This window comes from Macaca nemestrina, chromosome 20 (genome assembly GCF_043159975.1).
Source record: "Macaca nemestrina isolate mMacNem1 chromosome 20, mMacNem.hap1, whole genome shotgun sequence".
In the NCBI taxonomy this organism is placed as follows: Eukaryota; Metazoa; Chordata; class Mammalia; order Primates; family Cercopithecidae; genus Macaca; species Macaca nemestrina.
The window spans coordinates 57,705,564-57,987,358 of record NC_092144.1 but is presented as its reverse complement, the minus strand read 5'-3'; the positions used below and the strand labels follow the sequence as shown (position 1 = coordinate 57,987,358).

Genomic DNA, 281,795 nt, shown 5'->3' with positions numbered 1-281,795 from the left:
GTCGGGGGTTCGAAATTGACACACACCCGTCTCAGTCCCACCCTTTATAACCCGAGATGCCCAACGTGGCAAGCCTAAGAGGGGGCCGGGCACCACCGCTCTCTGTTTTTCACCCCTCTCTACGCCCACCCCACCCACACCGGAATCCTTTTTCCCATACAGGGGTCCCCATGGGTCCTCTCCCCGACGCTCCCAGACCCCGGCTCCGAGGGTGCGGAAGATCGGGTCCCGGGTGGGGGTCGCAGACGGGGGCCGCTGGCCGCTGCGCTTACCAATAAACGACTCGCACGGCGAGAGCCATGGCTCGGGGCCGCCACATCCGCTGAGGAGCGGACGCCCGGACCACACCGCTCTCCCAGCTGGACGCCCTAGGTCTGCGCGAGTGCGGCGGGAACCTGCGCAGAAAGGATGGAGCCTCGGCTTCCTCTGGCGTCAACCAATGCCAGGGAGGGGTGGTGAGCGGAGAGGCGCCGAGGCGGGGGACAAGGGAACGGCGACCCCCCAGCCCGAGGCCTCCACACAAGTCTGCTTCCCATCCCCCTGTTGGGTTGGAGAGAGTCTTGAGAGAGGCAGCCTCCGGGGGAAGCCCTCCGCGCGTCCCCTCCCAGGTCCCCCCCGGTCAGAATGGTACAGCCCGCGGGGGGAGGTGGTTCAGGGCCGGCCGCTCCCAACTGGACCCGGAATCAGCCTCAAGGGTGGTCCTTTCACGGCGGGGGCTGGGGAACGGCGCGGTGTGGAGAGAAGCAGGGCGCGATTCTCGAGCCCCTTACCTTCCCTGGAAAGGGCGAGAGGGACGAAGGGGGAAGGATTGGGGTAGACCAGGTGAGGGAGGAGAGAGGGGGTTGAGAGGGAGGTTTTCAGGGAGCGTTCCAGAGCGCACAGTTGCCTTATAAGACCTTCAGCCGCAGGGCGCGGTGGCTCACGCCTGTAACCCCAGCGCTGTGGGAGGCAGAGGCGGGAGGATCGCTTGAGCCCAGGAATTCAAGACCAGCCTGGGCAACATAGCCAGATGCGTCTCTACAGAATAATCATTGTCCTACGCATCCGTGTGAAGAGCCCACCAAACAGGCTTTGTGTGAGCAATAAAGCTTTTTAGTCACCTGGGTGCAGGCGGGCTGAGTCCGAAAAGAGTCAGCGAAGGGAGATTAAGTGTGGGGCCGTTTTATAGGATTTGGGTAGGTAAAGGAAAATTCCAGTCAAAGGGGGGTTGTTCTCTGGCGGGCAGGAGTGGGAGTCACAAGGTGCTCAGTGGGGGAGCTTTTTGAGCCAGGATGAGCCAGGCACAAGATAATGTCATCGCTTAAGGCAAGGACCGGTCATTTTCACTTTTTTTGTAGTGGAATGTCATCAGTTAAGGCGGGGCAGGGCATTTTCACTTCTTTTGTGATTCTTCAGTTACTTCAGGCCATCTGGGCATATACGTGCAAGTCACAGGGGATATGATGACTTGGCTTGGGCTCAGAGGCCTGACAGTAATAATACTTTAGCGGCTGGGTGCGGTGGCTCACGCCTGTAATCCCAGCACTTTGGGAGGCCGAGGCAGGCGGATCACTTGAGGTCAGGAGTTCAAGACCAGCCTGGCCATCATGGTGAAACCCTGTCTCTACTAAAAATACAAAAATTAGCCAGATGCGGTGGCGCGCACCTGTAATCCCAGCTACTTGGGAGGCTGAGGCAGGAGAATCACTTGAACCCGGGAGGCAGAAGGCAGTGAGCTGAGATTGCACCACTGCACTCCAGCCTGGGTGACAGAGCGAGACTGTATCAGAAAAAAAAAAAAAAAAGGTTAACTCTATCTGGGATTTCCCTGTCCCCAGATCCCCTAACTCTTAGAACCCTAAGCAGACAAAGTTCAAGTCAACTCCACTCACCTCGGTCTGATCCCCCTGATCTGGGGAGGATTTAATGAGCAAGTGCATGTAAAGCAACACAGGGCTGGGCAACAAGTGAATGCCCCACAAATAGAGCTATTTTCTGTGGCTCCCAGAGCCCTCAGTAAAAACCCAAACCTCTGCCTGGGCAACATAGTGAGACCCCATCTCTATAAAAACAAATTATATATATAGATATGTATATACACAAAAATATATATACAAAATAAACATATACATACACTATATATATATATATTTTTTTTTTTTTTTTGAGTCGGAGTCTCGCTCTGTCACCCAGGCTGGAGTGCAGTGGCGCGATCTCAGCTCACTGCAACCTGCGCCTCCTGGGTTCACGCCATTCACCTGCCTCAGCCTCCCGAGTAGCTGGGACTACAGGTGCCTGTCACCACTCCCGGCTAATTTTTTTTTTTTTTTTGTATTTTTAGTAGAGACGGGGTTTCACCATGTTAGCCGGGATGGTGTCCATCTCCTGACCTTGTGATCCGCCCATGTCAGCCTCCCAAAGTGCTGGGATTACAGGCGTGAGCCACCATGCCCAGCCTTTAAAATATTTTTTTAAAAAATAGAGATGGGGCCAGGCGTGGTGGCTCATGCCTGTAATCCCAGCACTTTGGAAGGCCAAGGCAGGCGAATCACTCGAGGCCTGGAGTTCGAGACCAGCCTGGTAACATGGCAAAACCCCATCTCTACTAAAAATACAAAAAAAAAAAAAAAAAAAAAAAAATTAGCCAGACCTAGTGGTGCGTGTTTGTTGTCCCAGCTACTCAGGAGGCTGAGGCTTGAGAATCGCTTGAACCCAGGAGGCAGAGGTTGCAGTGAGCCAAGATCATGCCACTGTGCTCCAGCCTAGGTGATAGAAGGAGACTCCATCTCAAGAAAAGATGAAAACTAAAAATAAATAGAAATAAAAATAGAGATGAGGTCTCATTATGTTGCCCAGGCTGGTCTCAAAACGCTTGGGCTCATGCAATCCTCCTACCTCGGCCTCCCACAATGCTGATTACAGGCATGAGCCACCATGTCCACCCCATGTGTTCATTTTTAGATCTGCAGGACAATCATGGTTTTACCTGTTTTCCCATAATTATCGTGTAACAATATTATCCTCATGAAGGCCCTCTCTAAGCCCCTGGGCTCCTCCATCGCTGGCCAAGCCACTGTGGTTGTCACACGTCCTGTGCCCTCACTGATGTCCTCAGCACACTCTGCAGGTGGCCGGGCTCAATGCAAAAGCTCAGAGGGCCTTTTGTTGACCAGGCTCAGGGCTGAGAACTTGCCAGGGGCCTAAAGGACATCACTGCTTCTGCGACTGTGAACAAAGGGGCCTCTGTTGCCCAGAAATGGGGGATGCTGGAGGAATTAGTAATGACTCCTGGGCTGGGAGGCCACCCCTCTCTCTCTCTCTCCTCTTTCTCCTTCTCTCTCTCACACACACACACACACACACACACACGACAAACGATAACTCACAAGTGATCACCCTCACCCATTACACAATTGCACATCCAGACAAACCCAACCCAGCCAGAGACACAACACATCAAACACACCTTTACTCAGTCACACAGCTACACAAAAGCACACCTGGCTCTCAATACACGACAGCCCTGGCCAAGTGCAGTGACTCACGCCTGTAATCCCAGCACTTTGGGAGGCCGAGGTGGGCGGATCACTTGAGGGCAGGCAGGCATTCGAGACCGGCCTGGATACAAACTAGGCGGGTGTGGTAGCAGACGCCTGTAATCCCAGCTGCTTGGGAGGCTGAGGGAGGAGAACTGCTTGAACCTGGAAGGCAGAGGTTGCAGTGAGCCAAGATTGCATCACCACACTCTAACCTGGGCAATAGAGTGAGACTCTGTCTCCAAAATAAAAAACAAACAAAAAAATTCTAATACATTAGGTAGGGGGAGAATGGGCAGTTTTCACAGGTTTAAGACACAAGGCACACTCCCACATTTTAAAGGTTGTGAATATATGCAAATTTCAAATGCATGTTTGCAGCCCAAGAATTTTCCCTGAATTCCAATTTTTTTTTTTTTTTTTTTTTTTTGAGACGGAGTCTCGCTGTGTCTCCCAGGCTGGAGTGCAGTGGCGTGATCTCGGCTCACTGCAAGCTCCGCCTCCCGGGTTCACGCCATTCTCCCGCCTCAGCCTCCCAAGTAGCTGAGACTACAGGCGCCCGCCACCACGCCCGGCTAGTTTTTTGTGTTTTTAGTAGAGACGGGGTTTCACCATGTTAGCCAGGATAGTCTCGATCTCTCTGACCTCGTGATCCACCCGCCTCGGCCTCCCAAAGTGCTGGGATTACAGGCTTGAGCCACCGCGCCCGGCCTGAATTCCAAATTTTTACCTCTACTTCATGTCTACACTCGGGCGTCTGATGGGCGTCTCAATCCCAAGTTCCCGTTTCTCCCCTGCACCTGCCCCACCTCTGAGCCCCTTGTTCCTCAGTCTTCCCCATCTCAGGCAACAGCAACTCTAGACCAAGTCTGGAAACCTTGGAATCACCTTTGGCTCTTTTTATTCCCCTTGTACCTTGGCCAGTTATGGTGGATCTACTTTCAAAGTATATTCCTAGGCTGGGCGTGGTGTGACTCACACCTGTAATCCTGACACTTTGGGAGGCCATGGCGGGCGGATCACTTGAGGTCAGGAGTTCGAGACCAGCCTGGTCAATATGATGAAACCCCATCTCTACTAAAAATACAGAATTACCCAGGTGTGGTGGCGCATTCCTGTAGTCCCAGCTACTCGGGAGGTTGAGGCATAAGAATCCCTTGAATCGCCTGAACCCGGGAGGCAGGGGTTGCAGTGAGCTGAGATCGCATCACTGTACTCCAGTGTGGGCAACAGAGCAAAACTCTATCACACACACACACACACCAGAGCAAAACTCTGTCTCATCACACACACACACACACACAGCAAAACTCTGTCTCATCACACACACACACACACACAGCAAAACTCTGTCTCATCACACACACAGCAAAACTGTCACGTCACATCACACACACACACACACCAGAGCAAAACTCTGTCTCATCTCACACACACACACACACACACACACACACACAGCAAAACTCTGTCTCATCACACACACAGCAAAACTGTCACGTCACATCACACACACACACACAACAGAGCAAAACTCTGTCTCATCACACACACACAACAGAGCAAAACTCTGTCTCATCACACACACACAACAGAGCAAAACTCTGTCTCATCACACACACACACACCCCAGAGCAAAACTCTGTCTCATCACACACACACACACACACACCCCGAGTATATTCCGGATGCGCCCACTCCTCCCCACCTCTACCTGCTACCGCGGGTGGGGCCTCCACCATTGCCCACCTGGAAGCGCTGCTCTGCCTGTTCTCCATATCGCCGACAGGGGGCGCCGGTTCCCATTTACGGCGGCTCCTGCTCGCTCAGAGTCCAAGTCCTGACCGCGGACTCCAGGGCTCTGCATGACCTGGCCCCTTACCTCTCTGACCTTACATAAACCCCTCCTCCCTGTGTCCCCGCCGCACTGGGCTCCTTGCTTTTCTAAGAACACAGCAGACCTATTTACTCCCCGTTTTCCCCCTTTTTTAAAAATTGAGGTAAAAAAATCACATAAAATTAACTTTTTAGAGACAGCTCTGTCGCCCAGGCTGGAGTGCAGTGGCGTGATCATAGCTCACTGCAGCTTCGACCTCCGTGGCTCAAGCGATCCTCCCACCTCAGCCTCCTGAGTAGCTGGTGCCACTATGCCTGGCTAATTAAAAAATTTTTTTTGTAGAGACGGGGTCTCCATATATTGTCCAGGCTGGTTTCAAACTCGTGGGCTGGAAAAATCCTCTTGCCTCAGCCTCCCAAAGTGCTGAGATTACAGGCATGAGCCACTGAACCTGGCCTCGTGTGTGATTTTTTTTTTTTTGAGATGGAGTCTTGCTCTGTCACCCAGGCTGGAGTGCAGTGGCATGATCTCAGCTCACTGCAACCTCCCCTTCCCGGGTTCAAGGAATTCTCATGCCTCAGCCTCCCAGGTAGCTGGGATTACAGGTATGCACCACCTCACCCAGCTAAGTTCTGTATTTGTAGTAGAGACAGGGTTTCACCATGTTGACCAGGCTGGTTTTGAACCCCTGATCTCAGGTAATCCACCCGTCTCGGCCTCAGAAAATGCTGGAATTACAGGCATGAGCCACTGCACCTGGCCTTGTGTGTGATTTTTAATTGTGGTAAGATACACATAAGCACTGGGCCCACTTCGGGAGGCTGAGGTGGGTAGATCACAAGGTCAAGAGATCGAGACCAGCCTGGCCAACAGGGTGAAACCCCGTCTCTACTAAAAATACAAAAATTAGCCAGGCGTGGTGGCATGTGCCTGTAATCCCAGCTACTTGGGAGGCTGAGGCAGGAGAATCACTTGAACCCAGGAGGCGGAGGTTGTAGTGAGCCGACATCATGCCACTGCACTCCAGCCTGGGTGACAGAGCAAGACTCCGCCTCAAAAAAAAAAGAAAAGAAAAGAAATTGACTGTGGTCCGTTTTCTTCTGAGCTTCTTATATAGTAAACAATCATACAGCACTTGCTATGTGCTGGGCATTGCTGTCAGCATTTACAGCATAAATAAGGTAATAGGCATTACCTTATTTAATGCTAGACACTAGTATTACCTGTCTTGAGGCTCAGAGAGGTTAAGTGACTTCCTCAAAGACACCCAGCTGGTAAGGAGTGGAGCCAAGATGTGATTCCAGGAGCTTGGCTCCAGAGTCTGTGCTACTAACCAATGCCCTGTATCACCTGCATCAACAGGTGTTGACTAAGCACCTTCTGCATACAAGGTTCACGCTCCCCCATCTAATAGTTAAGGGTGTTTGGGATGTCAGAGGGAAGCTGTAGTTACCTGTTCATGAAGTTCAGATGGGAAGAATCGGACTGAGCAGACTTGAAACCAACCCCCCAGCTCTTAGGTGGGGAGCCCGGTAATGCTCCTGATTCTACTTCATGTAGGTGGGGTGGGGAGAAGGGTGCAATCCAGGCTGACTTCCTGGAGTAGAGGGGCTTGAGGACAAAGGGGCAGGAACCCAGTGAGCCAGGGAGAGGGGCCCAAGGCTGATGTGCCAGGTAAAGGAGGGGTGAGGTGCCCAGACTTGAAGGCCAGATTCAAGGTTTGGATGGATTCCCACCAGTGACAAGGGCAGAGGTGAAGCCTGGGGAAGGCAGCTGAGATGGGGGAAGGGGCATCATAAGTTCTGGTCATAAGTGTCTGAATCCAAGTTGTGATTGGCTTAAGCACTTGGCTCCTGTAACCAAAGTCTGTGGGAGGACTTCAGGCACAGCTGGATCCAGGTATTCTGATGGCATCTCCCTGAGTCTGTCTCCCTCTATGTCCTGTCTCAGACTGTCCCAGACTGTCTGGTTCCTGGCACAGGCTCAAGGCGCCTCCTGGCGGCTACTGTCTCCCACGTCCAGATTCTCCTTGAACTTGGGTGACACTGCATTTGGTGGTCACACAGGACCACAGCGGTGCTCTGAGGTTGCTCCCAGCCCTGAACACCCACTCCCTGGACAATTCTCAGCAATGGACACCCAGCCCCGGCCTCCTGGCCGACCCTCCTGGGGTACCTTCCAGCCTTGTGTGGGCAGGTGAGGGAGTAGCTCATCCACAGCCCCGATTCTCTCCCACACCCTCCCCGCCACCCCTGCTCAGTGCCCTGTGCTGGTCCCCACCCCCCACCTTTTTCTCCTTCCCCCGGACCTCCCTGCTTTTCACCTGTCACCTTTGGTCTATGTGTAATTCCTACCCACTCCCACTGCCTCAAATGTCACACACCCACACGCTGACCACCCATCTCTCCCTGCCAGGTCCCCTGAGCTCTGGCTCCCGTGTCTGCCAGCTCAGCGACATCGCCATTCACAAGCCAAACAGGAAGCTCAGGCCAAATCCGGCCAAAGCCTAATCTGAATTTCTCTGCCCCAAAACCTACTCTCACTTGAGTTGTGTCTACCCATTAGTATGGATTTTTTTTTTCTTTTCTTTTTTGAGACCGAGTCTCGCTCTGTCCCCCAGGCTGGAGTGCAGTGGCACAATCTCGGCTCACTGCAACCTCCACCTCCCAGGTTCAAACCGATTCTCCTGCCTTAGCCTCCTGAGTAGCAGAGATTACAGGCACCCGCCACCATGCCCAGGTAATTTTTGTATTTTTAGTAGAGACGGGATTTCACCATGTTGGCCAGGCTCGTCTCAAACATAGCGCCTAAACAGAAAAAAGAATAAGGAGAAGTGCTGTCAGGTTATCCGCCCCCCTCAGGGTCCCAAAGTGCTGGGATTACAGGCGTGAGCCACCACACCCATTTTTTTGTTTTGTTTTGTTTTTTAAATAGAGACAGGAGTCTGGGAGTGAGGGCTCACGCCTTTAATCTTGGTACTTGGGAGGCTGAGGCAGGACTGCTTGAGTCTAGGAGTTTGAGACCAGCCTGGGCAACATGGCAAGACCCCACCTCCACAAAAAATACAAAATTAGCCTAGCATAACGGCATGCACCTGTGGTCCCAGTTACTTGGGAGGCTGAGGTGGGGGGATCACCTGAGCCCTGGGGAGGTGGAGGTTGCAGTGAACCATAATCGTGCCACTGCACTCCAGCCTGGGCAACACAGCAAGACCTGGTCTCCAAAAAAAACAACTACTAAAACAAAACAAAACACACACACAAAATGCAATGCATGATTGTCTCTAGCGCCTGAATACAAACCACTCCAGGTCTCTTACAGGGAACTGGGTGCTTACAAAATCATGGGAAGCTGAAGAAGCAGCTCTAGGCCAAGCCCTCAGAAATGACACCCAGGACAGCACTGAACTGACCCACCAGGGGCGCTGCTGCCTACGGGGCCACTGCTGGAACCGCTGGGTTCAAGGACACCAAGCCCGGCTGCGATTCCAGGATCGCTCCTGCCGTCCACGCCTCACCAGGGTGTCTCTAATTGTTGGAACCTAGTTCTCATCCAGAATCCCAGCTGTTGGGGTGTCTGGGAAATACAGGCGTTGCTTTTAGCCTCTGATGAGAGGATGGAGGGAGGTCAGCCCAGCCCACCCAGCCCATGGTTCCCACCACCATGAAGAGCGTGGGAGCACATGGAGAGGACACAGAAAAGCGGATCTAAGGAAGAAAATAAAAATCCCCCAGGCAGGGCACGGTGGCTCGCCCCTGTAATCCCAGCAGTCTGGGAGGCCGAGGCAGGTAGATCACCTGAGGTCAGGACTTTGAGACCAGCCTGGCCAACAAAGCAAAACCCAGTCTCTAGCAAAAATACAAAAAATTAGCCGGGCGTGGCGACACGTGCCTATAATCCCAGCTACTTGGGAGGCTGACGCAGGAGAATCGCTTGAACCTGGGAGGCAGAGGTTGCGGTGAGCCAAGATCGTGCCACTGCACTCCAGCCTGGGCGACAGAGCAAGAATATCTCAAAAAGAAAAACAAAGGAAAAAACCTTTGGATTCCTTTTTTAAGTTTGCTCCATTACAGATAATTTGGGGCCTGGCTCAGTGGCTCACACCTGTAATTCCAGCACTTTGGGAGGCCGAGGTGGGTGGATCACTTGAGGTCAGGAGTTTGAGACGAGCCTGGGCAACATGGCAAAACCCTGTCTCTACTAAAAATACAAAAAGAAAAAAATTAGCCAGGCATGGTGGCATGGGCCTGTAAGTCTCAGCTATTCAGGAGGCTGAGTTCACGGGATCACTTGAGCCCAGGAGGTTAAGGCTATAGTGAGCTGAGACAGAGCCATGTGCTCCAGCCTGGGCAACATAATAAGACCCTTTCTCAAAAAAAAAAAAAAATTTTAAAAAAAGGAAATGCTGGAAAAGAGAATAAGGAGTCGTCCTCTGAAATCCTCCCACTTAAGAGACTTTTGGCATGGGGGTTTGTTTGATGAACGCCAGCGTGGACGGCGGCAGATCCTGTTCACTTTTTCCCACAAAGCATCCAAACACGAACGCCTTCCAGTGGCTGCAGGCACTTCCGACCCCTCGGTTAATGGCCACAGAGGTGGCGCCTGCGTGGCCAACGCCCGCCCCGTGTCCATGACCATGTTTCCTCCCACTCTCCAGAACGCTCTCAAGGACCAGCCTGTGCAGAATGCTCTTCCCCAACTTCCGGCTGTTTCTGTAGGCCACGTTCCCAAGCATGCAATGACTGCGTCAAAGGGTCAGAGCATTTGTGAGGAGCCTCTGGCACAAATTGCAAGTTTCCGCATCTTTTTAAAATCATCTTCCCCCACCCTAACATTGTTATAAAAGCAAACACCCACCTAGAGCTTACCCTGTGCCAGGGCCTCACTTTCACGTGCAGACTCACTTACTTATAATAACCCACAGCAAGATAAGCACTATCGTTACGTCTGTTTTACAGACACAACGCTGAGGAACAGAGAGGTTGAGTAACCTGCACATCACACAGCCAGTATGTAACAGATTCTGAAATCAGGACACGGACTCTATCATGCTCTTCATGGGCGCGGTGGCTCACGCCTGTAATCCCAGCACTTTGGGAGGCCGAGGCGGGTGGATCACAAGGTCAGGAGATCGAGACCATCCTGGCTAACTCGGTGAAACCCCGTCTCTACTAAAAATACAAAAGTTAGCCAGGCGTGGTGGCGGGCACCTGTAGTCTCAGTTACTCGGGAGGCTGAGGCAGAAGAATGGCGTGAACCCGGGACGCAGAGCTTGCAGTGAGCCAAGATTGTGCCACTGCACTCCAGCCTGGGCAACAGAGTAAGACTTCTTGGGCTCTCACCCTGTTGCCCAGGCTGGAGTGCAATGGCATGATCTCGGCTCACTGCAACCTCCGCCTCCTGGGTTTAAGCCATTCTCCTGCCTCAGCCTCCTGAGTAGCTGGGATTACAGGCACCTGCCACGTCCGGGTAATTTGTGTTTTTAGCAGAGATGGGGTTTCACCATGTTGACCAGGCTCATCTCAAACTCCTGACCTCCGGTGATCCACCCGCCTCAAAAGCAGGTGCAGGGCCATGACAGACATTGCATGGCCCCAAAACCCCAATGTGCCATTTCCCTATTAGGACACTTTCAAAGAGAATTTTTCTGTGCACACCCGTATACCTCACCACCTAGATTCTACCCTTAACATTTCAGTGCTTTTGTTTTATGGGACATCTGTTCATTAATCCACCTTGTTTAACGGTTTCTTTTTTCTTTTTTCTTTTTTTTTTTTGAGACAGAGTTTCATTCTTGTCGCCCAGGCTGGAGTGCAATGGCATGATCTTGGCTCACTGAGACCTCTGCCTCCCAGTTCAAGCAATTCTCCTGCCTCAGCCTCCTAAGTAGCTGGGATTACAGGCGCCCGCCACTACGCCTGGCTGATTTTTGCTATTTTTAGTAGAGATGGGGTTTCACCATGTTGGCCAGGCTGGTCTCAAACTCCTGACCCTCAGGTGATCCGCCCGCCTCCCAAAGTGCTGGGATTACAGGCGTGAGCCACCGCGCCCGGCCTGTTTTACATTTTTCAAAGGAACTGCAGACATCAGTGAAATTCAGCTTGCAAACTGTTAACCAGAGTTCCGGATTTTATGTTTTAGTCTCGCTGTCACCCAGGCTGGAGCACAGTGGCGTCATCACACTACACTACAGCCTCCACCTCCCTCCAGCCTCAGACTTCTGAGGAGCAAGGACTACAGGAGCACAACACCATGACTAAATAATTTAAAAGTTTTTTTTTTTTTTTGAGACAGGGTCTCTCTGTCACCCAGGCTGAAATGCAGTGGATTTTGGCTCACTGCAACCTCAACCTCCGAAGCTCAGGTGATCATCCCACCTTGGCCTCCTGAGTAGCTGGGGCACCACCATGTCTGCTAATTTTTTCCATCTTTTGTAAAAACAAATGGGATTTTGCCATGTTGCCCAGGCTGGTCTTGAATTCCTGGGCTCAAGCAATCCACCCATCTCAAAGTGCTAGGATTACAAGTGTCACTGCACTGGCCTAAAAAATGGTTTTCTAGAGATAGAGTCTCACTATGTTGCCCAGGGTGGTCTCCAGTTCCTGGTCTCAAACAATCCTCCTGCCTGGGCCTCCCAAAATGACGGATTACAGGGGTAAGTCACTGTGTCCAGCTGAGTTCTGTACTTTTAGGCTTTTGACATAAATGTCGGATGTGAAATGCCATTTCTGTGCAGACACACACAAACATCTTTGCTGTGGATCCTCCATTTCGCATATGGGAACAGACGCACTTCCCCAGGCAATTAAATACCAGGGACTTCCTGAGGACACTTGAGTGTCCAGGCCACGGGGTTTGTCCTTGAGTGGCTGTGACCACCCACAACCCCGGGTATCCAGGAATGTGCCCGACGCCCCGATGGCCGTCTCCAGGCATTAAGAGCTTCCTCCCCATTTCCAGCAGTTTCCTTCGGTCACCCCTGAGCACAGAGTCACTGGGTCAGAGGCCGGCCTCCTTGGCAGACGGCGTTTTTTTTTTTTTTTCCTGAGATGGAGTTTCACTCTTGTTGCCCAGTCTGGAGTGCAGTGGCGCGATCTCAGCTCACTGCAACCTCCACCTCCCAGGTTCAAGTGATTCTCCTGCCTCAGCCTCCCCAGTAGCTGGGACCATAGGTGCATCCGACCACACCTGGCTAATTTTTGGTAGAGATAGGGTCTGGCTATGTTGCCCAGGCTGGTCTCAAACTCCTGGGCTCAAGTGATCTGCCCGCCTCAGCCTCCCAAAGTGATGGGATTACAGGAGTGAGCCACTGTGCCCGGCCCTGTTTCCTCACCTTTAAAACGGGAGTAAGTACAGCCCTCCTTGGTTGGGCTGCTGTGAGTTCAGTGAGTGAATCCACCTGCATAAACCCGATAGCAGGTGCCTGGCGGAGGTCAGCTGCCACCACTCCTACCATCGGTGTGGCGAGAGCTGCTACGTCACCCACAGCGGAAGGAACCGGGCTATTCTCCAAGTCGGAATCCAGTGGGGAAGCTTCTCCTCACCTCTGCTTCACCAGGCTCTGGCAGCGAGTTCTGCCACCTACATGTTTGTCGCCACACGGGGGGACACGCAGTCTGCACCTGGGAGCAGCTGCCCGCAGGAGGCACACAAGCCACACGCGAAGTTCACTGATTGGCTAAAAGGGACTTTTTATTGAAGGGCGGGGCTCCAGCATCCGATGGCAGCTACAACCTAGGGACAGAGAAAAGGGGCTGAGGGTGGGTAAGAGGGTGCCCCACAACCCCTGCCCACCTGACACTCCCTGACTTTCAGTTTCCCTTTGGGGACCCTCCCAACCCCACTCTGGTTTCAGGGCCTCTTCTGGGCATGGCCAAGGGGTTGTGATTCAGCCACTGGTCACACTCTGGGAGGGTCCCTGGGACTCAGTGGGCACCATGGGGCGGGAGAAGGGCTCCCTTCCTTGTGGTGAAACCGGGGGGACTCACTGGATCTCACGGAACGCCCGCTTCTCCACCAGCTTCACCTTGTACTTGCGTTTGAACCTGGAGCAGGGACAATGGAGCAGTCAGTGCCTGGGGCCAATCCCAGATGCTCTCACCCCACAGCAGCCCCGGCCGCCCTTACTTGGCTCTCTCTCGAGGCTCGATCATGTTCCTCCTCTGGAAGCTCTTGAACCGGTCGCGAAGGATGTTGCCCTCGGGCTGCGGGACAGAGAGGGAGGCCTCAGCAGGGCCTGGCAGAAGCCCGAGGGCCTGGGACCTCTCCTCGGGGTCCTGGCAGAGCTCAGCCCCGTGCAGTCTCCCCAGGGGAGCCTTGTGGGCACCAGGGACTCAGCCTGGCCCTCAGCTGCTGGGGCTCAGCACTGGGATGACAGCCACCAACCCACGGCCATCTCTGAGCTGGGCTTGGAGGAGTCATGGGAAGTGGGCTGGTGACAACACAGGAAAGGGGACAACAAGGGCAAAGGCCGGGTCAGAGGGAGAAGGCACAGTCCACTCATGAGCACAGCTGGCTGGAGCCCCACGGCCGGGGCAGGCCAGGCCAGGTGTGTGGCTGACAGAGGAGCTGGGCTTCCTCAGGGGCACTGGGGAGCCACGGCAGATTCTGAGCAGGGGAGGGACAGGGTTGGTTCTGAACTTCAGGAAGGTCCCTCTAGTCCTGAAGGCGACCAGGACTGCAACAGGGACCAGCTGGAAGGAAAGGCTTTCTTAGGGTCCCAGACTCAAACCCTACCTAGCCTGGCCCCTCACCCTGGGATCCCCCCCAGCACCCTGTGCCCTCAGCCCCTGGGCATTGGCCCCACTGGCCCAGCCCAGGGGCAGCCATGGTGTCGCCCATAGCCCCTGGGGGGCACGGGGAGCAAGGATGGTGTCATCATTGGGCACAGGGCTCTGCGGCGCCAGCGATGAGCACCTTCAGGGTCCTGAGCGAGTCTGTCAGCTCCGAGCTCAGCTGCACGTCAATGTCGGGTGCCTGGTACCTGCGGAACAGGGCGGGTGTCCAGAAATCTCACGCCTGCAAGGCCCAGGACACCCAGTCCAAAGTCCCCTCCTGGAGAAGGAGGGGCCTCTGAGAATGTGGGGTTTTGTGGGGGAAGAGGTGGTCTGCCGGTGGAGGGGCGGGCAGTTCCTGAACAAACGCAGGAAGGCGTCAGGCCCTGGGACCTGGCCCCACCTCCAGCTTCTCCCAGAACCCCAGCCCGGTTCTCACTTGAGCCGCCCCAGCCTTCGGGGCTTGTCAGCCTCAGCCTCCCGCCGCGCCTGCCGCTGCCTCTGCCGCCGCGCCAGCTCCGCCAGCCTCAGGGCCACCTGGGCCTTGATCCCGCGCAGCCGGAACAGCTCCTGGTGCCGGAGCCGGGCGGCCCGCAACGCGGCCTGCTGTACCCGCTGTTGAGACGGGGCAGGGTCAGGGTCCAGGCAAGTGCTGCCCACCCAGGGAGGCCTTCCCTCTACACAGGGAACCCTACCGCGCAAATCTGCCTGCCCCGGAGGCCCTTCCTGACCCTGTCGCCGTCAGGTCAGCAGCGCCTCCAGTGCCTTCCCCGCAGCTGCTAGCTTCAAGCTTCAGCCCGCCACCCACCTCCCCCGGTCTGCGGTGCAGAAACCGCCCCGCACCTCACCCGTCAAACAGAAGCGCCAGGGACCCCCGTCCCACCCCAGCCCAGAGCCCCGCCTGGAAGAGGCTGGAAAATGAGTCCCAGCTGTGAGGGTCCCAAACAGCCCAAACCACACGCCACACACGGGGCTTGGGGTGGGCAGGCTGCCCACATCACCCAGGACAGCCCACGGGTGGGAGGAAGGAAGGAAGGGGGCGAGGCATCCGAAGCAGGCCCCGCCGGCCCAGGCGCTCACCAGCCTGCGCGCAGCCTTTTCCCGCCGCCGCTGCTGCTCCGTCTTCTTCTCTGTGGCGGCCAGGCGGGCGGGCGTGGGACAGACCTGGGCATCCCCAGCCTCCGGCCCCTCGCCCTGGCCTGGCTCCCCCTCGCCATCCGACTCCTCCAGCAGCCCCTCGCACAGCTCCTGGAATGTGGACTCCTGGGGAGGTGGGAAGCAGAGAGCAGTGTCAGGGGTAGGTAGCAGGCCCCGGGAGGAGAGGGAGGGGCAGGCGCGGGGCTCACCTGGGTGGCGGCCTGCTCCGTGGCGGGCAGGGCCAGCTGCCGCTCCAGCTTCTCAGCCTCCTTCTGCCGCTGCAACTCCACCTCGTGGGCGGCTGAGAGTAGGGTCTGCGAGGGGCGGGAGTGAGGACCGGTCCCTGAACCTCTCCTGGGACACTGAGACTAGACCCTCTTACCTCCCATCTGTCCCTCACCCAGTGCCCACGGATCTCACCCCAGCCCAGGCTTTCCTCCCCACGCCCCGTCTACCAGCACACCCCACCCTGCACAGAGCCAGAGCAGGTACAATCTAAAAGCGAATGTCTGATCTCCACCCCCCTCCCACATCAGGTCCAGGAACAGATGGCAGTGAGCAGCACCCTTGTCCTTTCTTTTTTTTTTTTTTTTTTTTTTTTTGAGACGGAGTCTCACTCTGTCGCCCGGGCTGGAGTACAGTGGCCGGATCTCAGCTCACTGCAAGCTCCGCCTCCCGGGTTTACGTCATTCTCCTGCCTCAGTCTCCCAAGTAGCTGGGACTATAGGCGCCCGCCACCTCGCCCGGCTAGTTTTTTGTATTTTTTTAGTAGAGACGGGGTTTCACTGTGTTAGCCAGGATGGTCTCGATCTCCTGGCCTCGTGATCCGCCCGTCTCGGCCTCCCAAAGTGCTGGGATTACAGGCTTGAGCCACCGCGCCCGGCCTACCCTCGTCCTTTCAAACGTGAGCACACTGTTGCTTTTTCCGCAGACGCTTTTCTCTACCAGACGAGGAAGCTGCCTCTGTTCCTGGCTATCTCCTTCTTATGAAGCTGAACACGATGAGGGCAAGCCTCCTGCCTCTACCGCGAACATCTCAGCGTCTCCCCAGTCACGGGATCCCAGGAGAACAGGCGTTCCTCGAGGGAGGGTTGCGGTGGTTGAGAGTCTCGCTCTGTTACACAGGCTGGAGTGCCGTGGTGCCATCATAGCTTACTGCAGCCTGGACCTCCTGGGCGCAAGCAATCCGCCCACCTCAGCCTCCCAAGTAGGTGGGACCACAGGCATACGCTGCCACGCCCTGCTCATTTTCTGTATTTAGTGGAGACGGGGTTTCACCATGTTGGTCAGGCTGGTCTCGAACTCCTGACCTCAAATGATCTGCCGGCCTCAGCCTCCCAGAGTGCTGGGATTACAGGTATCCGGCCAAGCGAGGGGTTTTCGCACCCTTTGTCCGCAGTATCTGTGCCCAACAGATGCCGGCTAAACGCACAGTGGCTCCAGCCAGACTTCCCCATCGCTGAGCTAGCCTCGCCCGTGAGTAACTGTCACTTGGCTGCCAGTGTGCCACCGAGTCACCACAGCCTTTTGCATCTCTGTCCCACAGGCTTCCTGGAAGGCGCCATGGTCTCACCTCACCTCTGTACCTTTTGTTCCCGCCACCTGGAAAACTCACTCCCCTCCTCCCATTGCAAACCCCTCCCTCAGCCTCTGCCTCTGCCTCGGCTCAGGCGTCCCCTCCTCCAGGGAGCCCTTCCTGACCCCCCAGGCTGGGCCAGGTGCCCCGTCTGGGCTCCCAGCCCCAACCACTCTGCTCATCATTATCCGGGAACAGGTCTCCTACACTGGGCCATGAGCCCCGTGAGGATAGGTCCAGGGCTGTCTGGGTCACTCTGGAGTTCCCAGCACCACCCAGCACAGGGAGGCAGCCAGTGAAGCCCTGACCGAGAGGCAGAGCCCGCTGAGGAGGGAGGCCTGGTCGGGGTGGTGTACCTGGTGGTCTTCAAACGACGGGTTGTAGGAAGCTCCGGCAGGCGCCACCTCCACGGCCGGGGCCTGGGACGGCTTGGTGTGCAGGCGTGGTGGCCGCTGTGGAGAAAAGGCCGAGGCAGGGTAAGGCCGTGTGAGGTCGGAAGGTCCCCCAGGCTTGTGTGTTGAAACTTAACTGCAATGTGGTAATGTCACCGGACAAGGGCCTTTGGGGGGTGATTCGGTCAGGAGGGCCCCGCCTTAGAAGAAAGCCTGGGCGACCTGGGCGCACGGCCCACTTCCAGGCTTTCTTCATCCCTCCCCATCTGCTCTCCACCCCACAAAGGCCCTGTCAGTCGCCAGCAGAAGCCTGGAGTCACCTGAATGCCCCTCAAGCTCTTCCCACACCCAACCGCTGGCAAGGCCTGGAGCATCTGCCCCAGGACTGTCTCCCGGGTCACCCGCAGCCCCAGCCCAGCTGGCTCAGGGCTCCACTCTCATGCCCTTGACTCCCGGTGTCTCACTCTACACCTGCCCCACCACAGCGTGACCTCCCCAGAGTGGCCACCTGGGTCCCACCCCTCCCCTCCACAAAACCCTCTGGCGGTGCCCCACACATCTGCCCCGCTCAGAATCATCCCCCAAGCCTGGCCTGTACTCCCTCTGGGACCACCCCCGCCTCCTGAACACACTCGGTCCCCCCTCAAAGCCTCTGTCATCAGCCTGGCAGCTGTTCCCTGGGGCCTCTGCATGGCCTGCCCCTCGCCCTTCCAGGTCTCTCACTACGCTGCTATTGTATGTTCTTTCCGGCAAGGGCTTCTCTGGCTGAGCCCCGGAGATTGTAAGCACCTGGGCTCTAACACTCGGGGTCCAGCAGCTCAAGAAGGAGGAGGCTGCAAATCCAAACTCAAACACATGACACTTCTGCCACTTGCCAGCACTGGCTCCACCTTCTCATGCGTTACCTCTTTAAATTCTCCCCACCAGCCCATGATCTAAGTACAATTTCATCTATATTTTATTATTATTATTTTTTTGAGATGGAGTTTCGCTCTTGTTGCCCAGGCTGGAGTGCAGTGGCATGATCTCAGCTCACTGCAACCTCCACCTCCCCGGTTCAAGCGATTCTCCTGTCTCAGCCTTCCTAGTAGCTGGGACTACAGGCACATGCCACCACGCCCAGCTAATTTTAAAAATATTTTTAGTGGCTGGGCACAGTGGCTCACGCCTGTAATCCCAGCACTTTGGGAGGCCAAGGCGGGCGGATCACGAGGTCAGGAGATCGAGACCATCCTGGCTAACCCGGTGAAACCTCGTCTCTACTAAAAATACAAAAAATTAGCCAGGAGAGGTGGCGGGCGCCTATAGTCCCAGCTACTCGGGAGGCTGAGGCGGGAGAATGGCGTGAACCCAGGAGACGGAGCTTGCAGTGAGCTGAGATTGCGCCACTGCACTCCAGCCTGGGCGACAGAGCGAGACTCCATCACAAAAATAATAATAATAATAATAATAATAATTTTTAGTAAAGATAGGGTTTCACCATGTTGGTCAGGCTGGTCTCGAACTCCTGACCTCAGGTGATCCACCTGCCTTGGCCTCCCAAAGTGCTGGGATTACAGGTGTGAGCCAGTGTGCCGGGCCCTCATCTGCATTTTAGAGGAAGACACAAGTCAGAGAAAGGTTAGCCCACCTTCCCAGGATCAGTCAGCACTGGAACCGGGACAGGAATCCCAGCCACCTGGCTCCAGCAGAGTTCTCGGCCACTGGGATAGAAGGGTTCCGAGACTGAGACTCTACTGCAGGAACAGCTCCTGGCCCTCCTCACCCTTCCATCACCCAGGACGCCCTTCCCACACGTCTCACCTTCACTCCTTTCTTCTTGGTCTGCTCCAGGAAAAACTCATCCTGGCCAATCAACGGCCTGTCCAGGGGGTCTGTGGATACAGCGAGGGGAGCTGCTGGGACAGTCCCAGCATGGAAGAGGCACCAAAGGGCTCCCCTCAATCCCTCCCCATTTCAAAAAGGTGACCCTGAAGCTCAGGCAAGGGAAGGACTGATTCTAGACCCCAAGGGGCCTCGATCACCCGGACAAAACTGCGTCTGGACAGGTTCAGAAAGTGGAGGAGACCAAAGCTGAAAGCAGGAGCGTCACAACTCAGGAAAGGAAAAGTACGAGTAGGAAACAGCCGTCCCTTCAGGACGCGTGACTCTGCTGGGAGGTCACCAAAGCACAGGGCACTCCCTTTCGCACTGTACTCTCGTGCAGTGCACAACACACACAACTGCACATGGCAGTCCTGTCCCCATCTGCAGGTGACAGCAGGGTCACTCACTGTCTGAGGCCCAGAGATCGTAGAAAGGCCGCTCCACAGTGTCCTGGGGCCCGAGCTTGGTCCTGGCTGCGGGAGGGTTGAGGAGCCGGGCCTGGGCCCTGCGCACCTCCCGGGGCAGCTCGCCCTGCTTGGCCAGCTTCTCCCATAGTTGCTCCTTCCGCCTGAGCTTCTTGGCGTTGGGAACCTGGTGGGCAAGGACGCTGGTCGGGGAGAGGTGGCACAAGTGCAGCAGGTGAGGTGGCGGCCTGAACAGCAGCCAGGCCTCCTCCCTGTCAGGCTTCCTCCACCATTAAGGCAGCTCCAGCACCCCCTCTCCAAAAGGCGGCGCTCCGCCTCCTCTTCAGAGAACCCCTCTCCCCACATCTGTCTCCTGCCTAGGCCTCCCCTCCCCTCTGAGCCCCAGACTCTGAGCCCCAGACAGCCCTGTCCTGGACATCCCCCAGGCACCTCACACCACCATGTCAACACCAACCTCAGCATCACCCGAAATCCCGCTCCTCCTCCACATCCCCATCTCAGGGGAAGGCCAGCTGTCCACCCTCTCACCCGCTCATGCCCCAATACCCACCTGATGTGCCTCCTGAACACGCCTCCCACTCAGCCCCTCCTCTCCAACCCCAAAGCCCCAAGCTGCGTCCAGGCCCCTCCTCACTGCCTCGGCCCAGCACCAGGGCACCCAGACTCCCTCCCTCCAATCTGCACTCCAAAGCCCAAACCTGACCCTGTGCCTGCCCTACCCTCCAAATGACCCTCACCTACCATCCCCCAAGCCCGGAAGCCCTTCAGGAGCAGAGTCTGGCGGGAAAGAAGGGCCCAGGGATGCTGGGACACTCACTCTTTGGGGGCAGGGACTTTGGATGTGTTCTCGAGGATGAGGTCAACCCGAAGGGGTTTCTTGAGAAGCAGTGACTTCTTCTGGACTTTGGTTCTCTTCTTAGTCAGCCCTAAGAACGGGAAAGAGAACGAGTTGAGGCCTCGGGCCTACCCACGGCAAAGACCACCCACCCCCTTCAGCTCCATGGCAGCCACCAGACCTGAATCCAAGTCACCCCAGGAGACCTGGAGGTCCCCAGGCTCCCACCTGGAGGCAGAGGCCCCTCAGGGTGAGGCCCAAGGTGCCCAAGCCCTGACCTTCCACACCAAGTGCTAGGCCAGCAGGAGGCAGGCCCCATGCTGGGGACATGAAGAGTCACACCCACAGCCACATAGGAGAGTCTCCCAGACAGAGAGGGAAGGGGGACCAGGCATGGTGGCTCACACCTGTAATCCCCACACTCTGGGAGGCTGAGGTGGGAGGATCGCTTGAGCCCAGGAGTTGGAGGCCAGCCTGAGCAACATAGCGAGATCTCATCTCGGGGGGGAAAAAAAAAAAGGAAGAAAGCAAGTGATCAGTTGTCACCAAAGCCCAGGGAGGGCCACAGAACTGGACTTGGGACCCAGGACGGCCACTTCTCAGCATAACTTCTAGGTCGCTGGTTTTTTCTGCCTTTTTCCTCCACAAAGGTACCTACGGTTTTTACTTCAAAACCCTAACGGTTAAAAGCAGTAACTCTACAGCAAAATGCCCTAGAATGGAATTACGCCCTGGCATGGACTGTGGGACCTCACATAAGAGGCGTAGCTCCTCCGTGTCCCCAAAATGAGGATGTCGATGCCTCCCTCGCAGGGCTGCTGTGAAGACGAAATCATTGAAGACCCACGAAGCACAGGGGCTGACCTGCGACTGCTCACAACCACTATTATCTTTGTCCACGTTTTCTCACTGAAGTGGACCCAAAAACTGCCTCCCTTCCGCCCCGCAAAGCGGCTTCCCACTCGCCAGAGCACGCCGATAACTACTTCCCCATCTGTTCATTACAGGCAGGTCACTGACTTGCCCTTTATGCTCATACACCAGATCGACTCACTTCACTCAAGGCTGACTTCTCTAATAACACCCCACTTTCTTTTTTTTTTTTTTTTTTTGAGACAGTCTTGTTGCCCAGGCTGGAGTGCAATGGCGTGATCTCAGCTCACTGCAACCTCTGCCTCCGAGGTTCAAGCGATTCTCCTGCCTCAGCCTCCCGAGTAGCTGGGATTACAGGCATGCCACCGCGCCTGGCTAATTTTGTATTTTTAGTAGAGACGGGGTTTCTGCATGTTGGTCAGGCTGGTCTCGAACTCCTGACCTCAGGTGATCCGCCCGCCTCAGCCTCCCAAAGTGCTGGGATTCCAGGCGTGAGCCACATGCCCGGTCAAGCCTGGCTAATTTCTGTATTTTTAGTAGAGATAGGGCTTCACCTTGCAGCTAGGCTGGTCTCAAACTCCTGACCTCAGGTGATCTGCCCGCGTCAGCCTCCCAAAGTGCTGGGATTACAGGCATGAGCCACTGCGCCCGGCCTGAGACAGAGTCTTGCTCTGTCACCCAGGCTGGAGTGCAGTGGTATAATCTTGGCTCACCACAACCTCCACCTCCTGGGTCCAAGCACTTCTCAGTAGCTGGGATTACATGCGTGTACAATGACGTCCGGCTGATTTTTGTATTTTCAGTGGAGACGGGGTTTCGCCATGTTGCCCAGGCTGGTCTCCAACTCCTGACCTCAAGTGATCCGCCCCACCTCAGCCTCCCAAAGTGTTGGGCTTACAGGCGTAGGCCACTGCGCCCAGACTCTAATAACCACTTTTTACCTGCTTATTGGAAGTCTCTCGTACCTCAAGGCAGCTCCTTCCACTCTATCTGGTCACTGAACCAGGTCCTCTCATTAAAACAGACCCTTTGACTGATCTCACACAAGCTCACTCTCTTGCTCATTAAAGCCATCAGCCTTTCCATCAAAGCAGACACCTTCACTTGCTTCCAGGCCCTTCATTAGAGCAGATCATCTGTTCTTAGTCTGTTTTTCTACATATTGAAGTAAACACTGTTACTCATCAGAACAATCCCTCCCTCATTCCTCATCTTGTTTCAGCAGATCCCCACCCTGCATTCTGGCAACATAAGGCAAGCAAGTTAAGACTAGTGTGTTACCTGTTCACTAAATCAGGTCCTCTCGTTCCTATTAAAGCTCATCTTGGCCGGGTGTGGTGGTTCACGCCTATAATCCCAGCACTTTGGGAGGCCAAGGTGGGTGGATCACCTGAGGTCAGGAGTTTGAGACCAGCCTAGCTGACATGGTGAAGCCCTATCTCTACTAAAAATACAGAAATTAGCCAGGCTTGACCGGGCGTGGTGGCTCACGCCTGGAATCCCAGCACTTTGGGAGGCTGAGGCGGGCGGATCACCTGAGGTCAGGAGTTCGAGACCAGCCTGACCAACATGCAGAAACCCCATCTCTACTAAAAATACAAAATTAGCCAGGCGCGGTGGCATGCCTGTAATCCCAGCTACTCGGGAGGCTGAGGCAGGAGAATCGCTTGAACCTCGGAGGCAGAGGTTGCAGTGAGCTGAGATCACGCCATTGCACTCTAGCCTGGGCTCAAAACTCCATCTCAAAAAAGAGCCGGGCTTGATGGTGCAGCTTATAGTCCCAGCTACTTGGGAGGCTGAGGCAGGAGAATCACTTGAACTGAGATCACACCACTGCACTCCAGACTGGGCAATAGAGCAAAACTGTCTCAAAAAAATAATAGTAATAATAAATCAGTCTTGCTTTAGTTAACAAGATGAGAGTCTTGTTCTGTTTATTTTTGAGAGAGTCTTGTTCTGTCGCCCAGGCTGGAGTTCAGTGGCATGATCTCGGCTCACTGCAACCTCCACCTCCCACGTTCAAGTGATTCTCCTGCCTCAGCCTCCCAAGTAGCTGGGATTACAGGCGCCCACCACCATACCTGGCTCATTTTTGTATTTTTAGCAGAGACGGGGTTTCACCATATTGGCCAGGCTGGTCTCGAACTCCTGACCTCAAGTGATCCAGCTGCCTAAGCCTCCCAAAGTGCTGGGAATACAGGCCTGAGCCACCGCGACCAGCAGGACTGATTTGTGTAAGCAGGTCCTTGACTTACTTTTCTGCAAGCTAAAAAGAGATCGTTTAATGTGTTTCTAACCTATTGATCAAGGCAGACTCCCAGCAGCTTATCTGTGCATGGAGATCACTGACACCTCAAAAGAAAAACCCACCTTCTCTAAGTTAGTCTCCAGCTTGCTTTCTGCCCATTTGAGGTCCCCTTGTTTATACTAAGGTTGACCCGTTTCCACAGATATTTGCCTCCCAAGCCACAAAATTAACATAGATCTCAGAGGCTGCAATAAGCTGGCTAACAACGAATAACGGCCATTCCCCACCACATAAGCCTCTCCTCACCTTTTTCCTTGGAGCCAGTGTCCACGAAGAAAAGTTTTTCATTTGGAGCCTCTGACAACAAGCCACTGGGGGACAGAAATGCAGAACATCAGCCAGAGATGTTGGAGGAGAAAGAGATTTAACCTGGTAGCCCCAGCCTTCCTCCTCTTAGTCAAGTCCCACCACGGGACTTGGCCTCTTCCGGGCTAAGGCCTCACCCTGCAGTTTACAGAACTTAATATTTGGGAAGGACTGCCGGGCACGGAGGCTCATGCCTGTAATCCCAGCACTTTGGGAGGCCCAGGAGGGTGGATCACCTGAGGTCAGGAGTTCAAGACCAGCCTGGCCAACATGGTGAAACCCTGTCTCTACTAAAAATACAAAAATTAGGCCGGGTGCGATGGCTCACACCTGTAATCTTAGCACTTTAGGAGGCCGGGACAGGTGGATTACCTAATGTCAGGAGTTCAAGACCAGCCTGGCCAACATGGCGAAACCCTGTCTCTACTTAAAATACAAAAATTAGCCAGACGTGGTGGTGTATGCCTGTAATCCCAGCTACTTGGGAGGCTGAAGCAGGAGAATCACTTGAACCCTGGAGGCAGAGGTTGCAATGAGCCGAGATTGTGCCATTGCACTCCAGGCTGGACTACAGCGAGAAGCGAGAGACTCTGTCTCAAAAAAAAAAAAAAAAAAAAAAAAGAAGAAGAAAGAAAACAGCCGGGCGTGGTGGCGCCCGCCTGTAATCCCAGCTACTCAGGAGGCTGAGGCAGGAGAATCGCTTGAGCCTGGGAGGCGGAGGTTGCGGTGAGCTGAGATAGCGCCACTGCACTCCAGCCTGGGTGATAGAGCGAGACTCCGTCTCAGAAACATATATATATATACACACACACACACACATATATAGCAAGGAGCAAGCTAAGGTGGAGGCATGGAATGTATTTATGCTAAAAATTATTCATTGTTTACCCAAAATCCAAATTTAAGCGTCCTGTATATTTATCTGCTAAACCTGGTAACTCTATCAAGCTCTCCAGCTTCCCATGCTGAGTCCCCTGACCATGCTCTCCATTTCCTCGGCGGTCCCCGAGACAGCTGCCCCCCAACCCCCGCCACCGACCCACCCACGCAAACACGACTGGCCTAGCACCTGGGCGCAGGAACCGTCCCAGTTCCCGGAAGTCCCGCCCCCCGTACCCGCTCGTGCGCTCCTGTAGCCGCACGTCTTCCAGGAACTGGTCAACCTCCAACCCCAGCGGCTCCTGAGCTAGCCGCCGCCAGCCCCGCTTCTTATTTCTTGGGCCTCGCCGCCGCCGCCTCAGCGCTGGGTCCACCGAAGTAGGCCGCAGCCCCAGGAAACCAGAATCGGCATCACTTTTCGAGCTGTGCTTCCCACCACCTCCACGGCCTCCTGCCGCCATCTTGTCAAAGAAAGAATTCAGCTGGTGGCGTCCCAAAAAGCCCCTTTGCAGCATGCGCGCGCAGATTTCCCGCCCTCTTCCGTGACGTACTTCCTGTGGCAGCCATATTTGTAAAGTGACTGGAGTTGCCAGGAGGCTGTCATCTTGGTAAAGGATAAATGGCTACCCCTTCCTCCATTCTTTACAGCGGGATCTGAAGACTCCTAACGGCGGCGGGTGGTAGAAGAGAGATGGGAAGGTTGCAGTTTCTTGGCTCTCGCCCTTAACCGAACACCTGGCCGCCTGGGGTCTTCGCTCAAACTGATTTTTTTCTTTAATAGACAAGGTCTCACTTTGTTGCCCCCAGGCTGGAGTGCAGTGGAAGGGTAATAGCTCACTGAAGCCTCCAACTCCTAAACTCAGAGATCCTCCTACCTCAGTCTCCCAAGTAGCTGCGACCACAGAAGCGTGCAACCACACCTGGCTAATTTTTTATTTTTATTTTTTGTAGAAATGGAGCCTCCCCGGCCAGGCGCGGTGGCTCAAGCCTGTAATCCCAGCACTTTGGGAGGCCGAGATGGGCGGATCACGAGGTCAGGAGATCGAGACCATCCTGGCTAACACGGTGAAACCCCTCTCTACTAAGAAATACAAAAAATAGCCGGGCGAGGTGGCAGCGCCTGTAGTCCCAGCTACTCGGGAGGCTGAGGCCAGAGAATGGCGTGAACCCGGGAGGCGGAGCTTGCAGTGAGCTGAGATCCGGCCACTGCACTCCAGCCTGGGCTACAGAGCGAGACTCCGTCTCAAAAAAAAAAAAAAAAAAAAAAGAAATGGAGCCTCCCCATGTTGCCCAGGCTGGTCTCGAACATCTGGTTTCAAGTGATCCTCTTTCCTAGACCTTCCAAAGTGCTGGGATTACAGCCTCACACCACCACTCCTGGTCCAAACTGATGTGGTTTTTTTTTCAAGAGACAAAGATCTCACTATGTTGTCCAGGCTGGTCTTGAACCCCAGGGCTCAAGTAATTCTCCCTCCTCAGCCTCCGAAAGTGCTCAGATTACAGATGTGAGCCACCATGCTCGGCCTTACAATTTTTTAATCTCGTTTTCTTCGAACAGTCAGTGGCAGATTCTGCGCAGCACATGTTCCACTCTCAGTTTTGTCATCTCAAATGTTCCAATCCTAGGATCTTGGAAATCAAGTAACTTTCGGAATATCAAAGTTGGAAGCACAGAACATTAGAGGAATGTTAGAAACATACACTTTTAGGACCCTAGAAGTGCAGACTCAAGAATCATTCATCTTGAGCAGGCTACTTCGCTGTGCCTCAGTTTCCTCATATGCAAAATAAGGATGATAATGGTACATCTGCCTCATAAATCATGCAGAAGATTAAACATATGTAAAGCACTTAAGGCTGCGTCTGGCATCTGAGTGTTAGCTGTTGTTAGTGCCTTGCCCTCTGAGGCTTCATCTTAGAATCAACTCATCTTTGCTATTTACAAATAAGGAAGGAAGCTCGGAGGCTCTTGGGCCCTGGCAGCCATTCAAAGGGATCCATGGCAGGGGGCGTGGTGATTCACGCCTGTAATCCCAGCACTTTGGGAGGCCGATGCAGGAGGATGGCTTGAGCCCAGGAATTCAAGACCAGCCTGGGCAATATAGTGAGATACTGTGTCTGCCAAAAATTTAAAAATTAGCCAGGCGTGGTGGTGTGCGCCCGTAGTCCCAGGTACTCAGGAGGCTAAGGTAGGAGGATCGCTTGAGCCCAGGAGTTGGAGGGTGCAGTGAGCCGTGATTGCACCATTGTACTTCAGCCTGGGTGACAGCAAGACCCTGTCTCAAAAACAAAACAAATCAAAGGGAACCAGACCTCATAAAAGTCACTTTGGACTCATAAAGGAAAAAGGCACAGAGAGAGAAGGCGCCACACTCATGGTCACACACAACTGAACTCAGCTGGATCCTTGCGCAGAGCTTTGGAAAGGTGACAGGCCCTGGATCGTAGCCCCGGGACCTGAGCGCCTGACCGCCTGGGACGGAGATTTTGGAGACCACAGCCTGTCTTGTCTCCTGAACGTCCGCCAGGGGGCGCCGCGAGCCGCGAAACTGGGCCCGCGTGGGCGGGATGAGCGCGCGGCCAGCGTGTCCCGGGACGCCGTGGGTGTGGCCTGAGTGTAAGTGCGCGGGACCGGGCGCGTACGGTGCGCTGCCCAGCTCTGGCGAAGAGCCCCAGGACGTGAGCACGCGCACACTCCTGGCAGCGCGTGTGGGCAAGGAAACCAGTATGTCCCTGGTGTTACGCGTCGGGAGTTATGTACCCAGGTTGTGCAAGGGCACGTTGCCGGGCAGGGCGGGGGCTAGGGGAGCACTTCGTGCCCGAAGACACACACACAACAAACAAACACACACACACACACACCCCGCGCGCGCCCCAGGGCTTGGTTCCCAGGCCCCCGCCACAGGAGGTGGGAGGGAGGGATGTCCCGGGGGGAGGGCCCCAGAGTCACTTTTCTTCGGAAAATATGCCGATCTGGCCCCCAGCCCAGGCCTGAGTCACCAGGCCTCGCTGCATTGAGTCACGGACTCCACCCCGCCCCTGAGAGCACGGAAGGGGGCCTCCCCCAACCCCAAATCCTGCCCAGCTCTCTCCTTCCCTGGGGGAGGGCGGGCGATCCCTGTCCCAAGTCAGCCTGACTGCCACATGGGAAGAAGCCTTGGCTTTATTCGCTCTGTGGGGACACTGTTCCGTTCAGAGGCCCCTCCCAGCCACGGGGTGGGGGACAATGGTGGGCGTGGGAATCCCAGCGAGCATCCTGGAGGGGGCGTCGTCTCCATGTATTTTGCTCTTCCCCATCTTTTCCATGGGGTCCCCTGCCAGGGTCAAGCACTAATAACGTGATGAAGGCAGCAGATAGCGTCGGGGTCCCTTTAGGGGTGGGGAGAGGGCTGTAGCACCAAGAACCCCCCTCCCCCGCCCACGACATCCCTGAAAAGACTAAAATAAAGCCCCGAGGCCTTTCTATGTAGGGGCTCCACTTAAATATGGAATGGTGATGGGCAGAGAGGCGGTGGCCCAGCAATCCTTAAGTCCAGACCACCAGCTGTGGGGAGGCTTCCAGGGGGCCAGAAGCAGGCTGGGCATTTCCAGCCACGGACAAGTGGAGGATGGAAATACCTCCAAGGGGGTACAGTCTCGGAGGAGCGAGATGGAAGGGGTTTTTCTTCCTGCTACAGGATCCTTTTAAAAGAAATGGGTGTGAAGCTGGGCATGGTGGCTCATGTCTGTAATCCCAGCAGTTTGGGAGGCCGAGGCAAGCAGATCACCTGAGATGAGGAGTTCAAGACCAGCCTGGCCAACATGGTGAAAATCCGTCTCTACTCAAAATACGAAAATTAGCTGGACATGGTGGCTCATGCTTGCAGTCCCAGCTACTCGGGAGGCTGAGGCACGAGAATCACTTGAACCCAGGAGGTGGAGGTTGCAGTGAGCCGAGATCTCACCACTGCACTCCAGCCCGGGTGACAGAGGAAGACTCTATTAAAAAAAGAAAAGAAAAGAAAGGAAAGGAAAAGAGAGAGAGGGAGGGAGGGAAAGAAAAAGAAGGAAGGAAGGAAGGAGAAAGAAAGAAAGAGGAAAGAAAGAAAGGAAAATAAAGAAAAGGAAAGAAAGAGAGAGAAAGGAAGGAAGGAAGAAGGGAGGGAAGGAGGGAGGGAGGGAATGGGTGTGGACAGAATTGGGGGCAAAAACAAAACAGAAAAGGAAGGAAGGAAGAAAAGGAAGAGAGGGAAGGAAGGAAGGAAAGAAGGAAAGAAAGAAGATTGTGTCTCCCCTCTGAGCCCCCATGGTCCCGAGACCTGAGGCTGTGATGGAGTGGGTTGAGGGTCTGGCCTGGCTGGGCAGGAGGAAGCGGAGCAGAAGAGGGTCTATCAGTCATTTCAACCACAGGGCTGCTCACCCAGGGAAGGGGCTGGGGTCGTGCCAGGAATTAGTGTGTGTTTGTGTGACTGTGTAAGTACCCTCTCCTGGGAATGTCACCTTCCATGAGGGCAGATGTATTTGTCTATTTTGTTCTCTGTGGTAATGCCCGGTGCCTAGAACAGGGCTGGGCACATAGTAGGTGCTCAATAAATATTTGAATGAAGGATGGATGGATGGATGGATGGATGGATGCCTGCGCGTGTCAGTGTCTGTGTGATGTGCCTAAGTGAACGTGAGGCTGGAGGTGTGAAGGGCGGACAGAGAAGCCTTGTCCCTCCCGTGGTCCCCTCTAAACCCTTCCACCGGGGTGTCTGGTGGTAGTGCGGAGGGAGACCCCCGGTCCTTACAGCTGGGCAAGGAGGGCAGGCAGGGCATGTGTGAGCTGGGGCAGGGGTGTGCGTGCAGCCGACTGGAGCTGGGGAGCCACAGCAGGGCCATGGGAGGGGGGCCGGCTCACTCGGCGGAGCCCTTGTGGCGTCGCTTGGAGGGTGGCACCAGGCGACGGGGCAGGTTGGCGGGCAGCCCGTGACCCTCCAGCTTGGCCTCGATGAGGTGACTGGCCAGCGCGAACTCCTCGTCATCCAGCATGCCGTCGCGGTCCACGTCGCTCAGCTTCCAGATGCGCCCCAGAACCGAGTTGGGGAGTTTGGTCCCCACCATCCAGGTCTTGGCCTTGGAGCCGCTCAGCTTGCCGTCGGCAGGTGCCAGGTTGTAGAAGATCTCGTCGTATTTGGACTTGTCCTTGGTCACCACCCACTCAGCCTCATCGTCCGAACCCTCCTCGCCGTCCTCCATGGCCTCGTCAGGTCCCCGCTCCACGAACGGGCCCATGTGGGTACCCTCAAAAGCGCCCCCCTGCACGCCCACCTCGGTATTCTCCAGCTCCTCCTGCCGCAGCAGGGGCATGAGCTTGGCAATGTCGTGCGTCAGCATCTCATCCAGCGCCTCCAGCAGCTTCGGCTTCAGCGAGTGAAACTTGGTGAAGTCGTGCGCCATCAGCAGCTCCTGTGGTTGGGGACAGGGGGACCCAAAATTCAAGCGGCGCCATCCCTGAGGCCCTCAGGCTGCAAGGTGGTACCAGGACACTGGAGAAGCTCGGGGGGCAGCTTTTGTGGGTTTTTTGGTTGTTTGTTTTGAGACAGAGTCTCGCTCTGTTGCCCAGGCTGGAGTGCAAATGGCACGATCTCAGCTCACTGCAACGTCTGCCTTCTGGTTTCAAGCGATTCTCCCGCCTCAGCCTCCTGAGTAGCTGGGATTACAGGTGCACACCACTACACTCGGCTAATTTTTGTATTTTTAGTAGAGACGGGGTTTCATGTTGGCCAGGCTGGTCTCGAACTTCTGACCTTGTGATCCACCTGCCTCAGCCTCCCAGTGCTGGGATTATAGACATGAGCCTCTATGCCCGGCTGTTTTTTGTTTGTTTTGTTTTGTTTTCACAGGGTCTCGCTCTGACACCCAGACTAAAGTGCAGTGGCACCAACATAGCTCACTGCAGCTTCCAACTCCCAGCCTCAAGCGATCCTCTGGCCCCAGTCTCCCAAGTAGCTGGGACCACAGGCACGCACCACCACACCCAGCTAAATTTTTTTTTGTAGAGACGGGGGTCTTGCTATGTTGCCCAGGCTGGTCTCAAAGTCTTGGGCTCAAGCCATCCTCACACTCAGCCTCCTAAAGTGCTGGGATTGCAGGTGTGAGCCACTGCGCCCAGCCAGGGTGGCAGCTCTTTACTGACACATGCAGAAGTATTTGAAGATCTGAACAACCTGCTCTGCTCGGGCACCCACCACTCGGAAGATACTTGGGCAACAAGGTCCCGGAGGCTTTCTCCTAAACCCCAGAATTACTGGAGGGTGGGGATGCTGGGGACCCTCCGATGAGTGAGAACAGCAACCTTCTGCCAGCTAGCAGAGAAGGATTTCAGTGTTTTCGCATCAAGTATACCTTTCTCAGAGCATCCACACCGGCCTAGAACCCTAACTGCCCTCTACTGGACTCTAGCTGCCCAGCCAGCATGCACAACATTGAAAATTTTAAAAAAACTCAGCAGGCATGGGTGGCTCACACTTGTAATCCCAGCACTTTGGGAGGCTGAGGTGGGAGAATCACTTGAGCCCAGGAGTGCAAGACCAGCCTGGACAACATGGCAAAACCATATTTCTTTTTTTTCTTTTTTTTTCTTTTTTTTTTTTTTTGGTTTTTTTTTGTTTTTTTTGTTTTGTTTTGTTTTGAGACGGAGTCTCGCTCTGTCACCCGGGCTGGAGTGCAGTGGCCGAATCTCAGCTCACTGCAAGCTCTGTCTCATGGGTTCAAGCGATTCTTCTGGCTCAGCCTCCCAAGTAGCTGGGATTACAGGCACCTGCCACCACGCCCAGCTAATTTTCATATTTTTAGTAGAGACGGGGTTTTGCCATGTTGGCCAGGCTGGTCTTGAACTCCTGACCTCAGGTAATCTGCCCACCTCGGCCTCCCAAAGTGCTGTGATGACAGGCGTGAGCCACTGCACCTGGCCTCAAAACCCTATTTCTAAAAAAAAAAAAAAAACTAAAAATTAGCCAGGTGCGGTGGTGCACGCCTGTAGTCCCAACTACTTTGGAAGGCTGAGACAGGAGAATCTCTTGAACCCCGGGAGAGAGCAGTTGCAGTGAGCTGAGATAGCACCATTGCACTCCAGCCTGGGTGACAGAGCTAGACCCTGTCTCAAAACAAACAAGGGAGGGGAGAAAAAAGAAAGTTCGGGCCGGGCGCGGTGGCTCACGCCTGTAATCCCAGCACTTTGGGAGGCCGAGGCGGGCGGATCACAAGGTCAGGAGATCGAGACCACGGTGAAACCCCGTCTCTACTAAAAATACAAAAAATTAGCCGGGCGCGGTTGTGGGCGCCTGTAGTCCCAGCTACTCGGGAGGCTGAAGCAGGAGAATGACGTGAACCCGGGAGGCGGAGCTTGCAGTGAGCCGAGATCGCACCACTGCACTCCAGCCTGGGCGACAGAGCGAGACTCCGAGACTCCGTCTCAAAAAAAAAAAAAAAAAAAGAAAAAAGAAAGTTCGGAAAGCTCAGTTCCTGCCACTGCGCTACCACACCACGCAGAAAGGACTGAGTGGCTGGCTACCAAATTTGGAGGTGAGGTTTGGGATGAAGAGATCATCGGGGTCCCTGGGACCACTGCCTCCCCACCGAAGAAGTAACTTTGTGCTAGCGCAGCTGTAGGGTGGGCTTGGCGTCATGCCGCTGCTCACATGGGCAACTCTCAGTGGCCCAGACTGCACCAGGACTGTCTCTGCAAAGGTGCATTCCTTTCACAGCCCTGTGGGAATTTCCTGAGCCAAGGCAGAGAGGCCAGATGATCACGACTCTGAAGGGTTGGGGCTCCTAGGTTGCAACCTGGATTCCCAGGCAGCCAGAGTATGACTAAGTTCAAGTCCACTGAGGCAAGCACAGGTTGCATATGCAGCTTCTACTGTTAGCCTGTCCAGTAGTGCAGCCAGTAGCCACATGTGCTTATTTACATTCATTAAAATGAAATACAGGCCGGGCGCAGTGGCTCACGCCTGTAATCCCAGCACTTTGGGAGGCCGAGGCAGGCGGATCACAAGGTCAGGAGATCGAGACCACGGTGAAACCCCATCTCTACTAAAAATACAAAAAATTAGCCGGGCGCGGTGGCAGGCGCCTGTAGTCCCAGCTACTAGAGAGGCTGAGGCAGGAGAATGGCGTGAACCTGGGAGGCGGAGCTTGCAGTGAGCCGAGATCGCACCACTGCACTCCAGCCTGGGCGACAGAGCGAGACTCTGTCTCAAATAAATAAATAAATAAATAAATCTTTTAAAGTATTAATTTATTGAGACAGAATCTCACTCGGTCACACAAGATGGACTGCAGTGACGTGATCTCAGCTCACTGCAACCTCTGCCTCCCGTGTTCAAGCCTCAGCCTCCTGAGTAGCTGGGACTACAGGCATGCGCCACCACGCCCAGCTAATTTTTGTATTTTTAGTAGAGACGGGGTTTCACCATGTTGTCCTGGCTGGTCTCGAACTCCTGACCTCAGGTGATCCACCTGCCTTGGCCTCCCACAGTGCTGGGATTACAGGCATGAGCCACTGCACCCTACCGTATATATTTTAAATATTTATATTTTACAAATATAAATATTTACATCTCAAATAAATAAACAAATGAAAAATAAAATAAACAGAAACCGTTCTTAAAGAGACTGTATACTTTTCTTCCCTTTCCCAACTTCTTGCTGGCTGGAACGCAGACACAGTGGCTGAAGCCTTCACAGCCCTTTTGTACCATGAGGTTCCTTGGGCCTGGAGGCCAGGCGTGGAAGAGAAATAAGACAGAAAGGGACTAGATCCCTAGCTCTGTAAAGCACCAAACCAGTCCCGGACCACTTTCTGGGAGTTTTATGGAGGAAAGAAAGAAAAACCCTCTCTCTTAATTTAGCCACTGTTATTTTGGGTTTTCTCTTCACTCCCCTAGCCTGACTCATAAAACCACGCTCCCACGGAACTATTTGAGGGAGGCGCTTTCCAGAACCTGCCACCTATTCCTCCGGCTTTTGAGGTCCCATCTCAGAGCTTCCAGAAGCCAACCTTCCCATCACCCACCCCCTAACACTCCCTCCCGGGCAGCTTCCCCTCCCGGGCAGCTTCCCACCTGCATTTTCTGGCAATCAGGAAAGTCCCCAGGGGAGATGTGATGTTCCAGCTGAATCTTCGCAAAGATGACGGGCAGTTTGAGGATCAGCTGCTTCTTCTTGTTCTCCTTCCCAAACACAGAGGGCATCTCCTTCTTCAGGTAGCTGATGATGTAAGCATGAACCTGTGGGAAGAGTTCTCACCTGAGCCTGCGTCAGGGTCCACCAGGGGGCTTGTTAAAACAAGCTGCTGGCCGCACTCCCAGAGATTCCCATTCACTTGGTCTGGCCTGCGGCATGAGAATTTGCGTTTCTCATCTTTTCTTTCTTTTCTTTTTTTGAGACAGATTCTCGCTCTGTTGCCCAGGCTGGAGTGCAGTGGTGCGATCTCAGCTCCCTGCAACCTCCAGCTCCTGGGTTCAAGCAATTCTCGTGCCTCAGCCTCCCAAGTAGCTGGGATTAACAGGTGCGCACCACCACACCTGGCTAATTTTTTTTGTATTTTTAGCAGAGACGGGGTTTTTCCATGTTGATCAGGCTAGTCTTGAACTCCTGACTTCAGGTGATCCACCCGCCTCAGCCTCCCAACGTACTGGGATTACAGGCGTGAGCCACCGCGCCCGACCAGCTTTTTTTTTTTTTTTTTTTTTTTTTTTTTTTTTTTTTTGAGACAGTGTCTTGCTCTATCGCCCAGCCAGGAGTGCAGTGGTGCAATCATAACTTACTGCAGCCTCAAATTCCTGGGCTCAAGGGATCCTCCCACCTCAGCCTCTCAAGTACCTGGGATTACAGGCAAGAGCCACTGTCTGGATGAGAATTTGCATTTCTGACAAGTTACAGGTGCTACAGGTGGCAGCACCACACTGTGAGCCCCGTGGCCTCCTCCTGCTGGGGCTCACCCTGGGCTCCTCCTCTCTTCTAAGTGAGCTCAGTCCCTCCCAGTTTTAAACATCCCTTAAAGAGGTCCACTCCTGAATCTGCATACCAGCCTAAGCCTCTCTCTCCAGTTTAGGACTCAGAGCTAATTGTCTTGTCAACATTCCTGGACAGCTCCATCCCAGGATGCCCTAAGTGGAATCTGGCATGTGCCATTGCACCAGCCTGGGCGACAGAGTGTGACTCCGTCTCAAAAAAATAAATAAATAAAATAAAAAAGAGTAAATAAATGCTTTTATAAAATGCAACATATCTGGAAAGAGACACAAGAAACTACTTATGGCGGTTGCCTCTAGGAAAGAGGCCCTGGGAGCTGGTGGGATGAGGTGTGGGAGAATCACGTCTGATAAAGTATGAATGCCTTTCCATGAGATGGTCTTAAATGTTCAATAAAAAAGACTTGTTAAAAAATTCTGGCCGGGCGCGGTGGCTCAAGCCTGTAATCCCAGCACTTTGGGAGGCCAAGACGGGCGGATCACGAGGTCAGGAGATCGAGACCATCCTGGCTAACATGGTGAAACCCCGTCTCTACTAAAAAATACAAAAAACTAGCCGGGCGAGGTGGGGCGCCTGTAGTCCCAGCTACTCGGGAGGCTGAGGCAGGAGAATGGCGTAAACCTGGGAGGCGGAGCTTGCAGTGAGCTGAGATTCGGCCACTGCACTCCAGCCGGGGCGACAGAGCAAGACTCCGTCTCAAAAAAAAAAAAAAAAATTCTTTTAGGCCAGGCGCCGTGGCTCATGCCTGTAATTCCAACACTTTAAGAGGCCGAGGCCAGCAGATCACCTGAGGTCAGGAGTTCGAGACCAGCCTGTCCAACATGGTGAGACCCCCCCCCAGCCCCCACCGTCTCTACTAAAAATACAAAAATTAGCCGGATGTGGTGGCACCTGCCTGTAGTCTCAGCTACTCGGGAAGCTGAGGCACAAGAATCACTTTAACCTAGGAGACAGAGGTTGCAGTGAGCCGAGATAGTGCCACTGCACTCCAGCCTGGGTGACAGAGAAAGACTCCAACTAAAAAATATATATATATTTTAAAGAATCACGGATTTAGAATGCTGAGAATGTTGGTGGTCCCTGACTGGTTCTAAATCCTCATCTCTTCCACCCTCCACCACCACCCTGTCTCCAGCCCCGTTAGGCTCTCAGTTCAAACACATCAAGTAAATGGCTGCCCCAGGCCTTTGCACATGCTGTCCTCACTGCATCGACTGCTCTTCCACCCAGTTGCCACTCGGCTCGCCCCTTCCTCTCACCCCTTCCTCTCCTTCAGACCGCTCTAAGATAGTCCCTCGCCAGCCCCTCTTTCCTCCGCTTCATTTTTCTTCATAACTATTGATTTGTTTAATGTCTGCTTCCCCACTAAAAAGTAATTCTATGAGAAAAGGAATTTATCTTTGTGCCCTGCTGTATCCCCAGAGCCTAGAAGAGTGCCGCATGTGCTCGGCAACTGCTGAATGAATGTCATTGGGCCACTGCAGAGAATGTGGTCTGAAGGTTCAGGGCATCTTGGCGTCTTTAGAATCAGACCCTCCCAAGATCTTGGTCTCACGTATCACAGCATCATAAAATCGCCCCTTCTAGCAGCTATCACTTCAGTCGAAGGACCTAGAGTCAGAGGATTCGTCCACACCCTCCAACGTACAGATGGGAAACTGAGGCACTGGGAGAAGGGTGATTACCTCGGAGGGGCAGTGAACCTTGGTCACAGCGAACCCAGAATCCCATGCTCCTGTGTCCTGAGCGGCACTGGGGAGCCATGGATGAACCAGCAGGAAGAGGTGGAGGGAGTGCCTAAGGGTCTGAAGGACCAATCAGGGCAGGGGTGTGGCCGGGCTGGGGGCGGGGCCTGTGAGAGCGGGCCAATGGAGTCAGGGGGCAGGGCCGAAGGGCGGCTCCAAAGGGACCAAAGGAGGGGAGGCGGGAGGGCACTGATGGCTTTTCCAGAGAGGAAGCAGGGGAAGGTGCCAGGAAGAGATAAGGTGGGAAGGCGGGCTGGGCCGGGGCTGGGTCCCTGACTCCGGGGTTTGTCTGGGTTTCCGGAGCCGCCCCCAGCCCGGCGGGGGCACCAGGTGTCTGGCCCGGCCCCACCCCTCTGTCCCTGAGCCTTGTGCTCCAGCTCCCGCCAAGGGACCCGCGGGAACGAACCTGGGGGAGTCTAAGACAGACCAGGAGGAAGACAGAGAGAAGGCGGCGGCGGAGCGGGGGAGAGATGGAGAGTCAGGAGGAGACAGACAGGGTGAGAAAGAGAAGGAAAGGGAGTTAGAATAAAAGAGAAAGTAAAAATGGAGAAGAAAGAGATTGAGAGAGAGGTAGAAAAGGGACTGATACCGAGACAGAAAAGAGAGGGACAGACACTGCAGAGCCGCCTGGGCAGAGGAGCGCAAGGTGAATTCCGAAGGTTCCAGGAGTGGCAGCCCCGTCCACACTGGGCCGCTCCCTCCGAAGGAGGATTCCTGGGGTGGGGGTGGGGGCTCTGACTCACCCACTCTCGTTGCTCCTTAAACCAATACCTCAGGCTCCTCCACCCCCTAGAACCTTCTTGGCCTCCTTGCCTGCCCAGCTTCCTGCCCCGCCTCCACCCTGGCAGCCTCCCCTGAGAATGTTCCATTCGACATCCAAAATTGCTCTGAAACCGGCGCTCTCCTTTCTCCTCTCCCTCTGCAAGGCCTGTCCGGATCCAGGAACCTCCAAGCCTTTTGCCTCATCTCCAGGCTCCTAGACTCACCTGCCTTGAATCCACCCTCCAAAAGGCAGCTTGAGTCTAATTATCTCCTTTCCCTGCTCTGAACTTTTCCATGGCTCCCCAGTGCCCTCGGGACAAAGTACAGATTCCCGGACACAGTCCACATTATCTCCAGGGGTCTGACTCTTAGCCACATCCTCAGCCTCAAACTGAGTTATGCACACTGTCTACACTGGGTTCTCTCCTTTCCCTGCTCCAAACCCTTCCTTGGCTCCCCAGTGCCCTTGGGACAAAGCACAGATTCCCGGACACAACCCACACCACCTCTGATCTCAGCCACATCCTCAGCCTCTAATTGAGTTATGCACACTGTCTCCACTGGGTTCAACACTGACATTTCCCCTCAGATGCCCTCTCCTCCAAAGAAGCCTTCTCTGCCTGCCCCAGCTACCCCGCCCCAGCTCTGACCACACTGGGTCATCATTGTCTGGGGATGGGTCTGTCCCCTCTCCAGGAGCCCCAGTGAGGACTGAGCCCTGGAACTGCCTTGATTATTTAGGACTGGGAGCCTCAGCAGGACAGGACTGGAACCACTGTGGTCACTGCTGTGTCTCCTGCACCACCCAACACCAGGCCGGGCATAGAGGAGATTTTGTTCAATGCAACTGTTTGTTCAATGTCATTCATTCAATAAATATTTACAGAGCACCAATTCTGTTCTGGGCGCTGGGGATAAAACAGTGAAGGAATTCAAAGAGCCCTGATTGGCTAGGCATGGTAGCTCACACCTGTAATCCCAGCACTTTGGGAGGCCAAGGCGGGCGGATTACCTGAGGTCAGGAGTTTGAGACAAGCCTGACCAACATGGAGAAACCCCATCTCTACTAAAAATACAAAATTAGCCAGGCATGGTGGTGGGCGCCTGTAATCCCAGCTACTTAGGAGGCTGAGGCAGGAGAATCGCTTGAACCCGGGAGGCGGAGGATGCGGTGAGCCGAGATTGCGCCATTACACTCCAGCCTGGGCAACAAGAGCAAAACTCCGTCTCAAAAAAAAAAAAGGAAAAGCAAAAGAAATATTTGTGGAATAAACCAATGAACTTGGAAACCTTTGAGCCACAATCTTATAAATTATCAAAAAATAAACAAGAAGGGTAGAATAATGAGTATTGGTATGTCTATATTCTACAGGAAGCTCAAAAATTCAATATAACTCATGCCTGTAATCCCAGCACGTTGGGAGGCCAAAAAGGGAGGATCACTTGAGGGCAGGAGTTCAAGACCAGCCTGGGCAACACAGTAAGACCCAGACTCTACAAAAAGTAAAAAATTAGCTGGGCGTGGTGACACGCACCTGTGGTCCCAGCTACTTGGGGCAGGCTGAAGAGGGAGGATCAGTTGAGCCCAGGAGTTTGAGGCTGTGGTGGGCTGTGATTGCATCACTGCACTCCAGCCAGGGCAAGAGAGCGAGACTCTCTCTCTTAAAAAAGAAGGAAGAGGAGGCCGGGCGCGGTGGCTCAAACCTGTAATCCCAGCACTTTGGGAGGCCGAGGCGGGTGGATCACGAGGTCAGGAGATCAAGACTATCCTGGCTAACATGGTGAAACCCCGTCTCTACTAAAAATACAAAAAAAAAAAAAATTAGCCGGGCGTGGTGGCGGGCGCCTGTAGTCCCAGCTACTTGGGAGGCTGAGGCGGGAGAATGGCGTGAACCCGGGAGGCGGAGCTTGCAGTGAGCCGAGATCACGCCACTGCACTCCAGCCTGGGAGACACAGGGAGGCTCCGTCTCAAAAAAAAAAAAAAAAAAAAAAGAAGGAAGAGGAAAGGAAAGAGGATGTAAGGAAGGAGGAAGGCAGGAGGGAGAGAGGAACAGAGGAAGGAAGGAAGGAAGGAAGGAAGGAAGGAAGGAAGGAAGGAAGGAAGGAAGGAAGGAAGGAAGGAAGGAAGGAAGGAAGGAAGGAAGGAAGGAAGGAGAGAGAAAGAGAAACAGAAACAGAAGCAGGAGGAGGGGAGGAGGAGGGGAGAGAAGAGGGGAGGAGCAGGAGGAAGAGGAGGAAGAGGAAGAAGAAATAGAAATACCAGGACAGTGAAGCCAGGGTGACACTGTGTCGACACAGAAATCCAAAGGCAGAGGAATGAGTCTCCATACAGTTCTTCCTCCCTGCTCCACTCTGTGCCAGAATGACCCAACTTCAAGAGAACTAACTAACCTGAGCACTGATAAGTCAGGGACTCACAGCACTGGTAGGGGAGGACGGAGGAAAGGCAGGGGCTCCCCTTGCACCCTCCTCCAAGAATGCGCACCCAGCCCCCAGGACGACTCACCCGCACCAGCCGGGCCCTCTTCACCAGGTCGTTGAGCTTGCGCAAGGCGGCGTGCCGGGGCAGGCCCTGGATGTCGCGAAAGAGGTCCTGCTCCTCCAGCTCAAAGAGGCGCCGATTGTCGGGCACGAGGAGAGGCTGGGACCAGAAGGAGCCGATGTAGACACGCAGCACCTCGGGCGTGCCCACCACCTTGCCCAGCGCCCACATGAGCGCGCCATAGACGCGCATCAGCTGCTGCGTCTCCACCATGTCGGCCTTGTTGAGCACTACGCGGATCTTGTCCTCATGGCCCCGCAGCGCGCCGATGGCCTCCGAGAACTCGTCCGAGATCTCCAACTTGTGCGCGTCGAAGAGCAGGATGATGAGGTCCACGCGCTCCGCGAACCAGCGCAGCACGGCCGGGAAGTCGTAGCCTGGAGTGGGAGTGGAGAGACAGGGGCGCAAGGGGCAGAAGTCAGACCCCCATCCTCCAGCCATTCAGTAGCATCCATTCTCTTGCATATTGGACTGTAAAGATGTTCACATTGTTGGCTGTCCAAATCCTGTCTAGGCAAAATAGCCAAGGCCCTCAGTGGGTACCACTGCTTTGGTTCCCCAGTCCCCAGAATTTCCCCCCACTCTGGTCCCAGCCCCTCAAGTCCTCAAGCCATCTGGTTACAGGGGTAATCATCCCCCTTTTCCTTTGCTGGAGTGCAATAGCGGGATCATGCCTCCCTGAAACCTCCGCTTCCCGGAGCTCAGGCAATCCTCCCACCTCAGCCTCCCTAGTAGCTGGGACCGCAGGCGGCCGTCACCACACGTGGCTAATTTTTTTTTTTTTTTTTTTTTTTTTTTTTTTTGTAGAGACGGGGTCTCACTATGTTACCCGGGCTGGTCTCATACTCCTGAGCTCAAGTGATCCTCTTGCCTCAGCCTCCCAAAATGTTGGGATCACAGGAGTCAGCCACCGTGCACAGCCTCCAGGCCTCCATTTTTTCATTCGCTCATTCTTTAACCAGTTATTAGTGGTGTGCTTTGTAGGTGTTCATGTGTAGGTTGTTAAAAATACTGACATGAGGCCAGGCGCAGTGGCTCACGCCTGTAATCCCAGCACTTTGGGAGGCCGAGGTGGGCGGATCACGAGGTCAGGAGATCGAGACCATCCTGGCTAACATGGTGAAACCCCGTCTCTACTAAAAATACAAAAAATTAGCCGGGTGTGGTGGCGGGCACCTGTAGTCCCGGCTACTCGGGAGGCTGAGGCAGGAGAATGGCGGGAACCCGGGAGGCGGAGCTTGCAGTGAGCCGAGATCATGCCACTGCACTCCAGCCTGGGCAACAGAGCAAGACTCCGTCTCAAAAAAAAAAAAAAAATACTGATATGTTTGCTAAAAGATCCCCCCGTGCTTCTATGGAACCCCAAGGCTGCCACGTGCCTCTATCACCCCAGCTTCTCCCCAGGATCTGTTGGATCCCCCCATGATCCAGCAACTACAGTTCATGTGCTCTTGCCATAGCAGATTTTTTTTTTTTTTTTTTTTTTTGAGACAGAGTCTCACTCTGTCGCCCAGGCTGGAGTGCAGTAGCATGAATGCAGCTCACTGCAACCTCCATCTCCAGGTTCAAGCGATTCTCCTGCCTCAGCCTCCCAAGTATCTGGGATTACAGGCATGCACCACCACACCCGGTTAATTTTTGTATTTTTAGTAGAGACGGGGTTTCACCATGTTGGCCAGGCTGAGATGTTAAATATTTTGCATTGATTTAGCAATATTTACTGAGAGTCTCATGTGTGCCAAGCCCTGTCCTGGGAGCCTGAGATACTGCAGAGAACACACAGACAAGATTCTTGCTCTGATGAAGCACCCATCCCAGCCATGGGTTCCCACGCTCATTCATTCATTCCTTTCACCATTCATTTCCTCATTCACTGCTTCATCCACCCATTCTCACCTTTGCTTGTTCACTCATTTAATCACCAGCGAGCAATGCTGAGGCGAGCATTGATTGAGACCCCCTGACTTAGCTGTCTAGAATACCTGGATTTGAATCCCTCCTCTGCCTCGATCTGCTGTGTGATCTTAGGAAAGTAGCTTAACCTCTCTGAACTTGTGTTTTCTCTTCTGTAAAATGCAGATCATAGAAGGACTGTTGTGAAGCCAGGTGTGATGGCTCAAACTTGTAATCCCAGCACTTTGGGAGGCTGAGGCAGGCAGATCATTTGAGGCCAGGAGTTCGAGACCAGCCTAGCCAACATGGCAAAACCCCCATCTCTACTAAAAATACAAAAAAATTAGCCTGGTGTTGGTGGCTCATGCCTATGGTCCCAAATACATGGGAGGTTGTGGCACGAGAATCGTTTGAGCTGGGGAGGCAGAGGTTGCAGAGAGCAGAGAGAGCATCACTGCACTCCAGCCTGGGTGACAGAGTGAGACTCTGTCCACCCCCCCGCCCAAAAACAAAAAGGACTGTTGTAAAGATTAAAAGAATATAAATGAGTTTATATATATATATATATAGAGAGAGAGAGAGAGAGAGAGAGAGAGAGCTTAAAATAATGCCTGGCATTGAACTGTACACTTAAAAATTATGTAGGTGGCTGGGCACAGTGGCTCATGCCTGTAATCCCAGCACTTTGAGAGGCTGAGGCAGGAGGATCGCTTGAGTCTGGGAGTCTGAGACCAGCCTAGGCAAGATGACATTCCCTGTCTCTACAGAAAAAAATAAAAATAAAAAATTATCCACGCGTGGTGGCATGCATCTGTAGTCTCAGCTACTCAGGAAGCTGAAGCAAAAGGATCACTTGAGCCCAGAGGTTGGAGGCTGCAGTGAGCCACAATTGTGTCACTGCACTCCAACCGGCAGACCGAGCAAGACCTTGTCTCTCTCTCTTTTTTTTAAATGGTTGAGCTTTTTTATTTATTTATTTATTTATTTATTTTTGAGGCAGAGTCTTGCTCTGTCACCAGGCTGAAGTGCAGTGGTGCGATCTCAGCTCACTGCAATCTCTGCCTCTCGGATTCAAGCGATTCTCCTGCCTCAGTCAACCGAGTAGCTGGGATTACAGGCGCCACCACACCCAGCTAATTTCCCAGACACACCCGTGTTCACAATGTGGGACCTGCACAGATGTTTGTAGTCACACAATCACAAAGACAATATGAGATGCACACACATCACAGACGGAGACCTGCACGAACACAGGTACAGAGGCACATGTGCACACCCAGACACAATCGCACACACATAACCTCCCATGCCCTCCCAAACCCAAAGGCACCCACACAGACACACACACAGTTGCACAAAAGATACACTCCTGTACACACACACATTCTCACATACACAACACCACACGGAAGCACACAACTGTATCCCGAGGCACAATCACAGGTAGTCACACACAGCCCAACAAAATCCCCGCAGCCCTGTACCGCCCAACGCAGCCACACGAAGTCACACACAGCCCAGATACACATATATGCCTCATGCACAGGCACACAATGTCAGACTCACACCCACAATGACACACACTAAGTCCACAGACACATAGACAAACGATGCCCTTCACGTCTCTCTCACACACACACTTATACACACTTCACAATATAACAATATATAGAGACAGAATCAGTTGCACACAATCCCACAAAGTCTCCCATAGCCCCACACAGCCCTTCAGAGTCACACAGAGTCATCCAGCAGGCCGGGCACAGTGGCTCACACCTGTAATCCCAGCACTTTGGGAGGCCAAGGCAGGAGGATCACCTGAGGTCCAGAGTTTGAGACCAGCCTGGCCAACATGGTGAAACTCTTGTCTCTAATAAAAAAAAAAAAAATACAAAAATTAGCCGGACATGGGTGTGGCGGGTGCCTGCAGTTCCGGCTACTCAGGAGGCTGAGGCAGAAGAGTCACTTGAACTCGGGAGGCGAAGGTTGCAGTGAGCTGAGATCGCGCCACTCCACTCCAGCCTACGTGACAGAGTGAGACTCTGTCGCAAAAACAAACGAACAAAACAAAGTCATCCAGCCACAATTATAGGCACACGCATACACACACACACACACACACAGAGGCAGGTACACAATTCAAAGTCACACAACCTCAGAGCCAAGGCCATGATGAGGCACGTCCACTGCTATACACAAATGCATGGAACCACCGCACCCACATTCACAGCGACACACTTTCCCAAGATACACACAGAGTCACACACACACCAACAGCTGGACACTCTCTCCACCTCTTCCTCTACCCCCAAGGCCAGGAAGGGAGACCCCGTTCCCCACTCCCCCACCACCCATGGCCTTTGGACGCCCCTGCTGGCACCCCTGCCCTGGTTGAGAGAGCCACTCCCTCCCGTTGTCCCAGGCCCAGGCCCTGGGGTGGGAGCCCCAGGAATTCCTCCCCCTCAGCTGGCAGCACGTCCTCCCAATCGTTTCTGCAGCTGCCTCCTGCCGTTCTCCCGTGGGGCCTCTGGACGGCGGCCAGGGACACCGTCACCCCCGGCGTCCCCGCCCCACCCCAGGCCCAGCCTCCTCACCAGGGCCTCTCATCCCCTCTGCCCCACATGGCAGCCTCCTTTGCCCCAGTTCCCGGCCTCCGAGGCCATGGGGGGTGGGGGACACAAGTTCGTGGGGCTGGGGGGCCACAGATGCTGAGCTGGGCTGGGCAGGAGTGGTGGGGGCTCAGCACACCCGGAGGCCCCCGCTGGAATCCACCCCCCGCCGCTCTCCTTGCACAGCTGTTTATAAATTCCAGGCCTGGCCTTGGCCCCCACCCAGATTCCCTTCCCATCCTCTTCTCAGCCCCATCTGTGGCCCAGACGCAGAGCCAGGAGCTCACAGGGCCCAGCTTCCCCTGCCCGGGCTCTGCCTCATCTCTGGGCCTTGTGTCTCCCTGCATCACTGTCTCACTGCCTCGGAATCCCTGTCCCTCTTCATCTCTCCCTTCCCATCCTTCCTGCCTGCCCAGACGTGCGGCTCCTGCCCGCTCGCACCACGTGGTCACTCACACGCCTCCCCCACCCATCGATGCGAGCCAGCACGGAGCAGTCACGGCTTCCACTAGCTCCCTGGGCTGCCCTGCCAGCCAGGGCCAGAGGATGCAGGCCCAGGTCCCAGTGGAGACACCGCCCCTCCTCCTCTAGACCCAGGAGTCCAGATCCCAGGCCCTCATCCGTCAGACCCAGGAGTCCAGGCCCCCAGCCCCTCCTCCCTCAGACCCAGGAGTCCAGGCTCAGCCCCTCCACCCTCAGACCCAGGAGTCCAGGTCCCCAACTCCTCCTCCCTCAGACCCAGGGGTCCAGGCTCAGCCCCTCCTCCCTCAGACCCAGGAGTCCGGGCCCCCAGCCCCTCCTCCCTCAGACCCAGGAGTCCGGGCCCCCAGCCCCTCCTCCCTCAGACCCAGGAGTCCAGGCTCAGCCCCTCCTCCCTCAGACCCAGGAGTCCAGGCCCCCAGCCCCTCTTCCCTCAGACCCAGGAGTCCAGGCCCAGCCCCTCCTCCCTCAGACCCAGGAGTCCAGGCCCCCAGCCCTTCCTCCCTCAGACCCAGGAGTCCAGGCCCAGCCCCTCCTCCCTCAGACCCAGGAGTCGAGGCCCAGCCGCTCCTTCCTCTGACCCCAGGGTCCAGCCCCACTCACCGCGGCTCACTCTCTGTTTGGCACCCGACAGGATACCCGGGGTGTCGATGATGCTGATGCTTTCCAGGACCTGATTGGGGAGCTGGGCACACATGAACCTGGGGGGTAGAGGGAAGGTCAGAGGTCAACACAGGGAAGGACAGAAGGAGGGAAAACATGAAGAGGGACTCGGGACAGCATGACAGAGCATCCTGTATGGGCGAAGAAAGACTCCAGACAGAAAAAGGGTGACCAGGACCATCTCAGAGCTGTAACCAGTCACAGCTCATGTTCGGTAAGCACTTAATTTGTGCCAGGTGCGTTCTTTTTTTTTTTTTTTAGATAGAGTTTTGCTCTGTCACGCAGGCTGGATTGCAGTGGCACTATTTTGGCTCACTGCAACCTCCGCCTCTCGAGTTCAAGTGATTCTCCTGCCTCAGCCTCCCGAGTAGCTGGGATTACAGGCATGCACCACCACGCCCGGCTAATTTTTGTATTTTTAGTAGAGACAAGGTTTCGCCATGTTGGCCAGGCTGGTCTCGAACTCCTGACCTCCGGTGATCTGCCCACCTTGGCCTCCCAAAGTGCTGGGATTACAGGTGTGAGCCACCGCACCCAGCCACCAGGTGCTGTTCCAAGTCCTCACAGCAACCATGGCATAGAGACCATGGTGATTCTCTTTTTTTTTTTTTTAGACCGAGTCTCACCGCACCTGGCCCAAGGTGATTGATCCCCATTTTGCAGATGAGGCTACAAGAGGGGCAGAGAGGTCAAGTCATTTGCCTGAGGCCACCCAGCTGGCGGGGATTTGAACCAGGCATGCTGACTTCACTAGCCTAGGTGCTCCCCTGAATAAGAGAGCAGAGACAGGCATGGGAAGAATTGGGTAGAGAGAAGGGAATTGGGGCTGAGAAGGAGGGAAACACAGTCAGGGAGGGGACAGAGAAGGGGGACAGCAAGATGCACCCCCAGGGCCGGGTGCGGTGGCTCACGCGTGTAATCCCAGCACTTTGGGAGGCTGAGGCGGGTGGATCACTTGAGGCCAGGAGTTCGAGACCAGCCTGGCCAACATGGTAAAACCCCGTCTGTACCTAATAATACAAAAACTCGCTGGGCGTGGTGGCGGGTGTCTGTAATCCCAGCTACTCAGGAGGCTGAGGCAGGAGAATCGCTTGAACCCAGGAGGTGGAGGTTGCCATGAGCTGAGATCGCACCACTGCACTCCAGCCTGGGCGACAAGAACGGAAACTACGTCTCAACAAAAAGAAAAAGAAGGATGCGCCCTGGGCCCGCGGCTGGCACACCTGTTGAGGAAGGTGTTTCCGAAGGGGTTGAGTTTGCGGAAGGGCTTGTCCGGGTCCACGACGAGGGCGTTGCCGGGCACGGTGCCCTCAGTGTCCCCATGCATGACGGCCACAAAGCAGTCGGTGGTGGGCTCAGGCCCCACGCGGGAGCCGGGCACCTCCTGCTCCAGCAGGTACTGGATGAAGCTGGTCTTGCCCGTGCTGTACTGGCCAGCCACCAGCACCATGGGCTTGCCGTCGAAGTCTGCATCCTCCAGGGCCGGCGAGTGGAAGGCCCCGAAGCGGTAGTGCTCCTCCAGCGGCAGCAGCTTCGTGCGGTACAGCTCCTTGAGGGCCGAGGTCACCGTGCGGATGGCCTCGGGCTGCTGGCCCCGCGCCCCGCCCCGCTTCAGCCAGCTGAACATGGTGGCGGCACACTGCCCACTGGGTTCACGGAGAGACGTGCAGATGGAGAGCTGCCTGTGGGATGGGGAGAGGGCATGAGCATGGGCGGCCTGGCCAAGGAGGAAGAAAGGGGTCTGAGTATAGACTGTCTGGGTGGCAGGATGGGTGGAGAAGGAGGAGGAGCACAGATATTTGTGGTCACAAATATGTGGTCACAGAGCATGGATGGTGGGTGGCAGGAGGAAGAATGGAATTGGGATAGGCACGATGGTTCACGCCTGTAATCCTAGTATTTTGGGAGGCCGAGGCAGGAGGATTGCTTGAGGTCAGTAGCTCAAGACCAGCCTGGGTAAAATAGTGAGACCCCCATCTCTACAAAAAAAAATAATTAGCTGGGCATGGTGGCACATGCCTGTAGTCCCAGCACTTTGGGAGGCTGAGGCAGGAGGATTGCTTGAGCTCAGGAGTTCAAGGCTACAGTGAGCTATGATCATGCCACTGCACTCCAGTCTGGGCTACAGAACAAGACCCCATCTCAAAAAACAAGCAAACAAACAAACAAACAAACAAAACCTGGGTGCAGTGGCTCATGCCTGTAATCCCAGCACTTTGGGAGGCCAAGGCAGGTGGACCACCTGAGGTCAGAAGTTTGAGACCAGCCTGCCCAATATGGTGAAACCCTGTCTCTACTAAACATATAAAAAATTAGCCAGGCATGGTGGTGGCCACCTGTAATCCCAGCTACTCAGGAGGCTGAGACAGGAGAATCACTTGAACCCGGGAGGCGGAGGTTGCAGTGCACCAAGATCCCACCACTGCACTCAACAGAGTAAGACTCCATCTCAAAAAAACAAAAACAAAAAAACAACAACAAAAAAAAGAGGAGATGATAGTGAACCAGCTGAAGGAAGAGAAAGAAGAAAGATGAATGGTGACATGGTTGAAGAAGGGGGATTGATGGTGGTAATGGAAAACAAAGAGATGGACAAGGCGAAAGATACAGAAGCTGCCTGGAAGAAACGGATTCCTTAATCACTTCACTCATTTCTTCCTCCCTTCACCCTTCCATCATTTGACACGTTTTCACTGAAATCACTCACTCCATGCTTCAGGCACTGTGGACCCAGAAACCAGTCAGAGATCGTCCCTCACCCACCCAGAGCCTCTAATGAGGACCTAGACACAAGCCAGACATCCAGAGGAGGGCATGAGAAAGCGACCACAGCACCAGTAAGACTCAGGGCAGGGCTGACTTTTGAGCTGCTCCATGAACAGCAGGCAAGACAAGGGGATTTAGGCAGAGAGGACGGTGCATGCAAAGGTCTGGGGGTGTGAGAGGTCCTGGTGTGTTGGGAGCCATGAAATATCTGGGTGGTTGACACAGGGGCACAAAGAGGAGGGTTGAGAAATGGAGCTGAGAAGGTTGCCTGGGTATACCCAGGTCATGAGGGCTGTTGAGTGTTAAGAAAAATGAGGCAACATTTATGATCACTGCATGCCAGGCACTGTACTAACTCACTTAACCTTCATAACCCTGTAAAGTAGGTCTATTACCATCCCCGCTTTTCCTTGTCTTTTTTTTTTTTTTTTTTTTTTTGGAGATGGAGTCTCACTCTGTAGCCCAAGCTGGAGTGCAGTGGCACAATCTTGGCTCACTGCAACCTTCACCTCTGCGGCTCAAGAGATTCTCCTGCCTCAGCCTCCCAAGTAGTTGGGACTAGAGGCATGTGCCACTATACCCAGTTAATTTTTTTTTTTGTATTTTTAGTAGAGACAGAGTTTCACTATGTTGCCCTGGGTAGTCCCAAACTCCTGAGCTCAGGTGATCCACCCGCCTCGGCCTCCCAAAGTGTTGGGATTACAGGTGTGAGCCACCATGCTGGCTCATCTCTGTTTTGTTTTGTTTTTTTTTTTTGAGACGGAGTCTCGCTCTGTCACCCAGGCTGCAGGTTGGAGTGCAGTGGCACGATCTCAGCTCACTGCAAGCTCCGCCTCCCAGGTTCCCGCCATTCTCCTGCCTCAGCCTCCTGAGTAGCTGGGACTACAGGCGCCGGCCACCACACCTGGCTAACTTTTTGTATTTTCAGTAGAGACGGGGTTTCACCGTGTTAACCGGGATGGTCTCGATCTCCTGACCTCGTGATCCGCCCACCTCGGCCTCCCAAAGTGCTGGGATTAAAGGCATGAGCCACCATGCCCGGCCTCATCTCTGCTTTTTTAACAAGGCAAAGGAGGCTCAGCAACAAGGCAAATGAAGACAGCAATAAATTACCCAAGATCACTTAGCTAGAAAATGCTCGAACTGGGACTCAAACCCAGGCAATCTGACCTCAGAGCTTGCAATCCTATTGTAGGTCTAAAGATCTGAGTTAGGGAGGTTAACCATGACCAATCCAGGAGCAATGAGCACCTCCAGCACCCAGACTGTGTTCTCTATCTTCCCTTACTATCCTTTTATTTACCATAGGATCTGTAGTGATGTCCCCTCTTTCATTTCTGATACCAGCCATATGTGTGTGTCTTTACTTTTTTAAAAAAAGAAAAACAAAAACGATTGGTCCCGTTGATGCTTATGATTTTACTGATCTTTTCAAAGAATCAACTTTTGAGGCCGGGCGCGGTGGCTCAAGCCTGTAATCCCAGCACTTTGGGAGGCCGAGACGGGCGGATCACAAGGTCAGGAGATCGAGACCATCCTGGCTAACACGGCGAAACCCCGTCTCTACTAAAAACACAAAAAAAATTAGCCGGGCGAGGTGGCGGCACCTGTGGTCCCAGCTACTCGGGAGGCTGAGGCAGGAGAATGGCGTGAACCCGGGAGGCGGAGCTTGCAGTGAGCTGAGATCTGGCCACTGCACTCCAGCCTGGGCGACAGAGCGAGACTCCGTCTCAAAAAAAAAAAAAAAAAAAAAAGAATCAACTTTTGGTAAGACGGGAGTCTCTAAATACCATTCACCACTAAAAGAACCTGGTGGATTCCAGGGCTGGGGCAGGGAAGAACAAGTGAGCCTGGGTCAGACGGTGAGGAAGTGCTCAAAGGCGGATTGGGCATGTTACAGGAACAGAGGACCCAGCTTGCAGGGGTGGCCAATGGTCAAAAATGGAGCAATTTGAGCATCAAAATAACTGCAAATCAAATATGCTAAAATCCATAAAATCATGAGACTTTTAAAAGGGGTGGCGAGGGGGTGGGGGAGATAAAAGGAAAGGGAGTTCGTGAAGGAGTGGCAGGAGCGGAAAAGAGAGGCAGGATCTGGGATGTGGGCAGAGGGAGAGGGCTCTGGGCGGTGTCCCAGGCAGGGAGGGCCCTGAGAGAGTGTTGGGGAGAATGCCATCAGCAGTGGCCGATGGAGCTGGTGAGGCTGGAGAGGGGCTCTTGGGTGGCTGGAGGGGCCAAGTTAGCCGATATGGATGAGGGCCTGGATGGAGACCCTGCCCAGAGGATCTCTAGCCAGGGGATAGGGAGGGGTGTTCGGGGAGGATGGAGGAGATTAGGGGAGTGGGAGAGGCTGCGGAAGAGTGAGGGGACTGGTGGAGTGGGGGACATGGTTACAGACTGGGGGGACTGGTGAAGACTGGGAGGGATTGGGGAACACCTGGGGAGACCGTTACAGACTGGGGATAGGGTGGCGGGGAGCAGGGATCAGGCATGAGGAACCAGGGCAGGCTCGGGCGGGGGTCGTGAGGCGACAGCTGCGATGCTGGGAGCACTCACCGACGGGGCGCGCTGGCGGCTGCAGCGGGCTGGGCAGGCTGGGCGGGGGTGGGGTCCCGCAGGGATCCGAGGCGCCCGCGGAGCGGCCTGTGCTCGCGGTCCTGTCCGGAGCCGTCTGAGCCGGGTGGGGCCCGGAGCGGGGAGGACGGGAGGGAGGACAGAAGGGAGGGGAGGGACGAGGAGCCCCCCCTCAAAACCGGGCGCCCGGCCTCTGGCGCCCCCTTGTGGGGAGTGGGGAAGACGCCTTAGCACCGCGGGCGAGAGCTCCAGCGTCACGTCTGGGATTCGAATTCCACCTCCACCTCCGGCGTTGGGCTGCTCCCCAATCCGTCTCTCTTCTTAACACGGGAATCACAACAGCAGCAGCAATAAGAGTAACAATAACTTAGGTCGGGCGCCCTGGCTCACGCCTGTAATCCTAACACTTTGGAAGGCCAAGGTGGGAAGATTGCTTGAGGCCAGGAGTCCAAGACCAGCCTGGGCAACACAGCAAGACCCCATGTCTATTAAAAATAATAATAAATAATAAAATAATTTAGCCAGGCACAGGAGTGCACACCTGTAATCCCAACAACTTGGAAGGCTGAGGTGGGAGGATTGCTTGAACCCAGGAGGTCGAGGCTGCACTGAGCTAGGATTGTGCCACTGCACTCCAGCCTGGGTGACAGAGCGAGACCTCACCTCTAAAAAAAAATTATAGGACCGGGCACGGTCCTATAATTACACGCCTGTAATCCCAACACTTTGGGAGGCGAGACAGGTGGATCACTTGAGGTCAGGAGTTCAAGACCAGCCTGGCCAACATGGTGCAAACCCATCTCTACTAAAAATACATGGGAGGCCGAGGCCGGCAGATTACAAGGTCAGGAGATCGAGATCATCCTGGCTAACACGATGAAACCCCGTCTCTACTAAAAATACAAAAAATTAGCCGGGTGTGGTGGCAGGTGCCTGTAGTCCCAGCTACTTGGGAAGCTGAGGCAGGAGAATCACTTAAACACAGGGGAGGCGGAGCTTACAGTGAGCGGAGATTGTGCCACTGCACTCCAGCCTGGTTGACAGAGCAAGACTCCGTCTCAATAAATAAATAAATAAATAAATAAATAAATAAATAAATAAAATACAAAAATTAGCTGGGTGCAGTGGCACGTGCCTGTAGTCCTAGCTACTTGGGAGGCTGAGGCAGGAGAATCACTGGAACCCAGGAGGCAGAGGTTGCAGTGAGCCGAGATCACATCACTGCATTCTAGCCTGGGCGACAGAGTGAGACTCCATCTGCAATAAATAAACAAATAAAAATAGTATTACTTTTAAAACTTAAGGGAGTTCATGAAACTTCTCGGCTAACAACCCTCCCTGGCTCTCCTCTCTCTCAGAGTAAAAGCCAAAGTCCCCACCAAGGCCCACAAAGCCTAGCATGATCCACCTACATCTCCCCTATCCCCTTTCATCAGGCGACTCCAGCCACCGTGGCCTCCTCACCGTTCCTCAGACACACCCACAACCCTCCAGATTCACGGCCTTTGCACTTGCTGACCCCTCTTCGTGGAGTACTTTCCCCATAGGGATCTGAATACCTCACTCTCTCCCCTTCTTCAGGTCCCTGCTCAAATGTCACCTCCTCAGAGAAGCCCTCCAGGATCGCCCCGCCTAAGGTAGAACCCACTCTCTACCTCTTATCACTGCCCTATTTTTCTCCACAGCCCTTCCAACCACTCTGCATATTCCACATTTCTCTGCCTAAGGGAATGTCTTCACCTGGAGAACATGAGCCCCATGAGGGCTTTGCACAATGCCCAGCTCACTGCAGGGGCTCAGTAAACATTTGTAGAAACAATCCCTAATGTTGACTAAGCCATTCCTACGTGCAGGTGCCACTCTGAGCTCTTTGCATGCATGTATTAGCTCATCGAACCCTCATAATATCTCCAAGAAACAGGAGTCTTGGGTTTTTTTATTTTCTTTTGTTTTTGAGATCGTCTCACTCTATCACCCAGGCTGGAGTGCAGTGGCATGATCTCGGCTCACTGCCACCTCCACCTCCCGGGTTCAAAGTATTCTCCTGCCTCAACCTCCCGAGTAGCTGGGATTACAGGTGCCCGCCACCATACTCGGTTAATTTTTGTATTTTTAGTAGACACGTGGTTTCACCATGTTGGCCAGGCTCATCTCAAACTTCTGACGTCAAGTGATTTACCCACCTCAGCTTCCCAAAGTGCTGGGATTATAGGCATGAGCCACCGTGCCCAACAGAATTGTATGCTTTAAATGGGTGAATTGCATGGCTTCTGAATTATATCTCAATAAAAGTGATATTATATATATTATATTATTATAATATAATTATAGCATATTATTTCTTTTTTCTTTTTTTTCTTTTTGGACACAGACTCTTACTCTGTTGCCCAGGCTGGAGTGCAGTGGTGCGATCTCGGCTCACTGCAACCTCTGCCTCCCGAGCTCAAGCGATTCTCGTGCCTCAGCCTCCCGAGTAGTTGGGATTGCAGGCGTGCACCACCACGCCCAGCCAATAACCTATTACTATAATATTACTATTATATATATAATATATAAAAGGTCTGGAGCTTAATGATGACTTATGTTACTGTTGCTACTGCTAGGAGACAGGCCCTGTTCCAAAAGCATCACCTAAATCATCTGCCTTCCCCAGGAGGGCAAGTGCTGTTATTATTGTTATTATTATTATTCTTCCTATGTCTCAGATGGGAAAGTTGAGGTACAAGGAAGTAGAGTCTCAGAGCTGGGTACAGTGGCTCATGCCTATAATCCCAGCACTTCGGGAGGCTGAGGCAGGGGATTGCTTGAGGCTAGGGGTTCAAGACCAGCCTGGGCAACATAGTGAGACCCTATCTCTGCAAGATAAAAAAAATCTAAAAATTAGCCGAGTGTGGTGGTGCACACCTGTGGTCCCAGCTACTCGGGAGGCTGAGGTGGGAGGATCACTGGAGCCTAGGAGGCTGAGGCTGCAGTGAGCTGTGATGGTGCCACTGCACTCCAGCCTGGGTGACAGAACAAGACCCTGTCTCAAACAAACAAACAAAAAAAGTAGAGTTTGGCCTGCCAAGGTGTGGAAGAACTCGGAGTTGAGCCAGAGTTGTCTGATGGGAGAGTCTTGTTTCGCTTCTACCCCAGGACTTCTCAACCTGTTGCAAAGCATTCCGGAGGATCGGCTGGGCGCGGTGGCTCACGCCTGTAATCCCAGCACTTTGGGAGGCCGAGATGGGCAGATCATTCGGTCAAGAGATCGAGACCATCCTGGCTAACACGGTGAAACCCCCTCTACTAAAAATACAAAAAAATTAACTGGGCGTGGTGGCGGGCGCCTGTAATCCCAGCTACTTGGGAGGCTGAGGCAGGAGAATGGCATGAACCCAGGAGGTGGAGTTTGCAGTGAGCCAATATCGTTCCACTGCACTCCAGCCTGGGTGACAGAGTGAGACTGTCTCAAAACAAAACAAACAAAAATAAAACATTCCAGAGGATCTGTGAGCTTAGATGGGGGGTGAGGGGAAGACATCTGGAGTTTTCACTGAAATTCAGTTTCTGTCAACCACAAATATGACCAGCAAAGCGCAGTGGCATTAGCACGACCTGGGTCCCCGCCACCCAGAGGAATCACTGATGTGTTCACCAGTTGGCAGTTGTGGATATATTTTTTTTTTTTTTGGAAACTGGGTCTCCCTCTGTTGCCCAGGCTGGAGTGCAGCAGTGAGATCTCAGCTCACTGCAAACTCTGCCTCCCGGGTTCAAGTGATTCTCATGCCTCAGCCTCCCCAGTAGCTGGGACCACAGGTGCCCACCACCAAGCCCAGCTAATTTTTTGTATTTTTTTAGTAGAGACGGGGTTTCACCGTGTTGCCCAGGCTGGTCTCGAACTCCTGAGCTCAGGCAATTCACCCGCCTTGGCCTCCCAAAGTGCTAGGATTACAGGCGTGTGCCACCGCGCCCGGCCCAGTTGTGGATATTTTCAGCGACTGTATACACTTATTGCTCACAGGCCCCACTGCCAGCTCTCTCTAGTGAATGCACTGATACAGGTTGGCCCACAGCCCAGCCTGCCATGTACTGCATCTTTGGCGCCTCAGTTTCCTCACCTGCAAGCTGGGCCTATTAGTTCCCACGCTGGGCGTGCTGTGAGGACCCACGCAGTTCCCTGTTTAGCAAAGTTTAGTCACTGTTGTTCTTCTGCTCTGCCTGCAGGCAGTCAGCCTTCCGGAACTGAGTCCCAGAGCCCGTGGAAATTGTAGATGAGTCTTTGTGAGTAATCAGGAGGGGTCTTTCAGGACAGTCTCTCTGAGAGTTTTGTGAGCCAAGGATGTTAAGAAATGGCCATTTAGGCCGGGCACAGTGGTTCACACTTGTAATCTCAGCACTTTGGGAGGCCGAGGAGGGGGGATCGCTTGAGCCCAGGAGTTCAAGACCAGCCTGGGCAATATGGTGAAACCCCGTCTCTACCAAAAATGCCAAAAAAAAATTACCCGAGCATGGTGGTGCACACCTGTTAATTCCAGCTACTTGGGAGGCTGAGGCAGGAGAATGGCTTGAACCCAGGAGGAGGAGGTTGCAGTGGACCAAGATCGTGCCACTGCACTCCAGCCTGGGCAACACAGCGAGACTCCATCTAAAAAAAAAATTAATTTTTTAAAAAGAAACAGCTGTTTTCCTATAGTGCTTTATTTTGCATGTGGAAGGGGTAGTTCTAGGTCTAGGAAAGGGGATGGTCCATCCCTCTGGTACCCCAGAAATCAGCTTCCCACCCACACACAACCCCAGGGGGACCACTGCCATGGCTCACGCCTGTAATCCCACCGCTTTGGGAGGCTGATGTGGGAGGACTGCTATAGACCAGTGAGACCCCTGTCTCTACAAAAAATAAAAATAAAACAATAAAAATTATCCAGGCAAGGTGGTACGCACCTACTCAGGAGGCTGTGGCAGGAGGATCCTTTGACCCCAGGAGTTCGAGGCTTTAGTGAGCTATGATCGCACCACTGCACTCCAGCCTGGGTGACCCAGTGAGATCTTCTCTCTCTCTCTCTCTTTAAGACAAGGTCTGTCTCTATCGCCCAGGCTGAAGTGCAGGCAGTGGTGCAATCTCAGCTCATTGCAACCTCCATCTCCCAGGCTTAAGCAATCCTCTCATCTCAGCCTCCCCAGTAGCTGGGACCACAGACGCACACCACTACACCCAGCTAATTTTTTTCTTTTCTTTTCTCTTTTTTTTTTTTTTCTTTTTTTTTTTTTTTTTCTTTTTTGGTAAAGACTGGAGTTCGACATTTTGGCCAGGCTGGTCTCGAACTTCTGACCTTAGATGATCCACCTGCCTCTGCCTCCCAAAGTGCTGGGATTACAGGAGCAAGCCACAGTGCTGGGCCGAGACCCTGTGTCTTAAAAACAACGAAAGAAATAAACAAACAAAACACTTCCAGGGGCCTGCAGAGAAACAGGGTGCATCACCCCAGTCCAGCCGCCACCACCACCCGCCTGGACTCACACAGCAGTCGCCTTCTCGCTGCACTTGGTTTCCGCCCTTGCCCCGCGTCTATTCCCCCAAACAGCCACCAGAGGGTGCTGGTGAACCTAAGTCAGCTCAGGGCCCTCCTGAAGCTCAGGTCTCACTCAGAGTAATAGCGAAATCATCCCCTTGGAGGATACCGTCCCGCACGATGAGGTGCCCTTTGTTCCCTCTCCGACCTCACCTCCAGACCTCTCCCCATAACTCATGGGCTGCAGCCGCATTGGTTTTTCGCTGTTCCCGGACACTCCAGGCAGGCTCCTGCCACAGGGCCTTTGCACTGGCGGTTCCCTCTGCCTTGGATGCTGTTCCCTAAGAGATCTCCTGTGGCTTCCTCCCTCTTTTCCTGCATGTCTCTGCTCAAATATCACCTCCTCAAAGAATCCTTCCCTTCCCACCTGATCCCGAGGGCCGTGATGTGCAGTTGGGCAGGTTGTTCACTTCTCAAGACACTCACTGGGTGGGTGAGAGGGGGCTGGAGCCCAGCTCATGCTCTGTCTGCCCTTCAAATTCTGGACCCAGGAGTAAGGGGTGCCCTTTTCTAGTTCACACAAAGGCATACTAGGGCCTGACAGCTGCCTTACCCACTTGCGGAGTCCTAATGAGGGAGAGTCAGGCTGTTGAGAACATAGGAAAGCAAAAAGATAAAGCAGCTAAGTTACAGGTCTGCCTTTCTTTCCTGTCCAGGACATAGCCCTCCTGTACAAATAACTCCATCTTCCTGTGCCCGAGTATCACCAGACACCTGCAGGTGAGCTCACTGTAACCCTGGCGTTATCAGTACTACACAAAGCCCCCTTCAGCACGCAGCATGAACTCTACCCTACAGGCCGGGCGCGGTGGCTCACGCCTGTCATCCCAACACTTTGGGAGGCAGAGGCAGATGGATCACTTGAGGTCAGGAGTTCGAGATCAGCCTGGGCAACATGGTGAAAATCCGTCTCTACTAAAAATACAAAAATTAGCTGAGCATGGTGGTGGGCGCCTGTAATCCCAGCTACTCGGGAGGCTGAGGCAGGAGAATCGCTTGAACCCGAGAGGCGGAGGTTGCAGTGAGCTGAGATCATGCCATTGCACTCCAGCCTGGATGACAGAGCAAGACTCCATCTAAAAAACAGACAAAAAACCCAACTCCATCCTATATAACCCCCAGCAAGCCTTTGTTTCCTTGCAATCAGCTTATCTCTGGCTGTGCTGCCCATTGCAACTTTGCAGTGTCTTTTCCTACTTTATGTCATAAATCTGCCTTTTTTTTTTTTTTCTGAGATGGAGTCTCCCTCTGTTGCCGAGGCTGGAGTGCAGTGGTACAATCTTGGCTCACTGCAACCTCTGTCTCCTGGGCTCAAGTGATCCTCCCAGCTCCCAAGTAGCTGAGACTACAGGTATGCACCACCACGCCCAGCTAATTTTTGTATTTTTATTTGGTATTATTTTTTTCAATGGAATTTCACTCTTGTTGCCCAGGCTGGAGTGCAATGACGGGATCTCAACTCACTGCAACCTCTGCCTTCTGGGTTCAAGTGATTCTCCGGCTTCAGCCTCCTGAGTAGCTGGGATTACAGGTGCCCACCACCATGCGTGGCTAATTTTTGTATTTTTTAGTAGAGTCAGGGTTTTGCCATGTTGGCCAGGCTGGTCTCAAGCTCCTGACCTCATGTCATTTGCCCACCTCAGCCTCCCAAAGTGCTGGGATTACAGGCGTGAGCCACTGCGCCCGGCCAATTTTTGTATTTTTAGTAGAGACAGGGTTTCACTATGTTAGTCAGGCTGGTCTTGAACTCCTGACCTCAAGTGATCTGCCCACCTCCCAAAGTGCTGGGATTACAGGTGTGAGCCCATAAAACTGCCTTTGTTTACCTACAACTGTCTTGGTAAATTCTCTTAGCCCACACCACTGGCCCAGATAATTGTTACTCACCTGTGACACCCACCTTCTTACCCTGCATGAAGGATTGAGTCATTGTGTCCTCTCAAAATATATGCTGATGTCCTAACCCTAGTGCCTGTGAATGTAATTTTATTTGGAATCAGGGTCTCTGGCCTGAAGAAAGCTAGAAGGGCTGGGCGCGGTGGCTCACGCCTGTAATCCCAGCACTTTGGGAGGCTGAGGCGGGCGGATCATGAGATCAGGAGATTGAGATTATCCTGGCTAACACAGTGAAGCCCTGTCTCTACTAAGTACACAAAAAATTAGCAGGGTGTGGTGGCACATGCCTGTAGTCCCAGCTACTCGGGAGGCTGAGGCAGGAGAATGGCGTAAACCCTGGAGGCAGAGATTGCAGTGAGCCGAGATCACGCCACTGCACTCCAGCCTGGGCAACAGAGCAAGACTTCTGTCTCAAAAAAAAAAAAAAAAAGAAGAAAAAAAAAAGAAAAGAAAAAGCTAGAAAGAAAAAAAAAAAGGGATCAGGGTCTTTGCAGATATGATTAAGTTATGACAAGGGCATACTGGTAGGATGGGCAAAAATCCAATATGGCTGATGCTCTTAGAAGAGACACAGTGGGAAGTCAGCCAGAGATTAGACTGATTCAGCCACAAGCCAAGGAGCAACTGGGACCACCAGAAACTGGCAGAGGCAAGGAAGGATCCTCCTCTAGCACCTCTGGAGGGAGCATGGCCTTGCTGCCACCTTATTTTTAGACTTCGAGCCTCTAGAGCTGTTGGAGAATAAATACCTGTTGTTTTAAGCTGCCCTATTTGGGGCATTTTGTTATAGCAACTTGAGGGGACTAATACACCTAGCATGATTTTTTTTTTCTTTCTTTTTTTTTTGGGGGGGGGGCGCGGGGGATAGAGTCTCACTCTGTTGCCCAGGCTGGAGTGGCACAATCTTGGCTCACTGCAACCTCCATCTCCTGGGTTCAGGTGATTCTCTTGTCTCAGCCTTCCTGGGTTCAGGCGATTCTCCTGCCTCAGGCTCCCAAGTAGCTGGGACTACAGGCACATGCCACCATGCCAGCTAATTTTTGTGTGTTTTTTTTTTTTTTTTTTTTTTTTTTTTTTTAGTAGAGACAGGGTTTCACTATGTTGGCCAGGCTGGTCTCGAACTCCTGACCTCAGGTGACCTGCTCAACTTGGCCTCTCAAAGAGCCGGGATTACAGGTGTGAGCCGCCGTGCCCAGCCTGATTTTTCTTTATATGGGCATCTGACACTGTACACATTTATAGTGGACCCTCGCTATTTGCAAATATCATATTTGTACATTTATCTGCTTGTCAAAACTTCTTTGTAACCCCCAAGTCAAGAATCTCAGCACACACAGGGCTGCAAAATATCAAGTTGCCCAACACACATTCCCAGCTGAGGTTGAATAAGGCGACACTCTGCCCTCTTTTTTTTGGCTCTCGTACCATAAACACGCATCCTTTTTTTGGTGTATCCAGTCCCACACTTTTCACATTTTTGTGCTTTCTGTTGGTGACTCATTGTTCAAAATGGCCGTACGCGTAGAGCTGAAGTGCGGTCTAGTGACCTTAAAGTGCAAGAAGCTGTGATGTGCCTTTGGAGAAAAGATAAAATACATTTGTGACATAAACTTCCTCCAGGTTCCAGTTATAGTGCTGTTGACATGACTTCGATGTGAACGAATCAACAATATAAATGAAATAAGGTCTATCTTTAGGGCTGGGCATGGTGGCTCACGTCTGTATTCCCAGCACTTTGAGAGGCCAAGGCCAGAGGATCACTCAAGCCATGGAGTTCCAGATCAGCCTGGGCAACATAGTGAGATCCCATCACTACAAAAAATTAAAAAAATTAGCTAGGCATGGTGGTGCACCTATAATCTTAGCTACTTGGGAGGCTGAGGTGGGAGGATCACTTGAGCCTGGGAGGTCAAGGCTGCAGTGAGCCATGATCGTGCCACTGCACTCCAGCCTGGGTGACAGAGTGAGTCCATCTCAAAAGTACATTAAGAAGTGTTTTTAAACAGCAATACACGTAAACTAAGGTGATGTATTGACCAAAATGTGGTGATCAGAGGCCCTTAGAAACCTAACCCTGTGTGCCTGGGGGAAACGGCTCAGTATTCACTAATTCTCCGAGTGTATGCAGAGATGATAGCACCTTAACGGAAATAAGAATTGGCTGGATCTGGCTTCGCTGTTTACCACCTGCCTTCCCCACTAACAAGTCAGCTTACCGGCTTAGCAGGGACTCCTGTCTGCCTTGTTCATGTTGAACTCCCTGAGTCTAGAACGGGGCCTGGTACTCAGCAGGTGCTCCACAAATGCACACGGAAGAAGGCCTCACAACCCCAGATCCAAACACTGCCCCACCCTCAAACACCCAAAAGCAATGGGCCAAGGCGGCGTGAGTACAGTTTTAAAAAAAGGATCGGTTTTTAATTTACAAGAGTTCTAAATGTACAGAATTCTCCTTTTAAAAAATCGTTATACACAATAAATACAGTACAAAAAAATTTATCTTACAGTACTAGTTTTGTCTCCGAGATTTCAAAATCTGGCGCGGGCGGCTGGAGGCAGGAAGAACAGAGGGAAGACTAGCTGGGGAGGGGGTCGGGGGAGAGGAAGACCCTAGTTTCTTGTTTTGCTCAGATTTCAAAGTCGAGGGGTGAGGGCGTTCGAAATCTCTCACTCACTTGCGCACACACACAGACACGGGTCACGGAGCTGGACGTGTGCATGTCACACGGGTGCCTGCGGGCACAGCGCGCTGGGAAGCTGGCTCCCCCAGCCCCTCTCTGGTTTTGACTGACAGCCTGTTGGGGGCGGTGGGGAGAGGCTGAGACTGTCTAGAAGGACCCTGCCAGCTCCCAGCACCCTCCACCATCTGAGAAGCCACACGGACAAGACAGGCACCCGGAGCGTTGGCATCAACCTGGTGGCCCCATCCCTGGCGAACACACGCGCGTGTCCCACGGACAGAGGAGCAGAGTGTGCCAGGAAGTGGGAAGAAACAGGAACTGACACACCACTTCACCCCTCCTTTGGCAGGGGAGGCGTTTTACACCACAGCCCCCTCCCCTAAATCCACGCCCACCCCCCAGCAACCCAGCTGAAGCAGGCAGCAGGGAAGGAGGCCTTTGTGACTCAAATAACTTAGGCAAGAAAAACTGTCAGGGGATCCCCGGCTCGAGTCCCCAGGAGGCTGAGGGCGGACACCCGGCTGGCGTCTGCGGGAGGAGGGGACGGGGAAGGGGAGGTGGCCCGGTGTTATCTGGTCAACGTCCTGGCGCCGAGGCCGCCGTTGTGACTGGAGGGCGGGTAGGCCTCGGGCCTGTGCAGGGGCGGCGGGGAGGCGGGCGTGCCGGCCGGGGCAGCGTGGGGGTACGGGGGCGCGGGCGTCCGGCCGGGGGCCTGCTGCAGGTTCAGGATACTGTCGATGGCGCTCTGCAGGTGCTCGGTGAGCGTGTCATCCTGCGGGCTGTCGCTGGAGAAGCTGGCCTGGTCCACATCGGGCGACTCTGACTTGCGCCGCTTGGCAGGGGGCAGCGCGGGCGCCTCCCAGTCGGGGTCCCCAGTGCCTTGGGCGGCGCTGGCTGCGGGCTCTGGTGGGGCGCCCTTCAGCATACGCTGGTACAACTCATCTTCCACGGCCGCCAGCTCGCGGATGAGCCCGCTGGTGGCCTCGTCCACTTTGGCGGGCAGCGGCGCCGGGCTGCCTCCTCGTGCCCTGCCTGCGGGCGTCCCCTCTGGCGCGCCAGGGCCCCCCACGTTCTCGCGGTAGGTCTTGCGCAGTGGCAGGCGCGGGCAATGCGGGGCGGTGCCCAGGGGCTTGCGCTCGGGGGCGGCAGGCGGCGGGTGGTCCACCGTGCCATTCATCTGGCCCGTGGGTGGCGGTGGCGGCGGCGGCCTTGGCGGGGGCTCAGCCACCTTGAGGGCGGCGGGGGGAGGCGGGGGCTGGTGCACGGGGTCCAGGGCCGTGTTGTGCACGACCTTGCTGAGACCGGCTTCCTGCTTGATTTTAAGCTTGAGCCCAATGCGGCTCCGGGCCTCGTACGTCTTGATAGGCGGGCGGTTGCGCGAGGGCATGGGGCCATCCTCATCGGCGTCCAAGGAGGAGGCGGCAGAGGAGGAGGAGGAGGAGGAGGAGGACAGGGAGGAGGACGCCCGGGCCCAGGTGACCGAAGGGGAGCCGCCTGCCCCGCCATGCCGGATCACAAGCTTGGTGGGCAGGTGTGGAGGGGGCTGGGCGGAGGCCCCGGGAGCTGAAGACGACGGGGGGCCGTGGCCGGGGAGCCGATGACCCTCAGAAGAGGCTGCAACGGGGAGGCCGAGTGAGCGGGAGGAAGACACGTACTCGTCTGCAGAATCGGGGCAAAGAAAACCCACGGGGTTAGGTTGAGGCCCCCGCGACTGAGCTGGGAGGAGCTGTGTGCAAAGCACCTACCCCCTGCCAGGCACCAGACCGCACCCTGGACCCTCCAATCCTCAGGACAGGCTGGGTGAGACCCTCTTCAGCAAGGCCCAAATTCCCCCAACTCCAAACCACTGTGTCTGGCACAGCAGCCACGAGCCACGTGGGGCTCATTCAGACTTAACTGAATTAAGAGACTATAAAACAAGGCTCATGCCTGTAATCCCAGCATTTGGGAGGCCAATGCAGAGGGATCGCTTGAGCCCAGGAGTTTGAGACCTTCCTGGGCACAGTAGTGAGACCCCTGTCTCTACAAACAAATAAATAAATAAAATATAAAAGTTCTATTGGACAGCATTGCTCTAATTATATACATAACTTTTTAAAAATGGGGTTAAGAAGTATCTAATTTCAGCCGGGCGCGGTGGCTCACGCCTGTAATCCCAGCACTTTGGGAGGCCGAGGCAGGCGGATCACAAGGTCAGGAGATCGAGACCACAGTGAAACCTCGTCTCTACTAAAAATACAAAAACAATTAGCCTGGCGCGGTGGCGGGCGCCTGTAGTCCCAGCTTCTTGGGAGGCTGAGGCAGGAGAATGGCATGATCCCAGGAGGCGGAGCTTGCAGTGAGCCAAGATCGCGCCACTCACTCCAGCCTGTGGGACAGAGCGAGACTCCGTCTCAAAAAAAAAAAAAAAAAAAAAGAAGGATCTAATTTCAAAATCTGGTCTGAAATGACATGAGGTGTTTTTGTTGTTGTTATTGTTGTTGTTTTTGAGACAGAGTCTCATTCTGTTGCCCAGGCTGGAGTGCAGTGGCATGATCGCAGCTCACTGCAACCTCTGCCTCCTGGGTTCAAGTGATTCTCCTGCCTCAGCCTCCCAAGTAGCTGGGATTATAGGTGCCAGACACCATGCCCAGCTAATTTTTGTATTTTTAGTAGAGACAGGGTTTCACCACATTACCCAGGCTGGTCTCGCATTCCTGACCTCAGGTGATTCGCCAGCCTCAGCCTCCCAAAGTGCTGGGATTACAGGTGTGAGCCACCACACCCGGCTACATGAGGTTATTTATGGTCTTGATTTATCCCAAATACTCTGGATACCCATCGATGTCACTCCAGAAGTGTGTTTGATCATAGAGTGCCTCCCCAAACCCACTGGGGGTAAACCAGAAGACAGCATCTAGGTAGCTCATCGCCTTTCTAAAAGCAAGGATTCCAGAACATATCGGGCCCCAATGGTGTCAGATAAAGGACTGTAAACTGATCATCAAAACCCCCACTTTACAAAATGAGAACACGGAGACACAGAGAAGGTAAGTAACTTGCCCAAGGTCACACAGTCAGTAAGTGGCAGAGCCAGGATTTGAACCAAGACTCCAGCATCGAGCCCCTAACCACCGAACTATCCTTCCTCTCCTACCCTAGAGACTTCAGACTCGCTCCCGGCCCCTCCTTCACTATGGCCCCCCCTTTGCACCCATTTAAGTACCAATGACTACTTTTTCAAAATTCAGGTCCAGAGCTCGAGGTGAAAAGCCTGGGCCTGGAAGCAGAAAGCAGGGACCATGTTTTTTTAATGGAAGCTCTGGAGTTGGAATGCAGGTGAGGGCTAAGGGAATATTCTAAAAACTCTGGCAGCTGGGAACTGCCTGTACCGTTTCCTGCAGACAGGAGACTAGAGTGAGGCCAGCGAGCCGCCTAAGGTGCAACACTTAAGGAGGCACTCACTCTCAGAGTCCCCAAAGGACTGGCACCCAAGAGTGGGCGCTACCTTATATACTTTGCAACCTAGGAGCCTGCTCTCCCGTTTTCTGTCCCATGGGGGTGGCAGAATATTCCCCCCATCCTAGGGTGTGGGGGTTCGTGAAAGGGACACACAGGGATGGAGGAAGATGGATGTGGGCTCTCTGGTCTGGGAGGCGGCAGGTCAAGGGAGGCCCAGCCGCAGTAGGAAGGCGGGGCTGGGGCGCCTCCTAGTGGTGGAGTGAGGTAGGGCCATACACCCACTCCCCACCCGGAATCTAACTCTTCCGCCCAGGTGGGGTGGGGGCACCTCTCCCTCCCCTCCCCTCTCACTACCCTCTCTCACCTGGCTTCTCCTTGGCCAGCTGTTTATCCAAGGCAAGGGTGGTCTTCTCCTCCTGAATGAACATTCGGTCGATCATTACCATCTCCGCTGAGGGGCTCACCCTCTGGGGTAGAGGGGAAGAGAAGACGTGCGAGTGAACCAGCAAGAAGGGGGGAGGGGCGCGAGCGATGGGGACGATGCGCACAGGGTCCAAACTGTCCTCCTTGCGATCGGAGCTCACGCCTCCCTCCCAACCTCCCTCCCGGGGCTAGAAGGGGTGGAAGGCTCCACCTTGCCCAGAGCGGGCGAGGGAAAGAGGCAGCGTCCCAGCGGGGAAGAGCCCAGAAACGAGGAAGGCAACTCTGACCCTACCCGGGACTCCTCTAGGAGCAGGAGCCGGTATTTATTGAGCATGGCCTGGGTGCGTTTCAGCAGCTGCGTGGAGACCGTCTCAAACTCCTCATCCACTGCAAGGAAGGGAAGAGAGGCAAGGGCGGAGATGTTGGGGGCGGCCGCAGCCGCGCAGGAAGGACGGCGGGGCGGGGCAGCACAGCGCACCGTGCACCTACAACTCTACGCTGGCGGCGCCCCGCCCCACCGGCTGGGGTCCCCCGGGACATACAAGGCTGTGTCCTGGGGAGGCCTCACCTTTGTGGTAGTCATTGGGGGAGGGGAGGGCGCCCTGGTAGACATGGTAGGGCAGAAGGCGATGCAGGGCGTCCTCGAAGGAGGGGAAGGCCGTCTTGTAGTCGGGGTGCAGGACGGAGCCCTGGTGTTTGTGCAAATGCTCCAGGAAACTGCGGGTGGAGAGGGGAGAGACCACACACGGCGGAGGGTCGGGGTGGGGGGGCAGATGAGGGCCAGGGGAAGTCCCTGAACCCTCAGCCCCAGACCGCAACTGAACACAACAGAGGGAAGGGGAATACTTGGGCAGCGGTGTTCGCAAGTGCTGAACGTGCTTGTTGCATCTCACTGAGTCCCTGGGGCCGACCAAAGCAGTACTATCGCTATTCCCATTTTACAGAAGGGGAAGATGAGGTGGAGAAAGTGAAGTGAAGTCACTCCTTCCCAAAGCACATAAAGGAGGAAGAGCAGAGCGGGAGAGGCCAGAGCCTGGAAGCTGCTATTCTGCCTCCTGCCACCTGGGGCCAGTGTGGCTCCACCCTGGTTCTTCCTAAGTGCAGCCTTCGGGGAGGGAAGGAGGGAGACTGGATCCTGTCTTCTCACGGGCCGCTTTTGTAGCCCATGTTACAGCGGGTTATGTCTATTGGCTGTGTGACTGTCTCTCCCACCAGGCAGGCCCAACTCCACCCTTGGCTAAAAACCAGCAGCCTCTCTGTACTCTGGGGGCAGGGACTTTGTCACTTACTCCTGTGTTCCCAACATGGGGCTCAGGCCTGGGCACTGAGTGGGGACTTAATCTACACTCCTAGGCCAGGCAGAGGCTCACGCCTTCAATCCCAGCGTTTTGCCGGGCCAAGGCAGAAGGACTGAGCCCAGGAGTTCAAGACCAGCCTGGGCAACACAGCAAGACCCTGTCTCTACAAAAATTATTTAAAAATTAGCCAAGTGTGGTGGCACGTGCCTGTAGTCCCAGCTACTCAGGAGACTAAGATGGGAGGATCGCTTGAGCCCAGGAGTTTCAGACCAACCTAGGCCAGGCATGGTGGCTCACACCTGTACTCCCAGCACTTTGGGAGGCCGAGATGGGCAGATCACTTGAGGTCAGAAGTTCAAGACCAGCCTGGCCAACATAATGAAAACCCATCTCTACTAAAAATACAAAAAATAGGCACATGTAATCACAGCTACTCAGGAGACTGAGGCAGGAGAATCACTTGAACCCAGGAGGCAGAGGTTGCAGTGAGCCGAGATTGCACCACCGTACTCCAGCCTGGGTGATAGAATGAGACTTGGTCTCCAAAAACAAAACAAAACAAAAACAAAACCAACCAGACTGGGCAACATAGTAAGACCTTGTCTCCACAATATATGTAAAAATATATATATGTTTTTTGGTGGGAGGACGGAGTCTCGCTGTCACCCAGGCTGGAGTGCAATGGCGCGATCTCAGCTCACTGCAACCTCCACCCCCCAGCCTTACATGTTTTTAAAAAACACTCATGGTGGGCTGGGCATGGTGGCTCATGCCTGTAATCCCAGCACCTTGGGAGACCGAGGCAGGCAGATCACTTGAGGCCAGGAGTTCAAGACCAGCCTGGCCAACATGGTGAAACCCCATCTCTACTAAAAATACAAAAATTAGCTGGGCATGGTGGTGGGTGCCTGTGGTCACAGCTACTTGGGAGGCTGGGGCAGGAGAATCACATGAACCTGGGAAGCGGAGGTTGCAGTGAGCCAACATTGCTATTGCACTCTAGCCTAGGTGACAGAGTGAGACTCTGGCTCAAAGAAACCCCCCTAAAACAAAACAAAAAACCCTGGTGGTGGAAGGAAGGCAGGAGAGGGCAGACAGCCATCCAGCATTTACCCATCCATCCACCCAGACTCCCATCCATCCATCTCCAAACACCCCCCATCACCCTCCCAACAGCCATGTCCACCCACTCACTTCCCCCACCCAGTAGGGCTCAGCACTGACGTTGCCCCGCTGTGTGGGAGATGCAGAGGGCACAGCAACAACCAGGACGGACCAAACTGCTGCCCTCTTGAGCCCCAGCCTGGCGGAGTCACAGCCCACCCTCCCTCCACCACCCTCTGGTCACCCCCATTACCACCCCATTTTCCAGAAGGGGAAACTGAGGGTCTATGAGGGAACTACATTGCTAGCAAGAGGTGGAGCTGGGCTTGGCAACTGGGCCCCCAACCCCGCTTCTGGAGGGTGGCCCCGTGCTCCCCAGGTCTCTGGAAAGTACCGGGCAGGGGTGGGGTGTGGACTCACCAGGCTTCCTTGCTGGGCTGAAGTGTTGGGGGCTTCTTCAGGCCACTCAGCTTGCTCTCGTACTGGGAGAAGAAAGGTGAGTGAGAGGCCTTTGCCTCCAGAAGCCCTCCCTCCCCTGACCTGCTTCCCCTTCGCGCCCTGACCCGCTTCCCCTGCAGCCTGGGATAAAGACGGGGCAGGGGACCGCTGTCTCACCCGGGTGGGGGCCTGGCCCCAGCCGCAGGATCCCCTGCCCATCACAATAAACCCCAGGGGGAGACCTGGGCTGGGTTGGAGAATGGACGGAGAGGGTGAAAGGCAGGCTGGAGCCCTGGGCGTCCTCCACCTGGGTCCCCTCCGTCCCCTCGCCCAGGGCCGCCTGTGTGTGACCTCCCTCCTCTGCTGGATGCCTGCTTCCCACGTCACCGCCCAGCACCCGGCACCCCTGCCTCGCACAGCCTCTCTCCCCATGCGGCTCCAGTCGTTTTGCCCCCCCACCTCCCTTCCTTGCTTCCCCTCTTGTCCTCAGTGTCTGGCCTTTGTTCCGGCATCTCCGTCTCTGAGCCTCTCCCGGCCTCTTGGGTCCTGGTCCTCCCATCTGCTCCTCTCCTTGTCTTCCATCTCCCTGACGTCTTACAGGTGGCCTCGGCCTCAGCTGTCCCTGCCCTCTCACCCTTCCATTCTTGGTCCCTGATCCGCTCTGTCTCAGGTCTGTCTCGTCTCAACCCGCCTTTCCTATCCTGAGTCTTAGCCCTGTCCTCCCCATCCTGTGTCCATGTCACTTGCTCTTGCCCCAGTGACAGTCCCTCACGCTGTTGCCAGTCGTCTTGGTGCCGTCTCTGTCCCACCGTTTCCGTGTTTCTCCTCATCTCTGGCTGCCTGTCTGGGTGTCATTCTGCCCTTCCTGTCCCTGCACGGCTGTTCGTGGTGTCTCAGCTGCCTGATGGTCCCAGCTTCATCCTGTCCCCGTCTTCCCGTGTCTCCCTGCCCCTGCCAGCCCCGGTTCCCAGTTCCCAAAGACTCCTGGTCCTGTCCTGACCCCTGCTCTGACGGCCCCTTACCTGCAGCCCAGAGGTCTTCCCTGGCCCAGAGGAAGCGGCCTTGGCCACATTCAGGGTCGGGAGGTTGCTGGCAAAAGCCTTGTTCTCGGCCGGAAGCAGAGGAGGGAGGCCTGGGGGTGGGCGGGGTGGGGAGACAGGGCCTGCGGTCACTGCATGAAGGCCCCTTCCTCAAACGGTAGCCCCACCCTGTACCCCACCCCTCTCCTCCTGGCCCTCTGGCCCTTCAAATCTGGGGCCAGCCCTGCCACCTCCAGCCTTCCTAGGTCCCTTGAGTTCTGGCTGATGCCCTGTGCTGAGTCCCACAGCCCTGCCCCAGACCCTCGTCCCTGCTCTCAGCCCTGCTCGCCCATCTTCAGGCCCCGTCTCCCTGGGCACGTGGGCGACCTCTCCCCTACCTGTGGTAGCCATGGGCGCCGGGGCGGGGGCGTGGCTGGGGGCGGTGGGGGTCCCGGATGGGGCCTGCCCACTGACCAGCACAGAAGCAGTGGGGCTGGTGAGGGGCCCCAGGCTGGTGGCAGTCTGCGGGGCAGCAGGGCCCCCCGCAGTCTTGTTCTGTAGAATGATTCCGGACGGCACCTGAGGAGGGGACAGGTGGATGAGGGGTGGGGAACACAGGCTAGGAGAGGGGGTGTCCAGACGCAGCAGGGCTGGGGAGGAACACAGATCCGTAAGGCGGAGGGGCTCCCATCAGACTGAGGGGATGGGATGGGATGGGGCTGATGGGGCGGGCGGTCCCTGCCTCCCGTTACCTGGTGAAATCTCTCGAGAAGAGCCTTCGGCTGGGGCAGCGCTGGGAAGGGGGTGGTCACCATCTGGAAGGTCCGAGGAGGCGGTGGGGGGGGTGCTGCCGGCTCGGGGACCAGGTGGAGGGTTGGAGGGGGCGTGGGGGACTTGTGGGGCCCCTGGCCAGGTGGGAACTGGAGCTGGAAGTCGGATGGCGTAGGGGCTGGCAACCTGGAGGACGTCTCGGAGGAGGAGGCCACAGCGGAGGAGGTGGAGGATGGAGGGAGGTGGGGGGCTGGGGGCAGCGGTCCCTCAGGCGGCTGGGATGGGGGACGGAGAGGCGGCTGGGGCGGGCCTGGGGCAGTAGGGGCCGGGTTGCTGGCAGGTGGGGGAACGCCCAGCTGGTTTTGGATGACAAAGATGCCAGGCAGAGTTGGGGGGGCCTGGGGTGGGGGACAAGGGTGCAGGGCTGGCTCTGAGGGAGGGCGGGACACACTCTGGGGCCGGGAGGGTGGGCGGGAAGGGGGCCGGGCGGGGTGTGGGGAGGGCAGGTGGGGGCTGTCCCCCAGAGGGGCCTGGTGAGGTAGTGACGGGGACGAAGAGGGGCCTGGGCCCTTCAGCGGAGCCGCTGCCGGGATCTGGGCAGGGGAGGGAGGGAGAGGGGAGGGGCGGGGGTCAGAACCAACCGTAGCTCCCATTGCCCCAAGACACTGGGGTCCCCAGCCATCCCCGCCAGAAGCCCCCTTCCTAGCCCACCCCCATCCTAAGAGGGGAGCCCGCCACAGCTGCCCGTCCCTCCCTCGTCTCTCATTCCCCATGGCGCCCCCTCCACCTGCCCCTGACCTCTGTCCCCAGCTCCTCCACATTTCTCTGGCCTCCAATTTCAGCCCCCCTTCTGCCCCATTCCCCCAGCCCCTCGCAGTTCCCCGGACAAAGGCGAGCCCTGCAGGGTTGGGGTGGCAGCAGCGGAGGAAGCAGAGGCAGTGGTGGCGGCGGCAGCAGGGGCACCACACCTGCTGCCCAGCAGGAGGCAGGAGGGCCGGGCGGCGAGCACAGCAGCGGGGAAGGAGGGCGGGCAGGGCAGCGTCCCAGCCGCCAGCCCCCACCAGCCCATCCAGCCAAGTCAAGGCAAAGAGACGCCAGCATGATGCTGTGTACCGTGGCTAGGGGCTGATGGCCATGGCACGGGGGCTGCCGAGGATACGGATGGCCACACAGGGACAGGCCTGGGTTCACAGCCACATGTGGACCTCTGGATGCGGGCATGGGAAGGCCCAGACCCCCTTCTAAGTGTCCTGGGCACCTGCCTCTGTGTGCCTGTGTGGCCATGGCTGCAGGCCTACCTGGGCGCCACGTGAGCTTGCAGGTGCAAGCGTGCGTGTGTGTGCACAACATACCAGACTGTGATGAAGCCTGTGTCTGCAAGCACACGTGATCTGGTGCTAGTTCTGTCACGCGCACACAGCCACCTCGCCTAAAGCATGTCTCAGACAGAGCACCTTGCCCCTGTGGACCCTCCTCCCAAAGAATCCCAGAGCAGCCACTGTGTAATCAGTGGGCACCAGCTGTGTACCCAATGCTGGGCTGGCACCGTGACGCTTGCTGTCACAGAATCTGCATCCTAGTAACAGCTCATGCTGATCTAACACGAATGGCCGGCCTCCTGCATCCATTTGTGCAATCTCTCCCTAGCCCTGAGAGCAGTGGTAACACTGGACCCATTTCACAGATAAGAAACTGAGGCCAAGGCGCCAAAACTGGTCCAGACTCTCCAGGCTGGGGAAGGTGGAACTGAGGCCTTTACACTGCTCAGTGACTTCTGAGCCATTTCTCAAAGCTGGCTGAGTTCAGGTTTAGATGGCTCAGGAGTTCTGCCCGAGGACAGCCAGTGCCACCACACTCCAGAGCCAGGCCTCTCGGCATGACATCAGATTCACCACCAGCTTTGGCCTCTAAGTCCTAGAGCCCTTCCAGCATCCCTTCCAAGCTGGGCCCTGAGTAACTTCTGACAGTTAAAGAACCAAACCAAACCAATCAATCAATCAATCAATCAGTCATCAATCTAGACACCCGAAAGCTTTGCCACTTCTAAGAAGAGATAAGAGGCGCAGTCCTTGGCGCTGTGTACGGCTGGTGGGGCTGCCCCCTGGAAGGCAGCTTGGTCTGGGGACTTTGAAAGGGTCACGACTTTGACCTGGAAATTCCCCCTCCAGAAATCTGTGATAAAGAATATTCGGCTGGGCACGGTGGCTCATGCCTGTAATCCCAGCCCTTTGGGAGGCTGAAGCAGGCAGATAACCTAAGGTCAGGAGTTCGAGACAAGCCTGGTCAATATGATGAAATCCCGTCTCTACTAAAAATACAAAAAAAAATTAGCCGCCATAGTGGCATGCACCTGTAATCCCAGTTACTTGGGAGGCTGAGGCTGGAGAATCGCTTGAACCCAGGAGGCGGAGGTTGCAGTGAACCAAGATTGCACCCCTGCACTCGAGCCTGGGCAACAAGAGTGAAACTCTGTCTCAAAAACAAACGACAAAAAAGAATATTCAAGTACTTGCTCATGGGGATACCCACTGTGGGAGTATTTACAATAGAGGAGAAAGAGAAATGACTCAAATGGCCAATGGCAGGTACATCGCTGAGTCGGAGAAAAAAGAACTTGCCCACTCAACAGGTTCCAAGGGCTCAGGGAGGTGGCCCACACGCAGCGGCACTCTGATGCTACATGAAATAGGAGAATAATACAACATTACAGGATCCCTGGGCGCCTGGTGAAGTTGGATTATGGACAGTGGATTTGACAACAGTATCATGTCAATGCTGTCTGCTTTATTTCTTTGCAGTATGATGGTTAAGAAAGAGAATGTCGTTGTTCTCAAAGGTTGAAATATTATACTAAAATATTAAGGGGTAGGCTGGCCGTGGTGGCTCACGCCTGTAATCTCAGCACTTTGGGAGGCCAAGGCAGGTGGATCACTTGAGCCCAGTAGTTCAAGACCAGCCTGGTCAACATGGTGAAACCCCATCTATACTAAAAACACAAAAATTAGCAGGGCATGGTGGTGTGCGCCTGTACTCCCAGCTACTCAGGAGGCTGAGGCAAGAGAATAACTTGAACCCGGGAGGTAGAGGCTACAGTGAGCCGAGACTGCACCACTGCACTCCAGACTGGGCAACAGAGTGGGACTCAGGCTCAAAAATAAATACATACATACATACATACATAAAATAAAATATTAAGGGGCGAAGGGGTATAATGGTTGCAACTTACTCTCAACTGATTCAGAAAAAAATGTACACAGAATGAGAATGCTAAGGTCAAGGCAAATGCAGCAAAAGGCTGACAATGGGTAGATGTGGGAGGCAGCCACCACCAATCCCCACCTCCTTGTGTTGAGTCCCCTCCCACTGCTGGTCTTTGTGGCCAATAGAATTTGGCAGAAGTGATTATATGACACTTCCAAGATTAGTTATAAAAAGCCTGCAGCTCCCATCCTGAGCATTCTCAGTCTGTTTCTATTGGGTCACTCACTTTGCAGGAAGCCAGCCGCTGTGTGTCATGTGCTGCCCCTTGGAGAGGCCCACTGAGGGAACAATTGAGGCCTCCTGCTAATAGCCACACAAGTGAGCATGGGAGCAGGTTCTCCAGATCAGTGGGACCTTCAGATGACTACCGCCCAACTGACATCATGACTACCTCATGGGAGATACAGAGCTAGAACCTCCTAGCTAAGCTGCTTTCAGATTCCTGAAGCTTAGAAACTGTGTGAGACATGTGAATGCTTGCTGTTTGAAGCTGGTAAGTTTTGAGGGTAATTTACTGCATAGCAATAGATAACTAACACATCTAGTTGAGGAGTAAAGAACTACTATGAGCCCTCTGTACTAGTCCTGAAACTTTTTATGTGTTTGAAGTCATTTAAACATAAAAAGCTTAAAGATACCAAAAACTTAAAAAGTTTTAATTTCATTCTCATCAAAAGTGCACACGCACACAACCCACAAATTAAGTCACATGCCAAATGACTTACTGGGGAAAATACTTGTAACTCCTAGCACAAAGTTCATCTCTCTCATATATAAAGAGCCTCTGGAAATCACTAAGAATTACAACTGGTGAGAAAAAGGGGCAAAGGATATGATCAGACAGTGCACAGAAAAGGAAAGACAAAAGGCTTGAGTATTTCCAGTATTACCACTTGTAATAAGAAAAATGCACAGCAAAACGCACCCCAGGGCACTATTTTTCGCCCTAGGGTACCATTTATCACCCATTGCATTAGACTAAAGCCTATGTCTAGTAAAGACGCTTGCATATACTACCCTTGGGGGTCTAAACTGGCACAATTTGCTACAACTCCAGAGGAATGCAATTCAGCAGTAGCTATCCATGTTATAAATACACATTTGCTTTGGTCCAGCAAACAGGCTTCGAGGAAGTAAACAGACCTGCACAAATGGGAAATAACAGGTGAACAAGTAGGCCAGGCATTGTGATCACGCCTGTAATCCCAACGCTTTGGGAGGCTGAGGCGGGCAGATGACCTGAGGTCAGGAGTTCGAGACCAACCTGGCCAACATGGTGAAACCCCGTCTCTACTAAAAATACAAAAATTAGCTGAGCATGGTGGCATGCGCCTGTAGTCCCAGCTACTAGGGAGGCTGAGGCAGGAGAATTGCTTGAACCTGGGAGGCGGAGGTTGCAGCGAGCCAATATCATGCCATTGCACTCCAGCCTGGGCAAAAAGAGCGAAACCGTCTCAAAAACAAAAGCAAAAACAAAAACAAAAACAAAACAAGTGAACAAGTTGTTTCCTGCAGCTTCGTGTAGAATGCCAAAATCTGGATGTGGCCTAATATGCATCAATATGGCATTTCCTGGGGAAATAAACTGTACAAAGGAATACTTCAAGACTCTAACAGAAAACAAGCAAACTCTGTTGCTGTCACAGTAAGTACATAATGAGCTCCCCTTTGGGTACAAATGGGAGAGAAACATAAACCATATTTGCACTAGGTTGTATACACACAAAGAACTGGAAAGGGATACAAAAATTAGGCCAGGAGGCCAGGTGTGGTGGCTCACGCCTATAATCCCAGTACTTTGGGAGGTCAGGTGGACGGATCACCTCAGGTCAGGAGTTCAAGACCAGCCTGGCCAACACAGTGAGACCCTGTCTCTACTAAAAATACAGAAATTAGCTGGGCGGGGTGGTGGGTGCCTGTAATCCCAGATACTCCAGAGGCTAAGGCAGGGAGAACTGCTTGAACTCAGGAGGTGGGGGTTGCAGTGAGCTGAGATCCCGCCACTGTACTCCACCCAGGGCAACAGAGTAAGACTCCCTCTCAAAAAAAAAAACCAAAACAAAACAAATTAGGCCAGGCTCAGTGGCTCATGCCTCTAAACCCAGCACTCTGGGAGGCTAAGGCAGGAGGACTGCTTGAGCCCAGGAGTTCAAGACCAGCCTGGGCAACAGAGCAAGACTTTGTCTCTAAAAAAAAAGAAAAAAAGAAAAAAATTTTGATGATTGTACCATGTGAATAAAATGCCTTATTTAAAAAATGTTTTAAATAAAATTGGGGTCGGGGGGATTAAACAGAAACTCTATACCAAAATGTTACAATATTTATCTTAGAAAAAACAAAGTTAGGCCTGGCATAGTGGCTCACGTCTGTAATCCCAGCACTTTGGGAGGCCAAGCCAGGTGGATCACTTGAGGTGAGGAGTTCAAAACCAGCCTGGCCAACATGGTGAAACCTCGTATCTCTAAAAACAGAAAAATTAGCCAGGCATGGTGGAATGTGCCTGTAATCCAAGTTACTTGGGAGGCTGAGGCAGGAGAATTGCTTCAGTCCGAGACAGAGGTTGCAGTAAGCCGAGATCATGCCACTGCACTCCAGCCTGGGCGACAGAGAGAGAAGCTGTCTCAAAAACAAAAAATAAAACAAAACAAAGGAAAAAAAATTTTTTTTTTTTTGAGATGGAGTCTCCCTCTGTCACCCAGGTTGGAATGCAGTAGAGCAATCTCAGCTCGCTACAACCTCTGCTTCTCAAGTTCAAGCAATTCTCCTGCCTCAGCCTTCCGAGTAGCTGGGATTACAGGCGCACACCATCACGCCCAGCTGATTTTTGTATTTTTAGTAGAGATAGGGTTTCACCATGTTGGTCAGGATGGTCTCAATCTCTTGACCTCGTGATCCGTCCAACTTGGCCTCCCAAAGTGCTGGGATTACAGGTGTGAGCCACTGTGCCCGGCCAGAAAAATTTTTTTTTTACTAACTGCTTCCACACAGTGGTATTATGTGTGACTTATTTTTCTTCTTTGTTCTTTTCTGTATTTTCTACATTCCCTAAATGAGTTTAAAATTATTATTATTATTTGGTCTTCAACTGCTGGCCTCAAGTGATCCCCCCATGTTAGCCTCCCAAAGCAAAAAAACTACCATATGAGTGGATTGTTCACCAAGAGATTCCCTCCTTCTTCTCCTTCCCTTTCTTTCTTTCTTCACAAATGAAGTTTCGCTATGTTGCCCAGGCTGGCCTCAAACTCCTGGGCTCAAGTGATTCTCCTGCCTCAGCCTCCCTCCTGAGTAGCTGGGACTACAGGCATGAGCCACCGCACCCAGCTTCCAAGAGATTTCGAGAACCCCATGTGGAGGCGGCAAGATGCTCAGCTTCACACATAGAGAAAAGCACAGGGGGTGTGTCACTTTCTAGCCTGGCAAAGAGCAGGCCAGCTGCTAATCTCGTGTGTCGGCAAAGCTGCAGGACCAAGCGAAGCCATCACTGGCATGAACTTTTTCAAAAAGGTTTAGCACTTTCCATAAAATGGCTGGAAAGCTTATCCTTTGCATCTAGCAATTCTATTTCTAGAAATTTACCCTACAAGTACTTTCATACCTGTGTGCAAAGCATGGATGCAAGAATTTTTTTTTTTTTTTTTTGAGGCAGAGTCTCACTCTGCCACCCAGGCTAGAGTGCAGTGGCATGATCTCAGCTCACCACAACCCCCGCTACGCTCACTACAACCTCCGCCTCCCAGGTTCAAGCGATTCTCCTGCCTCAGCGTCCCAAGTAGCTGGGATTACAGTGCCCACCTTCATGCCTCACTCATTTTTGTATTTTTAGTAGAGATGGGGTTTCACCATGTTGGCCAGGCTGGTCTCGCACTCCTGACCTCAGGTGATTGCCCGACTTGGCCTCCCAAAGTGCTGGGATTACAGGTGTGAGCCACCATGCCAAGAATATCTTATAGGAGTTTCGTTTGTTAACAATGACAAATAAACCACCTGAAGTATTCCTGAAGGACTGAATAAAGAAATCATGGTATGTCCATATCACAAAACACAATAAAGACATCAAAAGAAAGAGGCAAACTATAGCCCACAAGCTAAGAATAGTTTTCACTTTTTTTTTTTTTTTTTTTGAGACGGAGTCTCGCTCTGTCGCCCAGGCTGGAATGCAGTGGCCAGATCTCAGCTCACTGCAAGCTCCGCCTCCCGGGTTTACACCATTCTCCTGCCTCAGCCTCCCAAGTAGCTGGGACTACAGGCGCCCACCATCTCGCCCAGCTAGTTCTTTGTATTTTTTAGTAGAGACGGGGTTTCACTGTGTTAGCCAGGATGGTTTCCATCTCCTGACCTCGTGATCTGCCCGTCTCGGCCTCCCAAAGTGCTGGGATTACAGGCTTGAGCCACCGCGCCCGGCCCGTTTTTACATTTTTAAACAGTTGAAGAAAAAAAAAATCGTAAGAATACTATTTTGTGACTTGCAAAAATTACATGAAACTCTAATTTCAGTGTCCTTAAATAAAGTTTTATTGGAACACTCCCGTGCTCATTCATTTGCATATGGTCTGTGGCTGCTTTTGCGCTACAACAACAGAGACCATATGGCCCTCAAAAGCCTGAAACGTTTACTATTGCCTCTTTATAGAAAGCTGCCCAGAAAAATAAACAAATAAATGAATAAAAATCAAATTAAGCAAAAAGAAAGTTTGCCTGGCTTCTTTCCCTTCATAGCTCTTTCAACATGCCCAACTCTGTTCTAAAACATTTTAATGTTAATATACATCTATTAATTTACAGATATTAGTTTATTTAACCCTCACAGCTGTACGAAGTAGCCGCTGTTCCTATCATTCTCATTCTGCAGGCAAGGACACCGTGGTACAACAGAGAGGCAAGCAGCTTGCTGAAGGTCACAGGGCCTATAAGTGGCCAAGTCCTATTTCCTAACTCCCACATCACAGCAATCCTCCCAGATGGTGGTTTGTAAAAAAAAAACCCCAAAAATAAAAACACACCCCTACACATAGTAACCATTGATAATGGCTGAAGTCATCTTAGGGGGTTGTGACCAGCACTTAAAAAAAGAACAGTGGAGGCTGGGTGCGGTAGCTCATGCCTGTAATCTCAGCACTTTGGGAGGCCAAGGTGGGCAGATCACCTGAGGTCAGGAGTTCGAGACCATCCTAGGCAACATGGTGAAACCTCGTCTCAACTAAAACCACAAAAATCAGCTTGGCATGGTGGTGCACTCCTGTAATCCCAGCTACTCGGGAAGCTGAGGCAGGAGAATCACTTGAACCTGGGAGGTGGAGGTTGCAGTGAACCGGGATAGTGCCGCTGCACTCCAGCCTGGGCGACAGAGGGAGACTCCATGCCTCCCCGCTAACCCCAGAAAAAAACAGTGGAAACGGAATAGAAAATATTGATGTGTATCACACGTTGTAACTTCTGTTTCAGTGATATGTGTATATATACAAATATATATATGTAGGCGTGTCCTGAATGGTGACATAAAATGAAATTCTTGTGCCGGGCATAGTGGCTCACACCTGTAATCCCAGAACTTTGGGAGGCCGTGGTGGGCAGATCGCCTGAGGTCAGGAGTTCGAGACCAGCCTGGCCAACATGGAGAAACCCCGTCTCTACTAAAAATACAAATATTAGCTGGATGCGGTGGCACGTGCCTGCAGTCCCAGCTACTCGGGAGGCTGAGGCAGGAGAATCGCTTGAACCCGGGAGGTGAAGGTTGCAGTGAGCTGAGATCGCGCCACTGCACTCCAGCCTGGGTGACAGAGCAAAAAAATAAAAAAGTAATTCTTATCCTGGGTAGTGGGTCAAGGAAAAAAAAAAAAGATTTGAAAGCCAGTGCTCCAAGATATGTTGCTAAATAAGCAAAGCCAGATGCAGAACACAGTCTTTGCATTTCTGTTTGTGTTAACACAAAGGGAAAATGTGCGCACGGGCACACACACACACACACACACACACACACACACACACACAGAGGTTGCCAAATCCATCTGGGTCCAGAGATCAGAGTTCCGAATGCAGGGGTTGGAGTTCAGACAGTAAGAGAACCACTACTTTTACTAACAGTAAGAATCATCCAGATTGGGAACTGCTATTCCGTGCATTCCTGCATATACACAGGATACTGGTTCTCAATCTGGATGATTCTGTCCCCGCCAGGGGACACTTGGCCAATCACCCAGTCACACACCCACCCATGCCATCCATCCGTTCGTCCATTCAGCCATCCATCTGTCCATCCACTTGCCCATTCAACAAACATTCATCGACCACCTTCTGTCATGCTGGCACTGTTGCAGACACAGCTACTGTGGAGAGTCCTACCTTGTGCCTCCCCGCCTCTCTGTGTGACTAAGAGTCAGCTCGGGTGCACACCTGACTGTGCGCACTAAGCATCCTTCTCAAAGGTCATCCACGTGGCCAGGCACAGTGGCTTACCCCCGTAATCCCAGCCCTGTGAGAGGCCAAGGTGGGAAGATTACTGAGCCTAGGAGTTCGAAACCAGCCTAGGCAGCATAGTGAGACCCCATATCTCCCCCACAAAATAAAATACAAAAAAAAAAAAAAAATTAGCTGTGCGTGGTGGCACGCACCTGTAGTCCCAGCTACTTCAGGGTCTGAGGCGGGAGAATCACTTAAGCATGGGAGGCAGAGGTTGTAGGAGCCAATATTGCACCACCGTACTCCGGCCTGGGCGACAGAGCCAGACCCTGCTTCCAAAAAAATAAGTTCAGCTACAGCATAATTACTGCAACTGCTAACAGTAAGTGTCTGTTCACTAAGCACTGGCTCTGTGCAGTGCCATCATGTCAGGTCACTGGCCTTATTCCCATTTTAGATGCAAAAACCATGCCTCAGAGAGCTCCACTAAGCAGAGCTGGATTCACACCCAGGTCTGGCTTTCTCAAGACTTCAGGTGTCTCCAGCAGTAAGCCCCCAGGGTTTTAATCCAGGCCCTACCATTTGCGAGCTGGGCAACCTTGGGTAAGCTAATTAATCTCCCTTTGCCTCTGTTTCCTCACCTGCAAAATGAGATGCTGCCACCTGCCTGGTGGAGGTTGTGAGGTTTAAATGAGAGACTGCTAGGCCGGGTGCGGTGGCTCACACCTGTCATCCCAGCACTTTGGGAGGCTGAGGCGGGTGGATCACCTGAGGTCAGGAGTTTGAGACCAGCCTGGCCAACATGGCGAAACCCCATCTCTCTACTAAAAATACAAAAATTAGCCAGACTTGGTGGCGGGAGCCGGTAATCCTAGCAATTTGGGAGGCTGAGGCAGGTGGTTCACCTGAGATCAGGAGTTTGAGACCAGCTTGGCCAACATGGTGATACCCCATCTCTACTAAAAATATGAAAATTAGCCAAACGTGGTGGGTGGCACCTGTAATCCCAGCTACTCAGGAGGCTGAGGCAGGAGAATCACTTGAACCCAGGAGGTGGAGGTTGCGGCGAGCCGAGATCTTGCCACTGCACTCCAGCCTAGGCGACAGAGTGAGACTCTGTCTCAAAAAATATATAATAATAATAAAAGCAAACATTTATCAAGTGCTTACTTTGTGCTAACTCATTTACTCCACCTAAGTGCTCCCTCAGCCTACCTAAGCATCTGCTGATGGAATGAACAACTGGTTGCTAAAGGTTAAATGGTAAGTGGGAGAGCCTGCAAGTGAAATAATGGCTGTTCAAGGTCAAAGCCCATGCTGACTTCTGCCATCCTGACCTTGTCACTGTCACACTCTCCTCTTCCTACCTATCCACTGGTCCTTTTTGAATGAGTACCACATTCACTGCTCTAGAATAAGAGGGTAGCCCTCCCTAACCTGCTATGTGCTTATGACTCATAAGCATACTGCTTATTACTCTTAAGACAAAAGGCTAATTTTCCTAATATGTAAAGAGTTTCTACAAATCTACAACAAAATGACAGTAACCCAGATTTTACAATGGCAAAGGGTATGAGCAGTTTCACAGAACAGAAAGTACATATGGCTCTTACTCTTATGAAAAGCTGCCTGACCTCATTCACAATAAAAGAAATGCAAATGAAAACAAAACAAGATACTATTTTTCACCTATCTAGATCGGCCAAGTTCAACATACTGGTGAGGTTGCGGGCGGGGTGGGGAAGGCATAATCACATATTGCTGATAAAGGTTAAACTCATTTGTACTCCACAGGGGGCAATTTGACAATATCTGTCAGAGATAAAAATGCATATGCCTTTAGAGCCAGCAAATTCCTTGTGAAGAACTTACCCTACAAAATGACATACATACAAAGGCATTCTTTGCAGCCTTGTTCATAATAGCTACAGATCAGAAGTGATCTAAAAACCCAACAATTTAGACTGGCTAAATAAATATCAGTACATGCACACAGTGGAATACTACGCAGTCACATAAAAGAATGAAGAATGGGAACGGGCACAGTGGCCAACACTTGTAATTCCAGCACTTTGGGAGGCCAAGGCGGGCAGATCACTTGAGGTCTGGAGTTCAAGATCAGCCTGGGCAACATGGTGAAACCTTGTCTCTACTAAAAATACAAAACTTAGCCCAGCATGGTGGCAGGCACCTGTAATCCCAGCTACTCAGGAGGCTGAGGCAGGAGAATCATTTGAACATGGGAGGCGGAGGTTGCAGTGAGCCGAGATCGTGCCACTGCACTCCAGCCTGGGTGATAGAGTAAGACTCCATCTCATTTTTTTTTTTTTTTTAATGAGAAAATGAAGAATGGTCTCCAAGATCAATTTTTAAATAATAAAAAATGCAATACTGCAGGCAGAGGATGCTACCCTTTTTGTAAAAATTGAAGGAAAAGAATCCATATTTGATTGTTTCCCTATCCAGATAACAAATGCAAGAAACCACCCTGGGAAGATGACAGGAGGCTACGGTTCAGGAGAGGGGGGCTCTCCACTATGCATCTTTTTGTACCTTCTTAAATGTGAATTATCTGAATGTATTACTAATTCGGATGTGAAAATTATACTTTTAGGAAAGAAGAGATTTCCTTCCGTGTGTGTCTTGCATTCCTGCAGCGCATGGGCTCCCCCAGGGCCGGCCCTGGTCTCAGGCATCCATGATCATTGGGAAACACTTTGTGGGAGTGAAGGAGAGCTCTGTGTTCCAAGTCAGCAGGACAGAGACGCAGGCAGGGCGGAGAGCGAGGAGCGGGAGAGCGGGCAGGAGGGGCGAGGCTGGGTCTGTGCTGCGGACACACGCTGTTGGGGTCTCTCTACCTGGGGGGCCGGAGCCGGGGAAGCCTGGCCGTCGGGGGCCTGAGGGCCAAGGCCAGCTCCTTTGGCGACGGGGGTGGCCGGGGCTGGGTCTTGGGCGGGAGGCGGGGCGCTGACTATGACCGAGGCAGGCACGGAGAGGTGGGGACCCTCTGCGGAGAGGGGCTGCTGGCTCCTCTCCTGCAATGGGCAGCCCGCACAGGGTCAGAAGGCCGCCCCCACAGGCCCTCGACCACCCCACCCGAGACCCCTGCCCCTACTGACGCTCCCAGGGCTCCAGAGAACAGGGTAGTGGGCAGGCCGGCAGGCAGGGTGCCAGGCACAGAAGCCATAGAGGCCAAAACCCAGGCAGCCCGCTCCATTCTGAGCTCCCATTGGCCCCTCTGCCAGCTCCACCTTGCCCTGCCTCTCTCCTGCCCCACCTGCCTGTCCGTCCGTCCCTGTCTTGTCCACTTCCTGTCTGAGATCCCTCTCCTTGTCTGTCAGCAGGCCAGCCAGTGCCTGCCTTTCTCTGTCGGTCTGCCAGTCCCTCTTCCTGTCTGTCAGCAGCCCAGCCAGTGCCTGCCCTTCTCTATCCCTGCACTAGTCCCTCTCCCTGCCGGTCCTTCTCCTCTCCCTGTCTGTCAGCAGCCCAGCCAGTGCCTGACCTTCTCTGTCTGTCTGTTTGCTGGTCCCTCCCCTTGTCTGTCTGCCAGTCCCTCTCGCTGCCTAAAAGTTGTCCTGCCCCTCGTCTGTCAGTCAGCCAGCCTGCCAATCCATCTTCCTGCCAGTTCAGCCAGGGCCCTCAGCCCTCCGGCCTCCTCTTAGGGGCCACCTGTGCCTTACTGAGACCTTCCCCCACAGCTGCCACAGTGGCATCCACTTTTGGATCTTGGCACCTTGCCCCAGGGCCCCTCCTCCTCCCAAACCCGCCTCCTGTGGTACCTGCTCCCCTGCCCTGCCCTGCTTACCTGGGGCAGGAACATCTGCAGGGAGTCCTGAGTGAGGATGGCCGTAGGTGTGGCAGACGGCGGCTGTCCCAGGACGATCTTCTCCGGGCTAGACGCCAGGCCAGGGCTGGGCTGGGGGGTGGTGGCCTGAGGCGGGGCAGCGGCCTGTGGGGTGGGGGCCTGCGGGGGCTGCTGCGCCTGCGGCTGCTGGAGGCCCAGGGGCAGGGGTGTGCTGACCGCCGGGGGCGCCTGGGGGGCAGGCTGCACCGTGAGGACGGGCGCAGCCTCCCCGGTGGCGGCAGCAGGGGTGGCCGGCTGCACCAGGCCGTCAGGGGTGTTGAGCATGGCCACGGCGCTGGGGGGCAGGGTGACCCCCTGGAGGACGGTGGTGGCGGCCGGCCCGGCGGGCGCTGGCTGGCTCTGCGTGGGCAGGCTGCCCGCCGCCAGCGACACGGGCATCTGGAAGAGCGCAGGCTGGCCCACCTGGATGGGGGCGGCGGAGAGGATGTGCGCACTATGGGCCCCAGAGTGGGGGGCCAACACGGGGCCCAGGCTCAGTGGGCCCGCCAGGTTCTGGTTGGTGAGGATGGGATTCGCGATGAGCTGTCCACCCGTGTGGGGGGCAGCGGCTGCCAGGATCTGCCCGCCCACGTTGGCCGGCAGGGCTGAGAGCTGCTGCGGGAGCTGGACCGCGGGGGCGCCAGGCAGTAGGAACTGGTTCTGGCCCGGCAGCATGTGCTGGGCGGGGATGACGATGCTGCTGCCTTGGTTCAGGAGGTGGACGCTCATGGGCTTGCTCAGGGCTCCGGGGGGCTGCGGCGGGGCCGCCCCGGTGGTGGTGGCCGGTGGCTGCTTGAAGACATTCGCCTGCAGCGCAGGCGCTGGGAAGCCCGACAGCACCACGTTCTGGCCCGCCTTCCCCGCCGCCATGAACGTCAGGTTCTGTGGGGCCTTGGGCTGCTGCGGGAGTGCCCCCGGCTCTCCCTGGATGGTGAGCGTGGCGCCCGCGGACGCGAACGGCTTGGGTGTCAGCTGGTAGAGCTTGGGGGGCAGCACCCCCGCGGGCTTGGGCTGGATGGGCGTGGGCGTGCGATGCAGGATCACGTTGGGCGCCGGGACCAGCGGCGACGAGCCGAGGCCTGGGGCCACCGCCAGCGGCTGTCCCGAGGGCGCCCCGCTGGGAGCCGACGCGGCCCCGGCGCCTCCGAACACAGAGTTCCCATTGAGCGTGGTGGCCACAGCGGCCGGGAGGTTCTTCTGGATGACCAGGCCAGCCCCCTGTGGCGAGACACCGGCCGACGCCAGGGTCACGGGCTCTGAGGGGCCGGCCGCCGAGGCCAGGTAGCCGCTGACGGGCACCTGCTTGGCCAGGAGCTGGGAGGTGGGCGTGTTGAGCGCCATGACGGGCTGGCCCACCACCTGGATGGGCGCCAGGCCCAGCGTGGCCGCCGTGGCGCCCCCAGGGCTGCCATTGGGCAGGCCTTGGAGGCCCGGGATGGGCTGCAGTGTCACGTTGCCCAGGCCCACAGGCTGCAAGAAGGGCTGAACACTCAGGGCTTTGTTGACCACGTCCTGGGGCGGCACCAGGGCCTGGTGGGTCAGCACGGTGGGCGGGCCCTGCAGCCCCAGCAGGTCGGTGCCGCCTGGGAAGAGGGCCTGGGGCCCTGCAGCCACGGCCGCCGCCCCTCCAGCGCCTGTGGGGCCTGCTCCACCATCGGCAGGCTGCAGGGTGGGCAGCTGGAAGGGACCCAGGTCCAGCTCAGCCTCGGCCTCCAGCGTCTGCTCTGTGATGTTGGCCTCCTGGAGGCTCTGCTGGAGGATGTCACAGGGCTGGTCAGCGCCCCCACCGCCCCCGCCGCCGCCCCCTGGCGCAGGAGAGCCCAGGATGTCATCTTCCAGGAAGTCTAGGTCCACACTGGGGGCCGGCTGGTTGGGCTCTGGGTTCAGGTGGTTGCCAGAAGCTTCTTGCACATGGAGCTGGAGGCCAGGAAAGGTGGGAAGGAATAAGCTGAGGTTAGCAAGGGGCTAGGCTCAGGCCACAGCTGCAGCAAGGAATGCTGAGGTGACGGTAGTCATGTTCAAGAAAGAACATTCCGGCCTGGCATGGTGGCTCACGCTTGTAGTCTCAGTGCTTTGGGAGGCTGAGGTAGGAGGATGGCTTGAGCCAAAGAGTTCGAGACCAGCCTGGGTAACATACTGAGGCCCTGTCTCCATAAAAAAATTTTAAAAAAGAAAAATTAGCCAGCGGTGGTACCATGTGCCTGTGGTCTTAGCTACTTGGGAGGCTGAGGTGGGAGGATCACTGGAGCCCAGGAGTTTGTGGCTGCATAGTGGAGCTACGAGCGCACCAGCCTGGGCGACAGGGGCAAGACTTTGTCTGAGAAAAAAAGGTAAAAAAAAAAAAAAAAAGAAAGAAAGAAAAAAAGAACATTCCACCTGCAAGTGGCTGGACCCGGGATCAAATCCCAGCTCTGCCAAGGCTTAGCTGTGTAACCTAGGGCGTGCTTGATCTGACCTCAGTTTCTCCACCTGTACCCATGAGTAAAATGTAATAATAAAAAAAAAAGTATTCTTCAAGTCTAGGCACAGTGACTCACGCCTATAATCTTAGCACATTGGGAGCCTGAGGTGAAAGGATCACTTAAGCCCAGGAGTTCCAGGCTACAGTGAGCTATGACTGTGTCACTGTACTCCAGCCTAAGTGACAAGAGTAAGACCCAGTGGGGCGCCCTTGGGACAGCCGCTGGTGATGGCCTCAGCTCATCACCACTGGTCCCGGCGCCCAACGTGATCCTGCATCGCACACCCATGCCCATCTAGCCCAAGCCCGCAGGGGTGCTGTCCCCCAATCTCTACCAGCTGATGCCCAGAAACCAAAAATAAAGTCTAGGCGCAGTGGCTCACACCTGTAATCCCAGCACTTTGGGAGGCAGAGGCAGGCGGATCACCTGAGACCAGGAGTTTGAGACCAGCCTGGCCAACATGGTGAAACACCATCTCTACTAAAAATATGAAAATTAGCTAGGCGTGGTGGCAGGCACCTGCAGTCCTAGCTACTCAGGAGGCTGAGGCAGGAGAATCGCTTGAACCCGGGAGGCGGTGCTTGCAGTGAGCCGAGATCGCACCACTGGACTCCAGCCTGGGTGACAGAGCAAGACTCTGTCTCAAACAAAACAAAACAAAAATAAATAAAAACAAGCAACTATTGTTTAAATTGTCAATACAGGCCTACGACACTTATCTGTAATTACAAAACCCAAAAAGCTCTAAGAACCGAGACTGTTTTCATAGCTCTGTTGGTAGCAAAACCTGACCAGAACCGACATGGCACTTTAGGTGGGATCCATTTATCCACATGATGTGACTTCCTACGTTTGGCCATCGAAAGGCAAGCGTGTGACATTACACACACCACACACATGGCACCACTTTTCCAGAATTTGAGAAATTCGAAATTCTGAAACACACCTGGCCCTACAGGTTTCCGACAAGCGGTCGTAGTCCTGGTGGAGAAAAGCTCACATCAGCAGCCGCTCCCATTTGTGAGCTTCTGTGCCAACCGCACTGTGAGTTCAATGCTTTTTGTTTTCTGGGATTTTTTTTTGAGACAGAGTTTCACTCTTGTTGCCCAAGCTGGTGGAGATCTTGGCTCACCGCAACCTCTGCCTGCTGGGTTCAAGCAATTCTCCTGCCTCAGCCTCCCAAGTACCTGGGATTACAGGAATGCGCCACCACGCCTGGCTAATTTTGTATTTTTGGTAGAGACAGGGTTTCTCCATGTTGGTCAGGCTGGTCTCGAACTCCCAACCTCAGGCAATCCGCCCACCTCGGCCTCCCAAAGTGCTGGGATTACAGGCGTGAGTCACCGTGCCTGGACTCAATGCTTTTTAAGTGCTTTTCATGCTATCCTGGACTGCAACCCAGGACATGCATGGAAAAATATCAGCATGCATATGTGTGGATAGCCCCACAAACAATACTTATGATCCCGTTTTCCATCTCCACTAATACCTAACCAGATAACCCATCAAAACCTGCAGCTTCCAAGATTCTCAATAAATCCACATGGAGGGTTCACAGTAGCACCCGGCCCCTAGCAGGTGCACGAGAAGCATCTATCATCATCACTGTCATTATTATTGTGATTGTCCATGCTGTTGTTGGTGACAGTCCCATGAGGCGGGTGCTGCTCCCTTCCTCATTTCACAGATGAGGGGACTGCCTGGGTCAACCACTGGTGAGTGGAGGGGAGTGGCAGACAGGGCTCTGGCTCAGCCTCCAACCGACTGAGGACCAGGCAGGCCACTGTGACCCCTTGAGCTCTTTTTTTTTTTTTTTTTTTTTGAGACGGAGTCTCGCTCTGTCGCCCAGGCTGAAGTGCAGTGGCCGGATCTCAGCTCACTGCAAGCTCCGCCTCCCGGGTTCGGGCCATTCTCCTGTCTCAGCCTCCTGAGTAGCTGGGACTACAGGCGCCCGCCACCTCGCCCGGCTAGTTTTTTGTATTTTTTAGTAGAGACGGGGTTTCACCGTGTTAGCCAGGATGGTCTCGATCTCCTGACCTAGTGATCCGCCCGTCTCGGCCTCCCAAAGTGCTGGGATTACAGGCTTGAGCCACCGCGCCCAGCCGACCCCCTGAGCTCTTAACTGCCAGATGGTCACAACCAACCTGCCTCCTGGGATGCCTGTGAAAATTCACCGACGTCACGCGCAGTGTTTAGAACCTGACTAGGGATCTTAGGGTATACAAAAATGGTGGTCATAGTAAGAAGTGTGATCACAAAAGAGTAACAGGATCACTGCTGTTACTGGGCCTGTAAATGGACCAACGTTATATAATTACTGCATTTCCTCATCATTTATATTATGACACATAAGCGATTTGGAATATGACATTATAGCTGTGAGAACTAAATGAAGATGACAAGGAAGGGCCAGTCGTGTAAGTGTTTGGTGAATGCGTGTTCTGACGATGAAGAGGGAAGGTGGGAGGGTAAGGAGGGGGAATGAGGAAGGGGAGGCGGGGAGGGAGGAGGCCACAGGAAGAGTGGGGAAAGAAAAGGTGAAGGGGGGAAAGCAGCAACAGAAGAGGGAGAAAGAAGAAGGAGGTGGCCACCGTGGTGTGGACAACTGGCACTCAGTCATGGGACCGGCACAGTCAGGCACACAGTAGGTGCTCGATAAACGTCGTCTGCATTGGCCACTCTGGGCTTTGCTCAGCACCCGTCTTCACTGTCCAGGTGAAGACTGAAGTCTGCAGGTGAGGAGGCCCCTCCCCTAGGTCACACCCCGCCATGGCTGAGTTGGGCAGGACCCCAGGCCTCCCCCAGCCCTCTGCTCTCCAGAGAAGTACTCCTGTGAACCCCACAACCCACATCTGCTTCAGCTCCCCAGAACCACTCTGCACCAGCCGCCCCAGGGCCCCAAGGCCTCGGGGATCCTCACCTCTTCCCCGAGGGGCCTTGCAACGCACGGTCAGCCTTGCCCATGTTGGCCACCCTCAGGGCTCCCCAGCTCTGCTCCCTCCTGCACTGCCAGGGTGGTCCAGCCACCCTCAGAGGCCCACCCCTGCCCTCCTCCTGTCAACGGCCCTCAGGAGATGAGCCCAAGCCTCCCCTCTTGCCTTCACGGCCCCCCTCCCACTGGCGGCCCCAACAGCTCAGGCGAAGATTGGGAGCCACGGCACTTACCCCAGGACCTTCATAGAAGGCACTTTGGGCCTCCCCAGGATTATCCAGGAGGTCATCACTGTCAAGCTGCAACAAGACCCACCCCATCCAAGGTCAAAGGTCAGCAGGGCAGGCCCATGCTCTGGAGCAGAAACCAATTTAGGGTCACTCGGGACAAAAAGACAAGGGTTGGGATGGGAGAGGGCTGGGGGTATGGGAAACTCTGGCCTCCGAGAAGAGGCCCCAAAGGCAGGGGCTTGGGTGCCTGCCTAAAACCCAAGGCATCCCCAGCGCTGAGTCCCCGAGCCTGGCCTGCAAAACGATCCTGCTGTGACTGCCTTGAATTCCAGAATCCTGCCTCCACCACGCCTCTGCCCAAGCTGTGCCCTGCCATTGCCCCCAGTCTCTCCAGTAGCACAACCTTCAGCAGTGGTCATCTGTGGTCCAACAGCTCCTGTGCCTTCTCACTAAGTACTCTATTCCCAATGCAGCCTGAGTGCCTGACACGCCCACCATCTGGGCACCTGACAAGCCCTGCGGTGCCGTCTCTGGAAGGGCAGGGCCTTCTCAGATGCCTAGCACCATCCTTAGTGCCCAGAACAGGCCCTGGCATCCACGTATGTGCCCAGTGAATGTCTGGCTGTGGCTGGGGCTTCCCTAATTTCTTGTCCAGCTGGACATCTCTCCAGAACCCCAACTTGTACATCCACCAGCACCACCTGGACTTCCGGAATCTTCCCCAAATTTCCAACCTCAGAAAATGGCACCAGAATCCACTCAGTTGCCCAAGCCAAAATCCAGGAGCCATGGTGGACACTCTCTCCCCCTCAACATCGAGTCCACCAGCAAGTCCAGCTGATGCCACCTCCCAGAGAGATCCCAAATCCAGTGCCGCATGCCTCCCCCACTGCCTGCACCATGGCCCAGGCTGCCATCATCCCATTGCTCATGCCTCTGCTCTACAAATTATTTGATACCTCTTCTTTCAAGAGGTGGAGCTCAATTCTCCTCCCTCTGAGTGCTGGCCAGACTGACTGATTAGCTTCTAGTGAATACAGTGTGATGGGAGGAAGGCCGTGGGACTTTGGAGACTGCATCATTAAGGGCACTGCGGGTTCCTCCTGTGTTCTCTCTCGGATTACTCGTTCTGGGGGAAGCCAGCTGCCATGCTGTGAAGACACTCAAGCAGCACTGTGGAGAGGCCCCCGTGGTGAGGAGCTGAGGCCTCCTGCCAACAGCCATGGGAATAAGTCCTGGTGGAAGCACATCTGCCAGCCCCAGTCAAGCCTTCAGATGACTGCAGCCCCAGCCCACAGCTTGACTACAACCTCATGAGAGTCCCTGAGCCTGAACCACCCAGCTAAGCTGCTCCCAGATTCCTGACCCTCAGGCACTGCAAGAGCTCTAACAATTGTTGAAGGTACTGCATGCTGGCATAATCTGTTACACAGCCATAGATACTAATACAGTTGCTCAGAGCTCAACAGACTTCTACTTTTCCCCATTTGGTTCTGTTCTCTGGGCAGCAAATCAAATATGGCATTCTCCTGTTTAAGAGCCCATCATAGCTGCCTGTCACATTCAGAATAAAAATAACAACTCCTCTATTGGGCTTCCAGGCCTGCATAACCTGGTGGTTTTTACCTACTACAGTCTCACCTCCTACTAGTTTCCCCTTCAGCTTGGCCCCACCAGCCTGCTTTCTGTTCCTCAACCATGCCAAGCTCTCTCCCACCTTTGAACTTGCTGTTCCCCCTGCCAGAAGCACCGGCCCTGGCCACCTTGCTGTGATCCTTCAGGTCTCACCTTCAATGTCACCTTCAATGTGACCCTCTCTGACCACACTATCTAAAGGAGCCCCTGGGACTCATTTATTTTCTTTTAAACCTCTTTCATTGTGCAAATGACATTATTTTTTTTTTAATCATACTCTACATGGTACTTTTCACCATGACCTTTATTAGTGACTGGTTTCTTTGTTTACCAAGGAGGTGTCCATGGCAGGAGGACAGGGATTTACCATGAGTTTTGCTCATTGCCGTAACTCCAGTGCCTGGCGTTAGAAGCCACAAGGCAGATGGCTACTGCATCAAGGGGACGTGTCTCTCCCTGTCCCTCACTCCCAATTATACAGCCCCCCCCCAACATAAGGAATGCCTCTCCCTGCGCCCAAGCTTACCTTCTCAGATCCATGCAAGAAGTCATTGAGGGCCTGTGGATCACTGGAAGAGAAGAGGAAGAGAAGCTGAGGAGGTAAGGAGCTGGGGAGGGGAGGGAGGGGAGGGGGTGAGACAGAGGACAGGGGGTGGGGAGCCCGTTACTCACCAAATCACGTCTAGTAAGCATCTCCCATCCTCATCATCCATCGCCACTGGATGGGGTGGGGTCAGGAAGAGGGCGAGGGAGACAAGGTTAGATTTTGGCAGCTTGCCTGGCCCCCTCCCTTCAGGGGAACCCCCTGGAGGGGGTCAGAGTTTCTGTTCCCTTGAGTTCATGGGGATAGACGGGGACAAGGAATACCCCCAGGTGCCCTCCCAGCCAGAAACCCCTGACCAGGGACAGGGTCCTTTTCCTCCCGCTCCGACTCTCCCAGCACCTGATGATGATGATGATGATGATGGTATCAACCAAGACTAAGTGGGTCCTGACTGTGCCTCACACACACTAAGCTAATCCTCAGGATATCCCAGGAGGGGCCCCACGGCCCGTACTCTGCAGATGAGAACTGGAGGCACTGGGAGGGTCATCCTCCGTCTCCCAGCAAGCAGGCAGCAGAGCCAGGCCTGGAACCTAGGAAGCCTGGCTCCTGAGCCCTGCTCTTCACCACCCTGCTGTCTTGCCTCCCCAGACATGGGGCATGTGGTGGGGGTCTGTCCTACATATAAACAGGTGAAGGAGTGAGGGAGCCAGTGTAGACAACAAGAAGGGCTTTGTGGCTCAAGGCTCTGAGTGGCCCTTGAAGACGTCTGCAGTGTGTTCCCGAGGAAGGGGAGGGTGGTGGGGAAGCTGAGGCAGAAGCAAGGGAAAGGGGCTCATGAGGAGGGGAGTTCTGAGTCAGAGAAGCCACCGGGGTAAGGCCGAGCCCCATGGTCTGAATGATGAGGATGAGGATGGCTAACATTTGTCGAGCACTCGCTAGGTGCCAGGCACTGTCTGAGCACTTCAGCAATGTTAGCTTGTTCCACCCCCATAGGGAAGGGATCGTTATTCCCATCTGACTCCCATCTGACACCAGGGGAAGCAGGTATTCTCTGTATTTATTTACCCATCCACCCTCACATCCACCTAGCCTTCCCTCCCTTCAAACACCCCTCCAAATATTCCTCCAACCCTCCAAAACATCCCTCCCTTCCCTGCCTCCATCCATTCATCCACTTCTTTATCTTTCCAAACATCCCTCCGAACATCCAACCAGCCCTCAGAAACATTTAACTAGACAACTCTCCCTCCAAAGCTTCCTCCTTCCTCCCTCCAGCCATCAGTCTCTTCCTCCCTCCATCCTTCCATCTACCTACCCATCCCTCCATTCTTCCATCCATCTACCTACCCATCCTCCATCCTTCCATGCATCTACCTACCCATCCTCCATCCCTCCATCCATCCATCTACTCATCCCTCCATCCTTCCATCCATCTACCCATCCCTCCATCCTTCCATCCATCTACCCACCCATCCCTACATTCTTCCATCCACTTACCTATCCATCCCTCTATCCTTCCATGCATCTACCTACCCATCCCTCCATCCGTCCATCCATCTACCTACCCATCCCTCCATCCTTCCATCCATCTACCTACCCATCCTCCATCCTTCCATCCATCTACCTACCCATCCTCCATCCTTCCATCCATCCACCGACCCATCCCTCCCTCCTTCCATCCATCTACCTACCCATCCCTCCATCCTTCCATACATCTACTACCCATCCTCCATCCTTCCATCCATCTACCTACCCATCTCTCCATCCTTCCATCCACCTACTCATCCCTCCATCCTTCCACCCATCTACCCACCCATCCCTCCATCCTTCCACCCATCTACCTCCCCATCCCTACATCCTTCCATCCACCTACCTATCCATCCTTCTATCCTTCCATGCATCTACCTACCCATCCCTCCATCCTTCCATCCATCCACCTACCCATCCCTCCCTCCTTCCATCCATCTACCTACCCATCCCTCCATCCTTCCATCCATCTACCTACCCATCCTCCATCCTCCCATCCATCTACCTACCCATCTCTCCATCCTTCCATCCACCTACCCATCCCTCCATCCTTCCATCTACCCACCCACCCCTCCATCCTTCCATCCATCTACCCACCCATCCCTCCATCCTTCCACCCATCTACTTCCCCATCCCCTCATCCTCCATCCATCTACCTACCCATCCCTCCATCCTTCCACCATCTACCTACCCATCCCTCCATCCTTCCAAGCTTGCATCCAAACACCCCTCCTTCCCTTCTGTCAAATACCCACACAGACCCATCCTTCCAGTCACTCATCCCTTTGTCGCTTCCTGTACCCTCTGCCCCCCTCTCCTCCCAATGACACATACAATACACAATGGAAAAGAAGACCTGATCCCTGAATGGTGGGAATTTACAGCTCAGGACCGTGGAGTTCCCTTACCCTCTTTTTTCGTTGGGGTAGGGGGTCCCAAACCTCACTGATGACATGACAACTGCCATGGGTCACCATCCCCACCCAAAACCCTCACATATAAAATCTTACACGAACCCTCGGCTGGTGCACAGTCTCTCACCCTGACAGCATACTCTGAACTTCCCTAACGGGGGCCTCCCCAGTGCCACCCCCAAGTCGTCCATCCCCAGTGCTCAGTGACATAATGAAGAGCCCTGGCCAGGGACCTCCCACAGTAGGTTGGGGGGTATTTGCTGAATCATACTGTGAAAAATCTGACGACACATGCATGTTTCACACCAAAACATGCATGTGGGTAAGAAATGTGACACATACTTTTCCAGGGTTCACGGATCCCCCTCCCTGCAGCACAGACAGAGACACATGCATCCCCAGAGCCCCACATGCCAGTTACTCTCCTTCTCAGGGGTTGGCTGTGGGGACTGTCCCCAGGGCTCTTGCTGCCTTAGGAAGTGGTGAGGACGTGCTCTCACCTGCTCCATATCCCAGCCCCACCAGGCGTCCTCCCGCTGTGTCACCAGATCCATGACCTATGAGCCCCTTCCCTCCCCAACCCACTCATAGAAGGCACGCAAAGGCACGGTCTGCAAAGAATCTGGAGAAAAGTGGAAAGGGGCAGGGAGAAAGACTTTGCCTGCGCTAATGCAGAGGCAGGGTGATGGCCCAATGACCCAGGGGGCCCAGGTGGGAGAAGAAAGAGCCGGAGACACTGCTTAGCCAGGCTCTTCCAGGAAGGAATGCTCCTTCCTCATCCAGGGGCCAAGGTGGTGCTCGGGAGGTGGAATGAGAGACAGTTGCCCCTCCAGGAATAACAGAGATGCTTCGCTGGTTACCTGCGCTACAAACGAATCATGAAGGGAAGGAGGGGCGTGTCCACTCCAGGTCTACGCGGGGCCCCCAGCTGGGGACTTGGTAAGGGTCCTCTTGGGGGCCAGCTGTGGAGAAAATGAGAGACAGACAGTGAGTGAGAAAGTCAGTGAAAAGGAAAAAGACATGGTCACAGATGGACAGAGCTATAGGAGGTAGGTGGGAGAGGGATGGACAAAGGAGGGGGACGGAACAGAGATGGGAGGCTGAAAAGGTGACATTCAAGGGAAGTTTAAAAAGTTTAAAATCACACAAAATAGCTGGTGCAGTGGCTCACGCCTGTAAATCCAGCACTTGTGGAGGCTGAGGCAGGAGGATCACTGCAGCCCAGGAGTTCAAGACCAACCTGGCTAGGCAACACAGCGAGATCTTGTCTCCATAAAAAGAAATTTTTTTGGCTGGGCATGGTTGCTTGCCTGTAGTTCCAGTTACTCGAGAGGCTGAGGCAGGAGGATTGCTTGAGCCCAGGAGGTCAAGGATGCTGCGAGCTAGGATAGTGGCACTACACTCCAGCCTGGGTGACAGTGAGACCCTCTCTCAAAAATAAAAAAATCTGGTGGGCGCAGTGGCTCACCCCTGTAATCCCAGCACTTTGGGAGGCCGAGACAGGCGGATCACAAGGTCAGGAGATCGAGACCACCCTGGGTAACACGGTGAAACCCCGTCTCTACTAAAAATACAAAAAAGTGGCCAGGCGAGGTAGCGGGCGCCTGTAGTCCCAGCTACTTGGGAGGCTGAGGCAGGAGGATGGCATGAACCCGGGAGGCGGAGCTTGCAGTGAGCCGAGACTGCACCACTGTACTCCAGCCTAGGTGACAGAGCGAGACTCCATCTCAAAAATAAAAATAAAATAAAATAAAAATAAAAAAATTAAATCGAACAAAACCACACTATACATACTATTATCCCGTATATATACTACATATGTGTGGCACATACACTATAGCACATAACATTATACTGTGTCATTTACTGGTACTTCAGTCTAACAAAATACAGCCAATTCTTGCTATTTGCAGTGGTGAGGTTCTAGAAAGTCACCGTGAACACTGAGCCGCTGCTCCTGGGGAAAATACAAGGCTAGGTTCCTGCCAGGCTCTGGCCACAATATTTTCGCCCATCAATCAATACATCACCTTGACTTATATGCGTTTCTGTCTGAAGACATCTTATTTAATCTATATTGTTGATTCATTCACATTGAACTCACGGCCAACAGGACTATAACTCCTACCTGAAGGAAGCTTCTCTAACACAGGTATTTTCTCCAGAAGGCACATCACAGCCTCACTGCCCTTAGGAACACTAGATTTCTACACCCTGCTTGGAGCCATTTTATTTTATTTATTTGTAGTTTTTGTGAGTCTTGCTCTGTCACCCAGGCTGGAGTGCAGTGATGCAGTCTTGGCTCACTGCAACCTCCGTCTCCTGGGTGCAAGTGATTCTCCCGCCTCAGCCTTCCGAGTAGCTGGGATACAGGCGTGTGCCACTGCACCCGGCTAAGTAGAGACAGGGTTTCACCATATTGGCCAGGCTGGTCTCCAACTCCTGACTTGAAATGATCCACCCACCTCAGCCTCCCAAAGTGTTGGGATTACAGGAGTGAGCCACCGCATCTGGCCTAGGAGCCATTTTAAACAGAGAAATCACCAATAAGAAGCACAAAGACAGTCGGGCGCAGTGGCTTATGCCTGTAGCCTGGCACTTTGGGATGCTGAGGTGGGCAAATCACTTGAGGCCAGGAGTTCGAGACCAGCCTGGCCAACATGGCAAAACCCTTTAGTCTCTACTAAAAATAGAAAAAATTAGCCAGGCGTGGTGGCGAGTGCCTGTAGTCGCGCCTACTCAGGGGACCGAGGCACGAAAATCACTTGAACACAGGAGGCGGAGCTGCTTGCAGTGAGCCGAGATCGCACCACTTGCACTCCAGCCTGGGTGACACAGCGAGACTCCATCTCAAAAAAAAAAAAAAAAAAGACTCACAAAGATATGAAAAATGTGGCACTAAATCGATTGCAAAAAGGACACTGCTCTGCAATCTGAGCTGAAACAAGACATCAGAGTGCTGCTTGGCCCGACCTCAGCTGGGAACCTGCATGTCAGGCAGCTCAATTTTTCTGGCCACTCTACCCACTTCTGCAAATGACCAGCACCGTTTTGGGGTTACCTATTTTCGCAAGTAGGTGAATTCACAAATACGGGATCTGTGAAGGATGAGGACTGACTGTGACAATAAAACAACCACTGATTGCGGGCCTGCTATGTGCTGGGTGCTGGTTTAGGTACCCCGCACGTACAACTCATTCGCCTTCCCTAAATCCCCAGAGGCAGGTGCTTCTGTGATCCCTACACAGTAGATGAGGAAATAGGCTCAGAGAGGTTAGTCATCTGGCTGAGATCCTGTAGCTGGTAAGGGGTCAGGTTGGGATTTTTTTTTTTTTTTTTTTTTTTAATGACTCTTGTTGCCCATACTGGAGTGCAATGATGCGATCTTGGCTCACTGCAACCTCTGCTTCCCGGGTTCAAGTGATTCTCCTACCTCAGCCTCCCGAGTAGCTGGGATTACAGGCATGCACCACCATGCCCAGCTAATTTTTTATATTTTTAGTAGAGACAGTTTCACTATGTCAGCCAGGCTGGTCTGAACTCCTGACCTCAGGTGATTTGCCCCCCTTGGCCTCCCAAAGTGCTGGGATTACAGGTGTGAGCTACTGCGCCCTGCCCAGGCTGGGATTTGAGCCCAGGCAGGCTCACTGCAGAGGCCTCGCCCTTAACCACTACCCCACAGGCGACCATCTCCTGCTACTTCTCTCGTAGGATCTGAAACAAATACAGCAGAATGTTCAGGCACTATTGCGGGGCTGGGTGACGGGGGTATGCGTCTCTGTTATCATTTTATGAATGCCTGGGATCCTTCAGATTGGAAAAGGAGATAAAGGGACTGGCATGGAAGAGGGAGGAAGGGACAGGAGTGGCAAGTGGCTTTCTCTCTTCCTCTCAGGTCCTGATCCCAGAAAGATCTAGAAAGCAGATGTCGCAAGACGCTGGAACACAGGATTCTTTTCCTCTGGAATGCGGGTGCCCTGCTCCTGGCCTGGAGGTGTGCATGAGCTCCCAAGACGAAGGGTTCACGTCTGTTCGTGCCTCCTCCCTGGCTCTGGTAGGTGTGGCCCAAGCTCTGTGCACGACCTACCTACCAGCAGAATTAGAGACCGGAGCGGGTGCAGCTCCCGCGGGGCTTCTGCAAACCAGTCCCGAGGCTGAATTTCGAAGTGGAGGCCAGAGAGCTCTCTCTGCGGATTTTCTATTTGTGTGCTTTCATTCCAATGACAACATTAAAGACGTGAACGGGAATGTCCTGGGGAGAGGGACACGTTCCGTGTTGTGACCAAGCTGTGGTTATGTGAGTGTTCAGAATTTAACAGCTCGGGTTTCTGTGTTTCAACACAGGAAAATTTCACTTGAAAAAATGAAAAAGGAGGGAGGCGTGGGTAGCTCACACCTGTAATCCTCCCTAGCCGAGGCAGGGAGGCTGAGGCAGGAGGATGGCTTAAGCTCAGGAGCTGGAGAACCAGCCTGGGCAACACAGCAAGACCTCATCTCTACCAAAAAATTTAAAATTGGCCGGGGGTGGTGGTGGGCCCCTGTGGTCCAAGCTACTCGGGAGGCTGAGGTGGGAGAATCACTTGAGCTAGAGAGGCCGAGGCTGTGGTGAACCAAGATCGCACCACTGCTCTCCGGCCTGGGCGACAGTGAGACTCCATCTCAAAAAGAAAAGAAGGCCGGGCGTGGTGGCTCACACCCGTAATGCCAGCACTTTGGGAGGCCGGGGTGGGCAGGTCAACTGAGGTCAGGAGTTCAAGACCAGCCTGGTCAACATGGTGAAACCTCGTCTCTACTAAAGTACAAAACTTAGCTGGGCGTGGTGGCACACACCTGTAATCCCAGCTACTCAGCAGGCTGAGGCAGAAGAATTGCTTGAACCCAGGAGGCGGAGGCTGCAGTGAGCTGAGATTGCACCACTGCACCCCAGCCTGGATGACAGAGCTCCAAAAAAAAAAAAAAAAAAAAAGAAATTGGGCGAGGGGCTGGGGTTGCTGCCTGCGCATGCTCACAGCAGGAATCAAGTGCATCTTGACCAATTCTGAGGCTCCCATCCCTGGGCTGCCACTTCCCATTCCCAGCCGTGTACCCTAAGACAAGTTATTCATCCTCTCTGTGCCTTAGTTTCCCCATCTGGAAAATGGGGGAGGATAACACTATGTCCTCCATGGGACTGTTACATAGGAACATCTGTAATCCATGTCCTAAAGCACTCTGTAGGCGGTGTGCACGCTAGTCGTGATCATTTTAACTGCCACTGTTGATGCTATCTAGTGGGGTGACTCCCAGAGATTTTGAGCCACAGCCCAGTGAGGCTGGACAGAAGTCCCTGGCCCCACTTTGGTGCTGTTTGCCACACGTGGCCTATGTGTGTATTTGGAACGGTTAATAGATCCCCTGCTTCAGCCAGGTACCGGGGTTCTTTGAATCCTTCCAAACACCTGGTATTACCCCCATTTTGCAGATGAGATAAACGCAGTGGAAAAGAGCGGTTTTGGGGGTGCTGCGGCACCTGCACTGTGTGCACCCACACCAGGCCAGCTAGGTGTCTTGTTGCTCTCAACCCAGCAAGCAGAGGAAGCCTTTCAAGACACACATGAAGATTAAAAACACAAAAAAATCAGCCAGACATGGTGTTGCACACCTGTAATCCCAGCTACTCAGGAGACTGAGGCAGAAGAATTGCTTGAACCCAGGAGTTCTAGGCTGCAGTGAGCCGTGATCATGCCACTGTACTCCAGCCTGGGCAACAGAGCGAGACCCGTATCAAAAAATAAATAAATAAAACTAAAATTTTAACATCAAATATCATACATCTGTCTGATGGTTTGGTTGTTTACTGTGTGTCTCCTCTACCAAAATGTCCCCCAGGACAGGAACCTTTGCTTGTTTTGTCCCCTGCAAGATCCCTGGGACTGGCATGGTATGTGGCATACAGTAGGAGCTCAACAAATATCTGTGGGATGAATGAACGAATGTGCAGAGGAAATTAAACAAATGCTTTCATTTGTTCAAGAGGCAACCTGCTGAAATGTACATTTAGTAGGCACCTACTGTGTGTCTGGTGGGGGGTTGCTAAGGACAGCAAAAGGGCAGAAGCAGACCCCATTCTGGCTTGGGGAGCATGGCCGGTGGTTCTCAGCTGGGGGGGCGCTGGAGACCCCTCTCCTACCCCCACAATCAGAAACTTTTGAAGCAGTGACTGAGGTTGCGGGGTGGGGTTGGGGGATGGGGGGCAGAAGCTTTGGGAGCCATCACATAGTTCCCCTGAGTCCCAGAACAGGGCGGACATGTGGACGGAACTACAGCCAACCCACCGGGCATACACATGCGCGAGAAGCCAGCCTCTGCCACCAGGAGCCATTGCAACCCAGGCTCACTCGTCACTGTGGCATCACGCAGCTGAAGCTGCCCGGCATACCCCGAAGAGCCTGCACGGCCTGAGCGCTTCTGGGTACCAGCCCCTGCGCTCACTCCGCATCCACCGATCCCTCCCCATCCCCACGGAAGCACTGCTGACGCACATCTTACGGGAAAAGGAGACTCGGAGGTGGTCGGGACACTTGCCCCAGGTCGTACCATGGCACCAGAATTTGAACTCAGACCCTGTGATTCTGAAGACCTCACTCCTCACCACCACGCTATAAAAAGCAGGAAAGGCCGGGCCTGAAAACCACAACCAGCTCCAGAGAACAGCCGTGACGCAACAATGACACAGTGTCCTTCCAGAAAATTGTGTGAATTTCTCCTCCACTTGTAATGCAATCGGAGTTTTGCGCTGTCATCAGGAGCTGTGCAGAAGCCAGGCTGCTAGCAGGATACGGAATTAAAAGGGCCGGCTAAGCTCCACAAACAGGCGGATTTTAATTTCCCAATACAAACTGGAGTAACCCTTAGGTTGCTTGCCAGTAATAAAAAGTCTCCAGAACGGTATCAGGAAGTGCAGATGATGTGGCAAAGTCTATCCGTTGCTTTTTAAAACACCATTTCCCCACCTCTCCTCCTCTGCTCACAGAAGCCTGACTCTGTGCAGGCTAACACTTGCCAACGCTAAGATGTCAACAAAGACTGTTCTAGGCCAGTCTCTCAAACTCTGGGTCACGCCTTTGAAGGTTGTGAAATCAAATTAGCAGGTTGTGACCAGGAACTGCTTTAAATAATTAAACAGCATGGAAAAGAATGGAATGGAATGGAAAGGAATAGAAGATATTAACGTGTACTATACATGGTAAGAGTGAGCATTTGAGAAATTGGTTTTAATAATATGTGTGTGTGTGTGTGTGTGTGTGTGTACACTGCGACACACAGAAACATATTTTGGACTGTCAGTTGTGGTCAAAATAGCCTTAAAATAATCGAACTAAGCCAGAGGCACTCCCACCTCCTTTATCAGACACTCACTTTCCCAGCCTGTCTTTCACTTAGAGTAAACACGGCGCTGCAAATAGTAAAAACCGAAGTGCACAGACAGGTTCTGCTCAGTGAGACTTTCAGGGAAGATTCAGGGAAAGTTTTTCTTCCAGAATACAAAGACAGAGTTTTTCCAGAAAGACAGTCTTTTGCTCCTGCTTCCAGTTTTGAATACAGTTGAGATAACTAGAGCTGTGGCAGCCATTCTGCAACCATGAGGCGACAAACCTGAGGCGGAAAAGCCCACCAGCAGAGGATGGTTGATGGGAGCTGACAAAAAGACCGTGTTCCTTTTTTTCTTTTGAGACGGAGTCTCGCTCCGTCGCCCAGGCTGGAGTGCAGTGGCGCGATTTTGGCTCACTGCAACCTCCGCCTCCCAGGTTCAGGTGACTCTCCTGCCTCAGCCTCCTGCGTAGCTGGGATTAGAGGCGTCCACCACCACGCCCGGCTACTTTTTGTATTTTTAGTAGAGACGAGGTTCACCACGTTAGCTAGGCTGGTCTCAAACTCCTGACCTCTAGTGATCCGCCCACCTCGGCCTCCCAAAGTACTGGGATTTCAGGCGTGAGCCACCGCACCCGGCCTGACTGTATTAATAACTTTTCATGGGCTGCCCGCCTCCAAACTTGTTAATCCTTATGGTTTAAGCCATTATTTGGTTTCCCATTATTTGCAGACAAATACAACCTGATGCAAAAGAGCTTCCATTTCTGGATTATCTTTGCAGCCCACGGCAAGGCCTCTTACACGGGTCAAGGGCTGCTCTTTGTGTTTCACTGATTAAGAAGAAAGGCCGCTACTCGGGAGGCTGAGGCAGGAGAATGGCATAAACCCGGGAGGCGGAGCTTGCAGTGAGCCGAGATCCGGCCACTGCACTCCAGCCTGGGTGACGGAGCGAGACTCCGTCTCAAAAAAAAAAAAAAGAAGAGAGGTCAAACGAAATAGGAGAGGGCTGGTGGAAAGGGGATCTGAAACAAAGGCCACTATGGTTGATCGCAAAGTGGCCAGAAATTCTCCTCCCTTGCCCCACACTCTTTGTAGCTCCTCCTATTAAGAAGTGGGGTCTATGACTTCAACCCTTGACCCTGGGCTGGCTTCTTGACTTGCTCTGGCCAACAGCATGTGGTGGAAGTGATGGTGTGTGATTCTTTTTTCAGATGGAGTCTTGCTTTGTCGCTCAGGCTGGAGTGCAGTGGCACAATCTCAGCTCACTGCAACCTCCACCTCCTGCGTTCAAGCGATTCTCCTGCCTCAGCCTCCTGATTAGCTGGGATTACAGGCACCCGCCACCACACCCACCTAATTTTTGTATTTTTAGTAGAGACGGGGTTTCACCATGTTGGTCAGGCTGGTCTCGAACTCCTGACCTCGTTATCCACCCGCCTTGGCCTCCCAAAGTGCTGGGATTACAGGCATGAGCCACCGCGCCTGGCCGACAGTGTGTGATTCTGAGCCTGGCACACTTCCACTCTTTGCCCAGCTGCCAGGTGAAGAAGCCCAGGCTGGCCTGCAAGAGGATGAGAGCCACGTGCCCATCACCCCATCACCCCAGCCAACAGCCAGCCAAGCCCTAGACGCAGAGTCACCAGCTGTCCGACAGCTGACTACAGACACCCAGCCCAGGCCAGAAGCACTTAGCTACACCCAGTCCAAATTCTAACCGTTGGGATCATGGTTTTCCTTTCTCTGTTTATTATTGTTTTGATTTTCTAAGACAGGGTTTCGGTCTGTTGCCCAGGATGGACTGCAGTGGTGCGATCACAGCTCACTGCAGCCTTGACTTCCTGGGCTCCAGGGATCCTCCCACCTTAGCTTCCTGAAGAGCTGGGACTGCAGGCGCACGCCACCACACCTGGTTAATTTTTTGTAGAAAAATTAACTATGCAGCCCGGGCAGGTCTCAAATGCCTGGGCTCAAGTGATCCTCCCATTCTGACCTCCCAAAGTGCTGGGATTACGGACATGAGTCACTGTGCCTGGCCAGGGCTGTGCGTTATATAGTGACAGCTCACTGATACAGCTCTCTCTGGGGACTAGGAACCAAGTTTGACCCCACACCTGACTCATCCAAGTTTTATCCCTCCCACCTCCCAAATCTCTCCAATCAGCACCTTCCTGTCTATGACCACTATTCTGGCCCAAATCTAGGCCCTACCGTTTCTTCATCACCCAGCCTGGGTTCACATTTGGCTTATTCACATCTGGCTGCTCCTGCCATTAAAATACTCAAAAGCTTCCCTACCGATTAGTAAATAAATGTTGCCCAAGCAGCCTCGGCTCCTCCTATATGCCTTCCCTGCGCTGGACACCGAGATGGCATGTCCAAACGACCATAGGAAGCCCTCCTCCCAGGCCCGGCTCCCTCTGGCCTCTGCCCCTCCCCGCCAACCCCCTTCCTCACTGGCCACCGGCTGGACCTGCCCAAACTATAAGTCCAACCTCTGCCTGGGCCACGTGGCTACGAGCCCTGGTGTTTGGGAGTCTGGGTGTTTGACTGGGTCAGATTCTGTCCCATGAGCCCTTGGCTATGGCCACCTCCGACTTCATCATCTTCGTCACCCCCGCCAAGTTTGCTGAGTGCCTACTAAATGCTTCATCTTACTTCATTTCATTCTCACAGCAACCCCATAAAGCAGATGCCATTATCCTCATGCCCATTACACAGATGAGGAGACTGAGGCCAGAGGGTTGGGTACTTGTCCAAGGTCACCCAAGAGTGAGAACTTGAACCCAGCTGAGACTCCTAAGCCCATGGGAACTACATGATGGGTGCCAGCCTGGCCATCTCCCCCTCCCCCCCAGTAGCAGGGGTGTACTGTGACAGGTTCCCCACCTCCTCCAGTTGCCCAGGCCAGGTCCTCTACCCCTTTCGTTGTCCTGAAATGCCTCGAACGAGTCATTCCCGTGCACCTTGGTCAGACAGACAACTGAGGTGATGCGTTCACCTGGTACATGGACTTCACATGCTATGACGCCAAGAAGTTAAGCTCTTAGGATGTATGTCCAAGGTGTTTGTAGTGAGTTGAATGGTGGCCCCCACCACAAAAAATACGTTAACATCCTAGAACCTGCGGATGTGGCCATCCTTATTTGGAAAAAAGGGTCTTCGTAGATACAATTAGATTAACAATTTTGAGATGAGACTGTCCTGGATTATCTAGGTAGGCTCAAAATCCCATGATAAATGTCCTCTTAACAGCAAAGGAGACGTCACAGAAGAGCAGAAGGCCATGTGAAGAAGGAGGCAAAGCTTAGTGTCACATGGCTACCAGCCAAGGACCACCTAGAGCTCCAGGAGCTGGACCAGGCGAAGAAGGCTCTAGGCTCCTCCCTAGAGCCTCCCAAGGGAGCACAGCTCTGACCACCCCAGTGGCCCTGCTGATACCCTGATTTTGGACTTAGGGCCTCTGGAACTATACGAGAATAGCTTTCGGTTTTAAGATCCTGCATCTGTAGTATTTGCTACGGCAACAATGGGAAACTAATGTACATGTAAGTTTCTAAGACAGAGAGGCATATATTATGTACTGAGTATAGAACATATATATGTAGCCTGGGCAAAACAATGAGACCCCATCTCTACAAAAAATTTTACAAATTAGCCAGGTGTGCTAGTGTGCACCTTTGGTCCCAGCTACTTGGGTAGCTGAGGTGTGAGGATTGCTTGAGCCTGGGAGGTTGAGGCTGCAGGGAGCCATGATCATGCCACTGCATTACAGCCTGGGTGAGAGAAGGAGACCCTGTCTCAAAAAAGAAAAAGAAAAGAAAAAAAAAAAAAGAAAAGAGAAGAAAACGTGTGTGTGTGTGTGTGTGTGTGTGTTTGTATGCACCACCATGTACAGCTGCACAGGTTGTTCACTGCACAAAGGGATCCAAAGGGGCAAGTGGGGCATCAAGTCCAGTCCAGGTTCTGCTCACACCTATGAGCCCCAGACAAGGGTAGCATCCACATGGAGAAAGGAGTCCCCTTTCCCATTTCATACAAACGACACACCACAGAGTCATGCCCTCTCGGACAAGCACCGTTTTCAATTGCATGCAAAAGCCCTGTAAGAGCTGGCTGGGCCCTGGATATGTAGCTTCTTGCATGATGTGTCTATTTCAAAGCTAGAAAAGGAAAACGGGAAAAAAATGTTGATTCTTCACCCACCTCCACCCCTGTTGGGAAAGACAGAGAAAAAGCAATTTGAAGAGCAATTAAAATCTATACCATCTTTATTTTTAGTGACCTTTAGAGCTCTAAAATCATTGAATTAGTTTAAACAAATAAAGTGGGCTCCATGAAGCTTAGATTGCTCATAAAGCGACTGATGTCTAGCTCCTAAAAGCCTATTTTATACAGGTAGTTACAAACTAGAAACGTTTTGTGCGTCTTCTCTTTTCCCTTTTTACATTTGACGCTGTTCTAAATACAGCTATAAAGCTGCAGCCTTGCCAAGAAAACCAGGTATCTCAAAAGGGTTTGGATTTTTCTCAATGCTGGCTCATGAGAAACAGGAAAAACCCTGGGAGAGGGTGAAGCACAGGCATTCGGGGTGGGTGACGGGAATACATAAGAAATGATTATGTTCACCGGACACAGGTCATCAGGCAATGAAGCAGGCTTCGCATTCAGGGAAAAAAATGCAGCTAAGAGAAGCAAAGGGGAAACAAACATTCCCCAAGACGTGCACATGGGTTTGTAGACCACTGGTTCCTAATATAAATCTGGGAATCTGGGAATCGGCAGGTCCCGGTGTGGCCTGAGACTCTGCATTTCTAACGAGTTCTCAGGTGATGCTGATACTGCTGGCACAGACCACACTCTGTGAATCACTGTTCTAGAAGCTGCTTCTTCTTTTTTTATTTTTTTATTTTTTGAGACGAAGTCTTATTCTGTCACCCAGGCTGGAGTGCAGTGGCATGATTTCAGCTCACTGCAAACTCTGCCTCCCGGGCTCAAGCGATCCTCCCGCCTCAGCCTCCCAAGTAACTGGGATTACAGGCACCCGCCACCACGCCTGGCGAACTCCTGACCTCAAGTGATCTGCCCGTCTCAGCCTCCCCCAAAGTGTTGGGATTGCAGGCATGAACCACCATGCCCGGCCTAGAAGCTTCTGTCTCTTCAGTTTTCCTTCCAGGGTTCTTGTTCTTGTATCAAACACAAGCCACCAGCTCCTGGTCAAGGTCCAGGCCCCTGACCAAGTAGTCCCACCAAGTCTTCTCTGAGGCTCGGGAGGGCTAATTTAGAAGTTGCCCAGGATCTGGTAAACACTTCCAACCCCAACATCCTAGTCAACAGAGGACGGACCATAGTGAGTGAAGACCCCGGCTCCTTGGCCAGAAACATTCTTCCTCGGACTCCCTTGAGGCTCAGAATGGATATGGGAAAGTTTTCACATTTGGCTAAAAAGGCAGAATCTTGTCTTGGGAAGACTGTTTGCTCCTGCTCCTTCTTTTTGCTTGAAAGACTGCTATGAATACAATGACAATGACCCGTGCCGCAGCAGCCATTATGCATTCCTGAGGGGAAGGTCAAGAGAATCAGAGGTTCCCTAGCAAACAGACTCAGGGGAAAAAAAAAAAGAGAGAAAGTATCAGAGGGACACTGACCTACTGGCCTGACAATCCTCAGCTGCCAAACATCCCTGGAATGACCTTCTCCTAGACATCTTGTCCCAGAAGAGAATTAAAGCCTGGCTTAAGTAAAGTTAAACATATACCAACTCTGTGACCCAACAAATGTCATGCCAAGGTATTTACTCAAGGGAGGTGAAAAGTATGTCCACAAAAGCACCTGTACAAAACTTTTCACAGCAGCCTTATTCAAAAAAGCCCCTAAATGTAAACAGCACAGACAGTCATCAACAGGTAAATGGATACATTGTTACATCCACACCACAGAATACAGCTTGGCAGTAAAAGGGAATGAAGGACTTCTACACGCAACAATACAAATGAGTCTTAAATGGATCATGCTGGGCAAAGGAAGTGTGAGTCCATTTGTGTAAAGATCTAGAACATCGGCCCAGTACGGTGGCTCACGCCTGTAATCCCAGCACTTTGGGAGGCCAAGGCAGGTGGATCACTAGGTCGGGAGATCAAGACCATCCTGGCTAACATGGTGAAACCCCGTCTCTACTAAAAACACAAAAAATTAGCCGGGCGTGGTGGTGGGTGCCTGTAGTCCCAGCTACTAGGAAGGCTGAGGCAGGAGAATCTCTTGAACCCGGGAGGCAGAGTTTGCAGTGAGCCGAGATCGCCTCTCTGCACTCCAGCTTGGGCAACAGAGCAAGACTCCGTCTAAAAAAAAAAAAAAAAAAATCTAGAACACCTGGAACTGATTTATAGTGGGGGGGGAAAAATCCGACATGTGGCCACTTCAAGGGAGGGATGCAGGAACGTCTGGGAAAGGCTATGAGGGAGCCTTCTCAGATGATAGACGTGTTCTCTAGCTAGAGCTGAGTGATGCTCATACAGGTAGTATTTGTCAAAACTCATCAAGCTGTGCACTTAAGATCTGTGCATTTTACTGCACATAAATCAGATCCCAGTAAAGCACCACTAGCATGTAGAAAAAAATTCCCTGTGCAATTGGTGGTTATTCCAGGTGGCTGTGTTCTATATTACAGAATCTGTAAAGTGACTGTGAACACTGGATTAGCAAGTACTTAGACATTAGCCATGTCTCCTGGGGGAAATACAAAGTTAGGTTCCTGAAAGCCTCTGGCCACAATGCTTTCATCACTCAATATATAACTTTGGCTTACGTGTGTTTCTGTTTGAAGACACCTTATTTAATGTATATTTTTTGATTCACTAACATCGAGCCTTACGCACATCAGCAGTACCCTAACTTGTGCCTGAAAGAAGTTTCTCTAAGATGTGTATTTTCTCTGAAAGGCACATCGCAGCCTTCTTGTTTTTGTTTTTTTGAGACAAGGTCTCACTGTTGCCCAGGCTGGAGTGCAGTGGTGTGAAGAGAACTCACGGCAGCCTTGACCTTCCAGGCTCATGTGATCCTCCCAGGTGGGCGCCACCACACTTAGCTAATTTTTAAATGTATTTATTTATTTATCTATTTATTTTGTGTGTGTGTGTGTGTGTGTGTGTGTGTGTGTGTGTGTGTGTGTGTGTGTGGAGACAGGATCTCACCATGTTCCCCAGGCTGGTCTCAACCTCCTGGGCTCAAGTGATTCTCCCACCCTGGCCTCCCAAAGTGCTGGGGTTACAGGCATGAGCTACCACACCCAGTCTCACATTACGGCTTTCCTGGGCTTAGAAACGTTAGACAGCACTTCAGCACTAAACCGGGGACTGTTTTTTATTTGAGACAGAGTCTCCCTCTGTCACCCAGACTAGAGTGCAGTAGTGGTGTGATCTTGGCTCACTGCAACCTCCGCCTCCCAGGTTCAAGGGATTCTCCTGCCTCAGCCTTCCGAGTACAGGTACTCGCCACCACACCCAGCTCATTTTTTTTGTATTTTTAGTAGAGACAGGGTTTCACCGTGTTGGTCAGACTGGTCTCAAATTCCTGACTTCAGGTGATTCACCCGCCTCAGCCTCCCAAAGTGCTGGGATTACAGGCATGAGCCACTGCACCCGTCTTAAACTGGGGACATTTTATTAATTTTTTGTTTTTTGGGATGGAGTTTTGCTCTTGTTGCCCAGGCTGGAGTACCTGTTGCCCAGGTAGCGTGATCTTTGCTCACTGCAACCTCCACCTCCCAGGTTCAAGTGAAGCTCCTCCTTCAGCCTCCCAAGTAGCTGGGACTACAGGCATGCACCACCACACCTGGCTAATTTTGTATTTTTAGTAGAGACAAGGTTTCACCATGTTGGCCAGGCTGGTGTCAAATTCCTGACCTCAGGTGATCCATCCGCTTTGGCCTCCCAAAGTGCAGGGATTACAGACATGAGCCACCATGCCCTGGCCTTACAGTTATGTTTCTATTAATAATAGCAAGACGGTGGCGGGCACCTGTAGTCCCAGCTACTCAGGAGGCTGAGGCGGGAGAATGGTGTGAACCCGGGACGTGGAGTTTGCAGTGAGCCGAGATCGCGCCACTGCACTCCAGCCTGGGTGACAGAGTGAGGCTCCATCTCAAAAAAATAAAAATAAAAATAAAAACATAATAATAATAGCGAGATACTAGAAACAACCCACTGGCCATCAGTAGTAAACAGGTTGATTTTAGGCCGGGCGCGGTGGCTCAAGCCTGTAATCCCAGCACTTTGGGAGGCCGAGATGGGCGGATCACAAGGTAAGGAGATGGAGATCATCCTGGCTAACACGGTGAAACTACTAAAAAATACAAAAAAAAAACTAGCCGGGCGAGGTGGCGGGCGCCTGTAGTCCCAGCTACTCGGGAGGCTGAGGCAGGAGAATGGCGTAAACCCAGGAGGCGGAGCTTGCAGTGAGCTGAGATCCGGCCACTGCACTCCAGCCTGGGCGACAGAGTGAGATTCCATCTCAAACAAACAAACAAAAAAACAAACCGGTTGATTTTTTTTTTTTTTAATTACTTGGGCAGGACTATTGCAGTAGTAAATGGGTTAAATAAACTACAGTTTCTCTAAACAGGGGAATGGTATGCAGCTGTACAAAAAAGAAAGAGGTATACAAATGGCCATGACAAGATACTCAACATCATTAGCCACCAAGGAAGTGCACATCAGAACCATAGGATACCATTTCGCACCCATTAGGATAGCTCCAATCAAGGATACAGACAAGGGCAAGTGTTCGTGAGGGTGTGGCGGAACATGAACCCTCACTCACTGTTGGTGGGACTGTCAAAGGGTGCAGCTGCTGTGGAAACCCGCCGGGCAGTTCCTCCAAAAGTTAAACATAGAGTTGCCACGTGACCCAGCAATTCCACTCCTACTTATAGACCCAAGAGAGACGAAAACCTACGTCCACACAAAAATTGGCCCAAGGCTGGGCACAGTGGCTCACACTTGTAGTCCCAGCTACTGGGGAGGCTGCAGCGGGAGAGCCGCTTGAACCTGGGAGGCACAGGTTGCAGTAAGCTGAGATTGCAGCGCTGCACTCCAGCCTGGGCAACAAGAGCGAAACTTGGTTTCAAAACAAAACAAAACAAAACAAAGACTGGCCTGTGAACATCCGCAGCTCCTTTACTTGCAAGAGGCAAAAGGTGGAAAAGACCCAAATGCCCGTCTGTGGATGAACGGATAAACAGATGTGGTGTATCCATATCACAGACTATCACTGCGCCATAAGGAAGGAAGGAAACACTGGCACACGCTCCAACACGCACGAACCTGGAACGCATGACGCCGAGTGAAGGGAGCCAGGCACAAAGGCCATATATTCCATGATTCCATTTATGCAAACTGTCCAGAACAGGCAAACCCAGAGAGATGGAAAGTAGATGCATGGTTGCTAAGGACTGCGGGGAGGGAGAAATTCAAAGCGGCTGCTCATGGGTACGGTTTCTTCTTGAGATGATGAAAATGTTCTAAAATGGATTGTGGTGATGTCTGCACAACTCTATGAATATACTGAAAACCACTGAATTGCTACACTTTAGATGGGTGCATTTTATGGTACGTGAATTATATGTCAATAAAGATGTCATTGAAAAAAAAAAAAAGAATGAGGCCAGGCACAGTGGCTCATGCCTGTAATCCCAGCACTCTGGGAGGCCGAGGCAGGAGGATCACTTGAGGTCAGGAGTTCCAGACCAGCCAGGCCAACATGATGAAACCCCGTCTCTACTAAAATATAAAAATTAGCCAGGTGTGGTGGTGTGTGCCTGTAATCCCAGCTACTGGGGAGGCTGAGGTGGGAGGATCGCTTGAGCCAGTGAGGGTGGAGGTTGCAGTGAGCTGAGATCGTGCAGTCCAGCCTGGGGGACAGCGCGAGATCCTGTCTCAAAAAAACAAAATAAGAACGAGGATGTTCTCTGTGTACCGATAGGGAAAGACAGGGAAAGATCTCCCAGACTATTGCTACGTGGAAAAGTAAAATGCAGAATGGCATGTTTAAAACGTTACCATCTGATTAAGAAAAGGGTGAAGGAGAAATGATACATATTCTGAATGCTTCTCAATGCCTAAAGGACTTCAGGAAGGGTCTGTATGACACTAAATACACTGACTAACTATGAAGGGACCTGGCAGATGGGAACAGGGATAGGAGGCGTTCCACTGCACAGTTTTCAAAATAATGTTTGCTTTTTCAGCTTTGTGAATTAGCCATCTCAAAAACTAAATTTAGAAATATTTGTTAAAAAAAATAAGAGAGTATTTAAGCCATCAGTGGTCAAGTCAACTATTACTTGCAGCCGAATGCACACAAGCTAAAAAGCCACTGAGTAAGTAGTAAGAAGCAATGAGATTAGAACCTGGGTTTCATGGACACCAAAGCCTTGGCTGCTTTCCAAGATGCCCCACCGCCTGATCGCTGATGTCTACACAAAGTCTGGACAGGCCAGGCGCAGTGGCTGACACTTGTAATCCCAGCACTTTGGGAGCCAAGGGAGCAGGATCGCTCGGGTCCAGGAGTTTGAGACTGGCCTGGGCAGCATAGTAAGACCCTGTTCTCTACAAAAAAATTTTTTTTTAAATAGCTGGGTGTGGTGGCACATGCCTCTGATCCCAACTACTCAGGAGGCTGAGGCAGGAGGATTGCTTGAGCCTGGGAGGTCGAGGCTGCAGTGAGCCATGGTCGCACCATTGCACTCCAGCCTGGGTGACCTTGTCTCAAAAAAAATACTCCAGATGACCTTCCTCCCCTCCACCCTTCCATACCAGAAAGTTTTTTACCTGGATTCTGCATGAGCCTTCCTAATCACTCCCCCATTTTTCTCACATGCCACACAGGCAGAAAAGCCTTAGAGTCCAGAGAAGTGACAGCAGGCCGACATCTGCCCGGGACCTGGCAGGGGTTTGGGCTGGCAGAGTCACAGGCCTGGGTCTTAGAGCAAACACCTTCAGATGCTGACCTGGTGCAGTTCAAACGTTCCTGTCCTAAAGCAGGTCCCGGGCAAGCTGTGGGTTTGCAGCTGCATCAGAGCCAGGAGTGGGGCCGTCTGTGGGAATCAGCCAATGCTGGTTGGCTCCAAGATGCCACCATTCCTCCTGTGTCTTATATAACTCCAGCCCACCCTTCTCTAGGTCTTGGAACCAGCATCGTCTGCCCAACCCTCTCGTGCTCGCTGCCTGGAGGGCAGCAGGGACTTCTAACTGGCCTCCCGCTTCTAAACTCAGTTCCCCACTTGGCAGCCAGAGCGACCTATTTTATTTAGGGTCGTGCCGTTCCCCTTCTTAGGGCTCCCTACTGATCCCTACTGCCCCACAAAGAGAAGCCAAACGCTGATGCTGGGAGTGAGGAAGTCATCCCTGCTCTCAAGGAGCTCATGTTCTACTGGCAGGAGTCAGATCCTGAACCTAGAGACAGCATCCCAAAGAGAAGAAGGAGGCAAGGACGCCAAGCATGGGTTGGGGAGGGCTGGGGTACATACAGGATGTGCAGGAGGTAAGGGGAGCAGCAATGTGGCCACCCCAGGAGAGGGGGCTCCAGGAAGAAGGAGGAGGGCATGCAATGGTCCTGAGGCAGAATCACATGGGTGCCTCAGGGGCCACGAGCAGTGACGAGGGCATGAGCATGAGTAGACACACGGGAGACGTGAGGTCAGACAACGAGGGCGAGGACTTTAGCTTTTATTCCAGGTGAGCCCCGGGCCGCGGGAGGGCTCCAGACAGGGCAGGGACATGACCTGACTTGGGTGTTCACAGGTTCCTTCTGGCTGCGGAGTGGAGAACGGACTGCAGAAGGTGACGATGGAAACACAGAGAGGGGGTGACCGTAATGGTCCAGGCAGGAGACATGGTGACAGGGGAGGGGACAAGGTGCAGTCAAATTCTGGACATAACAGCAGAGCAAGAGGGTTTGCAGATGGATTGGCCAAGAGGTGTAAGGGAACAGCAGAGCAGAGCATTTGAGAAGGCTGGGCGGGCCAGACGGATGGTGCCAGGATGTGTGGTGCACACAAGCCCTCATACATGCTCCTTCCTCTCATCTACTGCCCTCTTCAGGGAAGCCCATTCCCCTCTAATGCATTCTACTGGTCCCATAGCTACTGATCACCTTATTAAGAGAGGAGACGACCCCAACCCCAACCCAGGGCACAGCAGGGAGGGCTGCCCAGAGCCTCAGAGAAGCAGAGAAATACTGAAGTGGCAGCCATAGGCAAGACCTCCACACCTCCCTCTAAGAGCAACACCTTTTATATTAGGTTGGTGCAAAAATAATTGCGCCTTTTGCCATTAAAAGTAATGGCAAAAACCGGCCAGGCACGGTGGCTCACGCCTCTAATCCCAGCACTTTGGGAGGCCAAGGTGGGTGGATCACTTGAGGTCAAGAGTTCGAGACCCGCCTGGTCAACATGGTGAAATCCTGTCTCTACTAAGAATACAAAAATTGGCCAGGTGCTGTGGCTCAGCCCTGTAATTTGGGAGGCTGAGGCGGGAGGATCACGAGGTCAGAAGTTTGAGACCAGCCTGGCCAACACAGTGAAACCCCGCCTCTACGAAAAATACAAAAAACTAGCCGGGAGTGGTGGCGGGTACCTGTAATCCCAGCTACTTGGAAGGCTGAGGCAGGAAAATCATTCGAACCTGGCTGGTGGAGGGTTGCAGTGAGCTGAGATTGCACCGCTACACTCCAGCCTAGGTGACAGAGCAAGACCTTAAAAAAAAAAAATTAGCCAGGCATGGTGGCATGCACCTGTAATCCCAGCTACTCAGGAAGCTGAGGCAGGAGAATCGTTTGAGCCCCAGAGGTGGAGGTGGCAGTGAGCTGAGATTGTGCCACTGTACTCCAGTTTGGGCGACAGAGACTGTCTCAAAAAAAAAAAAAAAAAAGTAATGGCAAAAACTGCAATTACTTTTGCACTTAATGGCAAAAAGTCTAATTACTTTTTACACTAACCTAAGTCTCATTTCAGAATCTGTCCCTACCCCAAAGCCTAAGCAGCTTCCAAGTTTATATTTGACTTTGAGTACTCAATAATCTTGGGGTTTGCTTTGCAGTGTGAGGTAGAGATCTGATTTCATCTCCTTCCACCTGTGGATGACCTTTTTACTTTTGATCCCTGCCTCTATTTATTATGAGTCCCTCGTTTCCCCACAAATCTGACCATTGGCCATATCGACCTCATACCATGTCTTCACGTGCCTGGTCCTCCTGGACCCTGTTCTATTCCATTAGCAGGATATCGCCTCCTGAACTCTGTTCTATTCCATTAGCAGGATATCAAGTTCTACTAATTCCCTAACCTCAGAGATAAAACAGATTCTGTTGGACAGGTGATCAATACATTGACACTGAGCAGAAAGTGGCAGGTGAGTGGGGAAGTGAAGTTTCTCCAGGAAGGACACAAGATCTTCGAGGCAGAGACAGTAACATTCCTTTGCTTGTCAATACGTTCCTGTTTGAATTTCTGATTATGCTGACTCATATATTATGAGATCGACTTTTAACTAAATTAATCCTCACAAAAGATACAGAGGGCATATAACAGTGCTCACAAATAAATAAATGAAAAGATTAACAATAATATTAATAATGTACAGGCCAGGCACAGTGGCTCATGCCTGTAATCAGAGCACTTTGGGAGGCCAAGGCAGGTGGATCACTTGAGGTCAGGAGTTCGAGACCAGCCTGGCCGACACAGTGAAACCCCGCCTCTACTAAAAATAGCCCGGCGTGGTAGCAGGCACCTGTAGTCCCAGCTACTTGGGAGGCTGAGGCAAGAGAATGGCGTGAACCCGGGAGGCAGAGCTTGCAGTGAGCCGAGTTCGCGCCACTGTACTCCAGCCTGGGCAACAGGCTTTTTTTTGAGACTCCATCTCAAAAAAAAAAAAAAAAAAAAAAATTAGCCTGGTGTGGCAGTGCATTCCTGTAGTCCCAGCTACTCAGGGGGCTGAGGGAGGAGAGCCCAGGGCTCACTTGAGCTCAGAAGGCAGAGGCTGCAGTGAGCCAAGATCAGCCCATTACACTCCAGCCTGGGCGGCAGAGCAAGACTCTGTCTCAAAAAAAAAAAAAAAAGAACTCCTGACCTCAGGTGATCCCCGCCCCGCCCCCGCCCCCGCCCCCGCCCCCACCTCGGCCTCCCAAAGTGCTGGGATTACAGGCGTGAGTCACCGCTCCCAGCCATGCCCTTCCTTTCCTCAAGTGTCACCAGGGCCATTTGTAGTCAAAAACCCTCGCCCAGTCCATCTCCTGCTTGCTTTCCTGCAGGCACTGATTGCTATCTGACAGGCCATAAATGGGACTTATCTTAGCTCCTGCCCGGCTCCCCCAGGAGCCGTGAGCTCCAGGTTTCCTTTTCTTCGCTTTGTGTAAATACTGACTGACAGGGACTCCTGAAGGAGGATGATTCTCAGTGGCCACAGGTAATGCTGTCGGCGCCTGACCTAGGCCTGACCGGGGCACATCCACAGGCCAACCAGAAACCACAGGGATGGGCCAGCTGGAGGCAGGAGAGGAGGTGAAAGGGCACAGGGGCGGGCTGCAGCCCCGACAGCCACTGCGGGCTCAGAGACGCCCAGTCTATGGGGGTGGGCAGTTAAATTGGGCATCAGCACAGAAGGCAGGGAGGGAACGAGCAGTTCAGAGACAGAGAGAGGGACGGGGAGACGGGAATAGGAAAACAGGGAGACAGAGAGAAGGGAGACGCTCCACAAGAACTGATGCACCCTCCCCCACCCCGCACACCAACCAGGAGCAAGTTAATCCAGTCGATCTACACCAGTGGTTCCCGCCCAGAAGTGCCAGGAGCACCCCCACCCCCAATAACACCCCAAATGCCAGGGCAAATATTCCAAATGCCCCCCCAGGGGGTGACACTGCCCCCTATGAACTTCGATCTCCATATCTAGACACTGAAGCCCAACAGGACACCCCTCACGGTGGACAGGATCCCCACGCAGTGTGGATGAGGACGTGGCAGGGTCTTCACTAATGATGTGGACATCTGGGTTACAGGCACCGTGGAAAAGCATGGTTCTCAAGTCCAGAGAGCAAGGGTTAAAGACTAAAACCAGCAACAGAGACAGGCGATCGTGGCTTCCAATCCTCACCCAGGAAGAAGGATTCTAGAACATGCAACATGGGCCGCACACACGTGCCAAGGAGAGAGAGGAGCCCACAGATCATTTTTACCTGTTACCTAACAGGTGCTACTCTCTAAGGAATCCCAACTTGATGAAAAACGGGGTAGAGGTAGACCACAAAACACATTCTAGAATGTTCACAGCACCCCCAAACTGAAACAACCCAGATCCTATCGACAGGAGAATGGATGAATAATCAAAATGATAGAGAAATCAGAGCTCTCCTGCATTGCTGGGCGATACACAAGGTGCCGCTGCAGTGGAAGAGTCTGGCCGGTCTCAGCAGGTTAACATGCAGTTACCCTGTGACCCAGCAATTCCACGCCCACGTAGACACCAGGAGAAATGGAAACACGCGCCCACACAAAAGCCTGCACACGAATATTCATAAGGCATCATTCAGAACAGTGCAAATTGAAAAAAAAAACCTCCAATGTCCACCAAGTGAACGGATAAACAAAATGTGACCTATCCATACAATGGAATATTACTGAGTCAGGAAAAGGGATGAGACACTGATACATGCATGGTTGGACCCTGACAACATCGTGCTGAGTGAAAGAAGCCAGGCACAAAAGGCCACATCGTGTAAGAGTGTGTTTCCACGAAATGTCCAAAATAGGCAAATTCACAGAGCCAGAAAGTAGATTTGTGGTTGCTGGAGGCTGGGAGGGGGAGAAGGAGTGGGGATGATGGCTAAGGGATGCAGGGTTTCTTTCTGAGGCGATGAAAACGTTCTATAATAGATTATGGTGATGGTTATAACTCTGCAAACACACTATAAACTGTGGTGAACGATTTACATGGGTGAACTGTATGGTATGTGAATTATATCTCAATAAAGCTGTTAAAAAAAGGAGTAACTGTGTGTGAGAGTGTTACTTTATAATTGCTAGATGAAATAAGCATATTTTATACTTTTCTGGAGGAATCCTCGAGTTACTTCACCTCACTGTGTCTCAGTTTCCACTTCTGATAGTAACCGTCTCACCTTCAAGGGACTATCAGGAGGATTAAATGAATTAATACGGGTGAAGTGCGTGACCTGAGCTCCCAGGATGTGCTAGGGAAGTATTCTCAGGAGTACCTGTTATTCTCAGATCCCTGGGCTAAGGCTCAAAAAGTAAAACACAGGGGAGAAATGTTCTTAAGCATGGTGTTTCAGCCGTGTGTGTGTTTGTGTGGTGTGTGTGTGTGTGTGTGTGTGTTTGTGTGTGTCAGGCTGAGCTGATCCCTTGGACTTGATTAAAAGCCTCTACTCCGAGCTCACCAGGGGCTGGTGATTTCTGGAGATTTTTGCAGACGCTCTGGAGACACAGGGAAGTTTCCAGCAGGGACCCACCTCTGCTCCCCTGAGGACCCTGGTGTCCACACTGTGAGGCAGAAATCCCAGGTCTGGGGACACAAGCCCTCAGGGGGCAGAGCATTCCCCACCCTGGATGTACCCCCCACCCCGACCCCCTGCCAGTTCCCCAAATGCACCTCCCTGGCTGAGGCTCCCCTGCCCTGAGTTTTCTTTTTCCTTTCTTCCTTTTTCTTTTTCTGGAGACAGGGTCTCACTCTGTCACCCAGGCTGGAATGCAGTGGCACAATCACGGCTCACTGCAGCCTCAATTTCCTGGGCTCAAGAGATCCTCCTGCTTTGGCCTCCAGCATAGCTGGGACTACAGGCACGTGCCACCATGCCCGGTTAATTTTTTTTATTTTTTGTAGAGGTAGGGTTTCACTATGTTGTCCAGGCTAGTCTCGAACACCTGGCCTCAAGCAATCTGCCTGCCTCAGCCTCCCAAAGTGCTGGGATTACAGGCGTGAGCCACTACACCTGGAATCTCAGTCTTTAGCTCTCAAAATATGTCTCTCCCGTCAACTGTGCAAACTGAATGCCTGAGGGCAAGAGGAAGAGCCAATCAGAAGGGAGATCAGAAGGAAACAGGCCCAAACTTCAGCATACTTGCCCTGCCCCAGGGGTGACAGGATCACAAGTTACTTTTGTGTTCTCTGAGTTTTTGGAACTTTGTATATTCCAGTTTCTTTTTTGCTCCCTCCCCTTTCCTCTTTTGCTCCTTCTAATGATCCTCTATGACCTTTTCATGTTAAGAGACCATTTTTCTTTAACCTTTTCTTGAAATTATATGACCCCAATATTATGAGTGCAGCGGGCTGTCCAGCTGAATGCACCACCTGCCAGAACAAGGACAAGATGACGACCAGCCCTTTGGAAAGGAACCAGAATGTCCCTTTCGAAGGCAGAACCTCAGGGTGCTTAAGAACGCAAGCTCTGGAAATTCCAACCGGCCATGTGTAGCCTGGATCTCACTGAGAGGAAACATCCAACAAACTGAAAGTGAGGGACATTTTACACAGTAACTGGCCTGGACCCATCCAAAACGTTAACATCATGAAACACAAAGAAAGGCTGAGGAAACCCTCCAGAATGAAGGGACTGAAAGAGGCCAGACAAATAAATGCAACTGGTGTGATTCCAAACCTCATCCTACATCGGGGTGGGGAGGATATGGCTCTGAGGGACATTTTAGCATCCAGATTTTTAGCATCCGGATAGAACTGACAGAGGCAGAATACAGAGAGTGGCTGGGTTAATGGTGTTGTATCAATCAATGTTCAACAAGGTGCGTCTGATAACTGTCCTGTGGTTACATAAGAGAATGGTTCTTTGGAAATGCATGCTCGTGTCATTCCTACCCTCAAATGGTTTAGGAGAAACACAAGACAGAGAGAGAAAGAGAAAGTGTGTACGTGTAGAGTTCAGGTGAAACTGGTTCATTTTCCTTAAGAGTAAACCGAGACCTGCAGACAGAAAACCTTTTGCTCTAGTGGCCTGTAGGAAGAAAAACAGATGGAATGAAATCTGGGTGTGGTGGCTCACGCCTGGAATTCTAGCACTTTGGGAGGCCAAGGCGGGCGGATCACTTGAAGCCAGGAGTTTGAGACCAGCCTGACCAACAGAGCAAAACCCCATCTCTACTAAAAACACAAAAATTAGCTTGGTGTGGTGGCGGGTGCCTGTAATCCCAGCTGCTCTGGAGGTTGAGGCAGGAGAATCACTTGAACCCAAGAGGCAGAGGTTGCAGGGAGCTGAGAGTGCGCCACTGCACTCCACCTTGGGTGACAGGGTGAGACTCTGTCAGAAAGAAAAGAAAGGAAGGGGAAGGGGAAGGGGAAGGGGAAGGGAGGGAGGAAGGGAGGAAGGGAGGAAGGGAGGAAGGGAGGAAGGGAGGAAGGGAGGAAGGGAGGAAGGGAGGAAGGGAGGAAGGGAGGAAGGAAGGAAGGAAGGAAGGAAGGAAGGAAGGAAGGAAGGAAGGAAGGAAGGAAGGAAGGCAGGCAGGCAGGCAGACAGGCGGGCAGGCAGGCAGGCGAGAGAGAAAGAGAGAGAGGGAGAGAGGGAGAGAGGAGAGAGAGGAGAGAGAGGAGAGAGAGGAGAGAGAGGAGAGAGAGGAGAGAGAGGAGAGGAGAGGAGAGGAGGCAAAATATTAAAAGTTGGTGAATCTGGGCCAGGTGCAGTGGCTCACACCTGTAATCCCAACGCCTTCAGAGGCTGAGGCAGGAGGATCGCTTGAGGCTAAGGGCTAAGAGTTTGAGACCAGCCTGGGCAACATGGCCACACCTAGTCTCTGCGGGGGGGGGGGGGGGGGGGGGGGGAAGAAGAACTAATTAGCCAGGCATGATGGGCACACCTGTAGTCCCAGCCACCTGGGAGACTTGAGGTGGGAGGATCCCTTGAGTCCAGCAGGCAGAGGCTGCAGTGAGCCATGATCTCCCTACTGTACTCCAGCCTGGGCAAGAGAGCAAGACACTGTATCAAAAAATAAAGAAGTAAGTAAAAGGTTCGTGAATGTAGGTAAGGGTCTCTCTATATCACGCTCTGTGCCTCCTGGCTGTGCAACCTGGAGCAAGTGACTTCCCTCTCTGTTGTTCAGTTTCTAGGTCTATAAAATGGTCATCGGAACAGAATTCACCCCCCAGGCTGGTGGTGTTCTGGCTGAACGTGCATCTGGTAGTCTCGCAGCCAACCTGGGTTCTGGTGGGGCTCTGGACGCTTACATATTCTCAGCATTGCCCGTGCTTCCGGGGCTGTTTCAGGATTTCATGAGTCCAGAGCCCGATACAGCAAACAACCGATGTTAATTGTTAGAACCACCATGAGAAAAGCAAAACCATGAAAATTTATGCCTCGTTTTCTCAGCTAACCTACAGGCTGCTGGAAGTCAGAGAGTGTGCCTTCTGCTGAGCTCTTCTGTCCACAGCCACCCAGTGGGAGGCTGGTGTCCCTCATCACAGCCTGTCGAAGGCCAGGGACCCCAGGGACAGCACCATGAGCAGTCCTGGCGTAAGAAGGGATGGTCATGGCTGGATGCCAGGGACTCTGCGACAGGGCCAGTATTCCAGGTGACAGATGCCCCTCCAGGGCCTGGACTGAGCCGCTAGGATGCAGAAAGAGCCACATTCAAAGCCTTGGCTTTGTCAGTCAGGGGCAGCACACCAGGGCCCCAGATGTATTTGGGTTGGTTACAGAGTCACTTTTGTAGGTCAATTTTTAGCATCCAGAACAAGGGCTTTTAAAAATAATTCCAGACCAAGCACAGTGGTTCACGCCTGTAATCCCAGCCCTTTGGAAGGTTAAGGCGGGCGGATCACTTGAGGTCGGGAGCTCGAGACCAGCTCAGCCAACATGGCGAAACCTTGTCTTTACAAAAAATACAAAAATTAGCCAGGCATGGTAGAGGGCACCTGTAATCCCAGCTACTCAGGAGGCTGAGGCAGGAGAATCGCTTGAATCCAGGCAGCAGAGGTTGCAGTGAGCCAAGATCGCGCCACTGCACATCAGCCTGGGCGACAGAGCGAGACTGTCTCAAAAGAGACAACAAACGATCCAATTTAAAATGAGCAAAAGAAGGTATGCAAATAGCCCATAAATCAATGCAATGTTCAACATCTCTAGTCATCAAGGAAATTAAAACTACAACCATAATGAGATATTACTACCTACCCATTAGAATGTCTGACATTATAAACACTGACGATGGCAAGTTGGTGGGGAGGATGTGGAGCAACTGGAATGCTTATCCATTGCTGGTGGTAAACAACTGCTTTGAAAAATATTTGACACTTTCTTTCTTATTTTCTTTTTGAGACAGGGTCTCACTTTGTCACCCAGGCTGGAGTGCAGTAGCACAATCTTGGCTCATTACAACCTCTACCTCAAGAGGTCCTCCTGCCTCAGCCTCCCGAGTAGCTGGGACTACAGGTGTGTGCCACCATGCTTGGCTAATTTTTTTGTATTTTTGAAGAGACTTGGTTTTGCCGTGTTCCCAGGCTGATCTCAAACTCTTGGGCACAAGCAATCCTCTCGCCTCAGTCTCTGAGAGTGCTGGGACTACAGGCGTGAGCCACTGCGCCCGGTTGGGCAGTTTCTAACAAAATTAAACATACCCTTATCATCCGACCCTGCCATTCCACTTCTAGGTATTTGCCCGAGAGAAATGACAGCATAGGTCCACACAAAGACTTGTACAAGCATGTTCAAGCAGCATCATCTACAGCAGCCAAACACTAGAAATAACCCAAAGGTCCATCAGCAGGTGAATGGATGAAAAAAATTATGATATATCTGCATAATGGCATATTGCCAGCAAAAGAAGGAATGAACTAATGGTACACACAACACAGATGAATTTCAAAATCACTATGCTGAGCGACAGAAGCCTGATACAAAAGAGTATATGCTGTGTGATTGTATTTATGTCAGACTCTAGAACAGACAAATTGAAATTTCAGAAAGCTGCAAAATCAGCATGGAAAAAATCAGTTATGTTTCTATACACTAACAATGAACCTATCCAAAAAAGAACTTAGGAAAAAATCCCATTTACAATAGCATCTAAGAGAATAAAATAAATTTAACCAAGAAAGTGAAAGATCTGAACACTGACAACTATGACACATGGATGCAAGAAATTATAGAAGACACAAACAAATGGAAAGATATCCCATGTTCATGGATTGGAATACTTAATATTTTGAGGAAAAATATATACATATTACTCAAATTGGTCTATAGATTCAAGGTAATCACTATCAAAATTCCAACGGCATTGTTCATAGGAATAGAAAAAAAAATCCTAAAATTCCTATGAAACGACAAAAGACCCTGACTGAATAGCTGAATTTTATTTTTCTTTTTTGACGGAGTCTCGCTCTGTCGCCCAGGCTGGAGTGCAGTGGCGTGATCTTGGCTCACTGCAAGCTCCACCTCCTGGCTTCACGCCATATTCCTGCCTCAGCTTCCTGAGTAGCTGGGACTATAGGCGCCCGCCACCACGCCTGGCTAATTTTTTTGTTTTTTTAGTAGAGACGGGGTTTCACGGTGTTAGCCAGGATGGTCTCAGTCTCTCGACCTTGTAATCTGCCCGCCTCAGCCTCCCAGAGTGCTGGGATTACAGGTGTGAGCCACCGTGCCCGGCTGAATTTTTATTTCATTTTTTATTCTTTGAGATGGGGTCTCAGTCTGTCACCCAGGGTGGAGCGCAGTGGCATGATCATAGCTCTAACTGCTGGGCTCAAGTGATTGTCCCGCCTCAGTCTCCCAAGTAGCTAGGACCACAGGTGAGATTCTAAGAAAAAAAGAAAAAGGGCCAGGCGCGGTGGCTCAAGCCTGTAATCCCAGCACTTTGGGAGGCCGAGACGGGCGGATCACGAGGTCAGGAGATTGAGACCATCCTGGCTAACACGGTGAAACCCCGTCTCTACTAAAAAATACAAAAAATTAGCCGGGCGAGGTGGCGGGCGCCTGTAGTCCCAGCTACTCGGGAGGCTGAGGCAGGAGAATGGCGGGAACCCGGGAGGCGGAGCTTGCAGTGAGCTGAGATCTGGCCACTGCACTCCAGCCTGGGCGACAGAGCCAGACTCCATCTCAAAAAAAAAAAAAAAAAAGAAAAAAGAAAAAAGAAAAAGGCTGGAGGCATCGCATACTCCCTGAATTTGCTGATTAGAAAAGACAAGCTGAATCTACAGTTATAGAAAGCAGAGATTTTTATATTGTCTGAGCCAGGGGGTAGGAAGGATTGATTACAAAAGGGCATTATTGATCCTTTCGGGGTAACAGAAACATTCTGTACCCTGATTGTGATGATGGTTAATAATGGCACACATTTATCAAATTGTATCCAATAACACTTTTTAAATGGATGTGTCACATTGTACATAAATTATACCTAAGTAAAGTTTACTAAAAAAAAAAAAATCTGGCCAGGCACGGTGGCTCACGTCTATAATCCCAGCATTTTGGGAGGCTGAGGCAGCCAGATCATAAGGTCAGGAGATCGAGGCCATCCTGGCTAACATGATGAAACGCAGACTCTATCAAAAATTCGGAAAAAAAAAAAAATTAGCCGGGCATGGTGGTGGGTGCCTGTAATCCCAGCTACTCAGGAGGCTGAGACAGGAGAGTCGCTTGAACCTGAGAGGCGGATGTTGCAGTGAGCCGAGATCACGCCACTGCACTCCAGCCTGGGCGACAGACCGAGACTCCAGCTAAAAAAAAAAAAAAATCCGACTCTGACTCCAGACTACCCAGTTCAAACCCCAGCTCCACCACTTACTGGCTATGCCACTGGGCAAGTGTTTTCAAATCCCTGCCTCAGGACCTTTGCACCTGCTGTTCTTGCAGCTAGGAACTCTGACAGGGCTTTACACTGACAGGGCTTGCTCCCTCACCTCCTTCAGGTCTTTGTTCAAATGTCACCTTTTCAGCAAGGGCCGGTTACAATGACCACTCGCATTGCCAGCCTCTCCACCCCCATTCCTTCTCTTTTCCTCCACAGCACTCAGCACAGTCTGATGAGCCCAACTGTGAGTCTCCTCCACCAGCAGCTCAGCTCCCCAAAGGCAGGGATTTTTTTTTTTTTTTTTTTTTGAGACGGAGTCTCGCTCTGCCACCCAGGCTGGAGTGCAGTGGCCGGATCTCAGCTCACTGCAAGCTCCGCCTCCCGGGTTCACGCCATTCTCCTGCCTCAGCCTCCCGAGTAGTTGGGACTACAGGCGCCCGCCACTGCGCCCGGCTAGTTTTTTGTATTTTTTAGTAGAGACGGGGTTTCACCGTGTTAGCCAGGATGGTCTCGATCTCCTGACCTCGTGATCCGCCCGTCTCGGCCTCCCAAAGTGCTGGGATTACAGGCTTGAGCCACCGCGCCCGGCCTTTTTTTTTTTTTTTTTTGAGACAGAGTCTCGCTCTGTTGCCCAAGCTGGAGTGCAATGGCGCAATCTCAGCTCACTGCAACCTCCGCCTCCTGGGTTCAAGTGATTCTCCTGCCTCAGCCTCCCAAGTAGCTGGGATTACAGGCATGCACCATCATGCCTGGGTAGTTTTTCTCTTTTTAGTAGAGACAGGTTTTTGCCACATTGGCCAGGCTGGTTTCAAACTCCTGTCCTCAAGTGACCTCAGCCTCAGCCTCCCCATGTGCTGGGATGACAGGCGTGAGCCATCGTGCCCAGCCAGGGATGTTTGACTTGTTCATGTCACATTCCCACTCCCAAAACTGCCAGGTATACAACACAATAGGAGCTCAGTAAATTACTGTCAAATAAGTTAACAAAGGGATACGTGTTACTCTCATTTTTGGATGTGAATCACAGAGATGCTCAATAATGTAGCCTTATGACAGGGTGACGCTAACCTAGGTGTCCAGCCAAGCAGGACTGGCCCAAGAGGTTAGGGCCTTCCAATGGAACACCATGCCACTGTGAAAGAGGCTGAGTCTGGTAAATCAGAACCTCTCGATACGTTGTTAGAAAGAAGAGCAGGCTGGGCCTGGTGGCTCACGCCTGTAATCTCAACACTTTGGGAAACCCAGGTGGGAGGGTTGCCTGAGACCAGGAATTTGAGACCAGCCTGGGCATCATAGTTAGACCCCATCTCTACAAAAAAATGTTTAAATTAGGTAGGCGTGGTGGTGCACACCTGTAGTCTCAGTGACTTGGGAGACTGAAGGCAGGAGGATTCCTTGAGCCCAGGAGGTCAAGGTTGCAATGAGTCATGATGGTGCCACTGCACTCCAACCAGGGCAACAGAGAGAGACCCTGCCTCTTAAAAAAAAAAAAAAAAAAAAAAGGCAGGGTGGGGGACCAGGCGTCAAGGCTCACACTTACAATTGCAGCGCTTTGGGAGATAGAGAGGGGTAGACTGCTAGAGGTCAAGAGTTCAAGGCCAGCCTGGGCAATATGATAAAGCCTCAGCTCTACAAAAAATATGAAAACAAAACTAGTCAGGTGTGGTGTTGCACACCTGTAGTCCCAGCTACTCAGGAGGCTGAGATGGGAGGATCACTTGAGCCCAGCGGGTGGAGGTTGTAGTGAGCTGTGATCACACCACTGCATTCCAATCTGGGTGACAGAGTGAGACCTGGTCTCAAAAAATTTTTTTAAATGTTAAAAAAGAAAAACAAACGTCAGAATGGTATTAGAGTAACCTGCTGTTGGCAGGGCGTGGTGGTTCCCGCCTATAATCCCAGAACTTTGGGAGGCCGGGGCAGGCAGGTAACTTGAGCTCAGGAGTTCGAGACCAGCCTGGCCAACATGGTGAAACCCCGTTTCTACTGAAAATACAAATACTAGCTGGGCGTGGTGGCAGCCACCTGTAATCCCAGCTACTTGGGAAACTGAGGCAGGAGAATCACTTGAACCTGGGAGTGGGGGTTGCAGTGAGCCAAGATTGCGCCATTGCACTCCAGCCTGGGCAACAGAGCGAGTCTCAAAAACAAAACAAAACAAAACAAACCTGCCTTTAAAAGTGTGTGTGCGTGTGTGTGTGTGTGTATGTATGTGTGTGTGTGTGTGAGCGAGCGAGATGCTGACACATGCACAGAACATCTCTTTGAAAGGAGATCCAAAAATCCTAACCATGTTGCCTCTGGGAAGAGAACGTGGGTATAGGTGGCTGGGAGTCGGGGGAGGAAGGAGACTTGTCACTAGAAATCCTTGGTACCATCTGAGTATTATACTTGAGCATGTGTTCTCTATTCCAAAAAAAAATCAAATAAATGCAAACAATTTTTAAAGCCCCAGAGAAAAGCTGTTTCCCAGGCTTGGCCCCCTCCCTACCCCTTCCCTGGGGCTGAAGAAGATGCAGGCTGTCCCTTCTGTCCCTTCCCTGGGGCTGGTGTTCAGGGCAGGCTGAGGCCTCCCTGCAGGGGGAGCAGAGCTGCCCCAGGGCCTACCCGGGGCTCCCTGGAAATTACTTCCAGACTCACTCTCTCTTGGCTGCGGCTGTGGGAGGGGGAGATACACAAAGAAAGAGCAGGAGGAGGAGGAGGGAGGAGGGAGGAGAGAAAAGAGGGAGGAGGGAGGAAGAGACCCGTGGGCACTGTGAGAGCACAGTGGAAGAGCAGCCCCGGGCAGAGAGGGGCTGGAAATGCCACCTTCCACCCGGCTAAAGAAACCGCCACCAAGCAGCTTCTGTAACAGCCAAAGGGGAATGGACTTAATGTTCATCCACGGATGAATGGATCAACAAAATCTGGTCCTTCCATCCAGTGGAATATTATTCAGCCATAAAAAGGAACGAGGCACCACGACAGCAGGGGTGGACCTAGAAAACATGACGCAGAGAGAAAGATACCAGACACGAAAAGACCGGCTAGTGTACGATCATGTTTATGTGAATTACCCACAACAGGCAAATCCATGGAAACAGGAAGCGAACTAAAGGCTGCTGGGGCTGGGAGAAGCAGGGGATGGGGAGTGGTTGCGTAGTGGGTATGAGGTTTCCTTTTAGGGTGAGAAAAAATGTTCTCAAACTAGACAGAGGTGACCATTGCATAACTGTGGAGATACTAAAAACCACTGCATTGTACACTTTACATGGCTGGATTTTATGACATGTGAATTATGTCTCTCAGCAAAGCTGTTTTAAAAAGTTAAGCAAGAGAAAATAAAGTCACCATGCGGCCGACCCCACCACCCTTACCTCGACTCTTAACTCCAACCTGCATTTCCCAGGCTGTAAATTCACTCAGAGCATCCTCTCTTAGTACAGGCCCCACGGGCCACCCCCAACCCCCAAACCCCAAGGCCTAATCAACAGGCAGAACCAGGCCCCGCCTCCAGTCTTGGCTGTACCGCCTGGGTCCCCCACGTGATTCATGTAGGCCCCAGTTCACCCCGTTCCCTCCCTTCTGCATGCGCAAGGGGAGGAGGGCGCCCAGCTCAGCTTCATGTTCCCCCACCACACCGCCCACCCCCACCCCAAGCCAAAATTGAGCCCAACAAGACGACGTAGAAACCACAATATGCTGGGTGTGCAGAATTTCCTAAGTGATGTAAAGTGCTGACTTCAGAAGCATAGACACCTTTATACTTCAAAAAACAAAACCCAAAATGTAGAAACCTTTACACATCCATAAAAACACACACACACACACACACAGAGAGAGAGAGAGAGAGAGAGAGAGAGAGGAGAGAGAGAGAGAGAGAGAGAGAGAGAAATCCACACTGGAGGGGTTAAGGAAAAGGCTCGGTGGGGGCCCTGCCGTGGGCTTTGTGGTCCCTCAGGAGGCTACACTGATCAAGTGAGATTTAGGACTAGTATTAAGCAGAGGAGAGAAAAACCCAAGGTGTTCCTAAGCAATAATTTTTTTTTTTTTTGAGATGGAGTCTTGCTTTGTCATCCAGGCACGATCTGGTGGCGCGATCTTGGCTCACTGCAATCTCTGCCTCCCGGGTTCAAGCGATTCTCCTGCCTCAGCCTCCTGAGTAGCTAGGACTACAGGCGCCCGCCACCACACCCGGCTAATTTTTGTATTTTTAGTAGAGACAGGGTTTCACCATGTTGGCCAGGATGGTCTCATTCTCTTGACCTGGTGATCCGCCCGCCTCGGCCTCCCAAAGTGCTGGGATTACAGGCATGAGCCACTGCGCCCGACCAGCAATTCTTTTGTGAAATAGTAATCCTGGCCAGGCATGGTGGCTCACTCCAGTAATCCCAGGACTTTGGGAGGCTGAGGCGGGTGGATCACCCGAGGTCAGGAGTTCGAGACCAGCCTGGCCAACATAGTGAAACCCCGTCTCTAATAAAAAATTAGCTGGGTGTGGTGGCGCATGCCTGTAGTCCCAGCTAATCGGGAAGCTGAGGCAGGAGAATCTCTTGAACCTGGGAGGCGGAGGTCACAGTGAGCCGAGATCACGCCACTGCACTCCAGCCTGGGGACTCCGTCTCAAAAAAAAAAAAAAAAGAAAGAAAAAAAAAAAGGAAATAATAATCCTGACCAGGCGTGGTGGCTCACACCTGTAATCCCAACACTTTGGGAGGCCGAGGCGTGTGGATCACCTAAGGTCAGGAGTTCAAGACCAGCCTGGGCAACATGGTGAGACCCCATCTTTAAAACAACAACAAAGGCCGGGCGCGGTGGCTCAAGCCTGTAATCCCAGCACTTTGGGAGGCCGAGACGGGCGGATCACGAGGTCGGGAGATCGAGACCATCCTGGCTAACACGGTGAAACCCCGTCTCTACTAAAGGATGCAAAAAACTAGCCGGGCGCGGTGGCGGGCGCCTGTGGTCCCAGCTACTTGGGAGGCTGAGGCAGGAGAATGGCGTGAACCCGGGAGGCGGAGCTTGCAGTGAGCTGAGATCCAGCCACTGCACTCCAGCCTGGGCGGCAGAGCGAGACTCCGTCTCAAAAAAAAAATAAATAAATAAAAAAAATAAAACAACAACAAAAATTAAATAACGAAATAATAATCTATAGACATATGTTTTTGCTTTCAAGCAACCAAGCTATTGATTCCATAGAATTCCTGGGAAGGCCCTTCCCGGCTCCAGCTTCTCTTGCTCCCACGCCACCCTGACCTAGTCCCTCCAAGACAATACCCCTGTACAATTCACCTTCCCTTCCCAAAATGCTGACTGCTGGAAACTGCTTTCCAAGTGGACAAGGCAAAAACCAAAAAACTTTGATTCATTCAACCAACAAATATTTAGTGCTGCGCCTACTAGGCCCCAGGCCTTCAGAAAACCCTCATGGGACTAAATTCTTCTGAAAGCAGCAAACACCAATCAGGAAACAAATTAATCTTGAATGTAACATTGTCTAGTGGTGAGTGGCTTATAAACCCCCATGGCCATAAATGAGGAACTGGGCTGAGCTCTTTCATCATCTTTTCAGGACAGCCTTGCATAGTAGGTTCTTTATCCCCATCTTGCAGATGAGGACAACTGAGGACTACGGCAGCTGCCCTGACGATGAGAACTGCCGTTCACCATGGGCCTGCCAGGTGTTTCAGTGCTTAATTCACACGTCAGCCCCAGGAAGTGGGAGTCTAGAACTGAAACCCAATGGGGGCAGGAACGATGCCCACCACACCTGCCACGGTGCCTGGCACATGGAAAGTAGGCAACCGATAGTTGTTGAATCAATGAACCCACAGACACTTTTTTCGCTTTTTACAGATGAGGCCGTGAGGAACAGAGAGGGCAGGTCACTGACTCGAGGTCACCCAGGAAGCGAGTGACAGAGCTGGACTGCAGACGTGTGGGCCCCAAGCACTCCCCCTGCCTACTCAGCCAGCCTGTCCCCAGAGCCCTCGCACCCACCTAAAGCCCGACTGGCCCCAGCTTTCAAGCCTCTGGGCGTATTTTTTGGAAATGTTCCTAACTCTTCCCACCCTCCGCTCCCAATGCTCTTTCCTTTGGTTCACTCAAATCGTCCCAAGTTCCTCATTCAATAAATAGTCACACACTCAGCAATGAAGGAGAGAGGCACGTGCTATGTGCAGGCTCTGCTCCAACGCTGAGGGACAGTGGTGAAGAAAATCAAGATCTGCCTGAGCTTAGGGTTCACGTTACTGAGGACGGTAAGGGTGAAGACAGGAAAAAACAATAATATAACATATTAAATGTTTAATTTGCATGTATTTGATTTATAGCCACTGAATACAAAAGTTACATATGATTTATATTTATATTAAAATACAAATGATATCCATGTAAAAGTTATTTTCTAAATATTAGAAATACTTATGGCTGGGCACAGTGGCACATGCCTGTAATCCCAACACTTTTGGGAGGCTAAGGCGGGAGGATCGCTTAAGCCCAGGAGTTTGAGACCAGCCTGGGCCATATCGCGAGACCCCATCTGTACAAAAAAATAAATTTATGAAAAAATAAAACTATTTATAAATATTACAAAATATGACTATATATAAAATCAAGGCCGGCCACCGTGCCTCATGCTTGTAATCCCATTACTTTGTGAGGCCAAGGTGGGTGAATCACCTGAGGTCAGGAGTTCAAGGCCAGCCTGACCAATATAGTGAAACCCCATCCCTACTAAAAACACAAAAATTAGCCAGGCATGGTGGCACGCACCTGTAATCCCAGCTACTCAGGTGGCTGAGGCAGGAGAATCGCTTGAACCCAGGAGGCAGAGGTTGTAGAGAGCTGAGATCACGCCACTGCCCTCCAGCCTGAGCAACAGGGCAAGACTCTGTCTCAAAAAATAAAAATAGGCCAGGTGCAGTGGCTCACACCTGTAATCTCAGCACTTTGGGAGGCCAAGACGGGCGGATCATGAGGTCAGGAGATCGAGACCATCCTGGCTAACACGGTGAAACCCCATCTCTACAAAAAATACAAAAAATTAGCCAGGCACGGTGCTGGAGCCTATAGTCCCATGCTGAGGCAGGAGAATGGCATGAACCTGGGAGGCAGAGCTTGCAGTAAGCCAAGATTGCACCACTGCACTCCAGCCCGGGCAACAGAGCAAGACTCCATCTCAAAAATAAATAAATAGGCCGGGTGCGGTGGCTCACGCCTGTAATCCCAGCACTTTGGGACGTCAAGGTGGGCGGATCATGAGGTCAGGAGATCGAGACCATCCTGGCGAACACGGTGAAAGCCCATCTCTACTAAAAAATACAAAAAAATTAGCCGGGCGTGGTGGCGGGCGCCTGTAGTCCCAGCCACTTGGGAGGCTGAGGCAGAGAACCTGGGAGGCGGAGCTTGCGGTGAGCCAAGATCGCGCCACTGCTCTCCAGCCTGGGCGACAGAGCGAGACCCCGTCTCAAAAAAATTAATAAAAAATTTAAAAATATGTAAATATAAATAAATAAAAATAAAATCAATGTAAAATAGATGGCATGTCAAAAATGAAGTGCTATGAAGAATAAGCAGTGAGAGAGATGCGCAAAGGAGTTGCAATTTTAAACAGGGTGACAAGAGCAGGCTTGGCTAAGGAGGGCCACACAGCAGGCGAACAGCAAGTTCAAAGGCCCTAGGGTGAGACTCATGCCTGCCTTGAAGGAAGAGGTTGGTGTGGCTGAAGTGAGTAAACGAAGAGGACTCAGTGGGAGGTGAGGTTAGAGGGAGAAATTCAGAAGCCAGGTTGCATATTAAATACAGTTAATACAGGCTGGGCGCAATGGCTCATGCCTGTAATCCCAGCACTTTGGGAGGCCAAGATGAGAGGATCACCTGAGGTCAGGAATTCAAGTCCAGCCTGGCCAATATGCTGAAACACCATCTCTACTAAAAATAGAAAAATTAGCTGGGTGTGGTGGTGCACACCTATAATCCCAGCTACTCACGTGACGGAGGCAGGAGAATCACTGGAACTTGGGAGGCAGAGGTTGCACCGAGCTGAGATCACACCACTGAACTCCAGCCTGGGTGACAGAGACTCCATCTCAATAATAATAATAAGACAGCCTGGGCGTGGTAGCTCACACCTATAATTCCAGTACCACTCTGGGAGGCCCAGGCAGGAGGATTGCTTGAGCTCAAGAGTTGGAGACCAGCCTGGGCAACAAAGCAAGATCCCAAATCTACAAAAAGATTTTAAAGATTAGCTGGGCATGGTGGCACATGCCAGTGGTCCCAGATCCTCAGGAGGCTGAGGAGGGAGGACCGCTTAAGCCCAGGAGGTCAAGGATGCAGTGAGCTATGATTATACCACCGCACTCCAGACTGGGCAACAAAGCAATACTCTGTCTCAAAATAATAATAATACAGGTTGAGCATCCCTTAACCTGAAATAATTGGGACCAGAAGTGTTCCAGGTTTTAGATTTCGTATGTATATTTGCATATACATAATGAGATGTCTGGGGATGGGAACTGAGTATAAACATAAAATTCATTTACGTTTCACATACACTTTATACACATCTGAAGGTAATATTATATTTTGAATAATTTTGTGCATGAAAAAGTTTGTGTACACTGAACCATCAGAAAGCAAAGGCTTCATGCCGGAGATCAAAAAGTTTCAGATTCTAGGGCATTTTGGATTTTTAGATTAGGGGATGCTCAACTTGTAGGAAAAAGGTGGAAACAATCCAAGTTTATCCATTTCGGCAGAACAGTGGGTAAATAAACTGTGGTATATCCGCACAATGGAGTATTACCCAGCCTTAGAAAGCACTGAATTCTGATATGTGCTATAGCATGTATGAGCCTTTACTACTTTTTTTTTTTTTTTTTTTTTTAACTGAGTTGGGCTGGCTGCCTCGTGCCTGTAGTCCCAGCTACTTGGGAGGCTGGGAGGATGTTGAGGCTGCAGCGAGCTACGACCACCACTGCACTCTAGTCGGGGTGACACGGCAATGCCTTGTCTCAAAAAAAATTTTTTAAAGGGTTACAATGGTACATTTTGCTTTTTTACACACACACAAAATAAAATTTAGGCTGGGCGTGGTGGCTCATGCCTGTAATCCCAGCACTTTGGAATGCCAAGACAGGTGAATCACCTGAGGTCAGGAGTTAGAGACTAGCCTGGCCAACATGGTGAAATCCCATCTCTACTGAAAACACAAAATTAGCCAGGTGTGGTGGCGCGAGCCTGTAGTCCCAGCTACTCGGGAGGCTGAGCCAGGAGAATCGCTTGAACCTGGGAGGCAGAAGTTGTAGTGAACCGAGATCGCGCCACTGCACTCTAGCCTGAGTGACAGAGCGAGACTCTGTCTCAAAAAAAAAATTTTTTTTTTAATTTTAAAAGAGAGAGAGAGGAGAGTCGAGGATGGCGCCGAAGTATCTGGCCCAGGTGGTTGGAAGCTCGGAGCTGCTGAGATGGTTTACTGAGATGGTGCCGTTGACTGAGATGGAGAGAAGTAGGCTTTGTTTGTTTTGGTTTTTATGGGGTTTTTCCCAGGGAGGAGAACCGTATCAGGAGCGCGGTGTTGAACACATTAAGTCTGAGGTGTCTCTTGGCAACCTAGTGAGTTTAGCAAAGTGGTACAGGCTGTGGACAGCGTGCCAGTGACCAAGGGGAAAAGAGAGTGAGTGAAATCCCTTCCGGCACACTCTTCCTGAATTCCTTCCTCTACTTGGCCACTTTCAAGGCCCGGCCTCCCTCCTGGTCCCCACCAAAGTGGGCATAGCCAACGTGGCCTCCTCCCGGTCAGACAAGGCAGATCCCATGTCAAGGGCAGGCCCAGGTTAGTCCATGATGCCGTTCCCCCTTCCTCCCTCGTCCCAGCCAGGGCCTCGCTCTGGGCTCTGGGCTCCGGGCTCTGAGCCTTCAGAGAACGGGTTCCAGAAGCTGCACTGCCCACTCCTCCCGCCCACCCTGCAGAGCCAGTCAAGGCCTGACGCCACTGCTCATTCTCACTCGTCTGGCAAGGACTGGAGAGCTGAGTGGTAAATACAATAAAACACAGGGCTGGGAGATGCCAAACGGTGTGTGCAGTATGCAGCCTGGGGTGTATGAAGAGGGAGAAACGGAATTTACATTCACATGGCTCCATAACCTTTTACCGTAAACCTGTGGAGTGAGATGTGTTCTGAAATGCGGAGTTTTTCAGGCTTTGCAGGGGGACGGGGTGAACGCACAGAACAGCCCCGGCGGGCTCTGAGACACCCGGCAATCCAATGTTAATATTTCTGAGCTAAACATATGAATATTCAGATGGAGCTCAATAAAGACGGGTTATAAATAGCCTGGCTTCAGGTCAGGGCTTGTCACCCGATAAGTCACTGCAGGTGAGGCACCATTAGCATGACTGATGCTGCTGGTGGTGTTTTCATATCGTGTCTTGTTCACTGGCCATTATGACAGGGGAAGAGACTTTGCTCCCTCAATCTGGAAGCTCTCCAGAAATGGGGTAGCCCAAGAACCCTGGGTCAGAGGAACTTGGCTTCCAATCTCTATTATTTCCTGATCCTGAGCAACTGCCCCACTTTAGTCCTAGAGGAAGACTAAGGATCTGGCTGTTGCCTACTAGGCCTTAAATTTAACATAATGACAATGGCTGGGCATAGTAGCTCACGCCTGTAATTACAGTACTTTGGGAGGCTGAGGTGGGAGGAATACTGGAGCCCAGAGTTCAAGACCAGCCTGGAAACCATAGGGACATCCCATCTTGGAAAAATAGGCCGGGGCACGGTTGGCTTAGGTCTGTGATCCCAGCACTTTGGGAGGCCAAGGCAGGAGGATCACTTGAGGTCAGGAGTTCAAGACCAGCCTGACCAACATGGTGAAACACTGTCTCTACTAAAAATAAAAAAATGAGTTGGGCTTGGTGGCGGGCACCTGTAATCCCAGCTACTTGGAAACTGAGGCAGGAGAAATGCTTGAACCTTGGAGGTGGAGGCTGCAGTGAGCTGAGCTCGCACCACCGCAGCACTCTGGCCTGGGTGAGAGTGAGACTGTCTCAAAAAAAAAAAGAAAGAAGGAAAATCAAATAAAAATAATGACAACAACAAAACGACAGCAATATTAATAAGAGCAGCTAAGCTTTATCAACCCTTACTGTGGTCCACGACAGATACTGAACTCTTTGCTGCCGTCATCTCACTGAGCCGAACCCTCGCACCACTTCGGGAGGCAGACTCTGCTTTCATTTAACCTCATCTAACAGGGGAGAACTTGCCTGGAGAAGGATAGAGCTGGGGATCCAAGCCCAAGTTCAACTGACACAGGCCTTAAACACTGTCCAAAACCTGAGTCATGCCTTTCCCTAGGCTGGGTGGGCCCGTGCCTGAAGGTGGTCCCCTCCCACCACGCAGATCATTTGGTCAAATGACAACCTGGATCCGTAAGTTCTGACTGTGTGCTCTCTGCCCTCTCACTGAATCCTCCCAAACAAGTCCCAGGAGGGAGGTACGATTATTTGACCCCTCAACTGCATCCCAACACGGCACACAGTGATATGGGAGCTCACACGTGTGGTTCCCACTCCAACACACTCCACCTCCTGGTCACACTCCCTGCGGTGGTACCATCGGATGCAGCCAGCTCTCATATCACCTGGGATGTGCCAGGTCGCCTTCTGCCACCCACAATCATCTCTTGCTTCTCCTTTTTGTGGCCCCTCTGAAATCCTCACCTTTTCTTGAGATCAGAGGTAGGACTCGAGGACCGAGAATTAGGAAGCAGCCAGCCCCGGGCTGACTCCTGCCAAGGTCCCCAGAGTCCAGCGCAGGCCTGGCACGGAACAGCCACTCAAAAGCTCCGGCTGCCGTTTGCCAGCAGGGAAAATGGTGAAGACTTTCTGGAATGCAACTTGGCGGGGCTACCAAAGTCTAAATGCTCGCTCCCTTTTGCCTCAGCAATTCCTCTTCCAGGAATCCGGCCGGTGGAAACACTCTTGCATAAGCAACCCAAGGTATGGATATAAAAATGTCAGGTCGGTCACTCCCCAGCTCAAAGCCCTCCCATGGCTCCCATCTCACGAAGATTCAAAGCCAAAATCCGAGTCAAAGACAGAGAATGGAAACTCTAGAGCAATAAAAAGGTAGCGCAACCAGGCTAAAAGCAGAGCTAAAATGGAACACTAAAATATTCCATTTAAAAGAAGCAGGGAGGCCGGGCGCGGTGGCTCACGCCTGTAATCCCAGCACTTTGGGAGGCCGAGGCGGGCGGATCACAAGGTCAGGAGATCGAGACCACGGTGAAACCCCGTCTCTACTAAAAATACAAAAAATTAGCCGGGCGCGGTTGTGGGCGCCTGTAGTCCCAGCTACTCGGGAGGCTGAGGCAGAAGAATGGCGTGAACCCGGGAGGCGGAGCTTGCAGTGAGCCGAGATCGCGCCACTGCACTCCAGCCTGGGCGACAGAGCGAGACTCCGTCTCAAAAAAAAAAAAAAAAAAAGAAGCAGGGAAAGGCCAGGCACGGTAGCGCACGCCTCTAATCCCAGCACTTTGGGAGGGCGAGGTGGGTGGATCACCTGAGGTCATAACTTCGAGACCAGCCTGGCCAACATGGCGAAACCCTGTCTCTACTAAGAATACAAAAATTAGCCAGATGTGGTGGCGTGCACCTGTAGTCCCAGCTACTCGGGAGGGCTGAGCCAGGGGAATTGCTTGAACCAGGGCAGAGGCTGCAATGAGTCGGGATCACACCACTGCCCTCCAGCCATACCAATAATTATAATAAACATAAATCAGCCGAGTGCGGTGGCTCATATCTGTAATCCCAGAACTTTGGGAGGCCAAGGCATGCAGACCACTTGAGGCCAGGAGTTTGAGACTAACCTGGGCAATATAGTGAGTTCCCACCTCTACAAAAAATTTTAAAAATTAGGCTGGACGCAGTGGCTCACGCCTGTAAGCCCAGCACTTTGGGAGGCCGAGGCAGGAGGATCACTTGAGTCCAGGAGTTTGAGACCAGCCTGGACAACACGGCAAAACCCTGCCTCTACAAAAAAATACAAAAATTAGCTGCGTGTGGTGGCATGTGCCTGTAGCCTCAGCTACTCAGGAGGCTGAGGCGGGAGGATCACCTGAACCCAGGATGTTGAGACTGCAATGAACTATGATCACGCCACTGCACTCCAGCCTGGACAACAGAGAGAAACAATGAACCCCAAACTCCCCACAGAGGTCACCTTTGGAAAAAGAAGGAAGAGGGGATGGTGCAAAGACTTTCGTCGTGTTATATGACTTTTTTCCACATGTAATGATTAATACAGACCTGGCTGCAAATTGGCAAATCCCAAAGCTAAGAGCTAAGGAATCTTATTTTGACCTTGGCATCCAATGCCTCCCCTCCATTTGCAGAATGCTTGAAAGCAACTCAGAAACGCCTGGAAAACCACTGGACACCTTGCTACTCAAGAGGGCAGGCCCCTGACCATAGCAGCCAAACCTGGGAGTTAGAAATGCAAAGTGTCTGCACCAGCTGACTCAGAACTCACATGGTAACACGATCCCCCAGGAACTGGTGTGCACGTTAAAGTCTAGAAAACTGTGGATCTGCATCACAGCCCAATGTGTCTGCACCAGCCCATACAGACTGAAGAGGGGTTAGTAATAATAATAGCAACAACAGTCGATAGTAATTGCAACCAGCAATGACAAAGTCCTTGTTATGTGCCAGTCACTCCACAACATATCATCTCAATTAAAACCCATACCCTGGCTGGGCACAGTGGCTCACGCCTGTAATCCCAGCACTTCGAGGGCTGACATGAGTGAATCACGAGGTCAGGAGTTCGAGACCAGCCAGGCCAACATGATGAAACCCCGTCTTTACTAAAAATACAGAAATTAGCCAGACATAGTGGCATGTGTCTGTAATCCCAGCTACTTGGGAGGCGGAGGCAGAAGAATCGCTTGAACCCGAGAGGTGGAGGTTGCAGTGAGCTAAGATCGTGCTGTTACACTCCAATCTGGGTGACAGAGCAAGACTCCGTCTCAAAGAAAAATAAAAACAAGAAAAACAAACCCACATCCATCCTATCCGATAGGCATTTGAGGTCTGTGGCCCCTAATCTGCAATTCCAACCTTCAAAAATCTCTAAAGCCATCCTTTTCTTTTTTCCCGGCTCATTGTGGGGTACAGCAGAACTGCAATGACTATCCTTAGATCCTCTTAGTATCAATGTCCTTAGATCTCCCTCTTAGTATCAACAGCCGCAGATACATTTGCTGCAGAAATATTATTTGCAGAAGTGCTAGCATATGTGTTGACAGGGAGCTGCCTGCCTTGCTGGGGGTGTCCCACATCATCCTGAGTGTGCTCTGGTCTGAACCAGCCTGAATTCTGAAACACCTACGAGGTCAGTTACTGCCATAAATGCAGCATTTCCGTTGACCTGTGAATGTCATCTATTTAACCTCCAAGGAGGCAGTAGGCCTCTCTAGCTGATTAGGGAAACTGAGGCTGAAAAAGGTAGGGGCCTTGTTCCAGCGCCACAGTTGGCTCCAGACCTACACCATTCTCCCCAAGTCCTGACTCCAGGCAGTCACCCATCCTCTCTAGCTCAGGAACACACTGCTCTCTGAAGGAAGCTGGGGTGGCCATGATTATGTTAAAGAAGATATCAGGGAGGGTAAAAGGAGAAAGAGGCTGTGCCTCAGCCTGTAATAGCTCAGCAGCAGTCCAGGTTGGCTCTCGGGGCAAGGGGAAGGGAGCTTCCCAGCTGTGGTCTTGGCCCCTGTGCCAAGGGGGCAGCGAGGCTTGATGAATAAAAACCCAGGGTGGACCGAGCGCGGTGGCTCATGCCTGTAATCCCAGCACTTTGGGAGGCCAAGACGGGCGGATCACTTGAGGACAGGAGTTCAAGACCAGCCTGACCGACAACGGTGAAACCCTGTCTTTACTAAAAATACAAAAAGTAGCCAGGCGTGGTGGTGGGCGCCTACAATCCCAGCTACTCCAGAGGCTAAGGCCGGAGAATTGCTTGAATCCAGGAGGTGGAGATTGCAGTGAGCCAAGATTGCGCCATTGCACTCCAGCCTAGATGACCAAGCTAGACTCCATCTCAAAAAAAAAAAAAAAAAAAAAAAAAAAAGAACAGGGTGCACCTGGGTGTGGTAGTTCATGCCTGTAATCTCACTACTTTGGGAGACCAAGGCAGGCAGATCCCCTGAGCAAGGCCAGCCTGGGCAACATGGCAAGACCCTGTCTCTAAAAAAAAAAAAAAAAATCCAAAAAATTAGCGGGGCAGGGTGGCACATGACTGTAGTCCCAGCTACTCGGGAGGCTGAGATAGGAAGGTCACTTAAGCCTGGGAGATCAAGAGGTCAGGGCTGCAGGAAGCCAAGATCACACTGCTGCACTCCAGCCTGGGAGACAGTCTCACTCTGTCTCCAAAACAAAACAAAACAGAAACAGGCTCCAGGACCAGACCATCCAGGGAAGAGAGTGGGGGCTCAGCCACTTAGCAGGGGTGGGAGTCTGGGCAAGTCACTTAATCGCTCTGTGCCTCAGTTTACTTATCTGTAAAATGGGGGTGCGCCCTGCACCTACCTCCTCCAGTCCTTCTGTAAGTGAAGGAGTTGATGCTTGTAAGTGGCCAAGACCAGAGCCTGGGCCGGGGTGAGCCAAGGTAAGTGCCGGCTGTTATTATCATGGTTACTGCCACCACCATCCATGAACAGCTCTTTTTTTTTTTTAGACAGAGTCTTGCTCTGTCGCCCAGGCTGGAGTGCAGTGGCACGATCTCGGCTCACTGCAAGCTCCGCCTCCCGGGTTCACGCCATTCTCCTGCCTCAGCCTCCCGAGTAGCTGGGACTACAGGCACCCGCCACCACGCCTGGCTAATTTTTTGTATTTTTAGTAGAGACGGGGTTTCACCGTGTTAGCCAGGATGGTCTCGATCTCCTGACCTCGTGATCCGCCCACTTCGGCCTCCCAAAGTGCTGGGATTACAGGCGTGAGCCACCGCCCCTGGCCCTGTGGACAGCTCTTACCTGGCTCCCCCACCCTCCTCAAACCCTTTGCCAAACTTTGGGATATAGAGTCAAGTGTGTGTTTCTCTGGGGAAAAATCTGTGGCCTCTGAGCAGATTCCTAAAAGGACTGGAGCTCCCTCTTACCCCAAATTAAGAACCACCATTTGCTGATAAGACCCAGGGGCCAAGAAACAAAAGGCGCCTCCCTACGCCGAGCAGGGCAGCTGCCAGAGCTCTTCCTAACTACAAGCTCCCCGTGCCCCCGGCCCCCACACAGCCCCACGGCCTTCCTCTCCTCCTGTGTCTCTCAGCTCGTCCGTGCTGGCCTCCTGAACACCTTCCCAACTGTACACGCACCCTCTGCCTTCACACCCTCTCCTCTTCGCAAACTATGAGCAAACCCCACTCCTGAGCCCAACCCAGTACCACCTCCTCCAGGCTCTTCTAGAACCTTCCCTCACCTTCTTTCCTTTTCTCTCCTAAGCTTCCAACTCAGCTCAGAGACTCAAAAACCCAATCCAAGCCCAATCCAATCTCCTCACCATCTGTGTAAAGGTCACCTGGCTTCTCAATCATTCAGTAAGTTACCAGTTAGTGCTTTCGTCAGTCCTTGTCAGACCCTGGGGATGTCACCTAACATGGAAATAAACTGAGTGAAGTGAAGGAAATTGGACGAGCGAGTCAAAGAGGGCTTCCCCGAGGAGGGAGCATTTAAGCAGAGACCTGCGAGATGTGGACCCAAGACAGTTGGAGGCTGCAGTGAACCATGATCGCGCCACCGTAATCCAGCCTGGGCACGAGTGAGACCCTGTCTCTTAAAAAAAAAAAAAAAAAAAAGCCAGGCACAGTGGCTCACACCTATAATCCCAGCACTTCGGGAGGCCGAGGCGGGCGGATCACGAGGTCAGGAGATCGAGACCATCCTGGCGAACATGGTGAAACCCCATCTCTACTAAAAATACAAAAAAATTAGCCGGGCGTAGTGGCGGGCGCCTGTAGTCCCAGTTTCTCGGGAGGCTGAGGCAGGAGAATGGTGTGAACCTGGGAGGCGACAGAGCTTGCAGTGAGCGGAGATCACGCCACTGCACTCCAGCCTGGGCAACAGAGCAAGACTCCATCTCAAAAAAAAAAAAAAAAAGGCCAGGTCAGTAGCTCACACCTATAATCTCAACACTTTGGGAGGCTGAGGAGGGCAGATCACTGGAGGTCAGGAGTTCGAGACCAGCCTGGCCAACATGCCGAAACCCTGTCTCTACTAAAAATACAAAAATTAGCCAGGCATGGTGGCACACCTGTAATCCCCGCTACTCGGGAGGCTAGGGAGAACTGCTTGAACCCAGGAGGTGGAGGTTGCAGTGAGTCAAGATCACGCCACTGCACTTCAGCCTGGGCAACAGAGTAAGACTCTGTCTCAAAACAAAACAAAACAAAAACAAGCCAGGTGCAGTGGCTCATGTCTGTAATCCCAGCACTGTGGGAGGCCAAGTCAGGAGGATCATTTGAGCCCGGGAGTTCAAGGTCAGTCTGGGCAACATAGAGAGATCTCAGCTCTACAAAAATGTATAAAATTAGCCAGGTGTGGTAGCGCATACCTGCAGTCCCAACTACTCGGGTAGCTGAGGTTGGAGGATTGCTTGAGCCTGGGAGGTCAAGACAGGAGGGAGTATGATCACACCACTGCATTCTAGCCTGGGCGACAGAATGAGACCCTATCTCCAAAAAAAAAACAAGTGAGGGCGTGGCGGTGGGAGGTACAGGCATACCTTGTTTGACTGTGCTTTGCCTTACTGCACTTCAAAGATGCTGCGTTTTTTTTTTTTACAAACTGAAGGTTTCTGGCAACCCTTTGTCCAGTGAGTCTATCTGCATCAGTTTCCCAGTCACGTGCTCACTTCATGTTGGTATCAGCATATTTTAGCAATAAAGCAATTTTTTTTTTTTTTTTTTTTTGTTGAGACGGAGTCTCACTCTGTCGCCCAGGCTAGAGTGCAGTGGCTGGATCTCAGCTCACTGCAAGCTCCTCCTCCCGGGTTTACGCCATTCTCCTGCCTCAGCCTCCCGAGTAGCTGGGATTACAGGCGCCCGCCACCTCGCCCGGCTAGTTTTTTGTATTTTTTTTTAGTAGAGACGGGGTTTCACTGTGTTCGCCAGGATGGTCTCGATCTCCTGACTTTGTGATCCGCCCGTCTCGGCCTCCCAAAGTGCTGGGATTACAGGCTTGAGCCACCGCGCCCAGCCAATAAAGCAATTTTTAATTAAGGTATGTACACTGTTTTTTTAAGATATAATGTTACTGTACACTTAACAGATTGCAGTATCGTATAAACATAACTTTTATATCCACTGGGGAATCAAAAAACTTGTGTGGCCCGCTCTGTTGTGATACTCACTTTACTGCACAGTGTAGAACCTAACCTGCCTCCTGTCTCCGGGGTATGCTTGTAGCAGGGGAAGGTGACTCTGGGCAGAGTATGGTGCAGGCCGAGGCGGGGAGGCGGGAACAAGCTTGGTGTGTGAAAGACAAGATGAAAAGGGTGGGAGATAAGCCAGGCCAGATCAGGCAGATTTTGTATGGGCAGCTCAAGGGGTTTTACCTGAGGGCACGAGGGAGTCACAGGGGGTGGCAAGACTGTTTTTTAAAAATCCGCAGTGTGAGCACTTTGGGAGGCCGAGGCAGGCGGATCATCTGAGGTCGGGAGTTCAAGACCAGCCTGGCCAACATGGAGAAACCCCTACTCTACTAAAAATACAAAATTAGCCGGGTGCGGTGGTGCATGCCTGTAATCCCAGCTACTTGGGAGGCTGAAGCAGGAGAATCGCTTGAACACCGGAGGTGGAGGTTGCAGTGAGCCGAGATCGCGCCATTGCACTCCAGCCTGGGCAACAAGAGCGAAACACCATCTCAAAAAAGAAAGAAAGAAAGAAAGAACACTTCCTTCTACCCAGCTGCTCAGGGCAATGACCTTGGATCATGCTAGATTCCCTGATTTTCTTACCTCACCCTAAACCCCAAAACCTGCCCCAGAAACTCCCTCCTCCAGGAAGCCTACCCTGATGTCTCCCTGCCTGACCTCCCCAGGCTCAGCTGGCAATCCTCAGATACTGATCTGGCTTTGCAGGGGAATGGGTGTGTTCCTGCCTCATCGCCCTCCCCAGTCCCTGAAGGCACAGCACTGGTTATTTGTGCTGGAGGTGAGAACATGGGCCACAGTCCAGGCAGTAGGAAGCCTCAGTGTTGAGTCTGAATTAACCAGAAGGATGAAAATCACAGCTCTGGCGGCAGCTCCCTGTGTGACCTTGGGCAAGTCATTTTACCTCTGTGCCTCTGTGACAGGGAGATGGTGGACACCTGGGGGTCTAACCCTCGGGAGGATTTGAAGTGAACTGTGCTACCTGCAGTTCACTGAGCAGCAGACTGGACGGACAGGTAACCAACAAGGCGACCCTCTAAACACAGCACTGGGAGGAAAAGCAGCAGGAGAAACAGAAGCAGTATCCTTTCTGTAAAGCAAAAATCCACCGCACAAAGCAAGCAATTCACTCCAGCACAGGAGGTCGCTGACGGGGAGGGGAATGAAAATAAAAGGGAATTTTATAATAAATAGGAGTATATATTTTCATATATTATAATGTATAGTTTTATATTTCTGTTATGTATTATGTAATGTCTAATGTATGAGAGTATACACACACACACTCACACTTCTTTTTTTTTTGGAAACGGAGTCTCATTCTATCGCCCAGGCTAGAGTACGGTGGCACTATTTCGGTTCATTGCAACCTCCGCCTCCCGGGTTCAAACAATTCTCTACCTCAGCCTCCCAAGTAGCTAGGATTACAGGTGCTCGCCACCACACCCAGCTAATTTTTGTATTTTTAGTAGAGATGGGGTTTCACCATGTTGGCCAGGCTGGTCTTGAACTCCTGACCTTTGATCCACCCGTCTTGGCCTCCCAAAGTGCTAGGATTACAGGCGTGAGCCATGGCGCCCAGCCCACTCACACATATTTTTAAGCAGACTTTTGTTAGAAACCAAGTTACAGTTGGGCGCAGTGGCTCATGCCTGTAATCCCAGCACTTTGGGAGGCTAAGGCGGGAGGATCACCTGAGGTCAGGAGTTCAAGACTAGCCTGGCCAACATGGCGAAACCCCATCTCTACTAAAAAAGTATGGCCAGGTGTGGTGGCTCACACCTGTAATTCCAGCACTTTGGGAGGCTGTGGTGGGCAGATCACGAGGTCAGGAGTTCGAGATCAGCCTGGCCAACATAGTGAAATCCTGTCTCTATTAAAAATACAAAAATTAGCTGGGCATGGTGGTGCAGGCCTGTAGTCCCAGCTACTCGGGAGGCTGAGGCAGGAGAACTGCTTGAACCCAGGAGGCAGAGGTTGCAATGGGCCGAGACTGCACCACTGCACTCTAGCTTAGGCAACAGAGTGAGACTTCATCTCAAAAAAGAAAAAAAAAGTACAAAAATTAGCTGGGTGTGGTGGTGCGCACCTGTAACACGAGCTACTCAGGAGGCCGAGGCAGGAGAATCGCTTGAACCTGGGAGGTGGATGTTGCAGTGAGCCAAGATTGCACCACTGCACTCCCGCCTGGACGACACAGCAAGGCTCTATCTCGAAAATAGAAAGAAACTGAGTTAAATAAGTCTCTCAATTCAGGCCGGCGCAGTGGCTCATGCCTGTAATTCCAGCACTTTGGGAGGTGGACGCCAGTGATCACCTGAGGTCAGGAGTTCAAGATCAGCCTGACATGGTGAAACCCCATCTCTACTAAAAATACAAAAATTAGCCGGGTGTGGTGGCATGTGCCTGTAATCCCGGCTACTCAGGAGGCTGAGGCAAGAGAATTGCTTGAACCCGGGAGGTGGAGGTTGCAGTGAGCCGAGATAGTGCCATTGCACTCCAGCCTGGGCAACAAGACCAAAATTCCATCTCAAATTTAAAAAAAAAAAAAAAAAAAAAAAGGCTAAAAAATTTTAAATATAAAAGCAGGACCATGGAAGGGGACATGCTTGAGAAGGTACAAAGCACTGGGCAGATATCAGGGGATTTTGTTCCTTTGGCTAAAGAGACAGAAATTTGACAGAAAAAGGCAACCCTGCACAAAACAGCCTTGAGATAGCAGACAAACTGCCGGGTGGGAGAGGACTCTTCCTGGGTTTTATCAACTCCAAGATGCGCATTTTTCACACTTTTGTCTCGGAAGAGGAAGATGCCCTCTTACAACTGATGGCTGCTTAGCCAAGGAAATACCTTATGTCTGGCTTCCACTCCCAGGTGAACTGCAGGAAAAACACCTGAACTCATGGAGCCTCAGTTTCCCCGCTGAGCAGTGGGGAGGTCGACAAGCCTGACCTGCCTCCCAGGTTCCCATTCATTCCCTCTTTGAACAGCACTTACGGAGTGAGGACAGGACTCCAGGCTCACACGGAGGCACTGGGGAGGCAGCCGGGGTCAGGACAAGCAAGGACCATAGACAGAGGTCCAGTGGGGCTCCAAGACCCATGGCCGCCTTGACAGGGTGACCGGCCTGCTGGGGAGCTTTGCTGCTGCCGGAAGAGACCTAGGACTTAGGGCTGGACTACCTGTACAAAGGAACTGCTCAGAGATGGGGCTTGATGAAAATGCTGTTTCCTGGACTCTACCCATCGGGATTCCCAGGAGTTTGGTCTGTGTGAGGCCCAGGGATGGTCATTTTTCACAAGCATCTCTGGTCATTTGGAAGCAGGTAGGGTTTTTTTTTCTTTTTCTTTTTCTTTTTTTTTTCGAGACAGAGTCTTGCTCTGTCGCCCTGGCTGGAGTGCAGTGGTGCAATCTCGGGTCACTGCAAGCTCTGCCTCCCGGGTTCACGCCATTCTCCTGCCTCAGCCTCCAGAGTAGCTGGGACTACAGGCGTCTGCTACCTCGCCCGGCTAATTTTCTTATTTTTATTAGAGATGGGGTTTTGCCTTGTTAGCCAGGATGGTCTAGATCTGCTGACCTCGTGATCCGCCCGCCTCGGCCTCCCAAAGTGCTGGGATTACAGGCTTGAGCCACCGCGCCTGGCCCTTTTTTTTTTTTTGAGACAGAGTCTTGTTCTTTTGGCCAAGCTAAAGTGCAGTGGTACGATCACAGCTAACTGGAGCCTCAACATTCTGGGCTCAAGTGATCCTCCTATCTCTCAGCCACCCGAGTAGCTGGGACCGAGGCGTGTACTGCCATGCTCAGCAACTTTTTGTATTTTTTTGTAGAGATGACGTTTCATCATGTTGCCCAAGCAGGTCACAAACTCCTGACCTCAGGTGATCCACCCACCCTGACCTCCCAAAGTGCTGGGATTAGAGGTGTGAGTCACTGCGCCCTAGCCAGTGGGACACTTTTTGAGAAACATCCAGGAACTCCAAAGACAGGGTCTCTGCTCCCCTTTTTCCATCCCTGGGACATGCTTGTCATCCACCCATCCATTCATTCAACAAGCGTCTACAGAGCACCTACTGCATACCAGGAGCTGAGAACACAGGAAACACAGCCCTCTCTTCTCATCTTCTGCAGTTTGGAGCCTCGTGAGAAAGCCAGGCTTGAAGAAATACTCACAGGAAAGAATCTCTTAAAGGAAGCTCCTCCCGACACACACACCAACATGCCTGCCTGCATCTCAAAAGGATGATGCTGAGCCGAAGATGCTCAACCCAAACGACTCCACAGGGCAGGTCTCCACCTCTGTGAAATTCTAGAGGAGGCAAGTCTGACCCACAATGGCAAGGCAAGTCAGTGACTGCTTCTGGGAGCAGGTACTAACAAGGAAGGAGCACAGGGCAACTCTCTGGCATTGCCGAGAATGTGCTGTATCTTGATAGGGGTTAGGACTCACGGACAGGCATGCTTAAGCTACGTGCATTTTAATGAAGGGCTCTCCGCAGCCTCAGCCTCCTGGGCTCAAGCAATTCTCCCACCTTAGCCTCCAGATTAGCTCCAGGCAGGGGCCACCACAACTGGCTAAGGTTTTTATTTGTTTTTTGGAGAGATAGGGCCTTATTGTGTTACCAAGGCTGATCTCGGACTCCTGGCCTCAAGTGATCCTCCCACCTCGCCCTCCCCAAAAGTGCTGGGATTACAGGTGTGAGCCACCGTGCCTGGCCCCTCTGTGGATTTTACTGTATACGAATTACACTTCAAAGAAAAAGGACTGGGAGAGGCCGGGAGCAGGGGCTCATACCTGTAATCCCAGCACTTTGGGAGGCCGAGGCAGGCAGATCACCTGAAGTCAGGAGTTCGAGATCAGCCTGGCCAACATGGCGAAACCTCGTCTCTACTAAAAATACAAAAATTAACCGGGCGTGGTGGCGGGCACCTATAATCCCAGCTACTTGGAAGGCTGAGGCAGGGAGAATGTCTTGAACCCAGGAGGCGGAGGTTGCAATGAGCTGAGATAGCGCCACTGCACTCCAGCCTGGGCGACAGAGCGAGACAGTGAGAGTCCGTCTCAAAAAAAGAAAAAAAAAAAAAGGATTGGGAGGGGAAAAAAAAATATATACACACACACACACACACATACACACACATATATATGTATACACACTGTCCATAAAAGCGTAAGTATACGCATAAAAGTAGGAGGTTGGCCGGGCGTAGTGGCTCACGCCTGTAATCCCAGCACTTTGGGAGGCCGAGGCGGGCGGATCACGAGGTCAGGAGATCGAGACCATCCTGGCTAACACAGTGAAACCCCGTCTCTACTGAAAATACAAAAAAAATTAGCCAGGCATGGTGGCGGGCACCTGTAGTCCCAGCTACTCGGGAGGTTGAGGCAGGAGAATGGCGTGAACCCGGGAGGCAGAGCTTGCAGTGAGCTGAGAAACGCCACTGCACTCCAGCCTGGGCAACAGAGCGAGACTTCATCTCAAAAAAAGAAAAAAAAAAAAGTAGGAGGTCACCACGCACATTCTAGGCAGAGAAATTCCACCAGTATAGCAAGGGCTTGCTAAGCTGTGAGCTAAGACCTCTCCCAGGGAGACCTCCCTCACCCAGGCTGGGTGTCAAGTGTCGGAGGTCAACGAAATGCTATGCATGCCAGGTGATAGAGGTTACAGTCCGGCGAACTGTCACAGCCACCCTGTGAGGCAGGGGCTGTGGACATCTGCCCACCCAGCCTCACACAGTGGACAAGAGTTGGCATCCAGCCTCTGGAAAGGTGGCTCCGGGGAGCTTCACCTGCAGGCGTCCCTGGACACTGAGCCATCCACTGCCTCCAAGCAGCAGAGGCCACCAGGCGCTCCCTCAAGGACCCCAAGGGTCATTAGCAAAGGTCTCACAGCCTCAGACAGATATTCCCGCTCACTCCGTTCCCTAGGTTACCAGGCTGGGACACGGAGGACATAAGAGGCTGACAGGGGCCACACAGAAGTTGGCAGCCCCCTAAACAGGCAAGCACTTCAAAGAGAGAGTGTAGAGGGACAGGGTGGGCATAGCGAGGGAATGAAGGCAGCAGGGCTGGGCTGGGGGGTCCAGAGGCATCAACCCTTCCTCTGCAATCCTAGAAAGGGCATTTTTGTCCCCAACCTCAAGAGTATACACAGAAGCAATAACTAACAGCACTAACAACCGTGACCGTTTACTCTGAACCAGGCACTTGCAAAACATCTTTTCCACGCTAGACCTTATTTAACAATAAGGTCATCCCAAGAAGTATTTATTATTTCTCCTGTACTTCCGGTTCTCTAACCTGGCCTAAAGGAGGGAAATAGCTTGCCACCAAGTCACAGGGTTAGAAGGAGCAGAAACAGGACTTTTACCCACACAGCTGACCCAGTTGCCCGTCACCTCCAGGGTCATCCTAGGGGTCCACCCCCCACTGCCAGCCCCACTCCGACTCTTCCTTTTTGAGGACGATTTCTGCACAGAGTAACAGAACCTGTACCCCACACTGCATGCACCCAGGTGTGACCCCCAAACCTGTGTAATCAGAAACAGCCCACAGGGTTTGAGGCTTGGTGTGGCCAAGACAGGGAATTCACCACAGTCCCAAAGAGGGGATCACAGAAAAAGGATAACCTGATCAAAGCCCTGCTGCCTCAGTTTCCCAACCTATGAAATGGTCCTAATGCCACTTTCTTCACAGAACAGGACAGACTCCGGATGCGCTGAAACAAATTCTGGATCCCAGAAATAACAACACCGTAAATAACAATAATAATATAATGGAAATGATATGATATCTGGAATTTGCTTTAAAATACCTTGGCAAAAAAGAAAAAAACGTATGTTCACAGTAGGAAAGGGGGTAATGGTCAAAAAAAAGATCAGATCAGCAGAAAATTCTTGCAGAAGCTGGTGATGGTTACACAGGGGTTGGTTGTGGTATTCTCTCAACTCTCAGTGACAGTTTTAAAATTTCCTTAACAAAAAGTTAAAAAGGCTGGGTACATGGCTCATGCTTGCAATCCCAGCACTTTGGGGGGCCTAGGCAGGCAGATCACCTTAGTTCAGGAGTTCGAGACCAGCCTGGCCAACATGGTGAAACCACTTCTCGACTAAAAACACAACAATAAGCCGTGTATGGTGGCATGTGCCTGTAATTCCAGCTACTCAGGAGACTGAGGCACGAGAATTGCTGGAGTCTGGGAAACAGAAGTTGCAGTGAGACGATATGGCACCACTACACTCCAGTCTGGGGTGACAGAGTGAGAGCCTGCCTCAAAAAATAAAAAATGTTAAAATAACAATAAATAAATCTGCCAAGCTGAGTCTAGATGGCAAAAATAATAATAATAATAATAATAATAATGAGCAAAGACAGCCAGGTGCAGTTGCTCATGCCTACAATTCCAGGACTTTGGGAAGCCAAAGTGGGAGGACTGTTGAGCCCAGAAGTTGGAGACCAGCCTGGACAATATAGCAAGACCTTATCTCTATAAAATAAAATAAAATATTTAAAAATAATAGGCCGGGTATGGTGGCTCACGTTTGTAATCCCAGCACTTTGGGAAGCTGAGGCGGGTGGATTGCTTGAGTCCAGGAGTTCAAGACTAGCCTGGCCAACATGGCCAAACACCATCTCTACAAAAAAAAACAAAATTAGCTGGGTGTTGTGGCCACATCTGTAGTTGTAGCTATTTGGGAGGCTGAGACATAAGAATCACTTGAACCCGGGAGGCGGAGGTTGCAGTGAGCCGAGATCACGCCACTGCACTCCAGCCTGGGCAGAGAGACTCTTGTCTCAAAAAAAAAAAAAATTAAATTAAAAAAAATTAAATAAATAAAAAATAAGAAGAATCGAAGTGAAGCTTCATTGAACATTCCCGAGAGCCAGGTCCTATTCTAAAAAGCTTCCCAAGTCTTCACTCATTGAAGCTTCACAACACCCAAAGCAGGGGAAGCTCTGTTACAGAAGAGGAAATTGTGGCCCAATGGGTATTTGGGCAATGTCTTCCCTTTTTTTTTTTTTTTTTTTTGAGACGGAGTCTTGCTCTGTCGCCCTGGCTGGAGTGCAATGGTGTGATCTCAGCTCACCACAACCTCTGCCTCCCAGTTTCAAGCGATTCTCATGCCTCAGCCTCCTGAGTAGCTAGGGTAACAAGTGTGTGCCGCCATGTCTGGCTAATTTTTTGTATTTTTAGTAGAGACAGGGCTTCACCATGTTGGCCAGGCTGGTCTCGAACTCCTGACCTCAGGTGATCCGCCGGCTGGCCTCCCAAAGAGCTGGGATTACAGGCATGAGCCACCAATGCTGGCCCTGTGCCTTCCATTTAAAATGCCAACACTGATTGCCTAGAGTTTGAGGGAAAGGCCATAGCGACTTGGGTATCTAATCCTATGGGAGACTCTGCTACTTAATAATAATTATTCCAATCACAGTCACTCACATTTGGGGCACTTGCTATATACCGCAGGCACTGTGCTGAACACTAAGCGTGCCTGAGGTGGGTGGTTTCCTCTCATGCCCACTCTTCCAGTCGGGGAAACTGAGGCACGGTACAGGGAAGCCCTGTGTGCCTCATGCCGGAGCAGCCTGCTGCGTGCCCTCTGCTGCCATGCAGTTTAGAATGCCAACATTGTTCCTCGTGTGCCTTTCAGGAAGACAATGGGGACCTTTCAGAGCGGAGGAGTCAGTCTGAGTCCCGTGGGAGAACAGTAATCATAGTGAAAACAACAACAGCATCATTTGCTAGTTCCTGAAAGCAACTGCCTGCCCAGCTTGGCAGAACATTGCTTAGTTCAGCCTCACAGCAGACCCTACGAGGGAGGCATCATGGGCCCATTTTATAGACAAGGAAACCGAGGCCTTGCAAAGAAATCGCTTGCCCAGGGTCACACTGCAATTAAGCAGAGAAGTCAGCATTCCATCCGACGCCTGCCAATTAAGCGGGTCACAGTCCCCAGGAGAAATAAACTGCCTAAGAATGACAGGTGACACCAACACTGACGGACAAGGCTACCTTGGCACTTCATGGGTGTTTGGGGACCCTCACAAGAGCTTTACCAAGTAGGTACTGAGATGAACCCACTTAATAGAGGGGAAAACCAAGGCCCCAAGCAAGCCCCCTGTCCACAGCCATTCAGCCAGCAAGCAGCAGAACTGGGATTATAACCAACAGGCAGGGCCCAGAGCCCACGCTCCTGACCTCCACACCAGGTGGCAAGCACGTGACACAGGGGGCCATAAGCAGGAGGAAGAGGTAAGGAGGTCATCAGACACAAGGAGGTCACCCAAAGCAAAGACACGTGCAGCCTGGAGACGCTGCCTGGGCGACAGGTGGGATCACATTGAACAGGAGAGAAAGAGAACAACTTTCTTCAAGGTGCAGCATGAGGGACCGGGCACGGTGGCTCACACCTGTAATCCCAGCACTTTGGGAGGCCAAGGCGGGAGGAGTGCTTGAGCAGGAGTTCGAGACTAGCCTGGGCAACACAGTGAGACTTCGTCTTCACAAAAAATACTAAAACTCCCTGGGTGTGGTGGCATGCACCTGTAGTCCCAGCTACTGGGGAGGCTGAGATGCGAGGCTCACTGGAGCCCAGGAAGGATAATGCTGCAGTGAAAAGTGATGGCGTCACTGCACACCAGCCTGGGTGACACAGCAAGATTCTGTCTCAAAAAAATTAAAAAGATGCAACATCAAAGGTGCTCCCTAAGAGCTACCAAAAGGCAAATCACTGGCCCTTGATCTAGCAATCCCACTTCCAGCAGTCCATCCCACAGGCATACTTATTTCCCTTTAACATGTGTGGACATGTGCCTTCCCACACTTCACACAGAAACGTTTGGAAACACCTCCACGTCCATTACAGTAAACCAGGATTCGCCCACAGAGGAATACCATGTAGCCAAGAAAAAGATGGAGAAGACCTACATGGTAGGGTCTCCCAGGGAGATGAAGTGGGAAAAAAACCAATGGAAAGATCAGACTACCATCTGTGTAAGATGAATAGTTTTTTGTTTGTTTGTTTGTTTTAGACAGTCTCGCTGTGTTGCCCAGGCTGGAGTGGAGTGCAGTGCTGCAACCTCGCCTCCTGCGTTCAAGCAATTCCCCTGCCTCAGGTTCCTGAGTAGCTGGGATTACAGCCACGTACCACACCATGCCCAGCTAATTTTTATATTTTTAGTAGAGACGGGGTTTCACCATGTTGGCCAGGCTGGTCTCGAACTCCTGACCTCAGGTGATTTGCCCACTTCAGCCTCCCAAAGTGCTGGGATTACAGGCATGAGCCACCGTGCCCAGCCTGAATAGTTTTAAAGACATACATCCGCCGGGCGCGGTGGCTCACGCCTGTAATCCCAGCACTTTGGGAGGCCGAGACGGGTGGATCACGAGGTCAGGAGATCGAGACCATCCTGGCTAACACGGTGAAACCCCGTCTCTACTAAAAAATACAAAAAACTAGCCGGGCGAGGTGGCGGGCGCCTGTAGTCCCAGCTACTCGGGAGGCTGAGGCAGGAGAATGGCGTGAACCCGGGAGGCGGAGCTTGCAGTGAGCTGAGATCCGGCCACCGCACTCCAGCCTGGGTGACAGAGCGAGACTCCGTCTCAAAAAAAAAAAAAAAAAAAAAAAAAAAGACATACATCCATATATAAAAGTACATGCACAGAACATCAGAATGGAGGTGCTGTCTGCAGGGAAGAGAGCTAGGGGACCAGGGATTCTGGGGAGGTTAGAGGGAGAGACACCATCTTTAGTGTTCTGAATTTGCCCCATGTGCATGTATCACTTAGAAAAAAAAAGAACGAGGGCCGGGCGCGGTGGCTCAAGCCTGTAATCCCAGCACTTTGGGAGGCCGAGACGGGCGGATCACGAGGTCAGGAGATCGAGACCATCCTGGCTAACACTGTGAAACCCCGTCTCTACTAAAAAATACAAAAAAAAAACTAGCCGGGCGAGGTGGCGGGCGCCTGTAGTCCCGGCTACTCGGGAGGCTGAGGCAGGAGAATGGCGGGAACCCGGGAGGCGGAGCTTGCAGTGAGCTGAGATCCGGCCACAGCACTCCAGCCTGGGCGACAGAGCGAGACTCCGTCTCAAAAAAAAAAAAAAAAAAAAGAAAAAAAAGAACGAAAGGCAGAGGGAGAGAAAGATGATGTCTCAGACCACCCAGACAGAATAAATGAAACCCCACGACGGCTAATCCAACCTTTCTCTCTCCTCCTCCTGGACTGTGTCCCAATGTCTTAACTGATCCCCAGGGCCCTGCCACACAGTAGGCCCTCAGGAAGTTTAATGGGGAACAATTAAAGAAACAAAGGCCCTCTCTGCTTTTGCCAACACTCCCCCCACCCCCAGTGAATACATACACTCTTACACAAAACTAATTGTCGCCAAACTAGAAATGCCTTAGAAAACTCTCCCTCTCCACTGGGGAAACTTGCATGTCACTGAGACACAAAAGCTTCAGTCAACTGGGACAAAACTCTAATGGTGGTACTCCAGGAGGAGGAGAACGCGAGGGACGGAACCAGGAGACACTCCCTGGGGACCCCTCAACCAAACGCTCCCCATGCGTCTCTGGTGTGGCATAAGGTGCATCCTACCAGGGAGCTAGCTCAGGCAAGACAGGGGACAAAAAACCAGAGGGATATGAAGGGGTGAGTAAGGAGGGGGCAATTCATTCTGCTGGCGAAGCGGGCAGCAGTTGTCATCGTGGACATGGCGCGAGTGATTGCTCTTGTTTCTACTAAGTGAGGGTGCCTGGTGGGGGGAGAAAGCTCAAATATGACCAGGGCAAGATAACCATACTCCCCACCCCTCTCCCCTGCAGGGCGGGAGAGGGGAAATGGCAGCCCCTCTGCCTTCCAAGCCCAGGCGGCCTGGAAAGGAATGCCATGTTTTCCTGTTTCCAATTAACTTCCCCTACCAGCAGCCTTCTGCATTCTTGAGACCTGGAGTCAAGGCAGCCTGGCGGGTGGGGGTTGAGAGCTGGCGGGGAAACTGGGCTGCTGGCTAGACCTGGGCTCCAAGGTGGCCCACGGGAATCGGGGGAGTCCTACATACCCCTGGGAACTCCCCCTTCATAGGTGCTCTGGGTGCTGATCCCCTGGCCCTTCCACAGCCTGGGGCACACCCCACCTCCTGAAGGAAGGTTAGGGAAGGGCCGAGGACCTCTGGGAAGGAAGTCAGCAGGGAGACCCTCTTGGGCTCTCACCACCCCGCAAAAAGATCAGCTCCTACATTCAGCCAGCACTCAATCTTGAGAGATCTGGGTGTTCTCCACAGCCTCTCTCCTCCTGCCCACCTCCCCCGTCATCTCACCAAGGGAAATACCTGCACTTAAAGGAGGGGACAGTGGCTGTGGGGATCAGGGGTTCCTTAAAGCTCCTGGGATCCAGACCCCATGAAACACCATCTCCCCAGTTCTGTTGACAAATATGAAGTCCCCACGACCAGTCTCTGCCGTCTGGTTTGGAGTCCCAGCTCGGCCGTGGAACATGCTTCCCCTGGCCTCAGTTTCCCCATCTGTAAAATGGCAAGATCACCTGTATTACCTCCTACACCGGGTGAATTGGGCCCAGTCCCTCTCCCTCAGCCTCCAGCCCCTCTCCCTCAGCCCCCTGGCCCCTACAGCTAAACATGTATTCCGCACGGGTAAAGTGCTGAAGGGGTACGGGCCTAGTCCCCAAAGCGCTCAGAGGGTGGGTGTTGCTGAAGGGGAATTGTTTGTTTGCAGTTGGCCTTCCCCAACCACAGGGAATTCGTCTGGGGCAAAGGTCTTCTGCTACCCACCTTTAAATTTTTTATTTTATTTATTATTATTTTTGAGACAGGGTCTCACTCTGTTGCCCAGGCTTGAGAGCAGTGGCACAATCATGGCTCACCCCAGCTTCAAACTCCTAGGCTCAATCAATCCTCCCACCTCAGCACCCCTAAGTAGCTAGGACCACAGGTGAGTGCCACCATGCCCAACTAATTTTTTCATTTTTTGTAGACACAGGGTCTCACCGTGTTGTCTAGGCTGGTCTTGAAATCCTGGGCTCAAGCAACCCTCCAGCCTTGGTCTCCCCAAGTGCCGGGGTTACACGCGTGAGCCATGGCACCCGGCCTTAAATTTAAATGCCAGTTAGATCACCTGAGATTACGACCTCAAGACCAGCCTGGCCAACATGGTGAAATCTCGTCTTTACTAAATATACAAAATTTAGCCGGGTGTGGTGGTGGGTGCCTGTAATCCCAGCTACTCAGGATGCTGAGGCAGGAGAATCACTTGAACCTGGGAGGCAGAGGTTGCAGTGAGCCGAGATCACGCCATTGCACTCCAGCCTGGGCAACAGAGCAAGACTCTGTCTCAAAAAAAAAAAAAAAAATTAAATGCCAGCAGCTGACATTCCTCCCCTTTGCCCACACTGCGTACTCTGCCTGCTGAATGATAAATATAAATGACACGTTTGGATAATACTTTTACCCACCTCCAGGTCACTTAAAGGAACTATAATTACCCCCACTTGCAGATGAGAAAACAGGACCAGTAGTTAAGTGACCTGCCTAAGGTTACAGAGCGGATCAGGCCAAGGGGAGAAAAGGCAAGAGTGTTCTCTGTTAGCTGCATCAAAGGGCCGTGGTGTGGCAAAGCAACAGCGGGTCACAGGGCATAGGAACCACCAGACATCAACAGTCCCAAACAGTTCAGCTCCTCTCGAGGCAGCGCTGAGTAGCAGCAAATGGGGCCAAGTCCCCCGCTCAGGTAGAGAAGGGAGAGGATGACAGCGGGGCCAGCTTCCAGGTACCCCGAGCCCATCACTGGCCAGGCCTGGGGCTCCCCTTCCCTGACTCCTTACACACCTCCAATTCTCAGTTCCTGCAGGCAATTATCCACTCCAGCCACAAGTGAAATGATCCTGCCCTCAGCCCAACTTCGAAGTGCATCGTACCCCTTCCCAAAACCAGCTCCCAGGGAAAAAAAAATCTGGCCGCTTCTTCTGGGTATTATCTACACTTCCGAACCAGGTCCACTGAAGTCAGAGGGACAAAGTGCCAAAGGGTGGGACAGAAGAAGAGCTTAACAGTTTTGAGCTAAGCTGGAAAAACTCCAGGAGGTTACAAATTGGGGCTCTGTGTGACCCAGGGCTGTGTGACCCTGGGCAAGCTTCTCAACCTCTCTGAGCACTCCATGAACCTGTCTGGAAAATGGGAATAATGTCTGTCCCTTCTCTATTTCCTCCTTGGACTGTGGCCAGTGTGTAATGTACTTAGCAGCAGCGGAATAAGGCTCCCTGGTTAGAGATATTGTTATTAATATTTCCATCTTGAGGGGGGAGCCATGGGAGAAGGCAAGGGAGGTCAACACGCCCCAAGAGTCCTACCAGTGCATGGGCAGGGGGTGCTTCCTGAGTAGTCCTCCCCTGTTTTCTCATGACGCAGGGCAGGGCAGAGTTGACAGAGCCCCCCACACCCACCCCAGGTGCTGGGAGAGGTTAAAAGCACAGAGAGCTTATCATAAATCTCAGGCCTTGATGCCTTGGATGTTTCTAGTTTCCCTTTCAAGTGTCCTCTGTAAAGAGGTGTAAGAGAAAGGCACCCCTAGATCTGTATTATACTGTGGGTGGGTGGGTAGGTGGGTGGGGGGGGGACAAAAGGGGACGATGGTCAGGACATGGGCCTGGGCACAGACTGCAGCCCGCAAGGCTAGGGACACCAGAGAGCTAGGACCTGTCACCTGGGCCTCCCCGGGAGAGCTGACACGGTGGCCTCTGACCCCACCTCCTGGGAAGTTCAGCTGCTCAGAACCACAAAGCAAAACAAAGGGGCGCGGAGAGGAAGGAGCCGCAGTGCCTTCCAATCACCGCCGGCGCCCGAGCCCGAGCCGAGCCCTCCCGCGGCACCTTGCCCCGTCCTCCCGGCTGGCCGCGCACCAAGGCCCAAGCAGCCCCTGGTCCCTCGTCTCCCCGCGGCCGCCCGTGACAGGAGTCGGGGAAACAGCCGAGGGGCAGCCGGGGATGGGAAAACCAGATGGCTCCATCCCTCCTCCCTCCTCCTCCATCCCTCCCTCCGGGTGCCCGCGGCCTGGCTGCCCTCCGCAGGGGCCCGAGGAGGCCGCGGGCCCAGCTCGTCCGGGCTCACCCCGGGGAAAGGGCTGCCTTTGTCTAAAGGTCACCACCCGAGCGCGGTGCCCCGGCCGGGCCTGGTGCCTCCAGTTCCCAGGCCGAGGGGGAGGAGATGAGGGGCCGCCCCGAACCTCGGGAAGTGACAGGAGGCGCTCACCCCCCCCACCCCCGTAACGGCCCCCTCCGGGATGAGCCTCAGCTGGGGATGGGGGAGGGGGTCACCTCCCTCCACTGCCGGGGGCTGGGGGTCAAGTCAACTCCTTTCATTGTTTAGGGGCAGTGCGGAGGGGGAGCCCCAATGGCCTCCTTCCCCATCCATCCCTCCCCAGCTTTCCAGGGGCCCTCCGTGTCCGCGACACCCACGGGAGGGATTTGGGGAGGGGGCGCAGGGGCCGAGCGAGGCGGGGAGATGCAGGCTCTCCGCCTCCGGCCGGGAGATCACCGACCGCTGCCCAACCCGGTGGCCCTCGCCTTCCCCGAAAGGCAGGGAGCGGGGCGAGGGGAGGGGGCCGGGCCGGGGAGGGGGTCTCCGCGCCCCTCCCCCCGTGGAACGTTAGGTCTCCTCTCTCCGCCGCTCCATTGTATCCCCGGCAGCCGGCGGGAGGGCCGGGGAGGCACCGGGCGCCGGGTCTGGGCAGGGAAGCCGGTTGGGGGGGTCCCCGTAGGATCGGGGCGGCGGCGGTGGTGGAAGAGACGCGGGGCTGGGGGGTGCCGGTGGCGGTGGGCGCCGAGCAGGGGAAAAAAAAAAAAAAAGGAGGCAGCGGGCGCTGCGCCCCGGCTGGGGGGCTGAGTGTGTGAGTGTCGCGGGGGTGGGTTCGGCCCCGGCTCCGGCTCCCCCCACACACACCCTCGCCGCCAACCCCCACTCCCCCCTCGCTTTTGCGCCCTGTCACAGCCCCGACTCGCAGGTAGAGAGAGTTAAGAGATTTAAAGAGAAATTGCTACATTGTGAGAAACTCACCCTGATGTTTGAGCAGCCGTCGGCGCGGGGTCTCCGAGACGGCCCCGCACGGGCTGCAAAGGGAGGACCCAGAAGGGGCCGGCCGGCCGGGCCGGTCAGCGCACTGCCTGATCGCATGGCGGCCGCTCGGCAGCAGCCGCCGGGGCCCCGCCGCCGCCCCGCGCCCAGGCCCGCGCGCCCCGGGCCCGCGCCCGTTCCGGGGAGGGCCCCTCGGGTATGCAAAAAAAAAAAAAAAATTTTTTTTAATTAAATGCAAACGGAAAAAAAAAAAACCTCGCAGGTTTTGTGTTCCGCCCCCCCTCCTCTTCCTCCTCCTCCTCCTCCTCCTCTTCCCTCCGCCCTCGCCGGAGGAGGGGCTTCAGGAATCCCCGCCCCGCGCCCGGGCGGACCAGCCCCGGCCCCGCTAGGCCGAGCGGCGGGTCCCGGAGCCAATGGGAGGCTGCGGACGTCCGGGGACGGGGCCCTCCGCGCTGGCACCGCCCCCGCCCCCAGCCCCAGTCCCGGGGGTTCGGGGCGCGCCTGCTCGGGCCACGGTGTAGTTTGTCTACTGCCTCGAGCCGCGATCCGGGTGCTGGGGCGCGGGGTAGCTGAAGGGATCCGCGCTCCCAGACCCCCGGTCCGGCTGGGGAGGGGGCGCCGTGCGTCCTGGGCGCGTCCCCCGAGGCGGAGGACGGTCGTCCGGCGGGAGGACGCGTCCAGGGGGAGCGCCGCAGGTTCGAAAAGATAGCGGGAGTCGAGGATGAAGGAGATGGAGGGGATGGAGGGGAGTCCCTCCAGAGGTGGGACCGCGCCGGAGCCCGGAGACGGAGCCTGGCAGGGTGGAAGGCGGCGGGGACTTCGGGGTGACAGGCCGGGACCCCGGGCGTGGCTTGATCACTCACCCTAGTCGGTCTCGGCCGAGCCACGGCGGCGCCGGGGAGGCGGGTCGGGCCCGCCTCGGAGCCTGTCCCCGGCCCCTGTGGCCGCGCTGATGGGATTCCCAGAAGCCCCAGGACGCCGCCGTGGTGTCGGGTCCGTTTCCGCCCCACCGGGCCGTAAACGCCCTGCTGGCGGGACACGGATTCACGCGTTCCCTTAGCGAGGGCTTGGTGAGCGCCCACTGTGTGCGCTGCTCAGTGCTGGGGGCCCAGCGGGGACACAGAACCCCCGGACCTGCCCTCCCGAGGCTTGCAGCCCCAGGAGACTTATATTTTGTTATCTTAGTCCCTTCTGCCTCCCCAGTGCCCTAGAAAAGCTCGTGCACACAGTAGGTGCCCAGTGAATGCGTGTTGAATAAATGAGTAATTGAGACAGATGCTGATTTTGTTGTTGTTGCGTGATATTTTGTTTTGTTTTGAGACAGAGTTTCGCTCTTTCGCCCAGGCTGGAGTGCAGTGGCACGATCTAGGCTCACTGCAACCTCCGTCCCCCGGGTTCAGGCTATTCTCTTGCCTCAGCCTCCCCAGTAGCTGGGACTCTAGGCGCGCGCCACCACGCCCAGCTAATGTTTGTATTTTTAGTAGAGATGGAGTTTAGCCATGTGGGCCAGGCTGGTCTGGAACTCCCGACCTCAGGTGATCCACCTGCCTCGGCCTCCCCAAGTGCTAGGATTACAGGCGTGAGCCACCGCACCCGGCCTCTGTTTTTTTAAACCTTGACATGTGTTCTAGTATCTTGGCGGTACTACCCATAATATTTACTCCAACGTATTTTTTTTTTTAAAGAATTTATCGGCCAGGCGCGGTGGCTCACACCTGTAATCCCAGTACTTTGGGAGGCCGAGGCAGATGGATCACTTGAGGTCAGAGTTCGAGACCAGCCTGGCCAACAAAGGGAAACCCCATCTCTACTGAAAATACAAAAATTAACTGGGTGTGGTGGTGGGCACCTGTAGTCCCAGCTGCTCAGGAGGCTGAGGCAGGAGAATTACTTTAGGCTGGGAGGCAGAGGTTGCAGTGAGCTGAGATAGTGCCATTGCACTCCAGGCTTTGCAACAGAGCAAGACTCTCAAAAATAAATATATACATAGAATAAATAAATAATGAAATAATGTCCTTCGCAGCAACACAGATGCAGCTGGAGGTCATTATCCTAAGCGAATTAACACAGGAACAGATAACCAAATACCTCATCTTCCACTTATAAGTGGGAGCTAAAAATTGGGTATGCATTGACATGAAGATGAGATGGATAAACACTGGGGACTACCAGAGTGGGGAGGTAGGGATAGGAGACAACAGTTGAAAAATTAACTTTCGGGGGCAGGCATGGTGGCTCATGCCTGTAATCCCAGCCCTTTGGTAGGCTGAGGCAGGCAGATCACAAGATCAGGAGTTCAAGACCAGCCTGGCCAACATAGTGAAATCCTGCCTCTACTAAAAATACAAAATTTGGCCAGACATGGTGGCATGCGCCTGTAGTCCCAGCTACTCGGGAGGCTGAAGTGGGAGAATCGCTTGAACCCAGGACACAGAGGTTGCAGTGAGCCAAGACTGCGCCATTGCACTCCAACCTGGGCAACAGAGTGAGACTCCGTTTAAAAAAAAAAAAAAAATTAACTTTCAGGTACTATGCTCAGTACCTGGGTGACAGGCTCATTCATACCCCAAACCTAGACATTATGCAATGAAAGAAAAAAAAAAAAGCCACCATGGCCCGGGTGTGGGGGCTTATGCCCATAATCCCAGAGCTTTGGGAGGCCAAGGCAGGCAGATCACTTCACGGGAGGGGTTCCAGAGCAGCTTGTTCAATGTGGTGAAAATACAACAATTACAAAATCTAATGTATTAAAAATACAAAAAGTAGCCCGGCATAGTGGCGTATGCTGAGGCACGAGAATTGCTTGAACACCAGAGGTCGAGGCTGCAGTGAGCCAAGATTGTGCCACTGCACTCCAGCCTGGGCGACAGAACAAGAGTCTGTCTGAAAATAAAAACAAACAGGCCAGGCACGGTGGCTCACGCCTGTAATCCCAGCATTTTGGGAGGCTGAGGCGGCTGGATCACCTGAGGTCAGGAGTTCGAGATCAGCCTGGCCAACGTGGTGAAACCCCGTCTCTACTAAAAATACAAAAATTAGCTGGGCGTGGCAGCACGTGCCTGTAGTCCCAGCTACTTGGGAGGCTGAGGCAGGAGAATCACTTGAACCCGGGAGGCGGTGGTTGCAGCGAGCTCAGATTGTGCCACTGCACTCCAGCTTGGTGACAGCACGAGACTCCATCTCAAAAATAATAATAATAGGCCGGGCGCAGTGGCTCGAGCCTGTAATCCCAGCACTTTGGGAGGCCGAGGCGGGTGGATCACGAGGTCAGGAGATCGAGACTATCCTGGCTAACATGGTGAAACCCCGTCTCTACTAAAAAATACAAAAAAAAACTAGCCGGCCGTGGTGGCAGGCGCCTGTAGTCTCAGCTACTTGGGAGGCTGAGGCGGGAGAATGGCGTGAACCCGGGAGGCGGAGCTTGCAGTGAGCCGAGATCACGCCACTGCACTCCAGCCTGGGAGACACAGCGAGACTCTGTCTCAAAAAAAAATAATAATAATAATAATAATACTACAAAAGAAATTAGCCAGACATGGTGGCTCACACCTGTAATCCCAGCTTCTCTGGAGGCTAAGGCAGGAGAATCGCTTGAACTCGGGAAGCGGAGGTGGCAGTGAGCCGAGATCACGCCATTGCACTCCAGTCTGGGTGACAGAGTGAGACTCCGTCTCAAACAAAAACAAAAACAAACAGTGATCATCCACCACTCACTGGAGGTGTGTGGACCCTCCAAGAAGCAGCAGTATACACGTTTTTTGCTTTATGTTTGTATAGTCTGCGTCTTCCTGACTCTGCACTTCCACAGCCACTGATGGAGCTACACTTTTAAAGTGTTAACTGGGTGGTGAGCACAGTTTCTGATGAGAACCGCCCACAGGGGAGAGACCTTTAGTCACCCCCATCCTACAGTGTAGAACACTCAATTGGCTCTGAGAAGGGAAGTGTTTTGCCCAGTCACGCACCCAGGAAGTGAGACACAGCCCTCATCTGAAGGCTTCACTGTACAATGGGACCTGATGTGTAGCATTTGCTACACATCTGTCATAGCTGCCAGCCCTGGGGGACTCGGAACTAGGGGACTCACTAGAGACTTCGTCAGAGTGTAGTCATTCATATATTTTTAGTATCTAGTGTGTCAAGGATTCTGTGATGACCCACACCACCCTGGTTCCTGCCTCCCACATCTATTAGGCAACGCAGCCAACAAGCAAGTAAGCAAATAAGTCACTTAGCCTCGGTTTGCAGGCCTCAGTTTACCTCCCTTGGTCATGCCCTTTGTGGCAGTTCCCAGGTTCCTTTGGTACATTGTAGAATATCCACTGCCCTTAAAACAGTGCTTGGCACTTAGTAAATGCTCAATAAAAGTTTGCTGAATACATATAACAACATCCACCCACCTCATACGCACACCTGACCTCTTAGGGAGACGGTCTTGGGCCATGCCATTTGGAATGGCTTTGGCAGGGTGCAGAGGACACCAACAAGAAGCCAGCCCTGGCCCCGTGCAGTGGCTCATGCCTGTAACCCTGGCACTTTGGGAGGCTGAGGCAGGCGGATTGCCAGGGCTCAGGAGTTCGAGACCGCCTGGACAACATGTTGAAACCCCATCTCTACCAAAATAGAGAAAATTAGCTGGGCATGGTGGTGCGCATCTGTAGTCTTAGCTACTTGGAAGGCTGAGGCAGGAGAATCGCTTGAACCTGGAAGAAGGAGGTTGCAGTAAGCTGAGATCGCACCACTGCACTCCAGTCTGGGTGACAGAGGGAGACTCCGTCTCAAAACAAAACAAACAAACAAACAAAAACCCAGGCTGGGCACGGTGGCTCACGCCTATAATCTCAACACTTTGCGACGCTGAGGCAGGCGGACCACCTGAGCTCGGGAGTTTGAGACCAGCCTGACCAACATGGAGTAACTCTGTCTCTACCAAAAATACAAAATTAGCTGGGCATTGTGGCACATGCCTATAATCCCAGCTACTCAGGAGACTGAGGCTGGAGAATTGTTTGAATCTGGGAGCCGGAGGTTGCAGTGAGCCGAGATCGCGCCATTGCACTCCAGCCTGGGCAACAAGAATGAAACTCCGTCTCAAAAAAAAGAAGCCAGCCCCATGTCTAGCCATGGCTGATAGCTATTAGTCCCTGCCCTGCCTGGGTGGCCCTGGGACAAGTCGCTGAACCTGTCTGGGTCTGACTGCTCAGCTCAGTTACTTCTTTCTTTCTCTTTTTTTCTTTTCTTTTTCCTTCCTTCCTTCCTTCCTTCCTTCCTTCCTTCCTTCCTTCCTTCCTTCCTTCCCTCTTTCCTCCTTCCTTCCTTCCCTTCTTTCTCTCTCTCCTCTCTTCTTTTTTTTTTTGAGATGGAGTTTCGCTTTTGTTGCCCAGGCTGGAGTGCAATGGCGCAATCTTGGCTCACTGCAACCTCCGCCTCCCGGGTTCAAGCAATTCTCCTGTCTCAGCCTCCCAAGTAGCTGGAATTACAGTGTGCACTGCCATGCCCAGCAATTTTTTTTTTTCCAGTAGACACAGGGTTTTACCATGTTGGTCAGGCTGGTTTTGAACTCCTGACCTCAAGTAATCCACCTGCCTTCGGCCTCCCAAAGTCCTGGGATTACAAGCGTGAGCCACCGTGCCCGGCCCTTTCTCTCTCTCTCTTGTTCTTTCTTTTTCTTAGATGGAGTCTCACTCTGTTGCCCAGAATGGAGTACAATGGCTCAATCTTGACTCACTGCAACCTCCATCTACCCGGGTTCAAGCAATTCTCGTGCCTCAGCCTGCCGAGTAGCTGGGACTACAGACACGCGCGCACCACCATGCCCAGCTAATTTTTTGTATTTTTAGTAGAGATGGGTTTTCAACATATTGGTCAGGCTGGTCTTGAACTCCTGACCTTGTGATCTGCCCACCTGGGCCTCCCAAAATTCTGGGATTACAGGCATGAGCCACCGGCCCTTCCTTCCTTCCTTCCTTCCTTCCTTCCTTCCTTCCTTCCTTCCTTCCTTCCTTCCTTCCTTCCTTCCTTCCTTTCTTTTTCTTTCTCTTTCTTTCCTTCCTTCCTTCTCTTTCTTTCTTATCTCTTTCTTTTTCTTTCCTTTTTTTTTTCTCTCTCTCTCCCCTTCCCTCCCTCCCAGCGCCCCCCGCCCCCCGCCCCCCGCCTTCTTTATTTCTTGACAGTCACACAAATTGGAGTGCAGTGGCGCAATCTCAGCTCACTGCAACAGCGCGCCTCCAGAGCTGAAGTGATTCCAAGTAGCTGGGATTACAGGCACCCACCACCATGCCCAGCTAGTTTTTGTATTTTTAGTAGAGACAGGGTTTCATCATATTGGCCAGGCTGGTCTCGGACTCTTGGCCTCAAGTGATCCCCCCATCTTGGCCTGCCAAAGTGGTGGGATTACAGGCACCAACTCAGTTCTTTTTTTTTTTTTTGAGACGGAGTCTCGCTCTGTGGCGCAGGCTGGAGTGCTGTGGCCGGATCTCAGCTCACTGCAAGCTCCGCCTCCCGGGTTTACGCCATTCTCCTGCCTCAGCCTCCCAAGTAGCTGGGACTACAGGCGCCCGCCACCTCGCCCGGCTAGTTTTTTGTACTTTTTAGTAGAGACGGGGTTTCACCGTGTTAGCCAGGATGGTCTCGATCTCCTGACCTCGTGATCCGCCCTTCTCGGCCTCCCAAAGTGCTGGGATTACAGGCTTGAGCCACCGCGCCCGGCACCAACTCAGTTCTTAATGTGGGACTCATAACTTGCATATGATTCTTTTTTTTTTTTGAGACGGAGTCTCGCTCTGTCACCCAGGCTGGAGTGCAGTGGCCAGATCTCAGCTCACTGCAAGCCCCGCCTCCCGGGTTCACGCCATTCTCCTGCCTCAGCCTCCCAAGTAGCTGGGACTACAGGCGCCTGCCACCTCGCCCGGCTAAGTTTTTGTATTTTTAGTAGAGACGGGGTTTCACTGTGTTAGCCAGGATGTTCTCGATCTCCTGACCTCGTGATCCGCCCGTCTCGGCCTCCCAAAGTGCTGGGATTACAGGCTTGAGCCACTGCGCCCGGCCTGCATGATTCTTAAATGGAATTCTTTACACGATTCCTTGGTACATTAGCATCTGGGTTTTACCTACCAGGCAGTGGAACTAAGGGGGTGGATCAAAGGGCATTGATTCCCTGGCAATCCCTGCCCTGGGAGAGCAAATGTCTGTTTTTCATGCTCTGCTCTATCTGTCCCCTGGCATCCTGGAAAGCCTGTCCAAGCTTCAGAGTTAATGAGTGAGTGTTGTCTACACTGTTCTAGAAGCAGTGGGGAAGGTCAGAGGAAGCCAAAGGGATGACCAAAGACTAGTGTTGGGGGTCAATGTGGGCCCAGATCGAAAGAGACCTGCTGTCCTTCAGGGGTGACACGCCCCTTCTATTTGAGGATCAGGTGCAAGTTATGAGTCCTAGGTTAAGCACTGAGTTAGGCAGTCAGACCCAGACAGGTTCAGCGACTTGTCCCAGGGCCAGCCAGGCAGGGTGGGGACTAATCAGTACACCCAGGTGTTCTGTGGCTGAGTCACCAGAAGAACCTAAGGCAAGTCACTTCTTCAGTTCCTCCATTTTCTCATCTCTCCAATGGGAATGGATTGTCAGGCACCCAAATCTGCCCCTGTCCCGAAACATTTTATTATGAAAATGTTCAGGCCAGTCACTGTAGCTCACTTCTGTAATCCTAGCACTTTGGGAGGTCAAGGCAGGCCGATCACCTGAGGTCGGGAGTTCGAGACCAGCCTGACTAATATGTTGAAACCCTATCTCTACTAGAAATACAAAAATTAGCTGGGTGTGGTGGCGCATGCCTGTAATCCCAGCTAGTCGGGAGGCTGAGGCAGGAGAATCGCTTGAACCCAGGAGGCGGAGGTTGCGGGGAGTCGCGCCATTGCACTCCAGCTTGGGCGACAAGAGCGAAACTACGTCTCAAAAAAAAAAAAAAAAAAAAAAAAAAAGAGAGAGAAAGACAAGAAAGAAAGAAAAGAAACGAAAAGAAAATTTCGCCAATCTAAGTTGTTTCTCGACCTGGGAGGCTGACTGGTGCCACATGGAATTTTAGTTTTCTGTAGAGCGGCGCATCAGATACGTGCATTTTTCCGTAAGCAGGTAACACTTTAAGAACCAGGGGAAAGAAATGAAAAGCTTTGCCCAATCCAAAAACACCCCTGCGTCCCCTCCAGGTTTCGTTAAATAGGAGCAAGGGGAGCAAGTTTCCATCGGAGACCTTTCCGGGTCCGGATTTTAGCAGCCAGTCGGTGGAAATAAGCTGGGGCATGAGAGGGCATTGACGCCGGGGCGATCTCTGCCCTCTGACCGCTCCCTTCAAATGCGGCTGGGTCCGCGGAGCGCGCCGCCCCAGCTCCTGGCCCTGCCAGCCCGCCCGGAGCGCCCGGAAACCGCCCAGACCGCGATCCGCGGCGAAATCAGGCAATTGTGCGCCCAGCCCGGCCTCGGGTCCTCAGCGCGGCAAGTGCCGGGGGCGGAGCCTAGCCGCCTATTGGCCCAGGCCTGGGGGCGGAGCCACGACTCCGCCACCGTCCCGACCCCAACCTCCCCATCGGGTTAAATGGGCCTCTCTCCGGTCGGCGGATTATTCGTCGGGGGGCGGGGCCTGGGTTTGTTTACACACTATCATTGGCCAGATTTGAATCTGGCCTACTGCGGGCGGGCCACGGGGCGGGGCTACAGCGGGCCGCGGCCGCCGCCTGACAGCTTCGGAGACGCCCAGCCAGCCCTGGACGCGCGGTCCCTGGAGCTGGGGTACCGTCGGCGGATGCGGGGAGTCGGACGTTGGGGGCGCAGGTTGAGGCTTCTGTCTGTCCGTTTCTTGACAAACACTAACCAAGGCGTAAGGTTGAGTAGCATTGTTTTTTGTTGTTGTTCTCGTAAAAATTTGTAAAAAAAAAAAAAAAACCCAAAAGACCAGAAACAACCTAGCTGTCCATCGATGGGGGACTCGTTAGATAAGCTGTGGTGCGGCCCACAATGGGATGCGGAGTCGCCGTAAAATGAGGAAGGGATACTTGAACTGACACGGTATGAGCTATGTAGCCTGACAAGGTAGGAGAGGAGAAAAAAAAAAGGTGTAAAAGGTGGAGATGAAAAAATACAAGATTTTGCTTGTTAAATACACAGAATGTCTTGAAAAGCAGAAGCAAACTGCAGCCTGACGCGGTGGCTCACGCCGGTAATCCCAGCACTTTGGGAGGCCGAGGCGGGCGGATCACATGAGGTCAGGAGTTCGAGATCAGCCTGGCCAACATGGCAAAACCCTGTTTCTACTAAAAATACAAAAAATTAGCCGGGCATGGTGGTGCACGCCTGTAATACTAGCTACTGGGGAGGCTGAGCCAGGAGAATCGCTTGGTCCCAGGAGGTGGAGGTTGCGGTGAGCCGAGATCACGCCACTGCACTCCAGCCTGGGCGACAGAGCGAGACTGTCTAGGAAAAAAAAAAAAAAAAGCAAACTGATCACCAGCAGTTTTCCGTGGGGAGACGGGGGTGGGTGGATGTTAGGTCTTTTTCTACCTTTGTAAAGTTTGAGGCTGGTGTCACCGATTCGAAGAAATACACACAAAATACTCAAATACATGCACACACGCAAAAATCAAATACACAAAAACATTCAAAGAAATGCACCAAAAAATGCAATAAATACACAAAAAAAAAAGTTCTAAGAATTTCCCGTTTTCATCCACGTGCCCCTTTGCTCTTGACCTTGCCCTAGGGGCTGTGGACCTTCGACCTGCAACCCCCGCAGCCCCTGCACCCCGCAGCGTTTGGGGGATAGAGAACACGCTAAGAATGTGTCTTCATTTATCGGGTATTGTTACTCATGCACCATCAGATAAAATATCCTGACTCAAGAGAGTGGCTTTATTTGTTGCTTTAAGCCTTGTAGTCATCACTGAGATATTTAACATTCCAACTATGTGGGAGGGGCCGCTTCCTTGGCGATGCTTGGGGGAGGGTGACAGGAGAAACACACCAGGCCATCTTAGGAAAGGGAAGAGAAAGTCGAAACTAGGAAAGGCCCCTTTAAGAAGGGAAGCGGCCTCTGCTGGTCAACACCACTGACAGGAAGAGTTGGCTGGGTTTTGATTTTTATTATTACTCTGTTCCCGAAGCTCTGGAGGAGAGAATGAGAAGACTGCTTGCAGCCAATGAGACTGAGTCGAGATTTGGAGTCTGTTACCAGATCTCGGCTGGGTGCGGTGGCTCACGCCTGTAATCCTAGCACTTTGGGAGGCTGAGACAGGTGGATCATCCCCTTTTGCTACAGGGTTTGTGAAACATTGTTTAGATGGCTATGAAAATCACCCACGGCTAGAGGGGGATTTACAATGTAGTTGTAAGTAATGCTTAACCAAGCTTCTTTCTGTACTTGGATGCTCTCATTGAGTGACCCCAACAATCCTAGCAGGTAGGATATGTTAGTATCATCTCCTGTTGATACAGAAACTGAGTCACAGAGAAGTTGCAAAATTGTCAGAGTCAGGGGGCACAGGGATTTGAACCCAGGCAGCCCTGTTCCAAAATTTATACTTTTTTTTTCTGAGCCAGGGTCTCACTGACTGGATTGCAACAACGCGTTCACCACTTGACTTCCTGGGTGCAAGTGATCCTCCAACCTCAGCCTCCACAGTGGCTGGGACCACAGGTGCCACCACCATGCTTCGCTAATCTATTTTTATTTTTCTGTAGAGATGAGGTCTTTTCCTGTTTCCCAGGCCGGTCTCAAACACATGGGCTCAAGAGATCCTCCTGTCTTGGCCTCCCAAAGTGCTGGGATTACAGACGTGAGCCACTGCACCTGGCCCAAAATTCATACTCTTAACCACCACATTACACTGTGCCATGTAAACGTTTTCTGTCTTTAGATGTATTGTCTTAAAAGTTAAAGCTATAAGAATCTTAAGCAGATTATTATTTTTTTTTTCACCATGTTGGCCAGGATGGTCTTGATTTCTTGATCTTGTGATCTACCCACCTAAGCCTCTCAAAGTGCTGGGATTACAGGTGTGAGCCACCGCGCCTGGCTTTGGCTCGCAGATTCTTTTTTTTTTTTTTTTTTTTCTTTTGAGACGGATTCTCGCTCTGTCGCCCAGGCTGGAGTGCAGTAACAGGATCTTGGCTCACTGCAAGCTCCGCCTCCCGGGTTCATGCCATTCTCCTGCTTCAGCCTCCCGTGTAGCTGGGACTACAGGTGCCCACCACTACGCCTGGCTAATTTTTTGTATTTTTAGTAGAGACGGGGTTTCACCGTGTTAGCCAGGATGGTCTCAATCTCCTGACCTCATGATCTGCCCGCCTTAGCCTCCCAAAGTGCTGGGATTACAGGCATGAGCCACCACGCCTGGCCGGCCCGAAGATTCTTAATGAAAGTAAACAATTATCACATCCAATTTCTGCAGCGGAGTTTGTTTTTGTTTGTTTTGAATTTCTGGTGACTTTTCCTAAAATTATATTTATTTATTTATTTTATTAATATTATTATTTTGAGACAGAGTCTTGCTGTCACCAGGCTGGAGTGCAGTGGCCTGATCTCGGCGCACTGAAACCTCTGCTTCTCGGGTTCAAGCAATTCTCCTGCCTCAGCCTCTTGAGTAGCTGGGACTACAGGTGTGCGCCACCACACCCAGCTAATTTTTGTATTTTCAGTAGAGACAGGGTTTCACTGTGTTGGCCAGATGGTCTCGATCTTCTGACCTCGTGATCTCCCCGCCTTAGCCTCCCAAAGTGCTGGGATTACAGGCGTGAGCCACCACGCCCAGCCTATTTGTTTATTTTTTTTGAGACAGAGTTGCTCTCTGTCACCCAGGCTGGAGTGCAGTGGCGCAGTCTTGGCTCACTGCAACCTCCACCTCCCAGGTTCGATCGATTCTCCAGCCTCAGCGTCCCAAGTAGCTGGGACTGCAGACAATCATAGTTCACTGCAGCCTCAACCCCTTGGACTCAAGTAATCCTCCTACCTCAGCTTCCCGGCTAGCTGGGACTAAAGGCACACACCACCACACCTGACTAATTTTTGTATTTTTTGTAGAGACAGGGTTTTACCATGTTGCCCAGACTGGTCTCAAACTCCTGGGCTCCAATGATGTACCTGCCTGGGCCTCCCAACACTTCTAAGCCCTTTATATACATTAGCTGATGGAATCTTCACAGGCACCTTGAAGTAGGAACTGTTGTCATCTTCATGTCATTTCACAGATGAAGAACTGAGGCACAGAGAAGTTAACTAACTGGCCTAAGTTCTTACATTTCTCTCTGGAAAAGGAAGATGAAGACCAAGAATGAGTGGCGAGGGAGGAAGTGTCCAAAATTGCTATAATCTCTGCCTCCCGGATTCAAGTGATTCTCCTGTCTCAGCCTCCCCAGTAGCTGGGATTACAGGCACCTGCCACCACACCCAGCTAATTTTTGTATTTTTAGTAGAGACGGGGTTTCACCACGTTAACCAGGCTGGCCTCGAACTCCTGACCTCAGGTGATCTGCCCACCTAGGCCTCCTAAAGTGCTGGGATTGCAGGTGGAGCCACTGCACCGGGCAACTGTCAGGTTTTTATGGACGCTTCATTATGTAGGTAGGGCAGATTCAACACTTGCCTATTGATGATTCACTCAACCTTCAGCAGCTCCCCTCTCCCCAGGGGTTGGTGGATAGGGCTGAAAGTCCCAACTCGCTAATCCTGCCTTGGTCTTTCTAGTGACCAGCCCCATCCTGAAGCTACCTAGGGGTGGCCAGCCAGCAGTCATCTCATTAGCATACAAAGACACTTATCACTTTGGTAATTCCAACGATTTTAGGAGTTGTGCTCCAGAAAACAGGGAAGACCAAATTCCTGTTTCACAATAACACAGGAGCACTGTTGGATTTCTGGGCCCAGAGTAGAGAGGGAACCTGGGTTTTTTTGTTTTGTATTGTTTTGAGACAGAGTCTTACTCTGTTGCCCAGGCGCTGGAGTGCGGTGGCACGATCTCAGCTCACTGCAGCCTCCACCTCCTGGGTTCAAGCGATTCTCCTGCCTCAGCCTCCCAAGTAGCTCGGATTGCAGGCATCCACAACCTCACCTGGCCAATTTTTGTCTTTTTTGTAGAGACAGGGTTTCGCCACGTTGGCCAGACTGGTCTTGAACTCCTGACCTCAAGTGATCCTCCTGCCTCAGCCTTACAAAGTGCTGGGATTACAGGCATGAGCCACCATACCTGGCCAAGCCTGGGGTTTCTAAAGCACAGATCAACCTTGACACTTTCCAGATTAAAACCCCACTATGGGCCGGGTGCTGTGGCTCATGCCTGTAATCCCAGCACTTTGGGAGGCTGAGGCAAGAGGATCAGTTGATCCCGGGAGGTGGAGGCTGCAGTGAACTGTGTTCAGGCCACTGCACTCCAGGCTGGGCGACAGAACAAGATACCATCTTAAAAAATAAAAATGAAGGCCGGGCGCGGTGGCTCAAGCCTGTAATCCCAGCACTTTGGGAGGCCGAGGCGGGTGGATCACGAGGTCAGGAGATCGAGACTATCCTGGCTAACATGGTGAAACCCCGTCTCTACTAAAAATACAAAAAACTAGCCGGGCGTGGTGGCGGGCGCCTGTAGTCCCAGCTACTTGGGAGGCTGAGGCGGGAGAATGGCGGGAACCCGGGAGGCGGAGCTTGCAGTGAGCCGAGATCACGCCACTGCACTCCAGCCTGGGAGACACAGCGAGACTCCCTCTCAAAAAAAAAAATAAAATAAAAAATAAAAAAATAAATAGGCCGGGCGCGGTGGCTCAAGCCTGTAATCCCAGCACTTTGGGAGGCCGAGATGGGCGGATCACGAGGTCAGGAGATCGAGACCATCCTGGCTAACACGGTGAAACCCCGTCTCTACTAAGAAATACAAAAAATAGCCGGGCGAGGTGGCGGGCGCCTGTAGTCCCAGCTACTCAGGAGGCTGAGGCCGGAGAATGGCGTGAACCCGGGAGGCGGAGCTTGCAGTGAGCTGAGATCCGGCCAGTGCACTCCAGCCTGGGCTACAGAGCGAGACTCCGTCTCAAAAAAAAAAAAAAATAAATAAATAAATAAATAAAAATGAAATAAAATAAAACGCTCCTGTGCCTCTCCAGTGCCCTTGGGGGGAAAGTCCAAACCTAGCAGCTTGGCATTTCTTCATTCAACACACACTTCCTGGGCGCCTGCACTGAGTCCGCCCTGTGAGGGCGGCGCTGGGGACACAGCAGTGACCGAGATAGTCCCAGCCCTGCCCTCTTAGGGCTGACACCCGAGTCAGGGAGACAGACTTTAAAACAAATCACTGCCCTAGAATAGGTAAAAGCCCCCGTGGCAGTTTTGGAAGTTCAGGCAGAGTTAACCCTGCCACTGGGACCTCCCAATTTCTATTACTCCTGAAAGGCTATTTCACAATTTTGGCAGCGTGTTGCCTTTACCTTTAATTTAGTCTTTCAACCAACTTATTTTTTTTCTTCCTTCAGTGGGTTCCCACGGGACTACCCTAGACTCATCCTAATCAACAACAGCCATGAAATCACTGGTATGATGGGCTGTTTACTTTTTTTGCTAATGTGCATTAAAATAAATGCATGACCATTAAAACAAGCCACTTGGAAATCATCTCAAATACTACTGTGGGAACCAGTGACCTAGACTCTGGGGGCCGGGGGAGTCCTTCCTGGAGGAAGTAAATTGTCTGCTAAGACTTATTTTAAATTTTAATTGTATTTATTTATTTATTTTTGAGACAGAGTCTCCCTCTGTCGCCCAGGCTGGAGTGCAGTGGCACAACCTCAGCTCACTGCAACCTCCACTTCCCGGATTCAAGCGATTCTGCTACCTCAGCCTCCCGAGTAGCTGGGATTACAGGCGCCCGCCACAACGCCTGGCTAATTTTTGTGTTTTTAGTAGAGACCATGTTGGCCAGGCTGGTCTCGAACTCCTGACCTCAAGTGAACTGACCACTTTGGCCTCCCAAAGTGCTGAGATTACAGACGTGAGCCATCACACCTGGCCTAATTTTAATTTTAATTTTAAGACAGAGTCCCACTGTGTCACCCAGGCTGGAGTGTAGTGGTGTGATCATGGCTCACTGCAGCCTTGACTTCCTGGGCTTAGGTGATCCTGCCACTTCAGCCTCCCGAGTAGCTGGGACTATAGGCGCGTGCCACCATACCTGGCTAAATTTTTTGTATGTTTTGTAGAGATAGGGTTTCACCATGTTGCCCAGGCTGGTCTTGAACTCCTGGGCTCAAGCACCCCTCCGGTCTTGACCTCCTGAAGTGTTAGAATTACAGGTGTGAGCCTCTGTTCCTGGCCAGTCAGCTAAGACTTGCAAGATGAATAGAGTTGTCAGATGAGGGTGGAAGGGAAGAGCAGATGCAAAGGCCCGGCCCTGGGGAAAGAGGAAAGGCAGGCGGCTAGAAAGTCAGCAGTTTGGCTGAAATGGTCTGAGGGACAGGGCAGACTTGCAGGTGCAACCAGGGATTTGGGGTTTGACCCCAGAGGTAATCTACAGTCATTAAAATGTTTGCTGTTGTTTTTTAATTGTTACATAATTCTGTCATGTGCAGTGGCTCATGCCTGTAATCCCAGCAATTTGGGAAGCTGAGGAGGGAGGATCACCTGAGGTCAGGAGTTTGAGACCAGCCTGGCCAACATAGTGAATCCCCATCTCTACTAAAAACACAAAATATTAGCCAGGCGTGGTAGTGGGTGCCTGTAGTCCCAGCTACTTGGGAGGCTGAGGCAGGAGAATCACTTTCACCCGGGGGGCAGAAGTTGTGGTGAGCTGAGATCGCACCACTGCACTTCAACCTGGGCAACAGAGCAAGACTCTGTCTCAAAAAAAAGAAAAAAAGAGAAGAAAAATTCTGATATAATTTGCCTACCATAAAACTCATTTATTTATTTATTTATTTATTTATTTATTTATTTTTTGGGGGACAGAGTTTTGCTCTTGTTGCCCAGGCTGGAGTGCAATGGCGTGATCTCAGCTCCCCGAAACCTCCGCCTCCCCGGTTCTCGATTCTCCTGCTTCAGCCTCCCGAGTAACTGGGATTACAGGCATGCACCACCATGCCGGGCTAATTTTGTATTTCTAGTAGAGACGGGGTTTCTCCATGTTGGTCAGGCTGGTCTCAAACTCCTGACCTCAGATGATCCGCCCACCTTGGCCTCCCAAAGTGCTGGGATTACAGGCGTGAGCTACCGTGCCCGGCCAAAGTACTGATACTTGAATGGATGAACCTTGAGAATGTTATGCTAACTGAAGGAAGCCTGTCATAAGGGACTACACACTGTATGATTCTATTTTTATGAAATATCCAGAACAGACAAATCCATGGAGACAGAAAGTAGATTGGTGGTTGCCCAGAGCTGGGAGACGGCAGATAGGAAGCAACTGCTAATGGGCCCATGGTTTCGTGCTGGGGTACTGAGATGTTCTGAAGCTATATGATGATGATGGTTGCACAGCACTGGGAATATATGAAAAACCGTTGAATTATACAGGTTGAGACCAGTCTGACCAACGTGGAAAAACACCATCTCTACTAAAAATACAAAATTAGCCGGGCATGGTGGTACATGCCTGTAATCCCAGTTACTTGGGAGGCTGAGGCAGGAGAATCGCTTGAACCTGGGAGGTGGAGGTTGCGGTGAGCTGAGATTGTGCCATTGCACTCCAGCCTGGGCAACAAGAGGGAAATTCTGTCTCAAAAAAAAAAGTATCAGTACTTCATTCCTTTTTATGGCTGAATAACATTCCATTGTATGGATAGACCGCATTTCATTTATCCAATCATTTGTTGATGGACGTTTTGGTTGTTTCTCTCTTTTGGCTGTTGAGAATAGTGTTGCTATGGACATTTATGTATGAGTTATTGTTTGAATACCTATTTTATTTTTATTTATTTATTTATTTATTTATTTTTTGAGACGGAGTCTCACTCTGTCGCCCAGGCTGGAGTGCAGTGGCACGATCTCCACTCACTGCAAGCTCCGCCTCCCAGGTTCACGCCATTCTCCTGCCTCAGCCTCCCGTGTAGCTGGGACTACAGGCACCCACCACCACGCCTGGCTAATTTTTGTATTTTTAGTAGAGACGGGGTTTCACCGTGTTAGTCAGGATGGTCTCAATCTCCTGACCTTGTGATCTGCCTGTCTCGGCCTCCCAAAGTGCTGGGATTACAGGCATGAGCCACTGCGCCCGGCCTATTGATATTTATTTTGAGACAGAATCTTGCTCTGTCCCCCAGGCTGGAGTGTAGTGTCGCGATCTCAGCTCACTGCAACCTTTGCCTCCCGGGTTCAAGCAATTCTCCTGCCTCAACCTCCCGAGTAGCTGGGATTACAGGTGTGCACCACCACACCTGGCTAATTTTTTTTTGTTTTTTCGCATTTTTAGTACAGATGGGGTTTCACCATGTTGGCCAGCTGGTCTCAAACTCTTGACCTCGACTGATCTACCAGCCTCAGTCTCCCAAAGTGCTGGGCTTACAGGTGTGAGCCACCACGCCCACCCATTACAGGTTTTTTGTGTCAGTATATGTTTTCATTTCTCTTGGGTATCTCCCTAGGAGTGGAATGAAGGTTTTCTTTGTTGTTGTTTTGTTTTTTACCAGCAATAATTTCAAGCTTACAGAAAACTAGCAAGAAGGGTAAGTAGATCTTTCCTGGATTAGCAAGTCAGTAACATTTAGCCACCTCTGCTGTGTGTTTCTTTTCTGAACATTTGAGAGGCAGTGGAACACGTCATGTCCCTTGATCCCTAAATCCTTCAGCATGGCATTACTAAAAACAAAGACATGCTCTTTAAAAAATCCAGAACAAGAATCAAAAACAGGAAATGAAACATTGATACAATAATACAATTGTTTAATCCACAAATTCAAATCTGTTTGTCTCAATAAAGTCCTTTATAGCAATGTTTTCCCCAGCCCAGGATTCAACACAGGATCATACATTGCATCAAGTCACATGGCCGAAGGATCTTAGGAAGGAAAAAATCTTAATCATCTTTGCCCCTTCCTCGAATCCCTTTGGCTGACGTGGGAAGAATAGATCGGAGGGGGAATAAGAGGGCAAGCAGGGAGACCAGGGAGAAAGCCAGTGCTTAAAATAGGAAAGAGAAACTTAGGAGTCAGAAGGATCTCGGTTCAAGTCTTGGCCCAACTCTTCAGGAACTGTGGCCTTGGGCATGCATGTGATTGAACTTTTCTAAGCCTCAATTACTGCGTCAGAAAAATGGGACTAACTTGTAGGATTGGTGTGAGACCAGGGATGTGCTGAGCACAAACCCTGCCCATCAGTCAGAATCAATTTCACAACACCATCCCATCCACCATTTCAGTCAATTACACAACAACCCAGGACAGTCCTGAGTGCTTCAGATGTGGTTACTTTCTGGATCCTCCCAAGAAACAACCTTACAAGTAGGTGTTATCCTCATCCCCACTTTATTTATTTTTATTTCCATTTCTTTATTTCTTTATTTTGAGACAGAGTTTCTGTCTGTTACCCAGGCTGGAGTGCAGTGGCACGATCTCAGCTTACTGCAACCTCTGTCTCCTGGATTCAAGTGATACTCATGCCTTAGCTTCCCAAGTAGCTGGGACTACAAGCACCCACTACCATGCCCTGCTAATGTTTGTATTTTTGGTAGAGATGTGGTTTTGCCATGCTGGCCTCGAACTCCTGGCCTCAAGAGATCTTCCTGGCTTGGCCTTCCAAAGTGCTGGGATTACAGCAGGAGCCACCATGCCTGGCCTACTTGTGGGTTTTTGTGCCCCACACCACACCATTTCAATGATTATAGCTCTAGTGTATGTTTTGTTACTTGAGAACAAACCTCTCCTTATGGCAAACAGGAAATACATTTATGGTGTGACAACTGTGTGCCAATCACTGTTCTTTTTGTTTTATTTATTTATTTATTTTGAGACAGAGTCTCACTCTGTCACCCAGGCTGGAGTGCAGTGGTGTGATCTCGGCTCACTGCAACCTCTGCCTCCCAGGTTCAAATGATTCTCGTGCCTCAGACTCCCAAGTAGCTGAGATTACAGGTGTGCGCCACCACACCTGCCTAATTTTTGTATATTTTAGTAGAGACAGGGTTTCACCATGTTGGCCAGGTTGGTCTCAAACTCCTGACCTCAAGTGATCCACCCATCTCAGCCCCCCAAAGTGCTGGGATTACAGGCATGAGCCACTGCACCTGGCATATTTATTTTTACTTTTATTTTACAGACAGGGTCTCACTTTGTCACCCAGGCTGGAATGTACAGTGGTTCAATCATAGCTCATTGCAGCCTCAACCTCCTGGGCTCAAGCAATCCTCCTGCATCAGCCTCCTGAGTAGCTGGGACTACAGGCACCTCCCACCACACCCAGTTAATTTTTTCTATTTTTAGTAGAGACGGGGCTTCACCATGTTGGTCAGGCTGGTCTCGAACTCCTGACCTCAGGTGATCCACCCTCATTGGCCTCCCAAAATGCTGGGATTATAGGCATGAGCCACTGCACCCAGCCCCACCTGGGTCTTTCAAAGCTCTTAGAATACAGGTGTAAGCCATCATGCCTAGCCTATTTTTTTTTTTTTTTTTTTTTTAAGGCAGTTTCTTGCTTTGTCACCCAGGCTGGAGTGCAGTGGTGCAATCATAGCTCACTGCAACCTCAAATTCCTGGGCTCAAGGGATCCTCCCACCTCAGACTCCTGAGTAGCTAAGACTATAAGCATGCACCACTATGCCCAGCTAATCATCACCACTTTATGGAGGAGGAAACTGAGGCACAGAGAGGTAAAGTCACTCCCCTGAGGGCACTCAGCTACTACACAGCAGAACCAGGACTGAAACCCAGGGCCAACACTCACCCCATCACCTCCACCTCCACCCCTTATGTGTCATTGTCATTGTCGGTCCAAGCGAGAGGTGATGGTGGCCTGGACCAGCGTGGAGGTGTGGGGATGGAAACAAGAGGACTGACTCACAAATAGGTAGAACGGTGACCGACTAGGAAGAGGAGTGAGAAAGTAGAAGTCCAGGCCGGGCGCGTGGCTCACACCTGTAATCCCAGCACTTTGGGAGGCTGATGCAGGTGGATCACTTGAGGTCAGGAGTTGAAGACCAGCCTGGCCAACATGGCAAAACCCCATCTCTACTAAAAATACAAAAATTAGCCAGGTGTGGTGGCACACGGCTGTAATCTCAGCTACTTGGGAGACTGAGGCAGGAGAATCACTTGAACCCAGGATGCAGAGGTTGCAGTGAGCCAAGATTGCACCATTGCGCTCCAGCCTGGGTGACACAGTGAGACTGTCTCCAAAAAAAAAAAAAAAAAGAACAAGAACGTACCAGCTTCATGAACAGGACTCAGGCTTTGCGTATTTCTCTTCTCTGTCTTGCTCCTCTGCCTTCTCCATGAGAACATGCCTGGGCCAGCTTGCTGGAGGAATGTGAGAGAAAGGTAGGGAAGAACTGAGTCATCCCAGCTGAAGGCATTCCAAACCAGCCAGTCTCTAGTCAACCCGCCAGAGGACCACAGATGCATGAGTGAGCCAGCCAAGGTCATCTGAGCCTGGCCCGGGTCACCAGGACAATGTTGAGGACGCAAATACATGTGAGAAAAAAAATATATGGTTGTTGTTTTATGCCACAATGTTTTTAGGTGATTTGTTACACAGCTGTAGCTAACTGATACAAGGGAGAGGCTAAGATCAGATATAGAAATATGGCCACTTCAACACCTCATAATTTAGTACTTACTGAACGACAAAGGAAATCCAAAATTATTTCTTTTTCCTTCTCTCCCTCTCCCTTAATTTTCTTTTTTTTTAGAAACAGAGTCTCACTCTTGGCCCGGCACAGTGGCTCATGCCTGTAATCCCAGCACTTTGGGAGGCCAAGGCAGGGGGATTGCTTGAGTTCAGGAGTTTGAGACCAGCCTGGGCAACATGGTGAAATGCTGTCTCTACCAAAAAAAAAAAAGCCAGACGTGGTGTCATGAGCCTGTAGTCTCAGCTACTCAGGAGGCTGAGGTGAGAGGATCACCTGAGCCTGGGAGGCAGAGATTGCAGTGAGCTGAGATTATGCCACTGCACTCCAGCCTGGGTGACAGAATGAGACCCCATCTAAAAAAAAAAAAAAGAAGAAAAAAAGAAACAGCGTTTCACTCTGTCACTGAGGCTGGAGTGCAGTGGCATAATCGTGACTCACTGCATCCTTGAACTCCTGGCTCAAGGGATCCTCCTGCCTCAGCCTCCCAAGTACCTGGGACTACAGGCACATGTCACCATGCCTTACTAACTTTGAAAAAACTTTTTAGTGGAGATAAGGTCTTGCTATGTTGCCCAGGCTGGTCAGTCGGCCAGTGGCTGGAGGCTACCTGGTGTAGCCTCCCAGGAGAGGTGGTTTGGCTGAAGGAAACTTGCCTTGGAGGGACAACTGGGAGCCACTAGCAGCTGGGGGACAGGAGAGTGGAGCTGGGTGGGGATGTTGCCAACAGCAACTTCTTCCTAAGAGAACAGACTTGTGTGGCATCAAGTCAGCTTAGAGGAGACTGCTTTAGGAAGGACAGGGCCAATGAAGACCCCTGCTACCGAGGGTCTCGTAAGAACCTGTCCCCTCCCATATGAGACCCTTTCAGTCCCCCAGCCCCTGGGTTCCATACCCTACCTCAGTGTTACAGGAACAACAGGTTTGATGCCTGCTGTGCAGCAGCAGACCAATTGCACAGAGACAGCAGGGTTTGCAGCAGAGAAAGGATCTGTAATTGCAGGGCACTGAGGGAGGAGATGGAAGCAGATCCTCAGTTCATCTCCCTAAGGAGTTCTGGGCTGGGGTTTTTGAGGAGATCATGAAGGGCAAAGGACTGGAAAATTGGCCTTGTTGATTGGTCAGAGAAAGGGGCAAAATCATCCCAAATGTGGAAATCGCATGCTTTGGTGAGTCAGCATCTCATGGGGTCCCTCAGATCAGCTGGCAGAGTTGTTTAATCAGCATGCAGGACCTGAAGGAATATCTCAAAGAGAAAACTTAATGTTTTATCATGTTTAAGTTGTCATTTACAGAGCACTTGAAGGGAAGTAGAATCTGGTAACAAGGTCTACATGATTCTAGGACAATAGGCACAAAACAATTACGGGGAAATAGGTCAGAGAGCCACCCGGCACGATTAATGCTGAGTGTGCAGAAGCTGGTTTTCTTTTCTTTTCTTTCTTTCTTTTTTTTTTTTTAAGGCGGAGTCTCGCTCTGTCGCCCAGGCTGGAGTGCAGTGGCCGGATCTCGGCTCACTGCAAGCTCCGCCTCCCGGGTTTACGCCATTCTCCTGCCTCAGCCTCCCGAGTAGCTGGGACTACAGGCGCCCGCCACCTCGCCCGGCTAGTTTTTTGTATTTTTTAGTAGAGACAGGGTTTCACTGTGTTAGCCAGGATGGTCTCGATCTCCTGACCTCGTGATCTGCCCGCCTCAGCCTCCCAAAGTGCTGGGATTACAGGCTTGAGCCACTGCGCCCGGCTGTTTTTATTTTTTTTGAGATAGAGTCTCATTCTGCCACCCAGGCTGGAGTGCAGTGGCACAATCTTGGCTCACTGCAACCTCTGCCTCCTGAGTTCAAGTAATTCTTGTGCCTCAGCTTCCCAAGTATCTGGGATTACAGGTGTGTGCCACTACACCCGGCTAATTTTTGTATTTTTTTGTATTTGGGTAGAGATGTTGACTCTACCCATGTTGACCAGGCTGGTCTCAAACTCCTGAGTCTTGAACTCCTGACCTAAAGTGATCCACTCACTTCAGCCTCCTAAAGTGCTGGGATTACAGGCATGAGCCACCATGCCTGGCCACATCTCTTTTTTTTTTTTTTTTGAGACAGAGTCTCACTTTGTCACCCAGGCTAGAATGTAGTGGTGCAATCTCAGCTCACTGCAGCCTTGCAACCTCCACCTGCTGGGTTCAAGTGATTTTCGTGCTTCAGCCTCCTGAGTAGCCGGAATTACAGGTGCATGCCACCACACCCAGCTAATTTTTGTATTTTTAGTAGATATGGAGTTTCACCATGCTGGCCAGGCTGGTCTTGAACTCCTAACCTCAATGGATCCACCACCTCAGCCTCCCAGAATGCTGGGATTACAAGCATGAGTCATTGTGTCCGGCTCTGTGTGGGTAAATGCTGGGTAATGCTCTGTCTGGATAAATCCACCGCACCCAGCCTTATTTATGCGTGTTTTTACATCCAAAGCAACTGTGGCCAAATAAGGCCAAAATAACTGTGGCCAGATTCAGAGACTGGCAGGTTTCAATTAACTTATTTTAAAAGTCACATTTGGGAGGCCAAGGTGGGTAGATTGCTTGAGCCCAGGAGTTTGAGATTAGCCTGGGCAACATGGCGAAACCCTGTCTCTACAAAAAACACAAACAATAGCTGGGAATGGTTTGCATGCCTGTAGTCCCAACTACTCAGGACGCTGAGTTGGGAGAATCACCAGAACCTGGGGAGGTCGAGGCTGCAGTAGGCTTTGATTGTGCCACTGCACTCTAGCCTGGGTCACAGAGCGAGACCCTGTCTCAAAAAAAAAAAAATTAAAAAGTATTAATTATTGGCTGGGTGCAGTGGCTCACGTGCTTTGGGAGGCTGAGGTGGGGGGATCGCTTGAGCTCAGGAGTTTCAGACCAGCCTAGGCAACAGAGTAAGATGCCATCTCTAAAAAAATTAAAGTGTTAATTATCTACTGTGTTGTGCCAGGCACAAAACAGACAAAGCCCCTGCCAGCATGGAGCTTACATTCTAGCAGAGAGACTGCCAATCAACAAACAACCAGGTATGACGTGATGTCAGGTAGAGATGAGCTTCCTGGAGAAAATAAAGCTGGAGAGAATAGTCAGTGGAAGGAACCTCCCAACAGGGGACAGTTGAGCACAGACTGAGGAGGGGAGGGAAGAAGCCAGGTGAATCTTCTGGAAAGAGGGAACAGCATATAGGAACTTGCTCGGTTGGTGTGCTTGGAGGAGAGCAAGCCTGGACAGAGAGTGGACAGACCAGACTTACAGGATGTGGCGAGGGATGTTGGATTTTATTATGTGATTTTGTTGTATTTTATTTATTTAGGAGACAGAGTCTTACTCTGTCGCCCAGGCTGGAGTGCAGTGATGTGATCTCGGCTCACTGCAACCTCCACCTCCTGCGTTCAAGCAGTTCTTCTGCCTCAGCCTCCCGAGTAGCTGGGATTACAGGCATGCTCGCATGCCAGGCTAATTTTGTATTTTCAGGAGAGACAGGGTTTCTCCACGTTGATCAGGCTGGTCTCAAACTCCCGACCTTAGATGATCCGCCCACCTCGGCCTCCCAAAGTACTGGGATTACAGGCGTGGGCCACCGTGCCCGACCTATTGTGTGGATTTTAAAATTCTGTTTTGTTTTTTTAGAGATGAGGTCTCATTCTGTTGCCCAGGCTGGAGTGCAGTGGTGATCATAGCTCACCGCACCCTTGAGCTTCTGGGGCTAAAGTAATCATCCCACCTTGGCCTCCTGAGTAGCTGGGACTAAAGGCACACACCACCACACCCAGCTAATTTTAAAATTTTTTTGTAGAGACTGGGGTCTCACTATGTTACACAGGCAGGTCTCGAACTCCTGGCCTCAAGTGATTCTCTCACCTCAGCCTCCCAAAGTGTTGGGATTACAGGCGTGAGCCACTGTGCTTAACTGTGTGACTGTTATTGTTATTAATTTCTGTACTGCTCTGTACATTTGACACATTTCATGATAAAACTAAAAGAGTCAACAAGAGATGAGGTAGTAGAGACAGCAAATGCAGACAATTCTTCCTGGAAATTTGGAAAGGAAAAACAGCTGGGAGGAGGTGGAATGAAGAGAGGGATTTTTTTTTTTTTTTTTTTTTTTTGAGACAAAGTCTCGCTCTGTCGCCCAGACTGGAGTGCAGTGGCCAGATCTCAGCTCACTGCAAGCTCTGCCTCCCGGGTTCATGCCATTCTCCTGCCTCAGCCTCCCGAGTAGCTGAGACTACAGGCTCCCGCCACCTCGCCCGGCTAGTTTTTTGTATTTTTTAGTAGAGACGGGGTTTCACCGTGTTAGCCAGGATGGTCTCGATCCCCCGACCTCGTGATCCGCCCGTCTCGGCCTCCCAAAGTGCTGGGACTACAGGCTTGAGCCACCGCGCCCGGCCAAGAGAGGGATTTTTAAATTTTTTTTTTGAGATGGAGTTTTGCTCTTGTCACCTAGGCTGGAGTGCAATGGCGTGATTTCAGCTCACTGCGACCTCTGCCTCTGGGTTCAAGTGATTATCCTGCTTCAGCCTCCCGAGTAGCTGGGATTACAGACGTGTGGCACCACACTCAGCTAATTTTTGTATTATTAGTAGAAACAGGGTTTCACCATGTTGGCCAGGCTGGTCTCAAACTCCTGACCTCAGGTGATCCACCCCCCTCGGCCTCTCAAATTGCTGGGATTACAGGTATGAGCCATCACACCCGGCCTTTTTTTTTTTTAAGATGGTGTTTGGCTCTTGTTGCCCAGGAGGAAGGGAGGAAGGGAGGAAGAGGAGGAGGAGGGGGAGGAAGAAAGAGGAGGAGAAGGGGAGGAGAAACTTCAATGGAAGAGGAAAGAGGGAAAGAAGGAGGGAGGTGGAAGGGAGCAAGGAAGGAAGGAAGGGAGGTAGGGAGGGGGAAGGAAGGAGGGAAGGAAGGAAGGAAGGCAGGAAGAAAGAAAGGGAAGGAAGGGAGACCCCAATCCTTGAGAGAGGGAATCAGAGGGACAGGTGACAAGGGGGTTCCCTTCTGATGGCTTCTATGTGCACAGGGAAGTGTGGGACCTAGTCATGAGCTGGAGGGCAGGGGGGAAATGCAAGCATACCAGAGACACACAGAGAGTGCCCTGCGCCCCTCAGAGGCCTGTGATTTCTCTGATTCAGGTAAAACCCGTTGGGCTGGCTGGGTGGTTTCCTTCTGCTGGGCTCGGCTGGCACAGAGAAGAGGATGGCTGGAGTTTGGCCAGGTGAGTCCTTTAGAGGCCAAGAGGAGTGAGGAGTGTGAGAATGCTTGAAGGATGTGATTCAAAAGATGAATCACGGAAAGCAGTGCTGAACAAAGTGAATAGATGGAGACGACAGGAAAAGGTGGCAGAGAAGAGGAACCTGTGGCCAGGGTGGACCCCTCTCCTGAAGAGTATCTTTTCCCTTAGCTTCTCGGGGGCTTCCATTTTATTTTCCTTTGTTTATGAGAGATAAGGTCACATTTTGTAGACCAGGCTGGAGTCCAGTGGTACAATCATAGCTCACTGCAACCTCGGGCTCCTGGGCTCATGGGATCCTCCCACCTCAGCCTCCTGAGTAGCTGGGACTACGGGCACATGCCACCACATCTGACTAGCTTTCTTCTTTTTTTTTTTTTTTTTGAGACGGAGTCTCGCTCTGTCGCCCAGAGCTGGAGTACAGTGGCCGGATCTCAGCTCACTACAAGCTCCGCCTCCCGGGTTTACGCCATTCTCCTGCCTCAGCCTCCCAAGTAGCTGGGACTACAGGCGCCCGCCACCTCGCCTGGCTAGTTTTTTGTCTTTTTTAGTAGAGATGGGGTTTCACCGTGTTAGCCAGGAGGGTCTCGATCTCCTGACCTCCTGATCTGCCTGTCTCGGCCTCCCAAAGTGCTAGGATTACAGGCTTGAGCCACCGCACCCCGCTACTTTCTTCTTTTTTTAAGAGATAGGGTCTCACTATGTTGCCCAGGCTGGAGTGCAGTGGCTATGCACAGGTATGATCCCACCAGTGATTAACACAGGAGTTTTGACCTGCTCCATTTCCAACATGGGCCAGTTCACCCCTCCTTAGGCAACCTGGTGGTCTCCCATCCTCAGGAGGTCACCAAATTGATGCCAAACTTAGTGTGGACACTGCATTGGCATAGGGTACTACAGCCCAGAACTCCTGGTCCCAGGTGATCCTCCTGCTTCAGCCTCCTGAGTATCTGGGACTACAGGTGTGTGCCACCACGCCTGGCTCTCTTACTTTAAAAAATAATAATTCTATCTGTGTCCCTAAACTGTTTATTGTTTAGCTTTGCCTGCGTTTTGAAATTATATTTATTTTCGGGACAGGGTCTCACTCTGTCGCCCAGGCTGAGTGCAGTGGTAGGATCACAGCTTACTGCAGCCTCAACCTCCTGGGTTCAGGCAATCCTCCCACCTCTGCCTCCCGAGAAGCTGGAACTACAGGCAGATCATGCCACCATACCCAGTTTATTTTTAATTTTTCTCGCAATGTGGCCCAGGCTGGTCTTGAACTCCTGGCCTCAAGCGATCCCCCCAGCTCGGCCTCCCAAAGTGCTGGGATTACAGATATGAGTCACCACACCTTGTTGAAATTTTATATGTAAATGGGAGCACATCTGTGTTGTGTGTAATGGAAATTGACTCATTTTCACTGCTGTATAATACTCCACTGAATAAATATACCACAATTTATCCACCTGTATCCACCTGTGGTGGGATGACAGAGGCCCACCACTGTGCCTGGTTAATTTTTTTTCTTTTTTTTAGACAGAGTCTCACTCTGTCCCCCAGGCTGAAGTGCAGTGGCGCAATCTCGGCTCACTGCAAGCTCCGCCTCCTGGGTTCACGCCATTCTCCTGCCTCAGCCTCCCGAGTAGCTGGGAGGCTCGGTGGCTCATGCCTAAAATCCTCACACTTTGGGAGGCTGAGGCAGGCGGCTCACCTGAGGCCAGGAGTTCCAGACCAGCCTAGCTAACACAGTGAAACCCCGTCTCTACCAAAAAATACAAAATTTATAAGCCAGGCATGGTGGTGCACATCTGTAGTCACAGCTACTGGGGAGGGTGAGGCAGGAGAATGGCTTGAACCCGGGAGGCAGAGATTGCAGTGAGCCCAGATGGCACCACTACACTCCAGCCTGGGCGACAGAATGAGACCCTGTCTCAAAAACAAAAAAATAAAATAAAATAAAAAACAGGCCAGGTGTAGTGGCTCACGCCTGTAATTTCAGCACTTTGGGAGGCTGAGGCGGGCGGATCACCTGAGGTCAGGATGAGTTCTAGACCACCCTGGCCAACATAGTGAAACTCCGTCTCTACTAAAAGTACAAAAATTAGTCGGGTGTGGTGACAGGCACCTGTAATCCCAGCTACTCTGGAGGCTGAGGCAAGAGACGCACTTAAACTCAGGAGGCGGTGTTTGCAGTGAGTCAAGATCATGCTACTGCAGTCTGGGAGACAGAGCCAGACTGCATCTCAAAAAAAAAAAAAAAAAAAACAAAGTGGATACATTACTATTAACTAAATTCCAATCTTTGTTGAGATTTTTTCTTTTTTTTGAGACAGTCTTGCTCTGTTGCCCAGATGGGAATGCAGCAGTACAAACACGGCTCACTGCAGATGCAAAGTCCTGACCTAAAGCAATCCTCCTGCCTCAGCCTCTGGAGTAGCTGGGACCACAGGCGTGTGCTACTATGCTTGGGTAACTTTAAAATTTTTTTATAGAGACAGGATCTCACCAAATTGCCCAGGGTGGTCTTGAACTCCTGAGTTCAAGTGATCCTCCTGCCTTGAGGTCCCAAAATGCTGGGATTACGGATGCCTGGCTTTTGTTGGAGATTTCATTAGTTTTTTAACTAATGTCTTTTTTTTTTTTTTTGAGATGGAGTCTCACTCTGTCCCCGAGGCTGGAGTGCAGTGGAGCGATCTCAGCTCACTGCAAGCTCCGCCTCCCGTGTTCACGCCATTCTCCTGCCTCAGCCTCCCGCATAGCTGGGACTACAGATGCGCGCCACCACGCCCGGGTAATTTTTTGTATTTTTAGTAGAGACGGGGTTTCACTGTGTTTGCCAAGATGGTCTCGATCTTCAGACCTCGTGATCTGCCTGTCTTGGCCTCCCAAAGTGCTGGGATTACAGGTGTGAGCCACCATGCCCGGCCTTTTGTTGTTGTTGTTGTTCCAGGATTATTCAATCCAGAATCCAGGATCCCATCTGTTTCTTTATTTTCTTTTCTTTTTTTTTTTTTTTTTTTTTTTTTTTGAGACGGAGTCTCACGCTGTTGCCCAGGCTGGAGTGCAGTGGCGCGATCTCGGCTCACTGCAAGCTCCGCCTCCTGGGTTCACGCCATTCTCCTGCCTCAGCCTCCTGAGTAGCTAGGACTACAGGCGCCCGCCACCGTGCCCGGCTAATTTTTTTTTTTTTTTTTGTATTTTTAGTAGAGACGGGGTTTCACTGTGGTCTCGATCTCCTGACCTTGTGATCCGCCCGCCTCGGCCTCCCAAAGTGCTGGGATTACAGGCTTGAGCCACCGCGCCCGGCCTATTTTCTTTTCTTTTCTTTTTTTTTTTTTTTTTTTTTTGTTCCAGGATTATTCAATCCAGAATCCAGGATCCCATCTGTTTCTTTCTTTTCTTTTCTTTTCTTTTCTTTTTGTTCCAGGATTATTCAATCCAGAATCCAGGATCCCATCTGTTTCTTTTCTTTTTTTTTTTTCTTTTTTTTTGCTATTACAAACATTGCTGCTTATTCTTCTGTGACATCTCTTGGTGCACATGATCAAGAATTTCTCTAGAGTCAACCCCTGGGTTTGCAAGTGTGGCTGTACCAATTTTACCCATTACTAGTCCTGTATGAGGTCCTCTTCTTCAGCAAACAGAAAAGAAAAATTTTTTTTTAATTCACCAAAGTGGTAGGTGTGCCGTGGTATCTTTGGTTTTAATTTGCATTCTCTTGTTTTTGTGGTTAGTCCTCATTTCATGTTTCCTCTTGTATATTCTTTTTTTTTTTTAAATTAGGTTGTCACCTTCATTTGTAGGCCTTTAAAATAAATTGTAAGGGCTTTTTTTTTTTTTTTTTTTTTTGAGACAGAGTCTCGCCCTGTTGCCCAGCGTGGAGTGCAATGGTGTGATCTTGGCTCACTGAAGACTCAACCTCCCAGGCTCAAGCAATTCTCCTGTCTCATCTTCCTGCATAGCTGGGATTACCGGGGCGCACCAGCACACCTGGCTAATTTTTGTATTTTTAGTGGAGATGGGGTTTCACCATGTTGGCCAGGCTGATCTCGAACTCCCAACCTCAGGTGATCCACCTGCCTTGGCCTCCCAAAGTGCTGAGATTACAAGTGTGCTTGACCAATGCTAATTTTTTGTTTATGTGTTGCATTTATCTTCTTTGTCCATGAAGTGTTCAGTGTCTATCAATGACAGAAGATGCTAATTTATTTCAGGAGCTTAAGTCCTGTTTTTTAACTAAGTTCTCATCTGTCCAGTGGCTAGGATCCTTATTTCCTCCATCAAGAAGAGAGATTATATGGCTGAAACAAGGTATTTTTTTTAATGTGTGCTAAATAAACGAAAAAAAAGAAAAAGAAAAAGAAAAGAAGGCCAGGCACGGTGGCTCACACCTGTAATCCTAGCACTTTGGGAAGCCAAGGCAGGCGGATCACAAGGTCAGGAGATAGAGACCATCCTGGCTAACATGGTGAAACCCCACCTCTACTAAAAATACATAAAATTACCCGGGTGTGGTGGCATGAGCCTGTAATCCCACGTACTCGGGAGGCTGAGGCAGGAGAATCACTTGAACCTGGGAGGCAGAGGTTGCATTGAGCCAAGATGGTGCCACTGCACTCCAGCCTGGGCTACAGAGCGAGACTCCGTCTCAAAAGAAAAAAAAGAAAAAGAAAAAAAGAAAGAAAATCAAAGAAACAAACAAACAAAAAACCCCCACAAAACAACAAAAAAGTGTGCTAAATAAAGGAAGAATCTCTCTGAAATTGTTTTTAGGTGTTTAATTTCTGCCTTAGCATGACCTGTAAGACCCTATACCATCTGCCCCTATTTTCTTCACTCACGTGTCACGTGGTTCTAGCCACACTGGTCTCTCTTCTTCGTTTTTTTTGTTTGTTTGTTTCTTTGTTTTGAGACAGTCTCACTCTGTTACCAAGGATGGAGTGCAGTGGTGTGATCTCAGCTTACTGCAACCTCTTCCTCCTTGGTTCAAGAGATTCTCGTGCCTCAGCCTCCTGAGTAGCTGTGCACCACCACGCCCAGATAATTTTTTGTATTTTTAGTAGAGATGGGGTTTCACCATGTTGACCAGGCTGGTCTCGAACTCCTGGGCTCAAGTGGTCTGCCCACCTGGGTCCCCCAAAGTGCTGGGATTACAAGCATAAGCCACCATGCCTGTCCTCTCTGCTGTCTTTCAAAAGGGTTCCACATCTTCCTGCCTCAGTGCCTTTGCACTTGCTATTCCCTCTCTTCTTTCCCCAGATATTTTCATAGGCCCCTTCCTTTTTTTTTTTTTTTTTTTTTTGAGACGGAGTCTCGCTCTGTCGCCCAGGCTGGAGTGCAGTGGCCGGATCTCAGCTCACTGCAAGCTCCGCCTCCCGGGTTCCCGCCATTCTCCTGCCTCAGCCTCCCGAGTAGCCGGGACTACAGGCGCCCGCCACCTCGCCCGGCTAGTTTTTTTTTTGTATTTTTTAGTAGAGACGGGGTTTCACCGTGTTAGCAAGGATGGTCTCGATCTCCTGACCTCGTGATCCGCCCGTCTCGGCCTCCCAAAGTGCTGGGATTACAGGCTTGAGCCACCGCGCCCGGCCATAGGCCCCTTCCTTACTTCCTTCAGATCTCTGCTCAAAGCAATCTCACAAGAGAAGCCTTTACTGACCTGTATAAAACAATACCCTCTGACTCCATCCTCTTTCCTTTGTTTTTCTTCAAGGTATAACATACTGCATTATAAATGTATTTGCAGCCAGGCACGGTGGCTCACTCCTGTAATCCCTGTTGGAAGGCCAAGGCAGGAAGATTGCTTGAGCCCAAGAGTTTAAAACCAGCCTGGCCAACATGGCAAAACCCTGTCTCTACTAAAAGTACAAAAATTTAGCTGGGTGTGGTTATGTGTGCCTGTAGTACCAGCTACTCAGGAGGCTGAGGTGGGATAATAGCTTGGGCCCAGGAAGTCGAGAATGCAGTGAGCCATGATTACAACAATGCTCTTCAGCCTAGGCGACACAGCGAGATCGTATATCAGAAAAATACAACAAAAAAGGTAAATGCATTTGCTTGTCTCCCTGCAGAGGTATGCTGTCCAGTACCAGAGCCACTAGCTACAAGTGACCATGGGGCCCTGGAAATGTGGCTGGTCTGAATTGAGATGTCCCGTGAATGTAAAATGCTGTATATGTGGGGTTTTAAAGACAGCTCCAAAAGTGTAAATTATCTCTTAAATAGTTTTTATACTGATAACATGTTGAAATATTTGGGATTAAATATTACCAAATTAATTTCACCTGCTTCTCTTTTATTTGATTTTATTATGTAATTTTATTTATTTGATATTATTATTTGATTTTTAGGTTTGAGTGTGTTGCCCAGCCTGGTCTTGACCTCCTGAACTCAAGCAGTCCTCCTGCCTCAGCCTCTCAAAGTGTTGAGATTACAGGTTGAACCACCACGCCCATCCCGACCCAATTTTTTTTTTTTTTTGAGACGGAGTCTTGCTGGGTTGCCCAGGCTGGAGTGCAGTGGCCGGATCTCAGCTCACTGCAAGCCCCGCCTCCTGGGTTCACGCCATTCTCCTGCCTCAGCCTCCCGAGTAGCTGGGACTACAGGCGCCCGCCACCTCGCCCGGCTAGTTTTTTTAATTTTTTTAGTAGAGACGGGGTTTCACTGTGTTAGCCAGGATGGTCTCGATCTCCTGACCTCGTGATCCGCCTGTCTCGGCCTCCCAAAGTGCTGGGATTACGGGCTTGAGCCACCACGCCCGGCCTTTTTTTTTTTTTTAAAGAGAGTGGGTCCCACTGTGTTGCCCAGGCTGGTGCAGTGGGTCTGCACAGGCAAGGCCATAGCTCACGGCAGTGTCCAAGTCCTGGGTTCAAGTGATCCTCCTGCCTCAGCCTCACAAGTAGCTGGGCTACAAGTGCCAGCCGCCACACCTGCGTTCTTTAAATTTTGTTCCTTTTTTTAAACATGGCTACTAGAAAATGTAAAATTACATATGTGGCTGGTGCTTGAAGTTTGCATTTTATTACTACTGAACAGCACTGCTCTAAAACATAAGCTCCAGGAGGAGAGGATACAGTGTTTGACCCAAACACTGTGTCTGAGCACCTAGAACAGAGACCCAATAAAAACTTGCTAAATGAAGGGATCCTAAAGCAAGATGCCAGGCCCTCTTCTTTCCTCTGTTTCCTCCCCCAATAGTCAATTAAAAAAAAAAAAAACAAACTTAGAGGTATAATTTATGTAAAAGTCACTCACTTAAGTGTATACTCAATGATTTTTAGAAATTTACTGAGTTGTGCAACCATCACCATAACCCTTTCTTTTTTCCCCACCAGAGTCTCACTCTGTCCCCCAGGCTGGGGTGCAATGGCCAGATCATACAGCTCACTGCAGCCTTGGACTCTCAGGCTCAAGCGATCCTCCTGCCTCAGCCCCCTCAAGTAGCTGGCACTACAGACGCAGGCCACCATCTCCAGTTATTTTTATTTTTTTTTTTTTAAGAGACGGGGTTTCACTAGGTTGTCCAGGTTGGTCTCAAACTCCTAGGCTCAAGGGATCCTCCTACCTTGGCCTCCCAAAGAGCTGGGATTACAGGCGTGAGCCACCATACCTGGCCCATAGGCCAGTTTTAGAATATTTCCATCACCCAGATAAGATCCGCCATGCCCCTTTCCACCCCAGGTAACCACCAATCTGCTCTCATTCTCCACAGATCTTCAGCACTCCGTTTCTAAGGAATGAATTATCTGCCTTAGTTGTAGGGCAGTTCAAGCTACTCGGTCAGGCCGGGCACGGCGGCTCACGCCTGTAATCCTACCACTTTGGGAGGCAGAAGCAGGCGGATCACCTGAACACCTGAGGTCAGGAATTCAAGACCAGCCTGGCCAACATGGTGAAACCCTGTGTCTACTAAAAATACAAAAAAAATTAGCCGGGCGTGGGGGCGCGTGCCTGTAATCCCAGCTCCTCGGGAGGCTGAGGCATGAGAATCGCTTTAACCTGGGAGGCGGAGATTGCAGTGAGCCGAGATCGCACCACTGAACTCCAGCCTGGGCGACAGAATAAGACCCTCTCTCAAAAAAAAAAAAAAAAAAAAAAAAAAAACATGCTCCTTGGCCAGTCGGCACCAGGGCCCACCGCCCTTCCCAACACAGCTCAGCCCAGAGCAGGCGCCCCAGATGGTTCAGCCTTTCCCCAAAGAAGGGAGGAACAGGCCGGGCGCAGGGGCTCTCACCTATAATCCCAATGCTTTGGGAGACTGAGGTGGGAGGATCGCTTGAGCCCAAGGGAACCAGACCAGCCTGGGCAACATGGCGAGACCTATCTTTAAAAAATGTAAAAATTGGCAGGGTGTGGCCGCGCCCGCCTGTGGTTCCTGCTACTCAAGAGACTGAGGCAGGAGGATCTCGTGAGCCCAGGAAGGTGAGGGTGCGGAAGCCGTGATCACAGCCTGGGGGACTGGGAGAGACCCTGTCTCTGAAAAAAATTAATTAAAAAAAAAAAGGGAGGAGCAGCTCGCCCCACATCTCCCCCACCCGCCAGGCAGAAGAGACCCCCAGAGACTCCCGCGCTCGCGACAGGGTCCCGGGAAACAGACTATACGTCCTCCCCAGCACCAGGACGCTGCTCAGAGAGGCCCCTCCGGACTGGGGGCAGCCACCCAGCTGCCACCACCGCGTTCTAACACCGCCCACCAGGAACAATGGCTGGAGCAGAGGCTCCCGGGACTCTCGGCCTCCGGGTGCGGATCCTGGGGGACTGGCCCCTCCCCCCGCCGCCCCTCCCCGGTTCCCTCTTCTCACTCTCCGCCCTCAACCGCCCTCCTCCCAAAATGGCGACCAACCGCCTCCTTTCCCGCCCGCGGCAAGCCCCGCCCCTCGGAGGAGCAGCCGAGAGCGCGCGGCCAGGAGGCACGCGCCGGGAGCCCGGGCGATGCGAGGCGGGCGCGAGGCCGCTCTGGGAGGCGTGAGGTGGCCCGCGGTCACGTACGCGCGCCCGCGCCGCGTGTGAGCGAGGAGATCCGGGGGTGGGCCGGCCTGCGCGTGCGCTCCGGGCGGCGCGGGGAAGGCGGGAGGCCGCTGGGAGCCCCGCGAGGCGCCAGGCGCGAGGCCCGGCGCGCGAGCCCCCGGGGGCGGGTAAAACCCGGTTGCTGCTGCCCCTGCCCCTCCCTTTCCTCCCTATCCCCCATTCTTATTCTTTCCTCCTTTTTCAGTCCCTCCCCCTTTTTACAATCTCATTCGTTTCTTTATTTCTTTTTTTAGGGGGCCCTGTCTGCCTTTCGAGGGGCGCAGCAGGAGCGGCGGGCGCCCCTCATCCCGCGTCACGCACGCACCTTCTGCATCCCAACAGCTCCGGGCCCCGCTGCACCCCACAGGCCCTTCCCCCTTGGAGAAGACCCTCCTCAGGAGCCCCTGGCCCGCTGCACCCCCTTTTCTTTCCCACTCCGTCCCCCCGGGCCTCAACTGCCCCCTCGCAGCCCCCCAGCTCGCGCCGCGGGCCCTACCCGACCTCCGCACCTTCTGCATCTTGGCCTTGCATTCGCTGGCCCCTTCCAGGCCCCTTCTGCTCAAAACCCCCCTTCCTCCTCCATAGTCCCACTTTGGGGCACCCAGATTTGTCCCGTTTTAGGATCTGCCAGCAAAACTCCAAATCTCTCCTCCCTTCCTTGACATGCCCCTCCCCCTCCTTTAAGAAACTTCCTTTAGCGCCAAAAAAAGAAAATAAATTAATCCAGTTTTTTTTTTTTTTTTTCATCCATTCAGGATCACTTTCCAGCAAATTTTTTTTCTTCACACCTAGAGTGCCCCTTTTTGGAATACCTTTTCACTTAGAACAAACCAACTCATTCCTTCCAGTTTCTCTCTCGTCTAATGTTTATATTTTCAGTCCTCCTCCCCTACCCCCAACAGTCCCGCAAATATCCTTCTTTTATCACCAGTTCTGCCCTAATTAAGCTTCTCCCAGTAAAATTCTCTAGGTCTCTTCCCAGGGGGGAGAAATAAGGAAAGAAGGAACAATTATTTCCTCTTATCAAAAAAACCTTTCCTCCCCACTCACATCTCCCCTGTTGATACTGCTTTCTGCCTTCTTCCAAAAATTGTTACTCTTCTCCAATTTCACATCTGTGTTCTTGTTTCTTTGCGACCCAAGTCCTGACTGCTTCTTCCTTCCCACCACCTGCTTTCAGGGCAAAAGAAATTGAGAGTGTCCTGCATTTACCACTCAGCGTTCCAGGAGGACATATCCAATGGTCTGCTTGTCACCTGAACCCCCTCCCTGTGGGGCCTAAACGGGGGTCCTCCTGTTCCCTGGAGATTCACTTACTTGCCCTTCTGGTGAGTTTCCTTCCTTTGCACATCTGCTTTGTTGGATAGATGTCTTTCTTTTTCAAGAGGGTTTCTAAGCAATCCCAAAGTCCGTACTAATGGTGAGATCATAGAAGTTACTGCTTTGGAGAAGTCAAATAGGGAAAAGGGCTGTTCATTGTGCATGTTGACCAGTTAGGAGGAGTGCAGACAGATTGATGTGTGTTTCTTTATTGACATTTATTGCAAAAAACGTTTTTCCTTCCCTAGCTCAGGGTAGCAACTCCGATACTTACACGTAAGGCACAGGTAAACGGAAGAAGTAAGGATTGTGGTGAACCAAAGATTGTATGTCCCATCCAAGTGATGCCAGTCAGTGGAAATGCCAGGCCAGTGTTGCCAGAACTTTTGATTTCTTTGAGAAAAGGCCAGAAAACTATCCTTAGTTTTTGGTTTATTCTGATTTTTGTTTGTTTGTTTTGTTTTTTTTGAGACGGAGTCTTGCTCTGTCCCCGAGGCTGGATTGCAGTGGTTGATCTCAGCTCACTGCAACCTCCACCTCCTGGGTTCAAGCAATTCTCTGCCTCAGCCTCCCTAGTAGCTGGGATTACAGGCACCTGCCACCAGGCCCAGCTAATTTTTTTTTTATATTTTTAGTAGAGACAGGGTGTCACTATGTTGGCCAGGCTGGTCTTGAACTCCCGACCTTGTGATCCACCCACCTCGGCCTCCCAAAGTGCTAGGATTACAGGCATGAGCCACCGCGCCCGCCTGAAACCTTCTGATTTTTAAATGCTAGTAACACATTTGGTAATTTAAGAATTAAGACAGTGTAGGCCAGGCACAGTGGCTCATGCCTATAATCCCAGCACTTTGGGAGGTGGAGGCGGGCAGATCACCTGAGGTCAAGAGTTTGAAACCAGCCCTGGCCAACATGGTTAAACCCTGTCTCTACTAAAAATACAAAATAGTAGTTGGGTGTGGTGGCAGGTGCCTGTAGTCCCAGCTACTGGGAAGACTGAAGCATGAGAATTGCGTGAACCTGGGAGGCAGAGCTTGCAAGGAGCGGAGATCGTGCCACTGCACTCCAACCTGGGTGACAGAGTGAGACTCCATCTCAAAAAAAAAAAAAAAGGCAGCATAGGGAACTTATATGCCTGCCAGCCACCACTTTGGAATTTTCAGTTTCGGGTTACTTTCTGTTAGATGCACGTCTGCTTGGGCATATGTGTACATGCAGGACTTTTTCTTATTGGAACAGCAGTTCTGAAACATTTGCTTTTTTTTTGAGATGGAGTCTCGCTCTGTCGCCCAGGCTGGAGTGCAGTGGTACAATCTCGGCTCACCACAACCTCTGCCTTTCGGGTTCAAGCAGTTCTCCTGTCTTAGCCTCCCAAGTAGCTGGGACTACAGATGCGTGCTACCACGCCTGGCTAATTTAAAACTTTTGCTCTTAAGACCCCTTTGCACTTAAAAATTATTGAAGGCTGTAGAGAATTTTTGTTTATGTAAACTTTATCTACTTGCATTTGCTGTGTTAGAAGTTTAAACTAATAAACTTTCAAAATATTTAATTGATTTTAGAAAGGCAATAATAAACCCATTATATATAAACAAAATAACAAAATGAGCTTTTTTTTTTTTTAAAGACTGAGTCTTGCTCTATCGCCCACACTGGAGTGAAGTGGCATTATCTCAGCTCACTGCAAACTCTACCTCCCAGGTTCAAGTGATTCTCATGCCTCAGCCTCCTGAGTACCTGGGATTACAGGTGCCCACCACCATGCCCGGCTAATTTGTGTATTTTTAGTAGAGTTGGGGTTTCACCATGTTGGCAAGACTGGTCTCAAACTCCTGGCCTCCAGTGATCTGCCTGCCTTGGCCTCCCAAAGTGCTGGGATTACAGGCATGAACCACCACCCCCAGCCAAAATGGACTTCCATCACCCAGGCTGGAGTGCAGTGGCGCGATCTCAGCTCACTGCAAGCTCCGCCTCCCAGGTTCACGCCATTCTCCTGCCTCAGCCTCCCAAGTAGCTGGGACTACAGGCGCCCGCCTCCATGCCTGGCTAATTTTTTGTATCTTTAGTAGAGGCAGGATTTCACATTGTTAGCCAGGATGGTCTCAATCTCCTGACCTCATGATCCACCTGCCTTGGCCTCCCAAAGTGCTGGGATTACAGGTGTGAGCCACTGCGCCTCGCCCAAAAGACTTTTTTGAGACGGAGTCTCGCTCTGTCGCCCAGACTGGAGTGTAGTGGCCGTATCTCAGCTCACTGCAAGCTCTACCTCCCGGGTTTATGCCATTCTCTTGCCTCAGCCTCCCGAGTAGCTGGGACTACAGGCGCCCGCCACCTCGCCCAGCTAGTTTTTTGTATTTTTTAGTAGAGACGGGGTTTCACCGTGTTAGCCAGGATGGTCTTGATCTCCTGACTTCGTGATCCACCCGTCTCGGCCTCCCAAAGTGCTGGGATTACAGGCTTGAGCCACCACGCCCAGCAAGACTTTTTAAATTAAAAAACTGTTTCAGAAAAATTTAGACGAGTGGCATTGATTTATATTTTCACAGTCATCTGAATTCTCCTCCCTACCTCTTCATTCAGTCTCTTGAGATACCACATATCTTGTAGCCTCTGGAAAGCTTCACTGAGAGTGAAAAAGGCAGATAATGTCTGAATGTAATTATGAAAATAGTTTTGATATGGCAGACTCCCCAAAAGATTCTTGAGGACCCCAAAGGGTCCCCCCCATTCACCTAACCATGAAAATTGCTCTTCTAGGTTTTAGGGTTTGTTTGCATATTCTGCTAGGATCAGCTTTTGGGGAGAAACTTTGATGTGTGTTTCCTACTTCAGTTAACTCTGTGTATGGATTTTCCTTTGAGAGTATCCTTCTGATTTTTCTTTTTTTTTTTCTTTTTCTTTTTTTGAGATGGAGTCTCACTATGTCACCCATACTGGAGTGCAGTGGCACGATCTCAGCTCACTGCAACCTCCTCCTCGTGGATTTAAGGGATTCTCCTGCCTCAGCCTCCCAAGTAACTGGGATTACAGGCGCACCACCACGCCCAGCTAATTTTTTGTATTTTTAATAGAGACGGGGTTTCACCATGTTGGCCAGGCTAGTCTTGAACTGAATTGCCCGCCTTGGCCTCCCAAAGTGCTGGGATTAGAGGCATGAGCCACCGTGCCCGGCCAGAGAAAACAACTTTACCTTCTGGTTAAGATTAGATATTGGTTACATGACTGTAGGACGGAGTCTTTGTGCTTTGCTTTGCTTTGCTTTGCTCTTTTCTTTTCTCCTTTCTTTTCTTGAGACAGGGTTTTGCTCTTTGCCCAGGCTGGAGTGCTGTGATATGATCATGGCTCACTGGAGCCTCGACCTCCCAACATCAAGCAATCCTTCTGCTTCAGCCTCCCGAGTAGCTGGGACCACAGGTGTGCACCACCACACCTGGCTAGTTTTTGATTTTTTTGTAGTGATGGGAGGGGGAGGGTCTCACTTTGTTGCCTGGGCTGGTCTTGAACTCTTGGACTCAAGCAATCCTCCTACCTAGGCCTCAGAAAGTGCTGGGATTACAGGTGAGAACCGTCTTGTCCAGCTGGAAGTCTTTATTGATTGTTCTACTTAAGAATGTAGGCACGGAGTGTGAAGCAGGAGTCCCAGTCTCAAGTGTGTAATAATAGCATAGTGGAGTAGCCAAGGGTAAGGCTTTCAAAATTAGACTACCCAGGGTTGAATCCTAACTCTGGTTTTGGGCAAGTTACTCAACTTCTCTGGACTATTTACCTCATTGGTGAAATAGGGTTAATAATACAGTACATGCCTCAAAGAAGTATTGCGGGAATTAAATATGATGATATATAAGTGATTACATGAATACCTGGCATGTCATAAAGCCTCAATAAATGTTCACTGTTATTATTCAATAATGAATATTATAAGGGCCAGGCAGGAAGATAAGTGAGGGCTGGGAAAACTGGAGACCGTAAGCCCTTTCTAGAAATGCCATTTGTCCCTCAAGTCTACTTTGTTGTTAACTGTGAAGGAATGTCAAATCTAATCATTTTCAAGAGAAACCAGAAATCCATATAGGAAGGTGAAATCTCCCCATTTGAAAAAAAATGGTGACTAATCCAATTTGTGGAAACACTGTGTAGGCCAAAGGGTCTATAGTTTACAATAATATTTGGAGTGGAGGCTGGGTGCAGTGGCTCACGCCTGTAATACCAGCACTTTGGGAGGCTGAGGTGGGTGGATCATGAGGTCAGGAATTTGAGACCAGCCTGGCCAACATAGTGCAACCCTTGTCTCTACTAAAACTACAAAAATTATCTGAGTGTGGTGGTGTGCGCCTGTAGTCTCAGCTACTCGGAAGGCTGAGGCAGGAGAATCACGTTAACCCAGGAGGGGGAGGTTGCAGTGAGTCAAGGCCATGCCATTGCGCTCCAGCCTGAGTGACAGAAACAGACTCCGACTCAGGGAAAAAAAAAAAAATTGGAGTGGGAAAATAAGGAAGGAAATTGCAGGCTGGGTGCAGTGGCTCGAGCCTGTAATGCCAGCACTTTGGGAGGCCGAGGAGGGTGGATTGCTTGAAGGCAGGAGTTCGAGGCCAGCCTGGCCAACATGGCAAGACCCTGTCTCTATTAAAAATACAAAAATTAGCCAGGTGTGGTGGTGCATGCCTGCAAGCCCAGCTACTCAGGTGGCTGAGATGGGAGAATCGCTTGAATCTGGGAGGTGGAGGTTCCATGAGCCAAGATCAGGCCACTGCACTCCAGCCTGGATGACAGAGTGAGACCCTGTCTCAAAAATAAAATAAAATAAGATAAGATAACATAAGATAAAATAAAGGAAATTGCATAGCTAGGGTGAAAGCTGCAAGTCACTCTTCTCAACTCCCAAGCACCTGCTGTTACTCAGACTTGATGACCCTCTCCTTGGTAACATGGATGCAGAGAAAGAAGGTAGAAGGTGATGCTTGGGAGGTGGGGGGAATGGTGGCAGAACAGTGGTTGGAGCTTTTCAAAGAGGAAAAGAGGTGGCACAATGGAATTCTGTCACTCATGAATGAAAAGGATGCTGAGAGCCTTCTGTGATCAAAGTTCTGTGCTAGGCAAGATACTGTGAGAAGTTTAGACACCTAACGCCGAGTCCCAGCCATCCTAGAGCTCAGAGTCTGGGAAAAATAGAACTTTAAAGATGATTAACTTCTTAGATAATTTAGAATAAATGTTAAGTGGATTGTTACACAAGTGCTTGTCAGGGTTTAGAGGAGGGAGAAATTAATCTCAGACTTTGTTATGTTGGGAGTGTTCTCTATAGTGGAGGTGACATGTAAGCCTGAGTTTGGAGGGTTTCATTTGGAGGGTCATAAACTCAGATGCCTCCAGAGGCCTGTCAGGGCACAGAAATCAGTGAGCTGAGAGACTGTGGGAGAACAGGGAGTGGTGGGGGCTGTGGCAAAGTGGAGCGTTGCATGCCCTGTCTAAAGGTGGCTGCAGCTTCTCAGCTCAACCAATTGTTGCCTTGCAGGAATGTGGACTCAGCATTGACAGATCTTCTGATTTTTTGTTTCAGATTTTTAAATAGAAGTTAGAAAGCCTAAGTTGAATGAGAAATCTCTAGATTTGCAGCGTGTGATGTGGTAGCCATTAGCCGCTTGTACCTGTTTAAGTTTAACTGCCCGGGCGCGGTGGCTCACGCCTGTAATCCCAGCACTTTGGGAAGCTGAGGAGGGCTGATCATTTGAGGTAAGGAGTTCGAGACCAGCTTGGCCAACATGGTGAAACCCCATCTCTACTGAAAATACAAAAGTTAGGTGGGCATGGTGGCGGGCACCTGTAATCCCCAGCTACTTGGGGGGCTGAGGCAGGAAAATCACTTGAGCCCGGGAGGTGGAGTTTGCAGTGAGCTGAGATTGCACCACTACACTCCAGCCTGGGTGACAGAGTGAGACTTCGTCTCTAAATAAATAAATAAATTTAACTAAAAGAAAATAAAGAGTTTAGTTCCTCGGGGTGTTAGCTGCATTTCTGTGCTCACCTGCTGCACGTGGCTAGAGACTGCAGTACTGGGCAGTGCAGGCTGAGTAACACTGCATTTCTGTGCTCACTTGCTGCACGTGGCTAGAGACTGCAGTATTGGGCAGTGCAGGCTGAGTAACACAGGAAGTACTTTTGGATAGTGATGCTCTAGTGCTCTCTCCATCTATTTTTCTGTTTTTTGTTTTATTTTATTTACTTATTTATTTTTGAGATGGAGTCTGGCTTTGTCACCAGGCTGGAGTGCAGTGGCATGATCTCGACTCACTGCAACCTCCGCCTCCCGGGTTCAAGCAATTCTCCTGCCTCAGCCTCCTGAGTAGCTGGGACTACAGGCAAGTGCCACCACGCCCAGCTAATTTTTGTAGTTTTGATAGAGATGGGGTTTCATTATATTGGTCAGGCTGGTCTTGAACTCCTGACCTCAGGTAATCTGCCCGCCGTGGCCTCCCAAACTGGTGGGATTACAGGCGTGAGCCACCGTACGTGGCCCCATCTATTTTTTAACTGAATAACTAATTGAAACATATTTAAATATATTGCAGACTAAATGAAATATATTTGTAAATCAGATGGGCATTCAGATTGATCCCTCCCCTCCAAACAACACCACAGTAAATATTATTTATCTATTGTGGATTTACTTCTACCGTCTAGAATCTTATGATAGGTTACTTTCCCAAAGGGTCGTAGCATTTCATAGGAGAATCCCTTGATTCCCCCCCACCCCCACCAGTCATGGAATGATGGCCCTTTTTTTTTTTTTTTTTTTTTTTGAGATGAAGTCTCACTCTGTCACCCAGGCTGGAGTGCAGTGGCACAATCTTGGCTCGCGGGTCCAAGAGATTCTTGGGCCTCAGCCTCCTGAGTAGCTGGGGTTACAGACACCCGCCACCATGCCCGGCTAATTTTTGTTATTTTTAGTAGAGACGGGGTTTCACCATGTTGGCCAGTCTGGTCTCGAACTCCTGACCTCAAGTGATCCGCCCACTTCAGCTTCCCAAAGTGCTGGGATCACAGACGTGAGCCACTGCACCGGGCTGAGAGCATTTCTTTAAAAGAAAAAAAATTAAAAATTGCTTCAGATCCCCAATGTTGACTTAAATTGTTTTAAAACTATTAAGGCATCAATGATGATAGAACAAGGCATAAGTTCCTAAAGCGTACATTTCCTGTGCAGCTATAAAGCCAAAATCAATTTGCAAATTAAATACAAACAAATCTACCAAACCGATGTAATTTGAATTACAAACATTAATTTAATGAGAGGGATACCATTTCCTGAAACTTAACTGCCCGTTGAAACAATTACTTTGCTGACTGCCACCCTGGGCCCGTTTGGGTTTAGCAGGCCCTGTGAGGTCTCAATTCTCCCATCCCTTGTCTCAATTTGAACTGCAGCAAAACCTCCATTTGTACTGTGATGCCAGCTGGCCTCTAGTAGAGCCCAAAGGCCTTATTATGAGCTAAATCCCCCTCTATCCTCTTCTTGTTAGCCTGAAGCAATTAAAGTAGTCCTTTTTGGCATGAGTGCGATCATAAACACACCCAGGCATTGAAACCACATGGTAGTACTCAGTTACAAGGGAGTCCTCTAATGATCCAGATGTACTGGGTTTTTCTTTTTTTAATTTTTTATTTCCATAGATTTTGGGAGAATAGGTGGTATTCAGTTATATGAGTAAGTTCTTTAGTCATGATTTGTAAGATTTTGGTGCACCCATCACCCAAGCAGTATACACTTAACCCAATTTGTAGTCTTTTATCCCTCACCCCCTCCCACCCTTTCCCCCCTGAGTCCCTGAAGTCCATTGTATCATTTTTATACCGTTAATCCTCATAGCTTAGCTCTCATTTATAAAGTGAGAACATACGATGTTTGATTTCCCATTCCTGAGTTCCTTCACTTAGAAGAAGAATAGTCTCCAGTTCAATCCAGGTTGCTGCGAATGCCATTATTTCGTTCCTTTTTATGGCTGAGTAGTATTCCGTCATATATATATATATATATATATATATATATATATATATATTTCTTTATCCACTCCTTGATTGATGGTGGGCATTTGGGCTGGTTCCATATTTTTGCAATTGCAAATCGTGCTGCTCTAAACGTGTGTGCAAGTATCTTTTTCATATAATGACTTCTTTTCTCTGAGTAGATACTCAGGAGTGGGATTGCTAGATCAAATGGTAGTTCCACTGTTAGTTCTTAAAGGAGTCTCCACACTGTTTTCCATAGTGGCTGTACTAGTTTACATTCCCACCAGCAGTGTAGAAAGGTTTCCTGTTCACCGCATCCATGCCAACATCTGTTATTTTTTGATTTTTTGATTATGGCCGTTCTTGCAGGAGTAAGGTGGTATCATAACCACTGTGGTTTTGATTTGCATTTCCCTGATCGTTACAGATGTTGAGCATTTAAATGAAAACACAAAATGATAAAATTCTTGGAAAGAGTATTTGGGTCCTTGGGAATGTCTGCCGGGTTGCAGGAGACCGTAAACTCTGCCTCGCAAGGGCTAGCAGGGAGTTTTGTACCTAGAAGGTGCTAAAACTCTTGTTGAATTGATTTGTTGACAGAGTAAAAGGAAGCTCAGTATCGGCAGAGGGGGTTTTGCTTTACTGTCTGGAGAAGGATATAAATATCAAAGCATGGCTTTTGGATTTTTGGCTTGCCTGTCTGAGGTAGTAACCCGACCAATTTGTTCTATGGACTATGGGAGTATATTGGAAAGCAGGTGATATGGCCTTGGGGAGTCCAGAGACATTCTTCCCCTGACCCAGCACCTTATGTGTTTTGTAGTTTAATAGGAGCAGTGCAGTATACAGTTTAGTTTATAGGGAATCAGTACTGTGTAACAGGCAAGACCATTAGTGCTAATGTCAAAATATCTGGATTTAAGATCTGGCTGTTAGGTTTTGACTTTGGACAAATTAATCTCTCTTTCCTTATTTGTAAAAGGGAAGTAATACTACAACCTAGGTTTTTGTGAGAAGTAAGTTAATGCATATAAAGCACTTGGTATGATACCCAACGTGGAGAAAGTGCTTAATAAATACGATTTTTAGGCCAGGCGCGGTGGTTCATGGCCTGTAATCCCAGCACTTTGGCAGGCCGAGGCCGGTGGATCACCTGAGGTCAGGAGTTTGAGACCAGCCTGACCAAAATGGTGAAACCCTATCTCTACTAAAAGTACAAAAATTTGCCGGGCATGGTGGTGGGTCCCTGTAATCCCAGCTACTCGGAGGCTGAGACAGGAGAATTACTTGAACCCAGGAGGCAGAGGTTACAGTGAGCCAAGATTGCGCCACGTACTCCAGCCTAGGGGACAGAGCAAGACTCTGTCTCAAAAATATATATATATATATGATTTTTATTCACTTGTTTTTATTACTGGGAGATGTAGGAGGAGATGGGTTTTTTCCCATCATGGAGTAGTGAAAACAGTTTATAGCAGCACTGTAGCAGAAACTGTGGAATTGGTGGAATGTGAATTTGGCTTACAGAGCCACACTCCTCTCCCTGATTTTCTGGAAACCCAAAAAGCTCTGAGAATCCTGTGGCATCTCAAATATCATCTGGTGGCCAAACCTGACCTTACATGTTGCTTTTCACAGACTTTATTTCACGTACGCTGAGTGGTCATAGGTAATGATGCAGAAATAATCATTTGGTTACCAAGTACTGCCCCAAACCCCACTGGAGGTTACTTAAAATACAGGGTATGCATTGATTTACACTTCTAAAACCCCCTCAAATTCTGAAATTCAGTTGGGTCTCAGAGTTGTATATGGGATTACGGTATCTGACTTTAAATTTTTGCTGCCTCAATAGGCTGCATACACACAGACACGCAGATAGACAGATAACATGCAACACAGACCATTGCAGGTGCAGTGGTTCTATTACATATCAACATGAAAAGTTATTAGAAAGCAGAAACTGGTGGCCTAGAAATCTAGTCCCAAACTCCCGTTATTCCAATATGCACTAGATTTATTATCAGTGAGTCATGAAGCATTTCTTAAACATCTAGGTGTGAGCAGAATTTTTCACAATAGCCCAAAAATGGAAGCAACCCAAATGTTGATCAACAGGAGAGCAGATAAACACAATGTGGTCTCTTTAGACAGGGGAACCTTATTCAGCCCTGGAAAAAATGGAGGAGTGACATGTGCTGCAATATGGGTGAACCTTGAAAACGCTGTGCTTAGTGAAAGAAGCCAGACACAGAAGGTCACAGGTCATCTGATTCCATTTGTGTGAGAGGGCCCTCTGAAGGGGCCATGCTTCTTTGTTTGCATGACTCATAAACTTTTGCTGGAAAACTCGACCTTCTCATTTTTCTCAAGCTTTCATGATTCGAAAACTGGACATTTTGTCGGTTTCTTTGTTTTTGTTTTTGATTTTTTGAGATGGAGTCTCAGTCTGTCACACTCTCAACTCACTGCAGACTCCACCTCCCGGATTCAAGCGATTCTCCTGCCTCAGTCTCCTGAGTAGCGGGAATTACAGGTGCACACCACCACACCAAGCTAATTTTTGTATTTTTAGTAGAGACGGGGTTTCACCATGTTGGCCAGGCTGGTCTTGAACAACTGACCTCAAGTTATCCGCCCTCCCGGACCTCCCAAAGTGCAGGGGTTACAGGCTTGAGCCACTGTGCCTGGCCTGTTTTTGTCTTTTTTGGAGACACAGCCTTACTCTGTTGCCCAGGCTGGAGTGCAGTGGCATGATCTTGGCTCGCTGCAGCCTCCACCTCCCGAGTTCAAGCAATTCTCCTGCCTCAGCCTCCCATGTAGGTGAGATTGCAGGTGCCTGCCACCACAGCCAGCTAATTTTTATTTGTTTATTTATTTTTTGAGATGGAGTCTTGCTCTGTCACCCAGGCTGGAGTGCAGTGGCGCGATCGCCACTCACTGCAAGCTCCGCCTCCTGGGTTCACGCCATTCTCCTGCCTCAGCCTCCCGAGTAGCTGGGACTACAGGTGCCCGCCACCTCGCCCAGCTAGTTTTTTGTATTTTTTAGTAGAGACAGGGTTTCACTGTGTTAGCCAGGATAGTCTCGATCTCCTGACCTCATGATCCGCCCATCTCAGCCTCCCAAAGTGCTGGGATTACAAACTTGAGCCACCAGGCCCGGCCGCTAATTTTTATATTTTTAGTAGGTACGGGGGTTCGCCATGTTGGCCAGGCCAGTCTTGAACTCCTGACCTCAAGTGATCCACCCGCCTCGGCCTCCCAAAGTGCTGGGATTACAGGTGTGAGCCACCGCGCCCAGCGTTTTATGCAATTTTGCATATTGCAGTCTGGTCTTTCTGGGAATGGGATCCTTCCTCTCTTCCCTGTCCTCAGGCTTGGTTGTTGCTGCTTATTGTGGGTTGTAACTGTTTGGTGGCTTTTCTAAGCTATTTTTGTAAAGACTGTGTTCTTTGTGGGGTGTGGTCAGTAGACTGTTCTGTTAGTTTTGTGGTCAGCTAGTGACTTAGCAGAGATCTCCTTAAACTCCTGGAGCAAAAAAAAACAAAACAAAACAGAAAACAAAAACCAAAAAGCTTCCAGTATTTGCAGCGCGGCACTCCTTCCACACTCAGGCAGGCAGTTAACAACCCTACCTTCGCCTTCACTCTGCCTGCAGAGAGCAAAGGTCAGCCAGAGGTGAGAGCTTGGAAGCCTTCTCTGGTCCTTTCCAAACATGTGCCCACCCTGAGATGACGCCTTCTAAATTCCCAGGAATATGTGGAAGCTCTTTTTTTATTCATTTGGGTTTTTAAATTTTTTTTAAAATTAATTAATTATTTTGAGACAGGGTCTCGCTGTGTTGCCCAGACTTGAGTGCTGTGGCGCAATCATAGCTCATTGCAGCCTCCAACTCTCCGGCTCAAGCGATTCACCCTCCTCAGCCTCCCAAGTAGCTGAAACCACAAGCACGTGCCACCATGCCTGGCTAATGAAAAAAATTTTTTTTTCATAGAGACAGGGTCTGACATTGTTATCCAGGTTGGTGTCAAACTCCTGGGCCAAAGTGCTGGGATTACAGGTGTAAGCCACCACACCCAGCCAGAGCTCAGCCTCTGTGTTGTATAGTTTTGTGGGTTTTGACTATGGTATAATGTCAGATATGCGCCATTAGATTATCATGCAAAAATAGTTTCACTCCTCACCCACCAAATCACACAACTGCCAATCTTTTTATTGTCTCTATAGTTTTCCTTTTTCCAGAATGTGATATAGTTGGAGTCTCACAGTATGTAGTCTTGTCTTTTTTTTCAGTATGTAATGTTTTCATACTGGCTTCCTTCACTTAGCAATGTGCATTTAAGGTTCCTCCATGTCATTTTGTGGCTTGATAGCTTATTGTTTTCTATTGCTGAAGAGCATTCCATTGTCTGGATGTTCCACAGTTTGTTGATCCATTCACCTATTGAGGGATGTCTTGATTGCTTCCAGTTTGGGGCAGTTATGAACAAAGCTGCTATAAACATGTATGTGCAGGCTTTTGTGGGGACTGAAGTTTTCAGCTCAGTTGGGTGGATGCCTAGGAGTATAGTTGCTGGATTGTATGATAAGATTTTATACATATATATATTACAATCATCAAATAGATGCAGAAAAAAATACTATATTTAGCTTTATAAGAAACTGCCATTGTGGATTTTTTTTTTTTTTTTTTTTTTTGAGACAGAATTTTGCCCTTGTCTCCTAGGCTGGAGTGCAGTGGCACAATCTCGGCTCATTGCAACCTCCGCCGCCCAGGTTCAAGTGATTCTCCTGCCTCAGCCTTCCAAGTAGCTGGGATTACAGGCACCTGCCACCATGCCCAGCTAATTTTTGAGTTTTTAGTAGAGACGCAGTTTCGCCACTTTGGCCATGCTGGTCTCAAACTCCTGATGTCAGGTGATTCACCTGCCTCAGCCTCCCAAAATGCTGGGATAACAGGCATGAACCACTGCACCTGGTTTATTTTTCAAAGCCTTTATTTCTAACTTCCCAGCTTTTCCTCCCTGGCGTTCAGCATGTCAATTGTTTGCCCCAGTCAATATCTTTTGTGCCAGGCTGCAGCGTCTAGTTCATTTGACTTTAATGTTTGTAACAAACGCCCTGCACATAGCCACACTGCACCCCAGAGAGTTCCAAGTTAGGCACAAAAAAGGCAAGATCTTTGCATTAGGCTTTCAGGGAGCCATTGACAGGTCAGACAGACAGACAACCACTGTTCAGTGATTCTTGTGCCTCAGCCTCCTGACCTCAGGTGATCTGCCCACCTCGGCCTCCCAAAGTGCTGGGATTACAGTCATGAGCCACTGTGCCTGACCCAGTCTTTTATTTCTCACAGATCTATTCAGAAATTCTGTTTCTTGGCCGGGCGCGGTGGCTTACGCCTATAATCCCAGCACTGTGGGAAGCTGAGGCAGGTGGATCATAGTGTCTCCTGACACTGTTCAAGATCAGCCTGGCCAAGATGGTGAAACACGTCTCTACTAAAAATACAAAACAAAATTAGCTGGTCCTGGTGGTGGGTGCCTGTAATCCCAGCTACTCGGGAGGCTGAGGCAGAGAATTGCTTAAACCCAGGAGGCGGAGGATGCAGCAAGCCGAGATTGCGCCACTGCACTCCAGCCTGGGCGACAGAGCGAAACTCCATCTCAAAAAAAAAAGAAAGAAATTCTGTTTCTTCTTGAGTCAGTTTTGGTAATTTGTATATTTCTAGCAATTTGCCCATTTTAATCTGTTATCTAATTTGTTGTATCTAATTTAAATAACTAAGTTAATGTATCTAAGTTATCTAATTTTTAAATTGTCTGAATACAGTTGTTTATAGTATTCTTTTATAATCCTTTTTATTTTTTCTAAGGTCATTAGAGATGTGTTTCCTCTTTAATTCCTAATTACGGTACTATGAGTCTTTTCTCTCTTTTCCCTGCAGTATTTTAAAGTAAACTCTACTCCCCCAACCCCCGCCACCCATTTTGGGGGGAATAAATTCTACTAGTTTAGATGTTATGTGGTTTATTTTTCTTCTCTTCGTGGTTACACTTAGATTCTTCTAGTGTGCAAACTTAAAAGTATGAAGTTATCATCATCTCTTTTTTTTTTCCCAAATGACTCAAAACTTTTAGTCATTTTTTGGACCAGCGTCTATAAGGTAGATTCTTAGGCCTTGTGTGTAAAAGTCTATAGGCTCCCAGGCTGAAGTGATCGTCCTGCCTCAGCCTTCTGAATAGCTGGGACTACAGATAGATGCCACCATGCTTGGCTATTATTTTAATTTTTTTTTTTTTTTTTTTTTGAGATGGAGTCTTGCTCTGTCGCCCAGGCTGGAGTGCAGTGGCGCGATCTCGGCTCACTGCAAACTCCGCCTCCCAGGTTCACGCCATTCTCCTGCCTCAGCCTTGTGAGTAGCTGGGACTACAGGCGCCCGCCACCACTCCTGGCTACTTTTTTGTATTTTTTAATAGAGACGGGGTTTCACTATGGTCTCGATCTACTGACCTTGTGATCCGCCCGCCTCGGCCTCACAAAGTGCTGGGATTACAGGCGTGAGCCACCGCGCCTGGCTATTTTAATTTTTTATAGAAGCCAGTCTTGCTGTGTTACCCAGGCTGCTCTCAAACTCTTGGCCTCAAGCAATCGTCCCTCCTCTGCCTCCCAAAGTGTTGAGGTTACAGGTGTGAACCCTGGCACCCAGCCTCCTCCCTCCCTCTCTCATGCCTGTATGTTTTGTTTTTTTTTTTTTTTTTTTTTTTTGAGACGGAGTCTCGCTCTGTCGCCCGGGCTGGAGTGCAGTGGCCGGATCTCAGCTCACTGCAAGCTCCGCCTCCCGGGTTTACGCCATTCTCCTGCCTCAGCCTCCCGAATAGCTGGGACTACAGGCGCCCGCCACCTCGCCCGGCTAGTTTTTTGTATTTTTTTTAGTAGAGACGGGGTTTCACCGTGTTAGCCAGGATGGTCTCGATCTCCTGACCTCGTGATCCGCCCGCCTCGGCCTCCCAGAGTGCTGGGATTACAGGCTTGAGCCACCGCGCCCGGCCTCATGCCTGTATGTTGAGCTCAGTGCTGGCTGACTTGTCCTTAGTCCATTGATGATATTCTTATTCTTATCTTCGAGGCTTGTTTCTGTTGAGAAGTTTGCCATCAGGTCATTCTTTTGTAGACTCGTAGAATGCTCGGCTTTGTTATCTCTCACTGTGCTATTTTTTTCTAGTTCTTGGGGGTGCTTTTCTAGACTTGCGTGAAGCTTTTCTTTTCATTTATTTAGTTTTCCTGTGGATAGTTCAGCTCTTCCAGGGCACCAGGCCTCCACTGCCTGGGAACTCAAGGCCCTGTTTCCTTCTCCCACATGTCTGTTATCATCCCAGGTCCCAGCCTCCAGGGCAGCATTCGATAATACAGAATATGAGCCATATATAATCTAAATTTCCTAGAAGCCACATTATAAAGATAAGTAGATGAAATTAACTTTAATAACATGTTGCATTTAGCCCATTATATAGAAAATATTATCATTGCAGGCTGGGCGCAGTGGCTCACACCTGTAATCCCACCACTTTGGGAGGCCAAGGCAGGTAGATCACCTGAGGTCAGGAGTTTGAGACCAGCCTGGGAATCACGGTGAAACCCCATCTCTACTAAAAATACAAAAATTATCTGGGTGTGGTGGCATGCGCCTGTAGTCAGTCCCAGCTACTCGGGATGCTAAGGCAGGAGAATCACTTGAACCTGGGAGGCAGAGGTTGCAGTCAGCTGAGATCCCGCCACTGTACTCCAGCCTGGGCGACAGAATGAGACTCCATCTCAAAAAAAAAAAAAAAAAAAAATTATCATTCCACATTTAATCTATATAGAAACTTATTAAATTGACATTTTTTTGGTACTAAGTTTTCCAAATCCAGGTTATATTTTATACTCACAGCCTGTCTCAATTCAGGCCAATCACATTTCAAGTGCTTCACAGGGCCATGTGTGTTGGTTCATGCCTGTAATCCCAGCACTTTGGGAGGCCAAGGTGGGAGGATCGCATGAGCCTAGGAGTTCAAGACAAGCCTGGGCACCATAGTGAGACCCCATATCTTAAATAAATATATTATCCATTTTTGATTTGATATCAGTAAAAAATGAAAAGAAAAATCAAGTACTTCATAGCCACATGGAGCTAGTGGCCACCATATTGGACAAATGGCTCTAGGCCCTGTATCTGATTCTGATTTTCCCCTGGGGCCTACGTGAGCTTACACTTCCAGCATTGAGTTTTCTTGTTGCTGCTGGCACTTGGGATTTTTCCTGTCTTTTGACGGAGGCTATATGTTAAAAAATTATCTTTTGTTATACATGTATATGTTTATAGCTGGAGGAAGAGGTCAGTTCAGTCCACCATGTTGCTGGAAGTACTTTTACTTATTCCTCACAACAACCTTGTGAAGGAGGTACTCTTACACCCAGTTTACAGATGAGGCACCTGGGGCTCGTGGAGCTTAAGTGACTTGCACAAAGCCACATGACTGTTATGGGGCAGAGAACAGACCCAGATCGAGGTCTGCTTGAATTGCAAGTCTGTGCTCTGCCCACAATGCTGTTTTGCCACCTAATAACCTTCATTCTTCCTGCTTCATTTTCAGGAATTAGTTGCCATCAAGGGCTCTCTCCTCCCTGTTTCCTTACATGGTTCTGCTTATCCGGAGAGTAGCTCTTGGCCAAGACCTGGCAGTGGAGAGCCATGGACCAGTACAGCCTTGGAGACGAGGGTGCCCTCCCATCAGAAATGCACCTCCCTTCATTTTCAGAGAGCCAAGGGCTCAACTGCAGTGACACCCTCAACCGGGATCTGGGTCCCAACACGCGAGACCTGCTCTATGCTGGCCTGAGTGGTTTGGACCCGGACCCCAACCTCCCAACGCCTGACATGTCCAGCGAGGTGCTGGAGGACAACTTAGACACCCTGTCCCTGTACTCGGGGAAGGACAGTGATTCTGTGAAGCTGCTGGAGGAGTATGCAGATTCGGAGTCTCAGGCATCCTTACAAGGTGAGGCTGTCTCCTGGGTAGAAAGGCCCTGCAGAATGTTCGACAGTTTCTGTGGCCAGCTAGGGACTGATTCTGCATGGATTGGTTAAGAAAATTTTTCCCTCCTACAGGTGACTTAGGGAACAGTCACCTTTTTTCCTACTTGGGAATTGTTTCCCAATTCTTTTTTTGTTTTGTTTTGTTTTGTTTTAGGCAGAGTATAGTGGTACGATCTCGGCTTACTGCAACCTCTAGCTCCCGGGTTCAAGTGATTCTCCTGCCTCAGCCTCCCAAGTAGCTGGGATTACAGGCGCCCACCACCATGCCTGGCTAATTTTTGTATTTTTAGTAGAGATGGGGTTTCATCATATTGGCCAGGCTGGTCTTGAACTCCTGACCTCAACTGATCCTCCCACCTCGGCCTCCCAAAGTAGTGTGATTACAGGCATGAGCCACCACTCTCGGCACCCAATTCTTAGTAAAGGAAACAGAACACTCATTCTAGGGAATAATGTTCAGAAACTTAGGTGTTTGGGGATATCCTTATCTTTTGTGTAGTGTGTGGGCAGATGTTAGCATTTACTAAAGACTTTCCTTCCCATTACCACACCCTAGAGGCTGATTTCACATTTCCAGAATGAACTGGGGTCCTGTCCCTTCTGATCTTTAGTTGTCAGACCTTCTTAGACCCCAGTGTCTTTATCCATAAAGCAGGTGGACAATAACATCCTCTCTGCCTCCCCACAGAGTGAAACGAAAGAAGGAACTATTGTAAACACAATTCATAGACCTTAAAGCACTGGAGAGATATTCGTTGTTGTTTTTTGTTTTTTGTTTGTTTTTTTTTTGAGACGGAGTCTCTCTCTGTCGCCTAGACTGGAGTGCAGTGGCACAATCTCGGCTCACTGCAACCTCTGCCTCCTAGGTTCAAGTGATTCTCCTGCCTCAGCCTCCTGAGTAGCTGGGATTACAAGTGTGTGCCACCATGCCCAGCTAACTTTTGTATTTTTAGTAGAGAAGGGGTTTTACTATGTTTCCCAGTCTGGTCTCAAAGTCCTGAGCTCAAGCAATCTGCCCACCTTGGCCTCCCAAAGTGCTTGGGACTACAGGTGTGAGCCACCATGCCTGACCTCACTTGTAAATTTTTAAACACATAGGTGAAGTCAGACATACATAGTCTTGCAGAGATAATATTATGTATGTAATTTCATTTAAGTTGTAAGAGTTGGTGTATTTGCTTTCATATTGAAGGTAGACCTTCATACTGAGGGTCACTGAAATAGCTATTCCATTGGACTGTTAGACCATATTCTTGCTGTTTGGACTGTTAAAGTGTTTCTGTGAACAACTTTGTACATGTTGAGTTTCCTTTTGGATTAGTTCTTTGAATATTTTCCTCAAAGTCAGTTTACCCAGACGGAGCATTAAATAATTTTATAGCTCTGGCCAGACATGGTGGCTCATGCCTATAATCCTAACACTTTGGGAGGCTGAGGCGGGCAGATCACACCACTGCACTCCAGCCTGGCGAAAGAGGAAGACTCCATCTCAAAAAAAAAAAAAAAAAAAGGCCAGGCGCGGTGGCTGACGTCTGTAATCCCAGCACTTTGGAAGGCCGAGGCGGGCAGATCACGAGGTCAGGAGATCGAGACCGTCCTGGCTAACACGGTGAAACCCCCATCTCTACTAAAAATACAAAAAATTAGCTGGGCGTGGCGGCGGGCACCTGTAGTCCCAGCTACTCAGGAGGCTGAGGCAGGAGAATGGCGTGAACCCAGGAAGCGGAGCTTGCAGTGAGCAGAGATCGCGCCACTGCACTCCAGCCTGGGCGACAGAGCAAGACTCTGTCTCAAAAAAAAAAAAAAGCATTAACCTGGCATGGTGGTGGGTGCCTGTAATCCCAGCTACTCGGGAGGCTGAGGCAGGAGAATTGCTTGAATCTGGGAGGTGGAGGTTACAGTGAGCTGAGTCATTGTACTCCAGGCTGGGCAACAAAGTAAGACTCTGTCTCAACAAATAAATAAATGTTAAAAAACTATAGAGCCCTTATAACACTGTTTTCTAAGAAGATGAAGTGACTTCCCAGGCTAGTGCCTCTGTTTGCCTGTTTTTCAGTGTCCTAGGCAATTTTTTAAAAATTTATTTTATTTTATTAATTAGTTAAGTTATTTATTTATTTATTTTTTGAGACGGAGTCTTGCTCTGTCACCAGGTTAGAGTGCAGTGGCGCAATCTTGGCTCACTGCAACCTCTGCCTCCCGGGTTCAAGCAATTCTCCTGCCTCAGCCTCCCGAGTAGCTGGGATTACAGGCGCCCGCCACCGTGCCTGGCTAATTTTTGTATTTTTAGTAGACGTGGGGTTTCACCATCTTGGCCAGACTGGTCTCGAACTCCTGACCTCATGATCCACCCTCCTCAGCCTCCCAAAGTGCTGAGATTACAGGCATAAGCTACCGTGCCCAGCCTCCTTGCCAATTTTTAGAAATGTTTTGTTTTCTAGTTTAATAGTTGCTTTAATAGGCATTTTAAAGTGACTGAATAGGGCTAAGGACTTTCACCTGAGGGAGCCCAGTTTCTCCTTGTTTGAACTATTGGAGTTATTTGACTACTCATTATAGTAATTGCTCAGAGGACAAAGATGAAGGCCAAGCAAGTTCCATGACAAATGGCCATAGGCAGGATTGGGAGGAGAGTCTAGGCCTCAAGACTCCCAGCCCAGTTTCCCTTCTGCTGTGTCTGTCACACTGCATCTCATGAGCCACAGAGAATTTGCACATTTGGATCCTTTAGAGCAGCCTCCTGCTTTTCCCATGCCCTGGCCCATTGAATTCTTGGGTCCCATCTCCATAGCATCCCTGATAAACAATTATTTCTAAACTTGCCGCCTTGGCTGAGTGCAGTAGCTCACACACTTTGTAATCCCAGCACTTTGGGAGGCTGAGGTGGGATGATTGCTTGAGGCCAGAAGTTTCAGACCAGCCTGGCCAACATGGCAAAACCCCGTCTCTACTAAAAATACAAGAATTAGCCTGGCATGGTGGCAGGCGTCTATAATCCCAGCTACTCAGGAGGCTGAGGCAGGAGAATCACTTGAACCCGGGAGGCAGAGGTTGCAGTGAGCCAAGATGGCACCATTGCACTCTAGCCTGGGCAACAGAATGAGGCTCCATCTCAATAAACAAACAAATAGGCCGGGCGCGGTGGCTCAAGCCTGTAATCCCAGCACTTTGGGAGGCCGAGACGGGCGGATCACGAGGTCAGGAGTTCGAGACCATCCTGGCTAACACGGTGAAACCCCGTCTCTACTAAAAAATACAAAAAACTAGCCGGGCGAGGTGGTGGGCGCCTGTAGTCCTGGCTACTCGGGAGGCTGAGGCAGGAGAATGGCGTAAAAACCCGGGAGGCGGAGCTTGCAGTGAGCTGAGATCCGGCCACTGCACTCCACCCTGGGCGACAGAGCGAGACTCCGTCTCAAAAAACAAACAAACAAACAAACAAACTTGCCAACTCATAAGGCAGTTTAAGCCAGGTGCTATGTATGGTTCACGCCTGTAATCCCAGCACTTTGGGAGGCAAGTCAGGAGGATTGCGTGAGTCCAGGAGATTGAGACCAACCTGGGCAACATAGTGAGACCCTGTCTCTACAACAAATAACAATTTAAAAATTAGCTGGCAGTGGTGGTGGCCCATATAGTCCCAGCTGCTCAGGAGGCTGAGGTGGGAGGATCATGTGAGCCCAGGACTTAGAGACTGCAATAAGCTGTGATCACACCATTGTACTCCAGCCTGGGTGACAGAATAAAACCCTGTCTCAAGAAATAAAATTAAAAATTAGGTGGGCATGGTGGTGTGCACCTGTAGTCTCACCTGCTTGGGAGGCTGAGTCAGAAGGACTGCTCACGCCCAGGAGTTCAAGGCTGCAGTGAGCTATGATTGCGTCTGTGAATAACCCCTGCACTCTAGCCTGGACAACATATTGAGACCCCCATCTCTATTAAGAAAATAATAAGAAATAAGAAATTTCAAAGGCAGGCCGGGCTCGGTGGCTCATACCTGTAATCCCAACACTTTGGGAGGCCGAGGTGGGTGGATCACCTGAGGCCAGAAGTTCGTGACCAGCCTGGCCAACATGGTAAAACCCCATCTCTACTGAAAATACAAAAGTTAGTTGGGCATGGTGGTGGGTATCTGTAGTCCCAGCTACTGAGGAGGCTGAAGCTTGAACCTGGGAGGCAGAGGTTGCAGTGAGCCGAGATTGCGCCACTGCACTTCAGCCTGGGCAACAGAGTAAGACTCAGTCTCAAAAAAAAAAAAAAAAAAAGGCAATCTAATGCACCTTTCAGATCAATCTAAAAAGTAGAAAAATATTTTATTATTCCTTCATCTAACATACAGTTATTGAGTGCCTATAGGTGCCAAAATGGGAACTCTAGCACCTGAGAACACAGCAGTGAGCGAGGCTAAGTCCTTGCATGCATGGCCCTATGTTTCCAGTGGTGTGAGGTCAGCTTCCCTTTAATTTTCATTCACCAAGCCTAGCTCTGTCCCTTGGAGCAAGATAGAAGCAGTCTGCCATCTCCTGTGTACACTGGCCCTTCAGATATTTGAGGATATCTGCCCTCTCCAAACTGAATATTCCCAGTTCCTTTAGCTATTCCTTGGGCTATGTGATTCATAACTATGTATTTTATCATTTTATCCAAGGGACGCATAAAATGTAAACAATTTACCTATACAAAAAGAGGAAAATAAAACCAGCTCATAATCCTGCTAGTCCATCTGATTCTCTCTTTCTTCCTTTCTCTCTCTCCCTCTGTCTCTCTCTCTCTCTCCCTCTGTCTCTCTCTCTCTCTCTCTCTCTCTCTGTCTCTCTCTCTCTCTCTCTCTCTCTCGTCCCGCTGTGTTGCCCAGGCTGGAGTGCAGTGGTGCGATCTCAGCTTACTGCAGCTTCTGCCTCCTGAGTTCAAGCAGTTCTCGTGCCTCAGCCTCCCAGATAGCTGGGATTACAGGCACACACCACCATGCCCACCTAATTTTTGTATTTTTGGTAGAGACAGGGTTTCACCTTGTTCGCCAGGCTCGTCCTGAACTCCTGATGTCAAATGATCGACCTGCCTCGGCCTCTCAAAGTGCTGGGATTACAGGTGTGAACTACCATGCCCAACCCAGATATTAGGTTGTTTATAAAATTTCACCAGGAAAAGCAATATGACAGTTTACTCCCTTGCAGCTAGATCTTTGTACAAAGCTACATTTATTTCCTTATGTGAAAACCCCAAAAACAGAATTGGGTATGTGCAAGGATTTCCACTTTTCCAAGGGTTTGGATAATTTATTTCTAATTGCCCTTCCAAGAGTACCAGGTGATGGTGTGGTCGTAAAGCCCAGCCCATTGCGGTCACACTGCTCTGGAAGGGCTTCAGCCTGCAGTCATCCCTCCACGCGTGGCACCGAGTCCGGGTGCTGTCCTGCAGGGCTTCTGTTCCCCTCACCTGCTCCTGAACCTTGTTTACTTTGTGTGGAGCAAGAGTTCCTGTGCGGCACTTCCAAGGCCACCATGGCTCTAAGAGGTGTGGAGTGCTTTAGCTGCGCTTTTCGCTTGGTTTCCTTGGCTGTGTATAACCTGTGCTTTCTCCCTCTGTGTAGACCTGGGGCTAGGTGTGCTTAAGGCTAAAGAGGCTGATGAAGGAGGAAGGGCCACCTCGGGGAGTGCCAGGAAAGGAAAGCGGCAGCACAGTTCCCCTCAAAACCCACTTCTGGACTGCAGCCTGTGCGGGAAGGTGTTCAGCAGCGCCAGTTCTCTGAGCAAGCACTACCTGACGCACAGCCAGGAAAGGAAGCACGTCTGCAAAATCTGCAGCAAGGCCTTTAAGCGCCAGGACCACCTGTATGTAGGAGTCTGGTCAGAAAAACGTCTCTTCAGGGGCTGGGGGTGGGGACGTGTTCCTGGGTCTTCTTCCTGTCCTCCCAGATCAACCTGTCTCATCCTCTGTTGGGTTTTCCAGATGTGTATAACCTCTGCTCAGCCACAGCCACTCCATTCTCCTTTTTTTTTTTTTTTTTTTTTTTTTTTGTCTGTCATCCAGGCTGGAGTGTAGTGGCATGATCTCAGCTCACTGCAACCTCCGCCTCCTGGGTTCAAGTGATTCTTCTGCCTCAGCCTCCTGAGTAGCTGGGATTACAGGCTCCTGCCACCATGCCCGGCTAATTTTTGTATTATTTTTAGTAGAGACAGGGTTTCACCATGTTGGCCAGACTGGTCTTGAACTCCTGACCTCAAGTGATCCTCCTGCCTCAGCCTCCCAAAGTGCTGGGATTACAGGTGTGAGCCACCACACCCCACCCACTCTGGTTTTCTTACACCATCAGAGTGCAGGGAAGAGAGTGGGTGCTGTTCCAGTCCCTAAATTAATACCTGTGGGGAAGCCACTGCTTCTGTTTGCAGACGGGCCCCTTGTGGGTTAAAAACACCTAACAACTGGCTCCTGAGTCAATTGTGTTATGGGAGGAGTTGGGCTAACTTTATAGAGCTATGTCCTTACTCTCTGGTAGGTGTCTAAGGAAAGGGGATCAGCGTTCTCTGTGTGTTGATATAGCACAGGACATGAAAGATGAGACACCTGCTTCTAGAACATGGCAATGGAGCATTAACCCTTGTTTTTCTTTCCTTTTTTCCTTTTTTTTTTTTGAGACGGAGTCTTGCTCTGTCATACAGGCTGGAGTGCAGTGGCTTCATCTCGGTTCACGGCAACCTTTACCTCCCGGGTTCAAGCGATTCTCCTGCCTCAGCCTCCCGAGCAGCTGGGACTACAGGTGCTCGCCACCCTGCCCAGCTAATTTTTGTATTTTTAGTAGAGATGGGGTTTCACTATATTGGCCAGGCTGGTCTGAAACTCCTGACCTTGTGATCCACCCACCTCGGCCTCCCAAAATGCTGGGTTTACAAGCATGAGCCACTGCGCCTGGCCCTAGCCTTGTTTTTCTTTTTTTTGTTGTTTTTTTGTTTGTTTGTTTGCTTTTTTCTTTTTTAAAAAATTCATTCTGTTCCTTTTAACTTAAAAAGTGTCAGGAGCAAATTTCCTTTTTTTTTTTGGACAGTCTTGTTCTGTCACTCAGGCTGGAGTGCAGTGGTGTGGTGTGATCTCAGCTCACTGCAGCCTCTGCCTTCTGGGTTCAAGCGATTTTCCTGCCTCATCCTCTTGAGTAGCTGGGACTACAGGCATGCACTACCATGCCTGGCTAATTTTTGTATTTTTAGTAGAGACAGGGTTTCTCCATATTGGCCAGGAGTCTAGAACTCCTGGCCTCAAGTGATCTGCGTGACTCAGCTTCCCGAAAGTGCTGGGATTACAGGTGTGAGCCACCGCTTAATGTCTTGGAAATTATAAGCTTGTCTTGCCTGTGGGGGAAGGAAAGACATTTTTCAAACCAGGAGTGGGAGATGAAAGTACCTTGCATTCTTACCGTGCTCCTCCCTTTCACAAGGGGCTTTGACTAATCCATCTTTCATCTTATCCTCTCACCCACACCTACCCCAGGAAAAGGAGCCGATTTGCTCATGTCACAAGTTGGTAACAGCTGGGAGTAGAACTTAGTCTCCTGATTCCCTCTGTTGCTTCCCTCAGACAGAGGCCGAGGGTGAGCCTTTGGGGAAAGACTTTATGATTTAGTCCACATCGACTAGGACTGTCCAGAGCAGGGCTGTTGGGGGCCCAGAGGGTGATGTACTCCTCTGCTTATATTTATAATGTGTTAATGCAGAGGTAGGTGTGATGCGATACATATTTTACATGCATTTCTGTTTGCAGAAACTATAGGCACATTTGGTTGGTTGGCTCTATAATGTTTCTATGGATTGGGCCTCTGTAAATTGGCTTCTTTGCTGTGCGGGGTTCCAGGTAGCATCTTCTTAGGGGTCTCCTATGGTAAGGCACAGATTCCTTTGTTAAAGGAAGGATCATACCCAAGTTAGCATCTCCTCCAGTCTATTCTGCAGAATTCTGGTTCTCAGGAATGCTAATAGGGGCTTTTTGAAAACAAAACCAAAAACTACTCTGGGCAAATAAGTTTGAGAGACACTGAAAGTTAAACAGGTCTCTCTCTGTGTGGCTTTTAAATTTGCTACTGTGTGCTGGGCGCAGTGGCTCACGCCTATAATCTCAGCACTTTGGGAGGCCGAGGCGGGCAGATCACTTGAGGTCAGGAGTTCGACACCAGCTTGGCCAACAAGGCAAAACCCCGTCTCTACTAAAAATACAAAAATTAGCTGGGCGTGGTGGCACACACCTGTAGTCCCAGCTACTTGGAGCCTGAGGCACAAGAGTTGCTGCAACCTGGGGGACAGAGTTGCAGTGAGCCAAGATCGTGCCATTGCACTCCAGCCTGGGTGACAGAGCAAGACTCCGCCTCAAAAACAAAAAATTAATTAATTAAATTTGCTACTGTGCATTGTGAACCTCCAAGGAGTGAATGGTGTTTTTTCAAAACTTATTTATCAGCTGTGCCAAAGTCCTTGAGGAGCAACTCTGGAGATCTGTGTGTTCCTTGGGAACCCACTCTGGAGAAGTCTGATCTGGCCTCAGTGGATTTATTTTTCTTTTTTACATTTTTATTTATTTATTTATTGAGACAGAGTCTTACTCTGCCGCCCAGGCTGGAGTGCAAGTGGTGCGATCTCGGCTCACTGCAACCTCCTGAGTACAAGTGATTCTCTTGCTTTAGCCTCCCCAGTAGCTGGGATTACAGGCATGTGCCACCACACCCAGCTAATTTTTTGTATTTTTAGTAGAGATGGGTTTTACCATGTTGGCCAGGCTGGTCTTAAACTCCTGACCTCAAGTAGTGATCCACCACCCACCTCGGCCTCCCAAAGTGCTGGAGTTACAGGCATGAGCCACTGTGCCCCGCTGGATTTTTTTACTTTCCTGTAAGGGGTTTGCTTAAAGGTGAGGGAGAGGAACTCCCCTGCCAGATGGCGTTGACCAAAGCAGGGTTTGCTGGGTGGTCTTTCCTCGTGGGGGCTGAGTACAATTTCTGAATTGTGGTGCAACTGTACCACAGACTCTTTGGGGCCGCCAGGGTCCTACAGCAGAAAGCCCGGTCCCAGGTGCCCCGGTGACGCCCCTGCTTGTGTCTGTGGCTCCAGGACCGGGCACATGCTCACCCACCAGAAGACAAAGCCCTTCGTGTGCATCGAGCAGGGCTGCAGCAAGAGCTACTGCGACTACCGGTCTCTGCGCCGGCACTACGAAGTCCAGCACGGCCTGTGCATCCTGAAGGAAGCCCCCCCGGAGGAAGAGGCCTGCGGGGACTCCCCCCACGCCCACGAGTCGGCCGGCCAGCCTCCCTCTAGCAGCCTGCGGTCTCTGGTGCCCCCGGAGGCCAGGTCCCCCGGCTCCCTCCTGCCCCACCGGGACCTCCTGCGCCGCATCGTGAGCAGCATCGTCCACCAGAAGACCCCTTCTCCTGGCCCGGCCCCAGCGGGGGCTTCAGACAGCGAAGGGAGGAACACGGCCTGTCCCTGCCCCGCCTCATCGGGGTCCTCCTCCTGCACCCCAGCCGGTCCCCCCGCGGCCCCAGCAGCGCTGGACACCGAGCTTCCCGAGGAGCCTCGTCTCTCACAGAAAGAGTCGGCCACTGACGTGTTCACAGCCCCTCATTCCAGGGCCGCCGAGAATGGCGCCTCCGACCCGCCAGAGCCTGAGCCAGATCCCGCGCTGCTCCAGGCCCGGTCCACCGCGGAGGGCTGGCCCGAGGGCGGCTCCGTGCCCGCCTGCCTGCCTCTCTTCCGAGGCCAGACGGTCCCTGCCAGTTCCCAGCCATCGAGCCACAGCTTCCAGTGGCTCCGGAACCTGCCGGGCTGCCCCAAAAGCAAAGGAAACAACATGTTTGTTGTCCACAAGCCCCCGGCCGTGCCGTCGCGGGAGAGCTCCGAGTCTGGCCCAGGACCCAGCAGCGCCGCCCCCTCGGAGGAGTCCCCGACCGGCCCCGGGGGCGGCCTGGAGGACGCGCTGCCCTTCCCTCCAGCGCTCCTCAGGGCCCCCGGGGAGGCCCTGAGCGACCCCAGGTCGGCCAGCGGAGAAGATGACCCCTGCGCCCCCAGGAAGGGCAAGCTCGACTGCGACTCCTTCCTGTGCCAGAACCCTGGGGAGCCCGGCCTCCAGGAGGCCCAGAAGTCTGGGGGGCTCCCTGCGGATGCCTCTCCGCTCTTCCGCCAGCTCTTCCTCAAGTCGCAGGAGCCTCTTGTGAGCCACGAACAGATGCAGGTGTTCCAGATGATCACCAAGTCCCAGCGGATCTTCTCCCACGCCCAGGTGTCCGCAGCCTCCTCCCAGCTCCCCGCGCCTGAGGGCAAGCCGGCCGCCCTGAGGCCGCTGCAGGGGCCATGGCCGCAGCAGCTTCCGCCACTGGCTCCTGCTGTGGACTCTCTCAATGCCGGCCCTGGAAACCCCGAGGCAGAGGGCTCCCCAGCCCGCAGGAGAAAAACCACACCCGGGGTTGCCAGAGAGGCCTCCCCCGGCAACACGAGACGAGACGCAAAGGGGGGACTGAAAGTGGCCGCGGTTCCAACGCCCCTTGCAGCGCCGTCTCTGGACCCTTCCAGGAATCCAGACATCTCTTCTCTGGCCAAGCAGTTGCGATCCTCTAAAGGGACCTTGGACCTGGGGGACATCTTCCCCTCCACAGGCCAACGGCAGACCCAGTTAGGTGGGGAGGAGCTGCCGGGAGCCTCGCTGCCCGGGAAGCAGGCCCCAGCTGAGAATGGCACCGTTTCAGGGACCACGAAAGGTGAAAAGGGCCCACCCTGCTCCCGGGGTGGAGGCTACCGGCTCTTGGGCAACCCCAGGGCCCCGCGATTCTCCGGCTTCCGGAAAGAAAAGGTGAAGATGGATATGTGCTGTGCGGCTTCTCCGAGCCAGGTAGCCATGGCCTCCTTCTCATCGGCCGGGCCCCCCGCAGATCCCTCCAAGTCCAAGCTGACAATATTCAGCAGAATCCAGGTACCAGCTCTCTCTCACGTGGCCTGACCAGCGTGGAGTGAGTTTCCTTTGCATTTGTTAGTGTCCAGGCATTTTATTTCATTTCTGGGAATCCCTAGATGCAGTTTTACAAAGGAAGGAATTCAGGTTCCCAAAGTTTGTGGTTTTCCCCACTGAAAAAAAAAAAGACCAAAATGAGGCCAGGTGAGGTGGCTTAGGCCTGTAATCCCAGCCCTTTGGGATGGGAGGCCGAAGTGGGGAAACTGCTTGAGCTCAGGAATTCGAGATCAGCCTAGGCAACATGGCAAAACCCTGTCTTACCAAAATTTAAAAAAAATTAGCTGGGTGTGGTGGCGCACACCTGTGGTCCCAGCTACTCGGGAGGCTAAGGTGGGAGAATCGCTTGAACCTGAAATGTGGAGGTTTCAGTGAGCTGAGATTGTGCCACTGCACTCTAGCCTGGGTGACAGAGCGAGACCGTGTCTCAAAAACACAAAAAAGATCAACATGAGGATATTCCAGAGTTGTTCAAAACTCTGTTACCTCACTAAGCCTTTTTTTTTTTTTTAATCTTGTTTCCCTTTGGATTTACCTTTTTAGAATCGTCAGAGGATATGAAGGTAGATGCCCTCTTTCCTTTAAAGATTCCTGCTTGAAATGGCCTTGTGTTTTCTGATTGTGACTCATGGTTTCCATGAGCACAAGTGGGCACCTGTATCGTGCCCCCACACTTCAGCACATTGACGATTATTCACTGGTTCCTCCAGATATTGTGCTTGGAGTCCAGGTCTCCAGACTCCAGGTCCAACCTGGGCAACATGGCGAAACCCCGTCTCTACCAAAATTTTAAAAAATTAGCTGGGTGTGCTGGCGCACGCCTGTGGTCCTAGCTACTCAGGAGGATGAGTAGCTTCCCATCATACCACAGCTACCTCATTTTTGTTTTATTAACAGCATTATTATTCAGGTGCCATATAATGCACCATTTTATTTTTTATATATTTTTTAGAGATGGTGGGGTCTTGCTATGTTGCCCAGCCTGGTCTTGAACCCCTGGGCTCAAGCGATAGTCTCAGCCTCCTAAAGTGTTGGGATTACAGGCATGAACCACCATGCCCAGCCAAATCCACCACTTTATTTTATTTTTAAAATTTATTTTATTTATTTATTTATGATGGAGTCTTACTCTGTTGCCCAGGCTGGAATGCAGTGGTGCTATCTCGGATCACCACAACCTCTGCCTCCTGGGTTCAAGCAGTTATCTGCCTCAGCCTCCGAGTAACTGGGATTACAGGCATGCGCCACCACGCCTGGCTAATTTTTTATTTTTAGTAGAGATGAGGTTTCACCATTTGGCCAGTCTGGCCTTGAACTCCTGACCTCGTGATCCACCCACCTCGGCCTCCCAAAGTGCTGAGATTACAGGCGTGAGCCACTGTGCCAGGCCAAATTTATTTTTGAGACAGAGTCTCACTCTGTTGCCCAGGCTGGAGTATAGTGGTGCAGTTTTGGCTCACTGCAACCTCTGCCTCCCAAGTTCAAGCAATTCTCCTTCCTGGGCCTTCCAAGTAGCTGGGATTACAGGCACATACCACCATGCCCAGCTAATTTTTGTATTTTTAGTAGAGCTGGGGTGTCACTATGTTGGCTAGGCTGGTCTTGAACTCCTGACCTCAGGTGATCTGCTTGCCTCGGCCTCCGAAAGTGCTGGGATTACAGGCTTGCGTCACGGTGCCCGGCCTGAATACACCATTTTAAAGCGTAGCATTGGGTAATTTGTAGTATATTCACAAGATTGTGCAACCATCCCCACTCTGCCAGAACAGTTTCTTTTTTTTTTTTTTTTTTGAGACGGAGTCTTGTTCTGTCACCCAGGCTGGAGTGCAGTGGCCGGATCTCAGCTCACTGCAGCCTCCGCCTCCCGGGTTCACGCCATTCTCCTGCCTCAGCCTCCCGAGTAGCTGGGACTACAGGCGCCCGCCACCTCACCTGGCTAGTTTTTTGTATTTTTTAGTAGAGACGGGGTTTCACCGTGTTAGCCAGGATGGTCTCGATCTCCTGACCTTGTGATCCGCCCGCCTTGGCCTCCCAAAGTGCTGGGATTACAGGCTTGAGCCACCGCGCCCGGCCCGGAACAGTTTCATCTCCCCAAAAGGAACCCCACATTTCTTAGTTGTCACCCACAATCTCACACTCCCCCCAGCGCCTGGCAGCCACGAGTCTCCTTTCTGTCTCTGTGGATGTGTCTGTTCTGGACATTGCATGTGAGTGGAATCGTGCACTCTGTGGCTTTCGTGTCTGGCTTCCTTCACTCAGCGTGACGTTTTCCAGGCTCATCTGTGGGGTGGCAAATGGCAGAGCTGCGTTCCTTTCCATGACTGAGTGATCCTCTGTTGGATGGATAAGGCCACATTTCATTTGTCTGTTCATCCGTGGATGGACATTTGGGTTGTTTCCACTTTTTGGCTATTTTGAATATAGTGCTGCTGTGAATATTCATCCATGTACAAATTTTTATGGGGATTTATGTTCTAGGAGTAGAATTGCCAGGTGGTACAGCAGCTCCCTGTTTCAGGTCTGAGGAACTACTAGGCTGTTTTGCTTGTTTCCTCTTCCCACCCACAGCGTATGAGGGCTCCACATTTTCCACATCCTCACCAACACTTGTTATTGTCTGTGGTTTGTTCAAATTATAACTACGCTGGTGGGTGTGAAGCAGTATCTCATTGTAGTTTTGATTTGTATTTCCCCGGGACTGCTGATGTTGCACTCTTTTCTATGGGCTTATTGGCCATCTGTGTATCTTTCTAGAAGAAATGTCTGTTTAGGTCCTTTGCTTATTTTTTAAAATCAAATTACTATTTTTTGAGTTCTCTATATATTCTGGATGCAAGACCCTTATCTAACACATGACTTGCAAATATTCTCTCATTTGTGGTGTGTCTTTTCACCTTATTTATGATACCATTTGCAGGACAAAAGTTTTTTTTTTTTCTTTTTGAGACGGAGTCTCGCTCTGTCGCCCAAGCTGGAGTGCAGTGGCGCGATCTCCACTCACTGCAAGCTCTGCCTCCCGGGTTCACGCCATTCTCCTGTCTCAGCCTCCCGAGTAGCTGGGACTACAGGCGCCCGCCACCACGCCCGGCTAATTTTTGTATTTTTAGTAGAGACAGGGTTTCACTGTGTTAGCCAGGATAGTCTCGATCTCCTGACCTCATGATCCGCCCGTCTCGGCCTCCCAAAGTGCTGGGATTACAGGTGTGAGCCACCGTGCCCAGCAGGACAAAAGTTTTTATTTTTTATTTTATTTTTTTTGAGACAGGGTCTCACTCTGTCACTCAGGCTGGAGTGTAGTTGTGTGATCATGGCTCACTGCAACCTTGAACTCCTGGGCTCAAGTGATTTTCCCACCTCAGCCTCCTGAGTTGCTGGGACCTCAGGCCCACGCCAGTATGCCAGGCCAATTTTTGTATTTTTTGTAAAGGTGGGGTTTCGCCATGTTGCCCAGGCTGGTCCTAAACTCCTGGGCTGAAGCAATCCTCCCACCTCAGCCTCCCAAAGTCCTGGGATCACAGGCATGAGCCACCATGCCTGGCTAAAAGTTTTACATTTTGATGAAGTCTAATTTGTCTGTTTTGCTTTGGTGTCTTATCTAAGAAACTACTGTCTAATCCAAGGTCATGAAGATTTACTCCGATGTTTTCTTCTGAAAGTCTGTAATTTGAGCTCTTCTTGCCTCTTCATTTTGGATGTGTTGGTTCAGATGCATTTTCATCTTCAGGGTGGAAACATCTACAGGCTCCCCAATCCAGTGAAGGAAGAGAACGTGGCAGGCGGAGGGTAAGTTAAGAAGCCCCCAATCCTGCATGTACCCCGACAGGAGTCCTCTGGCCTTCCTGTGCTGGCCCTGGACAAGTGAGTGGGGAGGATGCTCTCAGTCCTAATGGGATTAGGGTACAGCCTCCATTTTTTAGGGTTTATCAAGAGTAGTCAGGCTGGGCACGGTGGCTCATGCCTGTAATCCCAGCATTTCAGGAGGCCGAGGAAGGGGGATCATTTGAGGTCAGTAATTTGAGACCAGCCTAGCCAACATGGTGAAACTCTGTCTCTACTAGAAATACAAAAATTAGCCATGTATAGTGGCACACACCTGTAATCTTAGCTACTTGGGAGGCTGAGGCACAAAAATCACTTGAACCCTAGAAGCAGAGGTTACAGTGAGCCGAGATAGTGCCACTGCACTCCAGCCTGGGCAACAGAGTGAGACTCTGTCTCCAAAAAAAAAAGAAAAAAAAAGAGTAGTCAGTGGATTGGAGTTATAGACAAAAAAGATAAAAAAACCAAAGAATCAGTGATCAAGGATGGAGTCTCAATCTCCCACCCTTCTTTCCTGCCATGTCTACCTACAGTAACCAGCAAAATGGCGGTTCCACAGACTGGACAGAGCCCAGGAGCACTTTCATCTGCAAGAACTGCAGCCAGATGTTTTATACGGAGAAAGGACTGAGCAGCCACATGTGTTTTCACAGCGACCAGTGGCCGTCACCTCGAGGGAAGCAGGAACCGCAGGTGAAGGGGGACGACCAGTGGCTTTGTGGTTACTGGGTTTCTGGCAGGCCTGTGGGGAGTAAACGAGACTGGTGTCACTTATCTCAGGATGGGGACGTCATTCTGGGTTGGGGGCTGGAGTTGGGCTGTATGGCTCTCCAGGGGCAGGCCGTCGCTATGGGCTGCAGCAGCTCTGCAGCTCAGTCCGTGCCACAGACTCACTGCTGTTTTCTATGACAGCTTTTTTTGCTGAAGCAGCTCTTTCTTTCCCCACCTACCTTATCTCTTAAAGAGCCATCTCTTCTCTTCTGTGTTTAGGTGTTTGGCACAGAGTTTTGCAAGCCGCTAAGACAGGTGCTGAGGCCAGAAGGGGACAGGCATAGTCCCCCAGGAGCCAAGAAGCCCTTGGACTCCACAGCTGCAGCCCCTTTGGTGGTCCCCCATTCGATCCCTGTGGTTCCAGTGACCCGACACGTAGGGAGCATGGCCATGGTGGGTGCTTGTCGGTCTGCCTTCTTCCTGCCACTGCCCCCAGATGCTGGGGGAAGCCGTAGGAAAAACCCAAACCAGATACCACAGAAAATCTTTGACTCCAGGCTGGGCGTGGTGGCTCATGCCTGTAATCCCAGCACTTTGGGAGGCTGAGGCGGGTGGATTGCCTGAGCTCAGGAATTCGAGACTAGCCTGGGCAACATGGTGAAACCCCGTCTCTACTAAAAATACAAAAAAATTAGCTGGGCATAGTGGCAGGCTCCTGTAAACCCAGCTACTCGGGAGGCTGAGGCCTGAGAATCACTTGAACCCGGGAAGCAGAGGTTGCAGTGAGCTGAGATCACGCCACTGCACTCTAACCTGGGTAACAGAGTGAGACTCTATCTCAAAAAAAAAAAAAAAATCATGATCCGGAAGAAACTGGTTTGCATGTTAGTTCAGTCATTCAGCATTGACTGAGCCCCTCTGTGCCGGACCCTGTGCTGGGTGGTGCTGGGGACACAGAGGTGACCACAGTAGCCTGGGCCCTGCCTCCCGGGGCTCCCAGTCCAGTGGAGGAGACAGGCCTGTCTCCAGACAGTGACAACCCAGAGTGGGCAGAGCTGGGAGCAGAGGGAGCCCAGGGAGTTCCCAGGGGGCTCCTCCCCAGCCTGAGGAGGTAAGGGAGGGCTTCCTGGAGGAGGTATGGGAGCTGAGACCTGGAGGATGAGGAGGAGCAGGGCTGGCAGAGCGGAGAGGAGATTTTGTGGAGGCAAGAGAGAGCGTGGTGAGTTACGAGTGATCAGTCTCGTAGGGCTTGTCTCTGCAGCCTGTACTGGAGGACTCCCTACTGGAGAAGCTCCTGCTGGACTCCAGGACAGAGTCCATGGACCTGAAGGTCCCCTGAGTCAGTGGCTGGGTCTTTTGGGTGCTTGTCATTTGGGTGGAGCTACATTTCTTTCTTGTCACTGTGACACTGTATCTCTGGGGATCTGTCTCTTTTTAAGGGCCAGTTGTCTTAATGATTGAGGCCATTCTCACACAGAGTCAGGGGCTCTCCTGGGGCAGTGGGTGCAGGAGAAGGCTGCAGCCGTATCATCACCAGGCTCCGTACCTTAGGTGTGGCCCAGGTGTGGCCAGCCTCCTTCGCTGGGCGTACATGTCCTAGTTTCCTGTCTCTGGCCAGTCTCTTTTTCCTGCTTTCTTTCCATCCTGGAGATGGAGTGGTGCAGTAGGTGGCTTCAGGTGACCACCTGTGGTTCTAAACTTCTTCAGGAACAAGAGAAAGATGGGGAGGAGCGAGACAGCAAGGAGAGCAGCCAGCAGAGAAAGCGGAAGAAGCGGCCCCCACCCAAGAGGCTGTTCATCCCTCCTCCACCCTCCACGGCTGGGGAACCCGGCCCTGCAGGATGCCACCAGAGTCGCCTGCGGTCGCCCATGTTCCTGGTGGACCGCCTCCTGAAGGGCTTATTCCAGTGCTCCCCCTACACACCGCCCCCAATGCTCAGTCCCATCCGGGAGGGCTCTGGAGTGTACTTCAACACCCTCTGTTCCACATCCACTCAGGCCAGCCCTGACCAGCTCATCAGCTCCATGCTCGGTGAGTGAGTGAGGCTGGGGCACTCACTCTGTGATCCCAGGGTGGATTGCCTGCGGATCATGGCCACTCTCCCTTGTAGCATTGGGTTCAGTGATTGTCTCCTGCCTGGGTATACCTAGTCTGAGGGTTCCTTTGCTATTCAGATGTGCCCTAGAACTAAGCTAAGTGCCTTCTAGTGCATAGAATTTTACAGCCCGAAAGAAAACATAGAGGCCATTTATCTTACCATGCTTCCTCCTGCGCTTCTGTGTCATTATCATTTTCTTTTTTGAGGCAGGGTCTTGCTCTGTCACCCAGGCTGGAGTGCAGTGGCTGGATCACAGCTCACTGCAGCCTCGATCTCCTGGTCTCAAGCGATCCTCCAGCCTTAGACTCCCAAATAGTTGGGACTACAGATGCACATCACCACACCTGGCCAATGTTTTAGCTTTCGTAGAGATGGGGTCTTGCTATGCTGTCCAGGCTGGTCTCGAGTTCCCAGACTCATGTGATTTTGTTGCCTTGACCTCCCAAAGTACTGGCATTAAATGTGTGAGCCACCCTGTCTAGCCTGTGTCATTTCCTTTTTTTTTTTGAGACAGAGTATCACTCTGTCACCCAGGCTAGAGTGCAGTGGTGCAATCTTGGCTCACTGCAACCTCCAACTCCCAGGTTCAAGCAATTCCTGCCTCAGCCTCCCAAGTAGCTGGGACTACAGGCATGTGCCATCATGCCTGGGTAATTTTTGTATTTTTAGTAGAGATGGGGTTTCACTATGTTACCAGGCTGGTCTCGAACTCCTGACCTCCAGTAATCTACCCTCCTCAGCCTCCCAAAGTGCTGGGATTACAGGTGTGAGCCACTGCGCCTGGCCTGGCCTGGCCTATGTAATTTTCCTAACAGCTTTATTGAGCTATACTACACATGCCATGCAAATCACCCATTTAGAGTATGCAGTGTTTTTTAGGATATTCACAAGGCCGTGCACCCATCACACAGTCTAATTTTAGAGCACGCTTCGCATCCTCAGAAGAAGCCGGAGCTCATTAGCAGTGACTCTGCCCGTATCCCCACAGTCCCTTCTTCCCCCAGCCTAGGCACCCACTCATCTGCCTTCTCTCTTTGGATTTGCCTATTTGGGACATTTCATGTAAGTAGAATCATACAATATGCAGCCTTTTGTGTCTAGTTTATTTCACTTGGCGTGTTTTCAGAGTCCCTTCATATTGTAGTGCATATCAGTGCTCAATTCCTTTTTATGGCTGAACATTTTTCCCTTGTACAGATGGGCCCCATTTTATTTATTCATCAGTTGATGGACATTTGGGTTGTTTCCACTTCGGGCTATTATGAATAATGCTGCCATAAACATTCGTGTAGAAATTTTTTGGGTTTTTTTTGGGAGACAGGGCCTCACTCTATCACCCAGGCTGGAGTGCAGTGGTGTGATCACAGCTCACTGCAGCTTCAACCTCCTGGGCTCAACTGATCCTTCTGCTTCAGCCTCCAGAGTAGCTGGGCCTACAGGCGTGTGTCTTCGTGCCCGGCTAATTTTTTGTAATTGTTTTTATGTAGGGAGGGGGGTCTTGCCATGTTGCCCAGACCGGTCTCAAACTCTGGGGTGGGCCAGGCATGGTGGCTCATGCCTGTAATCCTAGCACTTCGGGAGGCTGGGGCGGGTGGATCACCTAAGATCAGGAGTTTGAGACCAGGCTGGCCAACATGGTGAAACCTCGTCTCTACTGAAAATATAAAAATTAGCTGAGCATGGTGGCGGGTGCCTATAATCCCGGCTACTCCGGAGGCTGGAGAATCACTTGAACTCAGGGCAGAATGTTGGGAACAGGCCCCCAAAAATCTGGCCATAAACTGACCCCAAAACTGGCTATAAACAAAATCTCTGCAGCACTGTGACATGTTCATGATGGCCAGACGCCCGTGCTGGAAGGTTGTGGGTTTACCGGAAAGAGGGCAAGGAACACCTGGCCCACCCAGGGCGGAAAACCACTTAAAGGCGTTCTTAAACCACAAACAATAGCATGAGTGAGCTGTGCCTTAAGGACATGCACCTGCAGCAGATAACTAGCCAGACCCATCCCTTTCTTTCGGCCCATCCCTTTGTTTCCAGTAAGGAATACTTTTAGTTAATCTATAATCCATAGGAACAATGCTTATCACTGGCTTGCTGTCAATAAATATGTGGGTAAATCTCTGTTCAGGGCTCTCAGCTCTGAAGGCTGTGAGACCCCTAATTTCCCTCTCCACACCTCTGTATTTCTGTGTGTGTCTTTAATTCCTCTAGCGCCGCTGGGTTAGGGTCTCCCGGACCGAGCTGGTCTCGGCAGTGGAGGATGCAGTGAGCCGAGACCGTGCCATTTCACTTCAGCCTGGGCAAAAGAGTGAAACTTGGTCTCAAAAAAAAAAAAAAAAAGGCCGGGCTCGGTGGCTCAAGCCTGTAATCCCAGCACTTTGGGAGGCCAAGACGGGCAGATCACGAGGTCGGGAGATGGAGACTATCCTGGCTAACATGGTGAAACCCCATCTCTACTAAAAAAATACAAAAAAACTAGCCGGGCGAGGTGGCGGTTGCCTGTAGTCCCAGCTACTCGGGAGGCTGAGGCAGGAGAATGGTGTAAACCCAGGAGGCAGAGCTTGCAGTGAGCCAAGATCCGGCCACTGCACTCCAGCCTGGGCGACAGAGCGAGACCCCGTCTCAAAAAAAAAAAAAAAAAAAAAAAAAAATCTCTGGGGTGAAACAATCCTCCTGCATTGACTTTCCAAACTACTGGGATTATAGGCCTGAGCTACCACACCCAGCCCTACGTACAGGTTTTTGTGTGGATTAATGTTATGCAGTGAGCAAAGGTGGCACCACTGCACTCCAGCCTGGGCAACAGGAAAAAAAAAAGAGTTTTGTAATTTTGACTCTTAGGTTTAGGTCTGTAATCAATTTTAAGATAACGTGTATATATATATATATTACATGAGGTAAAGGTCCAAATTCATTTTTTTGCATGTGTATATCCAGTTCTTCCAGCAGCATTTTTTGAAGACTTCCCATTGAATTGACTCAACACAATTCAGTGTTAGAAATCAATTGACCACAAACGTGGGTTTTTTTCTGGGTGTTCAATTCTATTGCATTGATCTGTATACTTATCCTTATGCCAGTATCACACTGTCTTGATTACTGTAGCTTTCAACTTTTGATTACTGTAGCTTTTAAGTTTTTTTGTTTGTTTGTTTTTGGGGGGTGGTTTGGAGGGGTTTGTTTTTTGAGACAGAGTCTTGCTCTGCCGCCCGGGTTGGAGTGCAGTGGCCTGATCCTGGCTCACTGCAGCCTCTAACTCCCAAGTTAGCCTCCCACTTCAGCCTCCTGAGTAGCTGGGATTACAGGGGTGCACCACCACCAGGCTAATTTTTGTATTTTTAGTAGAGACGGGGTTTTCTTTTTTTTTTTTTTTTTTGAGATGGAGTCTCGCTGTGTCTCCCAGGCTGGAGTGCAGTGGCGTGATCTTGGCTCACTGCAAGCTCCGCCTCCCGGGTTCACGCCATTCTGCCGCCTCAGCCTCCCAAGTAGCTGAGACTACAGGCGCCCGCCACCACGCCCGGCTAGTTTTTTGTATTTTTAGTAGAGACGGGGTTTCACCATGTTAGCCAGGATAGTCTCGATCTCCTGACCTCGTGATCCACCCGCCTCGGCCTCCCAAAGTGCTGGGATTACAGGCTTGAGCCACCGCGCCCGGCCGAGACGGGGTTTTCTTATGTTGGCCAGGCTGGTCTTGAACTCCTGACATCAGGTGATCCACCCGCCTGAGCCTCCCAAAGTGCTGGGATTACATTTGTGAGCTACCACGCCAGGCCTGTTTCTTTAGATATTTCTTTCTGTCTTTTTCTCCTTTCCATCTGGTACTCTTGTTACATGTAGTTGCTGTACTTAATGGTATCCCACATTTCTCTGAGGCTCTATTTCTCTTTATTCTTTTTCTCTTTGTTCTTCAGATTCCATAGTCTCTCTTGATCTGTCTTCAAGTTTACAGATTATTTTCTTCCTGTCGACTCAAACCTATTGAGCTTCATTTTGGTTATTTTTTTTCCTCAACAGCTTCACTTGCCAATATTTTACTTTCTAACCCCAGAATTCCCATTTGGTTCTCTCTTTTTAATAATTTCTATCTCTTAATGATATTCCGTCTATGATGAAAACTTGTCATTATACCTTCCTTTAATTCTTTAAGCATGGGATCCGACAGGAGAGGCAGACCCTGTCTGGGCTGCACCTACCTGGAGTAGAACCCTTGGAGCTGGGAGCTGGCTGGGTAAGGGATCAGGTCAGAGCTCAGATGCAACAGCCTCTTGTTCTTAGCAATATTCAGTTGATTATTTTTTATTTTTTTGAGATGGAATCTCACTCTGTTACCCAGACTGGAGCACAGTGGTGCAATCTCGGCTCACTGCAATCTCCGCCTCCCAGCTTCAAGTGATTCTCCTGCCTCGGCCTCCCAAGTAGCTGGGATTACAGGCACCTGCCACCACGCCCAGCTAGTTTTTGTATTCTTAGTAGAGATGGGGTTTGCCATGTTAGCTAGGCTAGTCTTGAACTCCTGACCTCAAGTGATCCACCCACCTCAGTGTCCCAAAGTGCTGGGATTACAGGCATGACCCACTGCACCCGGTCTAGTTGATTTTTTTAAATAATATTTCTCCAAGTGCTGAATGACCTTAGGACAATTTCCAGAGACTTTAGTGTGCTGTTTTTATATATACGTATACTTGTCATGAGTTAATTTGTTTGCTGAGTTCCTTCCTCTACCTTTTCTGAAGTGCTGCCCTCTCCCATGGGATTTTTTTTTTTTTTTTTTTGAGATGGAGTCTCGCTCTGTCGCCCAGGCTGGAGTGCAGTGGTGCCATCTTGGTTCACCACAAGCTCTGCCTCCTGGGTTCACACCGTTCTCCTGTCTCAGCCTCCCAAGTAGCTGGGACTACAGGCACCCGCCACCACGCCTGGCTAATTTTTTTGTATTTTTAGTAGAGACGGGGTTTCACTGTGTGTTAGCCAGGATGGTCTCAATCTCCTGACCTCGTGATCCACCCACCTCGGCCTCCCAAAGTGCTGGGATTACGGGCGTGAGCCACCGCGCCCGGCCAACCCACGAGATCTTCAAGAGCCTGCTTTCAGCTGCATCCACACAGGCAGGCAGAGGACCCTGTGGGTTACCTGCTATCTGTCTTTTTGAGCCTTTTCACTCTGTGTTTTCTAGATCAAGTGGATGGGTCTTTTGGCATCTGTGTGGTGAAGGATGACACCAAGATCAGCATTGAGCCGTAAGTTGGGTCCTTCCCAGTGAAGCTGCTTTTACCCCACCTTGAGTTCTAGTGTCACTTTTCCCAAGCGTTCCTTCTTCCCATGGCAGGGGGTTCAGGTTTACTCACATAGGCTCCCTAGGCATGAAGCGGTTGATTTTTCCAAGTATATGTAGGAAGATCCCCCAAAATTATTCCTTCTAGAAATTGTTTATATATATATATATATACCTGGAACCCTTGGGGTTCCAGGTAGAATTGGTGACGGCACAGAGCGGGACTCCAGTGTGCCTGAGGGATGTGGCTGGATGGCTGTGGTGTGGACGTAGACACATGCCGGGTGTCAGCTTGTACCTCCACTGCCTTGACCCTGAGAGAGAAATGTGACAATGAAGGAAAACAGAGGAAGGGAAGAAGTGTCCCTGCAGAAGTTTCTGAAATGCCTGTGTGCGTCTGTCGGGGACAGCATGTACCTGATGCACCTGAGACAGCAGAGGGTTTCCACAGAGCAGGCTGTAGCCCAAGAGCAGGGCACACAGTGTCTCCATTTCACTTCCCATCTCAGTCATGTTTGTACGTCTCCCTTACCTGTGTGTGTGGCCTCGTTTCAGACATATCAATATAGGAAGCCGGTTTCAGGCAGAGATCCCAGAACTTCAGGAAAGATCCCTGGCTGGAATTGACGAGCATGTAGCTTCTCTGGTCTGGAAGCCATGGGGAGATATGATGATCAACCCAGACACACAGGATAGAGGTGGCTGAGGCTTTGCGGCTAAATTCCTAAGGGCCCTTCTTTCCCCTCCATTTCCAGGGTGTTTTTCCTCCTGGGTCTCGAACTCCTGACCTCTGGATCCAAGAAGCAGTGTGCCCTGGGCGTGGGAGGGAGCTGGCCTTGGCCAATGTTGCTTCTTCCCTGCTGCATTCTCCCTCCCGTACCTCTTTTGTCATATGGTGGCTGGTCAGGCCATCCAGAGCGGGTGCTGGGGACAGGGTTCTCCTCTTCCTCCTTGTCCCTCCCTGAGATGCAGGAGAGAGAAGGGGAAGGCGCCCCTCTCTGCTGTCTCTCGGGAAGGGTTCCTCCCTAGCAGCTGATGACTCCTGTGTGCCTCCTCTTCCTCATGTCCTTCTTGGAAACAGTGACTGAGCTCTGCAACGTGGCGTGCTCCAGCGTGATGCCAGGAGGGGGCACCAACCTGGAGCTCGCTCTGCACTGCCTGCACGAGGCTCAGGGCAACGTTCAGGTGAGGCACAGCAAGGGGACCCTCCCTGCTTTCCTGGGACCCAGGGTTCTAGGTGCATGTGACATGTGTCTGCTTCGGGGTTCAGAGCGGATGGAAGCTGGAAGAAGGCCGCCCATCCTTCTCCACAGCGGCTTTGAGATTGCAGTGGTCCTTGTACACGGACTGTAGGGGAATGCTAAGACATGGGCCCAATTCGTAGCTAATTGTCTGGGGCAACAACCAAGCACAGTGTTTCCTCTGAGATCTCAGGGGGCACTGGAGAAAGAAAGCCCCGAAGACCCAGCTCAGGCCCTGCATTCATCTACTTCATTCCTTGAGTTTTAGCTTTAAATTGAAAACTCATATATACAAACCTCTGATGCAACATAAATGCCTCTACCTACTCCAAGGACCGTCCGCCTCACAATTCTGGGTGTTAGAAAGTAAATTAAAAGTCTTACTGTGAGGAGCAGGAGAGGAAGAGCCATATTGCCTGTGTTCAGGATCTAAGAGTCATGCCGTGGTCTTGCTTTTCACCAAGCTGAGAGGCAGTGTCTGGCATATAGCAGGTCCTCAGCACAGTGGCAGTACCTATTTATTGGGTACCTGCTGGTTGCCTGTACTGTAGGCACTGGGGCCAGGGCCAGCTGAGGGACTCCATGCTTGGTTTAATGCTCTGCTGTCTCTGTCTTGAAATTCTTGGCCAGGCACGGTGGCTCACGCCTGTAATCCCAGCACTTTGGGAGGCCGAGATGGGTGGATCACCTGAGCTCAGGAGTTCAAGACCAGCCTGGACAACATGGTAAAACCCCATCTCTACTAAAAATACAAAAATTAGCCAGGCACGGTGGTGGGCGCCTGTAATCCCAGCTACTTGGGAAGCTGAGGCAGAAGAATTGCTTGAACCTGGGAGGTGGAGGTTGCAGTGAGCCAAGATTGCACCACTGCACTCCAGCCTGGGCAACAAAGTGAGACTCCATCTCAAAAAAGAAAAAAAAACAAACAGAAATTCTTAATGCTTTTTAAACAAGGAGCCCTGCATCTTCATTTTGCAGTGGGCCTCACAAATTATGCAAACCCTGCAATGATGGCTTACACTAGTGATCGACATAAAATCCCTGCCCTCAGGGGGCTTACATTTTAGGAAAGTCAAAAGGAAATTTATTTTTAAAAATTGTTAGCTAGGCTGGGCACATGGCTCACACCTGTAATCCCAGCACTTTGGGAGGCTAAGGCAGGCGGATCACCTGAGGTCGTGAGTTCAAGACCAGCCTGGCTAACATGGTAAAATCCCGTCCCTACTAAAAATACAGAAAAAAAAAATTAGCAGGGAGTGATGGCAGATGCCTGTAGTCCCAGCTACTTGGGAGGCGGAGGCAGGAGAATCGCTTGAACTGGGAGGTGGAGGCTACAGTAGGCCAAGATCATGCCACTGCACTCCAGCCTGGGTGACAGAGCAAGACTCTGTCCCAAAAAAAGGAAAATTGTTAGCCAGCTGAGTACAGTGGTACCCACCTGTATTCCTGGCTACTTGGGAGGCAGAGACTGAAGGAGCCCAGGAATTGGAGCTCAGCCTGGACAACATAGTGAGACCTCGTCTTTAAAAATAAAATAAAATGTTTACAATTGTTAGCTATTGACTAGTGCTATGAAGAAAATAAAAATGGGGACCTAGACAAGGGTCATATTCCTCAAAGTGCCATTCCCTAAGGAGCTTGTGCCAGAATAAATCTACACATAGTCTCCTTCATCAAGATAGGCCTGCTGTGAAAAAATAACCAGCTGCATTCGGTGGTGTGCCTGGTGTCATAGTTGATGTGCCCACAGACAGTTACAGGCTGGTGGCCCATCCAGGGCTACTTTGAATAACCCTGGGACAGGCAGTGACTTTAGGGACAGCCACAAGTGTTTTTCAGATGAATGGGAGGATGCCGGTGGTCCTCTTCCCCCACCTGGTCCTGGGCAGCCTGCCGTTCCTCTTGTTCCAGGTCGCCCTGGAGACTCTCCTGCTCCGAGGGCCCCACAAGCCACCAACACACCTGCTCGCTGACTATCGCTACACAGGTGACGGGGAAAGGCTGCCGGGCTGGTTTGGCCCAGCTGAGACCCCTATGAATCAGCCAGTTCTGTTGCAAGCTCTGCCTCTGCCTCCTGGAGTTCTCTTCGGGGCCTTTGCCTGCCTTTCAGGAGGGCCTCTCCTTATCAGGATGATTCAGTGGGCCCCACACTCTGCTAGTGGGATCCTGCTTCACCCTTTCCCAGTGGTTTCCTTACAGACTCTGCCCAGCCACAAAGGGAATGATCCTGGCCAGCGGGAGGGGAGATGGGCTTAGGTTCAGTGGTTGAATCCATCAGCCCTGGAGACAGGCTGCCAGGGCCCCCACCTGCCCTTAGGAAGCGACTGAAGCCTCAGTTGCCACATCTGTTAAGTGGGGCTAGTAGTGGTCCCTCCCTTCTGGAGACTCGGAGTTTTTTTATGAGTTTGGCACATAATTGGTGCTCAGTAATGGCAGCTATAAAAGGGAAGGTGGTCTGCATTTCAGCCATGGCTGTGGTCCCAGGACAAATGGCCTTCCCCCTGTCGGCTGTGTTCTTTGATAGGTTCAGACGTCTGGACCCCTATAGAGAAGAGGCTTTTTAAGAAGGCGTTCTATGCCCACAAGAAGGACTTCTACTTGATACACAAGACGGTAAAGTGAATGTGGGCTGGTGTCCAAGGCCCTGCCTCACACAGCTGAGACAAGCTCGAGCTGCAGGGCTGGTCGGGGTCGGAGGGCCCCACCCTCACCTGCCTGTGGCAGCACTCTTAGTGTAGACAGTTTACAGTGTCAAAAAGCCATCCTCGTGAACAGCTCCAAATGGTAGAGACCTGCATCACCTGCACACAACAGTCTTCCATGCCCCTCCTCGCAGTCCTGCTTCTGATTGGTGACCTCTGTTACGTATTCCACCAAGCAATAGGCGTTTCTGTCTGTACAAATTTTATATATACAGGTATGCATATACTTTTTAAAAGATAAGGGCCATCCATGGTGGCTTATGCCTGTAATCCCAGGACTTTGGGAGGCCAAGGTGGGAGGATCACTTGAGGTCAGGAGTTCCAGACCAGCCTGGCCAACATGGTGAAACCCCGTCTACTCAAAATACAAAAATTAGCCGGGCATGGTGGTGAGTAATCCCAACTAGATGGCAGGCTGAGGCATGAGAATCATTTGAACCTGGGAGGCAGAGGTTGCAGTGAGTGGGGATTGTGCCACTGCACTCCAGCCTGGGTGACAGAGTAAGACTCTGTCTCAAAAAAAAAAAAAAAAGGCCAGGTGTGGTGGTTTACACCTGTAATCCCAGCACTTTGGGAGGTCGAGGTAGGTGGATCACCTGAGGTTGGGAGTTCCAGACCAGCCTGACCAACATGGAGAAACCCCGTCTCTACTAAAAATACAAAATTAGCCGGGCGTGGTGGTACATGCCTGTAATCCCAGCTACTCGGGAGGCTGAAGCAGGAGAACTGCTTGAACCTGGGAGGCGGAGGTTGCGGTGCGCCAAGATCCCACTATTGCATTCCAGCCTGGGCAACAAGAGTGAAACTCCATCTCAAAAAAAGAAAAAAAGGATGAGGTCAGGCGCAGTGGCACATGCCTATAATCCTAGCACTTTGGGAGGTCAAGGTGGGAGGACTGCTTGAGCCTAGGAGTTCAAGACCAGCCTGGGCAATATAATGAGACCTTGTCTCTACAAAAAAGTTAAATACTAGCTTAGCTTGGTGCTGCGTGCCTGTAGTCCCAGCTACTCGGGGGGCTGAGGTGGGAGGATTGCTTGAGCCTGGGAGGTGAAGGCTGCAATGAGGCAAGATTGCGCCACTGCACTCCAGCCTGGGTGACAAAATGAGACTGTCCCCCCAAAAAAACCCAAAGGATAAGATCTCACTACATATAATGTCCTGCTGCTTATTTTCTGTTCAAAAAAAACAAAAAACTTGGATGTACACAAAATTGCACATAATTGAAGTATAATAAGATTTGCTAAGTTTTGACATATTGATACTACACCTGGGAAACCATCACCACAGTCAACATAATGAGCGTGTCCCTCAGCCCTGAATCTCCTCCTGCCCCATAGTAATCACTCCCCATTGCACCCCCTGTCCTCAGTCAGCACTGATCTGCCAGGGCACTGTAAGTTTGTTTTCATTTCCTAGAGTTTGCTATAAATGGAGTAGTCACACAGTATGAACTCTGCTTGGTCCAGCTTCTCGCACTCAGCATCATGATTTTGAGTTCATCCATGTTCCATGTATTGATAGATCTCCCCTTTTCACTGCTGAATAGTATTCCACTGGATGGACGTACCACGGTTTATGTAATCATTTGCCTGTTGGTGGACATTTGAGTGGCTTCCAGTTTGGGGTGACTATAAATAAATTTGTTATGAACATTCAGGTACAAGTCTTGGTATTGACATGTACTTTGTTTTCTAGAGGAGTAAATACCAGGAATGGAATGACTTAGTAGGTGTACACTTAACTTTTTAATAAACCGCCAAACAATTTTCCGAAGTAGTTGTATCATTTCACATTTCTACCAGCAGGAAATGAGATGTCTAGTTCCTCCACAACCTCGCTAGCCCTGGGTAGGGCCAGTCCTTTTAATTCCAGCCATTCTCATGGCAGTGTGGTGGCATCACATGGTGTTTCCTTCATGACTGACAATGCTGAGCATCTTTTCATGGGCCTGTTTACTGTCTGTATGCCTTCTTTGGTGAGGTGTCTGTTCATATCTCTTGCATATGTTTTTATTGGGATGTCTGTGTTTTGTTTTGTTTTTTGTTTTTGAGATGGAGTACTTTGTCGCCCAGGCTGGAGTGCAGTGGCACAATCCACGCTCACTGCAACCTCTGCCTCCCAGGTTCAAGCGATGCTCCTGCCTCAGCCTCCTGAGTAGCTGGGATCACAGGTGCCCACTACCACGCCTGGCTAATTTTTGTATTTTTAGTAGGGACGGGGTTTTGCTGTGTTGGCCAGGCTGGTCTTGAACTCCTGACCTCAGGTGATCTGCCCACATCAGCCTCCCAAAGTACTGGGATTACAGGCGTGAGCCACCGCACCCAGCCATCTGTGTTTTTATTATTAAGTTGTAGCAGTTCTTTATCGGTTCAGGATACATGTCATTTATCCAGATTCATGCTTTGGGAATGTTTTCTCCCAATCTGTAGCTTTTAAATCTCTTAATGTCTTTTAAAGAAAAATTTTGTCATTTTGATGAAGTCGTTTATTAATTTTTCTTTTATGGACTATGCTTTTGGTGTTGTATCTAAGAATTCTTTGCCTAACCCAACCACAAAGATCTTCCCCTTGTTTTCTCTAGAAGTTTTGTGTGTGTGTGTGTGTGTGTGAGACAGAGTCTCGCTCTGTCGCCCAGGCTAGAGTGCAGTGGTGAGATCTCAGCTCACTGCAAGCTCCACCTCCCAGCTTCATGCCATCCTCCTGCCTCAGCCTCCTGCGTAGCTGGGACTACAGGTGCCTGCCACCACCATGCCCGGCTAATTTTTTGTATTTTTGGTACAAACGGGGTTTCACCGTGTTAGCCAGGATGGTCTTGATCTCCTGACCTTGTGATCTGCCCACCTCGGCCTCCCAAAGTGCTGGGATTACAGGTGTGAGCCACCGCGCCCGGCCTTCTCTAGAAGGTTTATAGTTTTAGGTTTTACACTTAGGTTTACAATTCATTTCATGTTAATTTTTGTATATGGTGTAAAATATGAGTTAAAGTTCATTTTTTGCATGTGGATATTCTTTTGTACCTTTTGTTGAAAAGACAAAAAGTAGTACCATACTGTTTTTACTACTGTAGCTTTATAAGTCTTGAAATCATGTATTACCATATGAACTTTCTCTTTTTTTTTTTTTTTTTTTTTTTTTTGAGACGGAGTCTCGCTCTGTCACCCAGGCTGGAGTGCAGTGGCCAGATCTCAGCTCACTGCAAGCTCCGCCTCCCGGGTTCCCGCCATTCTCCTGCCTCAGCCTCCCGAGTAGCTGGGACTACAGTCGCCCGCCACCTCGCCCGGCTAAGTTTTTGTATTTTTAGTAGAGATGGGGTTTCACTGTGTTAGCCAGGATGGTCTCGATCTCCTGACCTCGTGATCCGCCCGTCTCGGCCTCCCAAAGTGCTGGGATTACAGGCTTGAGCCACCGCGCCCGGCCTACCATATGAACTTTCTAAGTAACTTACCCATTTTTACCAAAAAAAAAAAAAAAACCTGCTACGATTTTGATTGGTACTGCATTGACTCTATAGGCCAATTGAGGGAGTTGACTTTTTTTTTTTTTTTTTTTTTTGGCGATGGAGTTTCACTCTTGTTGCCCAGGCTGGAGTGCAGTGGCACGATCTTCACTCACTGCAACCTCCACCTTCCAGGTTCAAGCGATTCTCGTACCTCAGCCTCCCAAGTAGCTGGGATTACAGGCGCCCACCACCATGCCTGGCTAATTTTTTTATTTTTAGTAGAGACAAGTTTCACCATGTTGGCTAGGCTGATCTTTTGAACTCCTGACCTCAGGTGATCCACCTGCCTCAGCCTCCCAAAGTGCTGGGATTACAAGTGTGAGCCACCGCACCTGGCCAAGGAGAGTTGACATTTTAATAACACTCAGTTTCTGACCCATGAACAGGGGCTGTGCTCTATGCGTCATCTTTAATTTCTCTTAGCAGTGTTTTCAAGTTTTTATTTGTTCTTATTTCTTTTAAGATCTAGGATCTCACTCTGTCGCCCAAGCTGGAGTACAGGGGTGTGATCATAGTTCACTGTACCCTTTGACCTCCTGGGCTCAAGTGATCCTCCAGCTTTGAGTAGGTGGGACTACAGGTGTGTGTCATCACACCTAGCTCTGGTATAACATTTTTCTTTTTTTTTTTTTTTGAGACGGAGTCTTGCTCTGTCACCCAGTCTGGAGTGCAGTGATGATCTCGGCCCACTGCAACCTCCACCTCCTGGGTTCAAGCGATTCTTCTGCCTCAGCCTCCTGAGTAGCTGGGATTACAGGTGCACACCACCACACCCGGCTAAATTTCTTGTATTTTTAGTAGAGATGGAGTTTCCCCATGTTGGTCAGGGTGATCTCAAACTCCTGACCTCTGGTGATCCTCCTGCCTCAGCCTCCCAAAGTGGTGGGATTACAAGTGAAAGCCACCGCGCCTGTCCTCTGGCATAACTCTTTGAACATATATTAAATAGTTATGGTAACCTTTCATGTCCTTCCCTGCTCATTCTAACATCTGTGTCTGTGGTGGGTTGACTTTGACAGATTGGGTTTTCTCCTCCTGATATGCCATGTTACCCTGCTTCTTAGCATGCATGGTGATTTTCATCAGATCATAGGCATTGTGAATGTTAGCTGTTGGATGCTGGATATTTTTGCAGCCTTATAAATATTCTTGAGTTTTGTTCTGGGACACAGCTACTTTTAGATTCAGTTTTAGATTTTTTAGATGGGACCAGCATAGCTCTTCTCTAAGGCTGATTATTTCTCCTTACTGAGGCAAGACTGTGTCACTGCCCTACCCAGTGCCCCCTGAATCATGAAGTTTCCCACTCTGGCTGTGGGAATGGGCACTCTTCCTGGCGCTGTAGGAGCAGCAGGCACTTTTCCCTCTCATCGTTGTGGATGGCTCTTTACCCAGCTTTGGCTGGTCTGTTCCCATGCATGTGCTGGGCAGTCTTTGGCTGAGTCCTTGGGGGAAATTTGCTCCCCATCTCTGGAGTGTTCTGTGTGCAGCTCTTTCCTCTCCCATCCTCTGTCTTGTGGGCTCTACCGTCCTGGTCTCCGGGGGCACTGTGCTCCACCTCGGCTCCCTAAGTCCTGCTGGGTTCTGTCTAAATTGCCCCTGCCTGGGTGGTGGCCTGGAAACACAAGGTGATAAGCCAGAGCAGTGGCAGCTTACTTCCTGTCAGGGTTCACTGCCCTTTGTTGAATGATGCCTGGTGTCTTGCCAAACATTGTTTATATTTTGACTCTGTTTTCATTGTTTTGGACGAGAGGGTAAATCTGGTTCTGTTGCTCCATCTTGTTCAGAAGCAGAAGTCCAACTTTTTTTTAAACTTAGTGATGTTTCTTAGGCAGAGTTTGTGCTGTTTTGACTCTTCGTTTGTGAAGACTTAAAAAGCTGAAAAACATTTGGGTGGAGAATGTCTTTTCTGGAGTGAGCTCAATAGCCAATTTTATTTCCTGAAAAATTTTCTTCCTAGAGCAATTAAACTTTTCCTTTTTTTTCTTTCTTTTTTTTTTTTTTTTTTTAAGAGACGCTAGCCGGGTGCGGTGGCTCACGCCTGTAATCCCAGCACTTTGGGAGGCTGAGGCAGGCAGATCACGAGGTCAGGAGTTCGAGACTAGCCTGGCCAATAAGGTGAAACCCCGTCTCTACTAAAAACACAAAAAATAGCTGGGTGTGGTGGTGCACACCTGTAGTCCCAGCTACTCGGGGGGCTGAGGCAGAAGAATCGCTTGAACCCAGGAGGTGGAGGTTGCAGTGAGCTTAGTCCGTGCCATTGCACTCTGGAGTCTCAAAAAAGAGATACCTGCTCTGGAGTGCCATGACACATCATAGCTCACTGCTGGCCGGGCGTAGTGGTTCAGGCCTGTAATCCCAGCACTTTGGGAGGTCGAGGCAGGCAGATCACCTGAGATCAGGAGTTCAAGACCATCCTGGCCAACATGGTGAAACCCCGTCTCTACAAAAATACAAAAATTAGCTGGGCATGATGGCAGGTACCTGTAATCCCAGCTACTCAGGAGGCTAAGGTGGGAGAATCACTTGGACCCGGGAGGTGGAGGTTGCAGTGAGCCAAGATCATGGCATTGTACTCAAGCCTGGGCGACAGGGTGAGATTCTGTCTCAAAAAAAAAAAAAAGCTCACTCTAACCTTGAACTCCTGGGCTCAATCAGTCATCTCGCCTCAGCGTCTTAAGTAGCTGGGACCACAGGCATGTACCACTATGACTGGCTAATTTTTAAAATATTTTGTAGAGATAGGGTCTTGCTATGTTGCCCAGGCTGGTCTCAAACTCCTGACCTCAAGTAGTCCTCCTGCCTCAGCCTCTCAAAGTGCTGGGATTACAGGCGTGAGCCACCAAGCCCAGCTTCCCTTTTGTTTTTAACAGAAGTTATTTTTAGTGGGATCCTTTCTTAGTGGAGGAACGGGAAAATGATCTCGTAGGTTCGTGCTGTGCACTCAAAACCTCCCCTTCTTCTAGAGTGGGCCACTTCCTGCCAAGACTTTAGAGGCTCTGCCTAGCTGTTGTAATGTCTGTGTGGTATTCTGCCTGTAGAGGGCATTCCGATTTATTAGCATGATGTCACAGTTAGCGTCCCTGGAGGGACCTTTGTGCGCATCTTCCTTAGGAAAGAATACCTGGGCTGGAATGACTGCTCAGAATGTGCAGGCTTAAGTACTGGTGGCTACTGTGTGGCTTCTCTTTGAACGGCCTCATCCCCAGGAAGGATTTTGTGGTCCTGTGCCTTTGTGGTGAGTGGTGACACCAAGCCAAAGGAAGAGATCCTTCCAAAGGGCTTTCCAAAGGAGGCAGCTGGCCCAGTGGCAAGGTCACACTCCCAGGGCCCGCGTGGCACGGCCACAGCCTGCTTGTTTTCTTTCACTAGATCCAGACAAAGACGGTAGCTCAGTGCGTTGAGTATTATTACATCTGGAAAAAAATGATCAAGTTTGACTGTGGCCGAGCCCCAGGGCTAGAAAAGAGGGTCAAGAGAGAGCCGGAGGAGGTGGAAAGGACAGAGGAAAAGGTAGAGGAACCGGGGCAGTGTCGGGAGCTCGTCTCTCCTCCCAGTGCCTGCTGCCTGTGGAGTTGGAGGGTGGGGTCAGAGGGCGGGGATGCTCCTGACGGAAGGGTTTCCCTGCAGGAGACACGTGTGCCCTCAGCTCTGTGCCTCTCTTACAGCAGGACAGGTCAGCACCCTTATGTCACTTTTGCTCCCTCTGCAGGTGCCATGCAGCCCTCGGGAGAGACCCAGCCACCATCCAATTCCTGAGTTAAAGATAAAAACCAAGAGTTATAGGAGGGAGTCCATCCTCAGCTCCAGCCCAAATGCAGGCCCCAAGCGGACCCCCGAGCCGTCGGGAAGTGTGGAGAGCCAGGGCATTTTTCCATGCAGAGAGTGTGAAAGGTACCCAGCTTTCTCCTGGAGATGCCCCCAGGGCTCCCAGCCTCAGCCCCCCATGATCCCTTCCTCCTTGCTCTGACCCCATGTCCTCTGGCGACTCCTCAGGGTGTTTGACAAGATCAAGAGTCGAAATGCCCACATGAAGCGGCACCGCCTTCAGGACCACGTGGAGCCCATCGTCAGGGTGAAGTGGCCGGTGAAGCCCTTCCAGCTGAAGGAAGAGGAGCTGGGAGCTGACATCGGCCCCCTGCAGTGGTGATTCCCATGGCAGGAAGTCCGAATGGGGCCTCCGGTGCTGCCCCTCCTCCCTTCGGCCTCTCCAGGGTGTTTGGGGTACCCCTCTGCCTCCCCCCACCCTCCCCATCCCCCGTTGGCCAACCAGCCTGCAAACGTGGTGGGCATTTGGCCACAGGCAGGAGGAGCTCAGTTGTTGGACAGCTATGCAGTCCCTGTCCAGTGGCGCTGGAGGCTCTACTCTCCTTAGGTTCATAGTCTCTCCCCTTCTTTCCCTTCCACTTCTAGAGCAGGGAGCCTTGGGGAGGGGAAAAGTTAGCTCTGGGTAGCTCTTAAATCTTAGCCTCAGTTGTGGGGTTTGGTTTCATGTGTTAGATAAGGCCAAGACGTAGAGAATCAGTGGGAAAAAACCTTGAGATCTCCAACATGCTGGGCCCCTCCCCAGGGCGGGGACTCTGCCTTCCAGATTCAGTCCCTAGTCTTGCGATGAATTCTGCATTGTTCCGTGTTTTTTGTACGTGTCAACTCATAAATCTGATTAAATTGGGTTCTTGAGCCGCTGTCTTTGACTTCCCTGCCTATTGATCCAATAAAGGCTTAGGAACCCCACCACGTGCTAAGGCCAGGAGGTGAGTCAGCTGTGGCCTGCCCTGGGGGCTAGGGGCCTTGGGGAGAAGACAGGCATGTTGATTTGGACATTCATTCAGCAAACATCCACGAAGCACCTGCTGTAGAATGCACTGGACGTTGCCAATCGGTGCAACAGGGATAGTGAAGTAAGACAGGCCCCTTTCCTCACGGACCTTCCTTTGTAGGAGCAGGAAGGTAGCAGTAATAATAAGCAAACAAGGTGATTTTGGGTCTTGATACTGGAAATGCTTTTGGCTGTAACATAAGAGTTGGTGTTGATTTAAACAATCATGGAGTTTGGTTGTCCCCGTGGGGGTTCAGCCTTGGAATCAGGGACCCCTGGCAGGGGCAGGGGCAGAACCAGGGCTCCAGCAGAGGCGAGAATAACCTTGAACCAAAATCCAGACCTGCAGGGGGCAGGGGAGTCAGGGAAGAGAAAACAACCCCCCTCCCTGCCTCCCTTTTTAAGAGTGAGAAAAACTTTAACAGCTCCCAGCAGATGCCCGTATGTCTCATTGAGCCTGTGTTCGCTTCTAAACTGATCCCTGTTAGTGAGAAGGGAAAGGACCACAGTTAGGCTAGACCACTCAAGATGCAGCTCCATGGCCAGGTGCAGTGGCTCTTGCCAGTAATCGCAGCACTTTGGGAGGCCAAGGCAGGCGGATCATGAGGTCAAGAGATCAAGACCATAGTAGCCAACATGATGAAACCCCGTCTCTCCTAAAAATACAAAAATTAGCTGGGTGTGGTGCCACGTGACTGTAATCCCAGCGACTTGGGAGGCTGAGGTAGGAAAATCGCTTGAACCCGGGAGACGGAGGTTGCAGTGAACTGAGATTGTGTCACTGCATTTCAGCCTGGTAGAGCAAGACTCCGTCAGAAAGACAGAAAGAAAAGAAAGGTAGACTCCACAGTGGCTCACACCTGTAATTCCAGCACTTTGGGAGGCCAAGGTAGGTGGATCACTTGAAGTCAAGAGTTTGAGACCAGCCTGGCCAACATGATGAAACTCCATCTCTACTAAAAATACAAAAAAATTAGCCAGGCATGATGTTGGACACCTGTAGTCCCAGTTAGGAGGCTGAGGCAGGAGAATCACTTGAACTTGAGGGGTGGAGGTTGTAGTGGGCCAAGATTGTGCCACTGCACTCCAGCCTGGGCAACAGAGTTGTCAGTGACTCACACGTCAGTGGGAGGTGGTCAAGAAAAGGACAGATCGAGTTGGCAGGGCAGGTTTGAGCCTGAGCAGCTGTAGTCGATGCCATTAGCTCAGATGGGGAATTGACTGCAGAGGATTGATTGCATCGGGGTGTGATCGTGTCTATGGTAGGGTGTGCTGTGTTCTGAGGGGCTGGGAAAGTAGATGGCAGTGTCAGGAGGTTTCACAGAGGGCCCACCTATCAGCTAAGGCTTAAAGATTGGGAGGGAAGGGGAGCAGAGGTGGACGCTGAGTTTGAAGCAGTTGGAACACTGCAGTTAAGGGAAGGGGTTCAGACGTCAGATGAACCTCATCCATCCTGGCTCCTCTTACCTCCTTGTAAACTAGGGCGAATCACTTTCCCTGTGGGAGCCTCAGTTTTCTCAATCTGTAAAATGGGATGAAAATTGCCCCTCCTCAACCCCTGCAACCTATCAGTTAAATAAAATGTAAATTATGGCCAGGTGTGGTGGCTCACGCCTGTAATTCCACACTTTGGAAGTCCGAGGTGGGCGGATCACTTGAGGGCAGGAGCTTGAGATCAGCATGGGCAACATGGTGAAACCCCATCTCTACTAAAAATATAAAATACGAACATTAGCCAGGCATGGTGGTGCATGCCTGTAATCCCAGCTACTTGGGTGGCTAAGGCACAAGAATTGCTTGAATCCAGAGGTGGAGGTTGCAGTGAGCAGAGATCGTGCCACTGCACTCCAGCCTGGGCAACAGAGCGAGACTCCATGTCAAAATAAATAAATAAAAATAAAATGTAAATTAAGCATTTGGAAAGGTGCACCATAAGAAATGAACAGCTACTAGTTAACAAGCTCTCATGTGATTGCTAATATTGTTTGGATCCCATCCTAAATAAATCCAATGAACTCTGGAAATGGAAAAATACTCCCTGGTTGAAAAGGCTGAGGGGTATATTATCTGTTGCTGCATGACAAATTACCCTGAAAGGGAACAGCTTAAACAGAAGCTTTTACATAGCGCTGCTGCTTTGACAGACATGGAACCAAAACTGCTTGTGGTAATCCAGGCTCACCCCCACCTGCTCTGTGGTCAGGACACAGTGGCAACCACAAGTGGGTGGTCCAGGCAAGTCTATTCATGTATGAAGAGAGTTGGGGGAAGACTTATGCCTTGCTCTGCTCAGCCAACCCCCTAGATAACAGCGGTTTCTCAAACTGTGGTCCCTGGATTATCTGCATCCTAATTTTACTTTTTTTTTGAGAGGAGACAGGGTCTCACTCTGTTGCCCAGGTTGGAGTGCAGTGGCACCATCATAGCCCACTGCAGCCTCAAACTCCTGGGGTCAAACAATACTCCCACCTCAGCCTCCCAAGGAGTAATTTAAAAATTTTTTAATTTTGTAGAGATAGGGTCTTGCTTTGTTGCCTAGGTTGGTCTTTAACTCCTAGGCTCAAGCAGTCCTCCCACCTTGGTCTCCCAGAGTGTTGGGATTACAGGCATGAGCTACCGGGTCTGGCTGCATCTTAATTATATGGGGTTCTGTTTTTTAAAAATGCAGATTCCTCTGACCCACCACAGACTCAGAATTGGAACCATTGTGGGTATGGCCTTCGAACCTGTTTTATTTAAAGAAGATTTTTAGGATAGTTTTAGATTTGTAGAAAAATTGCAATGACAGCAAAAAAAAAAATCCCACATACCCGTTTCCCCTATGATTAACATCTTATATTAGAATGGTACATTTATTACCATGAATGAACTAATATGGCACAATATTATTAACTAAACTTCATAGTTTATGTAGCTTTCCTTAGTGTTTTTTGTTTGTTTTGAGATGGAGTCTCACTCTATTGCCCAGGCTGTAGCACAGTGGCACAATCTTGGCTCACCACAACCTCCGCCTCCCGGGTTCAAGCAATTCTTCTGCTTCAGCCTCCCGAGTAGCTGGGACTATAGGTGCCCGCCACCATGCCCAGCTAATGTTTGTATTTTTAGTAGAGATGGGGTTTTGCCATGTTAGCCAGGCTGCTCTCAAAAGCCAGGCAGCTCACGAACTCCTGACCTCAGGTGATCCACCCGCCTCAGCCTCTCAAAGTGGGATTACAGGCATGAGCCACTGCGCCCCGCCGATTTCCTTGGTTTTTTTTTAACCTAATGCCCTTCTGTCCCAGGATCCCACCCAAGGTAAGACATTACATTTAGCATCCATGTATCCTGGGCTGTGACGGATTCTCAGACTTTCCTTGTTTTGATGACTTGACAGTGTTACTTGTTTGAGACTGAGTCTCCCTCTTGTTGCCCAGGCTGGAGTGCAATGAGGTGATCTCAGCTCACTGCAACCTCCGCCTCCCGGGTACAAATGATCCTCCTGCCTCAGCCTCCCAAGTAGCTGTGATTACAGGCATGCACCACCACACCCAGCCAAGTTTTTTGTATTTTCAGTAGAGACAGGGTTTCGCCATGTTGGACAGGCTGGTCTCGAACTCCTGGCCTCAAGTGATCCTCCTGCCTTGGCCTCCCAAAGTACTGGGACTACAGGTGACACACTGCGCCCACCAACAGTTTTGAGGAGTACTAGGCAAGTGTTTTGGAGGATGTGGTTCAATGGGAATTTGTCTAGTGTTTTTTTCATGATTAGATTGAAAGATCCCAGAAGTAAAGAGCCATTTTAATCACATGACTTATCAATGTTGAGGTTAACCCAACAACCTGGATGTCAAAGTCTGGTTTCTCCACTGTAAATTTAGTCTTTTTCTCCCCTTTCCTGCACCCTCCTCTTTGAAAGGATGTCACTATGCACAGTCCATACTTACAGAATGGGGAGTATCCTTCACCTTCTTGAGAGCAGAGTATCTACACAGATTATTTGGAATTCTTCTGCACAAACTATTTGTCTATTCTCCCCCCTTTATTTTTCTCTATTCATCTTTATGACCACAGGCTCATGGATACTTTATATTTGGGATTATAATGCAATACTACTTTATTTTGCTGCTCAAATTGTTCCAGCTTTGGCCATTGGGAGCTCTTTCAGTTGGCACCCTGGCATACCCCCTAATTTTGTGTGTGAGCACACGTGTGGAATACTTCCTTCCTCTCTGGCACTACAAAGTGATACTGCGGTGAGCTATGATTGTGCTGCCGCACTCCAGCCTGGGCGACAGAGTGAGACCCAAAACCAACAACCCAAAGAGTGAGACCTGTCTCAAAAACCAACTACTCAATTTTCTGGGGCAGCAGGAGGTGTGTTTGAATCTGAACTTTTTTTTTTTTTTTAGAGACAGAGTCTTGCTATGCTGCCCAAGGCGGGACTTGAACCGGACTCAAACTCCTGGGCCCAAGCGATCCTCCCGCCTCCGCCTCCCGAGTAGCTGGGATTACAGGCACCAGACACCGCGCCCATCTTCGAATCTGAATTTTTTAACACGCTGTCTTCAGCTTTTTTTTTTTCCTAAGTCTCACTCTGTCACCCAGGCTGAAGTGCAGTGGCACGATCTCGGCCCACTGCAACCTCCACCTCCTCGGTTCAAGCGATTCTCCTCCCTCAGACTCCCGAGTAGCTGGGATTACGGGCGTGAGCCACCACACCCGGCTAATATTTGTATTTTAGTAGAGCGGGGTTTCGCCATGTTGGCCGGGCTGGTCTCAAACTCATGACCTCAGGTGAGCCGCCCGCCTCGGCCTCCCAAAGTGCTGGGATTACAGGCGTGAGCCACCACGCCCGGCCCTCTTCATCTATTTTTTATGAAACCAGAGTTAGAGAACCTCTTAAGTTTTTGTTTCCAGTCTCTCAACTACTTCACCGGTCTCCCCAAAGCAGTTCCAGTACTGGCCGGTAGAGGGAGCAAGAAAAAGCAGAACGGTTTCCTTTTCCCACAAACGCTTTTCCAAGTGAAGAAACGGGCGAGACCAGCCGTGGGGCGGGACTAAGCTCTGCGCAGAACTGTCAAACCCGGGCTTGGGCCCCGAGTTGTCACGTGAGTGTCCGCGGTCAGCTGACTCTGCCGGAGTACTTCAGGGAGGGCGCGGGGTGGCCCCCCTAAAACGCGAGCCGAGGGCTGCTGCTGATTGGTGGAGGAGGATCCAGCGGCAACACCGTGGGGCGGGGCCTCGGCGGTGAGTATTGCCATTGCCTTCCGCAGGGTCACGTGGGAGGTGAGGTACAGAGCGCTGAGGAGAAAGTGGGGCGTCGTTGTCCTGTGTGTGCGCATGCGTTGAGGTCTCGGGACGCCGATTGGGGAGTCCCGAGTCACGGGCGGCTTGCGGCGGCTGGTGGGGGCGTGGCCGGCGGAGCGGGCGCCGCGCTACGAGGCCTCTGGTTGGCCAGCGCGAGTCACGTGATTCCGGGCCGCAGGCGCCGCGCGCCGGTGCGACGTCAACGCAGCCGGCCGACTTCTCCCGATCTGTGTTCCGCGGCCCGGCCGCGGCTGAGTCTTCCCAGGGCCAGTGTCGGGCGCTTTGCTGAGTCCTTTTGCGGCCGCCATGGACAATTCCGGGAAAGAAGCGGAGGCGATGGCGCTGTTGGCCGAGGCGGAGCGCAAAGTGAAGAACTCGCAGTCCTTCTTCTCTGGCCTCTTTGGGTGAGAACCGGGCTGAGGGGTCGGCCGGGACCTAGGCTGAGAGGACGAAGGAGTCACGGTCGGAGGTGGCGGGTTAGGGCACGCAGAGCTCGGGCCGAGGGGACGGAGAGGAACCTGGAATGAGGTGACTTGGCCTGAAGCGGCAGAGGCTACACAGGCTGAGGGCCAAGAGCCTGGGCCGGGGCAACACGGTTTGAGGAGAGACGGTCTGACATGGCGGAAGGGATTTGGGCTGAGGACACACGGACAGAGGCGACCCTGTCTTGAGGCGAGGAAGGGGACCCAGGCCGAAGACAGGCCAGCGGGAGGGGGAGAACCTGAACCGAGGGAATACGTCCTGAAGCCTTGGAGGGGACCGGCTTGGGGGCAGGGAGGGAGTCCGGGAGATAAGCCAGGTCCGGAGGCTTTTCAGAGCTCTAGGGGAATGTGAAGGCTCTCGGGCGGCAGTGATGGGGCCTGGGGCTGAGGACGCCTGCCCGAGGGACTGACCTTTTCATCCCCCGGGGCAGTGGATTTGCGTGGGCCCTGGGCAGTGAGGGTGAAGGCTGAAGGGGGCTGACACCTTTGGAGGGGCTCAGGGCTTAGATGATCCTAGGAGCAGTGAGCTGCGTCTGAAGTGTGGGGGGTGCCTGGGGTGAGTACGGCCCTGGTTAGCAGTGACTAGTTTAAGGACAGCTGAGCGGAGGAACCGGGATGACGGAGTCAAGACTGTGGCGGTCTCAGCCCTTTGGGAGGCCGAGGTGAGTAGATCATCTGAGGCCGGGAGTTCGAGACCAGCCTGACCAACATGGTGAAACCCCGTCTCTACTAAAAATACAAAAATTAGCTGGGCCTGGTGGCGGGTGCCTGTAATCCCAGCTACTCGGGAGGCTGGGGCAGGAGAATCACTTGAACCCAGGAGGCGGAGGTTGCAGTGAGCCGAGATCACGCCTCTGCACTGCACTACAGCCTGGCAACTGAGTGGGACTCCGTTTGAAAAAAAAAAAAAAAGGAAAGAAAAAAACCTGAGGAGGCCTGGGTTGAGGCCGGAGACTCCTGGGTGGGGGAACGCGTGGTGGTGGCTTGGCCAAGGAGATGGAGGGATAACAGGGAGAGACGGGGACTGAGAGAATCAAAACTGGGGATCAAATTCCTGCTGTGTGATCCTCGAGTAATGGGGATGACAGGAACATGCTGAGAAGAGGGATGGGAAAAGGCTTGGGAGACAGAACTAACGCATGTGACATGGCATAAAACTCACGGTAGCTCCTAAAAGCTGACACCACCATCCTGTGATAATTTTAGTGGCTTAAAAGTATTAAGAGCCCAGGTTTGAAATGTGGCTCTGCCACTTACTTCATGACTTTGGGTAAATGGTTTAGTCTCCCTGTTAAAGAGGATCACAAATCTAACCTGCCTCCCATTTGCTGTGAGTGTTAGAATTGAGCCTGGCGTGGAGTTACATCTCTGAGAGTGTTAGCTATTGTTAATGTGACTTCCCAGAAGGAAACAGGTTTGGAGTATGCAGAGAGCTGATGGGGTTCAAGGTGGGCGCCCGAGAGGAGAGGTCTGGGAGGCGTCAGGAGAGGGAGAGACAGAAACATGAGTGTGCTAAGAGGAGCTGAAAGGGAGCAGTAAAGGGATCCACGAAGACTTAGTAGGGTTGAGAGGAGCATGAGGCTCTGGGCAGAGGAAGTAAAGGGAGTTTGGCAGGGGGTGGTGGTGTGTGGGGGGGTGGGATCTGTGCTGATGGGGGGACCCGAAAAGGTCAAGGGGAGGCTGTGGAAACTGAGGGGAGGACTGGGAAAGGACTAGTGGACTTGTAGAGAGAACGGTCTGTGGTGGCCCCTCAGAAGCAGAGCCTGGGGAAGTTGGTGGGACTGGGAGTGTCTGCAGAAGGCTGGAGAAGGGGGTTTGGGAGGAGGGCCTGGGGATGGGAAGAGACTGGGGTAGGAGCCTGGCAGAGGCTGGTAAGACACAAAGGGGAGGGATCTTTCCAAGAGAGGAAGGAACAGGAAAAGGGCTCTGGGCCACGCCCCTTGTTTGAGGTTGGATGTTTAGCAAAAGAACTTGAAGAACATGATGGTGAATTGCCTGGTGTGGAGAAACATCTGGGGCTGATGGACTGTATTAATTAGGTGAAAAATATTTTATTTTAGAGGCTGCGAGGAGACAGAGGGTGTGTGTGTGTTTTCTTTTTCTTCACAAGGTTCAGGTGCTCTGTTTGGGGGTGGGGCCACGAGCTGGATTTTTGGTGATAGTTTTCCTAGGTGGCTCTGGGTGTCTGGTCCCTTTGGCCCAGGGATTAGTGGGCTGTTGGACTGTGTGCTTGGAGGGAGCAGCTAAGTCAGCCCCAAGGCACTTGCTACCTGGTTGGGAAGGCAGGATGCACAGCAAACGCTAGTAAAGTGGAATTACCTACTGTAAGGAAGGGCTCGATTATATCATTCCTGTGACTGTCTGAGCTCAGAGGAAGCAGTGTGAACCAGGGGGAAGCTCATGGTGAGGAGTGAGCTAGGTCCCAAGGAACCACAGGACTTGCTGGGGAGTGGGGCCAGGGAGGGTGCTCTAGGCAGCAGGGATGGTGCAACAGAGATCTAGCATGAGGGGAAGTTCTGCCTGGAAAGACAGGGAACTGAGATCCACACGGATCAGAAATGGCTTCCTGGAGGAGAGGCCCCAACCCCAGGGGGATGAACAGGAGTTCTGGGTGCTCTCTGGCAGGGAGCAGCACTCCAGGCAGGGGTTATGATGGAGTATGCCTTAGGAAGATGGAACACAGGGAGTTACACGTTAGACCATAAAGGTGGAAGCGGCAGGTGAGGCCAGACTAGGAAGGCCTGGTGAGCAAGGGCTGGGCCTGGAGGAGGCACTGAAGAGCTCCGAGGAGGCTAAGGGAGGCCCATCCTGGAGAGCTGCTGTTTGCCTTCTAGAAAGGACTGCAGCAGCTGGTGTGGGGGAGAGTGACAGCAGGGGGCTGTTGCATTGCCGGTAATACTAGCAGATGCAGGTTATTAAGTGCTCGCTCTGACTCGGACCCAGGCCTGGGCCAGGCTCAACCTGCTGATAGATGGTATGGATTTAGTCCTCACAAAATCCCCGTGGAGGCAGAGAAACTTGGGGGCTTAGAGAAGTTGACTTACTTGCCCAGCCACATGGTAAGTGGGAGAGGTGGCATTCAAACCCGGTTCTGTGTGATTCCAGAGCCTTCTCACTTAGCCCCTTTGCTGTGCTACCTCGGTAGTTTCTCCTCAAGGTTCATGACCATCTCTGGGCACTACATTTGGGAAGGCTGTTGGCAAACTAGGTGTGTTGGAAAACCGCCACCCTCTTAACTGTGGTCCCATGGCCGTTTTCTCCAAGTATTTGAAAAAAAGAGCCGGTGTGTTCATCTCAGTTCCTTCCAGCTCCCAGAGGAGCTGACCTGGTGCTGTGGGGGTGTGAGTGAGGTGAGGGCAGAGGGCAGAGGGCATGGAGGATGGGAGGGTGGCCTGACCGGAGCTTGCATGCCTGGGAGCTGGGAGCACAGTCAGAGGCCAGCTTGGGAGGACCTGTTTGACGGGTGGGAATCACTCAGGCACCTCCTCCTCTCTGATCTGGGTTTGCTTGTGTTCAGCATTTCATAACCCACCTTTATTCAGGTCCTTGGTAGCTGCCGGGACTGGAGAAGGGAGTGTTGGGCCTCAGCTTGTCCTTGGTGCCTCTCCCTTCCCCTTTGGGAATCCCAGCAATGACAGCGTCCCACATTGAGGGTCCTCTGCTCCTATCAAAGGGCAAGTCAGAGAGCCTTCACCTGGGACTCAAGGCGGTGGGCGTCTGTGCTGTCGCCCACTTCGGTGCTCAGACGCCGCCCTTGCTCTTCATTATTTCTGGGCTGCCAGACGCTAGGGGGCTTTGATGCACCAGCAGCCACTGAGGGCAACAGCACCAGCCAGTTAGGAGAAGCTCAAAGCCATCCCTGTTCCTCCCCTTGGTGATGGGGGTGCAGCTCAAACTTCTGCTCTGGAAGCAAAAAGACGGAGACTTCCTCACTACAGCACAGTGAGCAAGCAGCAGAAGGGGACGGCTGAGTCCAGGCGCACTAGTTCCCCCTCCCTGCTGCATGTCTCCTGGTAAATCCAGAGTGCCTGCTGTGCCCTTTGGGGATCGTGCAGCTTCTGAATGGCAGCTCTGTTCCCTGGGGCTTTTCCTCATCCCTGATGTCTCCTGGCCACCTCCCCCTGCTGCCAAAACAGCCAAAATAAAAACTTCCTTCCTCTTGGATAAAAACGTGTAGAGGGAGTTTCTTCATCTGTGAAATGAAAATCCTAGTCAACTGTTTCCTCGGGTGGTTCTAAAGATAAATGAGACGATGCGTGGGAAGTGGTGGGAGCACGGTGCCTGGCTCTGGTAATGTTTATTAAGGGCTCACTGTCATCTTTATTAGTAGGTATTGTCATTGGAAGTTGAGCTAGAAGTGCTGGAGAAATAGGTGGCAGGGTGTTCTGTATACAAACAGTGCATTCCCAAGATCAGATCTTGGCAAATCAGTTCCTGTTTGAACTACCTGTAGGCAGTAACTGCGGGACCATGGGAGGGCCAGCTTGTCTGTATAGGGCCTGCATGGGATCTTGGCTGAGACTGGTGTGGGCATGAGCTTCCAGATTTCCCTCCAGACCACCTTCCTCTGCAGAGCGTGCAGAGACCCCGGCACCATTTCCAGTGGGCACCCTGGTGAATCACAGTGCCCTGCCAGCAGCCAAGATCCACAACTGAAAACTTGGCATCTCTTGTCCAGTCTCAGAGTGGAGTCTTTCCTGAGAGCACACAAGGTTTCTGGGGAATCTGAGAATTCCTGGCTTTCCTGATGGATGGAACTTTGCTGCCTGGCCATACAAACATTTCTGTCTCCTTTTTGGAATGGGGCTACTGAAAGACAAGGGTCTTTGAGAACACCTTTTAAGGAAAAGGAAGCACATTCGCCCTTGGTCTGTGGTGAAATGTAATCCCATTGGGGTGCAGGGGGGCATCTGTATAAGAAAATAAGAAACAGAGCGCCTGCCAGGCTGTGTGCCGTGTGGCAGGTGAGGTCCTGGCTCTGAGCTTACCATCTTGAAGGGCCGTGGGCCTGTATGTATTTTGAGCATTGTGCAGTAAGGCGGAGGGTGGTGGGAGGCCAGGACTCTGGAAGCCAAAGGAGGAGCAGCACTTAGCGAATCTGGGGTGGAGATGAAGCCCATGCTGTGATTCTGAAGTAGGGAAGTGTGCCTGGAATCGGTCCTCAGCGGGGCCTGATGAGAGGGATGCTCTTGTTTACTGAGCGCCCGTGGTGTGACCGGCTCTCTGCTGGGCACGCCGTGGGGTGCTGCCTGCAAGATTGCTCATGCTTCAGCAGCACTGCAAGGTGTGGAGTCTTATCCCTAGTTACACATGAGGAAACGCAGGCTGGCACGCGATGATCTGGCACTGAGGCCAGGCCTGTTTGACTACTGTCAGCATTTATTTTATTTTATTTTTACCACCACAAGCAACTCTCTAGAATTCCTATTGCTGGGTGGCAGGCACCCCTTTGAGCGTATTTCTTTTCCTTTGTATAATGGCAACCATTTGAGCATCTCTTCCATTCTGCTCTCTGTGCCAAGTATTGAATGTGTGTCATCTCTAATCCTCACAAAGACTCCTCCCAGGCCAGATTCATTGTCTCTGTTTTATTTCATTTTTCATTTTTGAGAGACAGGGTCTTGCTCTGTTGCCCAGGCTGGAGGGCAGTGGCATGATCGTAGCTCATTGCAGTCTCCACCTCCTGGGCTCAACTCCTGGGCTCAAGTGATCCTCTCACCTCAGCCTCCCAAGTAGCTGGGACTGTAGGCATATGCCACCATGCCTGGCTAGTTTTTAGTAGAGTTGGGGTCTCACTGTGTTGCCCAGGCTGGTGTCACACTCTTGAGATCAAGCAACCCTCCTCCTTCAGCCTCCCAAAACTCTGGGGTTATAGGTGTGAGCCACTGTGGCCAGCCACACTGCCATTTTATAGATAAAGAATGGAATCTCAGCACTTTGGGAGGCAGAGGCAGGAGGATTGCTTGAGCCCAGGGGTTCGAGACCAGCCTGGGCAACACAGGAAGACCCCATCTCTTATTTAAGAAAAAAAAAAAAAAAAAAAAGCCTTAGGGATAACTAGCCCCTGGTTGGACACTTAGCAAAGTACCTGAAATGAACTTCAGCCCAGGTCTCACCACCCCAAAGTCATTCTCTTTCTACCCCTTGTCCTTGCCCAGACAGTCATGTCACAAGAGGGTCCTGTGGCGATTTCAGAGCTGGGCAGTTAGCCTGTGACACTTTATCCTTTCACCGTTGTTAACCGGGGCCTGTGCCTGCACTGTGGAGAGATGGGAAAGTGAAGCTGGGCCCAGGCCCCGCCCCGCAGGAACTCATACCCTGCTTGGTCAGGGGGGGCCCACTGCAGAGTGGCGGGAGGCAGCTGGTGGTTTTGCACTTCCAGGTAATACTGGTGGCAGTGCCTTCAGGATGCTGAACCTCTAGCAGCTCCCAGCTCCAGTGTAGTCAATGGACTAGCAGGGCTGGTGGCCCCCAGCTCCCTGTGCCAGGGTGGACCCTGCACCACAGGCAGCCTTAACTTTTTCTGACGTTCCTTCTGCCTGTTGTCTTGTTACTGGCAGGCTCAGTAGGGGGCTGACTTAATTCATCCTCTTTTGCCTAGAGGATGCTCCACGCAGCTCCAGCAGAGAGCAGCCTCTGCTTTGAGATGAGGGAAGCCTCGGCGGTAAAGGTTCCTTGGCTTGTTTAATCTAGAGGAGGGGCGGGGGCAGGCAGGGACCTTGTCCTCCCTCCTCATTTTTCCGAGGACTCTTGGGCATGGGGAGGGAAGCCTTCCTGATTACTGAGTGAGAGGCAAGGGCAGCACTGGATCCCCAGGGCCCCAGTCCTCTTTCATAGCCCTGCTGCTTCCTGGCAGGGTAAGCTTGGGCAAGCCCTCCACCCTCTCTGAGCCCCAGCTTCCTCCCCTTTAAAGCAAGGGCAGCACCCAAAGGGCTCTTGTGAAGAGCTGTGGGCTCCTTCTGGGGGAGTGCCCGGGAGCCAGGGAGCGCCATGCGCCAGCTGTGATTAAGGCACGTGGTCTCGAGAGCCATGCAGGAGGTGGGCTCACAGGCATGTGACAGGCCTAGGGCACCTTCCCCACTGAGGGTGCTGACCGGAGACTTGGGGCAGTGGGCCTTAAGTCTGAGGAGGAAGCCATAGGCCTGTGCCTGTGGCTTCCAGAGAGGCAAGAGAGAGAGAGTGAGTCCAGGACCCAAAATGGGGGCCTGACTTTGTCCACCCTACCTCATGAGGTCCTTCGGGAGCTGCAGGTGGTGGGTCAGGGCATGGTGTATTTCTGGCAGCCAGGAAGTGCCTGGTGGATGGAGGAAGGAAGGAGGGGGCTGAGACTCTGCCCTGCAGTACCCCCTGGCCCAGGTCCCACCGGGTGTCTGTGCATTCCTGGCAGCGCCTAGCCTTCCATATGGCAGTCGCTGAGGTTGGTGGCTGTGTTTGGGAGACCTGAGACTCCTTCCTCCGCCTTGGAGGGGGAGAGAGCAAAGCTGAGCGGGTAATTATAGACAGCCCTGCATCAGGCAGCCCAAACCAGTTCCCTCTATTCCCAGAGCGGCTCAGAGCCGTGGGATGGGAGGAGTGAAGCAGAGGCAGCTTGGGGGAGGTCAGTGGGGGAGGGACAGTCAGCTGTCACATGCGCTGCCACCCAGGCCCTCAGGAGAGGAGGCCCAGCTAACTTTTCCTTTCATGTACTGCTGTTATCTCCTGGCACATAATACATGCTCAGATACCTGTTCCCCAGGTGAATAAATGAGTATGTGAATGGCTTCTTCAGGATCTTCCACTGGAACCTAGGCATGTCACTTTCTCCCTTTGGGGACTTCACTCCCATTTCTAAAAGAAGAGGATGGGACTCCAGAGATCTCCTGTCATCCCCTGGCCGTGGTAATGGGCAAAACCACGGGGTGCAGGGGAAAAAGGAGGCAGGCGATCATAGAGTTTCAGCCCTGGCAGCTGGTAGACTTTGTGTCTGTCCCGTGTCTGCTCTGTCCCTCTGAGCTGAAATAAACCCGGCTGGGGCTGACTCCGCTCGTTGTTGATTGCCTGCTGTGGGCCACTCAGTGACATGGGTCATTTCTGCTCATCCAGGGACTGAGCTTTTTCAGAGAGTGCATGGAGCTGGATAGGACTTAGTCACACTCAAAAAGAAGGGAAGGCTGAGCTGGGGAATCTGTGGGGTGGGCAGACCTGTGATTAAGGTCTGTGAAAATGTCCCTTTAAGAGAACATTCCAGAGAAGGTCCTTCTGAGGGTTTTTTGCAGCCAGGCCCCAAAGGACCCTTCAGGATTCTCAGCCAGAGAAGGTTTTGAAAGTTTCTTGCCTCTCCAAGGCCAGGAATGGGTTCTAAAGAAGTCATTCCAGGCTGGGCACGGTGGCTCAAGCCTGTAATCCCAGCACTTTGGGAGGCCAAGGTGAGTGGATCGCTTGAGGTCAGGAGTTCGAGACCAACCTGGCCAACATGGTGAAACCCCGTCTCTACTAATAATACAAAAATTAGTGGGGTGTGATGGCACACATCTGTAATCCCAGCTACTCGGGAGGCTGAGGCAGGAGAATTGCTTGAACCTGGGAGGCAGAGGTTGCAGTGAGCTGAGATCGTGCCACTGTACTGCAGCCTGGGCGACAAGAGCGAAACTCCGTCTCCAAAAGAAAAAGAAAAAAGAAGTCACTCCAAACAAGGCCCGAGGTGTGTTGGGCCGGCTGAGGTGAGGTGGGTGAGGGAAGATGGGGTGCAGCAGGGCAAGTGCGGGAAGAACACATTGCTGAGGGCCACTTCCCGGGGACAGCAGAAGGTGGGGGACAGCATCAGCACAGCCCCAGAAGGCAGGAAGTAGGCTTTCATCTGACAAGATGACAGAGAGGATAGGAATAAATAGATTATTTATTCTGGTGTGATGTGGATTCAGGAGACCAGGATCCCTGGCCCAGCCAGCCCACCCGCCCTGGGGGCATTTATTTGCCTGCTGACATTGCCAGGCCTGGCCCCTGATTGCTGGTGGCTGCTTTCCAGATAGTCAGTCTCAGTCAGTTTTTCCTTCCCAAACTCACGTGATCAGCTGAATTACCTGGGCCCCCCCAACCCCAGTGGTTAAAAATCTCAATTGCAGGCCCCATCCAGACCTGCTGAGTGAATCCCAGAGAGTGTGGCTGTGGGACTCTGGTTTGATAAAATGAGCACTTCATGTGGTTCAAAGGGATGGGCAGGTTGGCCACACTGAATCCACAGTGCAGAGGGAAGGAATGCTCACATCCCAGCTCCCAGAATTACCTTTGGGCCCTACCACAGCTGAGTTGGTATGGACAAGTTTCCAGGAACAGCATTGGGCCAGTTGACACAGGGTGTGGGATGAGATGGTGAGGATGATTTAAATGGGAAAATACCCACCCCTCCCTTTTCTCTTCCTTAAAAATAAACTCAACACTAGTTCTGTCAGTGAAGAGAGACCCTGAAATCCATTTGGTGGGACTCCTGAGTGTGTGGATTTTATTCTACTGATTATGTGGATGATGGGAGTTTGAGCAGTTACAGAGACTACAGACCTCGCGGGCTCAGCTTGGTTGTATTATTAACGGCAGAAGGATTCAGTGGGACTTACGGGTTTGAGGTACTAATGAGGTCCCTCAGGAAGCTCATTTTGTACATGTGGAGGTCGAGAAGCCAGAGTGAAGCTGCCCAAACAGGGTGCCCTTTATGTTTTTAAATTCCTGTCTATCTCCCCGTGTATCTCTACTGTTGGACATTAAGTTTTTGGGGGGTTTTGCTGTTTTAAATAATGCTCTGCTGAACATCCCTGTAACTTATTCGTTTTTTAGGATAAATTGCTGGAATTGTAATTCATTGCTGGACCACAGGGCCGAATATAAATCCTAATACTTAAAAATATGTGTGTGTGTGTATTTCTATGTATAGATATATACACACATATATACATATATACACATATCTATACACATATACACGTGTGTGTGTTTATGTGTGTGTGTGTGTATATATATTTTCTTGAAAAGATGTGCAAACAGTTAAAAAAAAAATTCGGGTAGTACAAACGCGGGATGCCCAGTGAATAAGTTAGCCTCCCACACCTGGCCCTCCTTCTCCAGGCTCCACCTGAGAGAAAAATGCTGTTACTAGGTTTTTGTGTATTTGCCCAGAAATATCCTATGTTTATATAAACATGTATGTTTCTATTCTTCTCACTCTTTTGTTGTTGTTGTTAGATAAGGTCTGGCCCTGTCGTTGTCCAGGCTGGAGTGCAGTGGTGTGATCTTGATCTTGGCTCACTGCAACCTCCGCCTCCTGGGCTCAAGCAATCCTCCCACATCAGCCTCTCTAGTAGCTGGGACTACAGGCGTGCGCCATCACACTCTGCTAATTTTTGTATTTTCTGTAGAGATGGGGTTTTGCCGTGTTGCCCAGGCTGGTCTCGAACTCGTGAGCTCAAGCAATCCGCCCACCTTGGCCTCCCAAAGTGTTGGGATTACAGGAGCCATGAGCCACCGCACTCAGCCCACCCTCTTTTTTTTAAACACAAACGGGAACATTTTATATCTACATTTTAAAATAGTGCTTCCTGTCTCTTTGTATGGCTGTGTGATATATATGCCCAGTCCTGAACTGGTAATGACACACTCCAGGGTTGCAAGGCACAGAATTAAGGCTCCCTCTGCGAAAGCAACACGATGTCTTAAACTGGGCTAATCCCCCAGAATGCTTTGCAGTCTCCTGGGGAAAGGGGATTTGTAGCGCGCCTGGGACCCAGTGGGCCCCCGGTATCCCAGGCAGGAAGTAGAAGAGGCTGTCAGACCCTGGGGTCGTGGTGGGGTCAGGAACTCTTCGCCCCACAACCCCAGCGAGCACCCAGTATCTACCCCAGTCCTCGTGAATTGAGTGTGCCATTGTATGCAGGGGCGGGGGCCACAGCCTCAGGAGGCCTGCGGGAAGCTGGCTTCACAGGTGAAGGGTGAGGGGTAGGGGCACGTCTGTACCGGCACTGGAGCAGAATGCTTGCTTTCTCCTGGATAGCAGACTAGATTGTCTCCTTTTTTTCTTTCCTTTTTCCCCAGAGGCTCATCCAAAATAGAGGAAGCATGTGAAATCTACGCCAGAGCAGCAAACATGTTCAAAATGGCCAAAAACTGGAGTGGTATGTCATCTCCGCTAGAGCTCCTCCGAGGTGCTCTCCTCCTTCCTCAGCTTCCACTCACACAGGCCTGCCCCAGAGGTTGGCCTTGAGGGCCCCTTCTCTTTTTATGCCATCTCCGTCATCGGAAAGCCACTGGCCTGCTCTCTAATTGTTTTGTGCCTGCTGGGTTACTTTATACTCTGGGTCATGGGGCCTTGGAGAAAGGACAGAGAGGATGGGAATAAATAGATTATTAGACCTGGATAAACCCATGTGGATTGATGAGCTCTTAGAGTCCTCCTTAAATTCAGAACTTCGGGTTTCCTGGTAACTTCCTTAGTGCTTCCATCAGTGTCTGAATTCTAGGCTGGGGTGGTGGGGGGGTGGGGGATGTTCAGGTGATTCCAATAACAACATGAATCATGGCTACTGTTTGTTGAGTACTAAGTGCTCATCATTTAATGGCATTAGCACAGCAGCCCTAAGGGTCAGTCTGTAAATATCCCTGTTTTACAGATTTGGAAACTGAGGCTTGGCTTAGTCTTTTGCCCGGGGTGCCAGAACTAGTAAATGACAGAACCAAGATTCAGAAACCAAGGCTGTTACTGCAGAGCCTGAGTGTTTAACCTGCCCCAGTGAGGCAGGAGAGCTTCATGGAGGAGAGGGGTGGGGAGGAGCCCCTTGGGCCCAGGGAGGCTGGAGATCTGTTTGGGGCTCCCTGCAGGCCCAAGAAATCCAACAAGCCAGTGCATTGAGCCCTTTTGAAGCCCATTTCATAATACATCTTTCATGTCACCAAGATCGAATTAAGGAAATACAGCAAGAGACCAGTGTTTGAACACAGGGAGGAACTTCCTGACTGTGGAGGAGAGGGGACCTAGTGGTAGGACCATGGAGGCAGGGTGCAGAAGTGCACAATAAAATTGATTATCATCATTTTGAGAATGTTGTTGGTTTCCCAAAAATTCAAAGAGTTATTCCTGAGTTTTCATAAAATACGTTGTGAATAAAGCCAAATGTTCTGTGTATTTTTATGCTCCCAAACTAAGAAAATTCCTCTAGAGAAAAAAAGTTTATTTTTTTAATTACATAGGTGTTGCTTTTCCCCTAAAATTTGTTACCTCTGCCCCCCAACTCTTCAAAGAAAAGCCCTAGGCCATTTTCCCCCTGGTATTATCCCGTTTTCTTGAATTTTTTTTTTTTTTTTTTTTTTGAGACAGTCTTGCTCTGTCGCCAGGCTGGAGTGCAGTGGCGCGATCTCGGCTCATTGTAACCTCTGCCTCCCTGGTTCAAGCGATTCTCCTGCCTCAGTCTCCCGACTAGCTGGGATTACAGGCATGTGCCACTACGCCCAGCTAATTTTCGTATCTTTAGTAGGGACAGGGTTTCACCATGTTGGCCAGGATGGTCTCCATCTCCTGATCTCGTGATTCGCCCACCTCGGCCTCCCAAAGTGCTGGGATTACAGGCATGAGACACCATGCCTGGCCGTAATTTTATACTCAAATTTGGAACTCTTGAAAATAATAATGAAATCATATAGTGAAAATCTGGAAGGCTTTGTCTCTTCTGCTGCTCAAACTTAAGAGGATGGGGCTAGGCCTCCTGGTCCTCTTCCAGCTCAGAAACTCTGACTCAGATTCAGCTGGAGGAGAATGAAGGGGAGAAGCCTCAGAACTGAGCTGGAGGTGGTCAGCTCCACGAGGAGGAGGAGAGACACTGCTGCCTCCCAAACGTCAGTTAGGAGATGTGTGGGCAGAATGGCTTGGGACCCACAGAAGCTGACTGTGTGCAGATGAGCACAGGACAGACGAGGCTTCAGGGGCCGTCTCTTCTGCCCTCCCCCATGGGCATTGGTCTGCATGTACTCATTCTTGGTGTCCACATCCTGTTTCCCTCTCTGGACGTGCAGTTCCTGGAGGGAGCCGGCTCTGTGTTGTCCGACCCCAACTCCATGAGCCTCACAATTCACACAGGTGCCTTGTCCATGGGGATCTGCAGTGAAGGGAACAGAATGTGAACAGAGGCAGAGGAGTTGGGAGAATCAGGAAGAGCTTTGGGGAGCTGTGGAGAAAGAAACAGGACTTGGAAAGGGGAGTAGATGGGAAGGTGTTATGTGGTTTAATCTCAGTTGCTCCTTGCTTCCCAAAATACCCCTCCCAAGCCACCCCATGATTCAACCTGCACTTTGCCTTCTAGTGGTGGTTCTGGGCCCTGTGCTTTGAGGCTCCCCTAGGGAGGACTGCCCAGGCTGGGAGGTGCAGGAGGCCACCTCACTCTGTTTTATATCCTTTCCAACTCAGCTCTGTCTTCTTCTCCTTGGATCTTTAGAAGTGGTGGCCCTGGAAATACCAGCATAGCTGGGATTAGGGACATGGCATTTTACCTGGGCTTACCCTGGCTCTCTTTCCATATACATGGGGCTCAGGGGCTTCCCCTGAGGCAGCTTCCTGCCGCCCTTAGAGACTGTCAGGCGCCACCAGGAGCCTCAGTGCAGGAGCCAGCAGACCTGAGGTCTAGGCCTCAGTCTGGGCTCGCTCAGGTCACCCTCGTCCTATCTTGGGAACTCTTTCCACATTTTCAAGAGCCCGATCCACCTCCCAGGGCAGTGCCTCTGTGGCTTCATAAAGTGTGGAGCCCCACTGAGGCCGGGACCAGCCTTCTCTTCTGTTCCAGCTGCTGGAAACGCGTTCTGCCAGGCTGCGCAGCTGCACCTGCAGCTCCAGAGCAAGCACGACGCAGCCACCTGCTTTGTGGACGCCGGCAACGCATTCAAGAAAGCTGACCCCCAAGGTGAGGATCTCTGTGGGCCACAGGGGCTGCCTGCCTGGCCCAAAGCGCCATCCTAGCACCCTGCATCGAGTCCTCGGGTTTCCTGGAGGCTCTGGTTTTTCCAATGGCCGACATGTGATAGGCTGGCAGGGACGCGCCTGAGGTAGAGTGAGCTTTGACTTCAGAACTGGCTCCCTTCCTTCTGGTTGGCATTCGCGCCCTGCTCAAGTCTCCGCCCCCTGTCTACCCTGTCGGTGCAGCTGATCACCCCTTCCGAAGCCCGGAGCATTTGGGAGTGGGAGTTCCATTGCAGACCCACCGCCTGCCGGGGAGAGAGGAAAATCTGTTCTGTTGTCAGAATTAACATGCAGAAGGGAGCAGGGTGGGGGGGATTTCTGAGACCAGCCAGGTAGGAGTTGCTGCCGAAAAAGGAGCGGAAATTAGCCCAACCTGGCTTCCCTACATCCTGGGGAGGAATTAGAGAGAACAGAGCCCGAGATATAGTTGCCAGAGAACAAATTACTTAAACTGAGAGCGTGTTAGGGACAGAAGCCCAGTTTGGGGCTGACTCATGGTGAGAAAACAGTTTTTGTCCCCCTGGGTGCCTCCTGAAGAGGAAGCCCAGCCCAGTGTTTGTATGGGGCGGGAATTTTAATTTATTTTTTAAAATCTTGGTGCTAGGTACAGGTTGCTAATTAGAAAGCACAGGCAGTTTTTAAAAATGACCATCTACTGTCACTGTCATCTCAGGGGAATGGAAAATATATAAATCTTTAAAAAGTAAAAAGCAGCTAAATGATCTTGGAATAAGGGTCTGTTCTTCCCAAGAGAAGACAGATTTGCAGCAGTGCAGGGCGCTTCCTCCATGGATCAGCGAGCACTGGTTCACACACCGTATTTGGGAACCGCTGGCATACCCCTTTGTCATGATCTGAGACATTAGTTCCCAGACGAGGATGAATTTGTGTGTTGACCAGTAGCACTTCTCTGTCCTTAGACTAACCAGTTGCTCCTCACCAGCCGAGCATCTCACACATTGGCCTCAGTGGTCACATGGTGGGGCTCAGGCCTGGCAAGAGGCGGAGGAGCAGCCTTGTAACTGGGTGGGCCGTGGAGCTTGCCTGGCTGGTAGCACGGGGCCACAGCGGGCTGCGTGGGTGATGCAGTGATGACCCAGGGAGACCCTGAGTTGGTTTTAAGCTTGACTTACCCCAGGAAATCTCCATGCCTTCCATTAAGCTGCCCCGCCAAGCCTTTCCTTCTGCTCCCTGGGAAACTGGTTGGCCTAGAGGCGCTGTCTTAGCATCTGTGATGTTCAGCTGCTGCCTCATCTGGAGTGACTAGAAGGACTCTCTGGGGCAGCACTGAGCGCCAGGCTGCAGAACAGTGAGTGCCATTTGCTCTTTCAGCAGACTCTTCACTTCTTGCAGACAGGCCCTACCTGGCAGTGGGATATGGTGGGGTCCCTCCCCTGTGTTTGATCTGAGCTTTTCTAGCTCTCCAGCTAGACTCTGCAGGGTGTGGGCCTGGAGTCTGGATGTGGCCCTTCCCTTGCCTTAGGAAACTCAGAAGGTGGCTGAGGACTCCGACTGGTAGGAAAGTATAAAGATGATGCCACATCCAGGGCACAGAGGCCGACTTGCGCAGAGCTGAGGCTAGGAGGGGGAGAATTTGGCTAGGGGAGATCTTTCGGGGAAGAAAGGGGGTAGTTCTGAGAGGTGAGCCTCACTTGAGTAGAGCTGAGAGCAGGTGCCATGTCCAGAGCCCTGGGGAGGTGGTGCTGAGCAGGGAGGGGTGTTAGCGCAGTGTCCAGAGCTACAGCCTAAAGATGCGCACCCCAGCCATGGCTCCCAGTGGGGCAAGGGGCACACTGGCATCAAGGGCAGCGGCTGCTGTGTGTCTGAGGCTAGTCAGGCCTTACAGAAGGCCAGGTGCAGTGGCTCATGCCTGTAGTTTCAGTGCTTTGGGAGGCTGAGGCAGGAGGATCACTTGAGCCCAGGAGTTCAAGACCAGTCTGGACAACATAATGAGATCCTGTCTCAAAAAAAAAAAAAACCACCTCACAGAGAATGTCATGTAGCAGCTGTGTGTGGCTCAGCAGTGCAGGTGGTGGATGGTCTGGGAGGACCCTGCCTCCCCTGTGATCCTGGGCAAGTCAGTCTCTTGGGCCTCTGTTTCCTCATCTGTTAAAGCAGAGACTGCTGTGAGATGATGGAGTCATGCCCAGCGCAGCACCTGGTGTGTGATAAACTTCCAGTCAGGACACCCTTGGCTTTCATCAGTCCAGGGGCCCCTGCCTGCCCTGGGCTCCCCACAGCCTCTGCCCTTGGCCGGGTGCCTTGTGAAACAGCTCTGGACGCCCAATTTGGAACCTTGCCTGGCTTCCTGGAGCAGGTGGCCGGCTCCCTGGGGCCCTCGTCATCACTGGTCTCCTCGGCAGCCTAGAAGTCCTCTGTCTTGGGTCAGCACTTCCTCCAGGACTCTCTCCAGAAGGACCTGCCCCCAAGTGGCAGCTGGAGTGTGCCTAAGGCCCGGCTGGGCTCCTGAATTCCTCTCCCTCTACAGAGGGTGGCCTGCTGCCACCTTGGTGGCTCTGGGTGGGGAAGGGTGATGCTCATTTGTGTTATTGGTTCCTCGGTTACCCAACCACCGCTGCTGCTCAGGGCAGACTGGGGCCAGCGAGGCCTATTCCTGGGCCTGACTGATAGCTGGGGCTGGGGGTAGTGTGTATACCTGGGGCAGGGAGGCGGCCCAGCCCCTGCTTGTCCCCTATTTCCTCTCTAGCTGCCATTTACCGGGTTCCTACTGTATACCAGATGCTTGGCATCTTTTAACCCATTTGATTTCTTTGTGCATTCTGTGATTTGCCCCCATTTTACTAAGGAGGAGATGGCCAAGTGTAACCAGGAAGGGCTCAGAGAGGCAGAAGTCAAGCTGGGCATCACTAGTAGGAATGACTGCGGGGATGGGCAGTGGCCAGGGCCATAGCTCCCCAACTTGGGCTTTATTGCTCCGAGCCCCTTTCCAGCCCTCTGTGGGTGGGTGCAGGAGGGGCCGGGCCACAGAGCTGGGTGTTGCTCCACCTGTCCGAGTGCACAAGGCCTGGTGACCAGAGATAAGAGTAGCAGTCATGAGTGTGTCAGAAGCTCGTCCAGGAGCCAGCTGGCCCAGGTGTCTGCTGGTGGTCCGCTGCTTTCCAGGCATGGAGGAGACTTAACCCCGTGAGTCCATGTTGCTGCCCGGGGGGTAAGCTGTCTCCCTGCTGCTACTGCAAGGGCTGTGCCATGCTAACAGCGGGCGCTCCAAAGCCAGTGCCAGCAGGCCCAGGTGGCAGCTATAGATCTCACTGCTCACTGCAGAGCAGCAGCCTTTGCTGCCTCAGCCTGCAGGGTGCCAGGTTGGTGTCCTGGCCAGAAGAGTGAACCAGTGAGCAGCCCGGGGCCACCAGGTGGAGACTGCAGCCAGGTGGGGTGGGGCAAGGTGGACCGCTCACTTCACTCCAGCTGCTGCTCCCCTCCTCTGCAGCATGGCCTGGCTCAGCCATTGCTTCTGGGCCCACCGATTACGAGATGTGTGTGTCTTCAAACTGCCGGGTTTAGGTTGTGTTCTCTCCCCGTCCTCCTCCTTTGCCCCCTTTTTGCCACCTTTCTCTCTTTCTGCTGCCACAGTCTCTGTCTGTCAGCTCCGGAACCTGGACTGAGTGCTGTACCTTCTGTCAGTCCCTTTCGGATCCCCAGAGGTCTTTCCGAATTGGACAAAACCTACAGACCCCAGTCCCCAGAGGAGTGCTTATGGATCCCACTGTTCACATGTCAGAAGGAGGGGTTGGAATCCCTGAAAGCCTGGCCACAGGCCTGAGACTAAGAGCCTCTGTTCAGATGCCTCCCCATGGAGGGGTTTTGAAGTCCCATCCAGACCTCGAGCCCCTTGAGAGCTGCCCAGCCCCGGCGCTTCTTGGTAGCACCTTCATCCCAGGCGAACATGGCATGGGTGACCATGGAGACCCTCCCAGTGACCAGGAACTTTCAGATGCCCAGGCTGCAGCTCAGAGCCCATGCCCTATGACCTGTCCAGGCTCCCTGCCTTTCCCTCTCCCCAGCCCAGGCCTCCCTCCCCACAACACCCCTGTCCTCCTGAGATGCGCTAAAATGGTGTTCTTAAAAAATACCCCCGGAGAGCTCATTTCTATCTGCTAGAAAATGCCTCCCACTCATGCGTTTCTCTCTCCTCCAAATAACTTGTCAAAAAAAAGCCTTTCCCAAATTTAAAATCTTGCAAGAGATAGTACAACAAAGGTAGCCCAGTTCTTCCTCAGTGCCATCCTGGTGTGTTCAGGTTTTTTGGCAAAACCTTTGAGGAGCTGGTGGGTGGCAGGGCCAGGTTAAAGGGACTGAGAGCAGAGGGCTCCCAACTGCTGAGATATGAGGAAAAGGGGGCAGTGGAGAGCACACCGAGGGCTCAGTGTTCATGACATCCAGCCTCCTCGTGCCAGAGGTCCAGGTCCTCCTGGTGCAGGGACAGAAGCTGCTCACGGTCCTGCAGAGATGGTGGCAGAGCCCAGGTAGAAGATGGCACCGCTGCCGCTGCTGCCTCCAAGACCACCTCAGATGCTGGGCTTGGCTGCCTCCCATGCCCCCTTCCCCTTTGCCAGCAGCTCAGTCCTTCAAGAACAGGGCCTTAGCAGGTCTGTCTGAAAAGACCCGTGGGAGTCTGGCCATCAGCCTGGCCGAGCACTGCTATGCCCTGTCCCTGGGAAGGGACCTTCCGTATGGGAAGCTGGTAGCATCCTGGCAGCCCGAGGGGAGTAGGACTCCCCCTGAAACATGTGCCCAGCAAGTCACAGTCTACAGAGTCAGCCCTCTCAACACGTTTCCTGGGGCTCAGGGATTCCGTCTCCTCCTTCCCAGCCCCTTGAGAGTGTGTGGCAGCCCTGGCAGCTCTGAGTGCCTATTGATCTCTCTGCGGGCAGCCAGGTGCGCCTGTGTCCGCCTCCTCTCCTCGGCTTCTGCTGAAGCGACTTCACTTTCTCATGTCTCCTCCCACCTCCCTTTCTCTCCAGAGGCCATTAACTGTTTGATGCGAGCAATCGAGATCTACACAGACATGGTAAGGGCCGCTTGCTTGTCCTGATGCCCCTCGGGTCCCACTGCATTGCCCTGGCCTTGCGTCCCCTCCTTGAGCACCCCCAGCACTGTTCTTGCTCTGTGGCCAAACCAGTTGGGGAGGGGGAAGTGGGAGCTGGGGGCATTAGGCCACCTGAGCTGGCCTGGGCTGGCTGGGTCTTCACCCAGCTCCCCACCAGCCTGATGGCCCCCTCACTCCAAAGGCAGTCATGGTTTTCATTCATAGAACTTAGGTTATTGAGCTGGGCACGGTGGCTCATGACTGTAATCCTGGCACGTTGGGAGGCTGAGGTGGGAGGATCTTTTGGGCACAGGAGTTCGAGACCAGCCTGGGCAACATAGCAAGACCTCTTCTCTACAAAAAATTAGCCTGGTGTAGTGGCATGCACCTGGGGTCCTAGTTCTTGGGAGGTTGAGGCAGGAAAATCACTTGAGCCCAGGAAGTTGAGGCTGCAGTGAGCTGTGATCACACCACTGCACTCCAGTGTAGGTGACAAAACAAGACCCTGTCTCAAAACAAAAAAAGAAATTGGGTTACTGGAGAGAGTGTGTCCGGCACTTTCCCTTGCCCAGCCTTCCCACAAGTGTCGTATTATTTGATAAGCCTCTTGCAGCAGGCCACAGGGATAGGCAGAGCCCACAGGAGGCTCACCACCTGTCCTGTCCCAGGGGGCTTTGCCAATGACAGATGCAGACCAGATGGGCAGCTGCCAACCGGAGCCAGAGTGAAGGGTTCCACCCAGGCCAGGGCTCCTGTCAGCGCTTTCTCTCTCTTTCTTTCTCTCTTTCTCTCTTTCTCTCTCTTTCTTTCTTTCTCTCTCTGTTTCTCTCTCTCTTTCTCTCTTTCTTCCTTCCTTCCTTCCTTCCTTCCTTCCTTCCTTCCTTCCTTCCTTCCTTCCTTCCTTCCTTCCTTCCTTCCTTTCTTTTCTTTCTTTTCTTTCTTTTCTTTCTTTTCTTTCTTTTCTTTCTTTTCTTTCTTTCATTTATTTTTTTGAGACAGAGTCTGTCCCTCTCATCCAGGCTGGAGGTCAGTGGCGTGATCTCCACTCACTGCAACCTCTGTCTCCCAGGTTCAAGCAATTCTCGTGCCTCAGTCTCTCGAGTAGCTGGGATTACAGGCGTGTGCTACCACGCCCGGCTAATTTTTGTATTTTCAGTAGAGATGCGGTTTCACCATGTTGGCCAGGCTGGTCTCGGACTCCTGACCTCAAGTGATCCACCCGCCTTGGCCTCCCAAAGTGCTGGGATTACAGGCGTGAGCCACCACGCCTGGCCAGCTCCTTTTTGTCTCTCTGCTTGCCCTGTCTCAGCTCTCCAACCCCAGGCAGGGGCACGAGCCCTACCCCTTGTGTTCAGGGCAATGCTGCAGGGATGACTGTGATTAGAACAATAATAGCAGCTCCCATTTATTATGCCAGACACTGCAGGGTGGTTTAATCCACAGCCCTGTGAGGTTGGCATTATTGTCATCCCCATTCCATAGTGGAGGAGAGGGGCTCAGACGAGTGACATGACTTGCCCAGGGACACGCGGCTACAAGCAGGAGTCACTGAGACCCAAAACAAGGTCTGGCTGAGCCCAGGACCTTGCCTTTTCCTACTGCCCTCAGCAAGGGGGTGGCGTTGGACCAGCCCCTGGGGCAGAGCAGTCAGGCAAGCGCCTGGACACTGGGTGGAGGCGGATGGAAGGTGCGAGGCCCCTCAGAACCTGAGGCCTCCCTGGGGAGCTCTGGGTGTGCATGGGAGAGGCTGACAGGTAGGTGTTGGCCTGGGGGCAGAGCTAGTACTCTTGGGCAGGGGTCTCAAGCCCTCCCTCCCATCCTGGTTTCTCCAAATCCTTTTGCCAAGTGACTCTGGGCTGGTCCTTCCGCCTCTCTGGCTGCTATCAGAGGCTTCCTAAGGGCCAGGGCCTTGGCCAAGTGCTTGTGCTCACATCCTCTCTGGTGTCACACCATCTGTGCCCTCATGGACAGGATGAAATTAGGCTGAGGCTCTGGAGTGGCTTGTCCAAGGTCACCAGCTCAGCCCAGCACGCACAGCCAGGCCTCTAGTGCTGGGGCCCTCCCTTCTCACCCCTGTGTTCCCCCTCCTCTCAGTGTTTTCTTCCTACCTCCTCACAGGCCTGGCTGAGGGGTAGGAACTTGAAGGGTCATGGGTCAGCAGGGGTGCAGGACAGGGCATGCAGGTCATGAGTCACAGGCAGTCCCTTCCCGTGTCCCCTCCAGGGCCGATTCACGATTGCGGCCAAGCACCACATCTCCATTGCTGAGATCTATGAGACGGAGTTGGTAGACATCGAGAAGGTGAGTGGCAGCAGGGCCCTTCCTGGGCTGGCAGCCAAGACCAGCGCTGCTCTCTCTTCCCACCAGGGGAGTCCTCTGGTGTCTGAGTGCTGAGAAGGGGGCATGGGGCGCTGGCAGAGCTTGGAGAACGGGGTCTGGCTGTGTCCCAGATGGGCAGGGCGAAGGGTATGGAAGCTTCATGGAGACCTCCTCTCCCTCCCCTGCCCTCCCCTGGAACCCATCCCCCATGTCTCCCCAGGCCATCGCCCACTACGAGCAGTCCGCAGACTACTACAAAGGCGAAGAGTCCAACAGGTAGCCCCCTTCCTGCCTGCCCCAGCCCCTCAGGGACCGCCACCACTTCCCCTCACTCCTCCTTCCCACACAGCTCAGCCAACAAGTGTCTGCTGAAGGTGGCTGGCTACGCCGCACTGTTGGAGCAGTATCAGAAGGCCATTGACATCTACGAGCAGGTGGGGACAGGTGGGGATGGCGGCCCCCATCCTGCCCCCTCCCAGGGCCTGTGCCTCTTCCTAAGCCCCGGCGCCTTGTTCTGGAACCACCCCTCCCCCGGCTCGCCCTCTGCCTCTTCCCTCACAGCCCTTGCCATGTCATCCCCCCCACCCCATCTTCAGTCTGGCTGAACATTCTCCACCTACGACTCCATGCCGTGTCAGCACCGTCTCCCTGGCTGTGCCCCTCCCACACCCCTCGCAGAGCTTCCTCGAGGGGCCCAGAGCGAGGCTGGCTAAAGAACCCAGAAGGAGGCAACGGGAAGAAGTGCCAAGAGGCCCAGGGTGGCTGTGGGCACCCCACCCCATGGCACGATGGTCCTCATCCACAGTGGGAGGGAGGGAGTGTCACATGGGGTCCCCCCAGGGTGCATGGAGCCCTGGGTGATGGCCAAGAAAAAGGCAGGCAGCTGGCCCCTGGGGAGAGAAGGGTGGGTGCCGCCTCTCATGTTCCTGCCGCCCCTCTGCCCACTGCCATGCCAGCCTCCCGTTGGTCGTGACAGCCAGGCCGCCACCTCCCCACTGTCTCAGGCTTTTGGGAGCCCTCGAACACCTGGCTACAGCCTCCACCTCCACCCAGCCACCATCACACCCTGGTCTTGGTCGCTTACGCACTGGCCACTGATCTCCCCAAGCCAGTCCCTGGCTCCCTGCCATTGGGGTCCTGGGTTAATGGCCTCACCCTGGGACATGGACCCAGCTCCCAGCTGGCCCCCCAGTGCCTGGCAGTGGCTCTAGCCCTCTGACTGCTTGCCCTGAGCTCACAGTGCCACTTCCCCATGGCTACAGGTGGGGACCAATGCCATGGACAGCCCCCTCCTCAAGTACAGTGCCAAAGACTACTTCTTCAAGGCGGCCCTCTGCCACTTCTGCATCGACATGCTCAACGCCAAGGTAGCACGCCCCATGCCCACCAGACCACCGCGCCAGGCCAGGTCCTGTTACCCCCCAAGATGGACGTGCTCCTCCCTCACGTCTGGCCCCTGCCAGGCAGCCTTTGGATGAGAAGTGTGAATCTCACAGCTGTGTTTCTGTGCTGGAGTCACCTGCCCGCCCAGCCCTGGAGGCTTTTGTAGGTCCAGCTCCTGCCTCACTTAGTGCTCTTTTCTTCATGGGTGCACGTTTTGAATCCTCGCTGCATCCCATTAAAGTCAGCACCATTGTCACCTCGTCTTACAAGTGAAGGTGGTGAGGCTGGGACGAGAGTCCCTTGTTTGAGGCCACATGGCTAGGGACCTGTAGCCCCAGCGTTCCAGATCTTTGTGACTCCCGTTGTCACGACTTTAGCTGTAGCTCACATGCCCACCTATTTTCGGGGCGCTTGGCAAAAGAGGGGCCAGAGAGGGCAGTGGGAGGGGACGTGGCCAGAGGGAAGGAGCTGGAGGGTTGGTGCTAGATTTTGCTTGGCTGGAGTTTTCCTGCCATTGCCTGGCAGAAGCATGGAGTCCAGGATTTCCTGGTGTCCCTGGCTGCCCAACCCCCTGCCTCACGGCCTGGGGTGATGGCCCCACACACCCCCCACACACACACCCCGTAGAGCCCTGCTCTGCTGTGGGCACCGGTGGTGGGCAAAAGCTTGGGCTTTGTCAGACCAGGTTCACATTCCCACCCCATGTCTCACCGTGCCCTGGGCAGGTCACTGCCCCCTCTGGATCTGTTCCCTCACTTTCAAAAAGGGGCTCACCGTTATTTGACCCTCTCAGGGTCCTCAAGAAGCACCAGCCCCAGGCCTGCCATGGAGGATGTGCTCATTTGTCCCCTGCCCCAGCTGAGCCAGGTGGGAGGAGGCAGTGGGTACCTGTCTGAGGAGCCTTCCCCCTCCACCCACCTCTCCCTGCAGCCGTCTCTGCCAGCCAGGCTGGTGCTGAGCTCAGCTGCGGGAAGGTACTGACACACAGAGCCAGGTGACACCTGAGGCTAGAGGAGGGGCGCAAAGAGCTGACTCAGTATCACCAGACATCCCCAAGTCCCCTCGGCTGCTAGGCCAGCAGCTCTGAGGGCCCTCTTGTTACTAACTCGTCCTCCCCCTTCCCTGCTGCCCAGCTGGCTGTCCAGAAGTATGAGGAGCTGTTCCCAGCTTTCTCTGATTCCCGGGAATGCAAGTTGATGAAAGTAAGTGCTGGGTGCTCCAGCCTCCCCCTTCCCGAACCCCAGATGGGGGTGGCCGGGGCTCCAGGTGGGACAGTCATCAAGACTTGTCCAGTGGTTCTCAGAGGGTATGTTTATTTTGTTTTCTTTTCTTTGGCCATTTGAGTCTCCATTTTCCAGATAAAGAAAGTACAACTTGGGGAGTGCTGGAGCTCGGGATGGCTGGGTGAACACACACACACACACCCCACATGCACATGACACACATCCCACACACACACCACACCACACACACTACGTACACCACACTACACATACCACATACACCAAACACTACACACACCACACCACACACACCACATGCTACACACACACCACACACGACACACACCTCACACAATCACTACACACACACCACACATCACACGACACACCACACACATCACACACGACACCACACACATCACACACTCTACACACACGACACCCCACACGACATACCTCACACACATAACACACACCACACGACATACCTCACACACATAACACACACCACACACCCCACACACACCAAACACACCACACACACACCACAGACACACCACATATCCACACACACACACATTCTGTGTGATGTTCTATGTTGGTAAGGTTGCCCTGAGAGCTAGCCGTTTCTGATGAGTAGGGCAGCAGGATTGCAACACGCCCCTACCTGTCCCCAGTTTAACCCACACGGACTGACCCTCTGAGAGTCCTCAGGAAACCCCAGCCGCAGGCCTGGCATACAGATAGTGTGTGCTTTCATCTAATCCAGGCCGACCTCAGGTCAGCCTGGGCCCCAGACTCCTCTCTGCCATTTCCTTGCAGAAGTTGCTAGAGGCCCACGAGGAGCAGAATGTGGACAGCTACACCGAGTCGGTGAGTGGCCCGCATGGGGGTCAGGCCCCTTCACAGGGATGGGTCCCCTAGGAAAGCCGCCCTTCTCAGACATGCTCTCCCCTGACATTCACCCATTTTTATCTGGCCCCCAGCCCACTGTGAATTTCTTTCTCCATTCACCCCAGAAACATCACAAGTAGCCCCAAGAGATGCAGGGAGTGTTTTCCCCATTTTATAGATGGTGGCCTTGGCACCTCAGGGGCAGAGCTGGTGTTCAGAGCCACATCTGTCTGCTCCTGAAGACCAGGGTTCCTTGAGTCCCCCAGTTGAGTGTGTGAGACTCACAGTGGCCGCCTTGGGCACCCAGGAGGCACAGACTGGGAGGGAAAGGGTGAGAAGGAGAGTGGAGCTGAGGACACGGGAGAGGCGCCAGCTTCCCTCTGCCTGGTGGAGCCGCCCACGTGGCTCTCTCTCCCTTCCCTTTCTCTGTTCCCAGCGTTCCCGGGCTCAGTGGCGTCCGGCTTATAGGTCCTGATTCGCTCCTCTAATGGCACATGTCAAGCATTTCTCCCCAGGTGCCCCTCGGGAATGGAAGCCCCTAGCTGAGGACAGCGAGCAAATGCCATCCGGTTCCTCTTGCCCCAGACAGTGGGTGGCAACTCAGCCAGGAGCTCAGGGAGGGGATGCCCAGCAGGCTGCGGCTTCTCTCTCCCATGCCCCATGGCACTCAGGAGTGGCCTTTTCCGTATCTCCAGGCCTCAGTTTCCCACCCATTCAATGAGGATGCTGGACCTTTTTTTTTTTTAAAGCTACAATCCCTCTCCCCCAAGGGAAATGTTGTGCCTAGCATAGTCAAGACAGACAAGAAGGAGCTCCCCTGGCTGAGTCGGGGCCTCGAGCCCTCCCTCTGCTCCTTCTCAGAGACCAGGGTGACAGGGACAGATCTTGAAAACCTTCAGACAAGTGCCCTTGGGCTGCAGGGTTGGGAACAGGGAGGAGCATGGCCAGCCCATCACCTGGTGTGCCCTCAGGTGAAGGAATATGACTCCATCTCCCGGCTGGACCAGTGGCTCACCACCATGCTGCTGCGCATCAAGAAGACCATCCAGGGCGACGAGGAGGACCTGCGCTAAGCCCCACCCAGCCTCCCAGCGCCCGTCTTCGTGTCCCATCTGCTTAGAGAGAGGTGGGGCCGAGACTTGCTGGAGAGCTTCCCTCCTTTCCCACCTGGGGAGTCCCGCAGGCCACAGTGGGCAGGTGGCAGCGGGGGTCAGCATGCGGGGGCACCAGAGGCCCAGGCTGCTGGCTGGACAGTCACCCCTCTGCTCTCGCTACATCCCTTGCTCCCTGCCCATTTATTTAAGCCCCCATAGGTGCCCTTCACCCCCAAAACCAGCTGTACAGAATCTTTGATACAGATCTATTTGCTAGGGGTGCTGCCGGGGGTTTGGGGTCAGCATCTGGCCCCCCATCTCCTGACCAGCTGATTCATGAGGCCGGTTTCTGTCTCCCACTTTTGTCCCCCAGCCAAGCTCTAAAGCACATGTAGCCGCTGAGACTTGCTGTCTCTACGGGGGGAAGCTCCTCTTCCCCCAAACTCTGGGAGCTTCCCCCAGCCTCCTGCAGCCCCGACCTGTCAGGTTAGACCCCGGGCCCTGGAGCTTAGGGGGTTGTCCCCGACCCCAGCCCCACACCTGCTCCTTCCCTAATGCTTTGAGGTTTTCTTGGTTGGAAGCTGCAGCTGGCCCGAGAAAGAAAATAAAAAACAACACTTTTGCGTGAGTCTCTCTTCCTCCTTGTCTCTGCTACCCACTTTGCCCCTGGGCCGGTCACCTGTTCTCCTCACACTCCTGGTCCCCCAGACTCTGGGCAAGCTCTTGGGAGGTTGGGAGCATGCATCCTTGAAACACGTGTGGGCTGGGTCAGTTTCTAGGTTGGGGAGACCCAGGGATGGTGGGCCTGGGGAGGAGCTCTGGCTTGGAAGTCCCAGAGCGCCCATCTTGATCTAACTTTCTCTGGGTTCTTGGGGTCCAGGGACCTTGGTTTCCTCAACTGGGATGCATGGTGATGATGCCACCCCTCAGAGCCAGTGGGAGGGTCGAATGTGACAATCCTCATGACTGCTTTGGATGAGAATGGGTGGAAGCTCGCCGAATCTCCCATGTCCACATTTCCCTGGCAGGAAGGCTGAACGCCCCGGTGACAGTTGTTCCATCTGTCACAGGACGGGGGAGGAAGCGGCTTTGGTGGGCAGAGTCTGAGGCCCGAGTGGGTCTGGGGAGTGGGGGAGGACATAGCAGGAGCCTTTGCCCGGGAAAAGTGGGCAGGAACCAGCTGCCTCCACCACACTCCACAATGTGCATGTTGGGGGACCTGTCTGTTACGCATGTGCTTTACCCTGCCCTGCGCAGGGCCCCTCACTATGGAGGAGACGGGCTGGAGGAGGCTCAGTGCTCAGGCAGGATGGGAAAGTGTCAGGAAGTGAGCAGGGGCAGTACCTGCACAGAGGAGGGGCTGCCTAGGAAACCAGGGTATGCTCCTGGGAGAGAGGCTGCAGCCCAGTAAGCCTAGAGAAATGCAGGCGAGGTTCAAATTCCCTGACATCTGCCCTGCTCCTCTGTCCCCTGCAGCTCCTCCCACAGCTCCAGTGCATTGATAATGGCAGCAAAGACTCCTGAGACCTGAGATTGATTACCATGTCTGCCCCCGTTGTGCGCACTGGCTGAAGGATAGTGTGAGAATCTGTTTCTGCCATTCATGACCTAAATCAGTGATGCTCAGCCCTGACTATGCTTTAAAGTCATTAAAAGTATTGGCCGGGCGCGGTGGCTCAAGCCTGTAAACCCAGCACTTTGGGAGGCCGAGACGGGCGGATCACGAGGTCAGGAGATCGAGACCATCCTGGCTAACACAATGAAACCCCGTCTCTACTAAAAATACAAAAAAATTAGCCGGGCGAGGTGGCGGGCGCCTGTAGTCCCAGCTACTCGGGAGGCTGAGGCAGGAGAATGGCGTAAACCCGGGAGGCGGAGCTTGCAGTGAGCCGAGATAGCGCCACTGCACTCCAGCCTGGGCGACAGAGCGAGACTCCGTCTCAAAAAAAAAAAAAAAGTATCCAGGCGTGGGGCTGGGTGCTGTGGCTCATGCCTGTAATCGCAGCACTTTGGGAGGCCCACGCTGGTGGATCACTTGAGGTCAGGAGTTCAAGACCAACCTAGCTGACATGGCAAAACCCTGTCTCTGCTAAAAATACAAAAATTAGGCATCATGGCGCAAAAATAAAAGTATCCAGGCTGGGGCCGCACTCTGATAAATTACGGTTTGACTAGGTTTCCTTACCCTTTTGTTTTGGGTTTTTGTTTTTGTTTTGTTTTTTTTTTTTGAGATAGAGTCTCACTCTATCACCCAGGCTGGAGTGCAGTGGTGCAATCTTGACTCACTGCAACCTCTGCCTCCCGGGTTCAAGTGATTCTCCTGCCTCAGCCTCCCGAGTAGCTGGGATTACAAGTGTGTGCCACTACGCCCAGCTAATTTTTGTATTTTTAGTAGAGACAGGGCTTCACCGTGTTGGCCAGGCTGGTCTCAAACTCCTGACCTCAGGTGATCCGCCTGCCTCAGCTTCCAAAGTGCTGGAATTACAGGCATGAGCCACCATGCCCGGCCTGTTTTGGTTTGCTTTTTAAAGCTTCACAGGCGGTTCAAGTGTGCAGTTAGGATTGGAAACCTCTGAACAGAATGATTCCTTCCTAACCTGTAACTTCATTTTTTTATTCATCCGCTCAACATGTGGCTTATAGGTTACTAGGGAGGGAAGACACCTGAAGGAAACGCACTGATGAAGTAGCACTAGACCCACGTGCCACTCCCTCAGCAAATTCACTAAGCACCTGCTACATGCCAGGCCCTGGGAACACAGCAGCACTGATGGCATTCCCAGACTACCCTCCAGGAACTTCTCCCCACATCCAGAAATCTGGAATCATCACAAATTCCTTCTTGCCACCTCCCTTATCCAGTCTGCCTTTGAGAACTTTCCATTTGCTGTCTCTTACGTGCTCAGCACATAGTTTGTGATTTTTGACACATATTTACTGAATGCCTGCTTTGTGTCAGGTCTTGTGGTCCAGGTACAGGCGATAAGACCGTGATCAAGGGAGATCAGCTGCTTCCTTCATGGAGCTTGCAGTCTGTGTGTGCTCGAGGTGTCCAGGACAGCTGGCCAACCCATGTCTTCTGGAAATGATACACAGATGTGCACAGACTACCCAAACCTTCGTGGCCTTCTAGGGACAAAGAAGCACAGATAGGAACCCCTGAAGGCCCCAGATTGGGGAACACCTGGTTTACATCCTGTCCCCACCACTAATGAGTCAGTCAGTGGAGTTACTCTTTCCGAGCCTCCATTTCATCCTCTGTAAACTGGGATAATAAACCCCTTTGAAGAGGTTTCTTTCTTGCAAAGATTAGTGAGATAGATTTGCAAAGGATGTCCAGGCACACAGTAAAAACTCAATGAATCCTGAATAAGTGAACCGGCAGGGAGGGTAACAGTAGGCCCTTGCAGAACAATTGTGAGGAGTCAGATTATCAGAGCCAGCATGACTGTCACCAAGTAGGTGTTCGATAAAAGAGTTGGTTATTATAGCTGGATCATTTTTCCTTGGGGTCAAGAAGAATGTATTCATTATTTTAAAGGTGATACTGTTAAGATTATGAAGTATGGTCCGGGCAAGGTGGTTCACACCTATAATCCTAGCACTTTGGGAGGCCGAAGTGGATTGCCTGAGGTCAGGAGTTAGAGACCAGCCTGGGCAACATAGCAAAACCCCATCTCTACTAAAAATAGAAAAATTAGCCAGGTGTGGTGGCGCCTGTAATCCCAGCTACTTGGGAGGCTGAGGCAGAAGAATCGCTTGAACCTAGGAGG

General features: G+C 51.8%; 5 protein-coding genes, 2 long non-coding RNA genes and 1 other non-coding gene across 27 annotated transcripts in view; 3 read left to right on the top strand and 5 right to left on the bottom strand.

The window, feature by feature from the left end:
* Positions 1-788, bottom strand: part of LOC105478615 (uncharacterized) — a 6,927-nt gene extending 6,139 nt beyond the window's left edge. The window contains exons 1-2 of one of the 5 annotated variants that reach the window (XR_011617743.1): positions 771-788; positions 273-395 (exon numbers count right to left, since the gene is read on the bottom strand). This is a non-coding gene — a long non-coding RNA (uncharacterized lncRNA). Of the gene's footprint in view, positions 1-272; positions 528-770 lie in introns of those variants that run through there. The other 4 variants (XR_011617747.1, XR_011617744.1, XR_011617745.1 and 1 more) reach the window with 4 other exon arrangements.
* Positions 789-13,026: 12,238 nt separating this feature from the next.
* Positions 13,027-25,212, bottom strand: NOP53 (NOP53 ribosome biogenesis factor). The gene is made up of 13 exons (XM_011736113.3): positions 24,961-25,212; positions 23,785-23,849; positions 20,340-20,448; positions 19,505-19,704; positions 19,035-19,105; positions 17,196-17,291; positions 15,473-15,577; positions 15,207-15,389; positions 14,566-14,741; positions 14,269-14,335; positions 13,480-13,556; positions 13,341-13,397; positions 13,027-13,086 (listed from the first exon to the last, which is right to left on the bottom strand). Exons 1-13 carry the CDS (start codon positions 25,182-25,184, stop codon positions 13,080-13,082), a joined length of 1,437 nt encoding a protein of 478 aa, XP_011734415.2. The 5' UTR covers positions 25,185-25,212; the 3' UTR covers positions 13,027-13,079.
* On the bottom strand, positions 14,130-14,239 carry LOC112426082 (small nucleolar RNA SNORD23). The gene has a single exon (XR_003017350.1). It is a non-coding gene; the product is annotated as a small nucleolar RNA SNORD23 (small nucleolar RNA).
* Positions 25,213-27,868: 2,656 nt separating the features above from the next.
* On the bottom strand, positions 27,869-50,871 carry LOC105493806 (EH domain containing 2). The gene is made up of 6 exons (XM_071087305.1): positions 50,740-50,871; positions 46,641-47,099; positions 45,358-45,455; positions 39,737-40,149; positions 33,810-33,974; positions 27,869-30,150 (listed from the first exon to the last, which is right to left on the bottom strand). Exons 2-6 carry the CDS (start codon positions 47,042-47,044, stop codon positions 29,599-29,601), a joined length of 1,632 nt encoding a protein of 543 aa, XP_070943406.1. The 5' UTR covers positions 47,045-47,099; positions 50,740-50,871; the 3' UTR covers positions 27,869-29,598.
* A 9,722-nt stretch (positions 50,872-60,593) lies between these two features.
* BICRA (BRD4 interacting chromatin remodeling complex associated protein) lies at positions 60,594-157,951 on the bottom strand. Of its 4 annotated transcripts, XM_071087301.1 has the most exons (16): positions 157,751-157,951; positions 97,217-97,377; positions 93,986-94,087; positions 90,810-90,855; positions 90,664-90,706; positions 88,506-88,571; positions 82,840-84,795; positions 81,893-82,069; positions 69,359-69,970; positions 69,005-69,185; positions 68,610-68,719; positions 67,570-67,631; positions 65,316-65,464; positions 65,040-65,134; positions 64,689-64,791; positions 60,594-62,542 (listed from the first exon to the last, which is right to left on the bottom strand). In XM_071087301.1, the coding sequence occupies exons 4-16, from the start codon at positions 90,848-90,850 to the stop codon at positions 61,452-61,454; spliced, it is 4,686 nt and encodes a 1,561-aa protein (XP_070943402.1). In that variant the 5' UTR covers positions 90,851-90,855; positions 93,986-94,087; positions 97,217-97,377; positions 157,751-157,951; the 3' UTR covers positions 60,594-61,451. The 4 variants fall into 4 exon arrangements, with proteins under 4 accessions (XP_070943402.1, XP_070943401.1, XP_070943403.1 ...); XM_071087300.1 differs by lacking the exon at positions 97,217-97,377; XM_071087302.1 differs by lacking the exons at positions 81,893-82,069; positions 97,217-97,377.
* Positions 157,952-166,314: 8,363 nt separating this feature from the next.
* Positions 166,315-190,522, top strand: LOC139360398 (uncharacterized). 2 transcript variants are annotated; one of them, XR_011617741.1, is made up of 3 exons: positions 166,315-166,637; positions 183,701-183,783; positions 189,852-190,522. It is a non-coding gene; the product is annotated as an uncharacterized lncRNA (long non-coding RNA). The 2 variants fall into 2 exon arrangements; XR_011617740.1 differs by lacking the exon at positions 166,315-166,637 and adding an exon at positions 176,948-178,395.
* A 1,884-nt stretch (positions 190,523-192,406) lies between these two features.
* Positions 192,407-246,189, top strand: LOC105478611 (zinc finger protein 541). Of its 11 annotated transcripts, none has more exons than XM_071087293.1 (17): positions 192,407-192,520; positions 193,967-194,114; positions 210,747-211,151; positions 216,777-217,017; positions 220,276-222,130; positions 225,891-225,949; positions 226,519-226,678; positions 226,976-227,149; positions 228,404-228,728; positions 233,969-234,032; positions 234,623-234,765; positions 235,149-235,252; positions 237,148-237,295; positions 237,833-237,921; positions 244,882-245,022; positions 245,222-245,403; positions 245,506-246,189. In XM_071087293.1, the coding sequence occupies exons 3-17, from the start codon at positions 210,845-210,847 to the stop codon at positions 245,657-245,659; spliced, it is 4,146 nt and encodes a 1,381-aa protein (XP_070943394.1). In that variant the 5' UTR covers positions 192,407-192,520; positions 193,967-194,114; positions 210,747-210,844; the 3' UTR covers positions 245,660-246,189. The 11 variants fall into 11 exon arrangements, with proteins under 11 accessions (XP_070943394.1, XP_070943393.1, XP_070943392.1 ...); XM_071087292.1 differs by lacking the exon at positions 192,407-192,520 and adding an exon at positions 192,574-192,785; XM_071087291.1 differs by lacking the exon at positions 192,407-192,520 and adding an exon at positions 192,781-192,914.
* A 5,594-nt stretch (positions 246,190-251,783) lies between these two features.
* Positions 251,784-278,650, top strand: LOC105478610 (NSF attachment protein alpha). Of its 2 annotated transcripts, none has more exons than XM_011736101.2 (11): positions 251,784-252,018; positions 263,155-263,264; positions 265,890-266,006; positions 271,045-271,091; positions 273,333-273,410; positions 273,649-273,704; positions 273,778-273,862; positions 274,691-274,795; positions 275,945-276,013; positions 276,857-276,907; positions 277,900-278,650. In XM_011736101.2, the coding sequence occupies exons 1-11, from the start codon at positions 251,921-251,923 to the stop codon at positions 277,999-278,001; spliced, it is 918 nt and encodes a 305-aa protein (XP_011734403.1). In that variant the 5' UTR covers positions 251,784-251,920; the 3' UTR covers positions 278,002-278,650. The 2 variants fall into 2 exon arrangements, with proteins under 2 accessions (XP_011734403.1, XP_011734404.1); XM_011736102.3 differs by having other exon boundaries at positions 251,786-252,018; positions 263,155-263,234.
* Positions 278,651-281,795: the final 3,145 nt, after the last annotated feature.

What these genes read in the sequence shown, in the direction of transcription:
- BICRA (XM_071087301.1), bottom strand. Translation starts at nt 90,850, where the DNA reads ATGGATGATGAGGATGGGAGATGCTTACTAGACGTGATTTG. An exon ending in TCTTGCATGGATCTGAGAAG is followed by an intron (nt 88,572 to 90,663) that starts GTAAGCTTGGGC and finishes GTCTTGTTGCAG; the next exon opens with CTTGACAGTGATGACCTCCT. An exon ending in CCCCGGCTCCGGCCCCCCAG is followed by an intron (nt 69,971 to 81,892) that starts GTAGAGAGACCC and finishes TCCCCTGCCCAG; the next exon opens with ATCCCGGCAGCGGCTCCGCT.
- LOC105478610 (XM_011736101.2), top strand. Translation starts at nt 251,921, where the DNA reads ATGGACAATTCCGGGAAAGAAGCGGAGGCGATGGCGCTGTTGGCCGAG. An exon ending in AGTTGGTAGACATCGAGAAG is followed by an intron (nt 273,411 to 273,648) that starts GTGAGTGGCAGC and finishes ATGTCTCCCCAG; the next exon opens with GCCATCGCCCACTACGAGCA. An exon ending in GGGAATGCAAGTTGATGAAA is followed by an intron (nt 276,014 to 276,856) that starts GTAAGTGCTGGG and finishes ATTTCCTTGCAG; the next exon opens with AAGTTGCTAGAGGCCCACGA.
- LOC105493806 (XM_071087305.1), bottom strand. Translation starts at nt 47,044, where the DNA reads ATGTTCAGCTGGCTGAAGCGGGGCGGGGCGCGGGGCCAGCAGCCCGAG. An exon ending in CAAACAGAGAGTGAGCCGCG is followed by an intron (nt 40,150 to 45,357) that starts GTGAGTGGGGCT and finishes CTCCCACTCCAG; the next exon opens with GCTACGACTTCCCGGCCGTG. An exon ending in CTGATTGCCAGAAAATGCAG is followed by an intron (nt 30,151 to 33,809) that starts GTGGGAAGCTGC and finishes CCCCAACCACAG; the next exon opens with GAGCTGCTGATGGCGCACGA.
- LOC105478611 (XM_071087293.1), top strand. Translation starts at nt 210,845, where the DNA reads ATGGACCAGTACAGCCTTGGAGACGAGGGTGCCCTCCCATCAGAAATG. An exon ending in GTCTCAGGCATCCTTACAAG is followed by an intron (nt 211,152 to 216,776) that starts GTGAGGCTGTCT and finishes CCCTCTGTGTAG; the next exon opens with ACCTGGGGCTAGGTGTGCTT. An exon ending in CCCAGACACACAGGATAGAG is followed by an intron (nt 234,766 to 235,148) that starts GTGGCTGAGGCT and finishes TCTTGGAAACAG; the next exon opens with TGACTGAGCTCTGCAACGTG.
- NOP53 (XM_011736113.3), bottom strand. Translation starts at nt 25,184, where the DNA reads ATGGCGGCAGGAGGCCGTGGAGGTGGTGGGAAGCACAGCTCGAAAAGT. An exon ending in CGGAGCAGGCCGCCACCCAG is followed by an intron (nt 15,390 to 15,472) that starts GTGAGCCCCGCG and finishes CCACCTCCCCAG; the next exon opens with GAGTCCACATTCCAGGAGCT. An exon ending in CGAAGGCTGGGGCGGCTCAA is followed by an intron (nt 14,336 to 14,565) that starts GTGAGAACCGGG and finishes CCTGTTCCGCAG; the next exon opens with GTACCAGGCACCCGACATTG.